Here is a 288,358-nt window from a genome sequence, read left to right on the forward strand (position 1 = left end):
TCTTTCAGTTGGGTTATATTAGAACAATAAAAGTGTAATAAGACTGAGTACTGATATTTTCTGTTAAAAACACAAGGTAAAGTATACCTTCTGACTTGCATCTCTAACGTTAAACAAATTTATGAAGAATGCTCTATTTGCTGTATTTGGCAAAACTTTAAGAAATTTCGGTCCTCAATGCTTTTCAACTTCGTTACTTTATTTGGCCTTTTAAACTTTTTTGGTTTCGAGCGTCACTGATGAGTCTATTGTAGACGAAACGCGCGTCTTGCGTAAATGCCAAATTTAATCCTGGTGTAATATATGATGAGTTTATTTAATAGTGTAGAAATTATGTGCAGTGTTCTTTGATATTGTTTCTCGATCTACTACTTCTGATTTACGTAATTTATGCATCCCGCCAATGTGGTGTTGTGTTGTAGTGTTATTTTGTATTCTTGTCTTTCCTTTTTGCTTATGTTCTTTTGTCTACATGCAATATGTTTGTCTTTGTTGACATCATTGTTTGTTTCGACAGTGGTTAAGATTATAACACAATGTTGACTGCTGTATACCTAATTATGATATTATTACCTATTATGTCTGTTTATTGTGTTCACACATTGTTTTCAATATTATATTGAATTGTATGCAACTATCATATGAGAGATTTAGCAATAGAACCAGGTTTAATCTATTTATCTATCCACATACGGTAATTCCTCACCAGTTTATAAATACGACAGTTGTTTTTCATTCGTTTCATGTGTATGAGCTTTTCATTTTGCCATTTGAAATTTCCTTGGAGAATGGTATTTTTGTTAATTTACTTTTAAACGTATTCGGGATCCATTTTCATGTTCTTAATAAATCAAGAAATACAACTGCTTCATATGTTCTCTTATATCTTTAATGTCTAAACTTCGTGAATTGTAAGGTTTCTGGTTTTGTTACTGCCTGGAGTATTTGCTCCGATATAAAAAGTATGAATGTATTATCACTAGGGTAAAAACCCACACATTATAAATACCTGTGTACGGTCTTTCTTTTGTAGGTTCAGGACGTCTTTTGTACAACCGGTAGATAAGTGCAGCTAGTGCAATAATAATCAACACTGATATTACTAATCCACCAATTGAAACCAGTTTAAGTTTGCTCCCAAGCTAAATGCTGCTGGTTTAAAACAATATTATAGAAATAGTCATAACGGCATTCTAAAGCGATTAAGTTTACTTTTGTAAATGATAATGGACATCAGCTCCAATGTTTTACTAGTCCCCTGTTTTTACATTTGTTTTAAACAGACATCATGTCTCTTAGTCTTGCTTCCTAGATTCCATTGCTTTAAATCTTAAGCTTAATTGATATAATAAGATCTTCGAATAGTGTCTAAATCGGTCTTGATATTGATTATGTTTTTGCATATTTCTATACAGTTATGAATCCTGTCGGTACTAATATGTAGGCATTGCACGCGGTCATGGTTTTCTAAGATTATTTGTGTCGTCACTAAATAAACTGTTGGATATGTAATGTCTGGTATGTAAAGCTTGGTAACATGATTTATTTATCTGTCAAAATTGTTTTTGAACTTCTCAGCTCAGTAACTGGGAGAATTTTTAAATAGACATATTTGTGTGTTTCTTCAATCTATTAGTGATAAAAGAATTGTTCATTAGTTTTTAAAACGAGATGCTAAAAGCATTACATAGTGATAAATAAAAATTTTAAAAAACATTTAAAATTAAATCTTCAGGTAAGTGATTTACAATGGAATAAACAAAATAAATGTCACATTAACTCAATATCATGAAAAAAACGCGATATTTATTGTTCTACAAAGTACATATGCTCTAAATTCAAGTACATTATACATACGTATTCCTTTAGTTTTGATTATATCTATGTCGCTTGAAGCTGTATTCACACCGTTAGTGACAGACAGTCGTACTTCGCAAGATGTCCCTGACTGAAGATTAGCTATACCTATCCAGTTCTTAGATATTTCCTGTTGTGACTGTTGCCAATCAGAAACACCTATAATAAAACCATCCAAATGTATTTTTCACTATTGGCATTACAGTCACACAATGTCTATATTTTTATTATCAAAAGTGTTTATTGTAAAGGGAACAAGGACTAAAAGTGAAATAAAGTATAACACATATATGAATATAACATAATACATTTTCAATAAATATTTCAGTTTTTGAGAATGTATATCGTACTGCCACTATTAGAAGTGAAGGGCTAAACCTTACTATATTATGTTTAAAGTCTTTGATGAAATGAGGTAAGGGTAAACATAACAGTGTTTTGGAATTTGTTAGTTGATTTTATTTATTCTTCTTAATGTTTGTATATCTTCAAATGGAACTTTGGAACAAAAAACAAAATAATCTTCTAAATCTGTAAAAATCAGACCGTTGATTTCTTACATTAGTAAAAATAAAATAATCATACCTTCTTTGCGATAATCAACAAAAGCCACAGTTCCATATTTCCTGGTTAACATAGTCGTCCAGGTAACATTAAAGAATGTTGAATTGACATTGATGATAGAAAACACAGGTACAACTAAAGATAAAAACAATCACGTATCAACAGAGAGCCCTTTATTCTTATACGGTGTCTTTCTTACGAGGAATTTCCTTGTCATTCTGTGCTGTAGCTAACCTGTTTTGTGCATGAAACCATCATAATATTTGGATACTTGTATACATATAACAATCATGTTGTAGAAAATATAACTACAAATTCTTTCAAAATAATTACTTTTAGTATGACTTTTTTTTTAATATAAATTAATTGGTTTTAGATGTATTGTCTTGATGCGCTTTTCATAATTCATTTTCATCAGTTACATTCAAAAGCAAAACCTAAATGACAGGGTTAACCAATACTTGATGAACTATACGACAAAACAGGAACATAAAAACAACAGCCAATATAAAAAAGAAGATGTGGTATGATTGCCAATGAGACATCTGTCCACAAGAGACCAAAATGACACAGACATTAACATTTATAGCTCACCGTACGGCCTTCAACAATGAGCAAATCCCATATCACATCGTCAGCTATAAAAGGCCCCGATAAGGCAATGTAAAACAATTCAAACGAGAAAACTAACGGCCTTATTTATATAATAAAAAATGAACCTATCTTAGTTCAACTGCGCTTGACATTTTAGTTCTTTTTACATAATTTATACATTATCAACATAAATAACATTGATAAAGATCTAATTGAAATAAAAATTTGAAGATTTATTTCGTATTTGAAGTTTGAGCCTTTGGAGATTTAAACATTAAATATTCTTTTTGAGTAAATATGATGATAATTCATAATCCATAGCAAGGCTTTAAATATACATGTAATAGTTTACAAGAAAACAGTAAGAAACTTTGTGATATCAATTGCTGCAAAAATTCAAAATTTCACAATGTGATACCCGTGCCATTGTAATTCTTAAGTCTTTATATCACATACATACGTTTCTAAACAGTGAGTTTAAAATTCAAAAAACAATCACTCAAACAGAGTTTTCAAACATGAGATTAAAACATATGCGTATCTTACTCATGCTAGCAGTAACAGCTGTTGTTAACTCAATAAATGAAGCTTCACCACGGCCATTTTCAGTTCTTCCCCACACATGAATCCTGTATTTCTGGTTAGCAGTCTGACCATTTAGAACTGTAGTGTTACGACGAGGGTCAACTATCTGTGGATCCATTTCCTGCATTTTGCCAAGATCCAATCCTTTCACTTTAGAAAATAATGTCGTCATGAACATTTTATAAAATGCATAAACTTGTACAATGCCACCAAATTAATAAATAGTATCGACATTATGTAGGATTAACATTTTCATTACCGTATGAAGCAAAACATAATTAGTTATATCTTAATGAATAAAAAACATAATCACTGTTAGTCCAATAATATCAAAACGTACATATGTTACAGTGAATTTGTATAATCAGTGATTATGTAGAATCCCTGAAAATTTCAGGGATTATGTAGAATCACTGGCCAGTTTAGGGATTATATATAATCACTAAAATTTTCAGGGATTATGTATAATCACTAGAAAAAACGTCAGGGATTATACATAATAACTGAAATGAAGAAATAGTTTTATTTATAAAGAAAATGAATAAAAGTCAAATAATGTATGCTATAAAATCTTATTAAAACAGCATTACACTGTATAAACATAAATTGTAAAATGTTAAGCACAAAATATCAAAATTATAACTTTATTGATTGTTTAAATGTTAGGCACAATATATATATCAAAATGTTAAACACAATATATTAAAATAATATGCTTTACATCTGTATTTATCACAATATCCATATTTTAGAAAACATTTACCTTCACATATCGAATCAGATTTTATGACCCGCCTAAGAGAAATAAAGTGTTCAGTAAAAACATCTGTAGGTACCCCAAAATAAGAGAATAAGCAACCTCGAACTGGTTCTTGCAAGACCCCATGTTTTTTTGGCCAGGCAATGTCCTTATTCCGACTTTTGGTGAACAATTACAATTATGTTTTTTTGGGATTTCGTTTCCTTTTTTACCATGTGGAATTGCTATGAGAATATTACACCAAATTCCAGCTTCCTCTACAATTTTGTTCTAATTGTCAATCCTTAGTTTTTCTATACATTTAGATGCGTAAGTTCTCTCTGTTTGAATTTCTTGTTCATTTGAGGAGAAAAAAACAAAAAAACACCAAAATACAGGTGTTCCATGATCTTCTTTACCATTTGTTTTACATGTACCACAAAAAACATGCTCTGTAGATTTACAAATAGAACATGAATATCCATTTGACGCTGGCTTTTAAAAACAAACAATATATGTTAAGTTATTGCTATAAAGGGAATCTTGATATTATTAATTTTGAAGTCTTCAACTTTATCTCGAAACCCTGTATGGTTATATCTTTAAGACCATCCTCTGTGTTTAAAAGCAAAATTATTTCATCAGGCAAGGAATATGAAAGTTAAAAAAAATTCGTAAGGGTTCCACGGAACCCAGTGTCTCGCCTACTTTTGCTGTTAATTGCAGACTCAACAAAAATGAGGAAAAACATCAATAAAAATTCCCTTTCGATACTGTCTTTTGATTGAAAGAAGCTTCCAAGTTTGGTAAAAAATCCAGGATAGTTTATGAGAATCTAATAAATGTTTTATAAACTTTAACTGCAGACTGTATGTAATGTTAACTGGAAGAAAAACTAAGTCCATTTATAAGTAAAATACAGAAAAAGTGATTTTTTTTTTACAAAATTTACTTCTGAATAATATCTTATGAACAGAAACAAGCTTTTGTCTAAGTTTGGTAGAAATCCAGGATAGTTTAAAAACATTATAAAAATTTTAAAAACTTAAACCACAGAGTGAATGTTTGTTTCTGGCAAAAAAACTAAGTCCATTTAAAAGTAAAACACGGAAAAGTGGAAATTTATTTTTACAAAATTTTCTGTTTGATACTATCTTATGATCATAAACAAGCTTCTGTCCAAGTTTGGTACAAATCAAGGATAGTTTATGAAAGTTATTAAAATTTTAAAAACTTTAACCACAGAGTGAATGTAATGTTTCCTCGCAGAAAAACTAAGTCCATTTATAAGTAAAATACGGAAAAGTGGAAATTTATTTTTACAAAATTATCTTCTTGATACTATCTTATGATCATAAACAAGCTTCTGTCCAAGTTTGGTACAAATCAAGGATAGTTTATGAAAGTTATTAAAATTTTAAAAACTTTAACCACAGAGTGAATGTAATGTTTCCTCGCAGAAAAACTAAGTCCATTTATAAGTAAAATACGGAAAAAATGGAATTTTATTTTTACAAAATTTACTTCTGGATACTTTCTTATGATCATAAACAAGCTTCTGTCCAAGTTTGGTAGAAATTCAGTATAGTTTAAGAAAGTTATTAAAATTTCAAAAACTTTAACCACAGAGTGAATATTTGCGGACGCCGCCGCCCCCGACGGAATGTAGGATCGCTTAGTCTCGCTTTTTCGACTAAAGTCGAAGGCTCGACAAAAATGATAATTTTATACTTTATAGATATAGGAAGATGTGGTGTTAGTGCCAATGAGACAACTCTAAATCCAAATAACAATTTATAAAAGTAAACCATTATAGGTCAATGTACGGCCTTCAAAACGGAGCCTTGGCTCACAGCGAACAACAAGCTATAAAGGGCTCCAAAATTACTAGACGTGTAAAACCATTCAAACGGGAAAACCAACGGTCTAATCTACATTTTATATTAAAAAAAAACGAGAAACATGTATAAATTACATAAACAAATGACAACTACTGTACATCAGATTCCTGACTTAGGACAGGTACAAACATTTGCAGCGGGATTAAACGTTTTAATGGTACCAAACCTTCTCCCCTTTTCTGAAACAATAGTATAACATCACAACATAGAAAAACACACGATTAAATATCAATTGGAAGGCTTAACTCAATAAAATAAATGGAAAATTAACACACTATCAACGAATTGATTTGTTCTGTCTATATATTTTTTATTTTATCAAACAACGAATCCTTAAATTATTCATAATCCCTGAAATTATATTAGGGAATTTGTAGAATAATTAATCAAATGTTCAGTGATTATGTAAAATCACTGGTCATTTTCAGGGATTATATATAATTACTAATGATTTTAGTGATTCTACATATTCCCTGAAAAATCAGGGATTCTACATAATCCCTGATTATACAAATTCACTGTAACACATACATGTTCTCGATCCGAAAATACACAATACACCTTCATTCATCTCATCTTTCCGCCGCTGAACTATTAAGAGTTTCTTGCGCCGCTCAAATAAGACTTTATCTAGATTCTAACTTTGTGCAATGTATTTTTGAATTTATTAAAGATTGTCTATTTGACAGTTGAAATGACATAACTAGATGATTTACCTGTCTGAAAGGTTACATCATATCCCTGTAAATATGACTTGGTTATATCATTTACTGGTGACTTCAATAGCTCAGGTTTGTTCCAAGTCAGCTCTTTAAAGTTACTACCGACAACTAAGGCACGCAAGTTTTCTACAGGTCCCGTGACTACAAAATCACAAAAAAATGACTTAAATATTCTCTGTCCTTTCGAGTGTTAAGGTTTCAATCTGTCTATTAAAAATTATATTTCATGGACAAGAAGAAACCTTTCATTTAATTGAGTTGACATACAGAGAAAAATAATTTATAAACATTTTATAAAGGTATTGCAAAAACAACTTATGTTTTTTTGTATTTAAGTTTTTTGTTATCCTCCCAAAATGTGTTATGTTTTGTCTAGTTAGTTTGCATTTTTGTTTTTTTAAATAAATTATATGTTTGCATACATATACATGCGTTGTAATTTCAAAATACAGATACCAAAGTTACTGAACTCATAATCCGATGACAACCTGACATAGCAATGGCAAAAACATGGAATACGACCAAGAGGCAGGTAACATTAACAAAACACAACATAGAAAACTTTAGCAAACCCATCAAACAGAGTTGATTTCTTGTGATTTAATTTTCAACCAACTCGTGATGGTGTCCGTATAATATTTTGAGCTATGTTTTCAACTACAACGCTGTCAACCCTTGTTTCGAAAGCTTCGTTGTTAGAAGTAGCACACTTCAACGGAAATCTTAAGAAATGGCAGCCCTGAAATATATCAACTGAGAGATATGTACTCCTTATGCAGGAGCTACTGAAATTATACTTAATACAGAGATTAGGTGCGAACAACATAGTCACAAAACTTACTTACTGAGAGGACAAAAAAAGTCATTATCTATACAGTGACGATACGGTTTAAGAATAAGGATAGTTTCCTTTGTTCTTCCTAAGAAATTTATACATGTGCAACAACACCTTCAGTTATCTCCTCCAGTAGCGACAAGAGAACTTTAATTCTTTGTTACTTTTCTATTCGGTGACAAATAAACTCATCATAGATACCTAGAATCAAATTAAATACTTACGCCAGACGCGCGTTTTGTCTACAAAAGACTCATCAGTGACGTTCGAATCAAAAATATTATGAAAGGCCAAATAAAGTACGAAGTTGAAGAGCATTGACGACTAAAAATTACTAAAAGTTTTGCCAAATACAGCTAAGGTAATCTATTCCTGCGGTAGAAAAGCCTTAGTTTTTCGAAAATTCAAAGTTTTGTAAAAGACACAATATAACATAATGCTGACTAAATATTGTTACCTCCTCTTGCAGTGACAAATGACACAATAGCACTTGGTCCGCTGACATAATGTGTATTCATCACACAAATCTGTGCCTCCATATAAGTGTATGGTAGTAAATCTTTCACGGTGTACAAATTCAACGGAAAACTTTTTTCGACCCTTTTTAGAAGTCAACCAGATGTGACGTACTATGATTTGATGGTATTACGTATTAAACCTTAGGTAGCAATAAACAGTTAGGAAAAAATATTAAAATTTGCCCTTATAAATTTTACCATCCCCTTTTCATTGCTTTCTTGCAATATCAAGCTTACTGTTTGTGTCATATATGGGCATATGTATGTAATCAGAATCTTCCATAGATTTTATATCCACTATATATAATATGGTAAAATATAATTTCTTTTGGGTGTATCCATGGCAACAATCTGCATTTATTTGTTATAAAATATTGCAAAAAGGGGGGAAAAGATGTCACATATTTCCCCAAAATTTGGCTAAAAGTAGAATTTCAATCGCTTGAAGTAATATCTTTTCTGAAACTGTGTACATATATCATTCAGCAAATCCAAGGAAAATCATATGTCTTTCGTCTCATTTTTTTGTAAAATTGCGTCAAAAACTTCGTGTAGAAAAAAAGTGTTTGTAAACATTACATTAATTTCTGCACCGATGGCCGGTCTAGCTATGAAAATACGGATTGTCAAACAGAAAACAGCCCATAAAACATGTAAAAAATAATCTTGATGCACTTATAAACCACCTTTGAAGGCTAAATTAGCACTCAGCTGTCTAAAAATGAATTTTATTACACAATAACTTTCCTATTTGAAAAATCCACCAAAACGCGAAACTAAACTCCTAACTGTGTATTGCTACCTTACATCATTGGCTTCCAGTATTTATCCCGAATGCGGTAAAAATAATATTGAGTAAGACATCAAAGATACCATACTTAGAATACAGAATATCAAACGTGTTTCCTGAGCATAACACTTAAACAAGATCTTCTAAAGTATTTGGACAAATCAAGTCACACGTTAACAATCATTAAACACTGATCATTCCAAACAAATTGTTTAGTTAACTAGTAAATGAACAGATTTACTTCAGTAATATTCCTCAAACTCATTCTTTTCTTTGAAATATAAACTACTTATTAAGAAGGGATATAGTTACGATACTGTTGTCAAGTCATTAAAGATTGCATATTTTGGCGTTAATATTGATTCACTTATAGGGTCTTTGCATCGGAACTAAACACATTTATTAAAAAAACCAGTTGTTGGCATGACACGGGTTATGTTCTTCTCATATATGTTATGATGGTATGATACTAAACCCCTAACGGGAAGGATTGTGTCTGATGTTCATATGATGAAATCATAATCTTTCAGTCAGTTTAATTGAAGTCTGGATCTGGCATGTCAGTTAACTGCTAGTTAAGTCTGTTGTTATTTATGTATTATTGTCATTTTGTTTATTTTCTTTTGTTACATCTTCTGACATCAGACTCAGACTTCTCTTGAACTGAATTTTAATGTGCGTATTGTTATGCGTTTACTTTTCTACATTGGCTAGAGGTATAGGGGAGGGTTGAGATCTCACAATATTATTTTTGGGTGAATTCAAAAATTCCCCCCCAAAAAGGAGTATTTTTAAAACATGTGAACTTAGTTGAGGATTCTTTACATATTTTGTATAAAGTGTGATTCATTTTGCTTTTATTACGGTTTGAATGGAATTCTTATTTTATAAAAATGTTAAACAAAAAAACAATATTCTTCAGATGTTTTTGCCTTCAATCAAAACCAAAGATAAAATAAATTGTTAAAAAATGAATATAAAATTTTATAAATGATGTAAAAACATATAAAATCCATGGAACTTCCTTGATATGTTCAATAACACTTAAATAAGCTCCATTATCTAGATATAGTCGAATAAAACTTTATATATTTACAATGTGCTAAGTCCTATTCATTCTACCTCTATGATATGAAAAGTGTACAGTTCGGTCAGGTTTTGTTTAAATGTTTTAAAGCTGTTGAGAAAAAAATATGACAAGTATTTGTGGTCACAATCAAAATTTCAAACATTTTATTTTATAATCAATCTGTTTCTTTAAAGGAAATGTGTTTTACTTGAACATAAATAACAACTGTTAGTCTAATTGTCTACTATATACAACAGGCTATTATTTGAACTTGGAATTATTTTTAATTATGGAATTCGCATAATTTCTTGTGTTTGCAAGTTTTTAATAAATTCCATGTTTATTCTGTACTTTAATGTTCTGTGCTGCTCACAACCCTTTCTATTACAAAGAAGATAGTACATTTTCAATAGAATGCATTGTGCTGCGCACAACACTATCCATACAAAATACATTTTATGAAAGGGTTATGAATTGCTCAAAACATGATACAATGTAATACAAAATAATCATGGAATTTATCATAAATTTCAAGCACAAGAAATAATGCAAATTTTATCATTAAAAATAATTCCAAGTTCAAATAATAGCCTGTTATACATTAATATATGTTAATACATTAGAAGCTGTCTTGATAAAAAAAATACCTCCAATACCTATGAGATTCAAACTTAATGAATTTCTTGACATATACAAAAATGTAAATTGATGTTATACAAAATCTCATAGTTATAAAAAAAATCAATTAAAAAGTAAGTACAATATCATAAAATGTTTTACTATATACTCAGTATTTTCAAATAGATTCAAAATATATATTCTCAGAAATAAATTTCAATAATCTCAGATACCAATGATATCTTAATCAAAATGGGGTACCGTAATGTATTTCATAATCTCAAAGATACTAATTATGAGTAACTTGATAGGAATTTAGTAGGATATTCCATAATCTCAAAGATACCAATGAAAATCTTAATTGGAATTAGGTAAAATATTTTGTAATCTCAGATACCAATGCATATCTTATGCGTATTTTAATTAGAATTTTGTAAAATATTCAATAATCTCAAAAATACCAATGAATATCTGAATTGGAATTTGGTAAAATATTCAATTATCTCAAAAATACCAATGAATATCTGAATTGGAATTGGGTAAAATGTACCATAATCTAAATGATACTAATGAATATTTTAATTGGAATTGTCAAAATAATTCATAATCTCAAAAACACTTGGAAAAAGAAGAGTATTTCAAAGAATAATTATGCTTACAATTTGAAGAGTATCAATTACAGGAAAGAAACACTGATATTCAGTATGAAATAAATCAAGTAAAATAAATGCCTTATAATCATAATAATGTTGAAAATTAGGAGACTTCAAGCTGATTCTTGTGATAATTTCATCTAAAAATTCCACAACCAATTAAGAAGGATATCTTGTCCTTCAAACTTTCAAAATTAAATTCAAATAAATAAAAGTAAATGAGAGACACCTGTATAATTTACATTTACAACCATTTAAGTGATAAGATCTATTTCCAAAATATGTAAAAAGCAAAAACAAAACAAAGTTATTATATGGCACATAAAATGTAAAAACCTCAAAATTATCACTAAACTTGTAATACACTATACATGTACAGAAGAATGAAGAGAAACATGCTTCTTTTTTTCATCCAGGCCTTTCAGTGTCTTTCATGACAATAACAAAAATATACAACTGGAAAGGCAGAAGCAACATATACTGTAGTCCTGCAATTTTTCTAGAACGTTTTTTTGTTTTTCTCGGATGTATATAAAACAACTTAGTATGAAGGTTCCAAATAATATTTGCATAGCTTTCATCATTAAAAATCGACTTCCCAAGTGTATTTCCCTTGATATAGAGAATGTTCTGTAACCTTATCGGTGGTCAGTTTTCTATTGTATTTTCCAATATGTTGTTGCTAAAAATCCCTAATAATATTAATTTTTCTTTTGCACTGCAAATTAAGACTTTTAACAATTCATTAAAAGTTTGAAATATTATGATTATAAAATATGTAAAAATAAATGCTTTTGCATTCAGATACTGCCTTCCTTTTTTGGGTAGTACATGTTTTCATCTATGAGTGAAATATGAACTCGTGCTTTGTTTGTACAAATTATGGAAGCCATTTTATGTCACTTGATCAGCACTTAAAATATAAATCTCATTTGCAACAATCAAAACAAGATGATTTGCTAAAAGATGTAGTACCGTAATTCAAAAGTGGCACACACGAAATACAAAATTAACTAATTATATACAATTAATGACATAATCAAATTTGATCAAAGTTTATATCAACAAGAAATGGAAGGAAAATATAAACAAAAAAAATTCTTATAACCACCTATATGGACTATGCATAATGGTTTGAATATAGTTTCTTAGTGAGAAAAGTTTTCAGGTTTATACAAAACTAGATGTCCCAGGAGTTTTTGGGGTTTGTGGCGTAGTATCGATGGGGTAACCATCAGCGTCAAATTTATTTGGTTTTCTGATATCTACCTCTTCCCCGTAACTTGGTGGTCTGTTGTCGTAGCTTGGTGTCCTGTCGTAATCGGGTCGTCTTGAGTAAGGCTCATAATCTTTATCATCATCTTCATAGCGGTCCTTATCACTGTGGTCGCTGTACCGTCTCTTCTCATCCTCATAGTCATCACCATAACGTCTGTCTCTATCATCATATCTCCCTCTGTCATCATAATCATCATCCCTCCTCCTGTCATAATCATCGTCTCTCCTATCATAATCATCATCACAGCGATCGTAATCATCATCACGACGATCATAATCATCATTATCATAACGTTTATCATAACTATCGTTATATCCTCTCCTATCATAATCATCATATCTGTCCCCTTCATATCCCTTCTTGTCGTAATCATCGTCCCTTCGTCGATCGTAGTCGTCATCTCTGTTGAAACCACCATCATCATCATGGTATTCTCTGTCACTGTAATTATAATTGTCGTATCCTCTGTTCAAAGAACCTGAACTCTTATGGACAATGTCCTGAGTACTATAAAATAACACATAATGAATCTTAGCTTAGAGATGATTAGTTAGTAAAGCAAGAGGAAGAAATGTGCAAACATGCTGTATGTTGTGTACAAACAACACAAGGCAATTGTAATGTTATTTTCTTTTATGTTTCTTCATACTTTTAGAGAGAAGACTTTTCAATTTTGTAAAAGTAATACAATAATCCAATACATTAAAAGAACATTAAATTAGAGATTCCTTAGATTTGAAGGGTTCTGCTACAAGTGGTTTTCTGCTTTATAAGATTGTTTTGCAATTCCCCTTGATGTATGTTGAGATTCCTAATCATATTTCACAATTCACAATAATATAAGAATGATATAAAAGTAAAAGGCTTAACGAATCGATTATTTCTACCTTAAAACATGGCCTAGAAATTCGCCTAATTCATATAATTTTTTTCAATATTTGTTTGCAGTTTTAAATACTTTTCTGTAAAAAACATAATTTAAAGTACAGTCAAACAAATAAAATTTGATTTCAATGAATATAATTGACTAAAGCTCATCAGATAAATAGGCTCTTAAACCAATGTTAGTGAGCTTTTTTCTAATGTTAAAATGTGTAAATCTACCAATGATATATGTGTTTCAGTTAGTTCTACTTTTGTTTGTTCTTGTTTGGCAATTCTGGGAAAAAAGCATCAAATTCCCTTTCCAACACATTAAAATGAGTTTCATCTAACACAATTCATAAACTAAACAAATAATCTGCATGCATTCAAACATTTAACATGTACGTGCAAGTCAATGTATTTATACATTTTTAACATGCAGAATTCCCTTAAACATTTTTGGTATAAAATAACATTACAACTGCCTAGAGGGATTCTATATAAAGCATTAGTAGAGCAATAGCCTGCACAGAAACACAAAAACACAATTACACACATGTAGGGTGGTTAAACACCATGCAAGCAAAGACTGTTGTAATATATGCTGAATGAATATTTGAAAACCTATTATAGGAGTATGAAACTTAATTTGAATACATTTTCAAGGATTAATTTGAACCTTTTTCTCTTATTAAGAAAACAGAGCAATTCTATGAAAAAAGGTTTTTATTCATTCAGCCTCTCATGTTCGTAAAAGAGATATGAACATGATGAATAGATAAAGATACACAGAATGACAGAAAAAAAATGAAGGACAAATACAAAATGTGAATTGTGAAACAAAAAATGTTGTCAATTATTTCAAACAGTCTCAAAGTTCACTGAAAAGTAAACTTGTAAACAATTTGCTTAATTATTTGAACATATTTAAGGATAGTAAATATGTGCATAATAATTGAACCAACAAAATAAAAGAAATACTTTTGCATCTGTTCATGCTATGCTTTAAAAAGAACTGAAACATTGTTCATCCTTTACATTTTTTAATTTAATTTTTAAATCTTTTAAAATTATTTCAAAGGCTTTGTCCTCGTTAGATACCAATTTGTTCCAGTAAATCAGTTTAAACTGCAATTTGGTAAAACATATTAGTAAAATGGTTTTGTGAAAGGACAAAGCCTGTTTAATTTGCACAGTATGAAAAATAGAATCAAATATTTTCTTATTTGTGATTTTTGCTCTTCATAGATCTTCATATGTCTGTTTCACAAAAAGTTATGATAATAAAGACAAAAAGCCAGTTCCAATATTTCTGAAGATATACTGGATTTTAAAGCTGTAGCAGATATATGATGTAGTGCAAAATTGAAACACAAACATGAGAAACAAGACAGTTGTGCTTTTTTATGATTAAGAGTGATAAAGATGAAAATATGGTCCATTTTGTCACAAAACTTAATAATTCACATTATCAGAAAGTTAGATCATTTCAAATTTTCTTCTTAAATAGAGATTTTTATTTTTTTATTTTTGGCTATTGTTTTTTTGAAAATTAAATTTTGTTATTGTGTTATTCATTACATTTAGCATTTGATTTTCAGTTCTATGATAAAATGGAACCATCCTAAGTACACAGAAAATGATATAAGCAGAGGTAGTATTGTAAGATTCAATGACATTCACAGTACTCGTAACATTAATAAAATATGCCATTTGTATACAGTGGAAATGTCAATAAACAACTACATTTCTGTCATAAAGGGTCGGCATTTCAAGATCTATAGTTTTAAAAACTGATATATTACTGTTTGAATTAGAAACATGTGCGCATGTGTTTAGTAGTCTTTAAAATACAATACATGTTCCACTGTATATAGAATGGCACAATTAAAGTTAATAAATTTCTCATAAAATATCAACCAAATTTAAATAAAAACATTAAAATTATTGCAAAGAAAAAACCATTTAAAACACCTTTAAACATTTAATAGTTCACAATGAAAGAAAAAATGCAAGAAAAATTAAACAAACCTTCTGATTTTCCATTTGTAAGTTATTGAATAAAAATGTAAAAATAATCAAAATGATAATAACTATCATGATAGTAACATAGATAAACTATTAAAAATGAAAAAAATTAAAAAAAAAAAAACTATAATACTATGAATAAAGAAGTGCAAAACATGATAAGCGTGAAAAGTCTCATTATTCAGTTCATGCAAAATGAGCAGAAAACCAGTTTAACTCTTTTCCCAGAAACAAACTTTCAATTCATGCACACTATGCTCAAGATGCCTCTTTCTACTGTGATTTTGTTTTTAACTTCAATAACCATCAGAAATGACAGATTATTTCTTCTATCTGAATGCTACTTATAAAAGAGAAGATGTGGTACTTTTGTTGCTTATTTTTATAAATCCAAGCTAATATCTTAACAATATCAACAAAAGATCAATCAATACCTAAATAATAGTCAGAAATGCATTTTGTACCAAGGTACTGATCAATAACCACATATTAAAGACAGGCATTTATCTAGTAACAATTTGCACTCAGTAATGTCATAACACGGAAAAGAAAGGGACATTCCAACTTATAAGTCCAAAAAACCTGAAAAAGCCATGGCATAAAAAAAACAAAACAAAAGGCATACAAAAGTCTACAAAACACTACATAGAAAAATAAAGCCTGAGGTATCTGCCAAGACAAATACAAAATGTCTGAAGTCATTTGTGACAGAGAGAGATATCTCGTTAACCAAATCATGATTAAGTCCCTTAAACTTTAAATGACTTAATGAAACTTTGTTTCAGTAGCTTCCATGAAACCTTATTCCTCCTATCAAGAAATCATGCAAAGAAATCCACTCTTTTGAAAATCAGATCAACTGAAAAATATAGACAGTGAATGCAGGTAGGTGCTGCTGGATTGTTGTTACAATAAATTCCAAAGATTCCAATGGGAAAACATCTGCTTTTAATTAAGGTTTTCAATCAAAATTTACAAAATGCACCTCAAGTGAACCAGTTTTCCAATTGTATATAGGTTTGAGGCATCTGAAATCAACAAGGCTGAGATTTTTGCTGAAGAGGTCTAGAATGTTTAACTCCATAAAAAAATACACATCAATAACGTTCCTTCATATGTCAATAGATGACTTTTCATTATAAATATAGGCATTCATTTCCAAGATAAATCATGGCAAGAAAATTTTGAACATGCATTTTCATTTGACAAAATGAAGCCACCAAGCCTTGCAATGAGATGAAATAACTAGAATGTAAATTTCTGAGAACTGCAAGCAGCATTTCAAAGAAAAATAAAATCTTGGTTGTTACAGCCACTGAAAATAGCACTATATGCTGAAATAATTGTATCTGAAAGAGGCATCTTAAAAAAGCATTCAGAAAAACCAAAGCAAAGCAAGTAGCAGATCTAGAGGCAGTTGATAACCTTGTAGACCCCCGTCTTGGTGTTGGAGAATATTTAACATCCCTGAAATTACCAAACACTCACATCATAGTTAGGGAAAAATAAAGAAAAGGGTCTAGAAGAGAGACTGTTTCTAATCATTCTTTGTCAATTGCTTTTTTCTATTCCCTTTTCTGTTGTATTGCTAAAAAACTGTATTACTGATATTTTCCTCATAAGATTTGAATTTTTTAATTTTTTAACATACAACAGGTTATCAGTACCCATAATAGCTGTTATATCAAATGTAAAAAATAGTGTTAATTTAATGTATGCAAAATCCTATACTTCTTATCATATTAAAATGTTGTAACTTGTCATTAAAATATAGAATCGTATTCATATGTATAAGACAAGTTCAAATTAAAAGATATTAATTTGTTTTTACCTAATCCAACATTGATGCATTATTAACTGGTATTAACAAATTAAGCACACACCCAACATGTATATCAGAACTATAGATTGACTGGATCAAGAATCAAAATGGATAGCAAATAGGGTACCAGCAAAAAGAGCACAGTTAAAATTCAAAAATTAACGAATGAACGCAAAACAAATTCAGTAAAAAGAAGAGAATTTTATATCTAATGTTAAATCTACCTTTTTGATCATGAAAAGATCAGGTTAATATTAAAATGGCATTTCAATTTTTAAACCCAATGCTTTATGAAACCAAACAGACGAATGATTTAATTCAGTATTTTTTTTCCAACTTTACATTTCTAGAATCAAAGTATTTACAGGGTAACATATATCTGATATACATGTGAAACACTACACCGAAATTATATGTGCTGGGTTCAAACATATCTATAACAGTATAAGGTATATACATGTATATTTAACAATAAAAGCAAGACAATATGTGACCCACGAATTTACACAAACTGACCAATCAAATACATACCTTCTATCACCACCATAACCATCATTGGCCCTCCTTCTGGGTGGAACTAAAAAAAGACAGTAGACAACATTTAAGATTTCTTGTGCTTCAATTTTTTTTCATCCTTATTTGATTACCAATGCATACGAGTTTTACTTTAAACATTTGCATTTTACTATATACTGATAAATTTTGAAAGGTTGTTCATAAATTTCTTTTAAAACGATTGTTTGATTGATTTAAACGCCACATTTAGGCTATTTTGTGGTGGCCAGTTTATACTGGTGGAGGAAGCTGGAATGCCCAGAAAAAAACCCACTGACCTTCGATATGAAAACTGACAACCCTAGTCAATTACGATTGGAGTCGAGTGCACCCACTCGGGTGGGGTTAAAACTCACAACCTCAGTGTTGATTGGCTAGTGATTGCAGTAGTAACTACTTAGACCACTCGGCCACCGAGGTACCTTATTAAAAATGAAAAAAAAGGAATTGAACAATTACAATTTACTTTAGATATCTTGTATAATACCGTTTTAATATGAAGGTTTTTTTTTCTTTCTATCCTTACTCTCACTTGTCAATACATACCTGTGTACGGTCTTTGTTTTTGAGGTTCAGGTCGTCTTTTGTACATCAGATAGATAAGTAAGGCCAGTGCTATAATTAGCAGTATTGATATTATCAGTCCTATAAACCATCCAAAGTTGGCTCCCAAGCTGAATGCTGCAGCTATTAAAAGAAAGAAATAAAATTTATCAAAATTCTATAAATAGCATTTCAAGAATGATTCATTAAACATTCAATAAAATGATTTGGTGACCAATGACAGTTCACAATAGCTAATGTACTACATCATTGTTCTATCATGTGCTGTTAAGAGTCCATGCAACTATATGTCAGATTTCTTGTTTTCTTAGCCCTATGATATAAATCTAATTTACTGTCTTTAGAAGGAAATGAGGATTCCCTTCAAACGACTTTTCATTGGGTAGATTAATCACATAGTATTTCTTTTGTAAATAGACAAATTTAATGTCATCTTCATGCAATACACATTATTTTTGCATTAGAAATAGAAAAATGACTAAATTTTTGGAAAATGAAAATCGAAAATTTTGCATAAATGTACCTTTCACAATATCTATGACCAAAACTGTTTGCTTGATTTTATTTTTGAGTTTTCTTCTCTTTTATATTGATTTACCGAGGGGAAATTAGCCATGTAATCATGATCACAAAATTGTCAAAAACATTCCACTGAACAGTATATCACTTGACCATCTAATCCCACCCTCATACTTACGTATTCCTTTGGTTTCTACTACTTCTACTTCACTTGAGGCTGTATTTCCACCGTTAGTGACTGACAGACGCATTTCATATGATGTCCCTGACTGGAGATTAGCTATACCTATCCAGCTCTTAGATACTTCCTGTGGTGACTGTTGCCAATCAGCAACACCTATAAGATAACACAAAAATATTAAACTATACAACATTCAAGTCCTTATACTTAAAGTAGACATGCAACGTAAAAATAAATTGATTTTTTTCGATAGTTTTTAATGAGAACTAAGTGCTCCAGAAGCAGCAATAAATGGGGATGACTTGTAGACAATCTCAAAAAATCATCGTCTTCTTATGTTCCAATTCATTTAATTTGTATTTCAGGAAAGTTTATTAAACTAGTCATGCTAGTCAATCACAGTCAAATATTACATCATGCAACCATGTTTCTCTTCAAGTTTGAACCATGGTAAATATTAGATAAACATTTTGAAATTTTGAAAACAATCTTTGATTTATTATATGGGATTGCAATGTAAAGAGTACCAACTTGAAAGTTTGGATACTTAATATGTTTATTCTTGTTACCTGAAACATTTAAATAAAGGTTTTTTAATATGATTAGAAGTAAATAACCAGATTTATACTTCAATTCACTGATCTTCAAAATCTTATAATTTGTTTTAAATAGAAAAACAATCATACCATCTTTACGGTATTCAACAAAAGCAACAGTTCCGTATTTCTTGTTTGCGATGGTCGTCCAGGTTACATTGAAGAAGGTAGAATTAACATTTCTGATAGAAAATGGAGGCACACCTACAAAACAAATAACATTTTGTTTTATTTATTACAGTTTTCCCAAAGGCCTAAAATTTCTGTAATCTGTCATAATCCCTAGTCATGTAAGCCTGTAAATAGCAGTCAAAAGGTAAAACAAGTTGACATTACCCATTCATATTTCAAACATACATGTATGTGCTTTCAGATATTGCTGTAAAGGAATAATGCTTACAGAATCAAATTTGAGTTCATATATTCCTCGCAACATTGTTTTTCTTGCACTGAAGCTTGAAATTCCTAAATTTACAGAAATAAAATTTTTTAAATTGAAAAACTCATTGAACTTGAAAGAATTTTCTAATTTCAATTATCTTACTCATGCTTGAAGTTTTAGCTGTTGATAGCTCTACAAATGACGCTTCACCTTGAACTTGAAAGAATTTTCTAATTTCAATTATCTTACTCATGCTTGAAGTTTTAGCTGTTGATAGCTCTACAAATGACGCTTCACCACGTCCATTTTCAGTTCTTCCCCACATATGAATCCTGTATTTCTGGTTAGCAGTCAGACCATTTAGAACTGTAGTGTTACGACGAGGGTCAACTATCTGAGAGTCCATCTCTTGCATCTTACCAAGATCTAATCCTGCCACTACAAAAAAAATGTTTACTTGATTAAAAATGCAATAAAGCTCTCAAGTTTAACTTCTCTTTCTTTCTATGATTATGACAAAAATATGGTATTTTATGATGTCTTTGAGAAGAAGTAATTCAAAAATTACACCAAAATCAAAAATTTCCTTAATTATAATCCTATTGTCCTCTTTATAAGAGGCATGGGCAGTTACAAAGTTGATTGTTGTGCAAGGAGGATGGGATGCTGTCCAAAAAATAAATTGTGTCTGGTTGTCAATTGTCAATTGAGTAAGAAATAAACGTCAAATGAAAATTTCATATGATGGGTAGTTGGTATCTAAGTAAAGTGCATCCAAAGCCTTTCCATGCATTCCAAGTTTGTTTCTTAAGTAAGGTTAAAAATATAAGCTGTGTCTTTTCTGGAAAAAAAGAAAGTAATATATCTTTGACATAAAGACTGGATTGTGCATTCAGAAGAAGATCTTAACACTTTTTAATCAAAACTTTGCCTAAATCTAACAGAGAGCACATGTTTTGTCGTTTCAGAATCTAATACATTCTAACATTTTCAGATGCATACACACTTTGATTGGTTTAAAAGTACAAAAAGGCGAATTTGTTTTCTCCAAAAATTATTTACCTGTCTGAAATCCAACATCATATCCCTGTAGGTATGAGTTGGTTATAACATCTATAGGTGAGTTCAAAAGTTCAGGTTTGTTCCAAGTCAGCTCTACAAAATTACTACCAACAACTAAGGCACGTAAGTTTTCCACAGGTCCTGGGACTGAAAAAGTAGAATAAGAATCATTAATCAAATTAAGTCTTTATCACTGTTATGCTCAAAATATTATCTTTTGATGTATGAAGCTCATTGATAAGCGGGAACAATTTCTACTGAAAAAGTACTTTTTATAAAATTTGAAATGGATTTAACAAACATATTATTTTAACATTGCTTAAAGGTCATCTGTATATTTTTTTAAAACTTGTTTTCATAATTTTTCCTTCAATTGTGACATATATAGTTATATCCCCTACCAATGAAAGTGACACATATTGTCAATGGCAATAGGCAATCGCCATATCTCGGTTGACTCCACTTTTCTCCAGGGGATCGACAGAGTGGTGACGAATGTGACGATTAGATTAATGACAACCTCTATTACATCCGTTTATAGAAAAAAACAACCCTGAAAGATACTAACCTCCCCTTGCAGTAACAAATGACACAATAGCACTTGGTCCACTGACATAATGTGTATTCATCACACAAATCTGTGCCTCCATATAAGTGTATGGTAGTAAATCTTGCACTGTGTACATGAGCTCTGTGACAGACCGTTTTTTTCTTGATCCATAACGAGACTTTAAATCTTTCTCTAAAACCTCATCTTCTCTGAAGGTCACTTTCTTCTTGTCTTTGACCCAATATTGTATCTTAAAGAAAGTTATTATAATCAAACTTAAAATTCCCTAAAATTTATCTACCAGTTTTGTAATGATTTGTCAGCCATAGGGCAATATTTTCAAATAAAATTGAGAATGGAAATGGGGAATGTGTCCAAGAGACAACAACCCGACCAAATAAAAAACAACAGCAGAGGGTCACCAACAGGTCTTCAATGTAGCGAGAAATTCCCGAACCCGGAGGCGAGACTTCTTAGATTTTTACAATAGTCAAATCAATTAACTTTAATGAATACTTTAAAAAGTATTCAGGTAGAAAGAAATATTCAGTCATATAAATTGATCAACAAATGAATGAGGCAGAAATCCACAATGTTTAGCCTGCAATCTCTAAAGGATACTAAAGCAGAAAAATCTGTTTCAGATAAATGCTTTAGATACATATATGAAACTTGTATTTTACAAATGCATAACTTATTTAAAGAGTTTTCTCCATGAACCAAGGTCTACCCTTAAGTTAAGGTTAAAAGTGTGACAGTGTATTTTATAATCTCTAAATTTTATACTTAACTCATACTAAATAATGCCTTTGAATCAATGTACTATTGAACCTTTAAATACCTTAAATCCTCTGAACTTTCCATTTAGACCTGACTGGAGATTATTATTGAGGTCCATATCCCAGTTCCAGTAGAACTTTGCGGAGTTGTCTTCCATAGCTGTATTGTCAACAACAAAACCATCTACTCTCAAACTTGAATCAGGCTCTGTAAAAGACAGTTATTTATAATCTATTTGTATGAATGTTATTCGGTTATTTTAGGAAAGCAGTTATTCATCTATTTTTTTTAATCAATTGTTCTTATTTATAAAACAATTAAAATAATGACCTTGACATCTAACAAGAAACCATGTGCTGCTTCACATTTTTTTTAAAATGATGTAACTTTTTTGGTATAAAAAAATCATTATTTTGATTAATTTAGAAATCACTGTTATCAAAGTCATGACTGTACAACAAATATTACTCAGATTTTACTTATTATCTATTGTTAGCAATGTACACATCAAATAATTTATCTGGTCAACCACACAGCCATACTTTAAAACTTCTAAAAGAACTTTCTCTCCTTTAAATACTTATTCAAAGTTCTAACAGTAAACAGATGAAATAATTTTTTAATTAACAACTATTAGGATTCACTTACTGCTTTCTCCAGAATAAATTGTATGTACAATGAGTGATGCAGAACTATCTCCATGTTCATTGGCTGCTTTGATGGTAATATTGTAAGGAACATAAATATCATTGGTCAATAACTCAAACCGATCATCCCTCCAATTAGATATGGTCTTTGTATCATCAAAAGGATTATTTCCGCGTCTGCTTAGCGATAAAACGTATCTGAAGTTATCTCCTCCGTGTTCAATGGGTGGCATAGCCTGTAAATTTACATATATAGATAGCATTAGATTTATTTATACATTGCAGTGATAGTATATAGCAAAAACTTCAAACACAATCTTGATATTGGTAAATTTCATATAAATAATGTTTTTACATCTCTCTGTGAAAAGACATTTGATTTTGTTTCAAATGTTATAATCTTTTCTGTCATCTGCAACTTTATCTTCTTCTGATGTTTTTATTTTTACTCAACATGTCCATAACATTTGATATCGCACCAAACTTTCACTTTTGCAACTCACTCCCATTAAATGAACTTTCAAAGAGTTATTTTCCCTGAACTTTTTTTCTTGATAACCTAAAAGTTATTTTCCCTGAACTTTTTTTCTTGATAACAATGATAACCTAAGAGTTAAATTCCCTGAGATTTTTTTCTTGATAACCTAAGAGTTATTTTCCCTGAACTTTTTAATTTGATAACACAAGAGTCAGCAACACACTCGTGGCAATGTTTACACATCTGCATACCAATAATAATTGTCTTCCCATTTATGGTTTCCCATAAACTGAATTCATAACAAACTTTTACAAATTGTTGTCACCAACGATGCTGTTTATTGATACCTTATGGCATACTTACCAAGCTCAGAATTCTATAATTTAAGACTTTTCATGCCACAAATCTATTGATATTTAGATTCTAAATCAACTTCTGAGGAAATTAAGTGTTTAAGAATGACAATACATGTTAATTTTATTGTTTACAGTCCTTAGCAACCAAAATTAGACATTTTGACACAAGGCTTATATTTGTACTCTATTGGCTTAACTCTTGCTTCTGAAGGATTGGGCTGCATGTAGTAGTCTAAGTATTGAACGCGTTGTTTTTTTTCTTGCGAATATATCAAATTATTGTTTTAATCAAGATTTCATGTTACATTTTGGCATATTTTAAATGTATAGTTAAATCATAAGTAAGAAATTGATTCCCTATCACCAAGTTTTTTAATCAAGTCTTTGGTATGCAATAAGCATAAAGATTAACATTTTTATGCTTGAAATTGCTAAATTTTGTACTATTTTGCATCATCAGAGATCTTATTAAGATTTTCAACATTAAAAAACTGACAAAAGAGGTATAGTTTTTAAGATTTTGCTAAAAATTGAGGTAGAGACCAGATTTTACACTTTGACTTGGCACCTTTCTTTAAAATCAGTTTTTGTCGCATTTCAGTGTCAACTGCTAACCTTCATAAAATATTCATTACTCAACCAATTTCCAAAAATAAAAGACCATTTTGCTCGATTTAGCTAGCAGAACACAGAAAATAAGTTAAAAGGGAGAATTTGAAAAAAATATTTACTATTAAGGTAGCAATACACAGTTAGGAGTTTAGTTTCGCATTTTGACCCCTGTAGATTTTTCAAATAGGAAAGTTATTGTGTAATAAAATTCATTTTTAGACAGCTGAGTGCTAATTTAGCCTTCAAAGATGGTTTATAAGAGCATCAAGATTATTTTGTACATGTTTTATGGGCTGTTTTCTGTTTGACAATCCGTATTTTCATAGCTAGACCGGCCATTGGTCCAGAAATTAATGTAATGTTTCGACACTTTTTTTCTACACGAAGTTTTTGACGCAATTTTACAAAAAAATGAGATGAAAGACATATGATTTTCATTGGATTTGCTGAATAATATGTGTACACAGTTTCTGAAAAGGTATTACTTTAAGCGATTGAAATTCTACTTTTAGCCAAATTTTGAGGAAATATGTGACATCTTTTCCCCCCTTTTTGCAATATTTTTTAACAAATAAATACAGATTGTTGCCATGGATACACCCAAAAGAAATTATATTTAACCATTTTATATACTGGATATAAAATCTATGGAAGATTCTGATTACATACATATGCCCAGATATGACACAAACAGTAAGCTTGATATTGCAAGAAAGCAATGAAAAGGGGATGGTAAAAATTATAAGGGCAAATTCTTATATTTTTTCCTAACTGTTTATTGCTACCTAAGTCTCATCATCAAAATTTAGTTGAGGCAACACCCTTCCACATTTTTCTCGCCTGCAAATTCTCATACGTTCTTAGTATTTTTGTATTAGACATGTCAGAAGGCAGACATTATACTTAACTTACCACCCATTCTACAACTAAGTAATTTGGTTTGTCTCCTAGTCCTCTCACATTCTCTGGATTTTTGTATGGTTTGGCTGTATCGGTAGTACAAACACCACTATGTTTACTTGGGTCACTTATTCCAATTTTATTGGTGGCTAACAGCCGCCAGCTATAACTAACACCTGGCTTTAGACTCAAGATCATAGAGTTATCTGACTGGTTTGCTGTTGAAGCAAATGCCCAGTTATCTGGTTCTATGGATGTGTTGTATTGAATGGTGAAGTACTGTATTGGTGCATTGTTAAAGGCTCCTTTTGTCCACTTTAGTGTTACTTTATTGTTTATACAGTCTTTAACTTCAATATCAACTGGAGGTTCCGGCTTATCTACAAATAAACAAAACGGTGCGTGCTATATTGTTCAAATAATACCTCTTCTGGTTATCAAGCTTTGTCACAAAATTCCATACTCATTTGATATAATTTGAACTCAAAGTCTCTTCAAACAGGATTTGTTGGCTAAGTAACAAACTGATGACTTCTATACTAGTTCTTAAATGTGCTTGTTTATACCTTTAGATTCGCAAGGTGTCCGAAAAGTAACTTAATATTTATTGATGTGCTTTGACACTCTCATTTGGTTACGACACGACCTTATGAAGTGTAACAATAACAATTTTTGCCTTCTTATGATTATAGAATCCAGAACACCAAATTTTTTTTTTATGAATTTTCAGTTATCCTATTAAGAATTCTGCGACCAATATTTATTTGGTCGCTATCGATTGTTAGCTGAAGACTAAGAGCAGGAATAGAAAAAACAGATATGGGTGATAGCCTTGTTCTTGTTAAATAAGTTACAATGTCACAATAAAAAATATTGATAGCACCAAACAGTTATACCTTTGACAGTAAGAATTGCAGATGATGTTTCCGTATCCAATCCATTAGTTACAACACAGGTGTACAGTCCTGAATCTCTACTGATAGTTCCACTAATGGTCAAAGAATTATCTTGAACATTGGTGGTCATTCTCTGGTCATTTGTTGTTATCTCTTTTCCATCCTTCAACCAATAGACACGTAAGTTCGCAACTTCTTCAAAATCTGTAGTACCTGAACATGTGAATTTGGCATCTGTATCGGCCATGTTTTCTAAATCACCTGGCTTCTGTTCAATTATTGTCTTTCCTTTAGAAATGCAATTATAAATTGTCAGACAAAACAGAAAACGATACTTGAATAAAAAATCGATGAAAACCTACACTTTGTACAGAATCAGTCAAACAAGGTTTGTTGCTTAAATGAGAATCAAAAAAGGCTCATCTTTTTTCCTAAAGGTAGTATAAGACAAGACAAAAACAACCATAAAAGGTTTAAAGTCATTGTAATCTCCAAAAAAATGTCACCAACATGTCTTACAGTTATGAGGGGACAGAACCACCAAATTACGTTTGTTGCCTGTTTGTTTGAGACCTACATAATAAAGTTTATTATCCTGCCTACAGGTATGATGAGACAAAACCTGCGTTAAAGACCCATTTATGGCTTTCGTCGGGCGGATTTTTGTCTCTTTGACACATTCCCAATCTCCATTATCAATTTAACTAATTGCCTTTTTAATCTACAGAAAAGGTTCATTATCCTGCCTAGATGTACAATGAGACAGGAGCAATAAAACAAGGTCAGTTGGCTTCGAAACATGAAGAGAACGTTTAGTATCCTGCCTAGATATGTGAGATAAAGAAATCTATAAAAATAATGATTTGTTGTCTTTGTGACACACAGGAAACATTATATAAATGCCTAGAAATATGAGAGGGAAAATAAGTAAAAACAACCTTTGTTGTTCTTGTGAGCCACATAAAAAGTTAATTACCCTGTCTAGACGTATGAGGACACAACACCAGTAAAACAAGGTTTGTATAGTCCGTGTTAAAAATAGAAAAAAGATAATTATCCTACATAAAGGAATGAGTGGACTAAAACAGCAAAAACAATGGTTTTTTTTTCAAGAATCTTCCTATCTTTTAGCCCATTATCTTAAAACGATATTGTCTGTGCCATGATCATTTAATTGACATTTCAAAAAAATTTCTAGTCCCGTAAAAGAGTATGGTACGATTGCACCAAGGAAATATGATTGAAAATCGACATTAAAGTTGATGCATTAACATTTAACTGTATTGTACTTGTATAATTAAAAAAAATCTTTTTCCGTACGTCTTTTCAAATATAAGCTTCTCCACCACTGTCCCTGGGTAGGGGAGGGTTTGGATCCCGACAACATGTTTAATCTCGCCACATTCTGTATATATGTGCCTGTCCCAAGTCAGTAGCTTGTAATTCAGTGGTAGTCTTTTGATGCTCTGTTGCGTATTGTTTTTCATTCATTTTTGTTTACATAAGTAATGCCGTTATTTTTCTGTCAATAAAATGGAACAAGAAGCAACTGTCTTTCAAGTGGGTTTAACATTCAATTTTATGAGAACATGCATGTACCAAGTCTGAGCAGGATATTTGTGTTCTCTATATTCGGTCCGTGCTATTTATTTATTTATTTTTTTTTATTTTTTTTTTTTATATAGTTTAGCGTTTGATTTTCTTAGATTTTCTGGTCTTTCTCATGTTTTAATTTAAGTTACATTGGAGTTCGGTATTTTTGTTTATACTTTATTTTGAATTTAGTCAGTGTATATCTAGCTACTATTGGTATTAATGCTCTTAGATAACATGTCTTACTCTAATGCAAATCTGTTTTATGTTTAATAATTCTAAAATCTTTTAATTTTTCTCTTATAAAACAAAAGTAAATATTTGTATAAACTCTTAGTATATACCAAGAAGATACGCTATGAATGTCACGCACACGGTTAACAATGTATCGTAAATTACATTACATTATTATATCTGTAAATCTGCATTCACAGTCGGCTTTGCATGCCTACATATCAAGACAGATATAATGGTCTTTCAATTTCAAAAGCATGAATTTCCAATTGGGATGAATTGAGTTACTTACTTCTAACAATAAGTATTCCCCAATCTGTAGCAGATCCTTCTTCATTTTCAGCAACACACGTGAAGTTACCAGCATCAGAAAGTACTATTTTCTGTTAAACATTGAAGTCCATTTTAAAATATTTAAACTTGGTATCCGGTATAAGATAAAATAATATTCTATTAAACTCATAACACATTCCATAATTTATAATCTAAAACGACAAAGGATCGTTTCGTTTTCATAATTTTAAATACCCACCAATGCTGCTAGAATTAAAACAGTTGTAAGGTCAAATCAAATACAAATTTGAACAACATAAAAAAAGTGTCAATAAAGATAACGCAGTCTATACCTTACAGTAAATCTAATTTTATCAATTCATAAACAACAAATTTACAAGTTTGAACATATCACTGATTTTTCATTAATATTTGTTATAATTGTTAAAACTGGGCTGGTGATACCGTCGAAGAATAAACGTTTTAATGTAGTTGAATAGACCCATTGATTCTAAAAACATATTAAACATAAATAAATAACTCAAACTTGAAAGTGCTGATTACTTGGCTGGTGAAACTCTCAAGGATTAAACGTTAACTAATAGGGGCTTAGCTCTGGTTGTTACAAAAACTCATTAATGATACTAGGTCCATATTATTTATGCAGACGCGTATTTCGTCTACATGTCCACATAAGATAAGACTGATCAGTGGTGTACCAATCAAGATATTTGGTAATCCAATAATGTTCAAACCATTGATGGTAATACAAGTACAGCTATCTTCTTTTGATAAGGTAGTACTCTGTTATACATTATAAATCTTTGATAGATAATATCTACACATTACATATTTTTTGTGTTTAAAACCTGAAAACGAGTAGATCTGTGAGCCATACCCATGACTATGCAAGATAAAAAATATCTAGATTTGTTTTGTTAATTTCCGAAACCAATATTCAAAATAAATCATTAAATTATCAGACTTGATATTAATTAATCCACAGGCTCGGACAAAAAGGGACTACAAATCTATTAGGTGCTCTGTTTATAAGTTCATTTTGAACTTACATTTTAAACGCAATAACAGATACAAGTGCAATTCCCGCTGTTCCAAAGAATGCAAAACTAACCCTTGTATTTAAAGCTGGTGTATTAGATTATACCAACAAATAACAGTCCAATTTCAGTACTTCATGTATCGTTAAACCTTTTACAAAAGCATATTTCAAAACGTTTGTTTTGGGTATTTAAAATACTCAATCTGTTGCACCAATATAAAAAAAATGAAGATGTGGTATGATTGCTCATGACACAACTATCTACCACAGTTCAAATGACGATAATATAATCAATTATAGGTCACTGTTCTACTTTCGACAAAAGGCAAAGTCAAATTGTCCTTATCAATATCCTAAATAAATTGGTATAGTAAATAAATGATGACAATCTAGTATTTCCATTTTGTATTTTGAGAAAGCCTTTTATGTAGTAGATGGATTTGACCTGTTCATAAATTCCATCTGATCTGTATCTACTATTAAAGGTTAAGACATCTCTTGATATTTTCGAGAAAAAATGCTGTTCAAGGAAACCTTATATTTCCGGAACCAAAAAAAACCCGAATTGTTCAAGAATTCTTTATCTATTCTGAACCATTTTTGTGGGATCAGAGTTTGTAATACTACCCTAGATATATCCTTCAACTAAATAGACATATAGACTAGTTACCGATATGAATAAATCTCCATTAGTTTGAGTCTGGTACCTTCCTCCAGTAATTTGCTGTGTTTCTTTGTACCAGGTGACAATGGGATCTGGTTTACCGCTTGTTTGGCATGTCAGGTAAACATTTGTTGTTTCTGCTACCTTTAATTCTTTTACTGGTCTCTTGATAAACTGTGGTTTCTCTTCTAAACACGATATTCATTAATCGTTAACACGTTGATTCCACAAGTTCATGAAACATGTATTTTTACTACCCTTAAAATCTAATTGTTAAAACCAGTTTTGGTGAATCGGGTGTTAATAGAAAAACTGTGTAGACTCGCGACAATTTAGGGCTTCACATATTGTAAAGACTTCTATTCATTGTTGAAAACAGTGTGTTGCCCTCCAGATGTCATCATCATGTTTTCGTTTGATTCGTGTTTATATGCATTCATTCTTCATTTCATTTTTATAATTAATAACTAGTTGGTTGTTGATTTATTTAAAACACATTACTTCAATATGTTCTAGTTTTGAACATCACAGAAACAAATAGTGATCATAATTGACATTATCAACCGTTTGATATTTGAAAAAAGGTAATGTTTAGTCCTTTAATGTTTACTTACTAAGAACATTGAGATAGAAGTCTGCAAAAACGTATCCATATATATTAGAAGCATTACATTGTAAAACCATGACATCACTTTTCTCTAAGTTTATTATTGTTATATTGTGGTCATCTGGTTTCAAAAATCTAACAGATTTAACAGAGTGGTGCTTAGAATCTGTGAAAAAAAGCAAGTAAATTTTATAATATGATTTCAATTATATGTAAAAAGTAAAGACAATAGTAGTATACCGGTGTTTTAAAGTCATAAATCGATTAAGAGAAAACAAATCTGGGTTCCCAACTAAAACTGAGGGATACACATTGTGTTACATTGCAGTTAATTATATTTTGTTCTTTCTCCAAGAGAAAAGAAGAGCAATTAAATACTTAACCTTTTTCTAACCAGAAAAAAAATATATGTATAATACTTGATGTTTTGGCGCTATATTGAATATTTGCTTTCATTTATCTGCTTATCTGCTTGAATTTCATCAATGAAAGATATTTTGCAGTTCTTGATGTATTGTTTCCTGTAAATTTATGTTCATACCTCTAAGTCTGATACCATTAATATACCATTCCAATTCCGGTTGAGGATCTCCTAAAGCTTTGCAGAAGAATGTAGCAGACGATCCTACACTTGCCTCTTTATCCTGAGGTTCTCCTCCTGGTGCCCAGTAAGGCTTTGCTATCAATAGAGAATTTAAACTTCCTGCTCATTCAAAAACCTGTGTATGTCTCTCGGAAACTTAAGTCCAAATCTGTGGGCGCCAACTTTCTATCTCGAAATTAAAGATCAGCGACATTTTTCATAAAAAGAAATCGTTCGATTAAAACTGATCGTAGGTTATATTGAAATATGTACGCCTTATGAGTATTTTTACTCTTCAGATGTTTTGTGAACTAAGCATCTGATAAACAACATCAATTATTTTCTAATTCATTTTAATCTGCTAATATGAACATTTTTTCACATAAAATAGTTTTATGCGACTGTCATACAAGTGAGAGATTTAGCGAGCTATAAAACAAGGTTTAAATCCACCGTCAGGAATACGACAGTTTTTATACATTCGATTCATGTGTTTGGGCTTTTCATTTTTGATAAGGGATTTTTCGTTTCGAATTTGATTCTAAGTTCGGTATTTTTGTTATTTTACATTTCTTGTCATTGACTCAACACACATTTGAGGTGACGAATTTCACAGGTTTGTTATAATAAATGAATAAATAGATGAATTACAAAAGAGAAACATGATTGCAGTTGGACTTTCATTGTGTGTTTATTTTTTTCGGGAGAGTCGTGTAATAGTGGTCGGTGTTGTATGTTGCACTGTACACTTGTTTGGGTCATTCGTGTAATCCTTTCTTTTATCCTTGTTTTTAAGTATTTCCATTTTTTTCTGCATTCCCAATCCACTTACATTTTATAATTAAATTAATATTTCTTTGCATTCGTTGACCTGATGGACTGGTAGTGTAGCATATATACTTCCCACGGTCTTTCTCTGTAACCTCTGAAATAAGCAGTTCCTGTCCTCCCTGAGACATTGTACGACGGTTATTTGGAATTCTTCCAGTATCACTCTCCCAATTAACTTCTGGAGTAGGACTAAAATAAATTATGTTTATAAATAATTGTATATTAGTATTTTAAAACTAGAGAAAAGACAGTCACCAGATACACCATGTGAACAATTAAAGTTTAGAGAAATATCAAACCATGATTGATACAAAATAATTAATGATGGCACACTATTTTCAATTCCTTTGATAATTAAAAGTTATATATTTCATCAATAACAAATCTTAATATGAAAAGTCTTGCATTTTGTTTACTTAGGTGTTTCAGTCTTCATGCATTGCCTTTTTCGTGGTTAAGATCAAATTAGATGGCAAATTGTATAATATTTTGGAATAGTTGTCCCTGTATTCGCTTTTTCTACACATTCTTTAATAAACCCTATCTCCCAGTACTAATATAAAGATATTGATACTGTGTTTATGCTCATATCTGTTTTCTGCGGGTCCAATGTATATCTTCTGTAAGAGCCATATTGATTATACAAACCATACCTTGTCAGGGATATCTATGCAATATTTGGCGTAAACCCTGTTGGTTGTTTTTTGTGCAAAAGATGAAGGTATGAACTTCTAACAAACACTGTAAGAAGTCCTAACCCACAACAGCATTTTTATAAAAAAGGATACGTGTTTTGAGACTACTTATAGTGTTACCTACTTTCCTCCATATATACATTTAATTCTAATAGATTCTCCAAGAAGACCAAAAACTTCAGAGGGTGTTGCCCAAAGATAATGTGGCGGTAGCTGGTCATCGGTACCTGTAGTAAAAATAATTCAATTATTTAAGCATAAATAGCCTTTCTATATAACAGGCAACAGTATTTTTCCGAAGTTCATGGATGTCAAAATTTCGCAAATACATTTAGAATATATCAAAAAAGTAAAAGCAACTACGGAAAGAGGATGAACTTCAAAATGAGCGTAACCGGTATCGTTGACTGGGTGGGTATCTCCTCAACATGTAACGATGGAGAATTTTACGAGAGTTACCTGGTGTAGACACTATCACAATACGTTTATTAAGGCCGCACTTATCATGATGAAATCTATACTACACACACCATAAATAATTAAAAATTCAAGATCTAGTAAATTACTGCCAATGTCTTGTCTTGAAACAAGAAAAAATAAAAAGATTAATAAAAGAGGTAGTTTACTGATAACGTTATGTAATAGTCATTCATGTGTGCAAATTGTATATACTAATGCTTCCAAAGACATATTCGTCCGACAAACACACTAAAAAATCATGAACTGATAAACTGTGTATCATTAGTTTTAACATAATGATATGACTTATACATCTAAACGTTTAAAAAAAAGTGGCGGGACATTAATACCTGTACTTCCTATTGGTTGCACAACAAATCCAGGAGCATGGGTTGATTTTCTCATAAAGTAGTTCGTTGCCGTACAAACATAAGTTCTCCCGTCTTGATAGTCTTCCTGTCTGACAGCAGTTATGTATAGATTTCCTGTCAAGCAAAGAGAAAACAATTTACACACTGAGAATGATCGTCTAAACTACATCATACTGTTCAATTTATCGCTTTGGTAAGAATTAAAAATGCACAAACCTGGGATTGAAAAAAATAAAACAATATGACTATCTGACAATGTGAAATAACACGCATCGCGATTTATTCGGTGTGGACCACATTTATAAGTTATTTCTTAATTGACAGATTTTTTGTATTTTAGTCGTTCCTTAGATAAGAATTCGGTTTAACACCAGGTTATATAATTTATTGACCTTTAAACTTGGATTGCAACTCAGTACCCTTAGTATTTAAAATACAAGCCATACTTCTAGCATATGCATGAATGTTGATTACATTTGAAATCATTATAACACGGAATATAAATTTTGTAATCGAATATTTGTATTTAGTTTGTAATAAAATTTCGAACCTTCTAAATCCATTGTAATTCTGTTGTTGAAATTGATAGCTTCTATTCTCCCATTAGATTTAGTATCTCTAAGAACCCATCTTAGTTCAGCTTTTGGTATACTTGTTTCTGGTGTACATGGAAGTTTTACCGAATGTCCACGTTTAACAGGTATACTTTGGTCCGGGCCAAAACCAAATGATTTCAACAACGCTTGTCTAAAGTTAACATTGACAGTAATTGATGTTCCGTGTTCATTTATTGCAATGCATTGATAAATTCCTTCATTATCACTTGCTGGTCTGTTAAAAATAATTGTTCCGGAATCTGGAAGCTGGACTACATCATTACCGTGACCACTAGGATTAAACTCTACTTTATCTTTTGTCCATCGATAACTTTTATTGAGAACAAAAAACAGACAAATAGAATTAGGCATTTAAAAAAAGGATTTATTGTTATTGTTATTAATTTGAATTAATTTTTAAAACAAGATATGGGTGTAAATGCAAATTACAAAGTAACTTAATGTCACAAATAAACAATAGACATCTAGACGGCAGTCAGTTTTAAGTATTCATGAATATTCGTTTTACTTATAAAATAACATATTGCAGCTTTCTTATATCAAAATTAACACAAAAGTCAAACACACCTAACATAAAACACTAATTCGATATTATTACAAGTATAAAGTAAGCATTAATCCCGCCAATTTGCTCTGGACAGGGTTGAGAATGTTAAACAGGGATCACAAGCATGCTATCCCTGGCTTCTATGATAGTTGAAACGGGATATAAGAATTAAATTGTATTTGAATTTTGAAAAATCATGACATGTCGAATGGGAATACCAGAAAAGATCATAAGATGGTGTGTATAAGTCAATGACCAAATACAAATTAAATATATATTATGGTCAAGACTCCCATTACAGGCAGAATAATCAAGTTGAAAATTTGGGGCAAGTGATTCCAATGATTACAATTATTTGAATACATTACGACATAAAATATAAGACATCAGAAATCTGAAGGACCATAATAGTTATTCTTCAGATTTCAGTGAACGTTATTCAATTTGTAAGTAATCTAGTCAGGAGTTTCGTTACCACAAACTACTTAAAATCTGAACTAAATTAGTTCATGAACAACACAACGATTTGATTGGAAGTTTTGCTTTACTTGTAGAAACCTTATTGCAAAGGAGATATCACTTCCTGTTTTTACAGTGATGTAACCAGGTAATGTGTTTATGAATCTTGTAAATTAACATGCGTTCTGTGTAATCTTATTGATCCTTTGAATAAACTTATATTCATCTACATTTATTACTTTCATGAAGAATACATGCGTCAATGTAACCTGAAGAGTGTAGTGTCTTTTATTTCATAGAAGTTGAAATTATAACATGTGTATAAGATACAGGCAAACTGTAATTTTATTTTCATTATAATTTAATACAATACAATATTTACATAGGTTCGGGTACACCATTTGCAACGCATTGTATTTCTGCAGTTTCTCCTTCCTTGTAAAACACATCAAATGGTGACTGTACATATATAGATGGAGGTCTGTTTGGTACTGTAATGAACAAGCATACTTGATGCTATGGTAATAGATCTACATCATTTATGTGTATACTCGAATTATCATTTATATTTTCATATTCTTTAAATTAACTGTTGAAGGATTTTTACCCCAGTAATAGATAATTTTATTATTTATATTTATAACAATGGCTCTATTTTGCAAAATATTTCGGAATTTTTGGCCATCAATGTTCTTCCCCTTTGTGCTTTATTTGGCTTTTGATAAATTTTTCGACCATCACTGATGAGTCTGTTGTAGACTAGATGTTCAAAATTAAAAGCCTGTGTTTGTTTACAATCACTTTTTTCGTACTCATATGAAGCAGAACTCATACATATAGTTATCGAAGGTACCACGGTTATGATTTAATACGCCAGACGCGCGTTTCGTCTGCACAAGACTCACCAGTGACGCTCAGATCAAAATAGTTATAAAGCCAAACAATTACAAGATGAAGAGCATTGAGGACCCAAAGTTCAAAAAAGATCTGCCAAATACAGCTAAGGTAATCTATGCCTAAAATAAGAATATCCTTATTATTTTGAAAAATTCATACGTTTGTAAACAGGAAATTGAAATTTGTAAAAATGACCATATAATTGATATTGATGTCAACATCTTAGTGATGACTACTGGACTGGTGATACCCTCGAGGACGAAACGTCCACCACCAGTGGTATCGACCCATCAGTGCTCTTTGTGCTGTATTCGTATTGTAAATTTTTTAATACATGTCTTCTCTATACCTATATATATGGTTTGTGGAAAATAAAGATATGCAAAGACATATATAAGATAACTTCAGTTGTTGGGAGTTTTTTTTTTTTTTTTTGCATTGGTTTGCCTCTTTTTATTGATTGATTGATTTAATTTATCTGATTGAAATGTTGAATATTAAGAAAATTGTCACTGTCTTGCTATCCAGAGTTTACTTATATATCTATCGTAAAGTGGTTTTACTAAAACTGCATGTAATATAACAAAGACGTCTAAACTGTATGAATTTGTATTGATGACTGAAGTACAAGATAACGTCATAAGTACACAACGTTGGATATACAATAATGCCGCGTTACGTTAACGTTCTCTTCTGTGCGTGATTTCCAACATTCTCCGGCCCACGAAAAGTGAAAATATAAAACTTGTAAAATAATTAAAGTCTCTTTGTTCAAATAATAAATATGAAATTAACTTTAAAGTCCATCATAAATTAAAAACTTTTACCACTTTTCATAATATCGTGTCACTTTGAATTAACGTTCGATTTTCTGTTCAAGTTCTCCCTGTAGTCCAAGTCCTGATTCGTTCTACTGCTACACGTGTTGCCTTGCGATCTTTCGGTGTGTTCGAATCATTGTCATGTTCCTTTGTGTCACATATATTGACTTCATTCGTACTTATTTCCAAAGGGTAAATTTTCTTTATTGGCCTTGATGTTATTCCGTTTTTGTCCTCAACATAACTGACCGTATGAGTCCATCGTGTCCAAAAACAAGTTCTTTTATAATAGCTAGTTGCCAATTAATCCTGGGAGTTTCATCGTATATTTGAACAATGTCACCAACTTTGATATCCTGTTCATTATTACCGTTGATGCGATGAAATTCACGTAAAGCGGTTAAATATTCCTTCTTCCGTCTATACCAGAAATGCTTAATTATCTGGCATTGCACTGTATAAAGTTTGTTGGAGGAAGAATGCGTAAAGTCTTGTACAAGGTTCTCATCGACGTGTTGGTTGCTAGGATACGGTAATGATACGATTTTCCTTCCATATAATAAATGAGATGGAGTCAGTGGGTCCTCGTCTATCGGATCTGTAGATATGTATGTCAACGGGAGGTCATTTAGAATTGCCTCTACTTCTATTACTGTAGTATTAAGTACATCTAAACTCACATAAGATCGTTCTAAAACTTTCTTGATACAATTTTTTGTTAGTCCAATGAGTCTTTCCCAGAAACCGCCATACCAAGGCGCTCGCTTCGGTATGAACTTCCACTCTATCCCTTGACTATTCAATGTTGCTTGAAGTGTTGGTGATGAAGTTAGTCTATCAATTTCTTTCGCTGATGCTACGTATGTTGTCGCATTGTCAGATAACATGATTTTTGGTAGTGATTTCCTACTTGAGAATCTACGGAAAGCTAAAATAAACTGTTCTTCTGTTAAATCTGTAACTATTTCTAAGTGTACAGCTCTGGTGCTAACACACGTAAAAAGACATATGTATGTCTTACTGTCTTTCCCATCCTTATTCCTAACTTTTAACGCTCCAGTAACATCTACACCAGTTACAGTGAAAGGAGGCGCTTCGCGCAGTCTGTCTTTTGGTAAAGGTGGTGCTTCTGGAGTACGGTAATGTTGTCCTGCAACTTTTTTACATGTGACACATTTACGCAAAATAGTTTTCACGTTTTGACGAATTTGCGGTATCCAGTAAGATTGTCTCAATAAGGTAACTGTGCCATTTATTCCTGAATGTAAGCTTCGCTTATGTGTATCTTGTATAATCAAATTTGTGAGTTTGTCATGTGCCGGTAAAAGTATTGGATATTTCGTCATATCGCTAATCGGTGCATTGTGTATTCTTCCAGCACAACGAACTAATTTGTCCTCGTCCAAATATAATTTAAGTTGTTTGAACAGAGAATGTTTTGACTTTTCAGTTCTTTCTAAATCGTCGTAAATATCCAAGTATCTGTTTTGTTGAATATCTTTTATCCACATTAATGCTGATCTGTCTATTTCATTCACGGTCAATGGACTAGTGGTCCTTTGTCTTGTCCTACAATTTTCAATAAATCTGATGACGTAGGCAGTAACATGTAGCAACTTATTGTAAGTGTCAAACCTTAAAATGTCTACTATTCCAGAAATATGGCCAATGTTAACAGCATTCCTCTTTGTGTTATCCTCGGTAGTTTGTGTATTTTCTGTGTCTTCTAAATTTGTAAGAATTATTGTTTAATTGCCATTCCACTTAGGCCAAAAGTTTTCTTCGTTAATCCACGTTGGTCCTTTAAACCAGAGGTCTCTGTCGGCAAATTTATCAAAGTCTACTCCACGCGATAAAAGGTCAGCTGGATTTCAGTTCGTTGGGCAATCAGTCCATAAAAATGCGGTAGAAAAATGTATAGTTTTTCCTATATAATTCAATAACCTTGCGCCAATTACTGCTCCCATTAACTCTAGCTTTGGTATTGTTATCTGTTTTAACGGAGCAACTCTGCTTTTTGCCATAACAAGCGAACTTTGTTTTTCTGTCGCAATATATGCGCATGCTCCGTAAGCTTTAGCACTTGCATCAGTAAATATATGTAGGGTTGAGTTCGAAATATCTTCCTCTCCTTGAAGGTACATGCGGGGTATTTCCAATTCTAGCGCCTTTTCTGGATTTTGAGCGATATCTGTCCATTGTTTTGTAAATTCTGACGATAACGACTGGTCCCAATCTAGTCCATTCTTCCATAGCTCCTGTAAAAACATTTTATTTCTCACTGTGATTGGGCTTAAAATTCCCAACGGGTCGTATATTCTAGATGTTTGTTTTAGTATATCTCGTTTTGTAACAGCTTTGTTTTTATTACCAAGTGCATCCTTTTTAGCAAATGTAATTGTGTCTTTCTCAGCATTCCATTTTAATCCAAGTACCTTGATAATTTTGTCATTGTCCACAACACTGTCTTTTCTTGCAAATTCCTGCAACATCTAACTATTTGAAGCCCATGATCTTAGATTAAATCCTGCGTTGGCAAATAATGGTCGAGTCTGGTTGTAGTAATTTATTAAATCGTTTTCTTCCGAAAAACTTGAAATAATATTGTCGACGTACAGGTCATTTGTTAACCTCTCTGTCCAGGTGCACACGTTGTCTTTCAAATGTTTCAGTAAAACAGCATTCAAAATAAAAGAGCATGTTGCACCGAAAAGAACGGATTTAAAACGGTAAGTTACTAACTGTCCTGTTGGGTCTGTTGGGTTGCTGTACCAATAAAATCTTGTAACGTCTCTGTCCTTTTCTTCTAGTCCCACATTAAGAAACGCTTTCTCAATGTCTGCTGTTACTGCATATTTATTTAGACGAAATCTGAGAAGTATTGCAGCTATGTCGTTCAGATTTGGTGGAATGTTTAGTAAACAATCATTCAGTGAAGGGATATCAGGTGTTTCACGGCAACTGCAGTCGTACACTATTCTTATTGGGGTTGTAGTAGAATCCTTTTTCACCGGGTGGTGTGGAATATAATGTACTTTTCTGTCTTGTGGAATTTTGTCGTCAACTTTTTCTATAAAGCCTCTTCTCTGTTGTTCTGCGATGATTTCTCCATATTTTGTTAACATGTTTGGATCTTTTCTTAATCTATTAACAACGTTTACTGTCCGTCGATATGCAATATTTCTATTCAATGGTAGTGTTGGGTGGTCCTCTCTCCGTGGAAGTTTTGCAAAGTAGCGGTTGTCATGGTAACGGATCGAAGTTTTTTCATACACGTCCTGGAATTCCTGATTAAACTTAAAATCGGCATCCAAATTTTCGGTCCCAGTTGTTTCTATCTTCCGGAACCTTTCTAGATCAAACTCTTCTCGTTTGGTTGAAACAATTACATTCATCATTTATGCGTTTGTGTTCACTGAGTGGGTTCCTTTGAGAGGTCCTGAGAGTAGATATCCTAGTTTGGACCTTACTGCTGTAGGTCCCTCGCCTCTGATGTTCTCATCCTCAACTATGTTCCAATATTGGTCAGCTCCAATAAGTAATCATATTTCAAATGATGCATCTTTATTTACGGCTTGAGCTAATCTTAAATGTTGTAAATACGGCATAGTTTTGGCAGTATGAATGTAAGTCGTCAATGGTGCGGCTATTTTTGGTACAATTAAAACATCTACTGAGATATGGTCGCCATAAATAGCTTGTAACTTAACTGTTGCTGTATCTAGTTGTTGTACTCTGCTGTTCTTGTCAGTGTCTCCAAATCCCGATAATGCTATTGCCTCTCTTCATGTTGGTCTTATATCTAATGTATCTGCTACTTGCCTTGTTATAAACGACCTTTGGGCGCCTTCGTCAAAAAGTATATTGGTGTCAATCGTTTGTCCTCTGTAGCTTAGCGGTGCAATTGCGGTCTTTAACAAGACATTTGGGCGATCACGGTCTAGAGATGAAGATAAAACTGTTGTCTCACCTTCCTCCGCGTTGTGTGTTTGTACTGTACATGTACTACTTGTAGTTCCAGTTTCCTTGTCATGGTCTTTGTTGCATAGGCTTGTGTAATGACGTCTTTTACATTTCTTGCAGTTTGATTTTGATTTACAATCTGCTACACTGTGTCGCCCTAAACAGTTAAAGCATAGTCTTTCCTTTTTTACAATTGTCATGCGGTCGTTTGGATCCGTATATTTAGTACATTCTGACGAATAGTGGGGTTCCTTGTAGTATGCACAGCTTATGGTATGAGATTTCTGTGTTTAATTGGTTGAATTGTTTTTTGGCCAGATTTTTACGTGATTTTGTATTTGTGAAGAACGTAGCTGTAGCGCTCGGACTCTCACCTGTTTCTGTACTTTTACCAGACTCTAAAATGGCCAGCTCCTTAAAGTTAGATTTCCTAAGATCACCGAGAAACCAATCTGACGAACCGTGCTCACGTGTTAAGTTTTGTCGTATTTCACTAGGCATTTTGTTAAGTATGACTGGAACTAATAACGAGCCAAACGAGTCTTGAGCTTGTCCAAGAGATTCTAGTCAACGTATGTATGTTTCTGTTCTGTCATAGTAATTTCTTAGTTGTGAAAGCGTATTCTTTGGTGCGGGTATGTCTAATAGTGCCTGCATGTACGACTGGATTATCTTATGCTTTTGTCCGAATCTTTCATGTATGAGTTCAATAGCTTTGTTGTAGTTTGTGTGCGTAAGAGCAAATCCGGCAATTGTGTATGATGCTTCTCCCTCTAGTAACGACTTTAGGTAATTAAACTTTTGAACGTCGGTTAGAGTGTTGTTGTTGTGAATTGCGGAATCAAAAGAATCCCAAAAGGATTGCCATTCAAGTACAATTCCATCAAATGTAGGTAAATTCAATTTCGGTAGTTTATGAAAGTTGCTGCTATTGACGCTCGAATTTGAACGTAAAGACGTGAAATTGAGGCCAGTATTTTGTGAGTCATCTCTTATGTTATATACGGGTCCAACATTTTGAATGGGTTGCAGTGTCTCATTGTGCGGCGAAAAACTTCTAGCGGCTGCATTTAAACTAGATGTATGAACGTGAATAAATTTACGAATTTTACGTATTTTCGTCTCTAAATTAAATTTATACTCATCTGTGTCAAGTATCTCTTGCTCTATATCCTCTTCTTGTATACTATCTAAAATGTTCTTATCCAAATCCTTCAGAATATCTTGCTTTTCCTTTAATGTATCCAGAATTGTTTCCAGCTCGTCCTCTTCCGGTTTTTCTTCTGTTCCACTTCTCTCCTCAAATCTTCTTAAAATCCTAGAAACTGCACTTCTGTGTCCCGCTCGTATAGATTTCAGCTTTGAAGTAATCTTCTTCTGGTCACGGTACCAATATCGTAAAGTGGTTTTACTAAAACTGCATGTAATATAACAAAGACGTCTAAACTGTATGAATTTGTATTGATGACTGAAGTACAAGATAACGTCATAAGTACACAACGTTGGATATACAATAATGCCGCGTTGCGTTAACGTTCTCTTCTGTGCGTGATTTCCAACAATATCTATTGTTAATTTAGGTATGAGTAGGTTAGTCTATGAAAAAATATATATGCTATGCAATTCAGAGCTCGGGCCTTACTCAAAGAGATATCAAAACAGTTTTTATTTATAGGTCAGAAGATGGCGTTGTGCTCTATTCAAACTATAAAGAAATGAAAGAAACTTACAATCGTAAAATTCATTTTTAAGATCCAAAGATTTAAATAGCAGGATATTCAAAAATTAATGTGAAAACTAATAACAAACTATTTAATTTAATTTTAAACATATCATTTTATTTCAAAATAGCCAGTGGTATTTTTTATTTTAAATCTTGATAACGATACTGTACAATGCAATATCCTACGTGTGGTCATTCATGCGTAGTTCACAGAAAATGTATCAGTAATTACTGTGAAAATTAGTAGTAAATTCACGCAATTGGATTGGACGAGAAGGTTTAAGTAAGTGCTAAACCAGTATAGTCGTATGACTAGTAATTTATCCAACCGTGTCCTATTCTCGATTGTGACGCATTGCCTGTGGGTGAATTCACACAGGAATGATGTATATGCATGGAAAGAAAACGCACCCAGTCTCGATCCTTTTAGAGTTTATGCAAATATTATTAAATACAAGCTGAGCATGTCTTCATAAACAAATTAGAATTAATGAACTTCCTTAATCTATAAAGGTTATCAAAAGATGCTCTTAGCAACTGTATTCGTATTGTGAATTCTTTAAATTACATGTCTTCTCTATACCTATGTATATGGTTTGTGGAGAATAAAGATATGCAAAGACATATATAAGATTATTTCAGTTGTTGGGAGTTTTTTGCATTGGTTTATCTCTTTTATTGATTGATTTATTCAATTGAATATTGGTAAACGATCGTCTTTTTAATTGAACTGATTGAAATGTTGAATATTAAAAAAATTGTCACTGTCTTGCTATCCAGAGTTTACTTATACCTATTTTAGGTCGCACCAAATTACTGTAAGGTTATTCAAAATTACTAATGACTTTTCAGCTAAAGTGTTACTTTTAATCTTAATACGAATACGAATATTTTATTCTCATAAACATACATAGTTACGGAGAAATAAGTATACAATTATAATTACATTCGCGCGAATTTGTTTTACATGAAACAATATGTTACTTTTTAATAGTACCGTGATATTTACATTCATTTCGCGGTACAGCAGAATTTGAAATATTTGTCTATAAAATGAAGAAAACAACATATTAATCAATTATTTCAATAATATTTAAATTCATTTACACCGGTTTTGACAAAGTAAAACTGAAAAATGTCAAAACTGTGTTTTAGTTCTCTCATTATCCTCAACAAATTCCATTTTTTTGTATTATGTGTATAGTCACTGAAAATGAAGCGCTTACGAATTTAAATATATATAGGTTTTTCCAATGACACATAAACAATTTCTCGTATAAATGGTGTGTAATGATTTTGACTGAGATAGATTCGGTTCATTTGATAATTTGATATACGTTTGCTTTAAAAATTTCTTTCCTACAAGCAAACAGGATTTCAGATGTAATATAATTCGAATTGATATTAACAGATAACGACTTCAGATTTTTTTTCAGTTTCATCGTGTAAGAAAGGCTTTATATGGAAAGCCGCAGTGAACCTGTGTACTGATTTAAAATCTAAAGTTGAGTCATTATGCAGCCTTATATTTAAAATATAGAATTAGGTCTTCTGGCACTATTGAACTTCAAATATAAACTTGGGGTCATAGGCATCCGTGCACTGTATTCATATGAATTAGGAGTGGTATATTCTCGAATTTTTTTCAATACATTCAAACATAATACATGAATGGCAACGACAGTTACTTTATCTTTAATTATAAGAGAAGACCACATCGGTTTCTTAGATGTATTTGACCAAACCTTTCGAAATGAGTTTGGTCCTCCATGTTCTTCAACCTGGTAGTTTATGCTGGCCTTTTAACCTTTTAACTGGTTTGATTTTCACTGGTGGGTCTTGTATAGAGGAAACGCACTTCCGGCTTTTCTTCTCGTAATTTTCATCTGAGGATTTGCGGATGAAATATATTTTTATGGGGTATACAATGGCAGATCCAAGAAGGAGGCGGGTTCATGGGGTTGGAACCCCTCTTTTTGGACGATCAATACATTTAAAAGAGGGACGAAAGATACCAGAGGGAGAGTCAAACTCATAGATAGAAAATAAACTGACAACGTCATGGCTAAAAATAAAAAGACAAACAGACAAATGATAGTACAGAAGACACAACATAGAAAACTACAGACTAAGCAACACTAACCTTATGATGACATTTGGTTGGAGCCCCCCTTTAATCCTGGGTTGGGAACTCTCCCTTAAAAATGGCTGGATCCGCCGCTGGTAAACTACTCGAGTTCATTTATAGACAAATATCTCTATACCGAAAAGATAAGCTCTAAGAGCTTTTATATCGTCTTATTACAAACGATTAAAATGTAAAAAAAAAGAAGTATTAGAGTGGTTTAGCAGCGGAACTTGTACGTGTGCGTGTACTTGAGGCTAGGGAAACCACCCGATTTTTAGATACACCTTGGCGGCGTTAGATCGAATGGGTGTATCTAATTTACATCAAGATATTATTGTCAATTTAAAATGATAGTGTTTCAATATTTTTTAGCATGGGTCTTTCGGCGATTTCACCATATGATATTGAAAAGAATGATAAATGCTGGATATCTCATCATTTAAAAACATCTGTGTGTCATTAATATGGAAGCAATTTTGAACAAATACTTACTTGTACGTATCGGTAAGATGAATTGTGTGAAGATTGCCACAAACCAAACTTTCATGATTCAGTCTAAAAAACATAGAGATTGTTTGTTAAGAAACTTATTGATAAGAATTTGTATACAAAACGGGAGATTCGTCATGATAACCAATGGAAAAAATTAAATCAAAGGGCCAATGAACTAAGATATGAATAAATACAGGTCACCTTGCAGCATTAAACAATGACCAAAAATCATACTGTATATATCAAAGGTACAAGGATTATAATTTATACCCCAGACGCGCGTTTCGTCTTCAGAATACTCATCAGTGACGCTCAGATCAAAATAGTGATAAAGCCAAACAAGTACAAAGTTGAAGAGCATTGAGGAACCAAATTGTGCCAAATACGGAAATTTATTAAAGGGGCAATGGCTGTCAAATTCATATTCACCGATTTTAATCAAATTCTCATATTTGATTTATAACAATGTAACGCAATTATCCAAACTATTAAGAGTCTAAAATAAACAATTAACATTGGACTGGCATGAAAATACGTAGTCTCGTTTCACGTGTATTTTAGTCTAAACGCCATCTAATTAATTATCAGGTTGACCTCTAAAGTCATCTTATGACCATATAAGCGATATAAACATAAATATAGATATAAATAGACACGTGCTGTTTGATTATTCTAGGTCTATTTAATTTCATATTATAGATGAAAAATAAGTGTTTATAATCGATTTTACCTGAATAAGAATGATTTTTTATGGATCGAATCAGTCAATCAAATGATTTACCCTTGTTTCACTTGCAATGTTGACACTCTTTTCCTTTAAATAACTATACACAAACAATTCACGTGTTATCCATCTAAAGTTAAGGAGTTAAATTGAAGTTCACATGAATACGTATTCAATGAGGTCGAATTATTCACTTGCAAGTGAATAATTCATTATCAATGTTATTTTGTGTATTTTGACAAAAGTAAACCGTGTTGGCTGCTGAAAGCGAATTATTAGATCTCGTAGCTATTGCCCCTTTAAAATGACCATTTAATTAATATTCATCCCAGTACCGAATCGTTGACTACTGCATGGCTGGTGATACTTACTTGATTCCTTAGATCTCGTTCCGCCACTGTCTTAAACGAAGTTATTGGTCGAACGCCGTGACCCCTATGGATCCCTAAAGGGTCAGTACATTTAATATAATAAGTTGTATAGTTGTGTCTGTATGAAACAACAAAAAAGAGATATACAAATAGTTAAAATTAATAAGAAAACAGCTAAAAATATTTGAGACACATATAATCGTCTAAAAACATTAATCACTCAAAGTGTGAATAACTATAAAGAATTTATAAAAAGAAAAATACAAATGACTTTTTAACTGTATGTCATAAAAACAAATAATAATAAAAAGATAAAAATATCATTGCATCATAAATTTGAGAAAAACACAATATAAGTCATATAACAAAGTCAATCACGTAGCTTTAAAAAAAATCAAAAATGTTTAAATTAAATTTGCTTTTGAAATAATATTGAAGTCAGTTATTTGAATCGCATAAATGTGTAAACAAAATAGTTTTTAACTTGGCTTCCGCTTATCTAATGCCAGCAAAATAGCATATTTTCTATTTTTCCAGCGCCGGAAACAAATTCACTTTATTGCTCGTGTCGGTAAAATAACCATTCTATAGAAATAGGCTTATATTTCCGACATGAATTCGGATATTTTATGGAGAATCGGCAAAAAATATCAAAATAGCCTGCAAAATAACCACTGCCAAATAAATACGCATATAGATTGGAATTGGGACAATCTTTTAAACTTGGAGCTTTGAGAAATAAGTATCCCGTGTGCCCCTCTCTTTGTTGTTGTTTATTTCATAGTAACTTACTTATAATATATTTGGCCTTTTGCAGAGTTTTTTTTATTATTATTCAACTTTGACATATGCAACATCGGTCTCGTGTAGTTGTATATATATTAATGATATTTGTATACCCACATATATCTTTTAGTTTCTCCATCTAAACTATCAAATGGTAAAAAAAATCATCGTTTAAACTAGGGTGTAATCAACTTTATTGGAGGAGCATATTTAAGGTAGCACAATACAAAGATTTTAACCCTCCAATTTCCCAGTTTTAAAATGCTGTAACTTTCGTTATAATGCTTGAAAATTTATAATAGTGGTATCCATGGATAGCTAACAGACTACTCTTTCAAATTAATACAATGTTAGTATTATACAACAATTATGTAATCAATTATAATGATAACTGTGTCTACAAAATTTTACACCAAATTTCCAGTTTCAATTGAAATTAGCTTCTTCATGGATCCCCCTAGAGGGTTGATTTTATTACATGTTGTTCCTTGAGTCATTATCGACAAAAGGGTGTCTCAGATTTTGGATAGAATGTATAGATCAAATTTTACACCTAATCATACATTATCTACTTTTATGTGGTAAGGATGTTTACACTAATTACAAATTTATGAGAGAATGGAATACAATAGCGATAATTTGAGACACCCTTTTGAAGCTGCTGCTGTGCTGATTAAGATAACGTTCAAATTTCTTGTGTAGCTATAGAGATGAAAGAGCTAAATTCATTCAAGTGAACTGACCAAGATTTTGCCACTAATTGCATAATAATTGATTACATAATGATTGCATCACAAAATTATTACATTCATTTAAAAGATTATTCTTTTATCTATCTACATCTACCTCTTTTATTAATTTATATGCAATTTTAAGAAAGTAACAGCATTTTAAAGGTTGGGGATTGGAAGTAAAAAAATCTTTGTATTGTGCTACCTTAAATACATACTATAATCATTAAAAAAAATCATGCGCAATAAAATTAAAGCTACCTACCTAATATGACCGGTCTTCTGTTTACATTTTTTTCCCAACTGAACACCCGAGTCAACCTTCCAGGATACCAGTGTGTCATTATGGATTTTCCTTCTTAAGCGTTGCGAAATTACTTTTGTACTTTTATAGATGTGTAAAGGACGAGTAATGATGCGATTATTGCCATGTGCTATAGCATGAAGCGTACATAAGTTGACCTTGACAATATAATTGTATTAAATAAAATTGATTTCGTTTTTTTTGAGTGCAGAGAATTTCTGTCATATGGAAATCCTTTTTTTTTTTTTATTTTTAATGAAAAATTGATGTTTCGTGTGTTTTAAAATTTATCCAATTAATGACGTTTGAATGCCCACAGTTTGATGTTGTTATAATTATCAACCGGTTGTTATATTTTGAATGCCTGCTCTTGTAAGTACATGTATATTGTATTGGATAACTGTCTTTTATATAAGATAAAACCTCACGGGAAAGTAACTGTAATGAAAGTTGATGATGTTTTAAAAACTATGTATTTTTGTAATCGGGCTATATGGATTTTTCACAAACAAATTCATTTATACAGGGGTGGATTCAGCCATTTTTTAAAGGGGGTTACAACCATATGTCCCCATTCAAATACTTTGATCGTCAAAAAAGGGACGGTTCCAACCTAATGTCACACGCCCCTTTTGGATTCACACCAATGTTATAAATGTTACCAACCTGCGTCAAATGTGTTTTTGTAAATCGGTTGTTGAATTGATTTGATTGTAAATTGCTTAAATTAACGTCGGTGGGTGATTATTTCAAGTTAACCTACAAACTGATATATTCTACAGCTGGATAATATTGTCCAAAACATTGGGTGTGTTATAGACTATCGAAATCTTGCTAGGTATTTATTGATAGATTATTTTCTGTAACATTTGCTCCTTGTTGGATGTTTCTTTCAAAATCACTTGAAGTAGATAATTGGCTTGTTTGTAATAGTATTGCATGGTGCTATCACTTCTATGAAACAGGTAAAACTGTCCATTTCTATTAAAAGAAGTCAGTCCAATCAGTTGCACAGACTCTGAAAATATGATTTCGAAAGAGTTTAGTTGTGATCTCTACAGCACCATTACCACAATGTATGCCAACTTGGCACACAAGACGGAGGGTCATGGATCATCAACCCATCATTCAATTACAGAGTGGAATTTTTTTTAAGAAATCTGCAATCCAACCTGGAGAATATATATCTGTAGGACTCTAAAGTGCGACGGCTGTTTGTTTGCTAAAGTACGATGGTTTATCACGCTAAAGTGCGATGGACTAAAAGGGTAATGTTAAAGGGCTTAAAGTATTAAAGAACACGGATTTAAAAAATAGTCTTCTTGCGAAAGCTAGTACAAGGTTTTATGATATTTGATAGAATTTATAATTACCGGTAGGCTTAAGTGATCATTGTTTTAAATTAAGAACGACCACGTAATAATTGCTAAAATGTAATTTAGGTGTGACAAAAATTAATATATCCGGTATATGTTTTTTTTTTAATTCAGGCCGGTATCATATATTTGGATAATTGGTGTAGCTTGCCGTTCACAAAGTCTATCACTAATGTGAACATCTCCTCTCAAAGTCGTCATTGTAAATTACAAATACAAAATTCGTTCTAATTTTTTGGCAGAAAATTTATGATTTACGCATGGAAACATGACGTACCTTTATTTTACCGACTTTACTTTTCATTAAAATCGACAATATTTGAACGGAGACGGCAAAGTAAACTGCAACATAAACAATGAATTCAATGTATCCGTTAGCTTCAAATAGAAACAGGATAAAGGATACTTATGCGTATACTTTTGTATCTGTATAGTAAGATGGTCGACTGCAGGACAAAAGTCCTCCTCCTAGCACCGAAAAAAACCAACCGACAAAATACGGTTATCATGTTTAAATTGAGTAAGTCATGGACATTTGCTTTAAAGTTGTTAATCAAATATTCTACATTTATCTTTGGGCATGTTCATTTTTTGTTTGTATAAAAGACTGTTCACGTCATAATCCATAGTACGTGTATTACGTCTATACTTTTGTGGACCATCGCACTTTAGCGGAGACCATCACACTTTAGCGGAGACCATCGCACTTTAGCGTGACCATCGTACTTAAGCGTCCCCATCATACTTTAGAGTCCTACATATCTAAAACGTGTATTTTCAAGCAAATCAGCAAAGCTGGGATATACTGTATATCATTTCTACTATGTTTTACTTTGTTTCAAACAGAAATTTCTGAGATGATAAAACAAAGTGCAGTCTAATATCATTATCTAAGAAGTCATTATACCTTTCATATTTTCTCAGTTGATAGATTTAGAAACTGTTTTCTTATACTAGGTTTCAAACTCCATCGGGCAAGGTTGATCTTAGATGTTTTGGTCACTCCTTTTGATGTCTATTTTGGTGATATATCTCTTATGCAATAAAGTACTTACACTTCCTGCAAATACAATTTTTTGGGGGTTTGAATGCTCCTGGTGGTGCACCAGATACACTCATTAAAAAGTGTTATCTTCATTTACTAAAATTCAATTGAAGACATTCTCAAGACACATCTCTATTGCCTTCATTTGGTCCATAGAGTTCGTGTATAGTTTTAAAAGTTGGGCAAACAGTTTTGCTGTTTCCGCAAAATTGAGTAACATAGCAGAGTAGATGATAATCTAAATGAAATATTTTTTTTCTAGTTTGTTACACAGGCAAAAACATAGCCAGATTTGGTTTGTCATTTTGTCATTTTGGTGTGTAGTTCTTTTCAAGTTAGGATCAATTGATTTTGGCCCCCAGCTGTTCAAATGCCACTAATGAGTGCTATATAGATATAGGAAGATTTCCAATATGGTCATAAGAACCATCTTGAATCATCTTGAATCGTTATTTCTAAGCCTTGTATCTTTGATGACTATTTGTCTATTTAGTTAAATTTCTGTAAATTTTTCATATACATGTACTTCTGGTTTTCCATCATTAAAAAAGGAAAGAAAATTTATGAATATAAGGTTTTATTGATAAAATCTCAGATCTAGTTATGTACAAGTATAATTATCAATGATTTGGTATAAAATATTGGTAAAATGATATGTTCATATGGAATGTATAGTATATTAGAGAGAGTATGTACAATGATGATCAAAACATCAGACTCTTTCATGGGAATGTAAATAAATGCTCAAAGATTGATGCATATAATTAGACACATAAAAAAACTCCAGATATGTGTATATACATAATAATCAATGCCTTAATATTGCAGTAAACAATTGCTTTCTAAAATTAAAATCGTGTTATAAAAAATATCAATTACCAAAAAAAGTAAAACATGTCATCAGAGACGAGAGTATCAGATCTGTGTTACAGTTTTTTCAAATAACTTTATTTCTGAAGAATATAATCTCATTTAAAGAACAGTTGATATACTTCTCATGGAAATGAATTTTTATTTAGATAATGCAGAAAAAAAGGATAATATAACAAAATGAAACATGAAAAAAATAGAATTTTTAATTTTTACTTAATTGAAAAACATAATAAAATCTCTTATTTCTTTTATTAAATGCCAATAACACTATTGCATGTTATCCTCTAAGTGATTGAAAACTATAATCTCGTAGATTCAATTACATTTAATAGTACAACAACAATATTAATGTTTGTAAAAAAACAAAAAAAGATTTCAGTGTCAAGCACTTCACAACAGTAACTGTACAAATAGTTTCCAGTTTTAATCATAAATAAAGAATAGAGACAATAAAGACAAAATGTGAAAATTGGAGTCAGAGATTGCAGTTTTTTGGGTAAATTCATAAATTCCCCCCAAAAAAGGAGTATTTTTAAAACATGTGAACTTTAATTGAGGATTCTTGACATATTTTGTATAAAGTGTGATTCATTTTGCTTTTATTACAGTTTGAATGGAATTCTTATTTTAAAAAATGTTAAACAAAAAAACAATATTCTTCAGATGTGTTTGCCTTCAATCAAAACCAAAGATAAAATAAATTGTTAAAAAAAATGAATATAAAATTTTATAAATGATGTAAATACATATAAAATCCATGTAACTTCCTTGATATGTTCAATAACACTTGAATAAGCTCCATTATCTAGATATGGTCAAATAAAACTTTATATATTTACAAATGCTGCTAAGTCCTATTCATTTTACCTCTATGATATGAAAAGTGTACAGTTCGGTTAGCTTTTGTTTAAATGTTTTAAAGCTGTTGAGAAAAAAATATGACAAGTATTTGTGGTCACAATCAAAATTTCAAACATTTTATATTATAACCAATCTGTTTCTTTAAAGAAAATGTGTTTTACTTGAATATAAATAACAACTGTTAGTCTAATTGTCTACTATATACATTAATATATGTTAATACATTAGAAGCTGTCTTGATAAAAAAAAATGCCTCCAATACCTAAAGATTTCTTGACATACACAAAAATGTAAATTGATGGTATACAAAATCTCATAGTTATAAACAGAATCAATTAAAAAGTAAGTACAATATCATAAAATGTTTTACTATATACTCAGTATTTTCAAATAGATTCAAAATATATATTCTCAGAAATAAATTTCAATAATCTCAGATACCAATGATATCTTAATCAAAATGGAGTACCGTAATGTATTTCATAATCTCAAAGATACTAATTATGAGTAACTTGATAGGAATTTAGTAGGATATTCCATAATCTCAAAAATACCAATGCATATATTTCAAATTGGAATTTGGTAAAATATTTAATAATCTCATATACCAATGCATATCTTATTAAGAATTTGGTAAAATAGTCATTAATCTCAAAGGTACCAATAAATATCTTATTTGGAATTTAGTAAAGTATTAAAAAATCTCAGATACAAATGCATCTCTTAATTGGTATTTGGTAAAATATTCTATAATCTCAAAGATACTTATTGCATATCTAAATTAGAATTTGGTAAAATATTCAATAATCTCAAAGATACCAATTGCATCTTATTTCGAATTTGATAAAATAGTATAATCTCAAAGATACCAATTGCATATCGCATTTGGAATTTGGTAAAATATTCAATAATATTAAAGATACCAATGCATATATATCAATTGGAATTTAGTTAAGTAGCCAATAACCTGAAAGATACCAATGAATATCTGAATTGGAATTGTCAAAATAATCCATAATCTCAAAAACACTTGGAAAAAGAAGAGTATTTTAAAGAATAATTATGCTTATAATTTCAAGAGTATCAGTTACAGGAAAGAAACATATATTCAATCTGCCAAGAAATCAAGTAAATTCAATGCCTTATAATCATAATATAAATATTAAAAGTTTGGAGACTTCAAGCTGATTCTTGTGATAAATTTCATCTAAAAACTCCACAACCAATTTAGAAGGATATCTTGTCCTTCAAACTTTCCAAATTACATTCAAATGAATAAATGTAAATAAGAGACCCCTGAATAATTTACATTTACAACCATTAAATTGAATTACTATCTTTTTCCAAAATAGGTAAAAAGCATAAAAAAAGTTATTTTATGGCACATGATATGTAACTACCTCAAAATTATCACTTAACTTGTAATATATACTATGTACATAGATGAATGAAGAGAAATGTGCTCATTTTTTTCATCTAGGCCTTTCATATCTAATGATAACAACAAAAATACACAATTTTTAACCTTTTAACTTGAAAGGAAGAAGAAACATATAATAAAATCTTGCACATGACTTATTCAAGAATGGTTTTCCCTTTCTGATGTCTGAAAACAACTGAAGGTACAGAAGAAAATTTGCATAGTTTTCATCATGAAAAATCTACTATCAAAGTGTATTTCCCTTGATATCGATTATGGAGAATGTAACATTATCAATGGTCGGTTTTCAATTGTATTTTCCAATAAGTTTTGCTAAAAATCATATAAACATTTCTTTTGCATCACGAAGTTTTTTTTAACAATTAATTGAGAGTTTGAAATATCATGATTATAAGATATGCAAAAATAAATGCTTTTGTATTCAGATACTGCCTCCCTATTTTGTGTAGTACATGTTTTCATCTATGAGTGAAATATGAACTCATGCTTTATTTGTACAAATTATGGAAGCCATTTTGTGTCACTTGATTAGCACTTAAAAACTAAATTTCATTTGAAACAATCAAAACAAGATGATCTGCTAAAACATGTAGTTCCGTTATTCAAATGTGGCACAAATCCTGACAAATGAAATACAAAATTTACTAATTATATACAATTAATGAAATAATCAATTTTGATCAAAGTTTATATCAACAAGAAATGGAAGGAAAATATAAACCAAAAAAAATCTTATAACCACCTATATGGACTATGCATAATGGTTTGAATATAGTTTCTCAGTGAGAAATGTTTTCAGATTTATACAAAACTAGATGTCCCAGGAGTTTTTGGGGTTTGTGGCGTAGTATCGATGGGGTAACCATCAGCGTCAAATTTATTTGGTTCCCTGATATCTACCTCTTCCCCGTAACTTGGTGGTCTGTTGTCATAGCTTGGTGTCCTGTCGTAATCAGGTCGTCTTGAGTAAGGCTCATAATCTTTATCATCATCTCCATAGCGGTCCTTATCACTGTGGTCGCTGTACCGTCTCTTCTCATCCTCATAGTCATCATCATAACGTCTGTCTCTATCATCATATCTCCCTCTGTCATCATAATCATCATCCCGCCTCCTGTCATCATAATCATCATCTCTCCTATCATAATCATCATCACGGCGATCGTAATCATCATCACGACGATCATAATCATCATTATCATAACGTTTATCATAACTATCGTTATATCCTCTCCTATCATAATCATCATATCTGTCCCCTTCATATCCCTTCTTGTCGTAATCATCGTCCCTTCGTCGATCGTAGTCGTCATCTCTGTTGAAACCACCATCATCATCATGGTATTCTCTGTCACTGTAATTATAATTGTCGTATCCTTTGTTCAAAGAACCTGAACTCTTATGGACAATGTCCTGAGTACTGTAAAATAACACATAATGAATCTTAGCTTAAGAGATGATTAGTTAGTAAAGCAAGAGGAAGAAATGTGCAAACATGCTGTATGTTGTGTACAAACAACACAAGGCAATTGTAATGTTATTCTCTTTTATCTTACTTCATACTTTTGGAGAGAAAACTATTTTCAATTTTGTAAAAGTAATACAATAATCTAATACATTAAAAGCACAGTAAATTAGAGATCCCTTAGAATTGAAGGGTTCTGCTACAAGTGGTTTTCTGCTTTATAAGACTGTTTTTGCAATTTCCCTTGATGTATATTGAGATTCCTAATCATATATCATAATTCGAAATAATATAAGAATGATATAAAAGTAAAAGGCTTAACGAATCGATTATTTCTACCTTAAAACATGGCCTAGAATTCGCCTAATTCATATAATTTTTTTTCAATATTTGTTTGCAGTTTTAAATACTTTTCTGTAAAAAACATAATTTAAAGTACAGTCAAACAAATAAAATTTGATTTCAATGAATATAATTGCCTAAAGCTCATCAGATAAATAGGCTCTTAAACCAATGTTAGTGAGCTTTTTTCTAATGTTAAAATGTGTAAATCTACCAATGATATATGTGTTTCAGTTAGTTCTACTTTTGTTTGTTCTTGTTTGGCATTTCTGGAAAAAAAAGCATCAAATTCCCTTTCCAACACATTGAAATGAGTTTCATCAAACATAATTCATAAACTAAACAAATAATCTGCATGCATTCAAACATTTAACATGTACGTGCAAGTCAATTTATTTATACATTTTTAACATGCAGAATTCCCTTAATAATTTTTGGTATAAAATAACATTACAACTGCCTAGAGGGATTCTATATCAAGCATTAGTAGAGCAATAGCCTGCACAGAAACACAGAAACACAATTACACACATGTAGGGTGGTTATACACAATGCAAGCAAAGACTGTTGTTATATATGCTGAATGAATATTTGAAAACCTATTGTTTAGAGGAATGTGAAACTTAATTTGGATACATGTTTCAAGGATTAATTTGAGTTGAAAATAGTCTGGCAAAAGAATATTCTTATCCATGAATTTCAAAACTTTCTCACCAGCTCTAAAGTTTCTAAAATTTGTAAGAAACAGTTAGAAACAACTTTTGCCGAAAAAAGATCTTCCTTCTTTAATATTTTGATAATGAACTTCAAAAAACCTTTTTCTCTTATTAAGCCAAAACAGAGCAATTCTCAGATATTTTTTTTTATTCATTCAGCCTCTCATGTTTAAAAAAGAAATACAGATAGAAAAAGATATAGAGAATAACAGAAAAGAAAATGAAGGACAAGTACAAAATGTGAATTGTGAGACATAAAATGTGGCCAATTACATTTTGTATTTCAAACAGTCTCAAACTTGAAAAGTTAACTTGCAAACTATTTGCTTCATCATTATAACATATTTATGGAGAGTAGACGTCCATAATAATTCAACCAAAAAATTAAAAGAAAAACAATTTCATCTGTTCAATGTTCATGCTATGATACTGATACAATGTTGATCCTTTAAATTTTTTAATTTAATTTCTAAATCTTTTTAAAATTATTTCAAAGGCTTTGTCCTTGTGAGAAACCAAATTGTTCCAGTCAATCAGTTTAACTGCAATTTGGTAAAACATATTAGTAAAAGGGTTTTGAGAAAGGACGAAGCTGTTTTAATATGAACAGTATCAAAAATAGAAACATTTTTTTCATTTATTTTTTTTGCTCTTCATAGATCTTCATACGTCTGTTTGACAAAAAGTCATGATAATAAAGACAAAAAGCCAGTTCCAATATTTCTGAAGATATACTGGATTTATAGCTGTAGCAGATGTAGTGCAAAATTGAAACACAAACATGAGAAAACAAGACAGTTGTGCATTTTTATGATTAAGAGTGATAAAGATGTTGTCCATTTTGTCACAAAACTAGCATTCACATGATCATAAATTTGATAATGACAGATTTTCTTCTTAAATAGAAAAAAGTTTGCAAAAAACATCAAGTTTTATTTTTTTTTATTTTTGGCTATTGTTTTTTTTTAAAATAAAATGTTGGTCTTGTGTTATTCATTATAATTTGGATTTGTTTTTTAGTTCTATGATAAAATGGAACCATCCTGAGTACACAGAAAATGATATAAGCAGAAGTAGTATGGTAAGATTCAATGTTATTCACAGTACTCGTATCATTTATAAAATATGCCATTTGTATACAGTGGAATTGTATTAATGGTCAGATTTTCTAGATCTATTATACGTTTCTCAAAACTGATATATTTTGACTATTTGATGTGACTGTCATACAAGTGAGAGGTTTAGCGCTAAAAAACCAAATTCAATCCACCATTTTCTACATTTGAAAATGCCTGTACTAAGTCAGGAATATGACAATTGTCCATTCATTTGATGTGTTTTATCAATTGATTTTGCCATTTGATTAATGACTTTCCGTTTTGAATTTTCCTCGGAGTTCAGTATTTTTGTGATTTTACTTTTTACTATTTAGATTATAAACATTTGTGCATGTGTTTAATAGTCTTTAAAATACAATACATGTTCCACTGTATACAGAATGGCACAATTAAAGTAAATAACTTTTTTATTAAATAAGAATCAAAATTAAAATTAAAACAAATAAAATCATTGATGAAAAAAAACCATTTAAGACACCTTTAACCATTAATCAATTTGATAGTAAAAAAAATGCAATTGAAATAAAACAAACCTTCTTATTTTCCATTTGTAAGTAGTTAAATAAAAATGTAAAATAAACAAAATCATAACAATTATCACTATAATTACACAGATAAACTATAAACACTATGAATAAAGCAGTGCAAAACATGATAAGCGTGTAAAGTTTCATTCTTCAGTTCATGCAAAATGAGCAGAGTACCAGCACAGTTCCAGTTTAACCTTGTTCCCATAAACTAGTTTTCAAGTGGCCATTTCAGAATCTAAAGAATTATGGGTAATTTTATCATTCAAACCCCAAAACATCATGTCCTTGGTTGAATTCCCATTGTTTATGACACTTTTAACCAATCACTAAAGGTGTTCCTTTTTGAAAGTATTACCCAGAATGCATTAGATTCTGAAATGGTGAATTCATGCACACTATGCTCAAGATGCCTCTTTCTACTGTGATTTTTTTTTAAATTTCAATTATCAGAAATGATAGATTATTACTTTTATCTGAATGCTACTTAGTAAGTTCTTAAATTTTGGTTGCCTTTTTTTATAAATCAAAGCTAATATAACAAATATCAACAAAAGATCAAACAATACTGAAAAACTAGTGATAAAAACATTGTGTACTCCAGTTACTAAGCAATCAATACCCACAAATTAAAGACAGGTATTTATCTAGTTATAACTTGCACTCAGTTATGTCAAAAACTAGGGGAAAAAAGGCAACAAATACCAAAGGGACATTCCAACTTATAAGTCCAAAAAACCTGAAAATGCCATGGCAAAAAAAAAGAACCAAAAGGCATATGTCTACAGAACACTAAATAGAAAATTTTGAAAGCCTGAGAAACTGGTCGTTGTAATGACAAATGCAAAATGTCCACAGTCATTTGTGACAAGAGAGAGAATTACATCAACCAAATCTTGATTAAGTCCCTCCAACTTTGAAGATATGACTTCAATTTACCACAAAAACCTGTATTTCAGTAGCTTCCATGAAACCTTATTCCCCTTATCAAGAAATCATGTCAGGAAGTCCAACCTTTGGAACACAATTTCAACTGAAAATATAGACACTGAATGCAGTTGCTGCTGGATTGTTATGACAATAAATTCCAAAGTTCCCAATGGGAAAACGTCTGTTTTTAATTAAGGTTTTCAATTAAAATGTAGGAAATTCACCTCCAGTGAACCAGTTTCCCCAATTGTAATTAGGTTTAAGATGTCTAAAATTACCAAAATTGATATTTTTGCTGAAAAAACCTAAAATGTTTTAAAATAATAAGAAAAATATATATCAACAAAGTTCCTTCAAACCTCAACACATGACCCTTCATTATAAATATAGACATTCATTTCAAAGATAAATCATGGCAAGAAAATGTTTGAACATGCATTTTCATTTCACAAAATGAAGCCACCAAGCCTTGCAATGAGATTAAATATCTAAAATGTGAATTTCTGAGAACAGCAAACAGCCTTTCAAAGGAAAAAAAAACTTGGCTTTTTTTCAGCAAAAATAGCACTATTTGCACAAATAATTGTATCTGAAAGAGGCAACTTAAAAAAGCATTCAGAAAAACCAAAGCAAAGCAAGTAGCAGATATAGAGGCAGTTGATAACCTTGTAGACCCCCGTCTTGGTGTTGGAGAATATTTAACATCCCTGAAATTACCAAACACTCACATCATAGTTAGTGAAATATATAGAAAAGGGTGTAGAAGAGAGACTGTTTCTGAATTCTGAAATATTTTCAATTGCTCTTTTCTATTCCTTTTCTATGGTATTGCTAGAAAACTGTATTTCTGATATTTATAATTTTCCTCATAAGATTTGAATTTTTAAACAGGTTATCAGTACTCATAGTAGCTGTTATATCAAATGTAAAAAAACTGAATCAAAACTGTGATTTAAATATATTTGTTTTTCTATTCTAGTTTAGTATAGTGTTAACTAAATTTATTTATGTATGCAAAATCCTTAATTTGTTATATAAAATTGTTGTAACTTGTTATTAAAATATATAATCCAAATCATAAAAGATAAGTTCAAATTAAAAAAAATATTTAGATATTAACTTGTTTTTACCTAATCCAACATTGATGCATTATTAACTGGTATTAACAAAATAAGCACACACCCAACATGTATATCAGAACTACAGATTAACTGGATCAAGAATTGAAATGGATAGCAAATAGGGTAACAGCAAAATTCAATTAAAAAACACAGTTAAAATTCAAAAATTAACAAATTAACGCAATACAATTCAGTAAAAAGAAGAGAATTTTATATATAATGTTAAATCTACCTTTTTGATCATGAAAAGATCAGGTAAATATTAAAATGGCAATTCAATTTTTTAAACCAAATGCTCTATGAAACTGAACAGAAGAATGATTTAATTTATTATCTTTTCACAATTTTCCATTTCTAGAATAAAAGTATTTAACACCAGTTTCATATATCTGATATACATGTGAAACACTACACCAAAATTATATTTTCTGGGTTTAAACATATCTATAACAGTATAAGGTATATACATATATAATCAACAATAAAAGCAAGACCATCGGTGACCCATGAACTTACACAAACTGACCAATCAAATACATACCTTCTATCATCACCATAACCATCATTGGCTCTCCTTCTGGGTGGAGCTAAAAAAAGACAGTAGACAACATTTAAGATTTCTTGTGCTTCAATTTTTTTCATTCTTATCTGATTACCAATGCATATGAGTTTTACTTTAAACAATTGCATTTTACTATATACTGATAAATTTTGAAAGGTTGTTCATAAATTTCTTTTAAAACGATGTTTGATTGATTTAAACGCCACATTTAGGCTATTTTGTGGTGGCCAGTTTATACTGGTGGAGGAAGCTGGAATGCCCAGAAAAAACCCACTGACCTTCGATAAGAAAACTGACAACCCTAGTCAATTAAGATTGGAGTCGAGTGCACCCACTCGGGTGGGGTTAAAACTCACAAACTCAGTGTTGATTGGCTAGTGATTACAGTAGTAACTACTTAGACCACTCGGCCACTGAGGTACCTTATTAAAAATGAAAAAAAAGGAATTGAACAATTACAATTTACTTGAGATATCTTGTATAATACCGTTTTAATATGAAGGTTTTTTTTTTCTTTCTATCCTTACTCTCGCTTGTCAATACATACCTGTGTACGGTCTTTGTTTTTGAGGTTCAGGTCGTCTTTTGTACATCAGATAGATAAGTACGGCCAGTGCTATAATAAGCAGTATTGATATTATCAGTCCTATAAACCATCCAAAGTTGGCTCCCAAGCTGAATGCTGCAGCTATTAAAAGAAAGAAATAAAATTTATCAAAATTCTATACATAGCATTTCAAGAATGATTCATTAAACATTTAATAAAATGATTTAGTGACCAATGACAATTCACCATAGCTAATGTACTACATCATTGTTCTAACATGTGCTGTTAAGAGTCCATGCAACTATATGTCAGATTTCTTGTTTTCTTAGCCCTATGATATACATCTAATTTACTGTCTTTAGAAGGAAATGAGGATTCCCTTCAAATGACTTTTCATTAGGTAGATTAATCACATAGTATTTCTTTTGTAAATAGACAAATTTAATGTCATCTTCATGCGATACACATTATTTTTGCATTAGAAATAGAAAAATGACTAAATTTTTGGAAAATGAAAATCGAAAATTTTGCATAAATGTACCTTTCACAATATCTATGACCAAACCTGTTTGCTTGATTTTATTTTTGAGTTTTCTTCTCTTTTATATTGATTTACCGAGGGGAAATTAGCCATGTAATCATGATCACAAAATTGTCAAAAACATTCCACTGACCAGTATATCACTTGACCATCTAATCCCACCCTCATACTTACGTATTCCTTTGGTTTCTACTACTTCTATTTCACTTGATGCTGTATTTCCACCGTTAGTGACTGACAGACGCATTTCATATGATGTTCCCGACTGGAGATTAGCTATACCTATCCAGCTCTTAGATACTTCCTGTGGTGACTGTTGCCAATCAGCAACACCTATAAGATAACACAAAAATATTAAACTTTACAACATTCAAGTCCTTATACTTAAAGTAGACATGCAACGTAAAAATAATTTGATTTTTTTCGATAGTTTTTAATGAGAACTAAGTGCTCCAGAAGCAGCAATAAATGGGGATGACTTGTAGACAATCTCGAAATCATCGTCTTCTTATGTTCCAATTCATTTAATTTGTATTTCAGGAAAGTTTATTAAACTAGTCATGCTAGTCAATCACAGTCAAATATTGCATCATGCAACCATGTTTCTCTTCAAGTTTGAACTATGGTAAATATTAGATAAACATTTTGAAATTTTGAAAACAATCTTTGATTTATCATATGGGATTGCATTGTAAAAAGAGTATCAACTTGAAATTTACTTAATATGTTTATTCTTGTTTCCTGAAACATTTAAATAAAGGTTTTTTTAATATGATTAGAAATAAATAACCAGATTTATACTTCTATTCACTGATCTTCAAAATCTTATAATTTGTTTTAAATAGAAAAACAATCATACCATCTTTACGGTATTCAACAAAAGCAACAGTTCCATATTTCTTGTTTGCGATGGTCGTCCAGGTTACATTGAAGAAGGTAGAATTAACATTTCTGATAGAAAATGGAGGTACACCTACAAAACAAATAACATTTAGTTTTATTTATTACAGTTTTCCCAAAGGCCTAAAATGTCTGTAATCTGTCATATTGCCTTGTCATGTAAGCCTGTAAATAGCAGTCAAAAGGTAAAACAAGTTGACATTACCCATTCATATTTCAAACATACATGTATGTGCTTTCAGATATTGCTGTAAAGGAATAATGCTTACAGAATAAAATTTTAGTTCATATATTCCTCGCAACATTGTTTTTCTTCCACTGAAGCTTGAAATTCCTAAATTTACAGAAATAAAATTTTTTAAATTGTAACTCAGTGAACTTGAAAGAATTTTCTAATTTCAATTATCTTACTCATGCTTGAAGTTTTAGCTGTTGATAGCTCTACAAATGACGCTTCACCACGTCCATTTTCAGTTCTTCCCCACATATGAATCCTGTATTTCTGGTTAGCAGTCAGACCATTTAGAACTGTAGTGTTACGACGAGGGTCAACTATCTGAGGGTCCATCTCTTGCATCTTACCAAGATCTAATCCTGCCACTACAAAAAAAATGTTTACTTGATTAAAAATGCAATAAAGCTCTCAAGTTTAACTTCTCTTTCTTTCTATGATTATGACAAAAATATGGTATTATATGATGTCTTTGAGAAGAAGTAATTCAAAAATTACACCAAAATCAAAAATTTCCTTAATTCTCTTCCTATTGTCCTCTTTATAAGAGGCATGGGCAGTTACAAAATTGATTATTGTGCGAAGAGGATGGGATGCTGTCCAAAAAATAAATTGTGTCTGGTTGTCAATTGTCAATTGAGTAAGAAATAAACGTCAAATGAAAATTTCATATGATGGGTAGTTGGTATCTAAATAAAGTGCATCCAAAGCCTTTCCATGCATTCCAAGTTTATTTCTTAAGTAAGGTTAAAAACATAAGTTACAATAAGCTGTGTCTTTTCTGGAAAAAAAGAAAGTAATATATCTTTGACATAAAGACTGGATTGTGCATTCAGAAGAAGATCTTAACACTTTTTAATCAAAACTTTGCCTAAATCTAACCGAGAGCACATGTTTTGCCGTTTCAGAATCTAATACATTCTAACATTTTCAGAAGCATACACAACAATGATTGGTTTAAAAGTACAAAAAGGCGAATTTGTTTTCTCCAAAAAAATTTTACCTGTCTGAAATCCAACATCATATCCCTGTAGGTATGAGTTGGTTATAACATCTATAGGTGAGTTCAAAAGTTCAGGTTTGTTCCAAGTCAGCTCTACAAAATTACTACCAACAACTAAGGCACGTAATTTTTCCACAGGTCCTGGGACTGAAAAAGTAGAATAAGAATCATTAATCGAATTAAGTCTTTATCACTGTTATGCTCAAAATCTTATCTTTTGATGTATGAAGCTCATTGATAAGCGGAAACAATTTCTGAACTGAAAAAAAGTACTTTTTATAAAATTTGAAATGGATTTAACAAACATATTATTTTAACATTGCTTAAAGCTCATCTGTATATTTTTTTAAAACTTGTTTTCATAATTTTTCCTTCAACTGTGACATATATAGTTATATCCCCTACCAATGAAAGGGACACAGATTGTCAATGACAATAGGCAATCGCCATATCTCGGTTGACTCCACTTCTCTCCAGGGGATCGACAGAGTGGTGACGAATGTGACGATTAGATTAATGACAACCTCTATTACCTCCCTTTATAGAAAAAAAAACCCTGAAAGATACTAACCTCCCCTTGCAGTAACAAATGACACAATAGCACTTGGTCCACTGACATAATGTGTATTCATCACACAAATCTGTGCCTCCATATAAGTGTATGGTAGTAAATCTTGCACTGTGTACATGAGCTCTGTGACAGACCGTTTTTTTCTTGATCCATAACGAGACTTTAAATCTTTCTCTAAAACCTCATCTTCTCTGAAGGTCACTTTCTTCTTGTCTTTGACCCAATATTGTATCTTAAAGAAAGTTATTATAATCAAACTTAAAATTCCCTAAAATTTATCTACCAGTTTTGTAATGATTTGTCAGCCATAGGGCAATATTTTCAAAGACTTCTTATATTTTTACAATAGTCAAATCAATAAACTTTAATGAATACTTTAAAAAGTATTCAGGTAGGAAGAAATATTCAGTCATATAAATTGATCAACAAATGAATAAGGCAGAAATCCACAATGTTTAGCCTGCAATCTCTAAAGGATACTAAAGCAGAAAAATCTGTTTCAGATAAACAATGATAAATGCTTTAAATACATATTTGAAACTTGTATTTTACAAATGCATAACTGATTGAAAGAGTTTTCTCCATGAACCAAGGTCTACCCTTAAGTTAAGGTTAAAAGTGTGACAGTGTATTTTATAATCTCTTAATTTTATACTTAACTCATACTAAATAATGCCTTTGAATCAATGTACTATTGAACCTTTAAATACCTTAAATCCTCTGAACTTTCCATTTAGACCTGACTGGAGATTATTATTGAGGTCCATATCCCAGTTCCAGTAGAACTTTGCGGAGTTGTCTTCCATAGCTGTATTGTCAACAACAAAACCATCTACTCTCAAACTTGAATCAGGCTCTGTAAAAGACAGTTATTTATAATCTATTTGTATGAATGTTATTCGGTTATTTTAGGAAAGCAGTATTTTTTTTAATCAATTGTTCTTATTTATAAAACAATTAAAATATGTAATGACCTTGACATCTAACAAGAAACCATGTGCTGCTTCACATTTTTTTTGCTAAAATGATGTAACTTTTTTGGTATAAAAAAATCATTATTTTTCTTAATTTAGAAATCACTGTTATCAAAGTCATGACTGTACAACAAATATTACTCAGATTTTACTTATTATTTATTGTTAGCAATGTACACATCAAATAATTTATCTGGTCAACCACACAGCCATACTTTAAAACTTCTAAAAGAACTTTCTCTCCTTTAAATACTTATTCAAAGTTCTAACAGTAAACAGATGAAATAATTTTTTAATTAACAACTATTAGGATTCACTTACTGCTTTCTCCAGAATAAATTGTATGTACATTGAGTGGTGCAGAACTATCTCCATGTTCATTGGCTGCTTTGATGGTAATATTGTAAGGAACATAAATATCATTGGTCAATAACTCAAACCGATCATCCCTCCAATTAGATATGGTCTTTGTATCATCAAAAGGATTATTTCCGCGTCTGCTTATCGATAAAACGTATCTGAAGTTATCTCCTCCGTGTTCAATGGGTGGCATAGCCTGTAAATTTACATATATAGATAGCATTAGATTTATTTATACATTGCATTGATAGTATATAGTAAAAACTTCAAACACAATCTTCATATTGGTAAATTTCATATAAATAATGTTTTTACATCTTTCTGTGAAAGACATTTGATTTTGTTTCAAATGTTATAATCTTTTCTGTCATCTGCAACTTTATCTTCTTCTGATGTTTTTATTTTTACTCAACATGTCCATAACATTTGATATCGCACAAAACTTTCACTTTTGCAACTCACTCCCATTAAATGAACTTTCAAAGAGTTATTTTCCCTGAACTTTTTTTCTTGATAACCTAAAAGTTATTTTCCCTGAACTTTTTTTCTTGATAACAATGATAACCTACGAGTTAAATTCTCTGAACTTTTTTTCTTGATAACCTAAGAGTTTTTTTTCCCTGAACTTTTTAATTTGATAACCCAAGAGTCAGCACCAAACTCGTGGCAATGTTTACACATCTGCATACCAATAATAATTGTCTTCCCATTTATGGTTTCCCATAAACTGAATTCATAACAACTTTTTACAAATTGTCATCATCAAAACTTAGTTGAGGCAACACCCTTCCTTTTTATCGCCTGCAAGTTCTCATACATTCTAAGGATTTTTGTATTAGACATGTCAGAAGGCAGACATTATACTGAACTTACCACCCATTCTACAACCATGTAATTTGGTTTGTCTCCTAGTCCTCTCACATTCTCTGGATTTTTGTATGGTTTGGCTGTATCGGTAGTACAAACACCACTATGTTTACTTGGGTCACTTATTCCAATTTTATTGGTGGCTAACAGCCGCCAGCTATAACTAACACCTGGCTTTAGACTCAAGATCATAGAGTTATCTGACTGGTTTGCTGTTGAAGCAAATGCCCAGTTATCTGGTTCTATGGATGTGTTGTATTGAATGGTGAAGTACTGTATTGGTGCATTGTTAAAAGCTCCTTTTGTCCACTTTAGTGTTACTTTATTGTTTATACAGTCTTTCATTTGAAGATCAACAGGAGGTTCTGGCTTGTCTACAAAAAAAAGGACCAACATGAGTAGTAAGAAGTGTACTGGTAATTCTTATCACAAAACTAAATTTGACATATGAAATAATTTAAAACAGCAGTTTGTTTTTAATAAATTTCTTAAAAAACACTTTTCGCATTTAAAAATCAGTACCATTTAAATCTTATGGTTTTTTTTCACCTATTCTTTTTTATTTGGAACAATGTCATATTGTATGCTTGTTCTGTATATTCACCCATCATTAGGAGTAATAGAGAAACATTTTTTTAAATATGTGAATTTTATGACAAGAAAGATATCTTAAATCATTTTCAATTTTTTTACAATAACGGTTCATGGTCAGTGACAAAAAAATATGATAGGTTGGATAATAGTAAAAATAGATTTACAATTCACCCCCCCCCCCCCCCTAATATTCTTAGTAACAAACGAAAGTACCTTTGACAGTAAGAATTGCAGATGCTGTTTCCTGATCCAAGCCATTAGTTACAACACAGGTATACAGTCCTGAATCTCTACTGATTGTTCCACTAATGGTCAAAGAATTATCTTGGACATTAGTGGTCATTCTCTGGTCATTTGTTGTTATTTCTTTTCCATCCTTCAACCAATACACACGAAGATTTGCAACTTCTTCAAAATCTGTGGTTCCAGAACATGTGAATTTTGCATCTGTATTAGCTGTGTTTTCTAAATCACCTGGCTTCTGTTCTATTCTTGTCTTTCCTATTTGTAAAGAACATTTCAAAATAGATAACTGATTTGAATTATACACAAAGACACAAAAGCACCTCTGACCTCTGAGAAGTAGAGCTAAACTCCTAATGACCTAGAGATCACTTCATTCATCATAAGTATTTTGGATTTATATTCCCCCTTTGGGACATTATCACATAACCATACAAAAAAGCCCAATCTATCTCCTACTGTAGAGCAATGCCAAACGATAAATTATTTTACTCTACAATTTACTTTCAGGTTTAAAATCCGTCTTAGCCTTAGGATTTTTGAAGGTTGCGATTTGGAAAAAAATTTGGTTAAAAATAATCTGTACCAATAACATGAAGCCAAATTTGAACTTCAACTTGAAAATATTGCTGATATGAACCTATAGTATAATTTGTATAAAAATCTGGCTAGAATTGTACTAGTTAGAGCGATAACAAGACAGAAAGTCACACAGATAGACAGATGATTGGTATATGCATGTGTCCTGCAACTCATTCCAAAGAGGACAATAATCCCACATTGATATCTTCATTCAATTTGATGTGTCAACTACATATACATACATATTTCGGTTAAGTAAATATTTGGTTGATTATTTTATTACTAAACGGTTACTAGCAAAATATTTGGTAGATGTACATGTATATAACTTACTTCTAACAATAAGTATTCCCCAGTCTGTAGCAGATCCTTCTGCGTTTTCAGCAACACAAGTGAAGTTACCAGCATCAGAAAGTACAATATTCTGTAAAACATTACAAAACCATTAATATTTAAAGCGGTATAGATTAGTTACTAGCATCAGAAAGAACAATATAAAACATTACAAGAAGATCCAAACTTCAAATAATCTTTTATATACTGCGAGATAATTTATTTTCGTAAGTACTTATTTTTGTGGATATTTCATTTCAAGGTTAAAAATTGGTAGAGTCTGGGCACATTCCTTTAGAAAATTTGTAATTCTTTGAACAATTAAATTCATGGTTCCTCTGTAACCATGAAATCCATGAAAATTAGTATCCAATGAATATGATGAATCCACAGTATCAATCTTATAGTACAGTCGATTCCACTTAATTGCATACCGCTCCATAGCATAATTTGGTTAATTGCATAGTTTCTGCACAAAACCATTTTCCATACATCTAATGTTAAATTGTCCGGTTATATGCATAGCTCTACAAGGGGCCTTTCGGTTTATTGCATAAAAAATATTCGCTGTCTAGCTATGATTTGTTAAAACTGACAAGATTTTTGACCAGAAACGGCAATTTGATGAGTATATTTTTTTGAATGCATCCTTATTTTCGTTCGTATTTCATATTTACTTTTGTGTTATTTAAATAAAGTTTTAAAACAGTTTCTTTCAGGTTTATTTGATGGAATTTGATTTAAAAATAAACCTTGATGTCTACACAGGTAAAGTTTCCCTTGTTCTATTTTAAGCCTCGAGGGTATAAAAATGTCAAACAGATAATTGTTGTAAAAGTACTGATCATTCTATTATAATTGATTGGATTTCAACAATTGTCCATAATTACATTTGGGGTGAATTTTAAAAACAATAACTCCTGTTTATTATCAATCATTATCCAATGTGCATGCACTCTTAATTGGGCTTATTTGATCTGTGAATTAATGTTATTTCAACTTGAAAATATTGCTGATATATTATAGGACATTTATATATTGTTAAAGAATTTCATACATCAATCATTTATTTGTAATATTTTATGAAGAGCATTTACTTCTTATTATTATATTTTCTCTCTTTCAACACTAGTGTCCAGCAAATAACCCGTACAAGGCCCCATTACTGCTTTGCATATACGAAACTAACCAGGTTTAATTAACAGTGTTACTTCACTGTGCAACTGCATATCAAAGGCAATTCATTACACATCTATTGTTAAAATGATTATAAACTGTGAAGTATTGTTAAACAGTTAAAGGGTAACAATGTACATGTGTACATACGGGTCATAGAAACAAATCTATTTTTAGAACAGTTTATTTTCGTATCTCAGGTTAAGGAAAGTAGGTATGCAAATAAACTAAAACTAAAACAAAACGTGTTTATATTCTTTATTTAAAGAAAACAAAAATAAAATAACACTGACACTAGACATATAACTTTTTTAAAAAAGAATAAATCAACATTCAGTATGTTGTATGTGGATTATAGACGTTCATCTGTCTTCAGGGATTTCCTTTACTGATCAGGGTACCACTGATCTTTTCTATCGATGTTATTTGACTTTGAATTTGGACTTTCGGATATAAGCATACTCCGCTTTATTGCATAATTTTGTCTGACAAATAGGCTATGCAAATAACCGGAATCTACTGTACATCAAAAGTTATTCCAAATCTCAAAAAAAAATTAATACTTGATTATTAAGTTAAAAGTTGTATTGAATCAGTAAATAATATTCAATTGTATGAATTTATCTAATAATAAAGAGATTGTAAAGCTTCAACACAAACAAATCTAGACAGATTTATAAGTAATTTACCGTTATGAATAAATCTCCATTGGTTTGAATCTGGTACCTCCCACCAGTAATCTGCTGTGTCCCTTTGTACCAGGTGACAATGGGATCTGGTTTACCACTAGTTTGGCAGGACAGATAAACATTTGTGGTTTCTGCTACCTTTAATTCTTTAACAGGTCTCACAATAAACTGTGGTTTCTCCTCTGAAAAATTGATAATAAAATTGGTTAATATAAGATTTAAATAAATAACGTAATGTAACAAGAATCTGTCCATAGTTCACAGATTTCCCTGTGACTTGCATTATCTTTTTCTGTGTTCAGTGGACTGTGAAATTAGAGTCAAAACTTTAATATGGCATTAAAATTAGAAAAATCATATCACAGGGAACATGTTACTAAGTTTCAAGTTAATAGGACTTCAACTTCATCAAAAACTACCTTGACTATCAGGACAGACGGATGTACGAATGAATGGACAAACAAACGGACCCACAGACCAAAACACATAATGCCCTCTACCATCATAGGTGGGGCATAAAAATATAATCTCTCAACATATTTGAATGATCAAGATTGGGAATACAGAAATTATAGCAAGGTAACTATCACAACAATAACAACTTGCATTCTGATATCTGATAAATAAGCTTGTCCTATAATTGTAATAGATAACGCACACATTTTTAAAAGCCTTATTGGAATCTCGTAGATTTTTAGGATAAATCTTTCATATTTATACTGATCCATATAAGTTTTACTGAATAAAACTATATTTGTAGACTGTACATTAACCTTTTTCAAAATAAACATACCTGTAAATATTGTTTCAGCTTCAAAGCATCAGGTATTTAAGGCTGTTAAGCAGTAAATGAATACCAAAAACATTTATCTATAAGTCATACATTGATTATCCTGTATGCATGCTAGAATACTTTTATTCTAGCTGACACATTCATGTGTGCAGTAACGTGTTTTGGAATTGTTGTCAGTCTCAGTCATACATCATAACAAGTATGATGAAACAAAAAGTGCATGAATGAAATAAATGACCTGATGAATAACAAACTAAACATTGAACTATATATACAAATAAGGACAACAGTGACACACACACACAGATTATACTGCTTAAACATGTTTTATTCCTTTAAGAATCACAATTACAGATTTAAATTTTAAAGCAGAACTATTTTGTTATGTTGTTTGGATTATACCACAAATTTCCTGGGTATCAATATCACAACTAATGGTCTGAAATAACACAAATAAGTCATGTAACAATTTTAAAATGTATGACATTATTGTGTATTCTCTCAGATGCATTAAAATGACATGATAATATTATATCTGAATATTAACAGACATAAATTTGTATTCCATTAATGTAACTGCCAACTGATGCCAACCATTTTTTTTTTATACAATATTAATATATCCTAATTATAAGACAAATTAATCCCTTAATGGAATGAATTTTACAAAAATGCTTATGACTAAAGTTGATCATTAGTATTTAAACACAATTAAGTATACTTACTATCAATTTTAGTCATGAGATTTTTTTTGTGAAACTCATTCTAGTTCTTTGATTTACTTACTTAGTACATTAAGATAAAAGTCAGCATAAACATAACCATAGATATTGGAGGCATTACACTGTATAACCATCACATCAGCTTTCTCTAAGTTTATTATTGTTATATTGTGGTCATCTGGTTTCAAAAATCTGGAAGATTTTACAGTTGGATGCTGAGAATCTGTAAAAATAAACAAAATATTAAAATCATGTACTTGTATGACAATTAACAGAATATTTCATTTAATCTGATATAATTATAAAATGTTGGTTATCTCAAAGAGATTGATTTTCTCACTTGAGCCTGTACATTATCAAACTTGTTAACCTTGACAACAGCCCATGTGTACTTAGTTTCTAACAATATTTTTTTATTTATTTTTTATATCACCCTACTGCGCTAAGAAAGTTAAAGCAGTGTGAGCACTCAGTGGACACTGCAATAGTTTTGATCTTTCATTTATTTTTATCTTAAAAAACAATTTGAATGTTGGAAAGAAATAATTTCCTATAATTATATAAGTATTGACACAATCTTGCCATATTCAGACTATTTAGAACAAAACATTGCAGTATTATATACCTTAAAGATAAAAATAAGATGTGGTATATGATCGTTAATAATGAGACAAAATTCAATGTACTGGAACAAAATGCTCACTTGATCTCTAATTTGTCATGGTGTAAATTAAACATGAAACAAATATCAAGCCAGTACCTTTATGCAATACCAAGGAAAATGTAGAAAATTGATTATTTGAGTGAATTTTCTCAGTTCAAGGACCATAACTCTACATCAAAATGTCAGACCATAAAAATTGAACTTGACTGTAACTTATGATAAAACAGTACACCAATTATCAAATCAATGTCTTCAAGCATGACCAAAATAATTGAGGAAAATTGATTATTTGGGTGAATTTTTCAAGTCCAAGGACCATAACTCTGCACAAAACTGTCAGACCAGAACAAAATTTGACCTTGATGTGTAACTAGTAATCATAATACAGTTCACTAAACATCAAATCGTTATCTTCCAGCAAGAAGAAAAAAAAGTGTGAAAAACTGATTTTTTTTTATTGATGGATGGACAGATAGAAAACCAGAAGTCCCATTCAAATCCATAGGTAGTGGACAAAAATGTTTTGTATACCTTTAAGTCTGACACCATTTATATACCATTCCAGTTCAGGCTGTGGATCTCCTGAAGCATTACAGTAGAATGTCGCTGAGGCTCCTATACTGGTTTCTATGTCTTTAGGTTCTCCTCCTTCAGCCCAATAAGGTTTTGCTATAAATAAAATGTGTTCCCAATTACTTACTAATCATGCTAATAGACATATATAAGCAAACCTAAATGTTCCTTTCTTTACTTTGTACAATACATCTTTTTTTTCAATCATGGTTAAAGGAGTATTTCACATAAGTAAATATGTACATCCTATTTAGCATGCATTTAATTTTCTACCAAATTCCTCACTAAGTTGGCATCCCTAATATAAGTATATATGCATCAAATTGAAACTAATTCCATCTTGAAAAGATGAGAGCTAAATACAACATTTATACCAGCTAATCTTTCGTGAATTTTTGTCCATGGAAGAGAAATGTCATGAATCTACAAGTCCCTGAGCACTAACACTAATTATTCTTAATGAATATGATTTAACTATTTTACTCACATTTTAAAATAATATTGATATTTCTTTGTTCTCGTTGGCCACTTGAACTAGTAGTAAAACAAATATATTGTCCGCGGTCCTCGTTTCTAAGTTGTGATATAAGCAGTTCTTGACCTCCCTGAGACATTGTACGACGATTATCTGGAATCCTACCAGTGTCACTCTCCCAATGAACCTCTGGAGTAGGGCTGTAATGGAGAATTTAATTTAACACTGGCATTTGGAATTTGAGTGTAATATTAGCACTTTACCACAAGGCAAACAATCTACTAACAACTTCATATTTTTCTTAAGATCCCCATGCATTGTTGCAAAAAGTAAACATTGGTGTTCATTTCTAAAATATCTATTGACTAGTGACATATTTAAGAAAATCAGAAGTATCTTAGGATTGGCAAACAACTGCCATATGATATGATGATTGCAAAATTTAAACTTGCATTATAAACGGCTTAAAAAATAACTACCTGTACCTGATAGACCTAAAAACCCCTTACATTGTACCAAGCAATAGATTTTCTATACTGAGTTAACTAATTGAAACATGAACTATACCTATTATGACAAAATTAAAATACAGCATTGATACCATGTGCCAAATGATACTTACTTTCCACCATATATACATTTTATTCTCAGAGATTCTCCAAGGAGACCAAAGATTTCAGATGGTGTGGCCCACAAGTAGTGAGGCGGAACAGTATCATCTGTACCTGTAATAACAAACATAACATTATTTCATGAACAAGTCATTATATAAATATATGTTATGAGAAGGAACGTTCAGTATCGTCTGTACCTGTAATAACAATAATATCATTATCGCATCAACAAAGTAAAACACTGCTTTGCTGCTTCAAGAATTTTTAGGGGACTTCTATTCCAATATTATTCATTTGTTTTAGCATTATAAAATCCAAAAAAATAATGGTCATGATAATATCCTCCACACCATACCCTATCATTTGAATCTGTCTGATGTAGCTCTTAAAAAGACCTTGAGTTTAAAGGTGAACATATATACCTCAACATCATAACGGTTGTATTACAAGACAAGACAATATTTTACAAATGCTGAAACATGTGTTTTTTGCAAATAACTGAGCTTCCTACATTTTCCTATAGCAAGGAGCATAAGTATTTATATAACCAGACTTTCTAATAAAACCTTGAACATACATATTTATACATACCTGAGCTTCCTACAGGCTGTATAACAATTCCTGGGGCATATGTATTTTGTCTCATGAAATAATTGATTGCCATACACACATAGCTTCTACCGTTCTGAAAATCAGACTGCTTGACTGCTGTGATGTATAGATTTCCTGCAAAAGACAAGAATAGATTTACACAAGTAAACAATTACATACAAACTTTAATACCTTAAAACCCTGGCAGCTAGGTTATAAACAATTTTTAACTGGTTTTATACTCTTTTTCCATTACTTTGACTTTCAGATAACACCTGTATATGATAACATCAATATGTAAAATAGATCTTGATCATTCTGAACACTTTGGCTTTCCATAGCTTTTTACCATACAAGAAACAGACCATTTATTTACACATGTTTATATATACATTTCAGAAAAAGTTCCTTTTCTTACCTTCTAAATCCATTGTAATTCTGTTATTAAAATTAATAGCTTCAATTCTTCCACCAGGTTTGGTATCTTTCAGAACCCATCTTATTTCAGCTTTGGGTATACTTGTTGGTGGAATACAAGGAAGCTTAACGGAATGTCCCCGAGTTACAACTCTGGATGTGTCTGCACCGTAAGGGAATTTTTCCAACATAGCTTGCCTCAAATTAACATTGATTGTTGTTGATGTGCCATGTTCATTTATGGCATTACATTGGAATATTCCTTCATCTTTGTCTTCTGGTCTATTAAAAACCAAAGTTCCTGAATCGAATAGCTGGACTACACGATCATTATTACCGCTAGGGTTGAACTCAACTTTATTACTTGTCCATCGGTATCTGAAATTAATATGTAAATACAAGTTATTTTGAATAAGAGGCACTTTTAAATGTAAATACTATTAAGTTATTTTTGTAATTAAAACACTATCAACATACTGTTTTTTTTGTTACTTATTCTGACAACAGACTCAAGCTTGGACTTCTTTTGAACTGACTTTTACTGTGTGTGTTGTGTGTTTGTTTTTCTAAATTGGCTAGAGGTATTACCAATACTATTTCAACTGATCGGGCGGAGCTTACGTTTTAATTTACATAAGGACAGTCTATTTGAAGATGTGTGTGATAAGGATGATTGCCGTTATAATTATCACTGATTTCTAATCACCTCTCAGTGTCACCAAACGAATTAACAATGACCATAACTGGACACTTCATTGATGAGTTTATCCCAAAACACTTATCAGTAGATGGACTGGTCAATGATGAGCGAACCGTTTTAACTCCGCCCAGTCAAGTGAAATAAATCAAGTAATATAGGGAGAGGGTTGAGATCTCAAAAAACATGTTTAACACCGCTGCATTTTTGCGCCTGTCCAAAGTCAGGAGCCTCTGGTCTTTGTTAGTCTTCACTCTTGTATTTGTTGTTTTAGTTTCTTGTGTATATTTTTGAGTTTAGTATGACGTCCATTATCACTGAACTAGTATACATTTTTGTTTTGGGGCCAGCTGAAGCACGCCTCCTAAAGCGGTAGTTTCTCGCTGCAATTATTTGAAGACCCATTGGTGGCTATTATAAGTTATATGGTTCGCTACTGACCCCATACGGATTTATAGAGGGTTAGTAAAATCCATAGGGGGTGAGGCCGGAGGCCGAGTCCCCTATGAATTTTATTCACCCTCTATGGATCCGTAGGGGGTTAGTAGTTAACCGTATAACGAATTTAGCGCACGCTGGACCTTTTCTGCTGCGTTTTGTTGAAAAATAAACAACGAAACAGAACAACATTAATAAATGACGTCACCATTAACGCGTCATGAACCCCCTATGAAATTTACTAACCCCATACAGTCTCATAGGGAGGCGTTAAACCAATCACAACGTGATATTTTACCCGCGGTGCGATAATAGCTGTTGTCTGCTCTTTGTTCCTGTTGTTGTCTCTTTGACACATTCCCACTTTCCGTATTAAATTTTATTTAATTCTCAACTCATCATTTAAGTTTTCTGGTCAAAACAAAATAGGGTAAAGTAAGATTTTTAAATAACTTCCTTAAATAAAATGGGATGATGTTTTCTACACTCAGATAAAACAAACCTTGATTATTTTAAAACAGTGTATGTTATACTGGAATAATGATTTCGAGAATTTTGAAAATAAAGATTAATTAAAACACTTCACATCTTTTTAATATTGATAGAGATCATCTGTTAATTATTAAACTTATTTTCAAGATTCCAAAAGCATGGCTCCTCTATTATTAACCCTGATATAACCATGATAACGGTTTGAAAATGTATGTTAGATGATAGGTAATTGTGTGTCTATGTGTCAAATGTTTACATGCTACCAATATTTACATAGGGTTTGGAACACCATCAGCAACGCATTGCATTTCTACTGTTTCTCCTGTCTTGTAATAAACATCAAAAGGAGGCTGTATATAAATAGCTGGAGGTCTGTTTGGTACTAAAATAAAAATATGAAACATGATTAAGAACATGAAAATGTATGTAATTTTACAGTAAACGGTATTTAAACTGACAATCATATGATAATCTTAAATTTACAACGTAGGCGTAGAATTTACAAAGAAAACCAATTGCAGAAATCTCAACATACTTCCTTTAAATATTTTCATACATGTCACCTTCAATGTTTAGACCCAGTTTTAATGATATTTATTTCATAATGTGTCTCATAATAATTATTAGTAATATCAAATTTTGGGATATTATATAAATAAAGTAACTTAAAAACAGATGACTTTCTGGTAGGTTGGTAAAGGCTGTCTGGAGTGCGTGACTGATATCAATACCATTATGGATAGCTGATACAATACCACATACATTGATTGTTACATATATAATGACACATAGAAGGGGGTCTCATTGGGGGTTCCGATCCCAGATCCCGCTTATTGTTTTGTCAGATTCCTGTATCACGCTTACACTATATACGTAAGCAATTCTCATTTTTTTGTCATTTCCTGGGTCCCGCAAGACCTCATTTCCTGTTTTCACGACACAATAATTTGACTTTCACGTGTCACGCTTACAAAAAATCAGCAATCCCGCGTCACACTTAGACCCCAATGAGATCCACATAGAATTTACAATACTTGTTTTTTTTTTCTTCTTAAGTATATACATGTATATATACTGATTATACATGTAACAATAGGAGTAGCTTACCAGAAGATACTGTTACAATTATAGCCGTCAAAACAAGACAGATGAGAAGGAACCTCATGATTTCAATCTACAAAACAATCAAATTATTAAGTTAACATGGTAACAATGACTTTATATATATACATACATACATTGTACATAGGGAGAACATTTAAAAGGCTATTATTTTTTGAAAAAATTAAGTGCATGTTTTTTTTTTAAATTTCGAGCTACATTCATGACATTGTAGGGGAAAAACATACAAGTGTTAACTTATTGACTGGTAGCCTCACCGTAGGGGTAATTTTGTTTTTATGTAGAGTTACATTCAGATTTTAAAATTTATATAAATGTGAAAAAGTCTCATTTTCTTCTTTTTTTTAAAATCTATTTGTCATTAATTATGGTCTTTTAAGACTTTGACTCATGTTCATGATGTACATGATGTAACTATATTCATGAAAATATCTCAATTGTCTGTTTTCTTTAAGCTTGGTTGTGCACCAATTGGCATTTCATCTGTACTGCAAATATCTTTCATTTGGCCAACATTCCATGAACATGTACATGTATGTACTTTTGCGCTAACATAACAGGAAAATAATATAATCATGTTATTAAAAGATCTATATTAAAAAATGACTTTTATTAATAAAATTACAACATATTTCTGTTTATAACAATAAAACACGTTCATCAATTAACCAACATGACCAACATGAAAACATTTGACAAGGATAAGTTCTTTTAAATGCTGAAAATTGTAGTTTTTACTTGTCTGTGGTACAGGTCAAATCCTCATCTACACAATACTGAGGGTGGTAAAGGGTTATTTTTGTGCACCATGATCGCCATTTTTTTATTGCACGTTCAACATGTTTTTTCAAATGCTTATTTTGCGTGGTCTGTATTTTTCAAATAAAATTCAAACACTTAAGTTCAGGGATCGCCAAGAAATACTTTTTCAAAAACCATAAACCAATTATATAAAAAATGTGTATACTAAATGAGGATTATCAAATCAAACAGAGAGTTAATATTTATATAAGAAGACAGTGACTCAGTCACAAAAGGTTCACATCCAAGTATTTATATTTTTCGTGCAACGTTCGTGATAGAAATTATTTCATGTTCAACATGATATTATGTCTTATTTCACGTTTTTCCTGTGCAAGCACCCCCTTTACCACCCTCAATACTGTCAAATCAGCACATATTTAAAGTCAATTTGGCATCATAATACATGTACATAATAAAAAGTGATTGTTGCATGACATCAGATTTTTAAAAGGAGCAGATCTAGGGTCAATTGGGCATAGATTACTTGAAACTCTTTATATAGCTAGAGTCCACTTCAGCATTTCAAGAGTATCATATGAACGCACTCGAGTTTTTATTCGGAACAACTCTAATTAACTCTAGGGTAAGGCCATCTGATTGGCTTGACATCATTGAAGGGTTTAACTTGGCTTAGTGAGGGTTGGAAGTGCGATATTAAAGAGGGGTTAACTCTAAATAGAGATTAGAGTCAGTAAAGTTAATTTAGTGTTACAAGTAAACTCAGCCATGGAGACAAAATTAACTTAAATACCAAAAGTGTAAATACGTTCTTCTTCTTCTTCTTCGTATTTCCTTCCAATTAGGAACAGCAGGTAGAAACAGAGTTGTTTTCACTTGTATTTTTTAAGATTATTTTTAAAGTACTATATATATATCAGGGCTCACACTACTTCAGAATTATAGGGAGAAGTGACTTCTCTTTTTGAAACTGATAGGGAGAAGTGGTGAGATTTGAAAGAGAAGTGCTCATTCGCGCGGTGCGCTACAATGTTTGGATATTACAATAGTATAAAGGGTCATAAATAATGTTCTTTTTATATTATTCAATTCATATCTGAGTATACAATTAAAGTAACATTTCAAATTAAAAGTGTTTAAGTTTTACTAAGGTTCTTGAGAGAAACTACCAACTAAATATTTAATATCTAGCACTAAAAAAAATATTTGTTTTATTTTAAAAATGTAAAGAAATTATAATATATCAATTACAATTTAATTCAAATCTATCTTGTGTATGAAATTCAGTGTTTCTCAAAAAAAAAGTTATTAAGCTGGGCCATAATATAATTAATAGTCTCAGAGTTAAGCAACTTTGAAACAATCCATAAAAAATATAGGTAATTATATACACCAATCAATTAGATGTAACCAAAAGTCTCTTAATGCATGTGGAATACGTAATTTTCCCCTTTGAGATCAATATTCTTCTGTCAGCTGTTCCATCTGTGCGTCCGTAGTAATTATTGTAAACATACGAATTTCAGTCATAGCTGGTCCGGTTCAGATCCGTAATTTAGAAATCGGTCAATGGCGGACGAATGCAAGAAAATTTACAAAAATAAACAATGTTTGACAAGTTATTTGTAAAGGAACATGATGTTTTTAATGCAATAAATGGATAAAACATTTACTGGAGGCAACTTTTATCACGTTTAAATGAAGTAACAAACTTATTTTGCCGCTGAAATTTAGGTTGATGTACGTTTTCGAGTAACAAGCACCGGAACTTGCGGAAATGCACGAAGTGATAAAAAGTTGTATTTTTATCAAAAAACCTGCTACACACTGCAAAGACAATGCTTCAACCTCTTTACTTAAGATAATGAATCGTTTATGTCTAAATTTCTTTAATTATCAATAAAAAATTGATGTTTCATCAACTTGGTAAAAACTGAAAATGTCCGATGACGGAAGCGACTGAAAGGGAGTATCGTCAAGAACAGGGCGACTTGTTTTCGCTTTTGGGGGTCGGGGAAAGCGAAGTGACGGTCGGGAAAGCGACTTCTTCGCCCAAGTCGCCTGGTAGCGTGAGCCCTGTATATAAATGGGATAGTTCTAAAATGTAAAAATTTGTTGATCATGTTTATAATTATTATGATTTTGAGGTATTTGGACAAGCAAAGTATAAAACTAAAAGGACAATTTAGTTATGATTACCTGTATGCAAAATCGCTTAAATTTGTCATTTTACATGAACACATACATAGCCAATGAAATTATTAGGCTATGAAAACCCAACAACATACAGAAATTTTCAAAATTCGAATGTTTTTACATAAAGGTAAATACCGGAAGTGAACACCTATCTGTTTTTCTAATTTTTGAAGAAAACTGTTTAGAAATCAAACAATTCATGTTAATAAAAAGAGTATTAATTTATTGGAAGTGTTAGCTTAGCTGTAACGATCAAAATAAAGCCTACAGATCGTTTGCAAGTACATCTCTCTTACCTGTAAACACCTGAGCTTCAGGTCGCCATTTTCGTAAATTAGGTCACCGTTTGTCATAGACCATTCGGAAGTTCTCTGATTAATATAGAATCTAGATGTATTCCGATAAAGTAAGTGAGCTCCCTTTGATTACCCGCCACTATTCAAAGTATATAAATAATTATTTAAAATTTTATCTCCAAATATAGAAAGACCAATCAGGCAAAAATAGACCACCTTGACCATTTTTGTATGCTTCTCTTACTTTGATTTTATTTAAAATACTGTTTAATACATGCATTCTGTCACAAAGGGATACATACAACTTTAAGTAAGTTTCTTTAATAAAATGCGGATGTACTGGAAAAATGTAAATGTGAACAAAATATCTGTCGAAAATTAAGGCAATTATGTACCAGTAGAGTCATCCAATCTTTTCATCATGATAGCAAAATTCATGATAAATTGCAGTTTAATAATATTAGTTCGTATGCCTCTTATTCATAATCACGACCGGTACACTAGTTTATCTATGGTAGTGTTTATTAAAAAAAAATCAAAATCATTGGTCTATTTTTATATTGATAAAAACATATTTCGAATATCAAGTATACATGTAATCAGGCTTACCAAATTTCGACCACTTTTTCTATGATTTTACGAATTTACTGTTTATATATATATGTATTTATCATGTTTTTATGCAAAGGATTTCCCCCCAATATTTTTCAAAGGATCGAAAATTAATCTATGTTAACTTGATATCATAGTCCAAGCCCGTATGAACATTTGTTGTGTTTAACATGAAAGATGGGACGAAACTGGAATGACATATAGCTATTTTAATTTGTAAATATGTATTTGGTATAACATAGTGTCTCGTAAGTCAGTTTTTGGCTGGATATTGGTTGTTTTATTATGTATGTATATTGTGTATGAATTATTTTTATTGCAATCACAATGTGACACTTTAATAAACAAATTATTTATATACGTAGATAAGTGTCTTTTATTTAATTCAAATTTCGTTCCATCACTATATGGAAATTCGTTTATAGATCTAAAATAGAGATGTCGTATCTTTAAAAAAAAATGGTCTCGCACCATGATTATGCCAACAAAATTCTTGTTCACCTATATTGATAAATGATTGTACTCAAATAATGAAGTGAAAAGGAGAATATTTCTATGAATCTCTTAAGTTTAAATTTGACAAGAAATGAAGGTCATCCTCAAGTCCATCCCTGCAAAGTGGACACTGAGTTGTTTGTTGTAAATGTGTTCTAGTATATATGATAATGGACTTTCTGGTTGAATCTTACTTAGAGTTTGGTATTTTTGTCATTTTACTTTCTATTGTAACAACATGTATCTAGCTATTCGTCTTTGAACAATTTCTATTTTCTGTGCTGTATCTTTCATAATATAAGGATCCCATGTTTTGTAGTTTATGTCTTACTTTTTGTCAAAACCCAGTACATCATCCTATGTGGCTGGAACTGACTTAAAGCGAATAGCGGTATACTATTGTTGCCTTTATTCAGAGAAAATACGATTCATGACAATTGTTTTTGTTCTATCGGACAAGAGAGCTTGGATCAAGTTTAGTGTATTTCTCTTAAACAGATGTGGTTGAATCAATTTGATTCAAATTCAGATCTATCAAAACTCGCGTGCTTGTATTCTGATGATAACAGAGATGTATATATTGGCGATTTAGTTTTTATTTTGAAACCGTTTATGTAACATGTTTTTTTTTCTTTCTGTATGAGACATTGAGTGATTTCCGTATTTTGACAATTTTATTTGCCAAATAATGACTCATCTATCTCCTCCGTTAGACATTATTTATAAACTAAGAGAAAGCTGGATTTAGAAATTATTTGTAGACCCCTTTTGGTAATTGAGCTCTTTACGTTATCAGTACTTTTTTTAATATTCATCCTTGGCTTTCAAATATTTTTGTTGTGCACACCTGAAAAATGTAAATCGAAAGAAGCTCTTCAGAAGCATACCGTTTATAAAGATAAACGAGTCATTATTTGTGGATTTAACATAGATAGATAAAATCGTATGATAAAAAGCAATAAATGAATTCGTTAAATTTGATATATGCCTTTTAGTTCTTCTTTGTTACATATTTGTTTGTTTTTATAGCGATTAAGTCTATGATCGCTATTTTGTGCATTTTTCCTTTGATCTTTTTTTGTGATAATTTTTCATATCATGCTAGTCGCTTGAGATGGAAAATTATTGCTAAAAATTAAGGAGGCATGTGACGTTGCTCACGAAATTTAAATGAAATTGACAACGTCTTCATAGGTAAAATAGCGATAAACAGATTATCATTGGTCATCTCAACTCGATTGCTTTTTTCGATTTCGCCGTACCGGCTCAAGCGTGAAAATCCATCTCGTTTAGATGATCAACGATAATCTATAATTACACAATGATTACTGCTGTACCCCTATTTTTGACATTTTAACCTATTATATAGTTATCAAAGGTACCTGGATTACAATTAAAGGGAAATCACACTATTTATACTACTAATAAAAATTCATTGAAATTTTTCATGTGGACAGATCTTACTTATTACAATATTTTAGGCGCAAAAAATTTTGGGGTCACCGATGTTGTTTTCGAGATATGACGTCATCAAAAAGTAAAGAATTGCGTTATAATATACCGAAATATAGAAATAGCGCTCTAAAATGCTAAAAGAAGGCAAAATTATTGAAAACCGATGTTTAACTGGTTTAACTAAAACAGTAATTTGTAACTTTTACCTTTATACACTTTTATTTTTCTCAGTTTCCTTATTTTTTAAGGCCTTTTTACATTTCCCGCCATTTTTAATTGCTATTTATTATAGATTTTTCTTGAAATGAAAAAATCTACCAATGTTTTTTCCTTCAAACATCTGCATAAGTTGCAGCTTCAGGGGAGATTTTAAAAGCATAAATAAAAAAGGGGGGTCACCGATGTTTTAAATCCGCTACAACGGAAATAATCAGGGTTATCGATTTTTGGCGGGAATTACAACTTTTTCTCTTAACGTTATAGAACGACGTTGCTAGCATAGCAGCATTTTCTGGCAATGCTTTGAACTATTGGGTTAATCCTTTTCACTAAAAAATATATTAATAACATTTTTTCAAGGTATTTTGTTCGGTGTGAGCCAAGGCTCCGTGTTGAAGGCCGTACATTGACCTATAATGGTTTACTTTTATAAATTGTTATTTGGATGGAGAGTTGATTCATTGGCACTCACACCTACGCAACGTTAGATATTGCTACTACCACGAAAAATAGCGCTAAGTAAATATTTAACGGGGAAATTTTCTTAGAAATGCTGAAATAAATATTTCAAATTATATATGAAAATAAAGATTGCTTCTTAAATTTTCACATTAAGATACAGAAAAAATAAAAAATAGAATATTTATAGGCTTCGGAAGACACAGATTATCAGAAAAAAAGTTTACTAAGCGTTGTCCCATGTAACAAACTCGAAACATAATACACGAAAAATTCGCGAAATGTTCAAGCAACTCTTAAAATTTTTGCATGAATGTTCTATGACCTGTATATTTCAGTATTGGTTTACATGGTTGTCTCCATTAAAAATATGCATAGACATTTTGAAATGAATATGATGTTCGGAAATGTCCCATGGGAAATTTTGTTCGGAAACTTGAAACATTTCAGTTAAAAAATATAATTTTGACAAATAATTTATCAAATTGTAAGCACGATCGTTTTTTACTCAGTGTAATGAATAAATTGAGCCACATATTCAATTCAAAACAATAGTTTTGAAATGTCTTGCGGAAATGTCCGAGTTCAACTTTCATACCTTCAACAAACTTTTACGGCCAAAAAACAGAGATTTAATTTCGTGAAGATTCATAGCTTATATTTTTCGGCTTTGATTTCTATACCAATAAAAAGTACATTAAAAGTTGAAGTAGGTACACCAAATTGTATTAAGATTACAGACTTGTTTTTAAAAATACTGATTAATGAAAATGTCTTGCAAGGTTGTCCGTTAACAGTATTTGACGTCGCCGTAATATGCTAGGGACGGCATGAACTGCATTTGCGGGTTCCCTCCTCCACTTAATGTAAATGTCCTGCTTTCAACAAAACGAAATGATGCACATATTACAAACTACACATCTATTATACAATCAAAAAGTAAAAAAACTTCAGTATTATAAATATTTAAGCCATTGTATTGTCTCTTGTACAACTGCTTGATTTAAATCATACTCGGGTTAAATATAAAATGCAGCAATATTTCCAAAGAACACATAATTACCAGCAGTAACAGTTAATATCCTATGTAAATTATAAAATCGTATTAGATGAAGAATGTCACGGCATTTCTACTTGTGTGTTATACTTTGCATTTACCCAACAAGGAAAGCAGGAAAAATTTGATAGTGCGCGTTTCCAAATTAACGTCAATTTTTCTGTTACGCTAAATGGTAGCAATATCTGACGTTGCGTCACAACATCTTCCTATACCTATTTTGAATATTCATTGTTAAACATACAGCAAAAGTTTATTATAAAGTTATTGTCAAAGTTGAAGTCATCTAAAAATTTTAATTGCATTTGTTGTATAGGAAAAACGAATGTTTTAATGAAGAATTAATTTACGGCTTGCAGATTAAGAACCTTCTACTTCGGAAGATTGAGGGTACCTGGGCTGAAAAGTAACACGTTCCATTTAGACTACAAACAGAATAAATTCACTAACTTGTCCATTTTCACCAGGAAGATAAAACCTGAAATGCCGTGTTTAGGAAGCCACAAACTCCGCACTTAAAAAAAAGACCTCAATGACACCGTTTTTGGAAGAAATTTAAAATTGGCTAACATATCTGTAATTACACAACGCTCCATAATCGAACCAAATTAAGTTCGAGTTCCAGTTAAATTTTCAGTTAAAGTTCAAGTTTAATTTTGATTTCGAATATTTATTCTAGTTAAAGCTCGAGTTACACTTAGAAACGTCTGAGTTATACTGTTAGATAGATTAAAAAGTCTGGTAAGAGTTTAGATTTTATGATCCGATGAAGTTAAGAGTAAGACTGCGGTTTCTATTTTCTGCTGGTGCACCTCTTTTTTTAATGTATATTCTTTATCCCATTTAATTTTCATTGTGGTAAATGCACCTATTTTGGCAAAATTTAATACTGATTAATGATAGTTAATTTGAAAATAATTGATTGAGTTTGTGTGCCAATATAAGCACTCTCTGCTATATCATGTTGGCTAATTTTTTTTAAAGAACCAAAGAATCAAGAGTTAATCAGCTACCTTTGTATTAAAAAAACTGGTTGTCCTTTTCAGTCATGGTCGTCATCGGGGTCCGAAAATCTCCCTATATCACTGTCGACAGTGATTCACATTGTGTGATCTGTAACTTGAACCTACATCTGAACTATTATTACTTGTTTTTTTTATGTGTTTTTTTTTCCCATTGTTTTCTTGATTTTTGCAAAACTTTACATGAACCTCAGCACAAAACATTTGTCTATATGAGTGGAATATCTTTCAACAGACAGACCATTAATGTGTTTGTTACAGTTTAGCAGTACTCTGTGAGACATGTATATAACTCTACATAAATACATGTGTGTGTGTGTTAAATATTTCTCTTGTTGGAGACTTGAAAAGCCAAATGTATAGTACGTGTTGAATTTTTATACGCCCGGTTACGGGACTTATTATTGTATACCTCTGTCTGTCAGTCCGTCGTCAACATATCGGACATTAAAGTCATAATAAACGAATGACCGGTGAAAAATAATGTTATTCCAATTTTTGTTTCAATCGGTCAGTCTGGTTGTGAAAATATGGCAGGTAATTAAAGTTCGTATTTTGAACCCGAAGTTTAACGATTGTCATCTGTTTGTCAACAATCAACAAAAAAAGCATGGATATTGAGCACGTTTTTAACATGTACAATCAGATAATAGTTTATTTTAAGGACATCCATGCGTATTGCGATCACCTGATTTTTACGAGAAGGGTCACACGGAGGTCACTTTGCATACGGAAATTATGTCGGGGAATAAAGTAAACTTCTTCTTAATATCACTGGTGGTAAGCGGATGGTCGTAACTAAAAGTTACGACCATCCGGAGATGGGAGACAACTCTAGGGATAAGTTTTTCTTTTCCGATTTTCGTGCACTAAAAGGTTCATTTGAACCAAACCGCTTGTCTCGTACATACTATTCGGCAGTCCGGTGATATTAAAACCAAATTTGATGCCTTAAAACATTCCAATTTTCGTAAAATAGTCATTCAAAAATTCAAGCATGATGGACGTAACTACAAAAACAAAAATATTGAGGATGGTCGTAACTAAGATAAATAAGACCGAATAAGGCAAGTCAAGAGTTTTAAACGTTTCTTTTACTATATGAATACTAGTATTTTATATGATGTATTTCTGAAGAATTTTTTTCTTTTTTTTTACATACAATGCAAAATAAAGCAATTTCAATGCGTGTAACACTTATCAAATCAAAAATTTTAAAAGTTTTCAAATATTAGTTTTGGGGGAATTTTGATTAAAGTTCGATTTGAAATTCCAAATTTTTCAAATGTCTTGTACCGAACCATTCAAGAGTTCTAAACGTGTCTTTTGTTATATGAATATATCATATATCATATTATATATTTGTGAAGTTGTTTTCACCAAATAATAAAAAATAAATGGAGAGAGGGATACCTGTAAAGAAAAAATTGGAACGAATCGAACGAAACAATAAAAAATGAAATGAACAGTCATATATTCTGAAAATATTATGTATAAAATCAACAAAGAGGCAAATAGTTGAATTAATGTAAACGGTTAAATTTATTCACAATGTAAATTTTTCAAAAGTGGAGAATTCATTTTAAAAAAAGAAACACAGCTCTGGTTATGATAATTCTTAGTTAGAAATAAAAAGCACGAAAGTTTTTTTCGTTTGGAATTCGCATCTATTGAAAATATAAACGTTGAGGATGTACCTACTAGTTGATTTTTAAAAATCTTTAATTTAAGAATGATACATTAAGTCGAAAGAGCATTAATAAGGAGTCAAAATAAGCTTAAAATATTGATAGGTTATGAAGGTCGTTATCGAGACTAGAGCATACCCGAGAATTCGCAGGTCCGTACCTGAGTTAAAGAACATACGCTTTATTTTTAGCCTGGATGCTTAGACGTCATATTGTTGTTGGTGAAATCAAGCTGATAATCAGGTGCACAGTAATGTCCAATGACGAAGTCCATGAGTAGCTTGTAGCCATTCATACCATGTAAACATATAACTTACACATGATTTTCAACCTGCATACCGGGATTTGTATGTAATAGTTGCCGCAGTACATTTAGTTTGACCTAAGTCCTTGTAACATTATCCTGGCTACAAGCTTAAGCCTGGCTACAAACTAGTATTTTATTTTACTCTTAAATTCAGTGCATGTAGCAGTGTAAAGTATATATCAACAATATTCCTGGGTTGAGTTCAAAATCGTAGCAGCTACGTAGCCGCTATCAATGTCTATGTAACAACTAGTCTATATGTGACGAAGTCAATAATGATTAAATATATTTTATTACGTAATTACAAAGTCAAGAAAGATTCTAAAGTTCAAATGTTCGAATGTTCACAACTGTCTTTAAAGTAGAATTGTTCGAATGTTCAGTATCTCACACGGGCACGTGATCGTATAGTGGTATAACTGTTCGTTCCTGTTAGAGTACTTCGGATATTAAGCGCATATGTTCCAGCCTACCCGCGAGGGGTGAGACCTTGGCGGAATCTCCGGTACCAATCTCTTGTACCAAGCTGTCCTCCTCGTCCAAGTCCAAAGCTGGATCTTATATAGTCTAGTGTCCAAAAACATCGGCCCATAGCTGATGGCCGGTTACGTATTAGTCTGGATGTTGAATAATTCTTGTCTGTGGTTAATTGTCAAACTGCAATTAACCCCTGAAGGATACATGTTATTTCACAGTATACATGGTCATTTATTGGCTGCAGGTTATATGTCTATAATATTTGAACAGATCGTTATTAAGTGTCCAAAGCGTACATGATTGTCATTGAATTGTTTAATTCCTTTTTAATAAATTTCCTAATTAATACTCCTGGATAATTAATGATATGAAACACAATTGTGTTACATATAGCTACATGATCAAAAGTCAAAATCTACGTAGCACTACGTAGCAGCTACGATATTGAACTCAACCCTGACTCAGAAGTGCATTTGTGGATTCTATTTCCTCATGAACGACCAAAAGACGAATATTTGAAGGCCAATAGTTTATAAGACAATAACAATTTAAAGTCAAGGAGTAAAAAAGACTCAAAGACTCAAAGACTTATAAGAGCTGCAATAGATGATTTAAAGATGATTGTTCAGAATTGTGCGTTTAATAATTTCATCTGCCGACATGATTGGAGATAAAAAAAAATAAAAAAGTCGTAAATAAAAAAAACACTAAAAACAAATATAAGGGAGTAGACGTGCATTTAATAATTTCATGCCTTAACATACAGAAAAAAATAAATTAATTCTCAACCCTAACATACTTTTTGGCTTAATGCGAGTTGATTAGTTTTCACTGTTGCTCCTTATAAATGATGAGCGTTTGAAATCCATCAGAAATGTGCATGTTTAATAATTCTCTCGCTTAATTTCTGCATATCATTACCAGAGTAACAAATAAGATTGTTTGTAGCAAATCATATATTACATATGAGTCTATTACCTTTACAATTAAAATACATTAATAAAAGTTTGTCTAAATACTCGAGTTACGGTCATCTTTCAAAGTTACGACCATCTTGTGTCGGTTACGACCATCATCCAAAATGTTATAGTTGAAGTTACGACAATCACACATTTAAAGTTACGACCATCATGCTTGAATTTTTGAATGACTATTTTACGAAAATTGGAATGTTTTAAGGCATCAAATTTGGTTTTAATATCACCGGACTGCCGACTAGTATGTACGAGACAAGCGGTTTGGTTCAAATGAACCTTTTAGTGCACGAAAATCGGAAAAGAAAAACTTATACCTAGAGTTGTCTCCCATCTTCGGATGGTCGTAACTTTTAGTTACGACCATCCGCTTACCACCAGTGTAATATGAACAAATTAAAGAGTTTTCTTCAGAAAATTATGTACATAAGTTTTATAATGAAAACTATTAATTGAGTTATAAAAAACATGCACAATAGATTTTTAACACCTTTGACCACAATTATTTTGTGTCAGAAACCTATAATATGTCAAAAATTTGACCACAATCCTTTAGACCGTATCAAGCTTGAGTATTGTATCCAAACTTGCCCATACTTCTCAGTGTTAAGAGACGTTATATATCAAAGGAACATTTGGGAAAGATGAACGACACTTGAATCATTTCTGTCGTCACATGTGAAATAAATAACGATTTCAAATAGCACTTCACACATTTACGTCCAGTGGCAAGTTTATGCATATTCAGAACTAGGATATATGAATTTCGTCGTCGACAGGCTAAGCCGAATAAACACTGATATGAAATGGGATGTTTGATAAATTATTTATACATGTAGTATAGAAGACTATAGTTATGACGTTTCATGTATGTGATATGAGAAAACTGAAAGTCGAAACTCATTGTTCTTATTTACAACCCTCTTTTGGACAGAAAACTACAGATTTCGGAAGCTGTACGCTAACATGCTGTTACTCTTGGTCTATACGTATCCCCCCCCCCCCCCGAAAATATACGCTTTACCCTACATACCGCATCGCGCCGATACGCTGCCAAAGTTGTGCCATATCATGACCACTTTCGGCTATTTTTTGCCATACATTTTGTCCGTTTCGAGTAGCATTTTCATTTTTGAACCTACGGTCAAGATCAGCTAATGGCCCATCCATAGAGTTTTTTGAAATTCAATTAGATATTGAACATATACATCAGAAAATTTAAAAAAAAAAGTATATGTCACCGAGTTCGTTATGAAGGAAATGGTCGGAGAGGATACTAAGTTACATTAAATATGCTATGAATTTCCTACGTTCTTAGTTTTGATTATGTGTTTTGTATTGATACATCCTTTTTATCATAATGGTCTGGATAAAGGGTCATTCATTTATTAATATTCATTTTGTGTTACCAATATTTTTTATTCTTTATATTTTAGCACCTCATCATTCTATAATTTTTTTTCTTGCCTTATATTCTGCAGTATTTGCCCGTTATTTTGTATTCCATAAACCCCAATACAATCTAGAAACTCGCTAGTACAACATATCAGTTGTTAAATATATGATATGTCTATTATCATTTCTCCGGCTTTAGTGGAACGTCCCTTCGAGCGGCTCGCTATTTCATAAATTAGCAACCTTGACGACGGAATCGAAAACGGCGACGTCATAATACAGTCACGACACTATAGCGGCGCCGAGAGTGATGCGTATAAACAATAGTGTGATTTCCCTTTAAAAAAGTACGCCAGACGCGCGCTTCGTCTACATAAGATTCATCAGTGAAGCTCATATCGAAATATTTATAACGCCAAACAAGTACAAAGTTGAAGAGCATTGAGGATCCAAAATTCCAAAAAGTTGTGCCAAATACGGCTAAGGTAATCTATGCCTGGAATAATGAAATCCTTAGTGTTTTCGAAAAATTCAAAGTTTTGTAAACAGTAAATTTATAAAAATGACCACACTATTGATATTCATGTCAACACCGAAATGTTGACTACTGGGCTGGTGATACCCTAGGGGACGAAACGTCCACAAGCAGTCGCATCGACCCAGTGGTTTAAATAGTTATCAAAGGTACCAGGATTATAATTTAGTACGCCAGACGCGCGTTTCGTCTACATGAGACTCACCAGTGACGCTCATATCGAAATATTTATAAAGCCAAACAAGTACAAAGTTGAAGAGCATTGAGGATCCAAAATTCCAAAAAGTTGTGCCAAATACGATTAAGGTAATCTATCAATAGGATAAGAAGACAATATATTAAAACCCAGGAGTAAACAAAGACTCAAAAAACCAAAGGACATTTACATCAACAGTTATAAATAATAAATAAGAAACAACGCGAACTCCACTAAAAACCGGGAGTGAAAATCTTTAGTTTTTCGAAAAACTAAAAGTTTTGTAAACAGGAAATTTATAAAAAAAAATGTCTACATTATTGATATTCATGTCAACACCGAAATGTTGACTACTGGTCTTGTGATACCCTCGGGGACGAAACGTCCATCAGCAGTGGCATCGACCCAGTGGTTTAAATAGTTATCAAAGGTACCAGGATTATAATTTAGTACGCCTGACGCACGTTTCGTCTACGTAAGACTCATCAGTGACGCTCATATCGAAGTATTTATAATATGTATATAAAAAGCCAAACAAGTCCAAAGTTGAAGAGCATTGAGGATCACAAATTCCAAAAAGTTGTGCCAAATTCGGCTTAGGTAATCTATCAATGGGATAAGAAGACAATAACAATCAAAACCAAGGAGTAAACAAAGACTTAAAAAACCAAAGGACATTTAAATCAACAGTTATAAATAATGAATAAGAAACAACACGAACTCCACTAAAAACCGGGAGTAAAAATCCTAAGTTTTTCGAAAAATTAAAAGTTTTGTAAACAGGAAATTTATAAAAATGACTACATTATTGATATTCATGTCAACACCGAAATGTTGACTACTGGGCGGGTGATACCCTCGGGGACGAAACGTCCACCAGTAGTGGCATCGATCCAGTGGTTTAAACAGTTATCAAAGGTACCAGGATTATAATTTAGTACGCCAGACGCGCGTTTCGTCTACATAAGACTCATAAATGACGCTTATATCGAAATATTTATAAAGCCAAACATGTACAAAGTTGAAGAGCAGTACGTATGTATGTTTGTTTTAATCACGAGTCATTGTCAATAAAATGAATTTAATACGACTGTCTTAAAAGTGAGAGGTTCAACTATAAAACAAGGTTCAATACCAAGTCGGGAATATGACAGTTGTTATCCATTTGGTTGGTGGGTTTCAACTGTTGGTGTTTTTCAATTTGGTTAAGGACTTTCCGTTTTGAATTATTCTCGGAGTTCAGTATGTTGTGGTTTTATTTTTAAGTACGTATTTCTGGTCATATAACACCTAATTTGTTTCGGGTTTTGTACATCCTTTGCTTTCAAATACTTGGCTTTGAGCTTTCCTGACACTATTTATAAAGTGGTCGATGCCACTTTTGGTTGAATAGTAACCTCAGCTAAGATGCCATGGTAAGAAATACTGACATGATTTTCCTAAAGGTATCTTTAGTTAATTCTTTTGAAAAATTGATAAATAATTTAGAAACATATGAACCCATCCCCATGCGCATAGATGAGTTTAGGTACATTTCGTCTGTATATGGAGATTTTTCTAGCATAGAAACCTTAAATCAATTCTTTTGATACATTGATAAATTATTAAGAGACATGTGAACCTACTCCCATGGGCATAGTTGAGTAAAGGTACATTTAGCCTGTATTTTCTTTTTGGTACTTTATTTTACCTGTTTAACTTTTAGAGAGTGACTGATTGTAGACAAAAAGCGCGTCTGACGTACAAATTTAAAGCCTGGTATTTTATTATAGTTTATTTTGGTCATATAGCTCTTCACGCGTTTCAGTTCTTCTCAATCTTTCTCTTTAAAATATTTGACTTGAAGCGTTCCTGACGATCTAGAAAAGTGCTTTGGACACATACTCTATCAAGCCTTATTTCCATTTGTATTGCACTGTGTCGATACCGCTGTTGCATGGTGAACTATTAATCTCCGATTGTACCATTTGCTCGCTCATAAGTCTGTGCTTCTGTACTAACATGATTAACATCATATCTGTAAAAGATAGTCCGAGAAATTATAAATAAACTTCTTAGGCAAAGTTGACTGATATGGATTTGGATGATATTTGTATGTCCTTTTGGGTCCTTTAGCTCTTCACGTGCTCGGTACTTAAGCATCATCGGCTATTCAATTTTTTGGCTTTTGAGCGTTCCTGGTGAAGGTGAATCCAGAAAAGCCCTTCCTACACGCATGAAAATTAATTAGTATTTTCATTTTTACTAGCAATTGGTCGATACCGTTGATATAGTCCCCAAAGTACCATCAGCTCAGTAGTCTATGCATTGTTAATGACATGTTTATATTTTCTTGAGTTGTCCGGTTTTAAATCAATTGTTTTAAGAAAGTTATGTTCAAATTCGCACAGGTTTATTTGATGTTAGCTAGATTATTTTACATAACTTAAATTATTGTATGCTGGTTCATATTCTGGACGCCAGTCTTTGCTCCTTTATAATATAATTCACTAACAAAAAACAATTATGAAGCTTAGAAATGGAAAAATATTAAATACTAAACTTGTTCAAAGGGTATCTACACGTCTCAATCTTCAAAATCGGTTATCTAAAAATACTACCATCGCTAACATTTTTAACAATAAAAATCGTGGTTACCCTTCTATCGATAAGTGTCATGCCAAAAAATGACTTACATGTCCCCGTCTTTCCACCAACAATACGGTTAGGTCCACGTTTAATGGTCGCACATTTCTTTGAATTTTGAAACTGATATATTGAAGAACTAACAGTATTATTTATTTACTCACATGAAACAAACCGGGATGTGGTATTCAGTACGTAGGAGAAACTGGACGATATTTATCTAAACGCACTCAAGAACATCTGTATCGTTTTAAAAGACCCAATAAATTCAAAAGTATCATTTACCAACACCTTAAGAAGCACAACCATCCTTTTATAAATATTTAGCAGTTCAACCTTTAGAAGTAGTAAATAAGCAGCCTGGTGAATCTCATTCAAAGTTTGTACGATCACGGAAAATAATTGAATTAAATTGGATTAAAAAATTACAGACAGTCTACCCTCTCGGTCGTGATGATAATATCATGGGAATTGGTAATATATCTAGAACCGATTGCGTTAACATTTTGGATATAGTTTCTAAAACTGTTCGTAAAAACCGTTCTCACGGTCGTAGGACAAATCGCTATCAAAGAAAATTTCGGACCAATCATACCAATATTTCGGACCTAATTTCTATTTCAAAAAACAACGGCAGACATTATCTGTTAAGAAAACTCTGTTCATTACCGGTTAATAAGTTAAATAACATTTTGGAGGATTGCAACACAATTTCATATAGCAGTCCTAAGTATGAAATTGTTCAAATTATTATGGAATATTGTTATTCTAAACTATTACCCAAAATTGATCGCCCTGAAGATCATAAAAAACATTTTATTAAAATAAAGTATGTCAATAAAGGTTTTGATTTTGTAAATATTGCCGGTATATTTAACGACCATTCTGTTAAAGAACAAATTCCTGGATATTTTGACAATACTGAGCTACCTCTTATTTGTTATATTTACAAAAAATCTACCCGGAAATTTGTGTATAATTATAGTCAACTGTGTAAAGATGTTAATATCAGTGAACATACACCTACTTCATGTAATTGTAGTACCTCCGAATATATTTATGGACCCTGTAAAGATTGTTGCCAATCTTTAATTTAAAACAATATCTTTGGTTTCTGGATATTAAATAATGACTAAACAACTTTTAAAAGTATCAGAGATTATTATTGTCAATAATAATAAATACAAGTAAATGAAATACAATATGTTAAAACGTTTGAATGTGTTTTTCGTGTATGCGTTATTACCTCTTGTATTCTTTCAAGCTTGGTTCAAATTCGTTTCGTTATCAGAAAAATCCGGTTTTTATAATACTTAGCACGCCTTATCCTTGCGTGTAAGAATATAGTCCGTTGCCGGTCAAGGTTAAATCATGTAAATAACTGTCAGTACGTACATACATATGAATTATAAAGAAAGCAAGCATAATTTCGTACGTCTGGACACCGATTCAACGATATAAAGCATGTAAATACAAGTAACTAAAGAAATGTAGGATTCATAACAAGCTAGAAAACAAAGATGTTATTCGAACGCCCATGTTGGCGGAATTTCGTAACGTTAAATCGGCAACTGTCAAATTTGCCGGGAACGACGTTACGTTTACAAAAAGGTACTGCCGCGATATTTAACGTTCACAACACTGCCCTCCGTCAAAAATAGAATTTCGTCTCGAAATTTAAATAACTACGAAAGATTAAATCATATATACAATCGAACAAAATTTAAACAAGCACCTGCTGTCTCAATAGAATATTAAAATTAAGAAAATTTGTTTTTGTCTAAATCACGAATAACCTACCACGATCTATGACACGTATACATAATGATAAAATTGTACGAACGGCATACAAAACAATATGCATATAAATAATATCAACAAATGTCTAGTTTTGTGTCTTTTCAATATAAATAAATGTTTTTTAAAATTTTCAACGTCTTCTTTTCCAACAACTTCACTGTATTATTGGTTCGTCTCTTTTTGTCCTCTTCTGTTCTTTGCTCCTTCTGTGTTCTCCTCTGCTATCTCGCTTCTGTGTCAACTTTTCGTCTTTTCTTTCGTTTCCTCCAATCTTTTTGTGTATCTCGAGTTACATGTTCCTCATTCTCAAATTCATTCGTAATTTGGTCTAAATCTGTTTTATGTAAACCTTCTTTCAGTTGACTTATCTTTTCCTCCTGACAGAACATGTTTCCATCCTCTTCTGTAACTATAACATTTACAATTTCTTCAGTAACTGGAACATTTTCATCTGTAACACTTAAATTATCTTCTGTAGCATGTTGCAAAAGTTCAGGCAACATTTGGACATCGACCTTGTCCGTCTGATTACCCTTATAACTTGCACTTGTAATATTTCCTATATATTCACACATGTCTGCATGCGTACTTGCTACCATAATTTTTCTACTATCTTCAACAACTAGTTCAAGTATAGAATACCGGCTGGACAATCCTTCTGTGTCATAACCCTCTCCAGCAATAATTATCTCAGAATTGGCTGGTATGGTAATTGCTTCTTTTATCCTAACTCTAGCTATACCATCTATTTGTCTTGTGGTTTGGCATTCTATCCACTCACCATTTAATTGAAGTCCCCTCTTGCAGTTGATAGTTATGTCCTTTTCATCAATCAGGTCACATCCTAACAATACATTATCTCCAATTGGGGCTACATACATGGGCCATGTGAAAATCTCATTTCCTAGTTTCATCTCTATCTGTGCGATTCCCCTTGTTGTCATATGCTTCCCAGCCTCTGCAACCACTAAATTCCTTGTTGCCTTCTTCAGTTCTGGTCGCATGTCTTTTGGAATTTTAGAATACAGTTCCTCACTCAAAACTGTCACCTCCGCTCCAGTGTCAATAACTGCCTTGGTTTCAACCTTGTTAATGACCAAAGGAACAGTAATGGTAGCTGCCCTCACCCGATCAATGACGATATTTTTCCCTATTGTCTGACTCGGTTCAGCACTGCCAATTACATCACTAGGTGTACTCTTCTGTAATTCATCAAATCCCTCAAACAACAAATTCAAGCTCAGATCATGATTCAATGCATCTAATTCATCTCCACATGGTCCATTCCTGGTAGTTATATCCTTAACTTCAATAATTTTATCAATGGCTGATACTTGGTCGACAGTCTCAGCCCTTATTAGTTTAAAGAATTCTCTTGTGCCTCATTGCTGTTGGAAAAATCTCTGTTTTCCGCACTGCTTTTACTTTTTCTTGGTTTTTTACAGTCTTTGATGTAATGACCTTCTTCATTGCAATTAAAACATCTCGTGGTTCTTGTTTTTGTTCTATTGTCTTTGTTATACTGCTGGTTTTGCCTATAACCTTGGTTAACATTTGGTTTGTTAAATTTTGTCATTTCCTTCTGAATTATCTCCTCTACTGACTGAGTGATGGACTGAGTGATGGAGTCTTTCATCCCTCTTTCAAATTGGGTCAGCCTCTCCTCAGTTACATATCTTTTCCCACCAACTTTCCTTATTTCAAAATCATCTTCACCTTCATCTAAATCAACAGTTTCTTGCATACTCAGCTGACGGATGTTTCTATCTTTATTTCCTCTTTTATATGTTTCATATAAAGTCACCTGGTGGATAGCTTCAGTCATACTGGTAATCCTCTTTGTCAGTAATTCTATAGCAATGCTCTGGTCGGGTAATCCTCTTAACATATACTCTACACTCAATGTACTGTGAGTGGCTACATCAATAGTAGGAAATGACCGTCTGACTAGCATTTCTACTCTGGAAGCATATTCATGGATGTTTTCTTTGCCCTGTTTCCTTAATGTGTGCAATTCCTGTCTATACGTCTCTGGATATCCATGGTCACCAAATCTGTTTGACATAGCTGCACATAGCCCAAAGAAAGATCTTTTGGTCTCTGGTGAAAGGTAGGAAGCATAAACCATTGCCTCATCTTTAAGTGCTGTTACTAACTCAATGGCTTTAGTATTGGTATCCCATCTGTTGATCTCTGCAATAAGTTCAAATTGCATAAAATAGGCATTCAAGGGATCTCTGCCGTTGTAAAATGGCACTCTGTTTCTTCTCCCATTGTCTATCTTGGAGTTTTCATAATTATGTTGCTGTTGCTGTGGTCTGCCATACTGTTGCCTAGGTAACCAGTTTGGTACTGAGGAATTGTTTGGATACTGCTGGTAGTCTGGACGTTGCTGGATTTCAGGCATGACTGTACTCGTACAAGAATAGTTTGGACGATGCTGGATCTCAGGTATTGTCGTATTTGCATAGGCATATGATGGTTGTTGCTGGGTTTCTGATAATGCTGTATCCATGTATGTATGTGTAGGACGTTGCTGGGTGTCTGGCAATGTTGTGTTATTATAGGAGTAGGTTGGACGTTGCTGGGTCTCTGGCAATGTTATACTATTGCAGGAGTTTGTGGAACGTTGCTGGGTTTCATAACTATTTTGACTGCTGTTAACAGGGTCAGATTTAATCTGAGTGAAATGTTGAGCATTATTCTTCATCTGAAGGTTCTTAAAATTTCTTAATGCCTCTAACTCTTGTCTCATCTTTACCATTTCTTCACTCTCATATGATTTCTGAAGGTTTTCATTTCTTAATGCCTCTAATTCTTGTCTCATCTTTATTATTTCATCACTCTCACATGATTTTTCTCTTGTTATAGTCGCTATAGCGCTATCACTCTTACTTTGAGTTGGGAAAAGACATGGGTTTGTGCTTACTTCCCTTTGAATATTACTCGCAGTACTACTAAATGGCCTGGGGCTTGTATTTATTTCCCCCTTGTTTAAACTAATAGCCTGGTTTGAGGCTAAATAATTATGAGACGTGACATCCCCAAATGAGCAGGTATCAATATTTGTAGATGCAACAGATCTACTAGACCAAGTGGGAATAATTGGACTAGCTAATGTGGTAATTCCCCTATTAAGTGAATTGGACCCCTGTGGTATACGAGATCTGTCTCTTAAATTATATATTTAACTTTAATTGCTAAATGAAATCAAGAGTTTCAATTTACTAATCAACTTGGATTAAACTTTATCCTTGTTAATCTTGTAGTTTTTCAGAATTATTCAACTTAGATTACTTTTTATCCTTGTTGAAATAGAAAAACAATTTCCTATGTCTTACTTTTAAAACACCTTTTAAATTATGAATATATCCTTATTTTGTGAAATAGACTATATAAATAACAAATTTGAAATAGACTATAAATTTTTCAACTTTGACCTTTTCCAAATATTATTATATTTACAACTTAGATTTATATTTATCCTTGTTGTAAAACAAAACTTTTGAAATAGACTATTAAATATTAACTTTGAAATAGACTATAAATATAATTACTGGACGGACTGGACCTATTTGAATTATTATGGTCTTAATATTTAACTTGGATTCAGATTTATCCTTGTTAAAATAGACTTCTAAATTTAAACTAAACTTGGATTAGAATTTATCCTGGTTGAATATGGTATTTACTTTTACTATATTTAAACTTTCAACTTAGATTAAAATTTATCTTTGTTGAATTGTACCCCTGAACTATTTAATTTCAACTTGGATTTATATTTATCCTTGTTGATATATATTAAATTTTAAATTATGACCTTTTCAACTTGGATTAGAATTTATCCTTGTTGATATAGATTCTGACTATCTATTATATTATATCCTTTTTCAACTTGGATTAGAATTTATCCTTGTTGATATAGATTCTGAGAACTATTATATTTTATCTTTTTCAACTTGGATTAAAATTTATCCTTGTTGATATCTTTTAAACTCATTAACTATTTTATTTCAACTTGGATTAGAATTTATCCTTGTTGAATTTAAAATTACTTAAATATATACTATAATCTAATTTATATTCTCCAACTGTACTATCTATTTCTTTCAGCTTTCGTTGAAGTGTCTTTTTTTATGTTCAGTTTTTTTTTTATGTGTAACCAAATATCATAAAATATGGACAGAAACAATGTATGTACTTAACAATTGCGTGCCTAATAAAATATTCACGTAGATTCGTAAAATTTTCTTAAAAAAGAAAACTAAATTCGCTGCCACCAGTGTAAAGATTGTTGCCAATCTTTAATTTAAAAACAATATCTTTGGTTTCTGGATATTAAATAATGACTAAACAACTTTTAAAAGTATCAGAGATTATTATTGTCAATAATAATAAATACAAGTAAATGAAATACAATATGTTAAAACGTTTGAATGTGTTTTTCGTGTATGCGTTATTACCTCTTGTATTCTTTCAAGCTTGGTTCAAATTCGTTTCGTTATCAGAAAAATCCGGTTTTTATAATACTTAGCACGCCTTATCCTTGCGTGTAAGAATATAGTCCGTTGCCGGTCAAGGTTAAATCATGTAAATAACTGTCAGTACGTACATACATATGAATTATAAAGAAAGCAAGCATAATTTCATACGTCTGGACACCGATTCAACGATATAAAGCATGTAAATACAAGTAACTAAATAAATGTAGGATTCATAACAAGCTAGAAAACAAAGATGTTATTCGAACGCCCATGGTGGCGGAATTTCGTAACGTTAAATCGGCAACTGTCAAATTTGCCGGGAACGACGTTACGTTTACAAAAAGGTACTGCCGCGATATTTAACGTTCACAACAGACCCATTTCCCATGTTATAACAGGAGATCTTAACATCGTTCAAGACCGAGAGGTAAAATCATTCCTCAGTAAAGGACCTAAATATCGTCCCCCGTCAATTATTAATTGGAATGAGTGTCGTAATATCATCCACGACTCACTCCATACTTACTGTATGAAATGGATAAAACGGGAAAAAGCTGACAAAAAAATCTTTGGACTCTTTTTTTAATTCAGTAATGAAGATAGTTGATATACGTATTCAACATTTTACAGAATATTTTACTATTAATAATAACCACAAAAAACCTATTTCTCGTATCAAACATAAACTAAAAGAACTAGCTAAGAAATTTGTTTTTGTCCCGGCCGATAATGCTGCTAATAATATTATTACTGTTTGACGTAAAGTTTACATTGAGGTTCTGAAAAAAGAAATCACCAATTCACCAACATTCCAACTGACTCCATTTTCAGAAAACGACATCTGTAACAAAAACAAGCAGAGCCAAATACAATGAAAGTCCCAACTATGTACTGGCTTCCGAAGCTACACAAAACACCTTACAAATATAGATTTATTTCGTCTTCAAGCCATTGTTCCACTACTAAATTGTCTATTCTTCTTACCAGCACACTTGGTACAATTAAAAACCTGATAATAAATTGTCCAAATAAGGCCTTCGAAAATAGTGGAATTAATTACTTTTGGAGTGTCAAGAACTCGTTTGAAGTACTTGATAAATTGCATGCTTATATTGGTGATTTTAAATCTGTTCAAAGTTTTGATTTTTCTACCCTGTATACCACATTGCCTCACATTCTCATTAAGAAAAAATTCACACACCTAATTAAATGGGCATTTAAAAATTCAGAATGTGAATATTAAATTGAGAATGGAAATGGGGAATGTGTCAAAGAGACAACAACCCGACCAAATAAAAAACAACAGCAGAGGGTCACCAACAGGTCTTCAATGTAGCGAGAAATTCCCGCACCCGGAGGCGTCCTTCAGCTGGCCCCTAAACAAATATATACTAGTCCAGTGATAATGAACGCCATACTAATTTCCAAATTGTACACAAGAAACTAAAATTAAAATGATACAAGACTAACAAAGGCCAGAGGCTCCTGACTTGGGACAGGCGCAAAAATGCAGCGGGGTTAAACATGTTTGTGATACCTCTAACCAATGTAGAAAAGTAAACGCATAACAATACGCACATTAAAATTCAGTTCAAGAGAAGTCCGAGTCTGATGTCAGAAGATGTAACCAAAGAAAATAAACAAAATGACAATAATACATAAATAACAACAGACTACTAGCAGTTAACTGACATGCCAGCTCCAGACTTCAATTAAACTGACTGAAAGATTATGATTTCATCATATGAACATCAGGCACAATCCTTCCCGTTAGGGGTTTAGTATCATACCATCATAACATAAATGAGAAGAACATAACCCGTGTCATGCCAATAACTGTTTTTAGAATAAATGTGTTTAGTTCCGATGCAAAGACCTTATCAGTGACTCAATATTAACGCCAAAATATGCAATCTTTAATGACTTGACAACAGTATCGTAATTATATCCCTTCTTAATAAGTCTATTCAAAGGTTTTGTAAGTTTCTGAGGTGAATACTGACACCTTTGTGCTTTATAAAGACATCAATTGGACATGCTTTTATACTATATATGCCCTTGAATTTTTACTAGAAAACATTTTTGTTCGCTTTGGGGATTCCGTATATCGTCAGATTATCGGAAATCCAATGGGGAGTAACTGTGCACCACTTATTGCGGACCTGTTTTTGTATTGCTATGAGTTACAATTTATGACAAAAATAAGCAAAGACCCATCGAAACAACATCTGATATACAAATTTAATAATACTTTTAGATATTTGGATGATATTTTGGCTCTCAATAATGACGACTTCAGTATGTATATTAAAGAAATTTATCCTGTTGAAATTACTTTAAATAAAGCTAATACTAACAATGATCACTGCCCTTTCCTCGATCTTGATATCTATATCACTAACGGAAAGCTGAATACTAAAATTTATGATAAAAGAGATGATTTTTCATTTCCTATCGTTAATTATCCATTTTTAGATGGTGACGTTCCCTTGTCACCATCTTACTGTGTTTATATATCTCAACTTGTACGATTCGCTCGTGTATGTAACAATGTTTTAGATTTTTTAACGAGAAAAATTTATGTATTACTGAAAAATTATTACACCAGGTTTTTCGATATCACAAACTAGTCCACACATTTACTAAATTTTATCATCGGTATAAGGACATCATTCGTAAATATAGCTCAACATGCAGACTTCTTATACGTTCAGGTATTTCACATCCAATTTGTTATGGAAATATTCTTTATAAATCACAAAGGTGTCAGTATTCACCTCAAAAACTAACAAAACCTTTGAATAGACTTATTAAGAAGGGATAGAGTTACGATACTGTTGTCAAGTCATTAAAAATTGCATATTTTGGCGTTAATATTGATTCACTTATAGGGTCTTTGCATCGGAAATAAACACATTTATTCAAAAACCAGTTGTTGGCATGACACGGGTTATGTTCCTCTTATATATGTTATGATGGTATGATACTAAACCCCTAACGGGAAGGATTGTGCCTGATGTTCATATGATGAAATCATAATCTTTCAGTCAGTTTAATTGAAGTCTGGAGCTGGCATGTCAGTTAACTGCTAGTAGTCTGTTGTTATTTATGTATTATTGTCATTTTGTTTATTTTCTTTGGTTACATCTTCTGACATCAGACTCGGACTTTTCTTGAACTGAATTTTAATGTGCGTATTGTTATGCGTTTACTTTTCTACATTGGCTAGAGGTATAGGGGGAGGGTTGAGATCTCACAAACATGTTTAACCCCGCCGCATTTTTGCGCCTGTCCCAAGTCAGCAGCCTCTGGCCTTTGTTAGTCTTGTATTATTTTAATTTTAGTTTCTTGTGTACAATTTGGAAATTAGTATGGCGTTCATTATCACTGAACTAGTATATATTTGTTTAGGGGCCAGTTGAAGGACGCCTCCGGGTGCGGGAATTTCTCGCTACATTGAAGACCTGTTGGTGACCTTCTGCTGTTGTTTTTTTCTATGGTCGGGTTGTTGTCTCTTTGACACATTCCCCATTTCCATTCTCAATTTTATTAGCTATTTGCGTTGGTCTCTTTTGGTCATACAGCTCTTTACTTTGTTTTTTTTTATTACAAATCTTTGATTTTGAGTGTTCCTGTTGAAAGAAAATCTAGAACAGCGCCTCGAACGCATGCAATTTTAAAGTGTTATCTTCACTTTTTATATCATTGGCCGGTCGATGCAGCATCTGGCGGACTTCACTATAAGTCAACTGGGGTATTATTAGCTCAATCGGTACTGACATAGTCAAATCTATAAATTTCGTAAATTATACATTTAAAAATTTAGAAATTATTAAGAAACAGGTTTACAACCCTTTTGGACAAAGTTGACGTTATAGATGAACAGAGCAAAAAGTTTTAGGTCCCTTTTTGGCCATAGAACGCGTGACATGTTCCACTTCTTACCAATCCTTGGCTTTAAAATATATTGCTTTAACTATTTCTCATGTAAGGAAATCTATAAGTGTTATTTGTATTTTTCATAGCACTGGGTCGATACTGCTGATTGCAAACTATTAATCCTCAAAAGAATCAAAGTAGTCCAAGTTTCGTTACAACTCCCTTAAGCAAAGTTGTCTATGGATTTTTTTTTTATGTAGAGTTCTTGTTCATATAGGTCTTCACATGTTTCAGAACTTACCGACTTTGGCTTTTACGTTTTTGACTTTGCTTTGATCGATTCTGATGAAATCCAAACCATATTAAGACATAGAAAGAATACAATTTATGAACTGAATTCATACTGAGAACCCCCTTATCAAATGGCAATGTAAAAAAATCAAACACACCAATTGATCGTCGTATTATTCATGACTTGAGGCATTTCTTTATGTAGAAAATTTTATCAAATAAAATTCTTTCTCAAAACATGCTCATAAATTGCTACAGTTATAACCTTATTCATTAGGATCATTACAATGGGTTATTTTGAAATTCATTATAATCAGATGTAATATCATGTTTACGTACCATTGTAATCATTAATTTTATTAGAGACTTTGAGAAATGATGTTATCATCAATTTAATTTATCGTACAATCGACAAAGCTATTGTAATTTAATCAATTACACTGAAAGTAATCGGACCCATCTTTATTGGAGAGTTTTATTGGAGAGTAGTTTCATGGACAATCAAAACACATCTTTTTTTTATTTGTATTTGAAACCTTTATGCCTGTAAAAGTGGTCGGGACCCGAAAGTTTAATATCCAATTCCAAATAAATTATACATCTCCAAGTTGAAATCAATGATACCATAGATATAATAGCCATTATATCTATGATCATGCTATACACCTGGAAAAAAGTATCCATAAACGGATTAAAGTATTTGGTCATATTCTACAATCATAGCATTTTACATTGTTTTCAATGGAAGTGGTGCAAAACTTTTTCCAAGGTGTATACATATAAAATAATTTCATTACAGGTAGATGCCACTAGAACCTGTAATTTTGATTGGCAAACAACAATCGCGATGAACCCCAATATTATACATTAATTCCAAGTGCCTATATGGGAGATATGAAGATTCGTTCACCCCAAAAAAATCTAATGTCAACTTTTTAATGGTGAACAAACCCTCATATCTCATAAAGTCATAGGAAATGAATGAATTAGTTCACTGCCTTTAATTTGTTTACTACATGAACAGAAAGTATTAATAAGATTTATCGGAGGAAAGTGGGCTTACGTTTTGGGAGTTGTCCCGCTTTGCACACGTGGTGGAACTTGTTATGTATTATGAGTCACGTTAATTATTTTAACCTTGATAACTGTGACGTCATCATTCTTTCTTTACCCCGATACAGCAGAGAGAAGACGCAAAAAAATGGGTTCCGTATGAATTAACTAATGTGTGTTTCAAAAGTTAAAATTTAAATTAAAGATATACTCCTAAAATGTAATTAATATGCACGTGTTAAATATTATATATTATGTTATATCATGTTGTTCGTTTTTCTGCTGTTTTTGTTTTATTTTTCAGGTTGAACTGACTGGTAGTTTATTCCGATTGTAATCCCAATCCTTCGTCACGGCTTCAGACAAAGACACCGACCATTTAATGGCGAAAATAGCAACACAACATCTACAAATATATTATGCTTCTTATAAGGGAATTATGTATCCGCTGAGCTTCTGTTTCCCAGGGCCAGCATCCGATATATTTTGGAAGCAATAATGTTAATAAGGATATTATAATGATATATAAGGAAATGACATTATAAGGAATAACAATAAGGTGGAAATAAGGAATAAGAATAATGTGGAATTAAGGAATAAGGAATGGACAATAATGTGGAAATAAGGAATAAGGAATGGACTATAAGGTTTAATTATTTATACTAGGGACTTGCCAATTATGTTTCTCGGCAGTCCCATTCTTTGTCAAGCCGTGGCCGTACAATTTTGTCCTTTTGTCAAATAAAATATTTCTTACTTTATATTTGTATGTCATTTGGCCCAACGTTGTCTCAGATAAAATACATACATTTGTTTTCTATCCGCTTGTTTTAAAAAGTAAATATGTATACATAATCTGAACATTTTAATAACTATTTTACAAATTCGGTATTATACTATATGAAAATATGATTTTAGGGATTATCAATAAATCAAAAAATATTTGTTTGATAAAAACAAATGAAGTATCAAATTATCATTTTTTGGTTGTTTATTCCTTGAAAGTTCAAGTGATCAGTTTTCATTTCTGATTTATAATAGTTATCAAAGGTACCAGGATAACTATAACAGTTACTACTAGATTATATAACCCTCAGAAAGAAAAACGCAACTTAGTGTACAGAAAAACAAACAGAACGAATAATTGTCAGATCGATCAAAAGTTTAAAGGAAGCCGACTTTGGATGTTATGTTCTCATACCAATTCCACGTGATAGAGGAACGGGAGACATAAAAAAAAATTAAAGCAATTTCGCGAAACTACTGAAAAAGGTGATCGCCTAGGCACAAGACATGGTCTTCTTCTCGGATTTTATACAAGAAATCATTTCGAGGTTACGGATTCCCTTTTTTAGGTACCGTCATATGTTTGTACCCAAAACTTCATTTCTCTTAGACTTGCCGTCAAATATAATTCGATATGTAAAGGACAGGTTTTATTTGATTGTTGCGGTTAAAACAGATGTGAATTAAATAGATAAGCCTGTAGAAAAGCAGCGCAAATGTGCAATAGTAGATGCCATCCAAATGAAGTAAAAATAATTATTGTTTCTGGAATATTGTGCTATACATTAAAAAAAATATTGTGTAACATTTGAATATATTGTTCCTAACATTAAAATACGCATAACAATTTACAATATATGTTTATAATGATGATTTTACATGGTTTTATAGAATAATATCTCTTTGGAACTTTTGTTCATTTTGTGTATAAATCAAACTTATTCTATTCTTCATATAGTTATTAAGTAGAATCATTTTTGTGATTATTTATAATCCCTAAACTAACCAGTGATTGTACATCATCCCTGAAAATTTTAGGGATTTTTCATAGTCACTGTTACATATACAAACAGTAAGCTTATAAAACAATACACAAGAAACTGAATATTAAGCAACACGACTCAACAAGAACACCTGGGAGTAAATAAATGTTATTTGAAAGTTGTTATTTTTATGTCAAGGTCCCTTTGTACTTTTCCTTCTGCCAGAGGGTTGTCAATCTTAAATCGACTTAGTTTTTAATATCCGGATAATATGTCCATCTCCTTTTTATGGCTGATACATACAGTCACATAATAATTGGTTTTATATCCCCCCAAAAGAAAAGTATTACCAAAAACAACCTGACAGTACATTATATCACACCAACAACCAATACCCAACTCATTCCACAAATAAATAGACATAATAGAAATAAAAATACACACAAACGTACAAAATACCACTGACGAACAAATCATGTCAATAATGTTTTAATTTTGTTATATTTAGAAATGCCATAAATGATAATAATTCATCTGTACCCTTTTATCAAAGAAATATCAATAACCCAAATGTCACCAATGAAAGACAAATTAGGGATATCCAAAACTCATTCAAGAAAATCTGACAACGCTATCGCAAACAAGTGTATAATTCGGAGTTTAGTATGACGTCCATTATCACTGTACTATTATGCATATTTTAGGAGCCAGCTGAAGGACACCTACGGGTGCGGGAATCCTCGCTACATTGAAGACCCATTGGTTGCCTTCGGCTGTTGTTTGCTCTATGGTCGGGTGGTTGTCGCTTTGACATATTCACCATTTCCTTTCTCAATTTTATAGACGTCGAAAATACAAGCAAGTTCACAAAATAACTAATAAGAATACTCAAAACTTGGCAGCAGGAATCCGGCAAATGAAATATAACACAACTCATTAAAATTTTTACAGCTATACATATGAAACAATTGTTTATTATATTGCTGAAATTGAGAACGAACATTCTTTGTCTAATATACACTTAAATAGTAAATATGGATGGATTAATGAATATCTTTTAATGTAAACCTGTTTTAGCCTTTTTCCAGGTGTTGTTTACTGTTATTTGAGATAAAATTTAACTAACTGTTTTTAACCCACTGTCTGTTATCTGTTCTTTTAAAATTTGCAATGTTGTTAACTGTTTTTTTTAAATGGGATTTCTGTTATCTGTTTCTAGACACTTAACTTTACGACAAAAGAGATGATTTTAGATTTTCAATTGCGAACTTTCCATTTCTAAGTAGCAACATTCCAGCAGCACCTGCATACGGTGTATATATCTCCAAATTAATACGGGAATATGCTTGCATTTCCTATCATGATTTTCTTGATAGAGGGTTGTTGCTCACAAGGAAGCTATTAAATCAAGAGTTCCAAATGGTGAAGTTGAAATCATCTCTTCGTAAATTTTACGGACGCCAACACGAGTTGGTTGATATATCGGATATGTTCCTTACGTCGTAACCACAATCCCCTTCCCTTTCATGAATGTGACCTACCGATTAAGACTATTTACCAGATTTGTTATCACATAAGCAACACGACGGCTTTAGTTTTCTATGATATGTCATGTGTCCTATTGTTTGTCTATTTGTCCTTTTCATTTTTGGCCATGGCGTTGTCAGTTTATTTTCGATTTATGAGTTTGACTGTCCCTCTGGTATTTTTCGTCCCTCTTTTAAAGTGTTCGCTGTTTTTGGCATAATTTGTCTCTGTGAACTCATCTGAACTGTTTCAAGAATTTTTAAGATTCACACTAATCACACTTAATGTGCTGTCCATCTCTTTCTTTACGGTGCTTCATCAAAAGAGTGACATAAACAGCATATATGTAACTGTCTTTGGGGATATTTGAGTATAGTAAATCCTTGATAAAATTGAGAATTGAAATGGGAAAAAACCAACATGACCAAAGAGCGAAAAAACAGCCCAAGGCAAAAAACATAGTCCAACATAGTGAGAAAATCCTGAACCAGGAGATGGGCTGAAGCTAGCTCCGTAGGGAGCAACCATTCAACTTAAAACATAGGGTTGGGTGTGATGGTAAATGGTCGTTTTCTGAACAAAAATGTGTTCTAGTTCATATAGAATGAACGTCACAATAAACATATAAATGAACCAAAATTCAAATAAATAAAAAATACAAGACAAGGTCAGAGGTTCCGGACTTGGAACAGGCGACAAAAATATGGCGGGGTTTAACATGTTCCATTAGATATCAACCCTCCCCCTAAATCTCCAACCAATGCAGTTTATTTCTGTCTCCTATTTCTAATTTATCACCACGTCAACAGGAATGGCCACTTCTGACCCAGCTAAAACCGTGGTCAGTCCCAAGATAAAAACAATTAAGATGTCAGATGATGTAGAATCTTACTATGATACTAAACCCCTTACGGAGGGATTGTACTTGAAGATGAAGACATGTATGGCTTTTTTTCAATTTAATTTATTTATATGTTGAGGAGTTTAGTTTGACGTCCATTTTCACTGGACTAGTACACAATTTTATTAAGGGGCCAGCTGAGGTCCACCACCGGGTACGATATTTTCTCGCTGCGTTGAATACCAATTGGTGGCTTTCGGCTGTTGTCTGCTCTTTAGTGATGCTGTTGTCTCTTTTACATATTCTCCAATTCCATTTTCTATTTTTATTTACATTGACATAGAGCACATGCATGGAGTTGTGAAAAATAAAGTACCGTTTCAAGTTGCAATACGGAAAAAAATTAAATAGTGTAGCCTGGTAGAAGAGGCAGAAAAATAAAGACTTGGTTTTCAAATTGATGCCAAATTTGCTAGTCAAAGAATTCAGATGGGCCAAAGGCTTTTTCTATATCATCAGAGTTCTTGGGACTTGGAGATGGAAGAGGTGTTGACTGTTTCATCTTGTGACACCCCACAGGGTACTTTGTGATTTATTGTTTTCATGATTTTTTTTATATATAAAAGCTAGGAGTCGTATGACCACATGGAGATGTAACCATAATTTATTAGGGTCCCCGCTTTAAAGAGTAATGGGCGCGCCCTATAGTATTTCCTCTGTCTATCTGCTGTCACCGTGTTCTTTCTATGTGGTATGACTACCAACGTTTGCTTCCACTGATTAAAATAAAACGTAAACACAACAATACACATAACCAGAGGAAGTCTCCCTTTTGATTTTGAAGCATTTTCGATTAGTCATGTCTGAAAATTGGACTTCGGTTGGGGAGGCCCTTCATCACCAAGACATTTTTCTAGGAGTCAATCATTCTGTCCGTTCAATTATCTGTCCATGTGTTCCTCATGAAAATATATTACTTGTGTGAGATAAATGAAACTTGATCAGCCTTATTAATGATACCTTAGAGCTTGACAATTCCAGACATTTCTGTGACTTTGTACAGTGGTTCTGAACACAATGTGTTCATTTCCCGTTTTCATTGCTTTGGGGGAAAAGGGAAGATTAAGGTTGCTGTTAACTGTTATAGATATTTCAAATTTGTTGTTAACTGTTATTGCCAAAATCGAGGTGTTGTTAACATGTTCACGGAACCCCTATTGCCCCCCCACCCCCTCATTAATGCTTATTGCATATTATATATTAACAATCTTATTATACTTTGAAGAAACACTAACACAAGACTATAAATTGCCGAATAAGAGACCAACCAATAAATAATTAACGAACGCACAAAATTTACATGTCAATATAAAACCCATACTATCTTAATAATTTTATGTTGGCGATTGTTCACCGTTGCACCAAAGCCAACTTTTTAAATGTAATCTTGAGCGTACTGGAAGCTATCTCAATTACATGTATTTGTATGTCTGTTCATACAATGGAAAATCATCCACAACTCTATAATCGATTTACTGCACGAACTTTTTCTCGTATAGGAGTTATAATTGATAATCCAGAGCCTGAACAAAAGGCAATTGCCATACCCACACATCCAGTATTATGTGTGGTGTTTCCCGTGATATATATATATACATGTCCCGGAATTTCCTTGTCGTAGCTGTATGTTCATTACAATTTGGTTGTACATAGTGAAAATTCGCTTCTCGGTCAAAGAACCGACTGGTATCTGCATGTGTGCAGGTTGTGCTATGAAAAGCGAGTGATGATCAACTCCATTAGCATATCCACTTACAGACCCAAGGTCTTGAAAACACACATCCTTCTGCTTGTCGATGGAATGTAACATCTTGTATATTCTTCGTAACAGCTCCGGGAGCAACTGTAAACACGGAGCGTCCTGAACAGCATAGTATCAAATGATCACAGTAGTTATGATTCACAAATGGTGATGACAATCCTTTGAAAATAAAATTAAAATTTAACACAACTATTTGGATTCTTTCTTTTCTTTTCCTTTCGTTTTGTTTTGTTAATTTGTTTTTATGTATATGTTATTGTTCATTTGGACAAGTTTCATTGATAATCGATGCTGCATTTAGCAATACGTTTCACATGTTAACTGTTCGGCAAATTTCTGAGATAATTCAACTGATTTGTACCGTAATTAATTTAACCAATCGTCTCTAATAGAAAATTTGCAATTCGTTGAACATTTAAATTCGTGCTTAACTATTATAACGAAATGCACGAAAAATGGTATCCAACGATTAATAAGAATTCACAGTAAATCTTACGTTTAGTTTCCACAAAGATTTGATTGCAATCATTTTCTTCCTTCTTTTTCTTATTTTGTGAACAACTTGCACACCAACAATTACCACAAAAGCTATTAGAAACATAGAAATTATTGTTGCAATTATCATTATCACAACAATGAGTTTATTATTTTTCTTGAAATCGGCGCGACATAAAACATCAAAACCATTCGTAAAACTGCAATTGCATTCATCGCCATGACTGATTATGGCACTACAGTTATTGCAAACATCACTACACGATAAACATTTATGACTTTATTCATTTGAATAGTACCCGTCTGGACAATTTTTAACACACACATATTGAATACTAGGTTGTAATGGCAATGAAGCTTCCGCAGGGTATATGCGGGGCAGCAACGTCGGTGTCATCATATTTCTCTCTTGGTCTGTTGAAATGTTAAGATTAGATGACATAGGTGCAGTTTGTCTGTCTTGTTTCTCTAAAGATGATGTTTCAATAGTGCGCGCTTCAGAAATAGTAATTAGTAGCGACAAAGCTGGTGTTCTCGAAGCACTTAGAAATATGTTTGTGTTTAATGCATTCTCAAAGCTTGGTGTAACAACTGTATGAGCAGCATTGTTCGCTATGAAGTTCTCATCTTTCTTGTATTGATTATTTAATGTAAATAAGTCGATGTCAGTGGACGGTATAGTAAAAATATCCCAAGAAATCATTTCGGAATGTGGTAAAGGGGATTTAATTTTATTGGTTGCGTGCATTACTGTATGGAATATTCACATTTTCACATTGTCAAGGGGACAGTCCTGTCTGCGTATTCATTTCTCCGTTTCACCAACTTTAATCTTTCTCTTTACAGATAAACAAGATTTAAATAATATGAAACATGCATGAATGAGTTTTTATCCATGTTTTTTAACCTTAAAAAGTGAAAGAACATCCCATATTCCAATTTGACATTATTGAGGAATAGTAGAACCTTTAACAAAGGATTTTGTATTAACTTATTCGGGATTACGGAATTTCATTTCTTTATATTCGGGGTTTCGGAATCAGACACCCCAAACCCCAACCCTTAAATATAGATTCTGGAACTAAAATACCAGCGACTATTTCCAGAAATAATTTGAAATTACGGACCTACATGTAAACGTAAAAAAATTCCATTCCAATTCCTCTGTACCCATATCATATATACGTACTATATAGATAGAATCATATACATGTATCTTATCTCATTCTATCCCTAGTTTGTTAACTCTTTGTCAACATAAAAGCGAGTTTAATATTTTGTTACTGAGACTGTATGATGGTGCTTATAGGAAAGCTTAATTCCCTTTTGTTACTAGCGATGCTGCTACCGAATTGCTGATGGAGAAGGAATTGAAAGAAGACATTGATCATTGTGTTGATGATAGGGTACTACCCTTAGAAACACAGACTGCCCTGAAACGACTGAAAACTTGGAAAAGAGCATAAAGGGTGGCGAGAGGTTGTGCGGTCTTGACATGCTCCATGGTCATCGCGATAAGGATATCAGCAGACCAAATTATGATTCTGAAACAATTTGACTGAACCGGCCATAGAAAAATTTGACAAACTCTACTGAATCGATGTTTGTTCTATGTTCTGGCGGTAGACTCAAATTGATATTTGGATGATTATCTTACATATAAATTTAAATAAAGTTGTTAAAAATTTGGTGTCAGTAAAAGTCTTTATTTATGAAAAATTAATATAAAAAGTCCTTCGCTCGGCTCAATTATTGTGCCTCACTAAAATAAGATGTCTAGTTACGGCCTTGACAGATTACATTTATTTTTTAAAGTATTTTCTATGACGTCACGTACATAACAATGTTACGGGTATTAGAAAAAAACAACAAAAGTTAACCAAGATGTTTGTTTTTTTTTTTAATTTAAAGTCAAATAATAAAATCTAAGACAAAACGTAGAACTTAATCATTGTTTTTTTTATTAATTTATGTAAATTCAATTTGTTGTCCTTTAAATTATCGATTTCCGATTGGTTTAGACGAGAGGGTAACATTAAAAAATTTGTCACCCGCTGAGCCATGTGATAGAGTAAATTAACACCCTCTTAGGAGTCAATCAAAATATGGCATTTTAACGTGAATTATAATAAAGTAAATTAACACCCTCGTATAAGCCAATCAAAATATGGCATTTTTACTCGAAGTATAATTACAAGTTTTCTTCGCGAGATATTTGGTTATACGACTAAACCTATTTTTTATTGTTTATGTCAAAACTTATTCCTCAAACAGATTCACTGCAGATGAATAAAATGTAAATCATTGCTAAATTATGATTTTATTGTGTTTAGTTTATATATAATTTATGACTTAATAATTGTTTAATTGCGTATTTGTTTTGTTTATGACCTTTTTCAAGTAAGCAAAGATTAATTTATAACGTAAAAAAAGGTGCAGATTGGAATTTAATTTTACAAATGTCGCAATGTTTAAACAATATACAATAATAATTTATTAACGTCTCACCGTCAATAATACAGTATACAGAATTCACATTATAAAATTATTAATGCCATTCTAAAAGAATTATGAGAGACGAATTAAGAAGTAACTAGTATTTACACATTTTCAAAATGCTCTTATAAAGCAAATGTTTTAGTTAACACTAAACATGACGTTAAATGCTTAATAGGAAGATTTTCTATCCATACAATGTGAAATCTGCTTGAAACCAGTTGTTCATTATAAGACATACTAAAAGGTAAAATCACTAAATTACCGAACTTTGAGGAAACTCAAAACGGAAAGTCTCTTATCAAATGTCGAAATCAAAAGCTCAAACACACCAGAAACGAACGGATAACAACTATCATAATCCCCACTTGGTATAGGCATTTTGATATGTATGACAGTCGCATCATACTCCATTACATTGAAAACATCAATCATAGAATGATGTATTATTCATCGAGTTTCTAACAATGTAATGTCATACCAACAATGTAATGTCATACCAACAATGTAATGTCCTCCCAACAATGTAATGTCATCCCAACAATTTAATGTGATCCCAACAATGTAATGTCATCAGGGCGTGACTTCATATTGAATGACGACAAAGTCGGGCGTTGTAATATCACAGATGTCAGGCTGCAATATTTCCTTGATAACAAAATTTTACCCAAATTATATTAGTGACAAGAAGAAGAATGAGGATTCTAAACTATGGGCAGTTGTCATAATCAAGCAGTTGATTACGAATTCAATAATGCAGATACAATGGAAATGCGTTGATTCTTTGAACAGAAACCACGAACCAGGAGTGTGGGTATTATTTTACTATCGATCCATTGTGTATATGACTTTAATCATTGTTTCGACGTCTTTTCAAAAGTAAAATAACACAAATACCAAAATCAGAGGAAAATTTAAAACGGAAAGTACATAATCAAATGACAAAATCATGAGCTCAAACACATCAAACGAATTGATTACATTTGTCATAATCCTGATTTGATGCAGGTACTTTCTTATGAATACAATGGTGGTTTAAACCTTTTTTTATAGCTTAACAAACCTCTCACTTGTACGTTAGTCGCATACAATAAAATAACATTGACAATAATGTGTGAACAAAACAAAAAGACATAATAAGTCAAAATATCAAAAAATAGTCGTAGCAGTCAACATTGTGTGTCTGGCGTATATATATAATTTAGTCCTGATATCTATGATGAGTTTATTTACAAACACTGGGTCGATGCCACTGCTGGTGGAGATTTGTTTCCCTGAGGGTATCACAAGCCCAGTAGTCAGCACTTTTTTTCGCTGACATGAATTATCATTGATATTGTTACTATGCTATATATAAAAGTATTAATTTTCGCGAACCATTTTAGGTCACGGAAATTCCAAAATATGGCATCAGTAACCAGAGTTGTACAACTAATGTGAATACACAGAACCCCCATCCAAATCATCTTTAGCTAAAAGTATTCATCTTTTTCTATTTTATATGTACGAACAATATTCCATTTTTCTATAATTTTGATTAAAATGTGCCAAAATCTGAGTTAAAATAGGTCGAATGCCCCAAAAAAACATTCCTTGATTGGTTGAAGTACTGTGGCGTCGATGTAAAGCACAACAAGTCTCGATGTAAAGCACACGCTTCACAGGAATAAGGAGAGTTTTACAAATAATGTGAATACACAGACCCTCAATCCAATTTATTTATTGCTGAAAATAATCAAGTGTTCATCATTTTCTGTTTTGATTCTGCTAACACCATTCCATTTTTTCTATAATTCCAATTTAAATATGTGAAACCCCGCAATAAAAATAGATGGCCTCAATGGTAAAAACAACGCTAGAATTATCCGTTAATAGGTTAACATCCTGAACTTCGACCCTGGGTTCAAAGGGGTTAATAAACCAATTCACAAATAGAGATCTCCTTGCGCTCAAATGTAGGCTAATCCTTTGTGAAGTATACAATCAACTTCGTATACAGAAATATATACACACTTTATCAGTAATATATTGTCACGCTTCTGTATATTAACGTTTTTTTTTATGCTGAACTTTAGTCAAACATTTGTCAAATTCAATTCTATACAAATTTTATTACGTAAAGCAATAGGAGTATTAATAATAATATTTTTAGCGCCAATTTAACCAGCTTCATCGCCATCATCAAAACTATTTATCGTTATCATTGTGAAATTTCACTTACATAGGGTTTATTAATATAGAGTAATTTTGGTAAGTATGGCTTATTAATTATAAGGTTCTCGAGATGTGCTTCTCTATACATTTTTGACGGTCAGTTTAATCCCATTTATCTCAATATTATCCCCGATGACAGAAATGTCAACCCGACCAATTCGTGTCAAAATTGAAAATCTAATCTATTTGATTTACTAATTTCTTCTAAAACTGAACATGCATTATTTCTGCATTATTTGATTACCAATCACATTCACATTGCATTTTTGCATGATAATGAGTTCTGTATCAGTGAACTGTAGTGTATTGCAAGATCGACGCAAATAATTTTGTGACGTCAGTGCGCCTTCACGTGACATTATAATTTGTAAACAAACCGTCTCTTCATGTAACACGTGTCTGAATTAAACATTCAAAGTGCAATCAATCTTTCAAACTCTGTTTTATGTTATTTTTGTGTCTGATTTAAATTTAAGGTTAATTTGCATATCAGCTGATCAGTAGTCGAAGTAAACTAGACATAGTGTCACTGTTCCTGTTCTCAGTTTTGATTTTTAGAATTAGAAGGTAAGTCTAAATAAGTCATTACTTAAGAGGGGTGATCGGAGGGGTCCTGATCCCGAAATACCTAAGTCCCGAAATTCATAAAAAGACATCCTGGATCCCGAAAGGGTCAACCCACAGATTCTTAACTTTAAAACACCCGATCCTGACGTCTCGAAAAAAGGTCATGCCTCTTCTCATTTGATTTAAGTCTTAAAAGATGACTCAACTTTAAAATTTCCCTCCAATTTTTCCTCTATTTTTTTAAACTCACATACTAAAATTAAAGACCATTTGCTCCCTTGAACTCTATTTGGCTCCTTCCCCTTCATTTCCCTCTATATTTGTTTAAACATGTTAAAAGTCATACTCCTTAGTCCATTTACAGTAACAGCAGTTTTGTGATTTTGACATGTTAACTATAATTTTCATATTGAACACATTTATCTATTCGGTTTCCATGTATTTGTGTCTTATATGAAGGAGGTTTTAGGTCATGTTTTCCTAAACATCTAAATGCTATTTGTCTGCCATTACTGGACATCACCGATGTTCCTGTAAACTTTTGACGTCACCATACAAAGTAACTGATGCCACAATCATTACAATGGAAACGGGATTGCTGTATGACATACATAGTTAAAGTGGGACAGGTTATCTGGTCAGCCGACAATAGTGATAAGGTGACTTGAATTAGGGTCATTTGCTTAAATCAGTTACAATAATGCTTTGAACATACTGTTTTCTGTTGGTCATGTGACAATTTTTATACGACTGCAAAAATTTTCTTTGGCTTCATATAATGGTATGATGTTGAAGTCATCATTGCATCGTAGTCTTCCAAAGACACATTTAGTTTCCAGATAATAACTTAAGTTTTAGTGAATAGATTTTTATAAATTTTTAACAGAACGTTCAATACCACTAAAGGAAGGTTGGGATTGACTTTGGGGTTGTGGTCCAAATAGTTAGGGAATCATGGGCCAAAAAAGGGCCCAAATAAGCATTTTTCTTGGTTTTCGCACATTTACTAAAGTATAAGTAAATAGAAATCAATGAAATTTAAACACAAGGTTAATGACCACAATAGGAAGGTTAGGATTGATTTTGAGTTTTAGTCCGAACAGTTAAGGAATTAAGGGCCAAAATAACTTAATAAGCATTATTCTTGGTTTTCGCATAATAACTTAAGTATAAGTTAATAGAAATAGAAATCTATGAAATTTTAACACAAGGTTTATGACCACAAAAGGGAGGTTTGGAATGGTTTTGGGAGTTTTATTTGGAACAGTTTAGAAATAAGGGGCTAAAAAGGCCCAAATAAGCACTTTCTTGGTTTCGCACAATAACTTTTTAGCTCACCTGGCCTAAAAGGCCAAGTGAGCTTTTCTCATCACTTGGCGTCCGTCGTCCGTCGTCGTTAACTTTACAAAAATCTTCTCCTCTGAAACTACTGGGCCAAATTTAATCAAACTTAGCCACAATCATCATTGGGGTATCTAGTTTAAAAAATTTGTGGCGTGACCCGGCCAACCAGCCAAGATGGCCGCCATGGCTAAAAATAGAACATAGGGGTAAAATGTAGATTTTGGCTTATAACTCTGAAACCGAAGCATTTAGAGCAAATCTGACAAGAGGTTAAATTGTTCATGATGTTAAGATCTATCTGACCTGAAATTTTCAGACGAATAAGACAACCGGTTGTTGGGTTGCTGCCCTTGAATTGGTAATTTTTAAAGAAATTTTTCCGTTTTTGGTTATTATCTTGAATATTATTGTTAAAAAAGATAAACTGTAAACAGCAATAATGTTCAGCAAAGTAAGATCTACAAATAAATCAACATGACAAAAATGGTCAGTTGACCCATTCAGGAGTTACAGCCCTCTACAGTCAATTTTCATAAATTTTGTAATTTTGTAAATTTTTAACAAAATATTTTCCTCTGTAACTACTGTCAGGCGTCAAATGGTAATTTTCGGCTACCGTTAGCTTCAAATTGGTAAAAATTTAACTGTGATTAGTCAAAATATCCTTAAGGTGATTTGTCAGATGTCACAAATAATTATCATTACTGTTATTTTTGGAAACCAAATAATTCAGCTGATTTTTTTATCGTCTGAAATAAAGTGTACACATTATCGTCATGTCTAAAAATTACCGTTAATTTGGCAAGAATACGTCAAGGTACCCCATTACTACCCTCATACATGTACATGTATATGGTCAGATCATATGTTTTTGTATGTCATATAAATTTGTACTTTGCATGCCTTTTCAAATGAAATTGTGACGCCAGAATGCATTCTTAATCATGTGAATAGCACAATTATCGATGAGAAGAGGATACATATGTCAACCAAAATTTTGCAGCTATGTCAAAATGTGTGAGGACACCTTTTCAAGCTTGCGTTCATGTTTTGTTAAAACTTTTAGGAAGCTGAAAAATGCCAACAATAGAAAAATAAATAGATAATGGATATTGTAAAATATCAATGCATTGAAAAGCCAATGATCTACATACATGTATATACATAAATATGTCAACAATAAAATACAACTGATATAATTTACACCACATCTGTTGGAAAAAACCTTTATGTCTATATAACTTATCTCATTCTAGTCTATTCAACTGACAGAATCGGTGTAAATTTCATGAATTATTTAATAACATGTATAATCATGGACTATTCTTTATATCAATGACTGTAAGCCATTTAGGAGTCTTTTACATTTAAAGTTCAGTTTTAGTGGGTTTATTTTGCAATTTCCAGATCATAGTTTACATTTTCTTTATATTTTGCTGTGTCAAAATGACCTAAATATATAAAGAACAGTATATAGTCCCAAAAATGGTATGTCACATTCTACAAATGAGATTTTAGCAGGAAAGACTGCCAGTATTTAACCATTGTCACTTTTTAATTTGATCTCCTCCACTAATTAAAGTAGTTTAAGTAGAATATTTAATGTACATGTAGCGTATAGGTTTGTCCACATTTTGAATATATTGATACAAGTATAGAAATAATGTTGAGTCTGTTCCTAGATGCCCGAGATGGACTTCAATATTTATTATTTATTTAAAATAAATGGAATCATCTTTTTAGAAAAGTTTTATTCTAAGGTAAATTGTATCCCCCCTTTATAAGTTGAAAAGGTTACATATTTCCCCTTATTTCAAAATCGAAGCTTGAATGTAGTGTCCATACTTGCCCCCAACTGGTCTCGGTTCGACCTCTGCAGTCGTATAAAGCTGCGCCCTGCGAAGCATCTGGTTGTAACATGAACAACAATCAAACATTAACCCACTCCAAACTGAATGTAATTTAAAGACATCTAGAGGTCAATATACAGTCTTGAACAGAAGACAAAAAAAAGGATTTAAAATATTTAAGATGTATTGTTTTAAATTTTTAAGTTTTAGGTTCCACCTAGCTACCATTTTAGAACACTGGGATTTCAATGCTAGTCTTTTAGAGGGATATTTGATTTTCATTGGTTGTAGATATTGAATCTTCTTTTATCATGAAGTCAGATTTGAAAATGACTTGGGGAATGAAGATGTAGTAAAGACCGAATGTCAGTTATAGTCTTAAATGTGTACTTTAAATTTAGTCTTTCATGTATTTTATTATGTGTACATATATCACTGATTCAGTGGCAATGGTAAATAGACACTGACAAGTCTTAGATAACATTTTATAGTTTTTAATGTTTCTTCATCAGTTGACTAAAATTAGGTGGAGGTGTGTTTTTATTTCCAACAGAGGAGCACTAAACCTGTATCAATATGTGCATGAAGCAAATTGATAGTTGCTAGATACTGAATGATTATAACCACAAGAAAGTTTTAACCTGTCACAGTGCATAAAAAAATATACTTAAAATACGAATCCAACCATGTAGTATGGAATGTTATTGAGATATTGTTTTGGTCGATGGATGTTCATGAATGACCTGTAGTACAAAGTATATCACTGGATTTAGCTCTTTGTCTTAGTGTATTATTAAAGTTCTTTGCTTTGAGATCAGTTCATTGTTATGCAATTCATTAAAATAAAGATTTGACAGAAAACTCTCATGTACAATGATTTGTCAAAGTAGTATCACCTCTATGTACAATGTAAGTATTCATAGGCGGATCCAGGGGCCCCTTTCGTGGGAAAAATTTGGTTGATTATATAGGGAATCACTAAAGGATGACTTAGGAAAAGTTCTGGATCCGCCACTGGTATTAGGGAGAGAAAAGCATTCTATTTCGATTTGAACCAAACATTTATTTGTCCATTGACCAAATTAAAAAAAAATACAAATTTACCCGACAATGCTACTCCTGCTACTCTCAATATGATGCTAGGTTGTTTTAATACATCTGTACTGCCTACTGATGACTCGGTCCTGAGTGTAAATGGTCCTTCAATTATGTTTTAAAAAAAATTATAAGACCTATCTAGCCTAATCCATTTCTAAAACTATATTCTATTGTACATGTTCAACATTTTTCGTTCATTGGTTTATTTCTTAATTTGTGTGGATTAACATTGTTACAGTAAATGTTAATAACTACACTTTCATACCACAACAAATACTGTATTGGTACATGTATCACTTATATTTGTATCCATTTAACAAAAAAATGAAAAGGGAATAATTTTGAAATACCTTTTGAATACTATAACTTTTTAGATATTTAGACATATTAAGACTAATTAAGTAGATGTTGATAATATCCACTTGACATGCTTGAAATTCTATCAGATTACTTTTGGAGCAGTAATGTGTATTTGGAGCATGCTCACAAAGGTTCTTTTGGTGAAATCATTTTCATATTGGTCAAAATTTGTCTTTGCTTCGACCAACTTTGGAGGAGATATAATCAAAGAATTGATAAAAATCAGCACAGAAGTTTACTTCCTAGCATCATGTCAGGCATTGTCATTACTAAAAACCAATAAATATATTCTAATTTGAGGAACAATTCGACATTTTAACAATTTTTTTTTTACTAATGATACTGATGATCCACCACAAAGTAATATAAATAGAACCATACAAATAGTAAGCAATTACATATAAAAAAAGATGTGGTATGATTGCCAAGGAGACAATTCTTCACAAGAGACCAAAACGACACAGAAATCAAAAACTACAAGTCACCGTACAGCCATCAACAATGAGCAAAGCCAATACCGCATAATCAGCTATAAAAGGCCCTGAAATGACAATGTAGAACAATTCAAACGAGAAAACTAATTGCCTTATTTATGTGAAAAAAAATAATCGAAAAACAAATATGTAACACATAAACAAACCACAACCACTGATTTGCAGGCTCCTTATATCATATTCTCAAATCTAGATACCATCTCACATTTAGAAAGAAAAACACAGGTGAAAAATGAACCAATTATGTGTTGCTCTCCTAGCTACAAAATGTATCAAAAATCAAAGATGTAGATGTAAAACATTTTCTATCATAATCATTTTGGTAACTAATGCAATTACTGTTTCCTCCATGCCCGTCTTTAACATGAAAAAAATAAATAAAAAACACTCCTTATGCTCAGATTGGTTGTCATCGTGTAACACAGTTAATATCACCATATATATAGGAAAAACATAGAACTCTTTTTGTCATACTGTCAAACATCCAAACATACTATCCACACTCATGTGTGTCCACATTTGTTATATTTATAAATAAATTAGCTGTATTTGGCAACACTTTTAAGAATTTTAGATCTCAATGCTCTTCAACTTCGTACTTAATTTGTTTTTTTTATTTTTTTTTATTTTTTTTTACTTTTATGGATTCGAGCGTCACTGATGAGTCTTTTGTAGACGACACGCGCGTTTGACGTATAAAGTTTAGTCCTTGTATCTATGATGTGTTTATTTATAATCTTCATTACTATAAAAACAATATCAAGGTATCGTCCAATGAACTTTTAAAAAAAGAACAAGACGATATTTGTAACAAACCTGGTTGGTAAACTTTCTTCTCATTGGTGCATTTTACTAAGTCTGAGTAGCAGTTCTTTCATTTATAATGCCCTTTTGTTAGTGAGATCAAATAACCACGTAATTAATTTAAGTAATTCACGAAATGATTAATTGCTAAGCATGAACATTAAATGTTTAATTTTAACATGCTCCTAAGTTGATCGTCCCTCTCTTACTACTAAGTCTTGGTGGAATTCGTTATTTTTCTTTTGTATTGTCCTAGGTTAAGCCAGGAGAGAAGGATGAACCCAATTTTTATTCTGTGCCTTTCCGACGTCAGTGCCGACAAATAAAACGATAGAAAAAGAAAAAATGCTACTAACCTCTGATATTGATAAATGTGCTAAAATTGAGGAGTACAAGGCCGTAACTTGGCATCTTATTTAAGGTAGTCACAATAATTGAGCCGAGCGAAGCGCGGCGAAATTTTTTTTTTTTTGAGGGTATGAAATGAATGGTGCAAAATCCTGCATTCTAGGCTTTTTAGAGAGTTTGATAATGTTTTGAATTTGGACACTTTTCATATTAATTTTTCATAATTAAAGGCTTTTACTGACACCAAATTTTTAACAACTTTATTTAAATTTATATGTAAGATAATCATCCAAATATCAATTTGAGTCTGCCGCCAGAACATAGAACAAACATCGATTCAGTAGAGTTTGCCAAATTTTTCTATGGCCGGTTCAGTCAAATTGTTTCAGATCATAATTTGGTCTGCTGATATCCTTATCGCGATGAACATGGAGCATGGCAAGACCGCACAACCTCTCGCCACTCATGCATGCTCTTTTCCAAGTTTTCAGTCGTTTCAGGGCAGTCTGTGTTTCGAAGGGTAGTACCTTATCATCAACACAATGATCAATGTCTTCTTCCAATTCCTTCTCCATCAGCAATTCGGTAGCAGCATCGGTAGTAACAAAAGGGAATTAAGCTTTCCTATAAGCACCATCATACAGTCTCAGTAAACAAACTAGGGATAGAATGAGATAAGATATATGTATAGGATTCTATCTATAGTGTACGTATATATGATATGGGTACAGAGGAATTGGAATGGAATTTTTGACGTTTACATGTAGGTCCGTAATTTCAAATTATTTCTGGAAATAGTCGCTGGTATTTTAGTTCCAGAATCTATATTTAGGGGTTGGGGTTGGGGGTGTCTGATTCCGAAACCCCGAATATAAAGAAATGAAATTCCGTTATCCCGAATAAGTTAAGACAAAATCCTTTGTTAAAGGTTCTACCATTCCTCAATAATGTCAAATTGGAATATGGGATGTTCTTTCACTTTTTAAGGTTAAAGAAACATGGATAAAAACTAATCCATGCATGTTTCATATTATTTAAATCTTGTTTATCTGTAAAGAGAAAGATTAAAGTTGGTGAAACGGAGAAATGAATACGCAGACAGGACTGTCCCCTTGCGATGCCCAGTACTTTATTTGTCAAAAGTTGGTGAAACGGAGAAATGAATTAGACAGGACTGCCCACTTGCGATGCTCAGTACTTGATTTGTCAAAAGTTGGTAAAACGGAGAAATGAATACGCAGACAGGACTGCCCCTTGCGATGCCCAGTACTTGATTTGTCAGTCTACTTATCGTTTTTTTTTTATTGTTCTTATGAAGTTATATGCAATACTCAGACTCTGTTCACCAAAAAAATTAGTTTACTAGAATTATTCCGTCTTTACCATCAGTGTCGCTTTTCGTTTTTCTGCAAGAGCCTGTTTTAAACCAGAGATTCATGATGATTATCGTTACTAGGTTAATGTAATCGAGAAACATCACCCGTTGAGATGGCATCATGCTGAGTTATATCCAGGAAGAATAGTTTAAAAAGAATGATGACAAGTTATAGAAATTAAGGTTGAGAACAACAAATGACTATTATATTACTATTACTATGTATAAAAAAAATTAATCAGTGTCGAAATTTTAGTGAGGCAATTGCCTCACTTGCCCCAAGGGTAGTTACGGCCTTGCACAGTCTCCACGCGGACGCTTTTTACCAACCATACTCCTAGAAATGTATAGGAGGTAACATAATTATAATTACAGGTTTTAACTAGGATCATGAAACACGATTTTAATCAAGTTTTTAATTAATTTACCTGTGCACTTCATTGTGGAACATCGTGAGAGAGAACGATGATGTTCACCGAGCTTTTGTAGTGACTACACATCCGTGTTATATTTTCCTGCAATATGCAATTCATAATTTACGCATTAACACATGTACTTTTACTTTGCCGACGTTACTTTTCAATCAAAGCGACAACATTTTAACGGGGACCGCAAAGTAAACTGCAACATAAACAATGAATCAAATGTAACCGTTCGCTTCCAATAAAAACAGGATACAGGATATCTATGCGAATACTGTACTTGTATAGATCTATTAGGCTTATAGTAAAACGGTCGACTACAGCAGCTAGGATACAAGTTCTTCTTCCAGCTACCGAAATAAAACACATTTTGTCTAGTCGAAAAAGCACAGTTAGGTCTAAATTAATTAAGTTATTGACATTTGGTTCATATGTTCTAAATCAAATACTTGTAATTTGTCTTCCAGCATGATCATTTTTGATTTGTATAATGACTGTTAACGTCATATAAATGCAACTACGTTTCTTACGTCTATACTTTCGCGAACCATCAGACTTTAGCGTACGGAGGCATCGCACTTTAGCGTATACCATCGCATTTTAGCATGACCATCGTACTTTAGCGTCCCCATCGCACTTTAGAGTCCTACATTTATATATATATAAAGGCTATTACACTTACATAAACTATATCAACCACCTTACCTGTTGTATATAAAGGCTGAAACAAGTATATGAAGTATATCCACCACCTTACCCGTAGTATATAAAGGCTATTACATGTATGGGCCTTTTTCAAAAAATGTGGATTTTCTTGTACAATCAATATTTCTAAAAAAGTATAAATATTTTTATCCAATTTTTAGATACACCATTTAGTTTTTGGTGTGTGTAACAAGTTCCAGCAAATTCAATATGAAATTTAGCTACAGAAATTGCTTCCAGTGGGTTTCAAAGGGTCCAAAAACCCCAAAATTGCTTGTACGAAATTGAAAAACTAGTCTTTTTTAAATGCTGGTTTTAGTACCCAGCGGAAATTATTATTTTTCTTTTGTTATTATAAATATGTAGGTATCACTGCAGGTATGTATACACAAATACAGGGAATTATTAGATTTCATTAGCATTTTTTTTTACTTTTCATTTCGTACTTAAAAAAATGTCAACTACATAACACAAATGAAATAATGTTGCCAATAAACAACTGATTATATCCCTTGTAACTAAGGAAGTGCTCTCTACTTACTCTTCATCCTCTGATGACGTGCTTAAAGTTACAGGATGACATCATTGATTCATTTCATTATAGATTAGTTTTGGTGAGTACAAATTACTCCGTAATTTTATTCTATGTCAACTTTGTAACGGCAAAAACATTGATAAATTTTGGCATAAATATTTTTTTTTACATAAATCATTCAAAGTCTATAATACTGACTCTAATTCAATAAAAACCATTTATCTGGTAGTATTAGGGTCAAGAAAAACATCCAAAAACCACAAATAGGTCAACTACATAACGGTCAACTACATAACGTTATGTAGTTGACAAAAAGCGTTATGTAGTTGACAATGCTGAATTAAATTCACTTTAAAATATGTTTCTTAAAAGTGTTATTTTAACCATGTTAACTGTTTTGAAAAAAGTGTGATGATTTTTATGGAAATATATATCAAACAAAATGTAAATATTATTAAAAAAAAATTAGGGACCGAAACTAAATCCGTTATGTAGTTGACATATGTCCCATACTTGTTTCTATGTTATTTTTTAAAATATTTTTGTAGTAGCATTTAAGATTGCATATTTTTATTTCAGGTTGTATTGTTGTTAAACTATTCAATTTCATATATTAAAGTTGAAAATTGAATATTTTTTTGTATTGTTATTTCACAACTGAAATATCCACATTTTTTGAAAATGACCCGTATATAAACTATATCAACCACCTTATCCATGGTATATAAAGGATGATACACGTATATAAACTACATCCACTATCGACTAACGACATACATCATACCATTATACGATCCTAAAAATTGTTTTGGTGGTCGTATAAAAACTGCTTTGACCCCTTTGTACTATTTTTAGCCATGGTGGCCGTTTTTGATGATAGATCAAAACTTTGGATACAATTTATAAATTAGATACAAGTACCCTAAGGAACATTCAGTTACACATGTTAAAGTTTTAAGGCTCAGTAGTTTTAGAGGTGAAGATTGTTGAAATAGTTTACGACAATAAGGACAGATAAATGATGACGTCAGTACCCAAGTGATGACATAAGCTCACATTCTGGCCTTGGAAATCTAACTAGAGGCTCTAAAGAGCCTGTGTCGCTCACCTTGGTCTATGTGCATATTACACAAAGGACACAGATGGATTCATGACAAAATTGTGTTTTGCTGATAGTGATGTGTTTGTAGATCTTACTTTACTGAACATTCTTGGTACTTACAATTTTCTCTATCTATAATAAACTTGGACCTTTAGATACAGTGAAAAATATTTTGTAAAAATTTACAAAAAGGAGTAGGTCCAGTAAGACCCCTTTTTGGCCCCAAAATATAGCAGTTTTACAAAATTGTTAAAATGTAAACTTTTAGTTATTTATTGGACAGTAGAATGCTTCTGCTACTTAAATATGGGCTGTTTTTGACAATACAATGCACATATATCGGGTACTAGAACCATTAAATCATGCTAAATTACTGAAATCTTCACAATTCTAGCATTTTAGTTAAATTTTAGACAGTTTTCGTGTGAAACGAAAGTGGCCGCATTCGTGTTCATCCTTAATATTGAAATGTAAGTTGTATTTTATGATAATACATAACATATATAAATGTTGAGGATGAACACGGATGCGGCCACTTTCATTTTTGACAAAAATCATCTGAAAAGTGACATTTTTCGGCATATTTGGTAGATTTTTTATATTTGAGCTTGAATCGGGTTGTTTTTAATGACTATATCAGTTAAAATCTTTCACATAAATTGTTTGATTCAAATGAAATAGACACTTAAGTGTTTAAAAAGTGGTCAAAATCTTTTGTAAGATGAACTTGAAATTTGAGGCCAAAATCGATCCTTACCGGACCTACTCCTTTACCAAATTAGTGAAAATTGTTAAAAATTGAATAAAATGGGCAACAACTCCTTAAGGGGTCAACTGACGATTTTGGTCATGTTGACTTATTTCTAGATCTTACTTAGCTGAACATTATTGCTGTTTACAGTTTATCTCTATCTATAACAATATTCAAGATAATAACCAAAAACAGCAAAATTTCCTTAAAATTACTAATTCAGGGGCAGCAACCCAACAACAGGTTATCCGATTTATCTGATAATTTCAGGGCAGATAGATCTTGACCTGTTACACAATTTAACCCTTGTCAGATTTGCTCTAAATGCTTTGGTTTTTGAGTTATTAGCCCAAAACTGCATTTTACCCCTATGTTCTATTTTTAGCCATGGCGGCCATCTTGGATGGTTGGCCGGGTCGCCGGACACATTTTTTTAAACAAGATACCCCAATGATGATTTTGGCCAAGTTTGGTGTAATTTGGCCAAGTAGTTTCAGAGGAGAAGATGTAAAAGATTACTAAGATTTACGAAAAATTGTTAAAAATTGATTATTAAGGGCAATAACTCCTAAAGGGGTCAACTGACCATTTCGGTCATGTTGACTTATTTGTAAATCTTTTTTTGCTAAACATTATTGCTGTTTACAGTTTATCTCTATCTATAATAATATTCAAGATAATAACCAAAAACAGCAAAATTTCATTAAAATTACTTATTCTGGGGCAGCAACCCAAAACCGGGTTGTCCAATTCATCTAAAAATTTCAGGGCAGGTAGATCTTGACCTGATAAACAAATTTACCTCTGTCAGATTTACTCTAAATGCTTTGGTTTTTGAGTTATAAGCCAAAAACTGCATTTTACCCAAGGTTCTATTTTTAGCCATGGCGGCCATCTTGATTGGATGGCTGGGTCACTGGACACATTTTTCAAACTACATACCCCAAAGATGGTTGTGGCTAAGTTTGGATTGATTTGGCCAAGTAGTTTCAGAGGAGAAGATTTTTGTAAAAGATTACTAAGATTTACGAAAAATGGTTAAAAATTGACTATAAAGGGCAATAACTCCTAAAGGGGTCAACTGACCATTTCGGTCATGTTGACTTATTTGTAAATATTACTTTGCTGAACATTATTGCAATTTACAGTTTATCTCTATCTATAATAATATTCAAGATAATAACCAAAAACAGCAAAATTTCCTTAAAATTACTAATTCAGGGGCAGCAACCCAACAACAGGTTATCCGATTTATCTGAAAATTTCAGGGCAGATAGATCTTGACCTGTTACACAAGTTAACCCCTTGTCAGATTTGCTCTAAATGCTTTGGTTTTTGAGTTATAAGCCAAAAACTGCATTTTACCCCTATGTTCTATTTTTAGCCATGGCGGCCATCTTGGATGGTTGGCCGGGTCACCGGACACATTTTTTAAACTAGATACCCCAATGATGATTTTGGCCAAGTTTGGTGTAATTTGGCCCAGTAGTTTCAGAGGAGAAGATTTTTATAAAAGTTAACGACGCCGGACGACGACGGACGACAGACGACGGACGACGGACGACGGACGCCAAGTGATGGGAAAAGCTCACTTGGCCCTTTGGGCCAGGTGAGCTAAAAAGGAGGAGGGAAAAGCAAGATGTGGCTCAGGCCAGCTGATATTTTTACAAAAAAAAAACAGAGTCAGCATGGGTCCACTAAGCTAAACTACCCACTTTGCACCAGCTGATATAAATGAATGCCTAGGGTGGGAATCGAACCCACATACACCAACTCTGTTGTCCTACACAAATGTGTAAATATATTTTGAAATGTACAAAAAACTTGCTTCAAGAACAAAACAACTAGAGGCTCTGTATTGCTAACCTGAATGAACTTTGTTTTTTTAGAAATTATTTATAAATTAGAAATGGATAAAATCATAACAGATACCCAAATTTGGTTTAATATTGGCCCCATAATTTATTAGTTTAATAAAAAAAAAAAATCCTGTTGGCCATCTTGTACAGTTAATATGGTAAATTGGCATCAAAGTAGCAACCCTTTGTCAGCACTTCATGAGGAACATTTATGGATAGAGAATCGTCCATAGCAGGTGAAAGACATAGAATTCACGAATACACGGTTTCCGCTGATTTTGTCAGTTGGTTAGTCCAAATAATTACGACGTCTTGGAAGGCTGTTTCTTCCTGTCGAAGTAAGGCGTCAAAGAAAAAGAATATAATAGCCTTTCAAGATGTCATAATTATTTGCACTATAATCCCATCACATTTCAGGGACATTTCAACCAACAAAAAACTATTGAATATTTTATCAGCTGACATATCTATTTTTATTTCATCTAATGTCAGTCATATCAACTGACAAAATCAGCGGAAACCGTGTATTCGTGAATTCTATGTCTTTCACCAGCTATGGACGATTCTCTATAACAATTAACATTGTATTTTAGGAGTTGTTTACATTTTGAGTCGTATGATAAATATATGTTGGACGATTCCATATAACATTGTATTTTAGGGGTTGTTTACATTTTGAGTTGTATGATAAACGTATGTTTGAATGTGTTTCTTTATTTCTTAATGAAAACTTATGATACTTTATTATACAGATGACACACAGTTTATTTACACTTGAGTGTGTTTAAATGACCTACATTACAGCCATGAAAATGGTATATCCCAATTTACTCATGGCATTTACGCTGGAATGCCGCAAATACCATACTTCCATGATATTGAATTTACCAATTACAAAACAAATATATACATGTACATGTATAGTCACAGAAGTTTGAAATCCTAGCAATGATGGTGTAAAGATATGACAAACTCAACTATCACAGTAGAATCAAGAAATAGGGAGGTACACCCGAAGGTACACCCACCCCATTCTTATTTTTATTTAGAAAAGGATGGGGAGGGGTAAGGTGGTTCTACGTTGACGAATTTCATTCATATTCACATTTATAAATTACATGCGAGTATATACGTCAAAGGAGGACCCAACGTCAATGAGGATCCAATGACAAGGAAAACAAAACGACATATAGGACATATAGAGGGCAACAATCAGTCTTCAACAATGGACAAAATAAAGACGTTAAGCTTACTGTTTTGAGAGTATTATAATTTGGACTTCATTGGATATTTTTCAACAAATTTATAGTTTTACATTACACATGCAGCATGTGAAACATACAAAATAAATTAGTAATACATGTTTTTATGTTGTGCTGTCACACAACTGTTCCAAAGGATTACACGCCAAAACCTGCCAAATATTTTATGTGCCTTTAGTCCAGAGGTTGTCATTGGTTTATGTCTGTCATATCTGTTTTTGAAATTGTTTTGTTATAAGTAAGACCGGTAGTTTTCAGTTCCAATTGATTGTTGACATCACTGCATAGTTGTCCCATTTGAAATCACACCCCATCTCATTGTTTTGTTTTTCAATAATCTCTTAAACTACTTAAACATTGATGTGACAACCGTTAAACATCGGTAATAAATTTAGAAAAATAATACATAATAGTTTAACATACAGTTAATGTTTGTTTTTGTTGTGAAAATATTGACCTAGAACTGTCTACATCTCTCTCAGACAATCGAAGTTTTAGTTGTAATAACATGTATAAATCTTTTCGGTCCCAATTTGCAGTGTTGTTCATTTGTTTTGGACATTTCCATATAATGCAGCATGTCAGGCCAAATATCTCGGCGTTTAGATCTTTGCGTATGGCAATAATCCAGACGTCAATTCGAGAAGCTAAAAATCGGACATCAAATAGAGAGGCCAAAAAATTGATGTCGATTTACCCTGAACAAAAATGTATAGATGAACCGATTCAATTCAATAGTCTGTTCTCATATGCCTGAGATACACTTCAATATTTATTATTCATTGAAAATACAATGAATATATTTGGAATCATCTGTTAGAAAAGTTGTTCTTATGGCAATGACCCCCCCCCCCCCTTTTCCACACACACACACACCCTTTATAAGTTAAAAAGGCTACATCTTTTTACCCTTATTTTAAAGAAGCAAAATGTCCCTAATTTTTAAGGGGGGGGATGCTTTTCATGTCGGGACAGTTTTCCTCATATTTGAAGGCTGTATGTTTGCCTATAATTGCTATGTCATCTGAACTTCTGTGGATAGTTGTCTCATTATGCTCATTGGCAATCATATCAAATATTATGCCAAAAAAAATATATGTTTGTTTACGATTACCCGACCCACCCTATTTTAAGTGCCGACCCTAAGTTGTTTTATCCATCATAAAGCGAAAAATAAACTGAACTCATGTCAAAAGTAAAGATAGTGTCGCCTTATTTCAATAAGTCCCCTGACTTAAAACAGACATATATTTTTTGTTGGCCTTACTCTTTGTAATTATTATATGGCATGTATGTATCCACCCTAAAGAAAAGTTGTTTGGAATAAAATGAATCCCCTCCAGATCCTCCTTAATAAGTTGATTAGGCTTTATTAACTTCTTACCTTTTTTAGAACTTTGTTTTTATTTATGGGGGGTGGGGGTGTTGTAAATCAGGCCATTACTTTTTCTCAATTTGATTGTTGCGTGTTTAACAAGTCTTGACTGTTTTTTTCCCCTCTTTTTTGAAGGCTGTATAGTTGCCTATATTTACTTTCACAAATTGTTATTCAAACCTCTGTGGATAGTCGTTTCATTGGCAATCATACCACATATACTTTGTTCTACAATGTATATGGATTGCAGACCTGAAAAAGATGTTCAAAGTTGAATATGCTGCAAACTTCAAACAGCCTACTACAACTTATTTACCATGAAACAATTGATCAGAATTGAACTATACATGCATACATTTATAATTGATTTCATCCCAGTCCTCATGTACATGTTCCACTATAGCTATTAATGAACAGAACAAATGAAAATACTTAATAGTTTTGATGCCATGAAAGTTTTTTTTTTATATATAAATCTCTAATCTTTATATCAATACATTAACATCTACAACAGAATATACAGTATAAGGTTTTCTCATTTGCATAGGATAGGCCTGTTTACAGGATGTATAATGGAATACTGTTGTCAGTCTGTCTGTCCGTCTGTTGTCAACATGTCAGACATTAACTTTAAAAGGCTTTAATAAAATTATATCTATCGACGTGAGCTCCTTTTGCTCTTTTTTTTACAAATTTTAGAATTTATGTTTCCGAGTCCTAAAAAAAGGGGGGATATTCCAGTTTTCAAAATTTTATGTCAAAATTGCTTTCAGCAATTCTCATGAATCATTGGTGAATTGTTGATATCTAGTGATGTAAGCTGTTGCCTGTAGATTAAAACTTATAAATTTAACATATCCAAGTTATGGGGTTTTATAATTATATATTAAAAAGAGGGAATTTTCAAGTTTCTGATAATGTTATCAACAATTCCCATAAAACTTTGGTGCATTGTTTATATCTATTGATGTAAACTCCCTGTTTGATTTTCATAAATTTCTTATTTGACATTGAGAAGTAATTGAATTTTATTCTTAGTACATGTGACAAGCCTATCATGCGCTCATAGCCCAGCTGGTTATTGAAAGTAGAATGCCTATCGATGACTTTTAATTTCTTGCATCCATTTTATTTGAATTTTTAAGGAATAGTTGTTATTTATGTTAACAAATCCCACATTGATGTATAACAGACATGTACAATAATCAGACATCAACCCAAACCAACCTGGATGTAATTGAAAGACATCTAGAGGTCAATACACAGTTTGAACAAAAGACTAAATGATGAAAAATATAGCAATGTTTTGAGAAGAATTATTATGAAATGCATTACATATATTAGCAATATTTAGAATATGTCGTTGAAAATTTTGGTACCACCTATCATTTTAAAACTGGTATTTCGTTGCGGCTAGTCGATATGGAATCCTATTTTATCATGAAGTCAGATTTGAACATGGACTTTAGAAATGAAGGTGGAGTAAAGCCCGAATGTCAGTTTTTGTCTTATCTTATATGTTTACATATATTATTGATTCAGTGGTGATGGTATATTTTTTGTAAATAGAAACTCTCAATAAAATTTTACAGTTTTGAATGTTTCTTCATCACTTAACTAAAATTAGGTGGAGAAATGTTCTTATTTCCAACAGAGGAGCACTCAACCTATATATCAATTTGCGCATGAAGTGATTGATATTTGATAGATACTGAATGCTTTTATCTCTTTGGAGTAGTAAGACCCATTTTTGGCCCCAAAATATAGCAGTTTTACAAAATTGTGAAAATAAAATCTTTTATCTATTTATTGGAAAGTAGAAGGCTTCTGCTACACAAATATTGGCTGTTTTTGACAATACAGTGCACACATATCGGGTACTAACATCATTAAGTCAAGCTAAATTACTAAAATCTTCACAATTTTAGCATTTTAGTTAAATTTTAAACGGTTTCCGTCTTAAACGAAAGTGGCTGTTAATTCATGATATTGAAATGCAAGTTGTATTTGATGATAATACATAACATACATAAAGGTTGAGGATGAACACGGATGCGGCCACTTTCATTTTGACAAAAACCATCTGAAAAGTGACGTTTTTTTTTTGCATATTTGATAGATTTTTCATCTTTAAGCTTGAATCGGAGCGTTTTTAAGGACGGGACTAAATCAGTTAAAATCTTTCACATAAACTTATTGAATCAATTGAAATAGACACTTAACTGTTTAAAAAGTGTCCAAAAAATCTTTCGTTAAATGATCCTGAAATTTGAGGCTAAAATCGGCCCTTACCGGACCTTCTCCTTTGTGAAAGTTTAATAAACAGCTGCGCCATGAGCTCATGATACGCCCAAGTTTTGTGTGGAAGTTTTATGCAATAATTATAAACAGTTTCTGAGAAAGTTTTAAGCAATAACCATATATTGTTTTTTAGACACGGCTGGACATGTGAAACCCCCAACTCCCTTTTTTTTTTTTACAAAAAACTAAATATCACTAAAATAAAATTTTGTATCAAAACCAAAAAGTATACAGATCTTTAGATTAATATAACAAAGAAGTGTGTTAAGTTTTAAGCAAAAATCATAAATTATTTTTGACATACGGCATGACATGTAAAAAAAAACTCCCCTGTTTAACAAAATACTCAATAACTCAAAAATAAAATTTTTGAATCATCACCAAAAAGTATACAGATCTTTAGATTAATATAACAAAGAAGTGTGTAAAGTTTTAAGCAATAATCATAAATTGATTTTGAGAAACGGTACATGTAGAAAAAAACCTCCCCCTTTTTGTACAAAGTACTCAATAACTCAAAAATAAAATTTTGAATCATCACCAAAAAGTATACAGATCTTTAGATTAATATAACAAAGACATGTGTAAAGTTTTAAGCAATAATCATAAATCGTTTTTGAGATATGGCGCGACATGTAAAAAAAACCTCCCCCTTTTTACAAAATACTCAATAACTCAAAAATGAAATTTTGAATCATCACCAAAAAGTATACAGATATTAAAATTAATATAACTAAGAAGTCTTTAAAGTTTTAAGCCATAATCAAGAATCATTTTTAAGATACGGTGCGACATGTGAAAAAAACACCCCTGTTTTGGTTACAAAGTGCTGTAACTCAAAAAGTTTAAATCTCATTTTCACCAAAAAGTATACAGATCATTTGACCATCATAAGAAACAACTATATTAAGTTTCATGAAATTTGGATAGGTCGTTCTCAAGTTACGGTGCGACATGTTTACGCCAGCCAGACAGACGGACAGACGGACAGACGGACAGACGGACGGACAGACAGACGGACAGACAGACGGACGGACACCGGACATTTGTATACCATAATACGTCCCGTCAAAATTTTGACGGGCGTATAAAAAGGTATTTATACTTAAAATACAATAATAAAATTCATGTGTTTCACTTCAGGACTTATGATCCAACCATGTATACGTAGTATGGCATGTTATTGAGATATGGTTTTGGTCGATGGATGTTTATGAAGGACCTGTATATACGTAGTACAAAGTATATCACTGGATTGAGCTCTTTTTCCAAGTGTATTATGAAAGTGCCTAGCTTTGAGCTCAGTTCATTGTTATGCAATTCATTCATTGGGAAATAAAGATTTGACAGACAACTCTCATGTACAAGGAATTATCAAAGTTGTATCCATTTTATGTACAATGTAAGTAATAGGGAGATAATAGCATTTTATTTAGATTTGAATCAAACATTTTTGTCCATTAGACAAATTTATATAAAAAAAACGCTTTATCAAACAACGCTACTCTAGCTACTACAAATATGATGCCTGATTGTTATGTTACACTTTATCTTATACATCTAGACTGCCTACATGAAACCTTAGTCCTGAGTGTAAATGGTCATCCAGTGTGTTATAAAAAAAATATAAGGCCTATTTGGCCTAATTGAATTCTACAACTATATTTCATTGTACATGTTCAACATTTATCATTCATTTGTTTATTTCTTAATTTTTGTGAATTGACAGCAATTATTAATTTCTACAATACACCTTCATACCACAACAAAACTGCCCTACTGTTTTGGTATTACCTATATTTGTATCCATATCACAAAATGAATTGAAAAGAGAATATTTTTGCAAAACCTTTTTCATATTGAATACTATATCTTTTTAGATCTTTAGAAATAATAAGTAAATGTTCATTCTTGGCGGATCCAGGGGTTGGAACCCCTCCTTTTTTTTTGGCCGATCAATGTATTTGAATGGGGACATATAGTTGGAACCCCCCCCCCCCTTTTTGTCCTGGGTTGGGAAACCCCTCTCCCTTTTTAAAATGGCTGGATCTGTCCCTGTTCTTATCCACTTGAAATTTTATCAGATGACTTCTGTAGCAGTTATATTTTTTTATGAGTCTTTGAAGCATGCTCACAAAGGTTCTTTTGATGATATCATTTTCATACTGGGCAATTTTATTTTTTTTGCTTTGACCTGCTTTGGAGGAAATATTTTCAAATAATTGATATAGAATAACACAGAAGTTTAGAAATTACTCTCTAGCTTATCTAGCCCCAAGCATCATGTCAGGCATTGTTATTACTAATGTCTTCTAAACTGAGTAAATTAATTCCTAAAACAATTAAATGTTTTCTAATCTGAGAAACAATTTCGACATTAAAACGAAATCTTTGACTTATGATCATGATGATCCTCCACAAAGTAATATAAATAGAACCATATAAATAGTAAGCAAATACATGTTCTCAGATTCCATCTTCCATATAAAAAAAAATCACATCATGAAAACCATGAAAATTAACCTGTTATGTGTTCCTCTCCTAGCTTCAAAATGTATCCAAAATCAAAGATGTGGAACATATTCTATCATAATCATTTGGCAATTAATACAATTAGTGTCTCTTCCATGCCGGTTTTGAACATAAAAAGCTAAATATTTTAAAAAATAAACAACTATCCTAGTGCTCAGGTTGGTTGTCATATTGTGCAACACAGTTAAAAATATGGGAAAAACATAGAATTTCTATTGTCATACAAAACACGGTCAAACATCCAAACATACTATCCACACTGATCTGTGTCCACACTTGTTTATATATATAAAAAAACAAAACGAAAAACAAATATGTAACACATTAACAAACGACAACCACTGAACTAACATTTGTAGGCATTATATTTGTGGTATTATAGTTAAGTGCTATCGCTCGGGCGAAAATAACCACGAAGATAATGCCTACCGATGTTAAAACTACAGTAAAGTATAGCTTGCATCAGTTATTGTGGAATAAAAGTATGACTTGATAGGTTGACATCACCTGGTCAAACTAGTGATTCGTGGTTTGGTGGTTTAGACGGATGTGATTGTCTAATTTCACTACCTTAATTTTAATATTTCATCAGTAAGATGTTTTCTGTGTGACAATCCTGTTTTAAAAGTAACAGATAACCATGCAGAGAAATTGTATTAATTTTAAACTAAACAAGATGATATATAACATATCTTAACTTAGATTGACTATCTGTATTTTAACTTACTACATGCAACTATCTGTTTGTGACACCGGGGTCTGCCTGGTGAATTTTTATGCCCCACCTACGATAGTAGAGGGGCATTATGTTTTCTGGTCTGTGCGTCCGTTCGTCCGTCCGTCTGTCCCGCTCCAGGTTAAAGTTTTTGGTCAGGGTAGTTTTTGATGAAGTTGAAGTCCAATCGACTTCAAACTTTGTACACATGTTCCCTATGATATGATCTTTCTAACTTTAATGCCAAATTAGAGTTTTTACCCCAATTTCACGGTCCACTGAACATGGAAAATGATAGCGCGAGTGGGGCATTCGTGTACTGAGGACACATTCTTGTTTATTATATTTTATTGTACATACTTGAATAAAATTTTATCAAGAGAAAAAGACCGATGTCTACAGTGTTGCAAGTCCCGAGTACGATTCTGTCTCGGCTTGCTGAAAATTTCAGTTTATCAAAAGGTTGATTTTCACCCTCCCGCACACATCACTGGTATCGTGATCGGACCAGAGTTTAAACTAGAATTGGTACTTTCGGGGCCTTGATAGGCCAAATTGACCTGGAGATCAGTCTACTAATATCTTTTCGGTTTGTCTGTTCACTCCGAGAAGTCCGGTGGTTCCCTCCGAGTACTTCAGCTTCTTCCACCATTATGACAGACTGTCCGGTGTCCTATCACTCCCTCTGTGTTGGAATGCGGATTGTCCTTGTAAATATTGTTGTAGATACGTTAGTGACACATCTCCATAAATCCCGATTGGGAGTGTACACAGATTCCACTGTACACTCGCAGCTATCCGAATAACGGAGAGATATACGTACATACATATATATATATATATATAATCTGTTGTAGAGTTGTCACTGGCTCAGACGTACTTATAAATATAATTATTTTCTGTGACTGTATCTTACATTAATTTGTAGGATCCTTTACTATAGATAATTTAGCTGATCTGTAAAAATAACATCTCCATGCCTTATATATCATGTACTGTAGTACGACGCTAGATTAAAACTGACATGGAAAGATAACACCCGGCCACCGAAAGCTTCATTTTTATGAAGCCCAGGTGGTTGTGTGGTCTAGCGGGATGGCTACAGTGCAGGCGATTTGGTGTCACGATATCTCAGTAGCATGGGTTCGAATCCCGGCGAGGGAAGAACAAAAAATTTGTGAAAGCAAATTTAAAAATCTAACATTGTTGGCCAATAGACGAGTTGTATATATATATATACAACTCATCTAAACACCAACCCAACAATGTTAGATCTGTAAACTTGCTTTCACATCATTGCTGGTGATCCGATGGATAAATCTGTTGTAGAGGTGTCACTGACTCAGACGTATATATATATACATACATATGTTAACAAGAGTGCACACACAGAAATGTCTCGCCTTCTTTACTAATCATTGATATTATGTTGATACTCCTAAATATAAAGCTTTATTACGACTGTCACATAGACTTAACATGAACCATGAAAATGAGGGTAAGGTCAGTTGAACCATATGCCAGGCAGACATGTACAGCTAACAATGCTTCCATACAACAAATATAGTTGACCTATTGCTTATAGTGTAAGAAAATAGACCAAAACACAAAAACTTAACACTGAGCAATGAACCTTGAAAACCAGGTCAAAGTCAAATAAAACCTGCACAACTGACATATAGATCATAAAATATTTCCATGCACAAAATATAGTTGACCTATGACATATAGTATTAGATAAAAAGACCAAAACTCAAAAACTTAACTTTGACCACTGAACCATGAAAATGAGGTCAAGGTCAGATGACATCTGCCCGCTAGACATGTACACCTTACAATCATTCCATACAACAAATATAGTAAACATATTGCATAAAGTATGAGAAAAACAGACCAAAACACAAAAACTTAACTATAACAACTGAACCATGAAAATGAGGTCAAGGTCAGATGACATCTGCCCGCTAGACATGTACACCTTACAATCATTCCCTACAACAAATATAGTAGACCTATTGCATAAAGTATGAGAAAAACAGACCAAAACACAAAAACTTAACTATAACCACTGAACCATGAAAATGAGGTCAAGGTCAGATTACACCTGCCAGTTGGACATGTACACCTTACAGTCAAATATACTAGACCTATTGCTTATAGTATCTGAGATATGGACTTGATCACCAAAACTTAACCTTGTTCACTGATCCATGAAATAAGGTTGAGGTCAAGTGAAAACTGTCTGACGGGCATGAGGACCTTGCAAGGTACGCACATACTAAATATAGTTATCCTATTACTTACAGTAAAAGAGAATTTAACATTGCAAAAAATCTGAACTTTTTTTTCAAGTGGTCACTGAACCATGAAAATGAGGTCAAGGACAATGGACATGTGACTGACGGAAACTTCGTAACATGAGGCATCTATATACGAAATATGAAGCATCCAGGTCTTCCACCTTCTAAAATATATAGCTTTTAAGAAGTGAGCTAACACCGCCGCCGCCGCCGTAGCCGCCGTAGCCGCCGCCGCCGCCGCCGGATCACTATCCCTATGTCGAGCTTTCTGCAACAAAAGTTGCAGGCTCGACAAAAAATGACGTTTTGATGTCACTTGTGAAATGAAAAATTGAATATTTAGCAAGCCATGTTTTTGAAGTCTGATATTATTGCTTAAACGTGAATATAATGCAACCTTTCACTTATGATCGACGATGAATATGGAAAGAAGTCTGAATAAAGGATGACCTTTACCGAATTTTATCTGCCAAACAAACCAATCGTGTGTCCGATAACAGTCTGTTTGCAGTGATCGTTTTATAAAAAGTTGTTTTTCCAAAGAAAATCGAGACACAATTACGTTTCGGTAACATTTAAAAAAAACCAAGGGACACAAATAAACAAAACAATAGCGACAGACCTTGCAGAAAGAAAAAAAAACAGAAAAAGGGGGGTTATTCAGGTGGTACCGTTTGGGTTTACAATAACAGTCATAACAGTCTTTTGAAAATTCCTTCAAAAGAATATAACTGATTGCAGTATGTTATCTCTTTATTTGTTCATATTAATTATATATTTGAAATAAAATCGACTGCTGTGCACTTGATATGGTTCAACAATAACCTGTCTTCATATGCTTTTCTTTTTGTCACATTCACTAGTAAAAAATAAAACCCGAGAAGAAATAAGAAACTAATAGGAGAGGACTATATTTTGAAATATAATATATATAAAACTTGCCATTATTAGATGCTTTGACTATATCCTCTTTGTAATCCAAAACTAGACATGTCGTTATTAGTGTTTGTGTTGTTTCAAATTTGGATTAAATGTGTATTCAGAATCTAATTAGTAAGATATAAGCCTCTAACAGTCAATATTGCGACCTCAGACCTGTCCAATATTTTACAGAATGGACTGTTATCGGCTTATATCCCTGACATAATGGAAACACTCATGATGAACATTCGTTAGCTTAACTTATTCGATTTCAAATGAAAAGATGAAGATGTAGTATGACAACTATCTATTAAGACCAAAAAAAGATGAATGTCATTAACTATCGGACATCTAACGCCATTCAACGATGATAAAATCCCAATTGTATAGTAAGGTTTACAAGGCCCCGGGATAGCATTATGTCAAATATTTAAAAAAAAAAAAAAAATCATCGTCTGGATTCATACTTATAGGGCCGCAATCTACGAGATATATACTGTAGATTATTTTTGTTTAATCATTTATGAACGTGAAATACTGAAATAATGATTCGCTATTAGAAGGCTGTTTGGTTCAATTTTGTCAAATTAAGCTAGGAAACATTGATAATTAATTATATGCAAGTGAATAATTTGACCTTAATGAATCCGTAATCATGTGAAAATCAATCTAAACGCAAAGCTAAAGATGCATAACGCATGAATAATACGTGTGTGATTATGTAACGGCAAAAGAATGTCAACATTGAAAGTGAAACACAGATAAATCAGTTGATTGATTCGATCCACAATAATTCTTATACATGTAAAACCGATAATTGACTTATATTTTTAATCTATAATATAAAATTAAACAGACCTAGAAATCCAATTGCTAGAATTCGCTTTCTGTTTATATCTTAATGTATGTTTATATGGCTTTATTACCATCAGAGGTCTTCGGAGGTCAACTCGATAATTAATTAGATGGCGTCAAATACACACAAAACGATGCTACATTTATCGAGCCCATGCCCTGTAAATTATTTACCTAAGACTTAATAAATTTGGATAAAGGTTTTACATGGTTATAGATAAAACATGAGAATTTGAGTCAAATTGTTGAACATGAATTTGACAGCTAGTGCCATTTTAAATCGAAGCAAAAAAACAATAACGACACGGATCGATAACGGTATACAAATTTGGTTATTTTTTCAAAAAAATGGCGTTTTACAGATTGTTTCAAAGACAAATTCAGGAAGTACAAAACACTACTTTTATATTTCATATCACAAAAATGTCCGACTTTGTATGGTTGTAGATGAGTTGCGGGACAATGAAATCGTCCTCTTTCTTAAGTAGGATAGATTTAATCTTTATAAATGTTAAAGAATATCTAAAGGGGTTATTTAAGTCTGTGTGCGTTGAATAATGCCCGATTGGTCACGCAATTGGCATTGTACTATGTATTTACCTTGTTGGCAGTACCCAACACATTTATATGAAAATGGATGTTTAACATAACCGACATTTACAATATGGATAAGCTATGTGTACTGATGTTGTTGCTTATATCACAAATTGGTTCAGAAGTAAGTTTATTACATAAATTATGTGTTTTTTTTACTTGAGTATCCTTCAAAATCATCTCCAACCCGTGACTTAGGTAATCAAATTTTATTTAAATTCGTTTAAATATAATCCATATTTCCACATTTGAGTTGGATTTCAAGAGAAATAATCTGTATTCATCCTTATTGGTTATTTGGCATTAAAGTAAAACTACTGGAAAATGAAATATCTCGCGTTTTTAAAAACCACAGTTTGTTTTTGTATGCATGATTCCTTACACAATATATTTTTTTTCCATTATATATAAATCATGTTATATTTCAGTAGTTGATATAATATTTCTATCCTGACGTTTTAACGATTAAATCAAGTTAATTAAACATTTGATTTAGTTCATACAAAAGAATTAAGATCTAATCATTCATAGATTTTGGCCTTTCTCCATAATTTGTGTTTTTCTAACATATCGCATCCCATCTTAGACAATTTTTTAGAATGAAAATTCACATTAGATATCTGCATTCCTGCATCATATTTTGCTAACTTTATTGAAAATCTGGACCTTAGGTTCTCTATTTTTTATAATCCAAGATGGCAAAAGACACCCATACCACCTTAACTATTGGTGACTTAACTAGATAATAAATTGGGTATCCGGTCGAAGGAATACTGAAATAAAATGAAAAAAGCATTTCATTTTTATATAATAGTTAATCAAAATGCAAAGATGAGTAGTTCTGAAGGAACGATCATGCTAACAAGTTAAAGCTGTTTATTTCTGCCAACTTGGACAGAAGCTTATTTTTGTTCATAAGATAGTATCCAACAGTAATTTTTGTATAAACGGACTTAGACCGTTGGTTTTTTCAGTTTGAATGGTTTTACACTAGTAATTTTGGGGCCCTTTATAGCATGTTGTTTGGTGTGAGCCAAGGCTCCGTGTTGAAGGCCATACATTGACCTATAATGGTTAACTTTTATAAATTGTTATTTGGATGGAGAGTTGTCTCATTGACACTCACGCCACATCTTCCTATATCTACTTAGTTGTTCTGCGCTTTAACGTAATGTTGACTGCTGTACCCATATTTTTGACATTTTTACCTATAATGTCTGTTTGTTTTGTTCACACATCGTTGTCAATACAAAGAATTTTATGCGCCTGTCATACAAATGAGAGATTTCGCTAGCCATAAAGCAGGTTAAACTCCCCATGTTCTACTTAATTAAAACGCCTGCACCAAGTCAGGAATATGACAGTTGTTGTCAAATCGTTTTATGTGTTTGATTTTTTTAATTTGCCATTTGATTAAGGACTTTCCGTTTTGGATTTTCCTAGGAGTTAAGCATTTTTGTGATTTATATTCATAAGATAGTATCCAGAAGAAAATTCGTTTTCTACTTTTAAACGGAGTTTTGCCAGTTAACACAAGGTTGACTGCTGAACCCCTATTTGTAACATTTTTTCCTATTATGCATGTTTGTTTTGTTCACATATCGATGTCAACAAAACGAAATTTCATGCGACTGTCATACAAGTGAGAGGTTTACCTAGCTATACATCCAGATTTATTCCACCATTTTCCACTTGTGAAAATACCTTTACCAATTCAGAAATATGACAGTTGTTGTCCATTTGTTTGATGTGTTTGAGCTCTTGAATTTGACATTTAATTAGGGACTTGTCGTTTTGATTTTTCCACGGAGTTCAGTACTTTTGGGACTTTATTTTTCACTCTGTGGTTAAAGTTTTAGAAATTTGCTAACTTTCTTTTAACTGTCCTGGATTTGTAGTAAACTTTAAAAAAAATAGTTTACGATCAAAAGCTAGTATCTAGAAGGTAATTTTGAAAAAATTATTTCCTGTTTTTTCCGTATACTAGTATTACTTATAAGTGATCATAAATATGCTTTGTTTTTCTTCCAGTTAACATAACATACAGTCTACAGTCGAAGATTTTAAAACATTTATTAGATTCATTTAGTCGGCGAGACACATGGACGTCAAGTTGGTTACTTATTCCCTATTCCCTATTCGTTACCTATTCCCAATTCCCTATTCGTTACCTATTCCCTATTTCCTATTCGTTACCTATTGGTTACCTATTCCCTATTCCCTATTCGTTACCTATTCGTTACCTATTACCTATTCCCAATTCGTTACCTATTCGTTACCTATTCCCTATTCCCTATTCGTTACCTATTCGTTACTTATTCCCTATTCCCTATCGTTACCTATTCGTTACTTATTCCCTATTCCTTATTCGTTACTTATTCGATTTTTAATATCCTTCCCCCTTTTTAATTGTTTATACTCTTATATCTGGTAATAGTTTTAAATTTGTTGAGGTAAAATGATCTTTTTATGACCTATTTACAGTGTTTGTGCTCAACCGATCATTTTACTTTATGTTCGATACTCATTTGTTCCTTATTTGATTTTTATACGTTCTACCTTTTAACTGCTTCATGTTCGTATGTTTGAAGATGGATCTTGGTTCGAAGGGATGAAATCACCGTGTTAGCGCTTGCATAAAAAAAGATGTGGTATGATTGCCAATGAGACAACACCCCACAATAGACTAAAATGACACAGATATTATCATTTATAGGTCACTGTACGGCCTTCAACAATGAGCATAGCCCAAACCGTGAAGTCACCTATAAAAGGACCAGACATGACAATCTCAAACAATTCAAACAACAAAACTAACGGCCGTATTTCATATACAAAAAAATAAACGGAAAACAAATATGTAACACAAAAATAAACGATAACTACTTAATTTCAGGCTCTTGTCTAGATCCAGGCACATACTAACATAATATGGTGGGGTTAAACATGTTAGCAGGGTGTACATCGTTTCGGAGCATGCTGTTACCTTGTTTAATTCGTTCCATCACTCGCTTATAATTCGCTTATAATACGTGTATCATACGTTGCACCTTTTAAAACATGATTTTCAATTGTTTTTTTGTCTCTGGTGGTAGATTTGGGTTCTTAGAGGTGATATAACTCTATAAGCGCATATGTACCCGTTCCAGCGCTCGGATAATACTCTGTTACTTATTCGTTACTTATTCGCTTTTAATACGTTTGTTGTACGTTGCACCTTTTAGAAAAGGATTTTCAATTGTGTTCATATCTCTGGTGGTAATAATGTGTTCTTATAGATGAAATACCCCTATTAGCGCGTATGTACCCGTTCCAGCGCTCGGATAATACCCTGTTACTTATTCGTTCCTTATTCGCTTTTAATGCGCCGGGTAAGTATATGTTGCACCTTGAAATAAATCGTTTTTTAATTGTGCTCGTGTCTCTGGTGGTAACAATGTGTTCTTAAAGATGAAATGACCCTATTAGAGCGCATGTACCCGTTCCAGCGCACAGTTAATACCCTGTTACCTATTCGTTACCTATTCACTTATAATACGTTTGTTGTACGTTGCACCTTTTAGAAAAGGATTTTCAATTGTGTCCATGTCTCTGGTGGTAACAATGTGTTCTTAGAGATTAAATGACCCTATTAGCGTGCATGTACCCGTTCCAGCGCTCGGTTAATACCATGTTACCTCTTCGTTACTTATTCGCTTTTAATACGTTTGTTGTACGTTGCACCTTTTAGAAAAGGATTTTCAATTGTGTCCATGTCTCTGACGGTAACAATGTGTTCTTAGAGATTAAATGACCCTATTAGCGCGCATGTACTCGTTCCAGCGCTCGGTTAATACCCTGTTACCTATTCGTTACCTATTCGTTACCTATTCGTTACTCGTAGTTTTTCGAAACGAGCTTGATTGACTCCATCAATGAGATAACAACACAATAAAGCAGTATGATACTTAAAAAATTTAAAAAAATTAAAAATGTGTATTTTTTTTAAAAACTAAATGGCTGGTTTGTATTATGAAACTTATTATACATATACTTTTATCAGAAGAAAATTCTTTTATTGTCTAAATTTAAAAAAAAAGAAGCTTTTTTTAAATTGTTGGCTTTCAGACGACAAATTTCCGACATGTTTCAGTTACCTCGGCGTGACCTTTCTCGTAAAAATCTGGTGTTCGGAATTAGGCAAGAACGAAGGGGAAAACCAAATTGTCTGAGAGGGTCAACAAACATTAACATCGTTCCGTCACCGAAATATACTCGTAATGTGCATGTTATACACGTGCTTACCTGAATATACCTGCTTTTTTGTTGAAAGATGACAATCTGTCAATTTCGGCTTCACAGCACACCATTGATTATTCCCTGCCATATTTTCACAAAAAACACCGACCGAGTGAAATATTGTTTCGACGATTATACGAAATGGATGCGTAAAACATGATAAAAAGACTAAGTTTATGATATATGCATACATTTGTTCAAGAATTGGATAAACATTTTTTTTTCACCAGTCATTTGTTTCATGTGACTTTAAGAAGCATTTGTGATTGCGTACAGTAAAATACAAGATCATCTTATTTTCCTCAACACAATATTTAGCTGAAATCTAATTCTTACCATTTTCGGCAGTTTTCCAATGCTTGGTAGTAAAACAAGTTTGACAGTAGCATTTTTACATATGTGGTAATTAAACACACAAGAACAACACAGCATAACATAACACATTGAAGCTTTATACTGAAAATATTCTCCTCTTTGTACTTGTTTGGCTTTATAAATATTTTGATATGAGCGTCACTGATGAGTCTTATGTAGACGAAACGCGCGTCTGGCGTACTAAATTATAAACCTGGTACCTTTGATAACTATAAAGGTTCATTGAATAGGTCAACCATACAAATAATTGACTAAGAGAGGCGTTTTGTGGTTTGTGTATTATTGTTTGTCTATTGGTCTTTTTTCTTTTTTTGTCATGGCGGCGTTGTCAGTTTATTTTTGTACAATGAATTTGAAGGTCACTTTTGTATCTTTAGTATCAGTTTCAGCTGTTTGTTTTGTTATTTTACCGGAGTTGAAATTCATGTTATGTCATTTCGAATAGTTACTTTCAAATCAAATGAAGCTGATTAGAGTTGTAAGCTTTTGACTCCCCAAAAAGAAGACATAAAGAAATCGACTACCATAGAAGACAACTATTGCATACTTAAGTTTTGACCTTAAGATTGCCAAACGTGAAATATTTGTTCAATATCTAAAATAAAACCAGCAACACGTCAACCTAAGTATTTATACGAGTTGTTAACAAAACGATACATTAGGGTAAAATTGACGTAAATAATACGCGAGACTGTCTTCTAAGAAGGGGGGAAACATATAAAACAACAAACAGACTATAAAACAGACATCAAATTTACTGATATCAAGAACCAAACATTTGACGTAAATCTAAGAGAAATCTTTTAGGTCTGAAAAGAGATTTATTCCTGTGATCACTGAATTAAGTATGGAAAGAAATAACAAAATAGAACTTATTTTTTTTACATATCTTTCTCAATCAAAGCTTTGATTCCTTCTTGGATTTATTCTTTTTTCATTTGTATCGCTCTTCATTTTTTGATACATTTTTGAATTTCAATGATTTGGCCTCGATGTTCACTGACGCATCTGGTGCAAATACAATTGGTATCGTTAATTATGTTACTTCCACTGATCAATACTTCTGCTGGAAGACTGCGAGTCCCAGAGGGTATCTCCAGCCCAACAGCTAGTACCCCTTAAACTGGCACGAAAATACGGATTTCTAAATAAAAGAAAAACAAAATCTTCAGAATTAGCGACCGAAGCACAGCAAGTTCGATGGAACTTCTTGAATGCATTTATAATGACAAAGTTGTGTAAATTATTTCACAAATGAAACACAACAAATAGATGATTAAAATTGTTTGGTGAACTCATTTTTCATATATATTTCTTTTTGTTTTGTTTCAGGCAAACTTTACAGAGTGTATTCTGGACTGTAACGATGTAATCACATGTCAAAGATCTTGTCCGACAGGTCTTCTTTTACACACATCACTTAGTGCCGTTAATACAACATCATGTGAAGATCTAACGTTTATAGATGGGAATATAACAACCAAGGCAAATTTAAATACATTCCTTCCTACGGAAAATCATACAGAAAGTTCCGCGTCAACATTTAATTTAAATTCAAAAAGCTCAACAACGTCCCTGCCACCGATTAATTTCACGGACAATAGGAATACCTTACAAGTTCATTTCATTTGTGTTATGAATTGCCCGGATGGATACTTTATGAGTGAAAATAACCGATCTTGCGTTTCTTGTACAGAATTTTGCGAAAATTGTAACAATACCCAACAAATTGATCTAAATGGATGTATATGCAACATAACTAATAGATCATGTTCAACTGATCCTGACAAAACTTCCTATGATACTACTTTCTACATGACAGTTTTAATTATTACACTAGCAATAACTATACTAGTAGCAATTTGTGCGATAATACAGGTATGTACATTGTGTCATAATTTTAAAAACACTGTTTTAAATCTTTTATTGAAAATATCAAAAAAGGATAATAACAATAGACAGAGTGCCTTTGAAAAAGTTGATTAATTTGTTTGCAATGATATGCAATGGATTACAACACATTTAATCTTGGAAGAAAATTTGAAATATTTATATAAAATCCAGGCTGAAAATGTCAATCTGACGACTTTGAACGCTTACATAATAGAGGAGAAAGACAATAAACGAACAATCAAAATTCATAAGATGAAGAGAAACTGACAACAAAGTACCAAATAGTTCATCTCCTTGGGTATCATAATTAGACTGTCAGCATAGAAGTGGTCAGTATGCCGGAGTTTCATTTTGACAACATATTTTTTGAAATTTTGAATTTGAAGTTTCTTTTTGACTTCATATTTGTAAAAATTTAGAATTTTTAACAAATGTCCGGCTTTCTTATGGGAACGAACTATGCACTTCTCTTTGTCGATTACGTCGGTTTTTCATATTATTTGGAGTTCCTTCTTACACTTTTAAAAACCAAGTGGAACAAAGAAGCTAGATAATTTAATTTCATGTTCAGATATATTGATGTTGGTCTTTCCATGCATTATCAATCTAAACTTTTTAGATTAGGTGCCATTAATCTATCATACAAAACCAAAAATTAGAGAAACAACAGACACGGGTTCCTCTGTATCTTAATGATATGATCTATGACAAACGCGTTATAAAATTAAAAAAAACCACCTTGATTAGCAACAAAATAAAAACTTCACCTTCATATGGTATATACGTACACATTCCCCGACTCATGCGATAGATAAGTGCTTGCAGCTGATGCTCAGACTTTATAAAACGGTTCCAGTGTCTAAGCAGAAAGTTGATAAACCAGGGTTATGTCAAAGAACGTCTCGTCCATTTTTTACAAAAGGTTTATTCGAAGATAATTAGAACATGCTGATAAATATTCGGTATCAACTTAAAAAATAACACAACATGGTCTTGATGTATAGATAATATATACCGACGTTGTTGTTTACCGTCCTTATTCCGTGTTATAGTTTTTTTATATTTGTCTTTATAATAAATTTTCTTTATTAGAAATCCATTTTTGGTAATTTTCTTTTGGCTTGGCTCGGTACTTGTTTTGTTCGCACTTTTTTCTCAATATAATGCCATTTTATGCTACTGTCATACATAGATATAAATTTAAGAATGGAAATGGGGAACGTATCAAAGAGACAACAACCCGACCATAGAGTACACAACAGCAGAAGGCCACCGATGGTAACTCTCGCACCGGAGGCGTCTTTCAGCTGGCCCCATATCAAATATGTATACTAGTTAAGTGATAATGGACGTCATATTAACTCCGAATTATACACAAGAAACAACAAATTAAAAATCATATGTTTGCTATTTTGATTTCGCTTTTTGATAAGGGTCTTTTCAATTTGACGTTTTCTTTGAGATAGGTATTTTTTTGTTATTTTCTTTTTTATAAAGTTGAAAATTATACTGCAAGAAAGTCTTCACACGCGAATGAAAGTTGTCGGATCCCGATTTTTCTTACAATATTAACAAATTAATCAGATAAATTGTTTCTGTCCGTGTTTATTTGACTGTCTACAACATTGGACATTGTAAATACAAATAAAACATTCCATTGGATGACGATGATATGAACATTTATGATTCTATAGGTTCTGTATTTGTTTTGGTCCCAAATCTTAACATGATTAATATTAATACATTTGCATGTTTCAAACATAACATACTCATTTGTTTGTTTCAGGCTCCTGAAAAGAAAACCCATGTAAGTAAAATGTGCTATCGTTATCATATGTTGTTGTTTGTTTTTATTTATTTTGTTTTATGTTATGAGATAAGTGTATAAGGTAAAATCACTTAAAATACTTAACTCATAGGAAAATTCAAAACGGAAAATCCCAAAATGGCAAAATCAAAAGCTCAAACGAATGATACATCATGCTTTTGATTTGCCCATATTTGATTATTTTGATTACTTTCGTTTTCATTAACCTTTAGTTTCAGTTTGAAATTTTGTTTAATTATTGAGTATAGAGAAATTTGAATAATATACTGATGTCCATATAACTTGTATACCTTATGCGTCGAAAATTGAAATACTCTATATCTTAAAATGAAAATTGAAATATCTATGCAGGATTCATGGGCGTCCTTAATACGCTTCAAATTGAAGTACACTATTAAAGTATGTAAACGAAAAAAATTAAATATGCAGTGATATAGAAACTATAAACAAGTAACTGAGTTTCATCATCTGTTGTTAATCGGAAATCAAAAGTCCATAGAATAATGGACTTTTTAATTGTTGCAAAGAACCGATTGTATCGCGAAAGATATCGTGTTTCGTGTAAAAACAATAAGTGCTTTTCAAGTTATGCAAAAAGTAAAATAACAAAAATATGGAACTCCGAGGAAAATTAAAAACGGAAATTCCCTTATCAAATAGCAAAATCAAATGAAAGAAAAACACATCAAACGAATGGACAACAACTGTCATATTCCTGACTTGATACAGGCATTCTTAAATGTAAAAAATAGTGGATTGAACCGAGTTTAATTGCGGTAAACCTCTCACTTGTACGACAGTCGCATCAATTTCCATTATATTGACAATGATGCGTAAACAAAATTTCACAAATAGGGGGGTACAAAAACAACATGGAACCCACCAAAAAACAAGGGGTGATTTCAGATGCTCTGGAAGGGGAAAAAATGTGGATAAATGAACCGCACTTCGAAACCGTAATTATAGTTTCACCACGTATGTGAAAATGTCACGAAACACCACATTGTACGATATTAGCAAAGGAATTGAATAAATACTGTTATCATCGCCGATCTGTAATGTCTCACACATATTTACTTAACTTATGACAATCATTTATCAATTTATCAATATTGTCAATTGCATCTTGTTAACTAGAGAAATTCAAGGTTAGTTTTCTTTTATAAATTCCAAATGGAAATATATAGTTATCACATATGTCTCCAGTTTAAAACAATAATGAATATTTGCAACAACTGATTTTTTTAAATATATATATGGTAAGTGAATAGAAAACTATTCTAAATAGTCACTTTTCAAATGATACGATGAAAAAGTCTATGAAAGTATTCGTTTTTATCCAAAAGTTGTGTATTACATTACTTGAAGAAGTTTTATTTTAATGATACTAAAAGTTGATGAAACGAATGACTTGCAAATCCTACCCTAATAAATCTATATTCTCAATAAACAGCTTTAAAATACATTACTGCTATAACAGAATCTGTACATTGAAATTTATAGTTTATAAGATTTTTCACCAGTATGTTTGCAATGCTAACAAATTGATGACTTACAGCTATATATGAGAGTCACTGCATTTAGAAAAGGATAGACATGCAATATTAATACAAAAGTAATAATATGGAGGAAGATCACACTATAGATTTAAGAAAACATGAAAACACCTCTCATGTCAAACATGGATCAGAAGTCCTGAAAAAGACTAGATTTTTTATATATTATATGTACGTATACATATTCCAGTTACAACATTCTAAGTTATGGTAAAACACTTAGTTTTAAGCAAGTAGTGCAAATATTACATATAATTAATAACATTTGCTAAGTGACCTCTTTTGAAATAAACATACTTCCGCCTAATCATGGTAAACAGGTGAACAAACATTAAATTATAAAATGTTATCAGACAACTGAATTCATATATATATAGAAGCCCAGGTGGTCGTGTGTTCTAGCGATCCGGTTACAGTGCAGGCGATTTGGTGTCACGATATCACAGTAGCATGGGTTCGAATCTATGCGAGGGAAGAACCAAAAAGTTTGCGAAAGCACATTTACAGATCTTACATTGTTGGGTTGATGTTTAGACGAGTTGTATATATATCATGTACTGTAGTACGACGCTAGATTAAAACTGACGTGGAAAGGTAACACTCGGCCAGCGAAAGCTTCAGTTTTATTAAGCCCAGGTGGTCGTGTGGTCTAGCGGGACGGCTACAGTGCAGGCGATTTGGTGTCACCATATCTCAGTCGCATGGGTTAGAATCCCGGCGAGGAAAGGACAAAAAATTTGCGAAAGCAAATTTACAGATCTAACATTGTTTGGATGATGTGTAGACGAGTTGTATATACATAATGTACACAACCATGTATCACCATTGCTGATTGTGATCCGATGGATAAATCTGTTGTAGAGTTGTCACTGGCCCAGACGGACTTATAAATATAATTATTTTCTGTATTGACTGTATCTTACATTAATTTGTAGGATCCTTTACTATAGATAATTTAGCTGATCTGTAAAAATAACATCTCCATGCCTTACATATCATGTACTGTAGTACAACGTTAGATTAAAACTGACGTAGAAAGGTAACACCCGGCCACCGAAAGCTTCATTTTTATGAAGCCCAGGTGGTCGTGTGGTCTAGCGGGACGGCTACAGTGCAGGCGTTTTGGTATCACAATATCTGAGTAGTATGGGTTCGAATCCCGGCGAGGGAAGAACAAAGTTACATTGTTTGGTTGATGTTTAGACGAGTTGTATATATATATATATATATATATATATATTGTTGGTAGCAACCGGGCGATGGATTAGGCTGCTTTGCTAATACAGATGTCACTAATTTGTCACGGATGTTTTTAGGTCTTATGAAGGCCATGACTGGTGGTGATGAAAATACTCGTTTTAGATTTAAATCATTTTCAATAATTTTCCAATGCTTCTGAACAATGGATGACACATTTTTAAAATCAGGATGGTAAGTGAGTACAAGGGGTGTTCTGTTAGCTGCTTTATTCTTATCTTTGTACTCAAGAAGTTCTTGGCGAATAGTTTTGTTTGCTCTTTCGAAAGCGCTATCAATGATGTTGTTATTGTATCCTCGAACAACTAGATGTTTACGAAGTTGTCCAAGTCTAGCATTTTTCGTATTTTTCAGTAGAGCATATCTCTTGATTCGCAATTCCTGGCTGAATGGGATACCACGGGAGCAGTGTTTAGGATGGCAACTTTTAGGAGAAAGGAATTGATGTTTGTCTGTTTGTTTGGTATGGAGGTCCGTTATAATGGTTCCGTTCTTGATGTAACTCGTAGTATCGAGGAAGTTTATTTTCTCCATAGATGATTCATATGTAAATTTTATTGAATGGTGGAAAGAGTTACAGTGTTCTAGAAATTCATTAAGATGTTCTTGTGAATCTGTCCATTTGAATTCAATATCGTCAATAAATCGGAACCATGATAAGGGCTGATATGGAGCACTAGCCAAGAGGCGTTTTTCAAGTTGGCCCATAAATATGTTGGCATATGACGGGGCCATTTTTGTGCCCATAATAGTACCGTCTTTCTGGAGATACTGTTTTTCATTGAAAGAGAAGTTGTTATTCTCCAGTACTAGTTTCAGAAGTGTAACAAGGCACTCAGTAGGAGGATTTTTTTCACTACGAGTGTTCCATGCCTCTTCACACGCTGCTATATTCCTTCGTCTTGTGGAATGTTGGTATATAAAGAAGACACGTCCATGGATGCAAGTATAGTATTGCTTGGTAAAGGATTGAGGCTTTCCATTTTCTTGAGATAATCAGTTGTATCTTGAATGAATGAGGGTAGTTCTTTCACATGAGGTCTTAGATGATGGTCTACAAATTCTGATATCTTTTCAGTTGGATGACTATTCGCTGACACAATTGGTCGACCTGGATTGCCCGTTTTATGTATTTTAGGCAACATATAGAGTCGTCCGGCCTTTGCTTCGTTCTCAAGAGGTCGGAGATAATCAAAGGTGTCATTGTCTATATGCTTATTGTCGAACATCTCTTGTAGGGTGGTGTTGATCCTTCGAATAGTATTTAGCGTTGGGTCTGTGGTTCATTGTTTATAAAAAATGGAGTTAGAAAGTTGTCGATTCCTCTCTGCTATATAATCTGTTTTATTCATGACAACTACAGCGCCCCCTTTGTCGGCAGGTTTTATTACAATATCCTCTTGATCTTTTAACGCTTTCAAAGCTATACTTTCTGACTTGGATAAATTATAATTTCTTGTATTTGTTATACAGGACTTTATATCAGACCTCACATAGTTAATGAATGACTCCAAGTTATCATTTTTGCTCTTTGGTGGTTTCCATGAACTTTTTTACCAAAATTTTGGGATGGGTGTGACTTCTTCATTGATGTCAGTATCTGAATCTGTTAATCCGGCTTCTTCAAGGTTTTTCTTGCCCCTATTGTAGAAAAAATCTTTCAAGCGTAAACGTCTAGCGAATTGGTCTAGGTCTTCGTGTAGCTGAAAGTTATTTACAGTTGATGGGATAGGACAGAAGTTTAAGCCTGTACTTAAAAGAGATTCCTCAGCACGTGTAAGTTCTTTAGATGACAAATTACAACAATGCTTTCAGTTTTTTGTTTCCGTCTTTTAAATTTTCTTTTTCTAGGGATCTTATGGTTTGTTGTATTAATATCATTCATATGCTGATTTAAATGGACAGTATGAATTTTATCTCTTTGATATTTATTCCTTTGTTTTTCTTTATGTTTCGATAGTTCAATTTGTTCAATATCTGCGAGGCGACGTTTAATTATTACTAAATCGTCACGAGAAATGTTACTATTGTTGTCGATGATATCTGATATTTCATTTACAATATGTTTGTAATTTGTGGTTGTAAAAGAAAGTAACAGTTGAAGAAGCTGGATTGAACAGTTAAACAACAAAATTTCATTCCAACGGCTCATGAATCTTTTGGATTTATGTCCCGGTGCCTGGGGACTCACTTTGATGTTTAAACCTTTTGGTACAGTTTTACTTTGAATATAATTTTGTAAGTTAGATAAATGATGTTTAGTTTGTAGTTTCTTTTTAGTTAAAGATCTTAATTTCTTGAAATGCTGTGCGCTATCCATGTTGTAAAGTTAGCGATAGATTTGAATGGATTACACAAACATTTGTGTAATGCGTGCTACTGGAGATTATAATATAAGTGCCTATAAATAGCAGCACATGACATACAAATCTATGGGAGTGTGGATTAATCAGTACAGAGATTAATTCAATTACACAAATAAAATTATAGATTACCTAACAATGTAATTTTAACACACTATTTAGTATGTAAATATAAGAATGTTTAAAATATTTACAAAATGATGAAAATAAACGCAATATTTCGCTAGACCAACTAGCTTTATTAAGCGTGCATCTATCCAGGTGAAATCGGATGTAGATGATAAGAAACTTTTGCAGCTCAACGTCTATGTTGCACTTGCTGCCTTTAAAATAAGAAAATTTTGCAGCTCAATGTCTATGAGCACTTGAATTTAGCTGCTTTGAAAATAAGAAAATTTTGCAGCTCAATGTATATGTTGCACTTGGATTTAGCTACCTTAAAAATACATAATTGGTAGTTGAAGTTAGCAACGTCCATTTGCCAATATTACGGGATAAAAAGGACGATGCTTTGTTTTAAATTATTCTTTATCTTTCCTGTATCTTTTTTTCGTCTTTTTCGTTAAGACCATCAGGTTCTAAAGTGTGGAGTTGGTGGATCCAAACGTTTTCTCTTTTCCTTCTCGCCGTGGTGTCCCACTCGGTGTTGACTTCTATAATTTGGAAAGTAACATTATCAAAAGGATGTTTCGTTGAACGAAGATGTCTTGTGAGAGGACAGTGTTTGTTGGTTTTGTACAATGAACGATGGTTATTGAGCCGAATATTAAATTAGTCCATTGTTTCTCCCACATACTGAATGCCACAAGTGTCACATGTTAATATATAAATTGAGTTCTCCGTTTTACAGTTGGAATTAGAGTAGATGGTATAATTTTGTTTAGTAGCGGAGCTGATAAAAGAACTGCTTGGATTGGCAGCTTTACAACACAAACAATTCCTTCGACCACATTGTTGGTAGCAACCGGGCGATGGATTAGGCTGCTTTGCTAATACAGATGTCACTAATTTGTCACGGATGTTTTTAGGTCTTCTGAAGGCCATGACTGGTGGTGATGAAAATACTCTTTTTTGATTTAAATCATTTTCAATTATTTTCCAATGCTTCTGAACAATGGATGACACATTTTTAAAATCAGGATGGTAAGTGAGTACAAGCTAGGGGTGTTCTGTTAGCTGCTTTATTCTTATCTTTGTACTCAAGAAGTTCTTGGCGACTAGTTTTGTTTATATAGTTTATATATATAGAAGTCTATAAAAAGGACCAACCATCAAATTTACCATGTACCGGATCGTCTAGAATAGGCGATACTATGCAGATAAGGAAAAAATTATATCAGTCTAAAAATTTGCACAACGGTACTGATATAAGATGTTATTATACGAAAATGTTGTTATTAAATCGGGTTGACAAATATGTCGGCCAACAAATGGCCTTCCTCAGTGTCAAAAGTTTTAACTGACTGATATATATATATTTATAACCTTTTTATCGTCTAAACATCAACCCAACAATGTTAGATCTGTAAATTTGCTTTCGCAAATTTTTGTTCTTCCCTCGCCGGGATTCGAACCCATGCTACTGAGATATCTTGACACCAGATCTCCTGCACTGTAGCCGTCCCGCTAGACCACACATATATATATATTGAGTCTCTAACCAACCCCCATTCCTGAAGTCGATATCAAAATATGACGTCATGATGGAATAAGATTTCAGATCTATATGTTTGACCAAATCTATACCCCTGAATTAGACATCTTTTTGTATGTTCTCAAATTAATGTCACAATAATATTAACTTCTCTAATTGGTGTCTTTATATACAGACTAGCAATAATCAAATCAAAGTTTTATGAAATGTTAGGTTAAACTAATACTAAAATAGTTGTGAAAAGTATAATATTTCAAATCTTGCAAATACATGTAATAGTGCATTTCAGCAATTGGCAGCACTTTTAGGTTTTTTTAAAATTTTGTATATTGTTTGAGTTTGTGTATTAACCTCTAGACGTTTTTCAAATATCTTTGTAAGTGGGTTGTTTTCTTATTGTTGTACAAATGTTGTACGTGTGTATTAATAACAATATTTCTTACTAGCAAACACTTTTATATATTGATTCAATGTTATTTAAAATCAGAACATGTGTTTGTTCAAGGACGAAGAAGAATCAGTCATAGAAAACGACTTACTGGTAAGTAGCACAAATAGTATTAATCATTACATTGATTCTCTTAAAAAGTTGACAACAAATAATAAAACACAATAAGTGGACAGAAGAGTAAAAGAAACGTGACGTCATACAAATGAAAACATACAAACTGGAGGTTATTACGTTACCTGTACGATTCAAATTCGAATAAAATTTCATTTTAAAACACGGCGAATTCGAGGTAGGTGTTTATTTATTTTCGATTATATAGCAGTATTCGATTATTTTTTGATTCATTAATTCAAAATGGTGGGTCCCTCCTTAGTTACGCCTGGTCAACTGTGGATTTGACGGCAACTTTTAGCCAATGAAAAAAATTGTTACATAAAAACTGCATTAGAATAAATAATAAAACACTATAAGTGGACAGAAGTAAAAGAAAAAGCAAGAAAAACAATAATAAATAGCACACCACATAGAAATGTAAATATTGTGCAACACAAAGCTGATTAAAAACTTGCATGAACTATTGAACTCTGAAAGGGTCAACAATCCCTTTTCAATAAATGACCAATTTTGTGGTATTGATTTAAGATTCAGTAATGAGTCCTATCAGATTGATAACCATCATATAACAACGGATTAGAAAGTGTAGATTGTCTAACCATAAGCGTCATAATTCCGGATAATCAGAAAGACAAAACAAATATTTAAGGGTTAATGGCAGGAATTGGCTACATTTTAATAGGTTGATTTACATCACAACCATTAAACTTGAAACAAAACGTTTTTTTTAGAAAGTTTTTAACTTTAATGTCCAACATAAATATATATATATGTGAGCGGCAATAAGTGAAACTAGGCATTAAGCTTAAATACATGGCAATAATCTAACGTCTAGGCAATAAGTTATTACCTGAAATTTTCAGACATTAAGCTTATTTCCTGAATTCTGATGATGATTATTCAACCTATTGCCGAACATAATTTTGGGAAATAAGTGAACTCTGGAATCTATGTATATAATCGGTAATTTATTCTTGATATAAAGTAGTTTCCTTATTATATTCCTAACATAACAATCATTTAACAGCTCTTTAAATTTCAGAAAAATGTTTCCTGTAATTTTAGCAATTAAAAGAATTAACTCATACTTTTGTTGTGGTATTACAAAAAAAATAAAAAGATTTAAAAAAAAGTGATTGTTTCCAAGAAATAAGGGAAGATATTCTATAGAATAATTATAATAATTATTTGAAAAATTTTACACTTCACTAGTCGAGCTGGTATGAACTGGATAAGGATGTGTCCTAAGACAAATTTTAGACATATCTTTGTCCGAAGTGGGTTTATCAAACATGTCGCAACTTAGGAAAATCCTAGAAATCGTCCTAACTGTAATATATCAATTTAGATGTCTTAAGATGGTCTTAGGTTGGTCCCAACTTTAGGATAAACTACGAATGATTATTTTATAAACAAATATAGCCTGTATTGGTTGCATTTACCATAGGGAGCAACCATTTGCTGCCTTTTTACATGAATTGTCATCCTGCCTTTTTTTTTACTCCAAACTCCTATCCTTCCTTCTTTTCCAATTTCTTTATTTTCTAATTACTAATCTGTTTTAAGTAACAGTTATATGTTTAATTTGATACAATACTTCATTTTATATATTTGCTATTTTCTTTCACGCCAATACTTAGGACAGCGGTTAGTACATCATAACTAAGCTTATCATAGGATAGCTTCGATGTGCATCCTAAGACATGTCGAAAGACGATCAGAACTGTATTCCTAATTTCTGTCCTAAGAATTTCTTAGGACCGGACAGCTTCGATGAATAGGCCCAAGTTCTTAAAATGTTATTATGTAACAAACTGTATTTTAATTTATTTAAAATGAATACATGTTTTATATTTACTTGCACTTATATTTTAGGCATTAACCTTAATGCCTGCATACCTTTTTTGAGGATGATTTAAGCTCAAATCCTAAGATTTAAGACTAATGCCTAACATCATTTTGGCTATAGACTTACTGCCTAGGCGTTAGCTTATTGCCTAGGATTTAAGCTTAATGCCTAATTTCACTAATTGCCGCTAACATATATATACTAGAAAGACATGATTTATTATGGTCGCCGACTGTCCTAAAATAAAAGACCATACTTACTCAATTCAATAGGACGAAAAATCCATTAAACCTGGAAATCAGAGATTAATGTTTAAATTTGAGTTTGTCAAAAATATATAACAATGATATCCGAGCGCAGCGATATGTAACAAAAGGGCCAGAGTGTCCCAAAAATCTTTTGAACAATGGGGTAAGGGGGATTAAGTGAGTTGTCGTGTGGCAATTATTTAAGTATTAACTAAATGTATTAAGATAAGAGGATGACACTACTGATATAATTTCTTTAATTTTCAAAAAAAAAATTTATGTACAAACTCGATATATTCACTTAATAAAATTGAGAATGGAAATGGGGAATGTGCCAAAGAGACAACAACCCGGCCATAAAAAAAACAGCAGAAGGTCACCAACAGGTCTTCAATGTAGCGAGAAATTCCCCACCCGGATGCGTCCTTCAACTGGCCCCTAAACAAATATATACTAGTTCAGTGATAATGAACGCCATACTAATTTCCAAATTGTACACAAGAAACTAAAATTAAAATAATACAAGACTAACAAAGGCCAGAGGCTCCTGACTTCGGCCAGGCGCAAAAATGCGGCGGGGTTAAACATGTTTGTGAGATCTCAACCCCCCCTATACCTCTAGCCAAGGTAGAAAAGTAAACGCATAACAATACGCACATTAAAATTTAGTTACTTAAACACCTTTCTAAAGAAACATTTCCCATAATGTCTGCTTGTCATACAGTATTTCAAGTGCACCGGAATAATATCCAAGAACACCTCATTGCAAAGTAATGTAAGGAGAACACCATCTTTTACCAAAAAATTATAGCTATTTTTTATATCTGAATTATAAATATAACACCTCCTTTTTTCAGAATAAAGGTAGCAATGGTGCTATTAAACTGAGCCTAATATTCTCGATAACATCATTACTTTTTAGAAAATAGCCACTTTTATCTCGGTAAAATATGTCACTAAACCACCAGGAAGTTAACTATTTTAAGTAATATTGCAGTTATTCTTACCTTATCTTCTCCATGTTATTGTCCCCAATGTGAAGTATTATTAAATCTGATTGTCTTTCATATCCAATCATCGTGTTAATTTGCCCCTTCTCCTTGGAAATATTTACGCGCCCTTCCTTGTCATCATACTGTTGCTACTAATCAGCTCAAACACATATAAACACCTGCAGGTCTATTCTATGCTGTGCAAAAAGCAGTTTCGATTATGGAAGATCCAATAATCCATATGCCGACCTGCAAATCTTAGACAGCAGTTAATGAGTTATTACTTGATGTTATGTGTCCATATGTTAGCTTATACAGTACAACATTTTAACAAGTAGTATATACTTACAGAAAAGAAAACTTGCGTGGAAAATCACGTCATAGTAATAATATATAATCATCTGCATACCCTTCAATCGTAAAAATAGTGGCCATACCTATCATTAGTCAATTCAGGAATTTCCCTTGTAATTAGACCTTTATATTCTGAGACGGCTCTCGACTTTAAGGACGGCTCTTGACTTTAAAGACGGCAGTGCACTGATATCTCGTCAACGGTTTAGTATCATAGTGACAAAACAACGTCGTTCAACAGACGGACGAACTGTAAAATAATTAGAACTCAATCATGGCACTGGACAGATTTTAACATGGGCTTGGAATTATGAACATCTTCCCTATACCTAGCTAGTCAGTTTTTTATATTGCCAAATCAACCTACAGAAATTGATCACAAATCTTTACATTGTTAACAAAACTGTATGATAAGCAAAACCTTTACCGACTACTATCAACTCTCCTATCATAATTTACACATTAATGGTTAATGCAAATGCTACAGGAAACAATTTTGCTTCAAACTGTGACAAGCACAAACTAAGAAGTAAATAAAGGCAACAGTTGTAAACCGCTGTTCGAAATTCATAAATCGATTGAGAAAAACAAACAATCCGGGTTACAAACTAAAACTGAGGAAAACACTTCAAATATAAGAGGAGAACTACGACACAACAGAAACACAACATTAAAATGTAACACACACAGATATACCAAACAGTTATCAAAGGTACAATGCTTATAATATAATACGCCAGACTTGCGTTTCATCAATTAGACCCAACAGCCACACTTAGATCAATATAGTTAGAAAGTCAAACAAGCACAAAGTTTATAAGGCATTGAGGACACAAAAATCCAAATACGACCAAGGTAATTTATGCCTGGAATAAGAAAATCCGTAGTGTTTCGAATAATTCATACTTTTGCAATGGGCCAAAAAAGGAACAAAACGCATTGTAGGTCAACTTTGTCTAAATGATTTTAAAACTTAGGTACAAAATAATTTCTTTATTTCTCAACGCGAAATTGTGAAAAATGCGAGTAAATAATCATATAAATGATACAACTTTGAAAACTTGAAATGAGCTTAGTGATATGATATATATCTATATCTATATGTGATGTTATTCAGGTCAGGATACACAATGTGACATTCCCAGCTTAGTGTTTATATCTCCTTCGCAAAAATTCCAGGCTTACAGCTTATATTTTGTATACCTAGAGCCAAAGGCAACGTCGTCGTAAACCATAAGCTGGGATTGTCACATTAAATCCCATGTCTGAAGCAGGCCTGGGGATATGCAAATTTGTAATTGTAATTCATGGTAATGCATTACATTTTACCAAGTTATTGCATGCTATGTGTAATGCAGCAATATTTGCTTTACATGTAATTGTAATTTAATAATTTTCTTGAGAAAAAAAATTGTGTAATTTTATGCATTACATTGCATTACATGGCATTACTTTTTTTTCACATACTATATATATTTTGCACAGATCATTAGCTAACGCAAAATTTAAGATTTCTGGATTTATTAAGAACATAATCCTTACTGTAAAAGTGTTTTATTGCTGTCAAAACATCAATGAATACCTTGTCATGATTGAACGCAGAAAATTGACCATTGTTCTATTTAGTTGATTTTACATTGAATCTTTTCATTTTGACACTTGGTCATCAATTAAGTTCTGTTTACTGTTTAATTAGGAAAGAGATTCTCAGTAAATAATTTTGATTGGATTTCATAAAACAAATGTTAAAGTGAAGTTAACATTAGTTTGAATAAATATTAAACTTCATCTCTGTATTTTTTTTTTTTAGAGAAAACTCATAGTTGTATATCTTGGAACAATTGTGATGTTTGAATGTAATACTTGTATTGAATATACTTTTTACTTGATACTTAAATTTAATATGTATACCGAACAGTGATATATAGCAAATGCTAGATAATCAATGAATGTAAATGAAAAATAGTGCATTACCTTGATTAATGCATGTTATTGTAATTGTAATATAATGCATGGTTTTGTCAAAGTAATTGTAATATAATGCATTACATTGCAATTTAATTCGCCCCATGCCTGGTCTGAAGCCTGTATTAAACATGTGATTTTTATTTATTTTTTGATAAATTATTTAAACATTTCAAGAAAATGTATCACTATAAGGGATTGACATTAAAATGTTAGCCAAATTTGGTCAGACACATGACATTTTATTTTATTTTTTTTTATTTTTTGGGCAAATAAATGCAGATGTTGTCATGGATACATAAAAATGAAATCATATTTAACCTTTCTTTTTTCCTTTTTATTTGTCGAAGTGCCTTAATTTAAATGTTCCAACTTGTAGTGGTGTGAACAAAACATAATCCAAAGCATTTCAGAGGAAACACCTAAAACTACATGCTATAAGATATCAAATCCTGCATTTGAAATCGGCGTTGAATACCCAACACGATATAAGAGTACAGATGATAATAACGATGCAGGGCGAACAGAAATCTCAATGGATGTAAGTACTAGTACTTATTGCTGGAAAACAAAAACAATTAAATGTGTGTGGGATTTCTGAATTCTTCTTTACAAAAATATCCTTTGATAATTTAAAAAGTCATTCTTACGGTACTGATCGAAATAAACTCATCATAGACACCAGGACTAAATTTAGTATATACGCCAGACGCGCGTTTCGTCTACAAAAGACTCATCAGTGACGCTCGAATCCAAAAAAGTTATAAAGGCCAAAAAAAGTACGGTACTGATCTCATTATTTATTGCGATGGAGCAAATAAATCTTTTTTTTTCTATTACACTTACTTGAAAGTGTTTTATGGAATACCGAAAGCAGTACAAAGAACAAAATATTTTAAAGAAGGCACAAGAGAAAAAAATTGTAAAATTGACAAATTACGAAAAGAAATACTACATAGATAACTTTTTTGAACAAAACGAACACAACCCGAAGGAGATATATGATACGCAGATAGAATATGCACCCTGTAGTGTTGAACATGCTGGTAGAAAATTTGGGGAAATGTAAAATTAGTTTATGCATCAATCGAGGGAAAAAGGCCACCGGCATATGTCTCAGAAAAAAAATCCGGTAGACAAAATAATTACGATTGACATACTCGGGTAGGATTGCTACAGATGATTCCGACAACAAAAGTAGTCGTGCTATACAACATTGTGTAGAAAAATTAATTTATATTTACGACATAAGTTTGAGTGGGGTTGACAACAGAGAAATCGGCATATGGTTAGAGGTATAGGGGGAGGGTTGAGATCTCACAAACATGTTTAACCCCGCCACATTTTTGCGCCTGTCCCAAGTCAGGAGCCTCTGGCCTTTGTTAGTCTTGTATTATTTTAATTTTAGCTTCTTGTGTACAATTTGGAAATTAGTATGGCGTTCATTATCACTGGACTAGTATATATTTGTTTAGGGGTCAGCTGAAGGACGCCTCCGGGTGCGGGAATTTCTCGCTACATTGAAGACCTGTTGGTGACCTTCTGCTGTTGTTTTTTATTTGGTCGGGTTGTTGTCTATTTGACACATTCCCCATTTCCATTCTCAATTTTATATAACTAAATTTCGCGACCGGCTGACATTTTTCAAAATTACGAGATAAGTACCTTGTGTTATACTAGAGCTTTCTCACAAATTGACGAAAGGTACGTATGCTTGACGAATCAAACGTAAGACTCGTTTTAGGGACATTTTATTTTGACATATTTAAATAATAGTCGTGGAACTTCGGACAATTATCCCACATGCAACGACACTTATTAAATGGTATTTTTCTTAATAAACTCATCATAGATACCAGGACAAAATTTTATATATACGCCAGACGCGCGTTTCGTTTACAAAAGACTCATCAGAGACGATCGAATCAAAAAAAGATATATTTAGGATTTCGGGACGTACGATAGGTTAAAATATGATACCAGCAGGTCGGAAGAGATAGCACTATAAAATATCCTAAATAAAGGGTAGTCAGACGTAATACATGCCCCTAAAAGACTGAAACAGGCCCCTCCTCCACTCTTTAATATTACAATGTTGCACTGTTTAACCTAAGAAAATGTCAAAGCAAATACATTGTCTTATTCCCTTACAGAAAAATAAGAAAAATCAAGACACAAAAACTTCCTTGATTCAAAATTTGCAACGATCAAAATAATAAAATAAAAATGAAGGAAAAAAGGTGATCTTCATACTATGCCACATGCTGGTGTTCGTTTGATAACATTTGAATCATCGCCTCTCGCCTGGTAATATTCATTGCTCTGCCTCCTTAATGTGTATATATGATACACCGGAGCAATGGAACAGTTATTTTAGCGTATAATTGCGTTTTGCCTATAGTCCTGAACATTCATGAAATATAAGCCACTGGACGATAAGTGACAACTTTGCGGCTATCTCCCAAACATGTGTACTGTTAAATTGTCATTATAAAAATCCGCAATATATATGGTGCAAAATTGTAGATTCATTTTCTTGATATACAAAATCTGTTTTTCTAGATTTATTCAACATTACTTTTTTAAAACATTGTAGCATCATTTTTTAGCAAATCTCGATATTCCACGTTGACAATTTGCTGAAAGTGTACTATAAAAAATAAAAATAAATGTGAATCTTGTCGTTAAATTTAGACTATAGTGCCTAACATGATTGTGTGAGGTAGAGAAACATGACCTTAAAACGATCGTATTGAATTATGACATACAAAAATTGGCAGATCGGACATATTTTGACTTTAATTACTTACCACTTTTGTTTTAATTTAATTGCAATATTGAAATTAGAATGAAATTTTTGTCAGGATAAACAATCATTTTACCTGGCGAAGCCGTGCGTAAAATGAATTTCAACGGTTTTTTTTTTTTAAATGACTTGTTTAGAGGAACAAAACGTGTTATTAGTTAACTTTCAGTATTTTCTTCAGAACAGGCTATCCATAAATAATGTATTTGCTCCAAATAAGAAGCATTTTGAGAATATATAAGAATTTGCAATTATAAACTTTCATACCTTTAGTTTCATTGATAAAACTAATATGGACTCGCCCACTGTCCAGTTTGGAGGTTACTGTACACTCATCATGCGTTCATGTAAGAGGAAAATCAATTATATTATAACTTTTATAGAAAAAAAGTTTCAAATACATTTTTTTTAAATTGAGAACTGAAATTTCTTTGTACATTTCTAGCTTAGTAAATTAATTAGGCAACTGTTCATTTAGGGGGCATAGGGCTTTTCTTTTATTTACATTTTTTCATTTTTATAGAACAGTGGCGTATCCAGCCCGCTGACTGATCTAAGAGGTAGTCCGCTGAGATTACTTAAGACTGCTTCAGTCATGCTCCAGTGATTCCCTATATAATCATTAAATTTTTTCCACTAAAAGTTGGGCCCGGCCGTCCACTCAGGTCCTACTGGAGCTACCTATGACACAGCTGATTTATTGATATTGCACTTCTGAAACAAGTAAAAATAAATCTTCATTAATTCAAAATTAAACAATTATAGAAAGAGACACGTAGACGAATTACCGATTTCATGACCATACTATTTAATTGACTCAAAAAAATCATTTTACTTTCCAACTTATATATATTTTCTTCTGTTATGACCCTTTTCTCCACATATACTGCAGTGTCCATAATGGTGTCTGGAATTGTGGCCATTAGCTCCACAAACGGAACAAATCAAATACAAAGAAAGAAAAACACTCAACCTGGTGTACATTGATAATAGACGCCATCGAACTTTTATACTGGTTCTGTTAATTTTATTTGTTTATTTATTTATGAAATAAAAATGATATATTAATTGGCATTTTTATCATTATTTGCATTGTCAATGCTTTCTTTCAATTGGTGTAAACATACTCCCCCCAATAAATAAACATAAATTGATTAAGTTAAATTTTATAATTTTCATTCTTTTTTTCAAACATGTGTGTTAACTTCAGAGTTACTATCCCTGCTTTATAAACGATTATATTGTTACATTTACTTTTACACGTTCTGAGTTAATCAACATACATGTATACACTTTAAAGGTAAACTAATCATAACATTACTTAAGCCAATCAAATTGCGCAACTTTCCATAACAATGACCGGTTCACATCATTATAAGTGATAGGGGTAATTTGGGTAGGGAGAAAATGAGTTCATTTTTTGAAAAAACGACTGAAAATTTGTGAACTAAAAGTTTTGCCTTTATTTAAAAAACTTGACGCTCTGTATTGGTTACTTTTTAACAAATCATTTGTAGTACCAGACTGACCTTATATTTTAAACAAATAATAATCAACCAAAAATTGTTATATTATTGCAACTTTTTTTCATAGGAACAAAGTGAAATACAATATAAATGTATAACTGATGCACCTACTGTTCCTTGTGTTATAGAGGTAAATGAATCAGTTTAAATTTCTTTTTGACGGTAAAAGTGAAACAAATTAAATAGAAAAAACACATACATATTTCAATTATGTGTTCAATTTTGATATACTTAATCATATGTGATTCACCTTATTATAATTGGTTATATTATTTGCACAAATCGGAGTTCATCCCTGTTAATCTGTTCTCATACCACATGTTATATGATCTACATATTGTATTGTAAGACTAAATGACATTATTTTTCAAAGCTTTTTCTGTATTTTAATCATCGTTTCTATTAATAGCCGTTACTTTTACAGTAACTGTTATCTGAATTAATCGAAAAACTGAAAAACAAAAAATCTTTTAATAAAAATATTTCTTGACTTTATCAATAAGATATTTTGTTTATCAATAATTTATTTTTGTAGTGTTTTTTTTTTTTTTCGCTGGGAATGTAGGGATCTCTTTACTTTTCAAACTACCTAATATCATTATAACAATTAAAATATGTTGTATGGTTGGCAATGGGACAACTATCTTTCAGAGTCCAGAGGACTCAGATGAAATTAATAACAGAGTATCGTATTGGCTTCAAAATTGAGCAAAAACACTATTTCAAGTTAGCATGTAAAAAGACAATTATAACTAATAAGAAAAGTTCTACTAGACAAATATATCAATCGATACATGTCTAATGAGTTTACTTTTAATATGTTATGAACAGCCATTATCTGTTTTAAGGCAGTTTGTTGTTCTCGTGCGTTGATATGTGTCTGCTATAGTTGATCTTTGCACCTATATTGTCTTTAAGAAGGATTGCAATATATTATTCCTTTTAACTTATGGTGTTATGTTTCTTTTTTCTTGTTATATGTTTATCCAATTGATACAACAACTCAGTAATTTAAATTATTCTTATCATTCAAGACATATCAAAGTCAGAGTTCGGACGGGGACATTCGCCTTCTGACTATAGCAGGGAATGGTGGTATGCAGTCAACAACAAACAAATCAGCATACGATAACCCTTTTTCAAAAATTGACGAACCAATTGATCAGTCGATTACTGTAACGCAATATGAATATTTAGGTATATTATTACAAAAGTAAGGTAAATATGCATTTAAAATTATTTCTCTTTATCCAGACATGTGGTATAATTATCAATAAATCAATTACCCCAAATCAAATATCAATTGGGCAATTGGAGATGTTAACAATTACAGATGGATGCGGTAATAACTTATAATAATAAAAAAAAAAAGGAATCGACATGACGCAGCGTTTTGAATTTTCCTACCTTACCTTTTTAAAGATTGAACAGCTGTTCCGACTGACCAATTGTCAAATTTACAGAAACAAAAAAATAAAATGGAAAAAGGGATTTAAAAAAATTAATCGAAATATTGCTTCGGATTCTATATATATATCTATAGACAAGGAAAAGGCTCCAATCGAAGATTCGTAAATTGTATGAAGGTTTGGGGAATTACTTGATGTTTGAATAACTTTGAACACAAACAAACCCCGAAATATGACGCTACCGACGCCGACGACAAACCGGGATATGTGACATCTATGGTTTCCGCCAACGATGAAAATGTTCACGGGACATAAAAAACCGACGCATGATTGTAGAGGATTTTCATTTGAAGTATGCATGATTGGTGGAGCACCATAGACCCCCTGGTTTTTTGTTGTTGATTGGTTGGGTTTGTGTCACTCAGTTTTTATTTTTCTATGTTGTTGAATTGTGTACTATTGTTTGTTTGTCTGGTTCTTTTTTTCTTTTTTAGTCATTGTATTGTCAGTTTATTTTCAGCTATTGAGTTTGAATGTCCCATTGGTATTTCTTGCCTCTCTTTGATTTCCTTGCGAATGGCCACTTCCTAATTCGTTTATTAAACAGTAAATTTATTGTGATATACAAACAAACAAAAAACTGTTCTTGGATATTACGTTTTGGAACAAAAAGTAGGATAATTGATTACATCATTTGAGTCTTTGACGATAGATGTACCAAGTTCGTTCATGGACCTTTTTTTATATCTAACTTATGTTTATTTTCAGAGAATTTGGACACAGTGGATTTGTTTTGTGATAATATTCATCTATTGTGTTTTATTGATAAACGTCTTTACAAGACGGAGAAATGTCTGTTTGTTAGAACAACGACTGATCAAACTTCATTGATAAACGGCAAGTAACATTTTAATCATACAATGATACAAATCCATTCTTAATTTTAATGTCATTCACTGGTAGCATTATAGCAGTCATAAAAAAATCTTTGAATTTCATGTCGTTTGAGGAGCATACGGATATCAGTTTTGATATTGATTGATTTGGTGGCCGTCGCCCTTTTTTAAATATCATTCATTCCTATTACCAAAATGAATTATATTTTTACCTGGCATTAAAATATATTCAAACATAGCTTTAAAGTACTTTCATTCCACGCATTATTTACATTCATAGCTATATAAATAAGAAGATTTGTTATCAGTGCCAATAAGACAACTCTTCATCCAAGTCACAATGTGTCCAAAGTTAACCATTGTAGGTCAAGGTGCGGCCTTCTATAGCTAGGTTATAGCTAGGAGAAAGACATACAACAATTTCACTGAATTCAAGTAAAAAAAATGGGGATTTTGTTCTTGCATGGTAAGCGTCTTCTGCTATGCGTGTATCACCCACTAGGCTAATTCAAACTTAGTTACTAGTAAAATGTCAAACACAGTTTGAAAAGTGCAAGATCGGTAAAATTACAGATCAGAGAGCTTTCCTGTTATCTGACGATTATCTTAAGCTAAGGGGTTACATTGATGCTTACATGAAAATTTATCAAAGGTACCAGGATTATAATTTGATGAGTTTATTTATACGCCGACGCTCGTTTCTTCTACATAAGAGTCTTCAGTGACGCTCAGATCAAAATAGTTATAAAGCCAAACAAGAATAAAGTTGAAGAGCATTGAGGACCCAAAATTTAAATAAGTTGTGCCAAATATGGTTAAGATAATCTATTTCGGGATAAGAAAATCCTGAGTTTTTCGAAAAATTTAAAGTTTTGTAAACAGGGAACTTATTAAAATGATCATATAATTGATATTCATGTCAACGTGCTGACTACTGGGCTTGTGATACCCTCGGGGACGAATCGTCCACCAGCAGTGGCATCGATACTTGCAATTTAATCATTCATCTTCGATTTTACCTCAAGCTTATTATGACGAAACTGAATCAAACTTGCGGCTAAAAGCCACTTACTATTTTACTATCTTTTTTTCATTCATTATTGAACCAACATTAATATTATGTAATTTTGTTTATGCTTCGTAGCTAATGCTCTTCTAAACATCAATGTTACAACTGATACAAGACAATAACCATCAAAACCAAGGAGTAAACAAAGACTCACAAAACCAAAGGACATTTACATCAACAGTTATAAATAATAAATAAGAAACAACACAAAATATTATAACTGAAGTAGTAAGTAAATTGTGTGTGTTGAAATAAAGCTGCTAAACGAAAATATAATTATGGGGCAAGATAAATCCTTCAACACGCAGCCTTTACTCACACCGAGCAGCATTGAGAAGACGTTCTAAGTTTTAAAACTTTTGTCCGATCCTATTGTCAATGATTTTGGACAATAAATCATGTTTAGATTAAACCGAACAACAAGCTATAAAGGACCCAAAATAACAAGTGTAAAACAATTCAATCAGAAGAAAACCCCGGTCTTATCTATATTAAAAAAACAGAAACGAGAAGCACATATGAAACACACCAACAAATGACAACCACTGAACAAAATGCAAAGTCTATAAATATATCAGCATTTTTAAACGACACAAACAACTTCAATGTTCAAATCTAAAGTTTTTCTCAAGTTTAAAATGCAAACATTTGTTTCATTGTGGTCATTATATGTGTTTTAGATAATGCATGGTATAGTTCAGAGAAAAACCAACCGAAAACGACAACGGAAACATCAAGCCATCCAGAAGTTAACACACGATTATCAACATTTGGTAAGTATTTGTACTTGACAACTTGGTAACTCCTGTATTATTTTATACAACTTATTACGCGTTTGATATTTTTTTTTAAATTCTTCTGTTGCAATTAGGTTAAGGTTAGGGTAAAATTTGATCTAGATTGACTGGACTAATATGGTTTAACAAAAATCAGATATCAAACAAACGTTTACTTTAAGCAAATTGTCGTGATTGGTAATTCGAGTTTTACCGATAAACATATACTAGTATTAAAAGCCTTATATTGATATAGGGCTGACTGGATTTGGTCCGTTTTAAAAGAATGGTTCCTCAATGGTATGTGTTATATTATTTGATTTTTGTAATATTTGAAAACGAGTTTGAAACAAAATTTAGCTAATACTTATAGTCGTTATAAATTAACTGTCTGGATAGCCATATAAAAGCTAAGACGCTGGTTTCATAATGATATCCAAGGAACTAATTATTTGGAACAGTCTTATTTAGTACAACAGATACTAGTAACTCGATTGAATTTAGATTTGCAAGTTATCATATAAAACATACTACAGCCTGTGTTTATTACAGAAAACCTACAAGAGCACATTAATTATAAAATGTGCATGAAACCCCATTTTAAGGGCGGAAATAATTCGTCCCAACCGCAGTCGTAATAAAATATCTAGGTCAATCACGAGTCTGTCTATTTATTCAACAGGGATGCATACAATCTCTCAAAATGTATATACATAAATTTTACAGCATCGGTAAAGTGTCGATCTGGTAATCTTTGTCCTTAATAATGATAAACTAAGTATAACGGCTTTGGAGTTGTCGCCGATATGAGGTAACATTGGTAGATTTTAAATTTTTTTCTATTAAGGTATGTCCTGTAAAAGGGGTCTACTGCGATGAAGGGTTGAAAATTTTGACTGTCAAAGGAAAATGCGGATAGGGGATAGGGGTAGTAATTAAGCATAGAAACAGCCACTTCCAAAAGGTGTAGCCATAATTTTTTAACACAAGTAATCTGGTTTTACGTCCTAATATCAACCAGAAATGACATTCATTCCACAAAACCAAACCGCTGCTCTCCTTTGGTAAGGTTTTTTTCTGCCTGTTGGAAGAATACCAAAAGTGACCGTAAACTTTCGGACCAACCAACTACATATAGACATATTAAAGTAAGAATTACGATCAAATCAATAATACCTGCCAGTTTTGAAACAATTTTGCATAAAATTTCGTGATAATTATCATTTCAATTAGATTTTTTTTTTAAGTTTCTGATAACAATTCACTGCCGTCGTACATTATGATTATTTATAAAGACTTATTGAAAAATATATAAATTCAGTCTAATAATTGAGAACACCAGATGCGCATTTCGTCTACACCATTCTCGTTAATGGAGACCAATCTAGATAGAAAACCAAATCGATTAGACAGTTGATGAGGCCTTATTTCCAAATCTGTATGTTGGTAGAAGAACCTGGGTATTTTGAAATCATTTGAAAATTTATAGGATATAACTTTTTAATGATAAGAAAATTTACAGCTTTTCTTTTTATCTTAAATTGTCTCCTCCAAGTTAAATGTTTAAGGTTGTAGTGATTTTAACATCAGCAAACTGCTGTCGCCTTCGTTTTCTCTCGTCTTTGTTACATTCGTATTTGAATTCGTTTTCTGTTTCAGATTTATTCTTTTTTTGGGATGAGGAGACTGATGCTATAGAATTGCTTTCTGAGTTTTTCATTATGACTTTATTTCTGAAGAATAAACATCAAGTTGATTTTGAAGAGTCTTTCCTTGTAGCAGCAGAAAATGAATTTTGCTGTCTTTGTCGTTGGTTACTAGCAAACTACACTTTTGATGGAGTGTTTTTCGAGAAAATGTTATATAAAGCGTATGAAATTGGTAACTATGATATCATTAAATCTTTGGCGTGGACTGTAACTAGAACTTTTTTTAAAAAATACAAAAAAATCCTAATTCAAGATACCAAGGACATATACCCAGCATATCGATGCAAATGTCACAGGTCGGTAGAGGACCAAGAGTGCCTTCTCGTGAGTAAAAAGCTGATAGTTATTGAACGGTCTAAAAAGGATGTCATAGATATTCCTGATAAATATATGAACTTTGAGGTATTGTGCTTTAGCTGCGACGATGAAGAGGGGTCAACAAATATTCAACACGAAACTGGCGAAATTATGAAACAAATCATAGATAATTATGGAGCTAATTCATACTCTCCATGGATGCAAAAAATAGATGGTAATACTTCATCTTTGTTATTAAGTCAACACAACAAACTTTCTTTGATTTGCCCATCACAAATGAAATCTTCAAACTATGGCATACACCATGATATTGTAGATACTCAGTGTATCCAACTATATTGTGAAAGAAAAAGGATAATTCCTCTTGGAGAAAAACATTTTCCTACGAATATAAAAGGCATACCAACTGATGTTTTGCAAGGACGTGGACGATTTGGCGCAACCACTTTACGAGTCGGCGACAAAATAGGTACTGTGAATACATGGGGAACTTTGGGAGGTTTTTATCTTTACACTGGAAATTTTGAATGTCTTTTGACGTGTGCTTAGCAAGATGCTTAGTTTAGTTTAAAAAATATTTTATATGTAAAAGTACCAATACGAATTAGACACAAACAACTTTAGTGAAGTCATTTCCCTATTAGATATTATTATTTCTCCACACACGTTATTATAGGAGATAATGTGATTTTGATTGTTTAAATAACCATTAAATGGTTGGTGATGACAGTTACCAGATCTAATAAGTATTGAATGCTTTTTTTTTGTAACTTCGTAGGATTGTATAAGCGTTGACCGTGCACACATTTTTAGAATGAAGCGCTTCCGCGCTTCATAGAAAATACACTTCGGTCAATGTTTTTAGCCCCCAATGAAGTTACAAAAAGTAGCATTCATTTCTTAATTAATTATCACCGGTTTCATAAACTGTAAGTTGCCTTGAGATGCAACAAAGAGGGCTACACATTTGTACAGTCCCATTTGTTGGAAAAATGCGAATGAGGAATCGCGGTACAATTTGACGAGTGTCGTGTTTAAACGTAAAAAGGGTAAGGATCAATTCAACGCGTTTAACGAGCCCTCTTAAACGCCAAGTTTAATTTTGGACAGTTCTGCACATGTCTGAAAAGGGTGGATGGCTTTTAATGTAGCAAAAAGATGCTCTTACAATACAATACATACATATGCATGACTATCCTATTTGCTATCCTTTCTTCTTACGTTCACTTTGATTTCGCGAGCATACGTCGACTCATCATGTGCGAAAGCGTATTGAACCCGGATCGATAACGTACTCCGCATTTAGATATTTTCTCAAAAATTCTCATCCTTTAGAAGTATACCTTTTTTTTTTATATCACAAGAGCTACCTGCAAGTTATATTCTTTTTTATTCAGACTTAGAAATAGTGGCACTCAGAGTATAAATAAAGGCAACAGTAGTATACCGCTGTTCGAAATTCATAAATCGAATTAGAAAATAACCAATATCCATTACACAAGACAAAGGCATCCCGTATCTTATTTGTTAGTTTGAGACTATCGGAATTTCCTCGTTGGGATCAATATTTTCACTGTTTGATCCTTTTTAAATTTAATCTTCATCGTAGTTTTTTTTTATTCCGTTAAAAGTTTACGAATTCAACACTGTAAATATATGTTTTTATTGGTATTAATGTTGATTTTGTTGTCAGTAAATTAAAAGCAAACTGAATATTATTGTTATATACATATACATAATTATTTATAGACCTACAAACTATTGATTACCGTATGTTTTTCTTGGACTGTTTATGACGTCTTAACACTAAATCCATTGGATGTTAGATGAGAACTGATTGATTATTTAGTCTAAGATGCATGCTTTTTCATAAGTTGTTAGTGACTTTGAATTAGCGGTTAGTAATTGTTGTTGGGATATACAAGTACCCAGTCATGTGCAATCTATGTTTTTGTTAGATGCATTTCTATTTGTATCCATCTGATGAGTTAAGCCTTTTTCAACTGAATTTTATAGTTCGTTTTTATGTTGTACTGTTACACCCCTGTCCCAGATTAGTGGAGGGTTGAGATCCCGCTATTATGTTTAACCCCGCCACATTCTGTATGTAACTGCCTGTCCCAAGTTAGGAGCCTTTAATTCAGTGGTTGTCGTTTGTTAATGTGTTACATATTTGTTTTTCGTTCATTTGGTACATAAATTGTGCCGTTTGTTTTCTCGTTTGAATTGTTTTACATTTGTCATTTCGAGGCCTTTATAGCTGACTATGCGGTATGGGCGTTGCTCATTGTTGAAGGCCATACGGTGACTTATTTCTGTGTCATTTGGTCTCTAGTAGAGAGTTGTCTCATTGCCAATCATACCGCATCTTATTTTTTATATTAGCTTTTAGATTAAGGAAATATTTTGACTATCTTTCCCCTTCTTCCATATTTGAACTCACAAACAGCCCTCGCATATTTCCTCGTCGGTCTTAAGATGTGTAACTGATATTTCGTTTGTTTAATAGTCTCTGTGATTAAACTATTAATTCATCATTTTAGCATCCAGAAATCCCAACTTACCATATTCACATCAGTCGTTAGGGGACGTGGTACGACTCGCAATCCATCAACGCATTTGTGATTCAGAATGCAGTGGTAATAAGTCAATAAGCAATTTATCTGACTTAAACTTTGGAGAAGAGCATGAATGCGAAAGTATGGACATACCCAACGAGATAATAACAGAAGTAAGTTTTCTTTTTTAAACATAAGTATCTGCTTGTTAGAAAAATTGTAATAGTCATGTGGTTAAAATATACTTTTGCATTAAGTTATACCAATGTTTCTGAAACAAATCGCAATTTGACAATTTCATGTCTTTTAAGTGCTGCTAGAGGGAAAAAAAATCATAAATGTGTTAAACACGTGTAATACCTGCTATTTTAGTATGAACACCTGCACAACTGAAAGTACGAGTATAAAAAAAGTAAAATCACAAAAAAACTGAACTCAAAATTGAAAACAGAGAGTCTATAAACAAATGGCAAAATCAAAAGCTCAAACACATCAAACGAATGGATAACAACTGTCATATTCCTGACCTGGTACATGCATTTGCTTATGTCGACAATGGCAAATTGATTCTGGTTTTATAGCTAGCTTTACCTCTCACTTGTATGATAGTCGCATCAAAGTCAATTATATTGACAACGATTCGTGAACAAAACAAACAGCCATAATACGTAAAAACGTAAAAAAATAGAGGTGCAGCAGTCAACATTATGTTTTAATCTTAATCACTATAAAACAAACAAACATTTGAAAAAGCAACCAAAAAAGCAGATATCAAATTTAACAACCTCATTCATTACTTTAAAGTTTCTTAACTTGATAAAAGGAGAATATATGCGTATCTAAATACATTACAATATTCTAATAAATGTTACACAATTATGGTTATTATTTTTCCCGATTATGGTACATCCTTGACTCATTATATTTGTTATATTTTACATTTTCTGAAAATGGATCATACGGCATAAGAAATTATCCCTAAAGAAAACAAAATGAAATCAGATACAAAAGGAATACCTTACTGTTCGGTGTGAGTCAAGGCTCCGTGTTGAAGATCGTACTTTGACCTATAATGATTTTTCTGTTAAAAACTGTGAATTGGGTCGAGAGCTATCTCATTGGCATTCAAACCACATCTTCTTATATCTAGCTACATTTCTTAACGGACTTTGTGTGATGTCGTATAATAACTTTTATTTGAAATTATCCGTATTTTTAGAGGTCCGTAAGTTTCTTGTGTAGTCAGACCATCAATAAAAAAAAACAACCGTAGCTTCAGAGAGACAATAACCCGTCCAGAGCGCCACCAATGGAAAGTCAGCTGGCACTAAAACAATAATGTAACTTATTTCATCAATATTTGTCTGTTTGTCTTTTTATTTGTAGCCATGGCGTTGTCAGTTTATTTTCAATCTATGAGTTTGATTGTCCCTCTGGTATCTCTCGTCCCTCTTTTATTTCAACAAAATGCACGCCTCATTTACCTCCGAAACATAAAAATGAACTGAAATGTGAAGAAAAAAACTAAACACACAAGACTATCAAATGCTAGAGGTAACCTTTACTTAATTAAGCTTATCGGAGTCTTCTGCTGTTTTCTAACATTTTGTTTCAAATGATATAGTAATAACACTGCTTCTCTTATCAGAAGTCTTATAAATTCTAACATAAATAATAAAATCAACATTATTCAAACAGATTGTTCTACTATCATTTTTTAGTTGAACCAGAAAAGTTTCAAAAAAGCTTTGGATGTTTCAACTTATTTAAACGAGAATAAGCATTTACAACCAACAAGACTCAAGAGCTACGAATCCTTAGGTAATGTCCTGTTTATTTCTCATATATTTATATAATTTAAATAAGATACGAAATTTGATGAATGCTTTATTGTTCTAGTTGATAAAGTCTTTGAAATCATGCTTATGAAGAGAAAGTGCATTTTTTTAATTTTGATGACCGCACGAAATCAAAATGTAACGAAATTCATGCAAAATTTTGTCTTTTTTTTAAATTATTTTGCTTGAGGTCATTTACTGCACGTAAGACGCTTAATTATTGTCATGTTAGATACATACAACTATCAATAATTAAAACTTTAAGATAAAAAAAAAGTTATGTTGAGTATATATGATCAAAGTTATATAAATAATCTGTGAATTCATTATTATTATTCTATGATGAGTTTTTTTTTTTTTTATTCCTGATGTATCTATGAAGAGTTCTTATAATATTTATTATTTTTATGGATGTCATAAAGTATCAAAAGTAATTCACCGAATTAACAAAAAACAAACTCATTGGTCAAATGAATTTCGAATCCACAAACAAAGAAAAAATCTGTGACGGAATAATATGAACTTTATACGAAGCAACATCGGTGAGTGAGTGGGAAAGTGAAACAATGTCCACCAATACACACAACAATCAATTTATAAGTTTCCATCAAACGAAAGAGGTTTTTTTAAAGATAAAACTTGTAAATATTTGTAATATGTCATATCTTAAAGTTTTAGTCAACGGTAAATTTTTGATTGTTTTTTATATAATGAATTATGAATAATACAAATATTGTAAGGTACAACACATTATAAAAAAACTTTGTTATAAAAGGTTGAAATAAGCATGCAATTTCTTATCTCAATTTTTATGATGGGTTCTGTAAAAACTAAGATATCAATATTAATACATCTCTTTGATTTATCACATTACTTATAGATTAAAAAAAAAACTTTATTAAGATTCAATTAGTACAGGAGTTGTCGTATATTTAAGCGCAACTTAAAGAATCTGTTTAAAAAGTCTGATTTCTTATTCAAAACATTGAAGAATTAATTTTTGTACAACGCAATAATGTATCTTTTATAAGTTGAATTACTAAAAAAAATTGCTTGTTACTATTTAGTTACTATTTGCACAGTCTATCTTCATCCAAATTCTTAACTTAATCATCCAAATATGATTTGTACAGATAGTGGTTATGCTGACCACAACCCGGACCAAAATTCCATTTATTCTGCTGGAAATGAAAATGAATATTACGGTAAGTTGTTACAGGTTACCATGAAAAAAGAAAAACGTGGATCTCAATTCTACACTGTATAAAGGTATATAGAAAATAGGTATAGAGCAAGGTATCAATTTAAATTCTACCAATTGCATTTGGATACACAAACTGCCTTGCATATTTGCTCGTCCGTCTTCAAATGTGTACTTGATATTTCGTTTGGTTGTGAGTCAACGTGATTTAATGTCAAGTTAACGTAAATGGGCTATGTCACAGTTTTTCGTAAAATATTGCACACACCTTTGCTCGTTGAACTGTATGTGAAAATCGAAATAATACCTTTATATCTTTTTTTCTCTGAAATATTACTGATTGAATTCTTTCAAAATATGTGCTTATTTGTACATTAAATCGGCGAAAGAAGTTCTTAAATTTGTGTTTAAACATCAAATCTCCAATTTTTACTCCATAGATATTTTTTTTAAAGTATGTGCTGTTGATACACAAATGTCCGTCTTAATGATGTAAAAGAATAATAGATTAACCGACTTTGTTTTTACGGAAGACATCAAGCAAAGTGGTATACTTGGTAACAAATTACATAAATACGTCGAAATAATCGTACCGTCATCGCGTTGTAGACCATATCGTCGATTTTTTGACGTTTTTTACGACAGACAAGGTAACAGGTTTGTTAATACACCCAAAACCAAAAAGTATGTATCAACAACATACATTTTTTTAAAGAAAAATCTATCGAGTAAAAATATAAAATTTGTTGATTTTAAGGTAAATTTATGAAATATTTTCGTCAATTTTATATGTTGTCCTGTAATGTTGTGTTGTCATTTTAATGTTATATTTCACATCTCCATAAAAGAAGGAGGTTTAGCATGCCACAAAACCAGGTTCAACCCACCATTTTTTTCCTTTAAAATTTCCTGTACTAAGTCAGGAATATGGCCATTGTTATATTATAGTTCGTTTCTGTGTGTGTTACATTTTAACGTTGTGTTTCCGTTGTGTCGTTTGTTTTCTCTTATTTTTGAGTATGAATTCACATTACTATAAGACGTGTCACGGTACTTATCTATCCCAAATTCATGTATTTGGTTTTGATGTTATATTTGTTATCCTCATAGGATTTTGTCTAATGCTTAGTCCGTTTCTGTGTGTAATACATTTTAATGTTGTGTCGTTGTTCACCTCTTATATTTAATGTGTTTACCTCAGTTTTAGTTTGTTACCCCGATTTTGTTTTTTGTCAATGGATTTATGAGTTTTGAACAGCGGTATACTACTGTTGCCTTTATTTATATGCTTCCTATACAAGAGGGACGAAAGATACCAAAGGGACAGTCAAACTCATAAATCTAAAACAAACTGACAACGCCATGGCTACAAATGAAAAAGACAAACAGAAAAACAATAGTACACACGACACAACATAGAAAACTAAAGAATAAACAACACGAACCCCACCAAAAACAAGGGGTGATCTCAGGTGCTCCGGAAGGGTAAGCAGATCCTGCTCCACATGTGGCACCCGTCGTGTTGCTTATGTGATTACAAATCCGGTAAATAGTCTAATTCGGTATGTCATATTCATGAAAGGGAAGGGGATTGTAGTTACGACGTAAGGAACATATCCGATATCATTTGTGAAACGGTTATTTCATAACGGTCAACCAACTCGTGATGGCGTCCGTAAAATTTACGAAGGGATGATTTCAACTTCACCATTTGGAACTCTTGGTTTAATAGCTTCCTTGTGAGCAGCAAACCTCTATCAAGAAAATCATGATAGGAAATGCACGCACGGGAATATCGTATCAATTGGGAGATATATACCCCGTATGCAGGTGCTGCTGGAATGTTGATACTTAGAAATGGAAAGTTCACAATTGGAAAGCTGAAATCATCTCTTTTGTCGTAAAGTTTTGTTTTCAACCGACCCTCATTGTCAATTTCTAGATGTAAGTCAAGATATGAAGCCGACTTAACTGTATCTGTAGTATCCTTTATCTCTAGTTCGATGGGATAGATGCGTTCCACATAGTCACCAAATTTTGAATTGTTTAGTGAAAGAACATCATCTATATAGCGGAAAGTAGAGTTAAAGGATATTGCTAACTTCTTATCTTTCTTCCTAAGAAGTTCCTGCATGAAGTCAGCCTCATAATAATAAAGAAACAAGTCGGCGAGTAGAGGGGCACAGTTTGTTCCCATTGGAATGCCGACAGTCTGTTGAAAAACACGTCCTCCGAACGTAACAAATATGTTGTCAATAAAATCAAGCATTATACAAATGTTCACCTATTTTGAAAGATTTCAATCAGTAATATTTCAGAAAATAAAAGAGTTAAATGTATAATTTTCCGATTTTCAGCCCAACTGATATGCAAAATTTTACCAAAATCTGTGATAGAGCATATTTACTTGTTCCTTGACCTTAAATATCAAAATCTACCTTTTTAGCATCAAAGAATACCACCTTACCATATTCATCACAGTCGTCAGGGGAAATTGTTCGACAGCAAAATCATATAGACATTGATGATTCAAAACGCAAAAATACTAAAGAAGTAAGTTTCGTTTTACAAACGTAAGTATTAGCTTGTTTGACAAACTGTAATATTCATGTGGTTAAAATATACAGAACATGCTCTTTTTTTTCAATTTCACTACTTAATATATAGCTCTTTGGATGATTAATATAGAATTGAAATTAATCATACCAATGTGTCTAACCGTTATTTGACAATTTCATATCTCTTTTAAAAGTGCTGCTAGAGGCCAAATTTTTCCATAATCAAAAACATGTTACACACGTCTAAGAGCTGATATAGGCAAACCAGCAGACCTGAAGCTATGAGCATACAAATTTTCTTAATTTGATAAAGGGAAGATACATGTGTATCTACATGCATCACAATACTCCGTTAATATTACCCAATTATGGTTATTATTTTCCCTGGTAATCATACATCATATATGTTAAATTTGACATTTTCTGAAGATTGTTCATATGGCATAAGAAATAGTCCCTCTAGAAAACAAAATGAAATCAGACACAACACTTCTTAAAGGAATTTGTGTGATGTCTTATTATAATTTTTATTTATAATTATCCGTATTTTTAGAGGTCTAAGTAGTCAGACCCTCAAGAAAAAAAAAGAATCTTAGTTTCAAAAAGACAACTACCCGTCCAGAGAACAGGAAACAGTCTAAACCAACCAATGGACCTTCAACACAGTGAAAAGTTACGCACCTAAACATACAAATGAACTCAAATGTAATAAAAAACCAACATACTATCAAAAGCTAGAGGTATCATCTTCATCATTAGGCTTCTAATACTCTGTTTATATCCGAGAATTTTGCAGTTTTATAACACTTTGTTTCAAACGATATAATAATAACACTGCTTTTCTCAACGTCTTTCAAATTCTAACATCAATGATAAAATCAACATTATTCAAACAGAATTTCATACTACTATTTTTTAGTTGAACCAGAAAAATTTCAACAAAGATTGTGATGTTTCAATATGTTTAAGCGACGAGAATAGGCATTTTCAACCATCAAGACTCAAAAGCTACAAATCCTTAGGTAATGTTATGTTTATTTCATATATATTGTTAAATTTTATGTATATACGTTATTCGATGATTGCTTTTGTGTTCTAGTTGATAAAGTCTTTGAATCATGCTTATGAAGATTGATTGCATTTAATGATTTTTGAATTTATTTACCGCATGAATTTAAAATATAATGAAATTCTCACAATTATGTCTTTTTTTTTAAATGATTTTGCTATCACGTTATAAACTGAACGACAGACACTTATTTCCCCTGTTAACAGTTACAATCATCCTTTATTTAAACGTAGTGATAAATAAATAAAAGCAACAGTTCGAAAGTCATTAATCGTTTGAAAACCAAACGAATCCGGTTTACAAGCTAAAACAGAGGGAAACATATCAACTATAAGAGGAAAACAAGAAAACAACAGAAAAACAGAAATGAACAAAAACAAACAATAATGCAACACACACAGAAATGCACTATAAGATAACAACTGCCATTTTTCCTGACTTGGAACAGGATATTTCAGGAAAACATGATTGGGATTATAACTCAGTGTTGACTTCTGTAATTTTGACGTTTTTGCCTATTGTGTCTGTTTGTTCTGTTAACGCATCGCTGTCGATATTATGTTCAGTATTTTTGTGATTTAACTTTTTTTAACCTGGTTTTGTGGTTAGCCAAACCTCACACTTTTAAGGTAATGTTAAATATAACACTGAAATGACACCATTACATGACAGGATTACAGTACATATAAAAACAAGAACCTTCAGGACAATAAAATTTACAAATAAACAGTACAATAGTACATATTGATGTGCTTATCTATTATCAAAATGAAAACGTAAAACAACATAGGACAGCACACAAAACAGTACAACAGAACCACGAACCGTCTTTCACACGACTGGGTCAACGCCACAAAAGTGACGTCACAGGTAAATTTCTAAAAAAAAATGATACTGTTCAAGATCAGGTTTGCAACAATGTCATTTGATTAAGAAATAATTGATGCAAACTATACTTTATTGTAGTTTTAACATGGGTAGGCATTATATTCGTGATTATTTTTGCCCGAGCGATAGTGACATTTGCAGACAATTTCTTATCTCAATTTTTATGATGAATTCTGTAAAAACTAAGACGTCAACATTGCTATATCTCTGGTTTTATAAAGCTAGATTAGTCACATTTTGTTATATATAAAAGACTTCATTAAGTTTTAATTAGTATGGATGTTGTCGTATATTCAGGTGCAACTTCACGAATACGTTTGAAAATCAAGAATAAAACTTGATTATATTTCTAAGATTTTCGTGAGATATAATAATGCATTGACCTTCAATTCTAATCAAATAACAGCTCTTTAAAGTACACCCCTGAATAAAAAATGTTACAATCCAGGTAATACCTTACTGCGCATGCCCATAGGTAACATCGTATACCTCGGGCTACAATAGATTGACTTTCAATTTAGCTCTCTTTGAGTAAAGACGTTTTTTTCCAAATTATTTAAAGGTTAGTGGGTTTATTATTTTAGTTAGCATGGCTAACGCCCAACTCAATGACATTCCGTTAGGGATGGCTACACCGTCTCGTGAGAGCGGTGCACTTGATTCGGAAGACCATAGGGTCATTGATGAAAATGTAAGTTTTACCGCAGTGGCGGTAGAAACTGATAAGGTAGTCGAGTCTTTGGGCTCTTCTCACAAGGCGAGGAGAAATATCTCTTCTCGTCAAGATGATGAAATGTCGTTAGTCGACGGGACAGAAGAAGATGTCAGACAGAGCTGGTCTGACCTAGATACCAAAAACCCTAAACGGAAACGGGACGACTCCGTACCTAGCAGAAAAGGTAAGATTAAACACAGGAAAGTTGTAAATCATTCTAGCAGTTCCTCTGAAAATACTAGTAGCAGTGAATCATCTTCTAGTAACTCTGAATCAGAGAGTTCAGAAGACAATGAAGCGTTTGACCCAGAACCTTCTTTGTCTAAAGATAAAAAAGTAAAAGTACCATCTCATGTAACCAAATATATAGAGAAGTATGCTCTAAAGGGTATAAGTAAAAAGACGAGACAAGATATGTCTTTGAATTGGCCTATTCCTTCGTCTAAAGGATTAAAGGCTCTTGAAACAGATAGATTTTTTAAGAAAAATTATTTTCAAGGTAGAAAATGGAATGCTAGATTAGAGAGAAGTAAAATTAACACACAGCTACGCATTCTAGATGTTATGGGTCCTCTGTCCCGTTTATGGTCTGAAGCACATAGGATTAAGAAAGATAATCAAGGTATGGACCCTTCTGATGTAATTCAGTTAACACAGAGGGCTATTGTGCTAGCAGGTAATGCTCACTATGTTTATAACACTGACAGGAGAAAAGCAATGTTAGTTAAAACAATGCCAGATAGTCTAGATTTTTTAAATGAGAAGAAAGGCAAGAAAGCTTTGGCAAAATCTAAGGGTCAACTTTTTGGTAATAAGTCTTTGGCTAAAGAAAACAAGGATAACAAAGAACTTAGAGAAATGTTGTTGTTTTCTAACAAGAAAAAACATGCTGGTAAACCTCATTTTAATAGAAAAAATGATCAGTTTTTTCAGCAGGGGCCCACAAACAACCTGCAGTCTGTGGGCGGCAGACAAGCTCTCCATCCACAAGTTTCAGGGAAGAGACCTTGGCAGGGAAACCAGTCACAGAACAGACAGGGGAACAGTTATGGTCAGCGCCAGAATCAGCGCCAGAACCAGACCCAGAACCAAATCCAGACTCAACCTCAGAACAACCAAGTGTTCAAGAAACCTGCAAACCGATAGAACGGGTAGGTCAAGAGCAAACTTTCAGTCATATACAGAACTATTTCCAATTACCAATGAATTGCATAATCAATCAAAATTCTATTCCTGTAGGGGGAAGAGTAAGTCTTTTCCTACAGAATTGGAACTCAATTACAAAAGATCCTTGGGTTCTCCAGTGTGTAAAAGGAATAAAATTAGATTTCTTAGCAACACCTTTCCAAAATCAAATACCAAATCAAGCCTTTTTCAATCAAGAAAATCAGGATTTGATAAACAAAGAAATAACAGGACTTTTGAACAAGAAGGCCATAACACAGTCTTTCCTAACAAAGGATTCGTTCATAAGCAACATTTTTCTGGTACCAAAGAAGGGAGGGGGTCAAAGACTGGTTATAAATCTAAAAGGCCTAAATGTTTTTTTACGTTACGAACATTTCAAAATGGAGGGAATTCATTTGTTAAAAGATCTTCTTTTGAAGAACGATTGGATGGTAAAAATAGACCTAACCGATGCATATTTGACATTGCAAATAGCAAAAGAACACAGAAAATACCTCAGATTTTTTTGGCAGGGAAAAATAATGGAATTCAGGTCCCTCCCGTTTGGGATTGCAGTAGCCCCAAGAATATTCACAAAACTGATGAAGGTTCCCATGACTTTATTGAGACGTTTAGGTGTACGTCTGATAGTTTACCTAGACGATATTCTAATAATGAATCAGTCAAATCAGAAAATTTTGTCAGATCTCTCAACAGTTTTGTCAATATTAAGGGGCTTAGGTTTTCTGATCAATACAAACAATACAAATCAGTAATGGAACCTTCACAAACAATGAAGTTTCTGGGTTATACAGTAAACTCAAAGTTGTTGACTTTGTCTCTCCCGAAAGAGAAGGTAGAGAAAATAAAGAACAGTTCAAAATTAATGCTAGAACACAAGAAAGTGTCAGCAAGAGATTTAGCTCAGTTGATAGGTCAGTTAACAGCAACAAATCAAGCTGCCCTTCCAGGTCCTCTGCATTATCGCAGTTTACAAATATTGAAAACAAAAGCCCTGCATTTGGGGGGCCATTACGATCACCAAATCCAGTTAAACGAGGAAGTTCAGAACGAGTTGCATTGGTGGGTAACCAAGCTGGGGTCTTGGAACGGGAAAGCGTTACTAAGACCAGAACCCCATTTAACCATTCAGTCGGATGCAAGTCTGTCGGGATGGGGAGCAACATGTCAACAGATAAGTATAGGTGGGCTTTGGATAGACGAGGAAAAATCCCTCCATATAAATCAACTCGAACTAAAAGCAGCAATGTTCGCAGTACAATCTTATGCCAAAAATCTACAAAACAAGCATATTCTTATACAAATGGACAACACAACAGCAATTGTATATGTAAACAAAATGGGGGGAACGGTGTCAAAAAGACTAAATTCCCTAACAAATCAGTTTTGGGATTGGTGTCTTCAAAGGCAATTAACAATCACTGCGGACTATATCCCAGGAAAAAGCAATGTTATAGCAGACTGGGAAAGCAGGCATTATGCGGATTTCAGCAATTGGCGGTTAAGTCCGATACTTTTCAAAAGTCTCATGAAACGCATAGGTCCTTGCAATGTAGATCTGTTTGCAGACAGGTCAAATACTCACCTGAATCAATATTTCAGCTGGAAGCCAGATCCCCAAGCGAAAGCGGTAGATGCCCTTCTCCAATCCTAGAGAGAGATAAAGGGTTATGCTTTTCCCCCGTTCTGTCTAATAAGTACGTGTCTGGCGAAAGTTCGGGAGGAAAACAGTCAGATAATTCTGATAACTCCAGTTTGGCAATCCCAGGCTTGGTACCCTCTGTTACTTCAAATGTCAGTAGATTATCCAGTGTTACTTCCCATGAGTCACAACACTGTATTGTCTCCCATGAAAGAGCCACACCCACTGAACAAAACATTAAAACTAGCAGGGTGGACGGTCTCCGGAGATCATTTAACTCAATTTGAATTTCAGAGGAAACTAAAGAATTACTCCTTGGGTCTTGGAAATCGGGAACAAGATCTTCTTACGACAGTGCCTGGAATAAGTGGTCTAGCTGGTGTAGCTCACGGGAAATTGATCCCTTTTCAGCACCTTTGGCCGCTATCTTAGATTTTTTGACTTAGATGTATAAAGAGGGGTATCAATACAGAACTTTAAATGTTCACCGTTCGGCCATATCTTCAGTCCTGCCATATATCGATGGTGTCCCAATTGGTCAATTACCTATAGTAAAACAATTAATGAAAGGTGTTCTACAAAATAACCCACCTTTACCAAAATACCAATTTTCATGGGATTTGGATATTGTTCTTAAATATTTATCCGCTTTACCAATAAACAAAAAACTTGATTTTTCAGTTTTAGGTAAAACATTATCAATCTTATTGGCTTTGGCAGCTCCAAAAAGGATATCTGAAATTGCAAGGTTAGACAGAAGATTCATGTCCAGAAACAAAAGTAGTATAATTTTTCATTTACCGGGTCTGTCTAAAACACAAAAAGATTGCAATAACAGATCAGTGAAATACTGCAAATTTTCAAAGAAAAAATAATGTGTTATTTCTTGTATACATGAATATGAATTGAGAACGGAACATTTAAGGCCTGTTAGTAAACATGAACCTGATCCTTTATTAAGGTCAACTTAGAAACCTTTTAAAGGTCTATCTTCGCAGACAGTTGGAAATTGGATTAAATGGGTTATGAAGGAGGCAGGAATCGACATCTCATTGTTTCAAGCACATTATTGTCGCATGGTCTCAACTAGCAAGGCAGCGATGAGTGGCATCAGTATGGATGATATTATGTCCATGGCAGATTGGTCCAACACTAGAACGTTTAATAAATTTTATTTTAGGACTAATGAAAAAGCGGGTTTTGCAGATAAAGTTTTAGAAATGGTAAGCTTGCTTTAAACATGCATTATTATATCTCACGAAAATCTTAGAAATATAATTTCAGATTTTATGAGGGCGCAAAGCGCCCGAAATGAAATATTGATTATATGATAAGATTAGAGTGAGATATAATAATGCATTTCCCACCCATCCCACCCAAATGCATTATTATAGAGAAATTAAATACATTGCAAATAGATGTGGTATGATAACAATAAGACGACTCTTGATCTAAGTATTTCTAAACAGTATTCAATAAAATATGAAATATTACACAGAATGTTTATTCTCGAGTGCAAACTTGAAATATACATCTATATCATTAAATTTTTCAGAAAGGATAGAGTTGGATGGACTTGAATATGACTGGTATTCCAAACAATAATTGCAGTTTTGTAGCAGTGTGGCGGAATATGATATAGAACATTCGTATGCAGTTTTTTCGTGGAGTATAAAGAAATTACTGACTTTAACGTGTATACTCTGTGAAATATTTTGATGTACATTTGATAATACAAATGATTATTTTCTGTAGTTATTTTTTTTAAAGTAACCGCCTTATATCTATTCAGTCCAAACAGTTCAGTATTCAGATGTTTGGTCAGATGTTGGATTTTGCTTTTTGCTTAGTGGTCTGATAATTAGTATTTTGGGTGTCAATTTGTTTATTCATTATCCAGATGCATAGAAATATGTCTATGGTGAACTATATCCATTGTTTACTGAATCGGTTACTTTCGTATCAGATCTTTTAAACAAGAACATGATATTTTATTGGTTCAGATATTGGTTTTGTTGTTTTATATCAAACATAATTGTTTGAGGTTTAAGGTTTGGCTTCATTGAAAGTCAATCTATTGTAGCCCGAGGTATACGATGTTACCTATGGGCATGCGCAGTAAGGTATTACCTGGATTGTAACATTTTTTATTCAGGGGTGTACTTTAAAGAGCTGTTATTTGATTAGAATTGAAGGTCAATGCATTATTATATCTCACTCTAATCTTATCATATAATCAATATTTCATTTCGGGCGCTTTGCGCCCTCATAAAATCTGAAATTCAAAACATTGAAGAATTCATCTTTGCACAACGCAATAGAGTATTTTTATAAGTCGTACTGCTAAATTGGACTTCTTACTATTTGCACATTAAATTTTCATCAAAATTCTCAACTTTTAGTCATCAAAATACGATTATTATAGATAGTGCAATGTGTCAAAATAATGCTGACAAAAAATAATGAAGCAAAACTCCGTTCATTCTGATGAAAATGAAAATGTGTATAATGGTAAGTTGTTACATTCTACCATAAAAAAATTAATTAATAAGCCAATATTAAAATCTACCAGGGCCGGAAAAATCAAAATACATGCATGAGTTTATTTATGCTTGACGGCTTTTAGATACTATTTACTAAAATTAGGATAATGCTTTATTGGAAAAGGTATAAAATTTAAAACAAATCATTCTAAATGAATGAGTTTATCTCCCTCGTGTATATCTCTAATTCTAGTCCATAATAGACCTTACCTTTGGTCCGGTTTAATCAGCTCTAAACCTTTACATCACGTTTTAATTTAATGTCGATACTGAAGATACTTTTTTTGAAGAAGAAATGCGCAGCTGGAAAAGGAAAGTTTGTACCGCGTATGTTTATAATTATATTTTTTTTTAGATCGGTATTTTTTAGACACCTTTGCTACAGTTGATCAACATTGCAATGGTATACATTTGCATTGCTTAGTGGATAAGAGACTCTGTAAGAAATATCAGGACCAATTGACAAATATATCACCTACTGAAGATATTTTGATTAAAGGTAAGTGTGTGAACGTTTGTGGTTCAAGTTTTTGTTGAAGTTGAAGTCCAATTAATTTGATACTTAGTAAACATGTTCCCTATGATATATGATATGAAATGTCTAATTTCAATGCCTAATTTGAGTTTTGATCAATTACAAGGTCAACTGAACATAGAACATGATAGTGGAGCATCCGTTTACTTTGGACACAATTTTATTACATACTGAAATCTCATAGAAGTGACTTGCTTCGTCTTTATCTCAAAGTCAGGACTTTCCGTAATAGGTGTTCATTCTAGAAGTCAGCATTTTTTGTGTAGACATAAAATATCATTGAAAAAGATTAAATAACATAACAAAAGAAAGGAAAATATAAATCGGAAAGTACATTATTAAATGACAAAATCAAAAGCTTAAACACATCAAACAAATGGAAAACCATTGTCATATTCCTGACTTGATACAGGTATTTCCTTATGATGGAATGTGATGCGTTCATTATTAAATTAAAGGTAGAAGAAAATGAATAATGCATAAATACTGTCTGTCAAACAATGACAGTAATCCCGTAGGCAGACCAGGTTAGTAGAGGGTTAGGAAATTTTTAACCCCGCCACATTCTGTATGTATGAGCCTGTTTAAAGTCAAGAGCCTATTATTCAGTGGTTGTCGGTTGTTGCTGTGCTTCAGTTTTGTTTTCGTTCATTTTTTGTACTTTAGATTTCTTGTTTCAGTAATTTCGGGGCCTTTTGCAGCTGACCATGTGGTGTGGGATTTGCTCGTTGTTAAAGGTCTTACGGTGAGCTATAATAGCTCTTAATTTCTGTGTCATTTGGTCTCTTGTGGGGAGTTGTCTCATTGGCAATCATACTACATCTTCTTTTTTTTTATGTGTACAAAGAAAATAAGTGTTCATTCGAAAGTATGCTGTCCTACATTCAAATGTTTACGGCTATAGGTCGGGAAGGATTCCAAAACAACAACACTTTATAACCTGCTAGTAGGCAATATCATTATGATACACAGAAATATCTAATGGAAAGTTAAGTTTTTATAAAAATACTAAGATTAAAGGATTTGATATTAGCTTCAAAATCAAGGAAATGTAATGAAACTTTTCTAAACCGAAAATATCGATTAATCATTAGATGATACGGTGGATGCAAATTGCAGTGGAATACATATTCTATGCTTCGTGGATATTAGACTTCAAATGAGGTATCATGATAGATTACAAAAACCGACAACCAGTACGAAAGAAACTATCAAAGGCAAGTAAATTACTGTTATTACTTATACTAAATCTGACAGTTAATTTCAATCGCGATCAGAAATACGTGAATGTTCAGATGTCATGAATATTTTGGATAACAGTTGCACAAGGGCTATACAGTATTATTTTGAACAAAAAAGAAATTGTGTTAAGATTGCCTATGACAAGCTCATTATAGGTCACCATCCGACCATCGACAGTAAGCAAAACCATTCCCGCATAGTAAGCTGTAAAGCGGCCCGGAATTTCAAATTTGAAAGAATTAAAACAAGAAAATAACGGCCTGATGTCTGTACAAACCAATAAACCAATAAACGAAAACACATTATGCTACAGAATAACAAACGACAAACACTGGATGTTAGACTCCTGACTCGGACAGGCACACACAGAATTCAGCGGGGTTAAAATGTGTGCGGGTGCCTTACCCTATTTCTAACTCCTCAGATCGATTCAAAGCACACAAATAAAATAACTTACAAAATAAAAATAAAAAACCAAAAAAAACGTATATATGTCTAGTTCAAAGCTTTACAACTTATTTAAAAATAATCATGCTTCTAGTAAGTTTACATCCGACAGTAAATGAATTTAGTGTAATGACGTCACTAAAAGTCAGAGAAAAACATGACATTGGACAATGCCAAAATATAGATTCAACTGATTATTAGATCATGCATATACATTTGTGTGTATCAATTATATTAAGTTGGGTTCTTATTTATGGATAATATAATGAATATTAAATTTCGATAAAACTATAAAATATACACAGCTGACTTAGCAACCTTTAAGAACACGTTTACACGGGTCACTACGTAAATTATCCTATTATGACCAGGTTGTTGGTCACCTCTGTCATATTAATTAGTTTCTGGGGGAAACTAGCGGTAGTTGAGATAAAGTCCAAGTCGCTGGAAAGTTTACATATTTATTTCACATCCATATATTTCTAATATTAAAACATAACTGCATAACAACATAAAAACAAATATAAAATACAAATTCAAAAGACTGATTGACATGCAGAAAATGAACCAATCAAATATCTTTTTATTAAATAATATTAATTCGCGTTTTGCCGAAAGCGGGGATTACGGATTAAAAAATATGCTTCGTATAAGTTTGTCAAGAATGGCTTTCGGCAGTTATCACTTAGTGTCAAATTATCTATGTTCTTTGTTACAGAACCTTTTATCTTAAAGACGGATATAAATCTTTGATAATTAATCTGAATGAAAGGATTATAGTTAAGTGTAAAATACAAGTAACTTTTGAATTGTCGGGTCATACTATTGTTATTTTGTTGTTGTTGTTAAAACATGAAATGGAATCTATGGTTAATACATAGCTTTCGGAAGAGCAAACATCAAAAACCAATAGTCTTGTTTTTGGCCATGTCTTAAAAAAGCAAAGGGATCGAGACTTATATATTATGTAGTTATATACGACCCATATGAAAATTTCTAACTTCTTTTATTTCGTTTTAATTCCTCAGAATATTGAAATCTCAGCTTTTTTAACCAATGAAGGTTGCTCTGTAACTTTTCGTAATAAATCTCTCCGCATAAAGATATAAAATGCATTAAGACAGTTATTTTATGCAAAAACTAATAGAAATGAAAAGATGTGGTATGAGTGCCAATGAGACAACTCTCCATCCAAGTCACACTGTGTAAAAAGTAGACCATTATAGTTCAAAGTACGGTCTTTAACACGAAGCCTTGGCCCTCACCGAAGAGCATGCTATTAAGGGCCCCAAAATGACTATTGTAAAACCAATTAAATAGGAAAATCAACTGTCTAATCTAAAAAAAAAAAAAAAGAAACCGATAAACACTCAAAAACTACATCAACAAACGACAACCACTGAACAACAAGTTCCTGACTAAGGACAGGTGCGAACAAATGCCACAGGTTCAAACGTTTTAATAGGAACCAACCTTCACCCCAATTTGGAACAGCAGTACATCACACCACAAAAGGTGAATGCTTCTCAATGCTCACAGCAAGTATTTCTGACATTAAATGAGCTACTGGTTACTTTTTCAAAACTCTATGCTATCAAGGCATATAAAACAGTTAAACCTGTGTAGAAAAAAATTCTGGTAACTGACATTTCAATGTTGGTTTTTATGTTTAGTTGTTTTGCATTTCAATTGAATTTGAAATTGCATATAAGAATTGAATGCTTCTTTTTGTAACTTCATTGGGGTGTAAAAGCGTTGACCGAAGCGCGTAATCTTTTGTTTAATAGAAGTATACCATAAGAAGAAAGTGGTGCTTGATAGATTATTATGAGCTAGAATACAACTTTTGCAATACTGTAAAATCTTTACATAGTCATGATAGTAGGATATAGACAGATATGTTATCACAGTATAACTTCTAAAAAAAAAAATAAGAAAAAATGATTTATTGTTTTCTATATACATTTTATATTTCGCAAAAAAATCAAAAATTGATATTATGTCCATTCTGTTTAAAAAAAACTCAACTTCATAGATATGAAAGTTTTATTTAGCTAGATAAGAGATCACCATCGATTTTAAATTTCGAGTATCAATCCTCTGCGTGCCGCCATTTTGACACCTTGTCCGTTTAAAAACCACTATAAAAAATTATGTCTATAAACCACAAAGGACCAAAACTACAGTAACCGATGTAGTCGTAATTGCGTGTCGATATCTTGTCAATCGTACGGTTGTTTTATCCGACTAACTAACTTGATACGGAAAATATTCTTATTTTTGTTAAATAACCATGGTCTGTTATTTTTAAACTGCTAATATTGGAATTAGTTAAAAAGTCAAAGTTCAAATCATAGATAAGTGTTCCGTGAAATTTGTTTTCGAAAATCTAATTTGTTCATAATTCTTTAAAGTAATATTTTTTTTTCAAATAAATTCTGATCTTCCCTCATCTGATCACCAGCATGGCTAAATGTATTACTTCCAAAGGTGAGGTGAGGGGTGTGAGGTGACACGTCCAGGTATTCAAGCGATTTCCTGTCGGGCTTGTAAGTTCATGCATCGTTTCACTTCTCTGCAGGTATTGATCAGTGTACACGGCCGATAACTTATAACTTTCCATTTGAACTATCAGATGTATAATATACAACTCTGTCTTACTTGTCATTACTAAACTCATACGCTTGTTTATAAATAACATTTCTGGTGTAAAGAATAGTATTCATGAAAATATAAATAATACCCAAAAAATAAGATTTGATGAAATTAAACTCTATTTAAATATTTTTTCCAAGGGTGAATTTGGGAAAATGTAATATATACTCATTGTCAATAGTGAAGGACAGATTGGAACATACCAGAAATATTGATTTAAAAAAATGTACGCACTTGTCGACGATTCGTTTATACGACTGGGCAGAAAGTTACGGAACTATAGCGCAATTTAAAATATATAGAACATAAGAAAAAAAACATATATTTTGAATAAATTGGGGTAAAAGATTTGTAAATAGACTAGTCCACGTATGCCAACAGTATGTAATCATCGAATGTCGATAGACTATTGTATACCAGAAGAAGAAGAAGAAGAAGAGAACCAATTTGATTTAAATACATATGTTTAATTTGCTTTGGTTCATCAAAGTTGTGGACATAGTAAAATCACAGATTTGTATTTCAATAAGATTGTTCACGAACAAAGGAAGGAATTCGTCATCACAGTTGTTATATATGCAACTGGACGAACACTGATTATCCCCAAGGAATGTGAATATTTTGCTGGGAAACTATTGAGTATCAAAGTTTCAAATTAATTTCGGGATTTATTTTCTTTCTTGGTATTCAATAACAGAAAAAAAGAATAAATTACTTGTCCGCTAAATAGGGGTATTCTTGTCAGATAAAAGACTTTTAGTTATATTTAAAAAAAATAGGGAAATATGACATTAAATTGGTTCTGTCTTTTTTTTAAACATCGTTAAAAAGATGTGTGTCTAAGGTGAACGCCACAAGAACCCTGTAATACTAGTACGAGAGTATAGCATGTAAACATTCCTTCTCAATAATATGGTTGTATTGGAAAGCTTTTCATACAGATTGACAACTCATGGTCCGATATGCATGTAATATTTGCCACATGACGCCCAATGCCATACTTCTTTCTACCATCGGATCATCATCTTATTCTTTGATATTGCTGTAAACATCGATGGTTCACACCCAAACAAAATGGGAGTAATGTACCTTCAGAGCTTCTCCGTGTTATACACTTGTGAAACTTAATATATAGACGAAATTTCTGTATTGAAATGAATCTACATCTCACAAACAGGATTTTCAAATAACATTTTTGAGTAATCACCTTACAAACCAATAAAAACGTATGGCAAGATATAACCATGAAGGAATTTAGTTTTTGTCAGACGCAAGAACTCATCACTATCATAAACGTATACGTATATATGCATGCAGTTTCAAATATCAAGAACAAGCGGTCGATGCCGATAGTCCGTTTTCTAACTGTTCAGAGTTAGACATGTCACTTGTTCATTCTTGGAAGCCTTCATATTCCCCGTCCAACGATGGGAACTCTTTCTGGTTGTGTTGACTATAAATGCTTGTATGGTAATTCTGTCGTTTATCTGTACAAGTAGTTGCAGCTATCTCTCCTTTCCCAAAAAACAAACTAACGAAACGCTACTAGTCTGCTTTCTCTGGAGCTCATCCTCAATGGCGCTTATACGTCAGGAAACTTACATGTATACTAATAATGATTGTTTCAAGAACAACGATGTATGGACGAACTATTCTATATTCGTCAATATCAGTTATGCATGACTAAAATATAAGTTTTATTAAAACTACTGTATTACTTATTTGGATTAATGACGGCTATCATGTTCAACATTGCACAAATATTATCATAGAATTTTAAAAAAAAATGTACAAAAATCATCAAAAAAAATAATGCCTTAGCTTAGATAATTGGTATTCTTTTCACAAAAAGTTTGTGTAAATTATTGTCAAATGAACTTAATTATGTAAGAATGAAATGTTAAAAAGAAACTAAAAAAAATCATGCATGTTGTGTGTTGTATTTTTTTTTCAATTTAAAACTTTAAAATTGCGATAGTTTTATGAGCATTTAAACACAGCCATATTTGAATACAAGTTAAGAAATTCCGGTAAAGTCAATGATATTAAACAGATGTGCAATGGTATATCAAATTGGGTAATATTGCATTTAGTTTTTATTAAAGATTAAAACTACTATTTTTTACTTCATATCTGAATCTTTACGCCAATTGCCGCTAAGACAGTTACAAAAAATTGTTTCCTTTTATTTTTATACACTTTCGGAATTACGAATCTGAATTTTATTTTCAATTAATTTACACAATTTAATTATTGTATCTTTATTCTCATCGTGAATTAAATCTTAGTGTATTAAATACAGCATACTCTTTCTAATCCTTTCTGTCAAGTTATCCTTTCCAAATAACAACATTCATACCTGTGTACGCTTGAACTCACACCTGCGGCTAAATAGTTACAAGGTACAACGAATTGACCTCAAGCCGAGAAATATACAGTGACCTTTACAAAATAATATACACACTCTGCTCACACATTAGTTGCATTGAAATGATTATCAAAACAATAACGGTAAATAGAACTGAAATATTTTCAGTTCAATATCAGTAAAAATGTTCAATAAATATTTTATGAAAAAATCTCAACAATAATTAATTAAATTTATTCGAAAACATTTACTAGAGATAATTTTATAGGAGTTTAATTCAATCAATACAAAACGGTATATGCATATTCATTTTCGTTCATTCTTATATTGTGGTTAATAACTACGACCATTCGTCAGCGGTGCGCTTTTAATTACGTATATTGTAGATAAGCTATAAGAGTTAAACAGATTTTATTTTTTCCCAGAATTCAACACATCGGGCTAATACGTCACGACCCACTCGAGAATTCAACAAAAAAAGTTACAAATACTTGATTTTCTCCATTATTAAAAGGAATGTAAAATTAAAAATTTGCAAATGTGTTTTTTATGTTAAGATGAACATAATTAGATGATAAGTAAAAAATCGCGGAATTTCCCTTTAAAACATCATTGGCTCAAGTATTATACGTTGTGAGACGAAGACTATTTTAATAAGGTTTTTCCCGATTATGAATAAATTTGGTTGATTTTTTTCACACTTGAAAAGAATATCTGTTCGTAATTTTTCGATACCATTCCAAAAAGATCCTTAAATTTCCTGTCAATTTCTTAAACATGTTTTTGTTTCTTCTTCAAATAGCTGAAGTATTCATGCGTTGTGAGATTTAAAATATTTTTATGAGAACATTAATTCCTAAAATAGATAAATAAAGATCGCTTTGGATGGACTAATTATATAATTGCAATTGTAAATGATCTGTTTGAAATATTAAAGGTTGCCGATTCTAATTTAAAATACATGTAGTACAATTTTTAGTTCATACACTCGTGTTAAGAAGGCTTTTTTTATTTATAAATTTATTCATGTTGAAATATTAAAGGTTGTCGATTCTAATGTAAAATAGTACAATTTTTAACCGGATTTTTGTGACAAAAATGTCGGTTATTGATTTGGGGATGTACGGCGGTCGGGCGGGCGGGCGGGCGGGTGGGCGGGCGGCAATCAAATGTTGTCCGTGCATTAACTCATGAACCGTTCAACCAAAGCTTTTAAAATTTTAATATGTTATTACTGACAACTATACGAAGGTCAAGTTCAATAATGGCGATTTTGACTTTTACCGTTCAGGAGTTATGGTTCTTGAAAGATTGAAAAATGGAGTTGTCCGTGCATTTACGCATGAACTGTTCTACCAAAGCTTCCCAAATTTTAATATGTTGTTACTAATGAAAGAATGGAGGTCAAGTTCAATAATGACGAATTTGACTTTTACCGTTCAGGAGTTATGGTTCTTGAAAGATTGAAAAATGGAGTTTCCAGTCGTGTCCGTGCATTTATGCATGAACTGTTCTACCAAAGCTTCCGAAATTTTAATATGCTGTTACTGATGACAAAATAGAGGTCAAGTTAAATAATGACGATTTTGACTTTTACCGTTCAGGAGTTATGGTTCTTGAAAGATTGAAAAATGGTTTTTCCCGTCGTGTCCGTGCATTTTCTCATGAACCATTCAACCAAAGCTTTTGAAATTTTAATATGTTGTTACTGATGACAAAATAGAGGTCAAGTTCAATAATGACGATTTTGACTTTTACCGTTCAGGAGTTATGGTTCTTGAAAGATTGTAAAATGGTGTTTCCATTCAGGTTGTTGCATTTACTCATGAACCATTCAATCTAAGCTTTTCAAATTTTAATATGTTGATACTGATGACAAAATGGAGGTCAAATTTGATATTGACGATTTTCACTTTCACCATTCATCAGTAATGGTTCTTGTGATATTGCCAGGACACAAATAAATGTTAATAAATCCGGTTTGCTGTCGTTGTGACAGCCTCTTGTTAGTTCATACACTCGTGTTTAGAAGGCTTTTTTTATTTATAAATTTATTCAATCAAAATAATTCAGTATTTTATCATTACAAAAGTAATCAGAAGTCAAAATTCATTTAAAAGAGAGCTTTAATATGATAAATATATATAAAAAAAAATACAACAGCTATCCAGTTATTGTGCGACCTTAGTACTCCCGTAAATTAATTTTATTTTTTTTTTCCTTACATTTCTGTGTCTAGACCTATAACTGACTCCCGTATATCAAACTCTGTCATTCATACGAAATGTTGTTCACACCTAAAATGGCGAACCCGTGACGCCTAGATTTTACTGAATGAAGATCAAAAGATTAGAATTACATCATGCTAATCTTTTAATTACCTTGAGTGTCACAAAACAATACACATTTTATTTCCACAAGCAATCGAATGAAGGAAAAAGGTCAGAATACAAACATGTATTTTTTAATACACTATCGATCATGTTAGTTTCCTATGTTTATTTAAACTATTTGTAGAAATAAAAATCATAAAAATGTTCTATTGTATTATTTACTTTGATTACTAAAATTCGTATAAAAAAATCCACACATAAATTCTACTATCTACTTTTAAAAGTTGCGTGGCTATCACTTATTTTTCGTTGGTTAATAGCTACACCAAAAGTCGTCGATGCGCTTTAATTAGCGTTATTATATGGTTAACGAACAAGACTTAAATGAGATTAATTTCACTCCCGGCATGCTTAAAGACTTAAACAACGTCACATAAGTCAGGAAGTTAGAAGAAATAAAATTAATAATTCCCAATTTTCTTCTTTATTACTTTTCATATCAAAATAAAACTTGGTGAATATGTTTTTATGGTATTATAAACATAATAAGATGAAAAGTGAAAAATCGCGAATTATCCCTTTAATGATTTATTGTTCTCTTTATACATTTTACCTTGATAATAATAAGGATATATATATTAAATTCTATAGTAAAACTTTATTGTCAAGAAACTTTCTTTATTATCTTAATTGTAAAGTGGTACTAATTAGGTCTTTCCACCTTTCCGTGTGGAAAGACCTATTGATTTTGTTCTGATTATTTTTTTTTTCTTCTGCCTAATTTTTTTTTGCGGTGTAAAAATGTTTTAAAAGATATCGCTTAGTTTTTTTTGTATATGAGATCATACAGTCTATACGCTTTTGAAACTCACCCTGTTTAACCGAACACTTTTCTTTGTAAGAGTTATCTCCCCAAACACTGTTTTTCTTGTTATCAGATCTCCTCCGCAACCGTAAAAGAAAGCGACAAATTTATTTTTCCAATGTGCTCGTTATATCCTTAGGATGTTACGTTTTATTTTGACCGAAGCTTTACAAAGACCCCATATGAGAGTAATTTCCCCTTTTGTATTGAAATAAGTGAAATAAATTTGTAACAGGAAAACCATAAGTGATAGAGGCCTAGGGTCTTTTGATTTGAGGCCCTTGCTCAAATAGTATGAAAATGAGGTCAAGGTCAAAGGTCAAGGTCATGTTCAAATTTTTGATTTTGGCTTGTTATCTCTTATTTTCAGAAATCATACAAGATATCGACAAAATATTTTCAGACAATTGTTAGTTGCGACATGTCATAACATGTAAATTTTACTTAAAAGGGTACGTAACATTTAATGCGAGTTTTGCCCCCTTTTATATCTAATATTAGTTGTATGGTAATATAACTCATTAACAATATAAAGTAGAGGCCTAGAGTCTTTTGATTTGAGGTCCTTGGTGGATGACCTTGAAATTGAGCTCAAGGTCATTGGTAAATTTAACGTTCTAGATTTTGACCTTTGCCTTTTCTTCTTATATATGCATGATAAAGCCATGGGACTTTTGGCAAAAGGTTGCAAGCAATGTGACCTTTGAAAAATCCAACCGGAAATGACATTTTGTAAACCGGAAGTAGCCATTTTTTTGTACTAATTTAATGTAAAAGTACATAGAACCATATATTTTTGGAATCAGTGTCAAGTTAACCATCAAAACATACCGAAAGTAACATCTTTTAAACCGGAAGTAAAAAATAATCTCCTTATTTATATCTTTTTGTATAGAAACCATACATTTTTGGAATCAGCGTTCAATAAGCTGTCATTTGACGCTTAAATTAACATTTAAAACCGAATTTTAATATTTTTCTATAAAAAAGATCCTTACTGGTGGAAAGACCATCAATGGTTCTCTGAACAATTGGTTTTTAATTTTGTATTATATTAGTTATATATTGTACATCATTGTGTATTATATTCAGGCATCCATAAATCCTTTTTTTTTTGTATATGTAATAACAACCAGTAAAGATAATGCTTTATACACAATTAGAAATAGAGATTTTTATTTTTTATTTTTTTATTTCTGAAATACAAAAAAAAACTAGAAGGAAAAGAAATGAAAAGGGTTGTTCTGAAACACAGTATTATCTCTCTCAAAAATCTGGAGTAAAGAAGATTTAGTTAGAGTTATTCCACTTTTAATGGTACTTAGCTTAAATAAGTTAAAGGCCTTTTCATCTTTAATGCATACTTTCAAATAGATGTATGATACGACTATATGATTATATAAATGTAGACTTACACATGATTATAAAAACATGAATAATGTTATAGACATAAGGGACTTTTTTACTTCTTTTCCCACTTTTTTTGTAATAAACATGTAGGGTATCCAATTTTCAAGTTCCAGTTTCAATACAACATTCATAAATGCTGAATTTGTAATGCCCGCGTCACACTGTCCCGATTTTTACACCGATGGCAACACGATTATGGAAATTTTCAAAATCGGGACTGATCGTATCCAGATCGGGCTATTCGTAGTGCCATCTTTAACCATCGGCCACTTTTTCTAGCCTTCGGGGACAACTTCGGGAAGGGTTCTAAATTTTTTAACATGTTAAAAAATCCCCGAAGGTGCGTCCGATGTTGAGGGTTCGTATTGATTTCGTATCACCATCCTCACCATCGAAATGTCACCGGGAATGCATCTTTGAACATCGTATTGCATTCGTGTTTCCATCGTTTCCATCGGGCAGTTTTGACATTACGATGTCTACACGAATGAATCACGAAGCTACCCAAAGGTCCTACGATGGCAACACGACTTCGTGAAGACCTCGTAATCCCGTCGTGTTGACATCGAATAAAAGTACGAAGGCGACAAGATGGAACTACGACGGCAATAAATCCAGCTAAATGGAAGTTAATTTTCGCGCTAAAATACATTTAAAGTGCCATGCGCGATATGCACTGGTCAGTCTAATACGACAGTTAGGAAAGACGTTCACAAAACATGGAGCTCATATCACATGATTCTATGAGAACAAGAAAGGCGACAGCGTTGTTTCTATTAATTCAAATGGAACAAGAAGAGCAGCTATTACAGGCTCAGGATTTACTTTTACAAGTAAAATATTATTTTTTGTCAATTTTTCATATCAAGTAACATAATGAAAATCATAAACGCGCCTCCACGGCCGACACTCGGCTAACCGAGAGATTGGTCGGTTAATCTATATTGAGTATGCGGCTATATCGGCGGTTGGTCTGTTAATCGGGTTGGCTAAAGTCTGTTAATCAGGTGTTATCGAGAAAATCATTGAAAATTCAGCATGTTTCATTGTATAACTTTCTAAATATATTTTCATCATAAAAAGTATTCATGTCTAACAAAACAATTCAATGTACTGAATTCAGTGGTGTAATTATTATTTTTCTAGCTTCGATGTACGATCTATAAAATGAAAAGGCGGGTTACTCATCAATAAATTTATACACATTTTACACACATAAAATGTACACAAAATGACACATTGGTTAAATTTACTTGCATTCAACATTTTGAACATCGAAAAAAGAAAGGCATTATGTTTGTTAACCATATTGATATCATTGTGTGAAAAATCTACACGAAAATCTTTATTTTGGTAACATAAATCAATCTTTATTTAAAACCTGGTCTGTTAATGGGTCGGATGTATAAAACCCGGTCTGTTAATTGGTCTGTTAAGAGTAATGAATGGCAATAAAAGTATAATTGTATTGCTATATGGGGTGTTATCGGATCAAATGAGTAGGCTCAAGACGAGCGGCTAAAATATACGAAAACAACACATGAGCAATGAAACATAACATATACGGAAACAACACATGAAATTGAAAATTGATAAAAATGGTTTCAAAAAGTGTAATATTAAAGTAATATTAATTTCATCTAAGAATCATCGCATATATCATGTTGATTCTGTATAATTGTCATGAATGACACAAATTTGTCGTCTACATTGGTTAACCAGTATATAAATCAGAGATAAACGTCGTAATGTAACTAAACATCAGTAAGTAAAGTATATTGGGATAACAAAATATGAAAAATAAAGAAAGAATAATGAGTAAGATAAATAAAATGTAGAAAAAAATGACATAACAATTTAAAGAATACAGAAATAAACAATACCCCCAATACGAACCCTCGTTGTATACACGAGAATCTGGATGGAAACGCAGAATATAGAATAATATATAAGGACAGTAAAGAGTGATACATTGCTAAAAACGAGAGAAAAATAATACTTGTTTAAGAATACACACATGAAACACCGATGGCTGTTGAAACTGTAACGGATTGCGATGTACTTATATTGGTGAAGTTTACATGCGGACAACTATGGTGGCAGGTTAATGCCATTTTGCGTTTTAGCGCTTTAGCGTTTTTGCCTTACATGTTCTATATGGCGAAAACGCGAAATTTGTGAAGTCGAAAACGCGAAACCAATTTCTCGTTGTCGACTTCGCGATTTCGCCTCTTCGCGATTTCGCGTTTTCGCCCTATAGAATATGAAAGGCGAAATCGCGAAAACGCGAAATGGACTTCACTGGCCACCATAGACAACTGATGTTCTCCTCTGCACTTATATAGAAAGGAACTAAACGGAATAAAATGAATTGAAAATTAAAATAATCAAATGTAGCTGCATTCGCTCCTTTCGTTTACTTCTTTAGAGTGATTTGTAAACAACATTTGATTAAGTAATAGAAGAAAAGAACAAATTGAATGATTATTGCTGAAGAATTAGGGTTTAACGTCCAGTGACAAATATTATGTTCATATGTGAACGAGAACACGTTATATGTACCCTGTGTTGAATTAGAAAAAAGTAAAATCACAAAAATACTGAACTCAGAGGAAAATCAATTCGGAAAGTCCATAATCACATGGCAAAATCAAATAACAAAACGCATCAAAAACGAATGGACAAGAACTGTCATATTCCTGACTTGGTACAGGCATTTTCAAATGTAGAAAATGGTGGATTGAACCTGGTTTTATAGCTAGCTAAACCTCTCACTTGTATGACAGTCGCATCAAATTCCGTTATATAGTCAGCGATGCGTGAACAAAACAAACAGACATAATAGGTAAAAATGTCAAAAATAGGGGTACAGCAGTCAACATTGTGTTATCAACTTAATCACTATAAAAACAACAAATGTAACGAAGAAGCACAAAAAGGCATACATCAAATTAACATCCTCATTTTGATTATATTATACGATTATATTTGTCTATGTAAAATGCACCCATCAAGGAAGGAGGGTATGGGTACTGGTGTAAAATTGCGCGTTTGAAATTCGCACAGGTAGACATGAAATAATTTTGTCGTTCAAAGTATGACGGGATGCATAAATACAGTCACGCAAAATAGATATAACAAACACTGACTTAGCAGTTAAAGTAATAATAATAAATAAAATAATAGTGTGGTTCAAAGTATGACGTTATACATAAGTACTGAGTCACGTAAAATGTATAAAAAGACACTTTCAGTCGGAATTGAGAACGTGCTACTTCGAACGGACACAAAAATTAAGGCTGATTGAAAACGTCAATAAAAAATTCATGCATATTCTAAAGGCCAATCCATATCACGCTATATTGAAGTGACACACCCTTCAATAAAATGCAAAGAAAGTCAAAATAAAAATGCTCTTTCTAGGATACTGTGGCACCGTATTGTCATTTTTTATTTACTCAGGAACATCTCATTCTTAAATTTTTCAAGGGGAAAATATAAAGGTAGCAAAATTATTGTCGTGGCTAAATAACTCTTAACTGACAAAATTTCAATTGTCCAACCCATTAACAGACTTTATTCCCATAATTTTCACTAAAACGTGGTATTATTCACGTTATTTAACAATTATGAAATATTTACTAATGTCAATTTATTTTTTAGACCCACAGTACTATTTTTTGTCTTTTAAATGATATAAAAATTTGTTTGTTTCGCCTTTTATTAAAAAAAAATGCTATGCGTATAAGCATAAATACTACATACTTGCGCGACGCCTTTTAGTTTTACTGAAAACTGCGCAGACTAAGAAATGTTTTTACAAGGGCAAAATGTTTTATGATAGATATCATTTTGTCAGACACTTTTCTTTTTTTGATTTGGTTCTTATAACATGCCAAAAATCTGTATATTTAATAGAGTTTAACATTAAATTAAGCGTTTTACTCTTAACAGACGTATAACCAACCCGATTAACAGACCAATCGCCCATATAGCCGCATACTCAATATAGATTAACCGACCAATCTCTCGGTTAGCCGAGTGTCGGCCGTGGCCTCGTACACCAACACTGAAGGTACACGTATATAGGGAAACCAACTTTCTCTTCATTATTCTGATTTTTTATGTATCGTCTGAGTTGTTGTCACACGAATGTTTACTCCATAACCATTTTGTTTTCTATATGTCATATTTTGCCGTATTTGATGCTTACCCCACATCCTTCCTTTTGTGTATATTATTATGATATTCTCCTGGAAAGAGTTGTTTTTGAATAAAAGGGATCAACCTTACCTTTAAGATATATCAGTAAACATGGGCATAATTATGGGTGATTATTCAGACTAGTGCACACATTTTACAGTTCAAACAAGGCAATGCCGAGCGTGGCATCCTCTCGTATGTAACATATTGGGGACAAATATGGACACTATATTTGTTCATTTATATGACACATGCAGAAAATGGTAAATTGAATATGCATATTTGATACATAAACTATAGTTTTAGAAATCATGTACAGTATGATATATATATTCAATATTGATCAAACAATTTAAAACGCGTGATGCCTTCGGCATATAATTTAAATGCATCGTAAGTTGTAAACGACGTCTTTTAGACATCGTATGGCCATCGCGCAATCATCGTAATCCATCGTGTAGTCTTCGTAATCCATCGTGTAGCCTTCGTGATCCATTGTGTAGGCTTCGGCTGATATATGAAGCTTGAATACCCGTCTTCAGTTAACCTTCGTATGTCCATCTTTTGGTATCGTATATAATTTCGGCATCATCGTATAGACTTCGTTATTCATCGTACTTGCTTCGGTCACTTTTTGGTATTTTAACGAGATCGGGACCAACTTCGTACGAACTTACAATTTTCGCATTCGGGTGTCCATCGTATATAAAAATCGGGACAGTGTGACGCGGGCATAAAGATAGAGCAAAATTTATACTACAGCCCATACTGCGGCAAATGTATATTTGGTATATAAAGTTGCACATTGACTGTTTTTAAAAGAATGGTGTAAAAAACTATGTTTAATAAATATGAATTGTTTTCTGTGTTTGCTTTGACCAGTATTGCAAGCACACCTAAAAACTAAAGACTTGGTGTAATCTTAGTTAATTTTTACTTATATGGAAGTTTTTGATTAAATACCCTGAAAAGACCACAAAAAGACTTTTTAAAGGCTTTTTTAAGCAGTTCGATAACAAATAAAACAACAATTATGTTTCATTATACTAAATTTGTGTTTTATTTACTTGTAAAGTTCACAAAATGTCATTGACAATCACTCTGCAGAAATTCCTGTTACCCCAACATCAGGATGGATTCTTCGCAAAACTAGACAGCCAGAACTGAAGAAAAAAAGTGCCAAATATGAATAAATAAGACTAAGTATAACCAAACTTTGCATTGGAAGATTAAAGTATTAATTTGGAATATTTAAAAGCAATTATTTAACATAAAAATCCAATTACGAACATTTCAACACTAGTTTCCTAGATGAAGGACATGTTATCATGAAAAGTTGTCTAGTATAGTTTTATAATAAAGAAACGTTATGTAAAAATAAATGAATACCATTTCATGCAGTCAGATTATTCGAGGGTTAAAATACTAGAAAAGTGCTTATTTACCACTTGTTCTACAACTTAACATGGTGAACACAGCTAAAATAATCACTATGTCAAAGGGAGGTAATCCATTTGTTTTAATATGATTTTATATACATTATGAGGAGAAATATGTGCAAAATGTGATGTAAATGGGGAGAATATTTATGCCTTTCATTGACATCATAACTCTAAAGTGAAATTTCTATTGTTTCTTTCAATCTGCACACAAAAACTGATTTTTACCATATACCCCATGCTTCGGATCCTCTCACAGTACAGGGGTACTGTGAGAGGAAGCATGGGGTATATGAAAGTTTCCAATTTCTAAAGGTAAATCAGGTATAAATTTAATTCCATACATAGATTAGCATTAAAGTCAATGGGAGATTTTTTACTGAATTTACCCCTACACTCAGTGCATCCTTGATAGCCGCAGATAAGATAGAAATTTGTGTAAAAACAACTTCAAATGGTTCCAAAATCCTCCCATTACATTAAAATTAAAAGGAAATGAGTTTGTTGATTATTGTGTGGCCTTGGACAAGTACAGTGAAAGAGTGCATATTTTCCTATAGGGGTAAATTCAGTAAATATCTCCCATTGACTGTAATGCTAATCTATGTATGGAATTAAATTTATACCTGATTTACCTTTAGAAATTGGAAACTTTCATATAACATTCATGAAAGTACAAATGTAGCCCTATCTTTTGCACTAATAAAAACATAGGGCCATGCGGCACTTTGGGCATTCACATGGCCTTAGTTGTTTACAAACAATGTAGATTCGCACTGAATTCCTATACTGACCCCAATTACTTTTCAACCCTGTAGTTAATAATTTAGTATGTTCAGCATATTTTTTTTAAACTCTAGTTTTGATCCATCTGCTAAAAAATATTTATTACAAACATTATCTACCAATCAGAAGAGCATATGACTTCAGTGTTATACAGAAAGCTCTCCCCTAAATGGGCGGTCCCTGATGACGTATATTTATTTACTGAATTTACCCCTATATCACTATGCTTTAAAGCTGGTTTTCAGCCAAATATTTCAATTTTGGATTTATAATGAATCAGAACTCATTAATTTAAAAGCAACTAAGTGTATCTGCATGGAATATACATGGTGTTGGTGACAAATCGAATGATGATTTTTTTCTTAATAGTATAAAAATGACATAAATATCTTATTAGAAACCCTGAAAGGAGAATGTAAAGAATATAATATCCCTGGCTTTAATACCTTTTCTAAATTAAGAAAAAAGAAGAAGAAAGCAAAAAGACATAGTGGTGGGATACTGAAATAAGTACATATTCAAAGAAAGGAAAAAAGGCCTTAATAGGAGATTTTAACTCCCGCACTAGCAGTCATCCAAATTTTATAGAAAATGATGACCCAGATCTATTTAATGTACATTCTCAAAATATATTACCTCAAAATTATGATGTGGATCAATTTTTGAAAAGAAATAACCAAGATACAATACTAAATGCACAGGGTAACAATCTTTTAGAATTATGCTTATCATCAAGACTACGTATACTTAACGGCAGATACATTGGTGATTCTCTGGGATATTTTACATGTTTCACGCCGAATGGCTTGAGTACAGTTGATTATGCTATTGTAGGTAAGAGTCTCCTGACCTCAGTAATATACTTTAAAACTAATGAAATCAACTATCTTTCAGATCATGCGCAAATTGAAATATTTCTTAAGTGAAAAATAGTATCTGTTTCCAGAAAACAAATGGAAAACAATGAAATCTTATAGAAGGAAAGACGACTCCAAAAATATATTAATTCAAACCCTATCTTCTGAAAATTACTGCAGACAGTATATTTATCCTTAAAACTTTGATTAATAAATATATTCATAAAAATAAAAGAAAACTTTATGTCTGTTTTTGTAGATCTTAAAAAGGCTTTTGATTCCCTTTGGAGAATTGGAATGCTTTATAAATTAGCCAAAATGGGTGTAGGGAAACACACGTTTGAAATAATAAAACAACAGGTTATTCATACTGAAGCATCTTTAAAAAATAATGATAAACATTCTAGATTATTTCCCATTGACCGAGGAGTAAAACAAGGGGACAGTATTAGTCCCACACTATTCAATTTATTTATTAATGACATAGTCGAAAATTTTGACCATAAAGGTTCAAAACCCTTGAGAATATTAAATTCTGATATTTGTTTGCCGATGATCTTATAATTTTATCCGTAAGTAAAGAAGGTCTTCAAAATAGCTTAAATAACTTATCAAATTACTGTGAAAAATGGCAGTTATGTCTAAATACTAATAAACAAAAACAATGACCATTGAACAAAAAACTACAAAACTGGAACCATACATTGTAAGGTTCAACAATGAAAAAAATGATAACGTTAATGAGTAAAAATTTCTGGGCACTCTGATAAAAAATAATGGAAATCTAAATGCAAGTTTAACAGATTTAGCCAAAAAAGCTAGGAAAGCTCTGTTTTCATTAAAACACATGCAGCCTTTTGGGGAAATTTCCCTGTTAATGTATCCTGCAATCTTTTTGATTCTCTTATAAAACCAATTTTAACATATAATGCTGAAATATCATACATGGATACATATCAATCTTATTATAGAGCAAAAGGCAGATTAAAATCCCAAAACAAAGATATAGATAATTTCCAATATTTGGATAAGACTCCCTTCGAAAAGGTTCATGTTAATTTCTGTAAATATATTCTAAGTACTAAACAAACATCTGCTAATTTAGGTATTAAAGCTGAACTTGGTAGACAACCAATAGAAAAATATATAAAAACACAAGCAATTCTTTATTCGAGTAGGTTAAATACTGAAAACATAAACTCATTACTAGAAGAAAGTTATACATTAAGTAAACACCTTGATTCACAAGGAATTTATACTTGGTCCACTTGTATCAAAGATTCAACACAAGAAATAAATATTGAAATACAAAAAATAATGTCCTGTCAAAATATGGAACAAGTTAACAAATTAAAGACTTGGATTAAGAATATTGCAAAAATATTTCTTGATTGACAACATATTTGTTACGTTCGGAGGACGTGTTTTTCAACAGACTGTCGGCATTCCAATGGGAACAAACTGTGCCTCTCTACTTGCCGACTTGTTTCTTTATTATTACGAGGCTGAATTCATGCAATAACTTAGGAAGAAAGATAAGAAGTTAGCATTATCCTTTAACTCTACTTTTCGCTATATAGATGATGTTCTTTCACTAAATAATTCAAAATTTGGTGACTATGTGGAACGCATCTATCCAATGAACTAGAGATAAAGGATACTACAGATACAGTTAAGTCGGCCTCATATCTTGACTTACATCTAGAAATTGACAATGAGGGTCGGTTGAAAACAAAAATTTACGACAAAAGAGATGATTTAAGCTTTCCAATTGTGAACTTTCCATTTCTAAGTAGCAACATTCCAGCAGCACCTGCATACGGGGTATATATCTCCCAATTGATACGATATTCCCGTGCTTGCATTTCCTATCATGATTTTCTTGATAGAGGGTGGTTGCTCACAAGGAAGCTATTAAACTAAGAGTTCCAAACGGTGAAGTTGAAATCATCCCTTCGTAAATTTTACGGACGCCATCACGAGTTGGTTGACCGTTATAGAGTAACCGTATCACAAATGATATCGGATATGTTCCTTACGTCGTAACTACAATCCCCTTCCCTTTCCTGAATGTGACCTACCGAATTAGACTATTTACCGGATTTTTTTATCACATAAGCAACACGACTGGTGCCGCATGTGGAGCAGGATCTGCTTACCCTTCCTTACCCATCTGAGATCACCCCTAGTTTTTTGGTGGGGTTCGTGTTGTTTAATCTTTAGTTTTCTATGTTGTGTCGTGTGTGCTATTGTTTGTTTGTCTTTTTTCATTTTTAGCCATGGCGTTGTCCTTTTGGTATCTTTCGTCCCTCTTTTACAAGCAACTTTTATTCAGAACTACTGGAAAATAAAATAAACAGTTTGAACGAAAATAACAAACTTTTTCTTTACAAAAATGTTAAAGTCAAACAAGACCAAGAATATTTTTATCTAAGATATCCAAATTTTGAAACTAGACGTTTATTTACAAAAATTAGAATTAATAATATTTTACGCATAAAACTTTTTAATTGCATGGCAATAGATAATCCTATGTTTCCAAATCTATCTGATACTCAATAAACAGCTGCGCCATGAGCGCATGATACGCCCGACGTCTTGTGTGGAAGTTTTATGCAATAATCATAAATAGTTTCTGAGAAAGTTTTAAGCAATAATCATTTATTGTTTTTGAGACACGGCGGGACATGTGACCCCCCCCCCCCCCCAACCCTCCCTTTTTACAAATATCCCACCCCTCCCTTTTTACAAATATCACTAAAATAAAATTTTAAATCAAACCAAAAAGTATACAGATCTTTAGATTGATATAACAAAGAAGTGTGTACAGTTTCAAGCAATAATCATAATTTGTTTTTGAGATACGGTGCGACATGTAAAAAAAACCCTCCCCTTTTTTACAAAATACTCAATAACTCAAAAATCAAATTTTTAAAAATCAAATTTTGAGTCATCACCAAAAAGTATACAGATCCCTAGATTAATATAACAAAGAAGTGTGTAAAGTTTTAAGCAATAATCATAAATCGTTTTTGAGATACGGCACGACATGTAAAAAAAACCTCCCCCTTTTTTACAAAATACTCAATAACTCAAAAATGAAATTTTGAATCATCACCAAGAAGTATACAGATATTTAGATTAATATAACAAAGAAGTGTGTAAAGTTTTAAGCAATAATCATAAATCGTTTTTGAGATACGGCACGACATGTAAAAAAAACCTCCCCCTTTTTTTTACAAAATACTCAATAACTCAAAAATGAAATTTTTAATCATCACCAAGAAGTATACAGATCTTTAGATTAATATAACAAAAAAGTGTGTAAAGTTTTAAGCAATAATCATAAATCGTTTTTGAGATACGGCGCGACATGTAAAAAAACCCTCCCCTTTTTAACAAAATACTCAATAACTAAAAAATGAAATTTTGAATCATCACCAAAAAGTATACAGATATTAAGATTAATATAACTAAGAAGTGTGTAAAGGTTTAAGCAATAATCAAAAATCGTTTTTGAGATACGGTGCGACATGTGAAAAAAAAACACACCCCTGTTTTAGTTACAAAGTGCCGTAACTCAAAAAGTTTAAATCTTATTTTCACCAAAAAGTATACAGATCATTTGACCATCATAAGAAACAACAATATTAAGTTTCATGAAATTAAGATAAGTCGTTCTCAAGTTACGGTGCGACATGTTTACGCCGGACAGACAGACGGACGGACGGACGGACAGACGGACGGACACCGGACATTTGTATACCATAATACGTCCCGTCAAAATTTTGACGGGCGTATAGAAACTAGTAGTCCTACTAAATCCTTCTAATATAAACCAACTGAAAAAAACAGGTTCCTTTATAAAACAGTCTTTAGAGCTGAGGACAGGGGACTCTTAGTTAGTTTTACTTGTATATATATAAATATGTGTGTGTTCAACTCAGTTATTTTATTGTTGCTGTTATTTTTGTTTATATCACAAGTATAATGTTACTTATATGACAAATAAAGATATTTATATAATTACATTTTTTAGCAAGGATCATAAAAACACGAATTTTAACATTTTTTTATTTAATTCACCTGTGCACTTTATTGTCGGACCTCGTATTATCGTGATGATTAGTTTTATTGTGTAATGCAATTCCTGAATAACATGTGATGTGCAATTAGCCAATCAGAATAAGGTATCAAAATGAAACATACATATAATGTATCGACGAAAACATGTCATCTAGAAATTATAAATGTTTTTTTATATTTTTTTATTTACGAAATACTTTTTAAGAGCCAGTCTGCCATAAAACCATGCAAAATCTCAAATTTCGTCCAAATTGGTAGTTACAACTTGTCAACATTATATATATTTCCAAAATCTTTGGTATTTAGGAGTTAAGAAAAAAAAAAAACATTTGTTAATTCATACTATTTTCCATTTAACAGCCTTATTTGCATATTTGGGAATTATTAAAAAAAATGCAAAAAAAACCACCATATTTAGGTACTTTTTAAAGGTCTGGATAATTGATATATCTCTTAAATATAGCATTATCTTGTTATATTTTGCATAGAACATTATAAAAAAAAAGAAAAAATGCATTTTGACATTTTTTTTACCTTTTGGCAGGTTGCCAGAGAGGTGCGTGCAACAGATGTATTAGATAACTTGCATGTAGTACATGTACTCAATAGGTGTTTTCTCTCAAAATCATATTTATTTTTTTCAACTTTTAGGATTTTTTTAAAGGTTCATATCAGTTCTAAGACAAGTAAAAAAATTTAGCCTGGCAAATATTGGGAAACTGGTAAAAAAATGCTCCCTAATATCTATAAAATGCACTAATTGTAATAGTTTTTGCCCCTTAATATTTTAACTAAAACTGGTCAAAGTAGACTTATATCCGGACAATAACTTTAGTTTAAGTGTATAGATCTTAAAGTTTATTATATTTTTTTCAGAAGGTTCAATACCACAAAAGGAAGGTTTGGATCGATTTTGGGGATGATGGTCCCAACCGTTTAGTTATTAAGGGCCCAAAAGGGGCCCAAAACAAGCATTTTATAGTTTAAGGATAATAACTTGTGTATAAGTGTTTCAATTGCTCTGATATTGTATCACAGTGTTTAAAACCACAAGTAGAAGGTTTGGATTCATTTAAATAGGTTATGGGTTCAAAGTTCGGAATTAAGGGTCAAAAAGGGGCCAAAAACAAGCATTTTTCTAGTTTCAAGACAATAACTTGTATGTAATTGTATGGATCTCGCTCAAATTGTACCACAATGCTCCATGTAACAAAGGGGAGGCTGGGATTTAGTTTTGGATTAATTGCCAAAAATATGTAGGAATAAGGGGCCAAAAAAGGGCCAAAAAGAAGCATGTTTCTAGTTTTCAAACAATAACTTGGGTTTAATTATATGAATCTCCCTGTAATTGTAATACAAGGTTCTATACTAAAATGGAAAGGATGGGATTTTATTTAAAGGTTATTGCTTAAAGGGGGTTTCAATAAGTTTGGGGGGGGATTTGTTAACAATTTTTTCAGGAATTTCTTTTTTTTTCAAAATTTTTCAATTTTCAAATTTTGAAAATTTTCAAGAAGAAATCTTCAATTGCACAGTATTGTGCAAATAGATTTGTTGATCTTTGACCACATTTATTTTGTAACAAAAACCTTTATTTTGTCAAAAATTTGATCACAATCCAAATGCAGAAAGCATCAAGCTTGAACATTGTGACCATATTTAATTTGCCCTAACTGTTCAGGGTCCAATCACTGCGGTTGTATAAAACTGCGCCCTGCGGAGCACCTGGTTTTCACATACTTTCAATTGATGACAGTCTTTTAAAAAGCTTGTTAAATGAAACAGAGTTGTGAACATACTTGTACTTCAAAAAATCTTCCTCTTTGAAACTTTTGATTGGAATGCAACCAATTATAGGGGCAATCACTCATTGAGTGTCTAGATTAGAAAGTTGTGTCTATAAGAGCGTATGTAAAAAAAAATGCCATTTTTTTTTTTATCTACGCAAAAAGTTTATATGTGCATATATAATGTGCCATATAAAAAATTTTTGATTTATATCTCAGATTAAATCAAGATAAAAGAAAGACATTTGAGGTGACCCTTCTTCAAAAATCGAAAGCTTTTCCAAAATTATCTTGAATGTTCCCTCTCCAAAGAGCATCTCAGTGCTGTTTGTTGATACTTTGAGATTTTGATTTTTAGTCCCTTAACGGCTAACGTCTAAGTGGTTTGCACTCCATTTGTCTGTCTGCCAGTCTGTCTATATGTCAGTTAGGCAAATCAGACTTTGTTGTGCTTGTAGATTTTGATTTGATATTTGGTTTATTGATTTATTATGACAAGTTACAGGTCAAATTCATTATTCACGCTTTAAGCTTTTCTCTTTGTTCAGTTGAAGCCCTTTCTCTAGAATTAAATTTTTGATGAAATACATATTCATTAGAAGATTTCTGTTCAATCAGAAAGATTCAATTTTGTTCCAGTCTGATATTTGTGTGCAGAGTTGTGGTCTTTGGAGATAAAAAATTCACTTAGATAGTCAGAATTCAACAAGTTTTTTCGTTTTTCTTGAAGATGTTGTCTCAATATTTTTTTGTAGTTTACACCATGACAAATTATAGATCAAATTAAAATGTTGTTCCATTACAATGTAACAGGTTGGGGACTATGTATTGCCATGTATTACTCACAGAATGCTTGTTTTTATCCAAAAAAATCAAGTCTAATGCTGCAAAATTGTTTAATATTTAGTTTAAATAGATATTGATGACTTTATTATGTTAAATATTTTCAGATCTATCAAACTTTTACTCTTTTTTGCTAATACCTTCATCATGTTCATTCATGACTAAAAACTTGTATTTAGACCATTTTGCACGTTTTACTTTACGGTAGACCACCAAAATATTACATGTATATAAACAGTAAAATCTTACCATTTTAATGACAATATGATAAAAATGAAGATGTGGTATGATTGCCAATGAGACAACTGTCTACAATTAAGAGACCAAAATGCCACAGACATTAACAACTATAGGTCACTGTACGGCCTTCAACAATGAGGAAAGCACATACCGCATAGTCAGCTATAAAAGGCCCCGATAAGACAATGTAAAACAATTCAAATGAGAAAACTAACGGCCTGATGTATATAAAAAATGAACGAAAAACAAATATGTTGCACATAAACAGACAACTACCACTGAATTACAGGCTCCTGACTTGGGACAGGCACATACGTAAATGATGTGGCAGGGTTAAACATGTAAGCGAGATCCCAACTCTCCCCCTAACACTAAGACAGTGGTATAACAGTCAAACATAAGAACGAACTATAAAAATCAGTTGAAAAAGGCTTAACTCATCAGATGGACAAAAATACAAGTGGACATGGCTGGGTAATTGTATGTTTGCTCAACAGTTTAACCATTTATCTGTGTATATTTGTTTTTATACAACCGCAAAAATTGAAAAATATTGGTATGACGTTTTCCTAGTCATCGTCGTCGTCGTCCAAAGACATTTGGTTTTCGCACTATAACTTTAGTATAAGTAAATAGAAATCTATGAAATTTAAACACACGGTTTATAACCATAAAAGAAAGGTTGGGATTGATTTTGGGAGTTTTGGTCCCAACAGTTTAGGAATTAGGGGCCAAAAAGGGCCTAAAAAAGCATTTTTCTTGGTTTTTGCACAATTACTTTAGTATAAGTAAATAGAAATCTATGAAATTATAACACAAGATTAATGACCACAAAAGGAAGGTTTGGATTGATTTTAGGAGTTTTGGTCCCAATAGTTTAGGAATAAGGGGCCAAAAAGGGTCCAAAATTATTAAACTGTTTGATTTCATAAAAAAAAATGAATTATTGTGGTTCTTTGATATGCCAAATCTAACAGTGAATTTAGATTCTTAATTTTTGGTCCTGTTTTCAAATTGGTTTACATTAAGGTCCAAAGGGTCCAAAATTAAACTTAGTTTGATTTTAACAAAAATTTAATTTTTGCGGTTCTTTGATATGTTGAATCTAAAAATGTACTAGGATTTTTTATTATGGGCCCAGTTTTCAAGTTGGTCCAAATCGGGGTCCAAAATTAAACTTTGTTTGATTTCAACAAAATTGAATAAATGGGGTTCTTCAATATGCTGAATCTAACCATGTATTTAGATTGTTAATATTTGGGCCAGGTTATCAAATTGGTCCACATTGAGGTCTAAAGGGTCTAAAATTGAACATTATTTGATTTCATCAAATATCGAATTCTTGGGGTTCTAGGATATGCTGAATCTAACCATGAATTAAGATTTTGGATATTGGACCATAATAGGTAAATGTCATTTTTTTTTTTAAGTTTTTAAGTTTAAGTTCTTAGACCACACTCCTTCTGTTGTGTCAACTATTTAATCACAATCCAAATTCAGAGCTATATCAAGCCTAAATGTTGTGTCCATACTTGCCCCAACTGTTCAGAGTTCGACCGCTGCAGTCGTATAAAGCTGCGCCCTGTAGAGTATCTGGTTATTACATGTGGTTATGAAATAAATTTTATTGCAATTTGAAATATTTGTGTTTGTCTCAGCTGGTAGTAATAGGCCAACTGTATTTTACATATCTTATTCCCAAGCCTCAAATTGCTAGAGATTAAATTTTAGGAGGAACTTAACATTACTGTTATGTCCACTGTTCTCCCAGAATTGACATAGGGATAACTAACTGGTTCATGTCAGCGTCACAAAATTTCAGTTGCAGTTTTATCAGGAACTACTAGGAGTAGTCTCTTTATATTTGGCATAAAGCTTTATCACAATATACAAAATATAGCACTTTTCTAGGTAAGAGGCACAATTCTATGAAATGCACAAAACTATTAAATCTTCCTCTTTTCTGGAAATAAATAACATGAATGTACAAGACTGCACAGTTTGTACAATTTTGTCTTCATTTGCATACTATTTTAGAAACGAAAAACCCCCGATTTTATCTGAAGGAGACGTGCTTAGAATTTTTAGTACTTTTATGATAGTTTTTTTTTTTTGTCTTAATTGCAAGGGGTTGCATTCATATTGAGTCTCTATCTCTTATATGTAAAACAGTTTTACGAATCATTATCAAATACAACATGTTTCAAAAATTTAAGACTGAACTCAATTGTGGCCACTTTGAATTTAGACAAAAAGCGTCTAAAAACTAGACTATTATAAAATGCTAAAATTGTGAAGAACTCATGATGATATTACCTGATGAGTGTGCATAGTATTGTAAATAAAACAGCCCATTTTTAAGTTACTAAAGTAATTTTCTTTTGAATAAGTTAATATTTTAAACGTATTGTAAAAATGCTCAGTTTAGGGGCAAAAAATGCAAAAAAGCGGTCTTCCCAGGTTTACTCCTTTAGTATATTTTCTAATTTAAACTAAGTTAAACTTGGTTTATTCAATTAATATAACCAGTAAACATTAGTTCAGTCATTATTTTTCTTATATTTTTGACTATCACATACTTTTGAAAAGTTTCTATTGAAACAGATAAAAAAATCAAAAAATCGGCAAAATGGCCATCACACCTATCTTTAATTATTATTTTATCGTAAGAAGGTATCATTTGCCGAGCACCATTTTCTTGCATTTTGTAGATAAATATATAAGCTTCATGAAATATTACATTTTATTGAAAATAAAACATGATCTTACAAGATTCAAGCCTTTAAAAATATAAAAATTTTGCTGAATCGGCACTTTTTCAAAACCATGCAGTTTCAACCTGTCAGTAGGGGTATTGAGAAATCTCACAACTTTTTGAATTACCATAATTTCCTTTCATTTTAAGTTGTTTGTTAAGATATTTGTTATCATTAAGCTGTATTTTTTCTATAAAACAAAAAAAATCAGGTCAAAATACTCTAAAATAGGCTTAAAATGGCCATTTGTCAGTACAGAAATGGACAATTATCGGAATGTTCGGCATACACAAATAATGGCTGAATATTTTTTCAAAATATTTTGCACAAATAGTTATTACATATAAGGTATCTAAAATAAAAAAATATCAGTCTGATTGGAATATTTTGGATTTGGACTATTTTGCATGGTTTTATCACAGACTGGCTCTTAAATGTAACAAAGCTGTCCTTGTATGTATGTATTAGATGTTTGTTTCAATGATAGTGTCTCATAAGTCGTTTTCGGCTGGCATCCTTTTACTTAAATGTTACGTTCTTATGACTTTATGTGTATATATATATATATATTGATATGGATGGTGACACTTTAATATAATAAATCTTATCATATCTGTAATTATTAAAAATTGATTTGAAATTTACAACATCAACACTTTTAAACTGAGAAAAAATACATATCTGGTATATATATTTATATTCTTAACGTATTTCAGAATTATTTTACGCTCAGGATAACCAATCCAATGAACGGGACATCAAATCAGAGTATGTTATAATCAGCTCATTGATGAGACATCATCACGAACAATACTTAGACCAGGAAGTATTATTTGTTGCAGTTGAGAACATGTTATCATTCGTTTGCCGTTGGTTACTGTCTCACTTTCATTATGAAGATGAATGTATCATTCAAGTATTATCTAAATCTTTTGAAGTGGGCAATAATGATATCATTAAAGCATTGGCCTGGAAAGTTACAAGGCAATTCTACAAGAGATATCAGGACATTTTAGATAAATATGCTGTGGACATATACCCAACGTATAAGTGCGAATGTCATAATACAAGTACCGAGAAAATGTGCATGCCTACAAGCAAAAAAATAATAGCAATCGAGTGGAACAGCAATTGCCTTCCCAATATTCCAAGGACATTTTTAAATTTTAAGATAACACTATTTAGTTATGATGACGTTTGCAATTCAATACATGAAGAGGAAGGCGAAATGAAAGACATTTTGTCAAAAATAAATGAACAGTTTGGGTTATCTTCGTACAGTCTTCAAATGCAGCAAATTGATGGTAAAGTTGCATCAACATTGTTTAAACAACACAAAAATCTTTCCTTAATTTGTCCATCAATCTTGAAGTCAACTAATTACGGTAGCCGTTCTGATCATAGAGTTTTACAAGTGCAATGTATTCAACTGTTTTGTCAAAGAAAAGGTTATATACCTCTTGGCGAGACACACTTTCCAGCTAACATCCAAGGTATACCAACTGATGTTTTGCAAGGACACAGCTACCTCGCCTCAACCACTTTACGAATAGGTGATAAGATCGGCACGCAAACTACGTGTGGAACTTTGGGAGGCTTTTACCGGATAGCAGGAAAATACAAATGTTTTTTGACATGTGCACATGTGCTATACAGCCTTTCAACTTTGCTTGCTCCTAAAGATCACCTTTGTCATGACGACGAAGTTGAGGTGTTTTTGGATCCTCAACAAAGTAACCGACAATGTGGAAGCGCTTTCCGTGGAATTTTCAAACATGATGACCCCAGTCGAACGAGTGTTGATGCTGGTTTAGTCATGATTAAATCGTCAGACTTCATGATCGATGATAATGATATTTTACGTGATATCAACGGTGCTCCCCAGCCATCAAGCAGCTTAGGTAAATATTTTTTATTAAGAATATTGTATATTGTCCATCTTCGCTAGCCAAGGGTTACGATCCACTCCCGGTGGAGAGAGCGGGAGTGGATCGTAACCCTTGGCTAGCGAAGATGTATATTGTCCTATTCAAACTTTTTTTTATTTTGCAAAATTAGTAACTTATTTCTTTAAACTATATTTTAGTACAAAGTTCAGTACGAAGTACTATATTTAATAATATAATTACCCTTTTCTCCCCTAAGAAGATCTTCTCAAAAATATCCTTTGCGGAGAGGAAGTTGGTATTTCTTTATTAATCTATCATATATGGATTATAAAATGAAACTTGGATCGAAGCACAAGATAATGGAAACTGGGAATGTATCACAGAGACAACAATCCGACCAAAGAGTAGAAAATTACAAAATGTCACCAGTGTTTTTTTTCAACGCAGACACAAAGGTTCCGAATTTTGTTGATAAACACAAAAGATCAGGAGAATGCATCCAGTTATTTACAAATTAACTGTTTACAAAACTTTTGAATTTTTTAAATACGAAGGATTTTCTACCTCAGGAATAGATTACTTTAGCTGTATTTGGAAAGTATTTTAGGATGTTGGTCCTCAATGCTCTTCAAGTTCGTTCTTTATTTGATCTTTTAACTTTTTGGGATTCGAGCGTCACTGATGAGTCTTTTGAAGACGAAACGCACATCTGGCGTAAATGCAAGATTTGGTCCTTGTTTCTATGATGAGTTTATTTCCATCTAAGAGAGGGACGACAGACACAAGAGGGACAGTCAAAGTCACAGACTGAAAACAAACTGACAACGATATGGCCAAAATAAAAAAGTCAAACAAACAAACAATAGTACAGAAGAAACAACATAGAAAACCAAAGACTAAACAACACGAATTCCACCAATTACTTTGGTTGATCTCAGGTGCTCCGGAAGGATAAGCAGATTTAGATCTACATGTGGCACCCGTCGGGTTGCTTATGTTATTACAAATCCGGTAAATAGTCAAAGGGATGTGAATAAAACACCTTAAGCTAAATATTTCATTAGCAAATATTAAGTTGGTTTATATAAAATTAAACTAAGAAGACGCTTTCGATGATAATTTAGCAAACGGTTTAAAATTGAAAAAAAGATAAAATTAGCAAAACGATTAGCTAACATTTGATATAGTTATTATAACTAAGTAAAATATCGTTAAAATGTTGTTTTATATTAACGACTGTATAAAGATGACTAAAACATCAATAATATCAGAGAGTTTAAGGGGAATGATTTAATTTCGTGCTACCCGTTTGTCGCATTCTAAAAAAAGAAATGATCGCTATATTAACACACATGGATTTCCCTTCGTTCGCCTCATTGTTAGACGTATACCTCGAATTTGACTACGCAGTCTTCACAGTACCAGTATCTATAACAAACGAGACAATCTTAATTTTGAAATTACAAATTCCCCCCACAAATTGAGGAAAGATTTCTGTGTTGTTTGAATATACACGCTTTTGTTGTATTATATTTGTCCTTTAAGAACCCGTTATTTATATTTACCTCCACGAGTATGTGTTTTTTAAGAGCACGTGTTTTATTATTCTTTCATCACGGTTTTCCCCTCACACTTGTGCTGTGCCTTAGCTGAAGTCATAACGAGAGGTCTCGTGGTTAAAGTTACTGCTTACGGAAATTATCGGAGTATTAGTGTCTAGAAAGTCAATAATTCAATATCGACACATTTATGAAGAATTTGATCATATCAATTTCTTTCACGTTCACTTCTTTTAGAATAAAAATATATAAAACAATTTTTTAATCTGATTTTTTTCTCTTTATTAATGAGGTCATCAAGGGAGGATATTTCTGGTAAACAACGATAAAATTACCAGGCATACACCTAGCATATCAAATAGATACGTATCTTATGTTGTAAACTTATTTTCCCCTCTAAATATTTTTTAGTGATTTATGTTATCACTTACAATGATAGCCCACACAATGGCAACATAATTAAGTTTGTAGCTGCCTTTTGACGTATACCAACCCGTTCTCATTCTTTTTTTTCATATTAATTTGTTTGTTTCTTTTTGTTTGGATATTTGTTTGTTTGTTTTTGTTTTTGTTTTGTTTTAATCATTCAGAACGTTAGGATTTTTAAAAAAATGTAAGGAGATATGATTTGATCAAATGATCCAACTATCCACTTTAGCCCAACATCAAGGAGGTTAATTTATACTGCAAGTCACTCACTGTATGAACTTCAATTATGAACAAAAATCGCATCAAGTTTTTATCTTTTATACATTTATCTTGTTAGGGTTAATGTCACCTTTCGTGCATCAAAATTATTGTGATCACACTATATTATGCTGTACTAGAGAAACAGTTTCAGTTGTTGCACCAGGTGCGTTTACAAAGAAAGAACAAGATGTTACATTCCAGCGAACAACACATAAGGACGTGTATTTTCAGGATATTGGTCAAATCAATGGTCATGCAAACGGGTTAACCTTCCAGCCACTTTTAATTGCACAACCTGCTCATATGCAGCTACCTGTTGGATATCTGACCGAGAAACGGATCTTTACTATGTATAACCAAATGGTTATGAATATTCCCCTACAGAAAGGAGATTCCGGGACATGTATATACATCACTGGAAACACGTCACAGAATACTGGATGTGTGGGTATGGCAATTGCTTTCTGCTCGGGCTCTGGATTATCACTTGTAACTCCTATACAGGAAATTATTTGTGCGATAAATGGATGACAGAAATGATTTTTTTTCTCTCGTTGAAACGACAGGAGAAAACATAATTCAGAGTTTGATCATATTTATATATGTATTATTAATTTAATAATGGTGTATCCGAAAGTACGAATCATAGTTGACACAAATTGCACACACCGGTGTAACTATTTAGCATGATCAGTACTACAAATAGCATTATCCATATGGTATTATACCGACTGGCATGTATACAAAAAAATAATACTATCATTTGAACTTACGTAAGAAACAAGAAAAGTTTAAATTTCTTGAAGGGCTTCAAAAAATATTTATATTTTTTTGTACTTCGATTAAATAATTAAACTTTATGTTCAATAATTTCAAATGTGACGTCACTTTGTGCGTTGAGGCCTTGGCTTACTTGGCTGTGTAATTTTATGTGCTGGATTATGTTGTTTTATGTAATGTAAAATTGAGAAAGGAAATGGGGAATGTGTCAAAGCGACAACAACCCGACCAACGTTGTATATCTGTTTTTATCCTGTAGTTAGGCACCACTTCGGTTTTATCATGTATATCTATTATATAGTCATTTTATAGAATTAACTGATTGCAAAAGTATGAATTACTCTAAATAATAAGGATGTTCTTGTCCTAGGCAGAAAACCGTGGCCGTATTGGGCATGGCTTTTTGGAACTTTTGGTTCTAAATGCTCTTCAACTTTGTACTTGTTTTGGCTTTTGAACTTTTTTCATCTGAGCGTCACTGGTTAGTCTTGTCACGTATGGATGAGGCGCACGTCTGGCTTATTGAATTTTAAATTTGGTACCTTTTGTCAGCTATTATTCGTGTGTTTCTCTGTCCTATATGTTCTCCCATTTATTTGTATTGTAGTCCTGTCATGTAATGTTGTCATTTTAATGTTATATTTTACATTGCCATAAAAGCGGGAGGTTTGGCATGCCACAAAACCAGGTTCAACTCACCATTTTTTCTTAAAATGTCCTGTACCAAGTCAGGAAAATGGGCATTGTTATATTATAGTTAGTTTCTGTGTGTGTTACATTTTAATGACTTAGGACAGGTGCAAACAAATGCTGCAGATTTAAACGTTTAAATGGGTACCAACTTTCATCCTTACCTGAAACAATAGTGTAAGATCACAACAAAGAAAGACACACTATAAGACATCAATGGAAATGGCTTATCTCAATCAAAAGAATATAGGTATAAAACTATCACAAGAAGCTGTACTAACACTTCAACCAATCGTTAGCTTTTCTCGAAATAACTTTTTGAAAGTCTATTACATGCCAAAATGAAGATTTTTATTTATTCAAAGATCATCCACAAAATTAAAACAGAAACTGGAATAATAACCTTTATCTGAACTCAAAATATGAAATGGTATATATAACTATATTTTATTAACCTCTTTACTCTATATCTGAACACGTTTGAATCATTGTAGTATTGTACTGAATATATGAATTTGGCATCATACATATGTACGTGGATAATATAATTGCTTAAACATGGTCTTTCTTTTAATATTCAAAACGCAATGCTTGCCAAGAGTTTTCGATATTTAAAAATAAACTGTAAGAACGAACAGACTGTTTTTTCTTCTGAGAAACCCCCTTCAGGCATATTAAACTTTTTTAGGAGTTCTCAAAAACAAAATTTGAAGAGGCAAAAACCATTTATGTTATGTCATTGTTGAATTCGGTACCGAATTTGGACTAATTTCGAGCTGAAAACACGATCAAGAGCACTGGAAAAGTATAAATCGAAGAAGACACATAGAAACCAGTTTTACTTTTCACTTTTCATATATATTGTTTTTTTAATTCCAGTAAACAATATCAGTATAATTATATTAAAATACTATAATATATATATTTACCGACAATACTATAGATTTTTTTTTATGTCTCAATGAAATATTAAATTTGCTTTCAAATAATTTTGAAAAAAAATTTCAATTGGGAGGAACTATTCGCAATAACTGCTGATCATTAGTATTTTGTGCATTAAATACTTAGTACTGAATATGAAAAAAGATAGGATCTATTTATAAATTTAAAATGGGAAGAATCTATTTTACTTCAAAAAGACCAAAAGTTATTAAACCCTTTATCAACAGAACATGTCAAACAAATCGGTTATTTTTTTTTTGAAACAGTCTTTAAAACTGAAGACAGAAGCAGCTTATTTTTCATGTTTTTATATAAATTATATATAATTGCTTGACTACATAATTTAATGGTTCATGTTCAATTTATATTGCATTGATATACTGACCGACTTTAGAAACGCAACACTAGATTATTCTTTGTAATTCCCATTTTCAAATATTCATTTTTTTGTAAATAAACTTAGGAACAGAAAGTTCTTTCATTACTTCAATGTTTAAGAAAAAATGCCAGGTAAAAAGTTGAATTGATAACGTCATTTTCAACGTTCAAATATTGTGCTATACACTGAAACCCTGGTTTTCCGCTTACCAATGAAAGTGTAACCGTCCGAAGCAATGACTGTCTGTAACAAACGCCAAAATGATTATCAGAAAGGTCAACCAATTCTGTTCGGCACGGTTTGGGTTCTGTTTTACACCTTCTGATTTTGCCGTTGTTCCATCCATTACAATGGGGTTTGGTAATTATGCGGTCGAAACTTTTTAAAGTCTTTAAATGTTTGTCTGTAGTCGATTCTTTGGCAGTTCAGTTAATGGGAAACATGTATGGCATAAATCTGTGCAAAATGGCATTCAGCAATTTGAATAGCAGTTGACGTTGTGGCCGTAGGTCTGTCTCGCAAATGACGTTGCGTAATCAAATTCTATTGACGTTGCGTAATCACTCGTGCATCGTCACTACATGTTGATCTGGTCATTGATGGTCTTCAACAAATCCCTTCTACCGGTCTCATTGTCGAAAGGACAGTAAGACGAGTTTCTGACGTCAAATTGTCTGGTTGCAGCACGTTCGCGTTTTCCTGTTTGCAGTATTCTAATGGATTGATTCAGGTTTTTATTCCTCAGTCTTTGAAATATGGTGATGCAATTTTTTTTAACTGATTTAAGGTAGATTCATAGTATACCGCCATCTTGGATTGTACAATCACAGTACCAAATCGGTCTAGTTATTTGTCTAAATCTGCAAATTTTGAGACAGATTTGCAATTCAATGGTTTACTTAGACTGTTTTTCTATATGAAGAAAACTTGTTAATTAATTGTATCATACAAAATATTTTAACTAATATCATTTTTTTTTGGTGTTAAAATATTTTTTCAAATGAGCCATTAAAGGGGAGATAACTCTTTTAGTACAAAAATGATACTGGGCTAAGAGCGATTTTTTTAATTTTCACGTTGTAGTAAGAAAACAAGTTCGGTGACACCATGTTTTCTTTTTATTTTCTTAAAACATATAATGAAATCTATCTTCTAACAATGTATTTCAAAATTCTATCTCATAGAAAAAAAATTATGCACACTAATGTGTTTTTTCATGAACAAACTATCCACATTTTGGCAATTTTCAACGACTCATAGCTTGAAAAATAGCACAGTGACCCATACTTGTTTTTAAATTTTTGAAAAAAGCATAGTAAAATCTTTAATTTAGCAAATTATAAGAAAATTCTGTTTCAAAAAATATATACTTATGATCTACCTTCTTGTGGTTTATGATTTAAAGAACTCTCTGAAATTCATGCGATCTCAATAATTCGGTATGTTTAATAACCATAAGTAAGTCAGATGTGGATTTTTTCGAAAGCGAAAGAATAATGATAAGCATGAATAGTAGTTGTATGACTCAGAGGATCAAACATGATTTGGTAAAAAAAATCTACAAAATGAGTGTTGCGTTTCTATATATATGCCAATGTTGTTTTTTCTTTGTGTTCTATACTCTTGTGCACTCTTGTTTATAGGTTTTGAAAGGAGTTAATTCGATACGTGTCAAGTATGATCCCATTCTAAATTAGATTTGTATGACCAGACATGTATCTTTGTTGAAACAATTACCAGGTAGAAGATAGGTATACACTCATAGTGAATCAGCAATTTTATAAGTCTAAAATTAACACATATTTCAATTTTCCATCGAATTCAATGACATAAGGCCATTTGCATAAATGTTTTTAAGACCGGCAACAAATAGCGAGTGCGACAACATTCAGATCTTTTCACATAATGTTTAATAAAACAAATAACCTTTCCCGTATTATTGTTTTCTTTGTCTCATGGTTTTATGTGATTAAACTACCTTCACACCATCCACCATTACATGCTGTCATTTGTTTTGTGCTTGTGCTCCTCAAAATAAAAATACCGTTCCGTCATTGGTTGAATTTCCATTGTTGAGGACTTTGTTAGCCAACCACAGTCACTAGCTTTTGTATACAACTGTGGAAAAATATTGCAGAAACTGCCTCATATTTTGAATTAAAAAAGTCGAACTCATTTATAAAGTTATAACTATTCTTAAACATAAGTAAAAACAAATGACACAATTTTACGAGTGCAGAGGGTCATAGATGTGATGACTTTCTCGAGGGAAAATCCCTTCTCTTCTTAAAGCTTCATAATCTAGTCCTGGATCTGAAATACAAAAAAAACATTATGAATGTCTATATGTTAGTCAACGTATATATGTTACAGTGAATTTGTATAATGTACTTATTTCATTAGTGATTATATATAATCTCTAAAATGACCAGTGATTTTACATAATTACCAAATATACAAAGACATTATAAAAAATTGTTAAGGCCATCAATGCTTGAAGGTAGAAAAAATGGCTTTCCGAGAGATATGAACTTTTTTTATGAACAGCAAGCTTAGAGAAAATTATCATATCAATGATATTTTATGTCAGGAATGAAATAAACCCCCTGGGTTAGTGCTGCTACATGTAGACGAGACGTGTATTGGAGGTTACAGCGACCCTGTGGTTATAAAAACTCATCATAAGATGCCAAGCTGATAGTTCAGTACGCTAGACTCGCGTTTCGTAAAGAATATACTAAATGGTTGCAATAGAATCAAAAATACAAAAAAAAACCGAAAACGTGAAGAGCATTGACCGCCGAAAAAAATCTATATCATTTTAGCCAAAAGGAAATGAAATTTTTGAATATTTTGCATCGTATTCATCTGTAAATATACATAAAAACGAACACATCGTAAATTACGTGCGTCCGAAGTGCGTTTAAGAATTTACAATAAACGCTCAAACCTAAACATTTGAAAACTAGAGGTTCGTGAAAACGTACAGCAAGTAATATGTACAACGTTAAGAACTATATAGCCAAAATGACCTCCACAGAAAAGGCAAATTCATCTGATAAAGGTCAACGTTGTCTGAGTGAGTTGGAGTTTCGTTTCTCAATTTTAATTTATGAACGGGATAATTTAAAATAAGCATATTGTATAAACCATGCCAGTACCGAATCGATGCATTCTGAGATGGTGATACATGGGGACTAGCAGCGGTCTCGATATGTACAGTTTTTAAATAATAAAAAAAAATAACAATTAATCAATATCCAACAACACATGGTCCGGACAGCCTGACTTGGTATACACTCACGCATATCCCTTTTTCTAGACCATATTTCGTAAAATCAAACACCCAAAAATCTGCACATCCAAGCTATAATACGGGTTTGCAAACAGATAAAGAAATCAGCCAATAGAATCAAAACTCTGTTGGAATTTATGAGTTTGACTGTCCCTTTGGTATCTTTCGTCCCTCTTTTGGAAAATTTATAAATATAATATTACTAATAGAAGATACAAACATTCTGGGCTTAGGATTAATTCCAAATAACATCACATTCAGAATGTGTTTGTACAGAGAGAAATAAAAAAAAAATTAATTGCTGGATATCCGTCATATTAAATTCTTGCCTTTTCCAAATTTTGCATTTGCATAAGACAAAGTATTTCCCTTGCCATCTACTGCATTGTAGTTTTTGTCATTTGAATCTGTACTAGGAGAATCGTATATATGAACTGTATTTGATCTGGTGATGCTGTGATTTTGTTCAGTCATAGGATGTCCTGAAGGTGGATAAAGCTGACGCTGATCTGAGGTGTGGTAACTGGGATCATCTTCAGGATTAGGATATTTTGTGTCCGTAGGTGATGATATGTTGGTCGCTACTATCAACTTCTCAATTTTTCTGTTAAAATAAACGATGTGTTATTTTGCAATTCAAGTGGGATATTTGAAATACCAGATATTTAGGATCCTAAGAATGATTACTTTTTAAAATATTTATGATTTTTTACACTGTATCAACTGAACAATGCGATTTGAAACCAAAACATCTGTTTGTTGTAAATTATTATTCTCATGTTTGCATTCCATTTTTTTCATTTATTAATGAGTATACAAACACTATTGTGGGAAACTTTAAAACTTTATGGAAAATGAAAAAAAAACGAGTTTTTCTATATATCTTTATCCTTATAATTTCTTCAGGCGGCGAATAAATTCGTCATTAATGATTGCAAGAAGGAAATTTTTATTGAGTATGTCCGTCCGTACGGTGTACCGCCTGTTCATCCATAGATCATTAGAAGTAGTTTATCATGCAGTTGAGGTAACATTAATTTCAAAATTTTAATTTTAAATATATATATATGGATATTCATTTTAATATGAACTTTTTTTGTGTGAGCGGTCCCTCATTGTGCTTGTATGTGTCAATTTCTTTTTTAAACATTTTTACCTGCTTTTCTAAAATAAAATAAAAATTATCCAATAAAAATGAGTTGATAAGACCATAGTTCACTTACTTGTATCTGAATCGATAACAAACCACCATGATGATTAAAACCAACAAAGCCAGACCAAGTACTCCGATTGCTATAAGGTACTTTCCATTGTTTCCATAGATTAACGATTCATTCATCAAACCTTCGTCTGTAAAACGAATGCATAGATAAAATTGTAGCCTTATGTTCCTTCTTGTGTTAAGGAGGCTTTATAAGCAAGTTTCGTACGGCAATATATATGATTAAACAGTTTTCTAAGAAATTATCACTGTCATTTATTTTCACCCAAGTTTACACAGCAAAAAATATAGATCTGATTTTACTGCAAAATATGACAATCAACCGGGGTATCAACTGCTTTGTGGTCGGTGCTTTTGCATTGACATGGATTTTAACATAAATTTGTTTCAATATATTAAGAAATTTCCAAGAAACCAAGTGAAGTGAACATGATTCATTCGAAGTAGTTTCAATTTTGACTTTCTGTTTCTAAATTGTTTTTTTTGTTTGGTTCAAAACCTGTTATAAATCATGTTTTAGTTTACAAATAATGACACAAATCAAAAGTTTTGATACTGGTTTATTTAACTGTTTAATCCATACATTGATAATGATTGTGACTTTGAAATGAATAACATCAATAAAACCTTTTTATGCCCCATTTATGGGCATTACGTTTTCTGGTCTGTGCATTCATCCGTCCGTTCGATCGTGTGTTCGTCCGTTCGTCCCTCTGTCACGATTCAGGATAACATTTTTGGTCGAGGTAGTTTTTGATGAAGTTGAAGTCCAAATTAACTTAAAACTTAGTGCACATGTTCCCTATGATATGATCTTTCTAATTTGTATGCCAAATTATAGATTTCAGCCTATTTTCACGGTCCACTGAACATAGAAAATGATAGTGCGGATAGGACATCCGTGTACTATGGACACATTCTTGTTTCTTGAAGCAAAATTTCTGTGCATGTACTAATTTTGTGTCATGAATGGATACCCTTTCGTTTTTTTTTGTCTATTTAGTTTTTTAATAGGATGATTCAATGATTTTGTTTTGTGTGTGATAAGACATAGGCTGGTCCTCTCCCTTTCAACATACGGCTATTAAAGCCAAACAGATAAAGGACAGAGAACAAGTCTAGTTAAGACCGAGCAGATAAGAAAACTTACTCGGAACTGTCGGGTTTGTATCTGTATTTGATGTACCATTAGTTATTCCTTCACACATATCTCCAGTAGCACCACGGACACACTGTTTACAAGTTCCATTGGTATTAAAACAGTCATTGTTGAGACAGGTTGGACTGCATGTTAAGGCACAACCGTTGCCATACCAACCAGTATCACATTCTGAGTAATAAACATGGCAAATCATAAAAAAATCTCATAAAATGTATCAACATGTTTCATAGGATAAAATTAACTTCTGAAACGTACAATGTTAATGTCGTAAAATATGACCTAAAAAAATTAATCAGATTGCCCTCTCTTTGACGTGTATCTCGCATCTATATAACATGTATCTTAAAAGTAAAATCACAAAATTACTGAACTCCGAGGAAAATTCAATCGGAAAATCCATAATCACATGGCAAAATCAAATGACAAAACACATCAAACGAATGGACAAAAACTGTCATATTTCTGACTTGGTACAGGCATTTTCAAATGTAGAAAATGATGGATTTAACCTGGTTTTATAGCGCTAAACCTCTCACTTTTATTATGCACCTTTTAAGCTTAAAAATGTGTACCATTATGATAAATATACTAGTAACCAATAGTTCATCACTTTAACAAAACAAAACAAAAAGTATTTTGAAACGTTATAAATACCATTATTGCATTGATCGGATGTGAATCCCGGTTGACATCCACCAATACAACGTCCGAAATCTGGTTCGCATGGCTGATTTCTACAGTTATTACTGCATCTATCGCTACATCCAGGTCCAAAGAAACCAATCGGACAACCTTAAACGGTAAAAGTCAACATTATTTATTTTTATTTTCAATAATGGCTGATTAAATGGAATACAACACATATTTTACCCTTTTCATATTCGTTGAAATCGAGCATTGTGTAACACATGCAAGTAATGTCTATGTAAAGGTTACCAGTTATAGAATATCTTCTTTCTTCAATTGCGAAAAATAAAGTTACATATAAAGATAACAACGTATAAATTCAATGCACCCGAAACGCTTTCCAGAACTGACTTTTCGCACATTCAGTGACTCGAACCCAAAAGGTTGAAAGGCAAGGATGTATAAATGAAAGTCTGGGTGGGGTTTACAGAAAGGGAATAACTGGCAAATGTGCAGTATACATGGCAAAAAATATAGAATAGAAAAAATTTGGACAACAAAAAAATTTTTAAATGGAGAATAATGGGTTCCTAAAATACAAAGAATAAATAAGAGAGGCGAAAGATACCAAAGGAACAGTCAAGCTCATAATTCGAAAATAAACTGACAACGCCATGGATAAAGAGGAAAAAGACAAACAGACAAACACCAATAAGAAGAAAGACAAACAGACAAACACCAATAAGAAGAAATACAAGCCCTTGAGTACCGTATAATCTGGAAGATATATACTCTATATGCAGGCCTTGTTTGAATATTGATACATAGAAATGGTGGAAAGTTCACAATTGGGAAATTGAAATTATCTCTTTTGTCGTGAAGTTTTGTAACCGACCCTAATTGTCAATTTCCAGATGTTAGTCAAGATATGAGGCATACCTAACTATATCTGTTGTATCCTTTAACTCAAGTTCGATTTGATAGATGCGTTAAACATATTCACCAAATTTTGAATTATTTAGTGAAGGAGCATCCTCTATATAGCGGAAAGTAAAGTTTAAGGATACTGCTTACTTTTTGTTTTCTTCCTGAAGTTTCTAAATGAATTAAACCTCATATGAATGAAGGAACAACACGACAAGAAGAGGGACAAAGTTGTTTACCATGGGAATGTCAATTGTTTGTTGAAAAACACGTTCTCTAGACGAAACGATATATGTTGCCAATCACGAAATCAAGCATCTTGATAATGTCAGTTTGAGGGTAAAGATTACCTTAGCCGTATTTGGCACAACTTTTTGGAATTTTGGATCCTCAATGCTCTTCAACTTTGTACTTGTTTGACTGTATAAATATTTTGATATGAGCGTCACTGATGAGTCTTATGTAGACGAAACGCGCATCGGGCGTACTAAATTATAATCCTGGTACCTTTGATAACTATATATTAAGGGAATTTTGTTTGAATCAGAGGGATTTTTTACAAAGTTAGATTTATCTCTCACTAAGACGTTGGCAATTCTTTTTTATGAGACAAATAGTTATCAAAAGTACCAGGATTATAATTTTATACGCCAGACGCGCGTTTCGTCTACATAAGACTCATCAGTGACGCTCAGATCAAAATAGTTAAAAAGCCAATCAAATACAAAGTTGAAGAGCATTGAGGACCTGAAATTCCCAAAAGTTATGCCAAATACGGCTAAGGTAATCTACTCCTGGGGTAAGAAATTCTTAGTTTTTCGAAAAATTCAAAAGTTTTGTAAACAGAAAATTTATAAAAATGACCATACAATTGATATTCATGTCAACACCGAAGTGCTGACTACTGGGCTGGTGATACCCTCGGGGACGAAACGTCCACCAGCAGTGGCATCGACCCAGTGGTGTAAATAGTTATCAAAAGTACCAGGATTATAATTTTATACGCCAGACGCGCGTTTCGTCTACATAAGACTCATCAGTGACGCTCAGATCAAAATAGTTAAAAAGCCAAACAAATACAAAGTTGAAGAGCATTGAGGACCTGAAATTCCCAAAAGTTGTGCCAAATACGGCTAAGGTAATCACTCCTGGGGTAAGAAAATCCTTAGTTTTTCGAAAAATTCAAAAGTTTTGTAAACAGAAAATTTATAAAAATGACCATATAATTGATATTCATGTCAACACCGAAGTGCTGACTACTGGGCTGGTGATACCCTCGAGGACGAAACGTCCACCAGCAGTGGCATCGACCCAGTGGTGTAAATAGTTATCAAAAGTACCAGGGTTATAATTTTATACACCAGACGCGCGTTTCGTCTACATAAGACTCATCAGTGACGCTCAGATCAAAATAGTTAAAAAGCCAAACAAATACAAAGTTTAGAAGGACCAACTCTTTTTATTTGTCTTTAAGTTCGAAATACAGAATACTTGTTTCAATTGTAGAATAGGTGAAATGTTTTAATAATATTGCAAGCTTCAGACTCTTAGTTTGTATTAACACTACAATATCTTTGTAATTTTTTAGTATCCATATCTGACACACGCCACCTCTAGAATATGTAGTTTACCAATTACTTGGAAGCCCGGCTTTGACTGCTGATAAAATTCTTGTTAATGATTTAGAACTTGAGATGATTCGCGAGGCCCTTAGGAGACTCATCAATATAATGTTGTTTGTAAGGACATTTATGTAGTTTAGGTATCCAGTAACAGTAATGGAAGATTCAGTTATTCAACCTTGGTTGAAATTCCAAAATAACATAGTTTAAGTATATAAACCTAAGGTTATCCAGGATTTCCTCTTTGGTAAGTTTCGTGTGGGCAAATGTTGAGTCACCCACATAATTTTCAATACTTTATTCATTTATCAATAATACTAGAAGTATGTAATGTGATTAAAGAATATTGAGATAAAGTTATAAAGAATACAGTAAAATTACTAAAATAAATCAAAAGAGGTGCGAAAGATACCAGAGGTCAGTCAAACTCTTAAAGAATACAGAAATGAAGGATCCTTATATAGAACCTCATAAATGTATAAAGCTGTATGAAAAATGGGGAAATTAAAAAGAATAGTTTGGCTTATGCTCCTTTCTTCTTAGTTCCGATAATATTCACAGAATTTTAGAAAATTCAATTATGTTCATTCATTTTTTTTTTAAATAAATCTCAAACACTAATGTTTTAAAATTTCATTATCCTTGCGGACAATCAACCACCAAATATGTTGTCAGAACTGTATTGGAATATCAAAAATCATCGCTCAAAAATACGAGTGCATCAGCACAATTACAATGATCATCAATGGTTACCATTCTAAACTGTTCCTTACCATAAACTTCAACTTCACACAATAACAGAAGCGCCACTCGTCCATTATACAAATGGTTTGTGTAGTAAGTAACAAAGCGCCCTTGTAAAAAGCAATATACTTCATTGGTTAGACCACTAGGGTGTTCTCTTGCTTCTTTGTAACAGAGTGAACCTGTTTTTACCTTACGATTGGCTGATACATACACCTCATGGTTCCGTAAGATGCTTACTATTTCTTTAGCTGGAAAAGAGAAAGTATAATTGTACGTAATTGACAATACTTGTTTCTGATTACATATACATTAGTAATTATGCACGTCCTTATCACATCCATATCCTTTGCCATTGGTGTTTAGTGGTCCCATTGCCAGTTACATCACTTTTAATTATGGTTTTGATATATGAACTGGATATTTTTTTTATTTGTTTGAATTTCTTACTTTTTTTATCTGAGCGTCACTAATGAGTCGCGTGTAGACGAAATGTGTGTTTGAGTATTAAACTATACGCCTGGAACCTTTGATAACTATTAGAATGTCGAAATGTACTATTGTATTGTTTATTTGTGTATTTCTCTGTCTTTAATTTTCTTGCATTTGTTTGTACTAAAGTCCTGTCATGTAATGTTGTCAGTTTAGTGTTATATTTAACATTGTTATAAACGTGCGAGTTTTTTTTAGCCACAAAACCAGGTTTAACCCACCATTTGTTTTTAAAATGTCTTGTGCCAAGTCAGGAAAATGGCAGTCGTTATCGTTTGAACAGCGGTATACTACTGTTGCCTTTATTTACTGAATGAATGTACGCTACACGGATAGTTTTAAAATTGTAGAAAAGTTCTATATGAAAATTGAATTTGGAATTAAATGTCTTGCTTGATTTATAGAACATTTAAATTTTCAACTAGCTTTCTTTAGAAATTTCATTATAATAAAATATTTATGAAAAAATAACGAATAAATGAAATAAATAAGTATCTAAGCACTTTTCAAGAATTGATAATTATAACTTTTTGTTTTGTTTAACTATATCTACGAGCTTACTAGGCATCATTAATAATATGTATGTATTTGAAAACCTAAATATCTGAACAGGTTACAAATTGGTACTTACTTTTTTCAAATACAAAGTGAATATGACTAATGATAGAAATCTGATCCAATGTAACTTGCCAAAATACTTCGCGGGCATTTGCCTCAGTCACAGCACACGACAGACTGGAGACATTGAGGTCATAATTCCCGTCTACTGCTCTATTGGAAGACAGATTATGAAACACTGACGTTTGAACTGTTGGTCGATGTAGAGCGAGATTTACTAAAAAATCAAACAAATTTAAAGGAATGAGTAAAGCAAATTATTAAAGATGATTGGTGAAGGTTATTAATTGCGTTATAAGACAAAATGTAATACTAGTATTCAGGAAAGATAATAAAAGAATAACTTAAAAATGTTTTCCTCAAAAACAATATACTTAAAGGGGCACTAGCTGTCAAATTCGTGTTCACCGAGGGGGGGGGGGGGTATGATTTCATTTTGAATCTACACATAAACGAAACGCATATTCAAACGCATATACTATTTGATCTGAGCGTCACTGGTGAATCTTGTGAAGACGAAACGCGCGTATGACATATTAAATTATAATCCTAGTACCTTTGATAGCTATTAACAAAATAACAGTATCATTCCCAACAAGCAACTCTAAATAGAGTTTCGAGAGAATATAAAAATAATTTCTGTAAAGACACAAAACTTATCTACAATTTATATGTGAAATACTGGGGGTTCTGTAATACCCAACATAGTATATTTTTGGCTAAAATACATACACTTTCATCAGTTAATAAAAGAATGAATTCACAAAAATTACAATTAAAAGAACATCTCATTTTTTAATGGTTTAATTTCTAAGTATCCAAATAGTCCATATAAAAATTAATTATCCCTGATTTATTGAAACTTGTTCAAAATCCAAATTCAGATAATAAGGAGATAGTTGTTACTCGACTATGTAATCAACCATTATGCGTCAACTTACATATTTGGTATAAAATTTTATGAGAATTGAAAAAGTTTGATCTTTAAAAACGCCAATAATTAGGTGTTGTGTAAATAAAGAACCACAAATGTAAATAAAAAACACAATAGAAAAGTGATTGATAATACACTTAATGTATGCACCGATGTAGACAACGCATATATAGATATTTTGTTCAGGTGTATTCCATGGGCTTACAAGTTACAATATTTGTTTGTTATGCACAATTTATGGGCATTTTGTTTTCTAGTCTGTGCATCCGTCTGTTCGTCCGTTCGTCTGTTCGTTCGTCCGTTCGTCCATTCGTTATTCCGTCCGTCTGTCCCGCTTCAGGTTAAAGTTTTTGGTCGATGTAGGTTTTGATGAAGTTGAAGTCCAATCTACTTGAAACTTAGCACACATGTTTCCTATGATATGATCTTTCTAATTTTAATGCCAAATTAGAGATTTTTCCACATTTCACAGTCCATTAATCATAAGAAATGATAGTGCGGATGGGGCATCCGTGTACTTTGAACACATTTTTTTGTTTTTGTTTTTTGTTTTAAAATATATTTTTATTGATATGAAAACATGCCGAACACGATCCGAGTATCTTAATCATCTATCATTATCAAGTTCAATGAGCTGTGAAGTAAAAGTTAATGGAATACTTATCTATTCGTCTTTCATAACAGACCGCTTCTGATCTCGATATGGTGTAGGGTTTTAAATATTTCTACGATCACCTTGGCCTTGGGACGATTGGAATCATTTTTTCTTAAAAAAAATCTTTTTCATCAATGGGGGATAGTATGTTTAAATCCATGGCTTCCGAAATGGGCACTGAAAACATTAGTCATCATCTCTTCATTAATAATTCATAAACTAAAACGTTCTCCTTATAATATTAGCATATTTAAAGTATAATTCTTACCAGAGGCTTTAGTATAAAAATATCCTGAAAACAAACAAAATATTTTCAGTATGTTCATTTTGCATACTTAAAAATATGACAGTGTCTTATACTTGATATTTATAAGTACTGATGGTGTCCCCGGTACAGGAAATCAGTGTATTAAATGTTTCCTGGCTTATAACTATGATAAGTTTATCGTGGTCACTTTGTACAGTTCAGTATGAGGTGTTACATACAAATTCACGTCACATGTAGATCCCTTATAAGGTTGTCTAAACATTATTATGCTTATCATAAACATGTGATACTGTTAAGCCCTAGATATATGCAATGGTAACTTGCTTAAAAGTTGGCTTTCACTTTTTTAGCAACGTGTATACGTTTGTGTGTGTGTGTGTGTAGGGGATGCGCGCAGTTGTTCTAAGGAACCTACATTCAGCTTTCCAATTGTGAACTTTCCATTTCTAATTAGCAACATTCCAGCAGCACCTGCATACGGGGTATATATCTCCCAATTGATACGATATTCCCGTGCTTGCATTTCCTATCATGATTTTCTTGATAGAGGGTTACTGCTCACAAGGAAGCTATTAAACCAAGAGTTCCAAATGGTGAAGTTGAAATCATCCCTTCGTAAATTTTACGGACGCCATCACGAGTTGGTTGACCGTTATGGAATAACCGTTTCACAAATGATATCGGATATGTTCCTTACGTCGTAACTACAATCCCCTTCCCTTTCATGAATGTGACCTACCGAATTAGACTATTTACCGGATTTGTAATCACATAAGCAACACGACGGGTGCCACATGTGGAGCAGGATCTGCTTACCCTTCCGTAGCACCTGTGATCACCCCTATTTTTTGTGGGGTTCGTGTTGTTTATTCTTTAGTTTTCTATGTTGTGTCATGTGTACTATTGTTTTTCTGTTTGTCTTTTTCATTTTTAGCCATGGCGTTGTCAGTTTGTTTTAGATTTATGAGTTTGACTGTCCCTTTGGTTTCTTTCGTCCCTCTTTTTTTTAGCCTTCGTATTATAATTACTAGAACACACCCGCGAAATCGCGGGCATTCAGAGCGTAGTTTAAAGTTTCAGTATGTAAAGTGTTGTTGGAAGAATTTTGTAAAATGCAGAATGACTGGAGAATTTCAGCAAAAGTATAATAAGTCATAGGTTATTGGGGACAGGAAAATGTTTTTTTTACCCTCCACCTTTATTTCCAAAGTTCTCAATTTTTGGTTTTCTATCAATTTCAATATGAACATACATTTAGTATATTATGAACATTTATTTAAGTAAGGAGCCTGTAATTCAGTGGTTGTCGTTTGTTTATGTGTTACATATTTGTTTTTCGTTCATTTTTTGTACTACTACATAAATAAGGCCGCTAGTTTTCTCGTTTGCATTGTTTTACATTGTCATTTCGGGGCCTTTTGAAGCTGAGTATGCGGTATGGGATTTGCTCTTTGTTGAAGGCCGTACGGTAACCTATAATTGTTAATTTCTGTGTCATTTTGGTCCTTTGTGGAGAGTTGTCTCAACATGGCAATCATACCACATCTTCTTTTTTTTTTTTAATCAATGAATTTTGTAAAAGATTTTATGACTGGAGAATTTCAGAAAAAGTATCAAAAGTTCACATGAATAATTTTAGCGCTTATCTGTATATTATGAACATTCATTACTATATAAATAAAGCGTATTTACTTTCAATTCTAAGTTTACTTATCGATCTATGGTGATCATTCATATAGTATACATGTACAGACCCTCTCTATTTAATAAACTCTGTGACTGCCGTGGATAGTAAACTTGAAAATGATAGCAGATAAAATTCTGAAAATACACTTTATTCGTAGTATATGTATGTTCTGAGACTACTATAATTATATTGCATGCTGCATGCCTTGTTTTATTTGTTATTGCATATGTTTTTATATTCGGTGAAAAGCTCATTAGAGCTTATGTTTGTATTGTTTGTCAATATGCCGAATCCAAATAAAGTTTTACTTACTTACTTACTTTTCTCAGATATGTTCAAAGTATACAGAAAAACGCAAACCGGAAGTCTAATCTGACTTAAAATTTCGTACAATGACGGGACAATACCCGGATGCCTTTTTTCTCGTTTTTCTCCTAAAATAACTCAATCTGAATAATCATATGAATGGATGACAAATGCGACTATGCACTGTACCTATAGGACACAAAGGCGTGTTGATTAATTTATTGTGAAAAGAAGAGAAGCGACACCAAAAATGAGGTCTTCTCGTTTAATAGTATAGATAAAGTTAACTTAGATCACTAATAACTTTGACATTGAAAACAACCAGAAAGAAAACACAAAAAAATGCAAAATAAAAACGAAAACCAAGAAAATTACAAAAATTGACTGACAATTTTATAGACGACGCTCATCAGTAATCCTCGTTTATTCAGCTCTTTTGGGCACTTTATAATATATTTTAGAACGGATATTAATCTGTCAGCCTTTCAGACCTTCCATCTTCTTTGCAGTCTAGAAAATGTACAACAAAAACACAAGTTCGAGATTGGGTGTTCGTTACGTTATTTCGAAACTGCTCATGATCTCCTGTGAAGTCTGACGGTGTTGTTTTGCGGTTTGTATGTTGTGTTGACTATTGCATTGTTCGTTTGTGCGTTCCTCTGTGATAAATGTTCTTGCGTGTGTTTGTGCAGTATTTTTTCACGTAGTGTCGTCATTTAAGCGATATTTTTTTAACATTGCCATATAAACGGGAGGTTTGGCTAGCCATACAACCAGGTTCAACCGACCATGCCATCTTAAAAGGTCTTGTACCAAGTAAGGAATATGGCAGTTTTTATCACAAAATTGTTTCTATGTATGTTGGCGTTTTGTTTTTGTTGCACTTCAGTGTTGCTGTTGTTCCTTCGTTTTCATTTTATACATAGTTGATTTGTTTCCCTCGGTTTTAGTTTGTAACCCAGATTTGTTTTTTCTAACAACCGAATGTATGACTTTTGAACACCGGTTTACTACTGTTGCCTTTATTAACATAGCTTGTTCATCAAGATTTTGACAACTCTACTATAATCATGCACGTTTGAAATAGAATTGCTACGGTCACTCTTTTATTGGTTTTAAAGTCTATACAATTCATAAAACCAAAATTAGTTTTTACCAGTGTAGGTACGTTTACAACGTTGACACGACTGGTGCCACTAATGTGGAAGGAATTGTTGACCCTTGCACAACAAGTGCTTGTGAGTCCACCCAAAGATTTGGATATACAATGAAGTACTTCTTATCCCAGGCATAGATTACCCTAGCCGTATTTGGCAAAACTTTTTGGAATTTTGGATCCTAATGCTCTTCAACTTTGTACTTGTTTGGCTTCATACATATTTTGATATGAGGGTCACTGGTGAGTCTTATGTAGACGAAACGCGCGTTTGGCGTACTAAATTATAATCCGGTACCTTTGGTAACTATTTACACCACTGGGTCGATGCCACTGCTATCACCAGCCCAGTAGTCAACACTTAAGCGATAAAGTGTTGACATGAATATCAATAATGTGGTCATTTATAAATTTCCTGTTTACAAAACTTTGAATTTTTCGAGAAAAAAAATAAGGATTTTCTTATCCCAGGCATTGATTACCTTAGCCGTATTTGGCACAACTTTTTGGAATTTTGGATCCTCAATGCTCTTCAACTTTGTACTTGTTTGGCTATATAAATATTTTGATATGAGCGTCACTGATGAGTCTTAAAAAGACGAAACGCACGTCTGATGTACTTAATTATAATCCTGGTACCTTTGATAACAAAGTATATACAGTAAAACCTGTTTATGAAACCACTCAAGGGAGAGCAAACAAGTGGTCTCATGAGACAGGTGGTCTTTTAATACAAGTTCAATCTATATGAAATGCATAACAAACGTACCGAAAATTAATGGTCTTTTAACACAGGTTTTGCTTAATACAGGTGGTCTCTCAAGCAGGTTGACTATTTCTATTTTAAGAAATTGGAACAATAAAGTATAGTTTTAGTACTGAAATTTAGTTTCTAGTAAAAGAGGATCGGTTACCAGATCTTATAAAAATACGAAATTGTGTTTGATTACCACTGAAAGAACTCTCCACCAGTGACCAAATGAAGTAGAAGTTCGCAAACGTGTTTTTAAGTATTTTTACAATGGTTTTACATCCGCCACAATGAGATATGAACTGCTGACCATTTCAGACTACTTAGTTCACCTTCCAGTTTTTGATGGAGATTGTATTTCCCAGTTTTCAGTCTGTGTTTGGCGAACTGTTATTGGTTATTTGCTTGTCTTTAAGACCTTTTTCTTTTGACCTTGCTGTTTTCCTCATTTTTTCATCTCCTGTATTTCGATGACCCGTATGTTGTTTTCAGTGTTAAGTACCACTTTTTCAATTGCACATATGATATCAATTAAATATTTCTACCAAGTCATTCAATTATACTGAAAGTGCTGCTCATATTGTCGTTTGTCTTTGTACGTTAGTTGAGTCGAAGCTGTTAAAGGTTGGGTTTGTGTGGTCTGAAATACTGTATACATTTTGGTACTGATGTATTCATGACTAGTACTGACTTACATTTCAATATTTTCTCCATTTAACGACAGCCTACCTAGCAATTGTTTTTAAACAAAAAATCTGACTAGATTAGTACTCGAAAGTCATGTTCATTCCAGCAACGCTTATACGATAAATATTATGGATGATGTAACTATAGTATGAGGAACCTGGAAAGCGACCGGTTGATTATGTTATATTATGACGTCGTGTAATTTAGAAATGTGCTCTTTTTCGTAATAGATTTACACCACATTTTCAGATAATTTATATCTATGCAATTGATCTATTACAGCAATTTGCTAACAAAAAATATTTACTTTATTCTGATTGGAAGTGAACCAAAAGTATTGGTAAATGTTAATACCTGTTCAAAAATGTCTTTATTTCGTGCTTGATGTGCAGCAAACATTGGGATAAAGTTTGTCATAAACAAATATATCATACATTTCGAGGAAAAGAACTTTGTTCGAACAGCAGTATGACTACTGTAGCCTTTATTAGAGGTCAAACAAACTTCCTTTCGAACAATAAAGTTTGTTTGACAGTTGCAGAGAAATAAGAAAAAAATTCTACCAAAACAACACTTATACTTCTCATCATTAGCAGTTCATCTTTTAAAACAAATAAACATTACATATTGTAGAAAATTATCTATCGCACCAGTTTCTCTCCATACTGATGTCACTGTTCTAGAGATGATAACACACACATGTATGAAGCTATGATCAGCAAAAATGTCACACCAGTAACTTACTTTATAAAAAAAACCAAGTGTTTGCATCCAAAACATACCAACACAGCAGCGATTCAAAAGAAATCGTCGAACAGATTCATTGTTTTTGCTTTGTTGAAAATATCACTAATTATTTGAAATCTTTTCTCTACATAAATAAAAAAAAATAAGGGTCTGTATTAAATTGACCATGTATATATGAATATAAGTCACTGATTCAAAGAATCGTAAAAATGTTTGTGTTCTGTACTCTGCAAACCCTCATATGCACTGCTTAATTCTGGAAAAGATAAAAGCAAAAAACAAAAAGTTTAGAAATAAATCAGATATTTGTCTCTATAAAACTCCAACCATAAATGCTTTCGGAATATTTACTTTTCTACATTGGCTAGAGGTATAGGGGGAGGGTTGATATCTCATAAACATGTTTAACCCCGCCGCAATTTTTCGCCTATCCAAGTAAGGAGCCTCTGGCCTTTGTTAGTCTTGTATGATTTTTAATTTTAGTTTCTTGTGTATAAATCGGAGTTTAGTATGACGTCCATTATCACTGTACTAGTATACATATCTTTAAGGGGCCAGCTGAAGGACGCCGACGGGTGCGGGAGTTTCTCGCTTCATTGAAGACCCATTGATGGCCTTCGGCTGTTGTCTGCTCTATGGTCGGGTTGTTGTCGCTTTGACACATTCCCCATTTACTTTACATCTTTGCATCGGAAATAAACACATTTATTCTAAACCCAGTTGTTGGTATGATACGGGGTATGTTCCTCTCCTATATTGTATGATGGTATAATACTTAACCCCTATCGAGAAGGATTTTACTTGATAATCATATGATAAAATCAGTTTAATTGGGGTCTGGAGCTGGCATGTCAGTAACTGCTAGTAGTCCTTTGTTAATTTATTTATCATTGTCATTTTGTTGAGTTTCTTTTGTTACCTATTCTGACATCGGAATCAGACTTCTTTTGAACTGAGTTTTACTGCGCGTATTGTGTTGTGCTTGTTTTTTCTACATTGGCTAGAGGTATAATGGTTAGGTTGAGATCTCAAAAAAATAGTTTACTCCGCCGCATTTTTGCGCCTGTCCCAAGTCAGGAGCCTCTGGCCTTTGTTAGTCTTGTATGATTTTTTAGTATCTTGTGTATATTTCGGAGTTTAGTATGACGTCCATTGTCACTGAACTAGTATATATTTTTGTTTAGGGGCCAGCTGAAGCACGCCTCCGGATGCGGGAGTTCATACTGCATTGAAGACCCATTGGTGGCCTTCGGCTGTTGTCAGTTCCTTGGTCAGGTTGTTGACTCTTTGACACATTACCCATTTCACTTCTCATTTTATTAACTGAAGCTGACGAGTACTTATTGCATAAAATTGTAGACTCTAAAATATTCAAATTTCTCTTTTTTTAGTCTACAGACTTTCGAATTTGAAACAGAAGCAGGACAAACATCTCTTCGTCTTTTGACTGTGTACACTGAGTACAACGTTATCTTCTAAATAGGATTTTTTTAAGTTATGTCTTGACACATGCGTTTATAAGTGAAAAATTTCTACGAAGTGTAATATAAGGCAATATACAATAGATATCAATTTTTAAATCTCGATTTAAAACACAAAACATGACAATCTTTACATGATAAAACCTTGGTTATTGGCAAAATTGTTAATACAAGCCAGTTAAATAATCTGATATGGGTACTACATTTGTATTTCAAGGTGCAACTATAACCTATTGAGAAAGAATAACAAATAAACTATTTGCTCTTACTACAAGTTCAATAAATTCAATTTTGGTATAACACATCCATGGTTCTGTGTGTACTGTTTTTTTTTTTTTTTTTGGGGGGGGGGGGGGGTCTTAACTATATATGGTTATGTTGAATTAATATTGTTGTTCGTCTCTGATGATTTCTTAGAAAAAGATGGACTTATCCTTTTTTAACGAGACAACAAATGACCTTTAAAACGCAATTCAATGAAAAATGTAGTTGAAATAATAAAATTTTTATCTTAAAAAATGTGAGAATATTGCAATTTCAACTGTTATATTTCTTTTACTAATTCTATATATTCAGATGAGCATACCTTTAACTAATTTCTTTGGAGGTTTGATAGGCTTTTTAGGTTTCATTGGTTTGTTGACCCCCTGTTTACTATTGAGAAAGCCTGTTTTAGTTATTGCTGTTCCATTGACAACCTGCTGTGATGGCGTTCTCGTCACAGGTAAGTCATACACATCTGATTTTCTATTATCCTTTTCCTGGAATGTTTCGTACTGGACTGAATCGTAATCTACCGCGTTGTTTTGTGGCGGGGAAAGACGAGGAGAGTTTTCGTAAGACACGTGGCTTAACTTTGATTTAATATTTTCTTTCTTCACTCTAGTTATTCTGCAATAAAAGCAAACATAAATGAAAGAACATATCTTTTTTCACCAAATTACACAATGGTCACGTGCAGGAAACGTATAAAGCCGCCATGAATTGACTTCAATCCCTAACTAGAGGTTACTCGCACCTCTCCCGAAACATCGAGTTTTAATAAGTGCGAAAAGATAACTAAATTTTGAGTTATCAAGATTTTCTGCTTACGCACGTTATGCGTTAAAAAAATGTTTTCTAAATCTTTTTTCTCTGATACGTGTGGAAAATATTCTCTCTAGTGTGCCTCATCCACTGGAGAATCATTTTTTAACGAATATTTAAAAGTCTTACAGTTACAACTTAAAATAATCAGTCGTTCTTGTTTTTTGATATAACATGACAAAAATAACGCAAAATACGTATGATTTTTGATAATTGTCGAAGGCCGAACGGTAACCTTATACAAATGTATTGTTTCAATCAATGTTATTTTATACTCTGGTGGATCCTTTTGTCTTTGTTTTTGTATCATTATTACAACTTTACGACTCACAATGATCTAAACACATACTTTTGATGATTTGCAGGCATTCACTCTCGAGTATAAACCACTTAATATTGCAAAAACATTGATCCGAGCAGAAACTTTCTTGGTTTTTTTTTGTGTTTTTAGTGTGTGTTTTTGTCTTTCACCAACACAAATCATGTAATGAATTGTGCTAGACACAAACTTTCTATGGTTTGACTTGTCTTTCACCAGTGCAAACATGTATTGCTGACATTAACATATATAGACACCCCCCCCCCCCCCCACAAACACACACATTGACGATATAAACTATGTGATGATAAGATTTACCTTGACCCACACTTGAAATAAGCAATTACAATAACAAGTAGTATCAGTGCCAATGCCAGAATTATGATGACTATCCAGTACTTCGTTTCTGATGCATTATCTGTATACGAATCTGAAATGTATCCATATTAATTGTATACAGTTATCATTTTGACATTTTGTAAATTGCTACCTGAACGTCCAGTGGCAAATACATCGTACACATTTCGGGCGAGAACAGACATAAGATCGCATAGCAATAAACAAATAGGTATGTTTTGTTAAGTGGGTCGATCGAAAAGAGTATTGGGAATGTAATCTATTAACGAATTATATACTGCGCTTATGCAGGTTGGCACATTTTTTTAAAGAATGGATGAAATAATCATCTCACTGTGATACTAAGCTCAGTGCTCCTCAACTTCGTACTTTACTTGACATTTTTTTTAATTTTTTTTTTATTTTTTTTATAACTTTTTTGGATTCGAGCGTCATTGATGAGTCTATTGTAGATGAAAAGCGCGTCTGGCATACATACAAAATGTAATCCTGGTATCTATGATGAGTTTATTAACTATATGATGTATGAATTAACGTTATGTATGTAAAAGTCATATATTATTCTATCCATTTTGTATGGGAAATGATTTATATAGGCTGAGCCTTTATCCAATTCCTTTGTTTCAATGCTTAACCAATAAAATCTTTGAAGTGAACGAAAATAACTATATATGCATTACATATTTCTTTTTGCAAAAATGAGACAAAGTAGGTGATGCGTTAAAACACAATAAAAAGAGAAGACAAGAAGACATATAATATTATTCATACAAACCTATTAATATAGACGAATCTGTAGATGGTCCCATAAAATCACACATTGCACCAACAAATCCATCTTCACAATTTTCACATGTTCCATTTACACGGTCACATTCATTGTTTAGACAGGTCATACTGCATGCCAATACACAGTTTGGTCCGTAAAACCCAATCCCACACTCTATAAGAAGACGGTGCATTTGTTATTAATTGGTAGATCAACAGAATGATGGGGATGCGTTTACATTCAGATATTTAGAGATTTATTGCTTATTGATTGCTTAACGTCCAGTGGCAAATATTTCATGTATATTCAGGACGAAAACACATTAACAATAAATACAATAGGTAGGTTCTGTATAGAAGTGGTCGGGATTAAGGTTTGAGAAATTTAGACTGCCAGGAGAAATGTGGGTATATTGAATATAGGAAGATATTAAAGCACTGCAACAGGTCACCCAGATATGTATAAAGAAATATTCTGTTAACACAGCAGTGTTATAGGCATTACTATATCGAGCCCACTTTACTTTATATACTATAAACTAAATAAAATATATGAAGGAGAATGTTATTTAATTTCTGTACATACCGGTATCTTTAGTACAATTAACATAAAGGATACGAATTTTGTCTTTGTCAAATATTTGATATAATCATTTGAAAAATATTGACGAGATAACCAAGAAATTGGTAGCCTGATGAACTTCCAGCTTGAATCCCTAGCAACCTTATGTATCACCAAGAGCCCATGCAGCCGTTACATTTTGTTTCCATTGTTCAGGTAAATGCCTATAGTCATTTAACCGTTTATCTGCTGTTGAGAGTGTTATTGCAACATCATGGACTAGGTGAGTAAAACACTTAATCTTTTAGACATTGTCAGATGCTGCAAATTAAATTAAACTTAGTAACAACGTGTGTTACCATTGGAGCAGGAACTGCTTAACAAATTCCGGAGTATATTTGGTTATAATGTTGTTATCATGAGATTGTTTTTTTTTCATATTTCCGATGATGTCATACTACAATGTCATACTGATAATACAATAGTCATTTTAAAAGTATGTTTAAATGGTGCCTGATATACATTTTTCATTGTAGATAGTTTGGTACTCTTACAATAACAATTTCATAACATACGAGATGTACACCTCTCTCCTGAAAATCCTGATTTACATCCATCAGTACATCGTCCAAAATCTGGTTCACAAGGTTGAGTCAGGCAGTTAGAACTGCAACTTTCGGAACATTTATCTCCATATCGACCAATCGGACAACCTGTAAGTAAACAAATTCAGATAAGTTACGATTTGCGCTCAAATTTTAAAATTGCAACTTTTTCTAGAACATAGAATTACGCATCGTTTTTGTCAGATTTCAATTTCCTTAAAAAAAAATCAAATACTAGTATATCCTAAAATGATTTTTTTGTTGACTTTTTTTCGGGGGAATTTGGATATACACATATACATACATGTACCCAAGTACTCTCATCTTGCGCTGACAGATAAAAAGGAAAATCATTAAATCAATTCACAAACAATGTAACATTCTGAAATATTGTCATTTTCTTTTTCAGCTAAAATCAGCGCGTCTCTTTTCCAAAGCCTTGTCAAATACCATACCAAAATATTTTAAAAATAGAATGTAAGCTAAAGGTATTGATGTCCTTTATGATTTAATGGATTTCGAACTATTTAACTGACAATTTCACTTGAGCTTTTGTTATTATCTATAGAGGAGGTTATCATTTCGTGTTTTGTGGGGAGAATGATTTTGAAGATGAATAGCCTGGCCTGGTAAGAGCTGGAAATAGATAACCTTACTACACAAGACAGGACAAAAACGAATATTCTGCGGAAAATAATCAGCATGCTTAGCAACTAATGAAAACGAATAAAAAATCAGCCAAAAAAAGTCTCCTGTCCCCATCTCCAGAATATCAATTAGTCGCCCCCTTAAATATCTCAACTTACCAAATACTTCTACCTCACACAGTTTGATGTTCATACGACGATCTGGATTAAAATACGTGACATATTTTCCTTGTGTAAAACAATATACTTTGGTTTGAAATGGATCAATGTCATCTGGATTTCTGTTTTCCGTATAACACAGCTGTCCAGAATTCAGTCCCTTCGAGCTGGATACATATATTCTGGTATTGAGTAAATACTTGACATCTTGATCATCTGAATTTGAACGAAAAGCACTGTTGTACATGTATCTTAATAATATGCGGCAGTTGTAACAAAAGGCGCTTGAAGTGACCCTTTTTTGTTTGTGTTTATTTAATTTTTTGGTAAAAATTCCGAAATACATAGTGTTTCTTATTGAATGTATTCTTGCTCTTATCTGAAGTAATGAAAACAATACTCTTTAAATCTTGATATTTTTTTTAATTATTTTTTTCCACAAATGATTACTAGTTCGTTATGCTAGCTTACATATTGGTGACATTTGATCATTTGCATGCATATTTATCATCTGCAACGTTCTTATTCCAAAGAATTTACAGTGAGTTTTTGTTTTATTCTATTGAAGATTAAATCAATAATACAGCAACCCGATGTTACAAATTATCAATTGTGTGTTCTTTAAAGATGATCTTTGTTTAGCTTGTTTGCAGTTGACTGTTTTGTAAACATTTTGTTTATAAAATAGAATTCACGGTGTGGGATGCAGGGTCGTAGAGGGAATATATCCACTCTTTTTGTCACCAAAAAATAATAAGATTTCCAGTTTTCCACGATATAATTTTTTTTTTAGCAAAAAATCGTCCAAAAGTTTTTATGTACATGTTTAACTTCTCGTATTCCAAATTTCTGGAATTATTCCCCTTTCTTAAAACACAGGCACTTGTCTCAGAATGTTTCCCCCTATATATCCGTATATTATGGTGTATATGGAATTTGTTTTCTGAGAAAAATGCCTGCGTCTTAAAATCCTAAATCTGTCCCTGATTCACTATCTGAACTCACCATAGTAGTAAGCATAACGTATGTGTGTGACGATTGAGTTCTCAGTAAGGGTCAGTTGCCAAAACAGACTGTTTTCTCTTTGTTGGTTTGTACTCGCACATGTCGTGTATATACCGTCTACAGCCAATCCACTATCATTTCCTTTGAGTGTTGAACTTTGCCTAGTATCTCCACCTTCGGCTAGATTTACTAAAATAAATCATAATATTAAATCATGCTTCCAGTTTAAAAAAAAATAAGTTTAAATTACAAGATTGAGTAATTCTTAAATCATTATATATATGGGCGTTTTTCAATAAAAACGTATTTTCTTGTCCCAGCCACTTAAAAAAAAAATGTTTGATCTTTGCAAGTAATTTTTTGTGCAGTCAGTACATTGAATTAGATTTAACATTTTTCAGCAAAGAAACAGTTTATTTTTTAGAGGGATTGATAAGATATTGACTCCTGAATGGTCCAAAACAACCAAAATGGCATGTCCCTAGACCGCCTGTTCAACATTCATACTCTAAAATGTCGTAAAAAAATGAAGAAATAAATGTTATTTTTACTTTACATAAGTTCTTTAATAATTCAAAAGTATGTTCAGAGCCAACAATTACATATTTTATTAAACAGCTTTCAATATAGGATTTTTAATTTCAGAAGGTGACACACAAAATGTCCACTACGAAACGAAGTCATTAAAATTTGCCAATAAACATTTTTATAAAATCAATGTAATTTTTGTTTGCAAGAGATATAAACATTAGGGTCTTACAAAAGAAGTGATGCTTTTATAACGGCATTTAAATTGTTGGTAAGAAAAATTGAGCACATCATATGGACCAGAGTGATACCGTATTTTTGTTAATGTCCACTACGAAACGGGTCAAATCGCCTTCAGTATCTGGTTTTAAAATTATGAAAAAAATATCAGTGTACAGCTTAAAAAATGCTTTGATGAATACAATCAGTCTTGTTACTATTGCAATATAGGGATTGTGGGGGAAAAATAAAACATGCGAATATGTCCCCTACGAAACGGTCCCCTACAAAAAAGGATGGGAGAAAAACGTTTCGTAGTGGACACTACCACTACCATGCAGTCTTTTTTTTAATCTTTTTTCAATTATATTCGTGCAAAACAAATAACAAGGGTTAGTTTCATGTAGTTTTTATTATGTTTCTATTAACATATAATAGGGTTGATGTCAACTACGAAACTTTTTGTCCACTGCGAAACGGTTTTGTCCACTACGAAACGGTTTTGTCCACTACGTAACGCATCAAAATGTCCACTACGTAACATGAGGTGTACCTTCATATGTGAAGTACTGTCTAATCTTTAACGATAAAAATGGTTTTCCAATTCAGAAAAAAAAATGAGATTTTTCTAGTATTTAAAGTAAACAAACTGGAATGTCTATAGGAAACACTTAACATTGCAAACAATATGTGTGTTTAGAAGAAGTTTCGTAGGGGACAAAAGTCCCCTACGAAACAGTACAATAAATTATGAAAATAATATTATTTTAAAGAATATTTAAGATTGCACTTTTTGTTTACAAACAGGTCTATAATAGAGGTATTCAAAATAACCCTTGAAATTAAATTTTAGACAAGTTGATTTTCAATTTTGTTTAGGTCTGAAAGTTACGCTTTTATTGAAAAACGCCCATATATGCATGGTTGTTTAAGCGTTAACCATGGGCACATAGTGACTGTTTATATAATAACGCGCGTCATGCCAAAAACAGCGGTATTAACGCTTTTTAAAGAATTTTTTTTAATGAATTAATTGCTAATGATACTGTCAATCTCTATATATGTATATATGTATAGGTTCTACCACTGCATTGAGCGTGATACGATATTTATCAACTCGAGACAGTTAAATTTTCAAATTTAAGAGGCGAGGCTCGCCATGTTGGACTGCATAAAACATGCAATGACCTGAAAACGCATTATGCCAACATAATCTGTGAATCAATAAAACATAAATTGTTATGATCACTATGATCTTAGGAAAAAAGTTATGCGCTTTTGATTATTGTTCATAATTATTCATCAATTTCAAATATATTTTCTGCTTTATTCAAGTTATTTCATTTTAAAATTTTGCACAAGTTCAAACCATTTAATTTAAGCCACATGCATTTTTTACATGGTACTTTTGTACATGTTATAAATTGTATTTTTGCATTGTACAAGTTATACATGTACAATATTTATGTACTGTTATAACATGAACAAAATCGCAACTATTACACGACATAAATGTAGTTCATTCAAAGCTATGAACAAATTGCAGTGGTTTCATCAAATCCAACTGCTCTTCAAACGATCAGAGTTATAACAAAAAACTGTAGAAGAACCACAGTCAAGTCATCGATGTGAAATATATGGACAGTAACACTTGCAATCAAGTCATTATTCTGGTAATACAAATTCTACGTGACAGAAACGGAAATTAGCAATTCTGATTTTAACAAAATTTTGATTGCAACTATCACTGAAGCGCATGGAATTGCTAATGAATATCGAAAAATATATAAATGTTAATATTTTATATTCCCGAGATAAATTTAATCAGTCAATTAGGTGTGTAAATATATAGATTGCATACAAAAATAGTTATTTACAGTTCAAAAGTGTCAAAAACTTCTTGAAAACCTCTTGTAACCTTTGGGGACTCAGGTAAAATGGTATATGTTATTGCTACCCATTGTATCTTTACATCCTTTGCTAAATTTAAAAAAAAAATAATCATGTAAACATATCAATTCGTGTTATCAAAAACATTTAGCTAACGACTGATTCACAATTTGTTGATATAGAACATTGTAGAAGTGTTTAAATATGTTTAAACTGACATTATCAGGATGCATGATGGCAACTTATTGTTCACTTTGAAGAACATATTTTCAACAAACAATCGGCATTCTCATGGAACCAAACTCTTCTTGCCAACTTGTTCCTTTATTCAATTGAGAAGTGTTCCTTTATTCAAATAAGACTTGTTCCTTTTTTCTATTGAAACTTGTTCCTTTATTCTAATGAGACAAGTTCCTTTATTCTAATGAGACTTGTTCCTTTATTCTGATGAGACTTGTTCCTTTATTCCGTGAGACTTTTTCTTTATTCTAATGAGACTTGTTCCTTTATTTTGATGAGACTTGTTCCTTTATTCTGATGAGACTTGTTCCTTTATCCCGTGAGACTTGTTCTTTATTCTAATGAGACTTGTTCCTTTATTTTGATGAGACTTGTTCCTTATTTTTGATGAGACTTGTTCCTTTATTTTGATGAGACAGGTTCCTTTATTCTGATGAGACGTGTTCCTTTATTCCGTGAGACTTGTTTTTTATTCTAATGAGACTTGTTCCTTTATTCTGATGAGACAGGTTTCTTTATTCTAATGAGACTAGTTCCTTTATTCTGATGAGACTTGTTCCTTTATTCCGTGAGACTTGTTCCTTCATTCCGTGAGACTTGTTCTTTATTCTAATGAGACTTGTTCCTTTATTTCGATGAGACTTGTTCCTTTATTCTGATGAGACTTGTTCCTTTATTCCGTGAGACTTGTTCTTTATTCTTATGAGACTTGTTCCTTTATTCCGTGAGACTTGTTCTTTATTCTACTGAGACTTGTTCCTTTATTTTGATGAGACTTGTTCCTTTATTCCGTGAGACTTGTTCTTTATTCTAATGGGACTTGTTCCTTTATTTTGATGAGACAGGTTCCTTTATTCTGATGAGACTTGTTCCTTTCTTCCGTGAGACTTGTTCTTTATTCTAATGATACTTGTTTCTTTATTCTGATGAGACTTGTAACTTTATCCGTGAGACTTGTTCTTTATTCTAATGAGACTTGTTCCTTTATTTTGATGAGACTTGTTCCTTATTTGTGATGAGACTTGTTCCTTTATTCCGTGAGACTTGTTCTTTATTTTAATGAGACAGGTTCCTTTATTTTGATGAGACAAGTTCCTTTATTCTGATGAGACAGGTTCCTTTATTCTAATGAGACTGGTTCCTTTATTCAAATGAGATGTGTTCCTTTATTGCTTTTCTTTGGAAGAATGCAAAGAAGCTTGCATTAATCCTTTTACTTCATTTTCAGTTATATAGATCATTGTGTCTCCTCACTAAATAATTGAGAGTTTGGGACCGTCCATGGATAATCATATAATCCAACTTGAAATAAAGGATACAACATATACAGTTTATTCTGCCTCTTCTATTGAATAACATCTAGTAATTGACAATTTAGGTCGGTTGAGAACAAAACATAGAGACAAAAGAGGTGATTTCAGCTTCTTAATTGTTATCTTTCCATTTCAGCCGCGCCTTCATATTGAGTATATACTAGTAGTAGATATATACACCCAATGCCTTTGAGTTGCTATTTCTTCGGCAGTAATATTGTGCTGTAACTGGTAATACGTAGAATACAATCATGATATTCAGTCCTTAAAAGAATCACTTAAGGTGTAAACCTTATTTACATATATTTGCGTCAGTTTGTTTCCAGGTAAAATACAAAAACATTTGACCACATATAGGTGCCACTTTGAATAAATATACGCATATATGTAAATGAATATTTCTTACTTGAAGTTGAAACACTGGAAAAGCACAATAAATGAAAATATAAAATTTTGATTAAATCCTGGGCAAAAATCATCTTCTCAACATTGTAAAACAGATAAAAATCTTTTGTGTCCTTATCTTACAATGACTAAACGGATGCTGGCTCGAGGATGGCTTAAAACATGTTTTTCTTGTGACGAAATACTTAAATGTTTATAAATCCGCACTAAATCCTTATTTACATGGCTAATAATATTAGCTAAAATTATATTTTAGTACTTTCGCTTGTCATTGAACTTATTTGAATAATTCATGTCAAGATCGATTTAAAAAAAGAAGAAGATAAGTGCATTTATAAAGATTTTGTTAGTACAGTATTATACTATATATTCTTGAAACCAAGAATTGAATAACCACTCACATTGCCGATATAATTATAACCCTCCCTGAAATTTCCACGTGACTTTACATAGTTGCTTCTGCCGTAGTAAAATTTACCTTTCTGATGCATTTGTGTACACCTCTGGTGTAGTTTATCCGTTCAGGGGCATCAGTGTTCTTCACTAGTGTAGTTAACTCCTCTAATGCATCTGTGTTCATCCCTTGTGTAGTTAATTCTTCTAATGCATCTGTGTTCATCCCTAGTGTAGTTTAAGCTTCTGGTGCATCTGTGTTCACAACTAGTGTAGTTTATCCTTTAGGGGCATCTGAGTTCAACTAAAGCGTAGTTTACCCTTTAGGAGCATAATGTTTCATCCTTTATGTAACGTACCTTCCAGAGGCATGTCTTCATCCTTAGTATAGTTTTCCTTTCATGAGCATTTATATTCACCCCTACTGAAGTACACGTACCTTTCTGGTGCATCTGTGTTCACAACTAGTGTAGTTTACCCTTAAGGGGCATCTGTGTTCACCCCTAGTGTAGTTAGCTCTTACGGAGCACTTGTGTTCACATCTAGTGTAGCTAACTCTTCAGGGCACCTGTCTCCACCCCTACTGTAGTTAACTATGAAGGGGCACCTGTCTTCATCCCTAGTGTAGAAAACTCTTCAGACGATAATGGTGTGCAACCTCTGTGTAATTAATCTTTGTAATGAATCTATGTTTACTATTAGCATTCAATGATCAGTGTTAATAATCCTTTCGATGCATCTGCGTTAAACCCTATGTATGTGTTCACCTTTGGTATTGTTTTCCCTTCTGGTGCATATGTGCTCACCCCTAGGCTAGTGTAGTATACCCTTCAAATAAATCTGTGTTCACCCTTAGTGTAGTTTACTAAATACTCTTCAGATGTATCTGTGTCCACCCAGGCCTGGCTGTCATAAAACTTTGCTCAGTTTATGACCGCGATTCTCGAGAACGATCTCAATGGAGAATATATTGAGTATGTGAACTATTTTGAAGTCAAGTAACATTTTATCCTTGCGGTCATAAAACTTTCGAGCACCATTTGCGTACTCAGACTCGAAAATCAACCAATCAAAATACTTGATTTGGTGTTTCGAGCACTAATTTCGTACTCCAAGTTCTGAGTTAAGTTTCATGACCGAGGACCCTGGTGTAGTTTACCTTCCAAGGCATTTTTATTCACTTTTCACTCCAGTCAGTTCAGTTTCTAGTATATTCCTCCATTAATTGTGGAGCACTACCCAAAGGGTATAATTTTAGCAACTATATACACCTTAAAACATAAGGAAACATTTAATTATATACAGATGACTGAATTTGGTTATAATACTCACTAAATAATAAGTATCATAATTAATTCATAGGATTGTCATCATAAAGTTTTTTAAAAATATATAATAATTCATACGTGCTGGTGTGTAAGAAAACGTTAAGTAACAACTGCATATATTTACAAAAAACAGTGTAGTGTTCCCTTCTAACGCATATGTGTACACCACTAGCGAGTTTACCCTTTTGGTGCATCTGTGCTCACCCCTAGTATAGATTTCCCTTCTGGAGCATCTGAGTTAAACTTTAGTGTAGTATACCTTTCCACATTATCTGAGTTCGCCCTTAGTGTAGTATACCCTTTTGGTGCATCTGTGTTCAATAATTGTGTGTTTTTCCTTCAGAAGGATCTATGTTCCCCTAGTGTAGTTTACCCTTCAGTGGCATTTATGTTCACCCCTAGTTCAGTTAATCATTCTAATGCATGTGTTCACTCCTTGTGTTTCTTATCCTTCAGATGGATCTGTGTTCCCCTAGTATAGTTTACCCTTCAGTGGCATCTAAGTTCACTCCTTGTGTAGTTTACCCTACAGGGGAATGTGTCATCCCCTAGTGTAGTTAACTCTTCAGTGGAATGTGTTCACACCTAGTGTATATAGTTAATCCTTTTGAGGCATCATCTGTATTCACCCCAAGTGAAGTTCACCCTTCAGGAGATTATGTGGTCACTCCTAGTGAAGTTCACCCTTCAGGAGATAATGTGGTCACTCAGGAGATAATGTGGTCACTCCTAGTGAAGTTAACCTTTCAGGAGATCATGTGGTCACTCCTAGTGAAGTTCACCTTTCAGGAGCATCTGTGTTCAACCTTAGTTTTTTGTTGGGATTATGTTGCTTAATTTTTTCTTTGTAGTGTTTCATGGGTAATTGTTTGTCTTTAAGCCTCTGTTTAGAAAAGGTACTGCTATATCCTCCAACTACTTTTGTTATCCCTGACGATATTTTTTCTCATTTTTTCAGTGCAAAGATTGTGAAGAAATGGTTTAAGATAAGTTTTTGTATGACCTTGATCTTTCAGATATTGTCCAGGTAAAGATTATAAAGGCTTTATTATATAATGGTAACTCCAATTATGTTTGTATAAAAAATATATTTACATATAAATAATATAAATATACATTAAATTTGATCCTAAAACAGAAAGCTTTTTAAATTGTATGACTTTGTTCAGATACAGACTTGGAGGTGATGAAGAGCAACCAAGCAATATACTTGAAATTATGTCAATATAGATATGTATTTTTAAAATTAAGTGTAGTTCTTCTTTCCTGCATAACTAAATTGTTGAAACTGCACTTAAATATGGTCAGCATGTTGTTAAAAAGACTAAAAGTTAGGTCTTTAGCATACTAAGATGTATAAATGTCTTCATTCTGGACCATACCAGTCTTATAGTGACATTGCTATCTTATTACAGACTTGATCCTGTTACCAAATATAAGGTATCAAAGCTTTCCTATTTGGTGGATAATGTTCAAATTGTTCTTTGTACCTGTAATTAAAAATTTCTTTAGTATTCAAAATAATAAGTTGACTATCATAATAACTAGGTAGAATTTTATGAAATATTTTTGTCACAAATGACAAAGTTCCAACTGTTGCAGCCACAGTTCCCTCCCTTTTAACTCCCATGTAACATCACACAAGCTCTTGTAATGACTGACAGGAGTTCTGATTAAAAAAAAGGCAGGATGAGACACTTTGCAAAAAAAAAAAGGCAGGATGAGACACATTGCAAAAAAAAAAAAGGCAGGATGAGACACTTTGCAAAAAAAAAAAAAGGCAGGATGACAATTTATCAAAAAAAAGTCAGGACAAACTAATAAAAAAAAAAGGCAGGACCGAATAGAGTGAAAAATATACAGGCAGGACAGAGATTACAACTAAAAAAAAATGCAGGACAAAATTTTTCATCCTAGCCCCCCCATAAAAATCAAATGGTAGCTCCCTTATGTGTATCTGCCTACTATGTCAGAACACCTGAGATAACTCCTTGTTTTATGGTAGGGGTTGTGTTGCTCAGTCTTTGCTTTTCTGTATGATGTTTTGTCGAATTGTTTGTCTTTTCATCCTTTTCATTTTGGTCATACTTTTTTTCTGATTTTTTATTGTCCATCTGCTATCTCCTGGCCTTTTTGAAAATTGATGTACAATAATGTAAAAAATTGATTGATCACTGTTTATAACGGAATTCTATAACAAAAGAAACACACTGACTGATTTTTTTGTTGACATTTTGGAATGAATATATATTTATATGTATTACCATTGATGATTATGTCTAGCTCTAGGGAAAAAAGTTGCCGAAGCAAATACTGTCCATACAAATCCTGCTGCTGACCATGTTGCTATAGACCTTAAAAAGAGATAAAATTACAAATTAAATTTATATGTGAACAACAGGAATTAATTTGTTCCATACATGTAAATATTAAAATACCAGGATGAGAACAAATAATTTTAACATTAATTCTACAAACTCTGTATGTAAAGTAGGGAAACAATATCAACTAAATAATTTTATGGCAATTTTCTTGATGTCAAACATTATATTTATCATTTGACGCTGATAGATAACCTTAGGGGTACTCCTTTCTTTTACAATTAATACTTTAGAAAGCTTTTAAAAGTTAAAATTCACATAAACTCTCAAAATGCAATGGAAAAAATTAACTGAATAATTGCAGTACTGTTGAATTTCTTCTACTGGTGACTCTAACCAGTCTCCAGTATATAAAAAATAATGAGAAGTATTTTTGTGTTCTTCATTTTAGAAAGTGTACCAGTTTTCTAGTATCATATTTTTTATTTTGCTTCATGAGCATTGATCATTTCAATTTATAAGTGTTCTTACCATCCAATCCATTCTACAAATTCACCAAAATAATTAGGGCAGGTTACCAGTTCAAACAATCCTCCATATGGTATATAATATCCAGTACTTCCTTAAATGAAGAAAATAAAATGATTTTTTAGTTAAAACAACCATATGAAATATAGCTTAGATGTATTATAGCCCTATTCCTTTGCTTTTTGTGGTTTTTGCTTTGCAAGTTCTGATTTTGTGTCATGGATGGAATCCCCATGTCTTTTCATCTATATTATATTTTTTTAGGCACAATAAACTTCTTAGCATGTGGATTCACAACAGCAAACTTTCTTATTGTGTTTAGATATAATGAAAATATGTAATACGACTATCCAGTAAATTCAGATATTTTTGTGGTTTTTTTTTAATGTGAACAATTGTGACAGGATTGGTCAAAATAAATGTCATTACTTGATAGTAATTGTGCTTTCATGATCACACGGAAAAATGTAATTATAGGTATAGAATGCTTCTTTTAGTAATAGAGAACAGAGAAAGTGTCCATTGTGCAGAGTTGCTATAGGTGATGAATACCACTATGTAATGGAATGCAGCAGTCTCCTGACAGATAGAACGCTACTTATTGACAAAAAATACCAACAAACTGTAATGTTTTAAAATTCAATTCTATTATGAACATTGAAAATTGTGCCAATTTATTAGAATTATAAATGACAAACTGAATTCTCTTTGAAGTTAACCAGTCAGCTATACTGATCATACTGTTGTAAAATAACTGTTCAATTTGTTCAACTTAGGTGATACCAGAATAAAGTTATATATATATACAAAGTAATTTCATTGGGTTGTTAAAGGATTGACCATGCATACATTTTTAGATTGAAACAATTCTGCCCTTCATACAAAATGTACTTCAGTCAACGGTTTTACACTCCAATGAATTAACAAAATGAAGCATTCAATACTTTTACAATAATACTTTTGGTATAACAGGAAAAAAGTTCATATTAGGAATTAAAATAATGAGGTGAAAGCTTTTATAGAATCTACAAGTAGTAAATGCTTTTTGAAAGAATCCAATATCTAGTTTCAATATTCTGCAGCTGTTTGAAAAAAAGAAATATGTGACAATTAATTTCATAACAAAATGAATAAAAGTTTAGTTATTTTAATTGAATATTAGTGCAGATACACTTTAGATCTGTCCATTTATGAATTAAAAAAAACACACACACACACGAGCCATTCTTAATTCTATTAAAATCAAAAAGGTGCATTTTTTTCTTTAAACTTTGGATGATTTAGAGGTTGAGATACTGCATAGACACCCTTCTATTAGTATTAATAGACAACTTTCGAGTTCGATGCATTTCCGTCAAAAACTCTGGTTTTAGTGAACGTCATTTGTGCGTTTAGGGGCGTCGTCACTTCCATTCCAATGTTGAGCGAGTGGTTGGAAAACTATAATTCTATATTGTACGAATTATTCGGCAAATTGAATTCTCAAAATTGACAATCAGCATTGCTGTCATAAGGGAATTGTCATTGAGCACAGAACAACCATTATTTCTAGTTTATCCTGCACAATGACGATCACTAAGACGCTTGATGAACGTAAATAGTGCAGGGATACAGGCGACCCCCTCTATCTGGTAAATGACGTTATAAAGGCGCGTATAATTGACGAGTTTTTTCCAGTGACGGATGAACTCGAAAGTGGTCTATTGTTTCAGACTTTTCAGTCTCTGGGTTTGTTTTTTTTTTGTGTCACTGGATTAATATTTCATGGGTGTATACCCCACATCTCGTATAAATCATAAATGATCCAGAAATTTTTTTTAAGAAATAAAGGCAACAGTAGTATACCGCTGTTCAAAAGTCATAAATTGATTAAGAGAAAACAAATCCAGGTTACAAACTAAAACTGAGGGAAACACATGAAATATAAGAGCCTTCAGTGAAATATAAAAGATGACATTTTTTCTTGGTCATACATATTTTATTTTTTCCTGGACTAAAAAGAGCTGCTTGATTTTATGAACGCCAGTTAGAATGTTAAGATTAATCTGGAAATATGCTTAAGGCACAGGCACTTATCTAAAAAAAATTAACTATTTACATATTCTGTACCTTATATAATTAGTTATCAAAGGTACCAGGATTATAATTTAATATGCCAGACGGGTGTTGTGTCTACATAAGACTCATCAGTGATGCTCAGATCAAAATAGTTATAAAGCCAAACAAGTACAAAGTTGAAGAGCATTGAGGACCCAAAATTCCAAAGAGTTGTGCCAAATACGACTAAGATAATCTATTATATAACATTATTTTAAGATATATAGGTATATTTTGAGACCAGTGCCATTGGTTAAAATCATATGTACCATCATCACCTTTCCTATCCCGTAACGATCGTAACTTCCAATCAGCCCATTTATTTATAATGTATCCAACAATGAACAAGACAATACCAATAATGAATCTTGGATCACTGAAAATATATAATTAGGTAAATTATAAAATATTTCAACATGAAAAATCATATACAAAAGATGTAGTTAATTTTTTAGCTGCAAATTTATTTACACTTTATATAAAATAAACTAGCTTGTAACTAAACAGCAGTCACATTGAGCAATCTCATATTGGAAGCCAAAGAAAATGCAAATTAAAACAGGATACTCAAATCAATTTCTTCTGACAAGCAATAACAGAATCAATTTCTTACATATTTTAGATTTGAAATTTGAACTAGCATACAAACTTTGGTGAGTTGTCTCTTTGGCAATCATACCACATCTTCTTTTTATATTTAGTACTGTTAATCAGTACTTTGATTCTTTTCTAAAAAAAAAAAAAATTGTGCTAAGTATCCTATCTGATGTGTCAAGCTTCCAACTGATTTTTTCATTTATAATGTATTGTTATACCACTGTGCCACATTTCAGGTTGAGCACTCACAGATATATTGAACCTGACACAACAAATGCCTATCACAAGCCAGGGCCAGTTATCAAGTGGTTGTCATTAGATTATGTAGGCTTAAATAAGCATCTAATGATACCAACTGTTAGTATGTCAGAAATAAAAAGATTAAAATGTATGTATTAAATCCAACCTTTATATATTCCTAAATCTTTTCGGGTTTTTTTTTAAATGTTTATGTGTTATTGTCTCATGCCGTTTACACCATATCTCCCATTATGATTTTTATTTGCTCATCTTATTGTTGACATATTAAAGCATAATGGAAAATAAGAAAACTAGCAAAATATAATACTCACAAAAAATAATTATTATTATAATGTGCTGATCCTATAAAATCTGCATTCACAAAATGGTACAAGCAGTTTGGAAAGAAACCTCCTAAAGTAATTCTACAAAAAGAAAGGCATCTTGAGGGTAATGTTCATTAACAAGATTAGTATTAAAATTATCAAGACATATATATGACTATAAATGTAGAAAAATATAACATAACAAATGTGTAATTTTTACACCTAAATGAACAACAAACAATTTGACTTCTTGATATTCTCTCCAATCCAGTTTAAGATTCAGGGATGGTGAACATAGAGAGATTATGCCCCAATAAATGAAGAATATTTGTATGGGCCACAGATGCTCCAGCTGGTAAATAAGCATAAGTCAACTTTCGCATACAGAAGCAGGATTCATGTGTTTTAGACTGTTTTATGATTATTAGCATTGTGTATAAGTTTCATAATATTTGGTTAAGGCAAACTAAACTGTCTGAAGTAAGAAAATGGTAACAAAAGATTTAACAAATTTCTATAAAACTTGATCTGTGTTTTGTGGTAATGCGCATTGTGTATAAGTTTGGTTGATGCAAACTAAAATTACAAAACGGAAACAACAGATTTGGCAAGTTTTCCATTTCTAAAAAGGCATAACTCAAGAATGGTAAAATTTCGAATTTGATCTATATTTTGTGGTAAAAAACTTAGTTTATAAGTTTATAACATTTGATTGAGACAAACTAAAGTGAGAGAATTAACAGAAACCAATTTTTGGGATGTACACAGGACTGAATTGACAAACTGAATGAATGGACAAGGATTACAGTAAATGCACTCTCCCCTACAACGGGGGAATAAACATATCCTCTTCTTTCAACCTAAATCAGCCCCTACTGTTATTTTATATTCTTGTATATATATTTCTAGCTTTCTTCAGTTTCCACAAAAAGACACCATCCTTATATATTTCGTTATTTATAAATTAGTCATCATACCAATATACATATTGTTTTCTGCTATTAGGTCAGGTTGTTGTCTCTTTGACACATTCCACATTTCCATTTTTAATTTTATATGTACCGGTATAAGACAGTAAATAATAACGTTGTAATTTCATTAACCATAAATGAGAGCTCAGTTTCCAATTTATTTTTTTTTTTTTTTTGACAGTTTGTTATAAAACAAACTTAATATGATTATAAGAAAACTAAAACTGCTATTAATATCTACTGCTTTTCAAGTATAGAATATAATAATTACCCCAATGCAACATATGGATTTTTATATCTCATGACTAAAGGATGTAGTATTCCTCTGTAAATAAAGAAGTAGGTTATAATTTGCAAGACAGAAATTGCATGCACTAGTAATGATCACAAATCAAATTCTATATAAATTTGGTTTTAAAGTTAAATTTTTTTTATTTTTTAAAACTATTTAGTACTTTTTTTCTTACTTTGGATGATTTAGAACTTGACATATTGCATAGACACCTGTCTATTTGTATAAGTTGTTGAAGACTTTTACAGCTGATTTCATTGAGTGTGTAGTCAAAAATATGTCTTTGGTTAGCTTGCTTGCTAGCTGAACCGTGAAGTCATTATTATGTCAGGTATACTACCCTCCTTTCAAAATAGCCTTGTTCAACAGACAGATAGATTGGTTATCTGTTGGACTAGTCTACTTTTAAAAGAGTAGTTTACCTAACCTGATAATGACTTCAGGTTTCAGCTAGCAAGCAAGCTAACCAAAGATATTACCTTTGCCTTAGTACACACTCAATTAAATCAGCTGTAAATGTCTGTTTTGTTTGTGTCAATGGATTGCTATCTCATGGGACTATACCTCAAATCTCATATTAATCATAAAAAATATATTTTTTTTAACAACCTTAATAAAAAAAACTGGACCTTTATAACAGAAAACTATTTATACCTATGAATATAATGTGCTTGGAAAAGTAACAGAAAGACATAGTTAGCATAGCCTCTGGCATCACCATAAACAAAAAACACCTGAAAAATATTATTAATATATAGTTATCATAATCATCTGTAGTCAGATGAAGAAAAGTAAATGTTTGTATTGCTGTGGGTTTGCTTACTCTAAATTGGCTAGGTATAGGGGTAGGGTTGAGATATTTTCATACATGATTAACCCTGTCACATTTTTGTTCCAGTCCCAAGCTGGGATTATCTGGCCTTTGTTGGTCTTGTAGGTTTTTCAATTTTATATGGTTTGGAGTTTAGTGTGACATCCATATTTTACTAAACAAGTACCGGTATACATTTTTTAGAAGCCAGCTGCAGCCTCCTGGTGCAGATTTTTCTTGCTGTGCTGAAGACGCATCGGTTACCCTCAGCTAGTTCTGCTCTTTGGTTGGGGTTGTTTTGGACAATTTCCATTCTCAATTTCAAGTGTTCTGTTAATATTTTCTAGCTTTTCTTATAAATTTATTTCTATATTCATTGTATTTCTACCGGCTACGTCCTCATAAACATAATTAAGGTAGGTTATCTGGAAAGGACTATTTTGACAGTTAGATATTTTATCCAAAAATATAAAAAGAAATATTTGAATAACTTTAAGCAAATTTTTCAATTTTGTTAACAATGACATCAGAAAACCATTATGGTGGAACTGAAGGTAGATGTCATGCAATGTACACTAGATTTATATGTCATATTGCATTAATGTTTTATCAAAGCTTAATTTACTTACAATTATAAACAATAAAACACCAGGGACAGCATCAGATAAGATATGTCCTATTCTTTGTGGTATCATTACACCCCAGTTAGCATCCTGAAATACACAATTATACTCAAGATACACAAAAATTACACCACAGTTAGCATCCTGACATAAAAGTTATACTCCTGATAGCATCATCAAATACTATACAATTACTGTCTTTTGATGAGGCAAATATGTAGTTTTATTGACTTTTGAAAAACTAATATTCACTGAGGCCATCAGCCGAAGTGAATTAATATCAGTTTTTCAAAAGTCAATTAAACCACATATTTACCGAAACAAAAGACAGTAATTGTTTTATTCCATATTCCTAGAGAAATGTATATAATGACAACTATTTACCAAAACAAATTGCATATCAAATTTTTTTTTACCAAAACTATGCAGGTACAAAAATGTAAAAGCATGTGACGTTTTGCATGGTGAATATACTTTTTCAGCAGGTGAATATGCTTATTTATTCAAAATCCCATTCATATAGAAAAACCTGCTAAAACTTTATCAATTTGGATAAACAAAATTACACCACAGTTGGTATCCTTAAATACACAAAAGCAAAGCACTACAAAGTACAAACTGAATGATTCATACTATTTCAACACAGTTCTACTTGTTTTTTGGTGGTTTTTTTTTTACAATTTACTCACTTCACTAAGTAATGCAAATACATGTACTCTTCAGAAACTTTTAAAGAAAGACAATAAAAATGTTGGCAATGGTTTACACAAAGCACAAAGCTAATTGTGCAAGCACATCTACATGTATAAATAGTCCAATCAATCAATAATTCAACTTCTGAAACACAGGACAGGTAACCATGGTAACAAGTTTCTAAATTCAAGTTCAATGAAGTCCCGCAGGTTTAAAAGAATGTTCAAGATAAATAAATTAAAGTTACCAGTCACTCACACATTGGTAACTGTTTAAGCACGGTACTTACTGTTCTTTCATGTTTACCATATGGAGCCGGACTCAGCCACTGAACAATAAATGTGATCACTGCCAATAACAGTCCTAATAACACCAAGCCATAATGTACCCAGAATCTGGTGGTGTCGTCCTCATAAAAAGACCATGGAAGAGCCTGTAATATAGAATCAATATACAGATTTTGTTTAAAGTTCAGATCCAAAAGTTATTAGTTTCATAAGCTACATGCTTGAAGATCAGAGATTCAATCTATTAAAAGGTAAACTTATCCAATCTGACAATCTACAATTCCTTCCCATGTCTTGGATTAATAGGCAAAAATTTAGGATAACATGATCATGATAAATAGGCTTCCTATGTACACACACACAACCTTACCAGATATGAGACCTTAATAGCGAACTAAATTAAACTTTTCCACATAGTTATCTCCTTATATAAAGTGACAATTTGTAAATTTATAACATTCAAAAAGAAGGTCTCAATAATACATAATAATAATGATGCAATTTTTTGATACCTTTTTATTTGAAATCAGTAATTTCTTGACGAATAAATTGTTTTTCTTGTCGCTAAATTAATCTTCTGGCGGATAATTTATAAGTGAGATCCTTAAATAAAGCTTCATTTTGAGGTTAATTTTGTGGCTTTTTTAAAATCCTTATTCTGTAAATAAAGGTTTTCTTCTTTCATATGTTCATCTCATTCAAGCTTCTGTGACCAATATATATTATTTTTAGTATTATAATTATATATATATATTTGTTATATATATGTCATATATAATTGCAGCCTCTGACATATAGTATCTGAAACTTTCAAAACTTAAATTTTGTGAATTTAATTATAATTCATATGTAAAATAAAGTGACAATATTTTAGCAGCATTTTCTTACAAATAGCTAACCTCAAAAATACCCATTTTGGTTCTGTAATAATAATCAGCTGTTTTTGCTTTTCTTCATGTTTTGAAATTCTGAATTTTGCGTCCTATATCTTGACCCTGATCCCAACTTCCGTTATAGATTTTGACTTTGTTGACAGGTACTTTTGGAATTAACAAACTAAACCATCAGTAGTTATAAACTAATTTATACCTATGTAAGGTGACAATAATTTGATATTATAGTCGGGGTAAGAGGTTTATTTTAAATGACATGTCCTGATATAAAGTCGATATTGAAAAAAACTATAACAATGCTCAAAGGCAAATTTGTATCTTTCCCTAACTTTAAAGTTCATCATAACAAATGGACAAATATGGCCGTATTTTTATACCTCAAAAACTATTCTGTGTACAGACTTATCTGTGCTGTTTGGAAAGTTTTAATGCCTAGCATCCACTATATATATATATAAGTTAATTGCATTTTTAGTCCTATAACATATGACTTCGCATTCTTATTCAATTTTTAACGTTTTTATACTGATATTTTCATTTTTTATTTTTTTTGAATGCGAATATAACATATGACTTCGCATTCTTATTCAATTTTTAACGTTTTTATACTGATATTTTCATTTTTTATTTTTTTTGAATGCGAATATAACATATGACTTCGCATTCTTATTCAATTTTTAACGTTTTTATACTGATATTTTCATTTTTTATTTTTTTTGAATGCGAATGGCACGTACATTGATGGTAAAAAAAAATTATCAGAACAGTAAATAGAAATAGTAAATAATGCCCCCGAGGTCATATGTTATAGGACTAATTGCATTTTGTGTTTAAGAAAGATACAATCTTTCTTGGTTTTTGAAGCACATTTTTTTCCTTTCTGCAGAAGATGTAAAAATAAACAACAAAAAAATATTTTTGGTTGGTTATATAGGGAATCACTGAAGCGTGCCCCCCTTAGGCAGTCAGTGGGCCCCCTCTTATGAAAATTTCTAGATCCGTCACTGATCCTTTGCAGCAGCACGGCTTCGTGTCAGACCATTGGACAGTTGCATTAACGGACTGTATGACTATCGGACTGTCAGACTATCAGACTGTCTGAGAATTTTGGGGTGTCGGATTATAGCTACGCTCCCCCTGTTGTCCATGTCAATTTAGGACAATCAAAACAAAACAAACCCAGTGGCGTAGCTAGGCTATTTTCATGTGTACGCCCAAACCTCGGCAAAGGTTTGAGGGCCCCTGTCGGGTTCAGGTTAAGGCATCCACTAGTAGTGGATTCGAGGGGCGATGCCCCCATGAAGCAAACGAGTTATGAAAAAAGGGATACAACTTCTGTCATTAAAAACTCATCAATACATTGTAGCAACATACTTTAGAGTCTAATTTGTGTATCTCTTATGCTAAATTTATTCATATTGTGTTAATTTGGTATCTAGTGGTCATCGGTTTAAGGGAAAATGTCCAAACCATTTACTTTAAAATATGTATAAAGAGAGCCACACTCTATCACGACCCCTTGTTTGGGCAAATTTCGTTAATGACATGAAGTAGATAATTTTCATAGATGTTCAAGTGTATTATGAAAATTCGTCAAGGGATTAATGGAACCCTAGTTCTAGCCTGGGATTACTTCCCGCGAATATAGAATCCATTTATCGGTTCATTACAGGTTTTTAAAAAAATCCCATATTTTCTTAAGTATATATAGAAAGATGTGGTATAAGTGCCAATTAGACAACTTTTCATCCAAGTAACATTTTATATAAGTAAACCATTATAGGTCAAAATATGGCATTTAACACAGAGCCTTGGCTCACCGCAAACAACAAGCTAAAAAATGTATAAAGGGCCCAAAAAATTAACAGTGTAAAATCATTGTAAAGGGAAAATATTTTTTGTTGATTTGCAATATTAACTTCTATCCAAGTTTTATGATAGTCTCTGAAGGTTTTCAAATTTTTCATGTAAAAAATGATTATCCCAGACCGTCTGTTAATTGTGAAAAGTCCGTCTGTCAACTGAAAAAAAAAAAAAAATACTTTATGATTTATTTTCAGACATTTATCATAAAAAAAGCTTCTGCCAAAGATTCCTAAAATTCAATGTAGGTTTGACAAAGCAATTGATGTGTAATAAACTTTTATCCCAGACTTTATCTTCTTGATAATTTTAAATAGAAATTCCTTTTTTACCAGTAAAATACGGGAACATTAAAAGTATTATTTCATCACTTTTTCTTAATACTCTTTAAAGTCTGTTGATCACAAATAGCTTCTGTCCAACTTTCGTAAAATTTCACCAGATTTGGCAAAGTCAATGATATTTAAAAAAATCTTGAACCAAATACTAAACCTAAATGGTGATGACACCAAAAAAATCTATGATCACTACATGTATGTCTCGCTTTTGCTACATAAATGGTTTAGGCTCCATAAAAATGCAAACAACATCTCAGCAGATAATGAAATGCATTAAACCAAAGGAAAGTTAGTAGAATTCATAGTAGATTCAGACTTTGACAGAAAATGAAAAAATATAAAACACGGTACCATTTGAATGAAAAGTGAATGTCATCACTTTAATTCACAATTAAAAGCTATTGTCTGAAGAAAGATTTACAAGGCTGATGTGCTTTTAAACACAAAAAATTTAATCATTTAGATTAAAATATTTTTTTATCAAAATTCAAGTGTATGCCCAGACGTTTTGAGGTAAACATAGCTACGCGCCTGAAACCGTTTTTTTTTACCTGAGGGAGCATCTCATAGTTTTACCACAACTTAATTAATTTTCACACCTTTTGCATGAAGGAAAAAAATGCCCATCAAAATCCAAAAGAGATTTTATCTTTCTGAAACACAAAATGCATTTAACTTTATTATATCTAGTGGATGCCAGGCATTAAAACTTTTCCAACTTCACAGGTAAGTCTGTACTCAGAGTAATTTTTGGCATGTAAATACAGCAATTTACATTGTTCGTTTGTTATGCTGAACTTTAACTGTATGCTATATATGTTTCATGATTATTACAATGACAATCCTACCCTGTTACCTGTTACATAGTCTTTATTTTCCTCCTGATCCTGATCCTAAGGTCAATACTATATGCCATAACTGGTCTCTTAAATGTGCTAGCTTTTTTCATCTTGGTACTATAATTTATAATTTTCTAATTTGCTATGGCGCATGATGGGATTCTTCATGGCTAAGTAAAACTTTAAATCACCCTGATTTCTTTAGATATTCTCCTATCATATCTGCTGTTCATTTAGTTGATTTAAGGTGCTTAACTCCATTTTAAGGACTAATGGCTAGATCATTGTGACCCCTTTTATTGGTCAGGGAAACTAGATTGCCTGTAGCGATGTTCCTACCTCCAGCAGGAAAACTAGCAATTCTAGTCGGATATAATTGTAGACAACTGCACCTGAAACCTGTGGTGTTCTAACTCATAACCTCAGTGCAAGTGATACAGTAGAACTTACGTAGGACCACTTCACCAACGATGCCCTGAATTATGACATGAAAATATAACTAAACTTTCCCCTACCTAATATTCTAACAGATTTGATAATTTGCTATGTTAAGGTATTATGAAACTGTTCAAATTATTTACATTCTTGGTTTAAACATATTGTATTGGCTGAAGAAATGTTTAATTCTTTTTCAGACCAAAAATGTGATAAGACAACATGGCATCAGCAAATAGTGTAGATAACAGTGAAGCCACAGACAGCAATATTTACCAAAAGTTTTATCAGTATGACTTTGATAAAGATCAGTCTTTCCAAAATGGATTACAGAAAATCAAAGAAAGACAGAACTGTACAGAAGAAGATATTCTGAACTCTAAATTATTTTATTTTTCAAAGTAAGTTAATGTTGAGCTCAATTTACAATAAAATTAAGTTATCTCCCCTCATCCATAAAGTTGTCATTACCTGTTTACTCAAAAATTGATAGGTCACAGTTGCTATACTAAAAAATGTGGCTGCTGTTAATTCATTGAATATTACTGTACAATTTTCTGGATGTCTGTATGGCATGTAAATCCAAAATTGTTTCGTCTGGAGGACAGCCTTTAACCTGCATTCTAACATTTTACTGCATTTTGAATATTAGAAAAAACTAGCTGCTTGCACATTTATATTTTCAAAACATGCTTAATTTTAACTACCAAAAGCATCAGTTTTCTAAAATTATAATATAAATCCAGCATTGTTTTTATAACTACAAATGTAGCAACTAAATTCACCTGCAAGTCTTTTGGTTTTTTTTGTTGTTCAATCTTTAATTTCTTGTTATATGATTTGTTTACTTTTGTTTGTTTACTTTTGTTTGTTTACTTTTGTTTGTTTACTTTTGTTTGTTAACTTTTTGTTTGTTTACTTTTGTTTGTTTACTTTTGTTTGTTTACTTTTGTTTGTTAACTTTTTGTTTGTTTACTTTTGTTTGTTTACTCTTGTTTGTTTACTTTTGTTTGTTTACTTTTGTTTGTTAACTTTTGTTTGTTTACTTGCTTCTGTTTTATGGTTGTTGTCAGTCATAGAATAGTTTACGCTGCTTAGTGGCTTCCTACCTTTATCCTGACTTGGCACATACCAATGGCTCTTTATGTATATTTTGATTAAATATTCAACATTTTATTGAGGAGCACATGTCAGTACCAGGATTTTTCTGTTCCCATCACAAAGTAAAAGGGTCTACGGGACTGAACTTTTATAACTATTGTTCATGTTGAATTGGAACAAGGCATTCAACAGTGTGATCATTAAGTAATATTTTAAAATTAAAGTCCCTAGTATAAGTAGTATTTTCTAAAGCTAAGAATTTCTTCGATAGTTTATGGTAAAATTGATTAATTTCAGAAGATACCAGCCACTTAATAAGAGTGACTTCAAGACATGGCTTAGTAAACAAACAGATAAAGGTACATTTTAATATCTAACATAAGTTTCATTTGGTTAAATAGATCCTTCCTTTCCTAATGATATATATTTTCAAAATTCTTTGCTTTTATAAAATTATTGATGTTGTTATGTTTATGCCCTTAAGGGCCCATTATTGGAAACAAAATATCTTCTTCTTCTTCTTTTTCTATTGTTGAAATATAATTTAAATTTACAGCTAATTACATGAATAGTGACTATTTCAATTTTGTACACATTCTTTTTTATAATGGAACTTGACTAACTGTCTCAGTCATAGCAATGTTTTTCAGTTATTTTGGCATCATAATTTTGATAAATTACTTCCCCTTTGTTTTCATTGCTACATTATTTAGAAAGCCTCATGAGAACCTCTGTGGGTTACTAAGAGTCTTTTAATTGAAATCACAAATCTCATATGTTGCTGGAGTTATTTATTTAATGTTGATATGGTACAATGACTGTGAAGGCCCTTTTTTCAAACAAGAAAAATCTTCATTCGTTATCAAGTCTTTTCAGAGATTAGAAAATTGCTTTTTTTTTTATATATGATTTTACTGAGGATGGATCTAGAATATTTTAAAGGTGGACTTTACACAGAAAACAGATGATAACAAATCTTTTGAACAATTTTATATTCAATATTAAAATTACATGTATCAACAAATCATTGTTATATATACTAATTTGTTACAGAAGAACGTCAGAGCAGTGATAGAAGAGATATTGATACTGAGTGTATTGCAACAGTTGCAAAAGAAATTGATATAAAAGATAGCATTGATTCAAAGACAGCTACTGTTTCTAATGAAACCCAAACTGCAGGAGAAAGAGACACCAATCAATTAATAGAAAGCACAGACCAAGGGGAGATAAATGTATCAAATATAACAGAACTACCACCAAATAAAACTAACACAATCATAGATGATACTAATGACTTTAGAGAAAATGATTTATCAGAGAATCTAGACAAAGTTTTAAGTTTAGCTGATGTTGCAGAATTTATAGAAAAGGGACTTCCATTACCTGGAATTAAGGACTTAGATATTAAACCTTTAGAAATTGACCCACATCCTTCTTCTCTACAAAGAAAGCTTAAACCATGGGAAAAGTAGCACTGCCAATTTGATTCGGATCCTTGTTTTGTTTGTCTCTGATTACTATGTACTAACAGTTAAAGTTTGTGTTGTAGGACATGTAGTAATTGGAGCCATTCAAAAATCTGATTTAATTAGATTAAATTTATGTTGGTTGCACAACATGATATTGTTTATTGTGAATGTCATGGATTATTAAATTACTATCTTTATTTACACAAAGTGAAGGCTTGTAATATGATTGAAACAAGACATTATTATATTATACTGATTACGCTAGACATTGTCTAGTCTAGAGATCTGTAAATGAACTAAAAATAATTAATTTTAAATGTTTTAGGGTAAGATAATGTTGATGAAATTATTGTTTCATATTAGTGATGCATTTTTTTTCTTTTTAAAGTTAAAACAAAAAACAAATATGACATCGTGATTGAAAGATTTCTACAAATGTATTTGCTGAATGTACAGTGAGAAATATTTCATGCAAATTAAATTATTAATGTATAATATATTTGCCTTCATTATAAAGTTTTATCTAATGACATTTTAAAAAAAATAAAAAAATAAAGTGTTGTTTAGAAGACACATGCATCACTTTAAGGCCAGTGAAAGATTGGTGTTATAGCATTTTGACCTATCTGGGACCTCATTTAAATCTTTATATTGGATAGTACCATTATCTTCTTATATTTCAGGAAATTAGATTTTAATAACAATTTTGACAAAAGTTATTCTTGCAGTACCGACAGTATTACTTTAACCAACATACATTTAAACTCACAAAATCCTTCAGTATACATACAGACATTTACATGCATCCTAAGACTGATTCTATAAATAGTAATTTTCTCCTCTAACTATCTCGGAAATTGAATAGAAAATTACATTGGGTTTCCCCATTTGGAGCTCTTGGTTTAATAGCTTCCTTATGAGAAGCAACCCCTATTGAGGAACTCATGATAGGAAATACAGGCCGGGAATACCCTATCAATTGGGAGATACATATATTCAGTATGCACACACTGCTGGTATGTGGCTACATAGAAATGGAAAGTTCACAATTGGAAAGCTGAAATCATCCTCTTTTGTCGTAAAGTTTTGTTTTCAACCGACCCTCATTGTCAATTTCTAGATGTAAGTCAAGATATGAGGCAAACTTAACTGTATCTGTCATATCTTTATCTCTAGTTTGATGGGATAGATGCGTTCAACATAGTCACCAATTTTTTGAATTATTAAGTTAGAGAACATCATCTATGTAGTGGAAAGAAAAGTTATATAGATGATGTTCTTTCACTAAACAATTCAAAATTTGGTGACTATGTGGAACGCATCTATCCAATCGAACTAGAGATAAAGGATACTACAGATACAGTTAAGTCGGCTTCATATCTTGACTTACATCTAGAAATTGACAATGAGGGTCGGTTGAAAACAAAACTTTACGACAAAAGAGATGATTTCAGCTTTCCAATTGTGAACTTTCCATTTCTAAGTAGCAACATTCCAGCAGCACCTGCATACGGGGTATATATCTCCCAATTGATACGATATTCCCGTGCTTGCATTTCCTATCATGATTTTCTTGATAGAGGTTTGCTGCTCACAAGGAAGCTATTAAACCAAGAGTTCTAAATGGTGAAGTTGAAATCATCCCTTCGTAAATTTTACGGACGCCATCACGAGTTGGTTGACCGTTATGGAATAACCGTTTCACAAATGATATCGGATATGTTCCTTACGTCGTAACTACAATCCCCTTTCATGAATATGACCTACCGAATTAGACTATTTACCGGATTTGTAATCACTTAAGCAACACGACGGGTGCCACATGTGGAGCAGGATCTGCTTACCCTTCCGGAGCACCTGAGATCACCCCTAGTTTTTGGTGGGGTTCGTGTTGTTTATTCTTTAGTTTTCTATGTTGTGTCGTGTGTATTATTGTTTTTCTGTTTGTCTTTTTTATTTTTAGCCATGGCGTTGTCAGTTTGTTTTAGATTTATGAGTTTGACTGTCCCTTTGGTATCTTTCGTCCCTCTTTTAAAGGATATTGCTAACTTCTTATCTTTCTTTCTAAGAAGTTCCTGTTTGAAGTCAGCCTCATAGTAATAAAGGATCAAGTCGGCAAGAAGAGGGGCACATTTGCCTCCATGGGAATGCCGATAGTTTGCTGAAAAACACGTCCTTCAAACGTAACAAATATGTTGTCGTTAATCAAGAAATCAAGCATCTTGATAATGTCAGTTTCAGTGAATTTTGAATCAGAGTGATTCTTTACAAAGTAAAGTGTATCCCTTTATAAGACAAGATACTAGTATCTACGTTGGCCATTCGTTTTTATGAAACAAAGCAAGTATGTGGTCTCTATTTCCTCTCAATTTGAAAAAAAAACATGAAAATTTAGCAAGGTTTTTTTTCACATCTCAGTTAGATCTCAGGGTTGCCTAGGGGTTGATATGTTGTATAGACACCTTCCTACAGTTGAGTTGCCTCTGTTGACCCGTGGATGATTTCTTGTGATATTAGATTCCTGTCTCATGAATATTATATGTTATTCTGGATCTTCACAAGGGATACATGCTCATATTCCCTGTCTTTGTTCTAATCTATATCACAATAACCATACGATAACAAATGGAATTTAATGAATAGCCTGGTTTTTCTCTCCAATAGAATATGCCCACCTATCCTTTTATAAATAAATGCCGTGATGGTAATACATAGTTTTAAGTAAGATTATAAAAAAGGTCCTATTAAAGTTGATTGATTTATCTATAAATCTTGATAACATTTGAAAGACACATGGAACTTGGTTACTAAGGTTCTTCCATTTACTAGTATTTAATCTTTAAATGAATATCCTCTGACACATCTTACATATGCCCTCTTGTTTGCTATCAATATTTCTTAAGAACATATTGGTTGCCATTTAAAATGGAACCTCTATACTATGAAAGTACCATGTTCTTAAATTTGCCTAGTAATACATCTTGGAATTTCAATTATTGGGGAGTATAAGGATAATCCAGAAAAATGCTTCTAAAGCAAAACATTTATTTTTCATTATTGGAATTTATAGTATTTCAGTGCGACGTTTGTCGTGCTGTCGGTTTGTTTTTTATTGTCACTTTGGTATTTCCCTCCTCTTTTTCAGTTAAAATAACAAAAATGAATACCGAAGTTTTACACTTCCAGAGAAAAACTTGATACGAGTTAGTTCTTGCTAGATTGACATTCAATAATTATAGGTTTCTGGATCCTATAAACCAAACGTCACTCTGATGCCTTGAACTCTTGATCAGATGGCACAGACGAAATAACTTGGAAATGATCCCCTTGGATACAATTAGTGTTGATATACAGGGGATCATAACCAGTTAATCAGAATTAGAATCAGAATAATATTTCCGAATTACTGTTGTTCTTAGTGCGTCTTCGTAAATATCTGGAACGATACAGACTGTAACAGCAATGGAAACCCATGTCCCCGAATAACAGCTGTGAGCCTGTTTACATCACTCCCTTTGTGGCTTCTGTCATTCTTTAAACTTTTCAAAAATATTTTTTACTAAATGTCATGAACATATTTGAATTAATTTGACATGACTAATTGACATGCTGTGTACAGATGATGCTTTGAAATTGCTTATTCTATTACAGTTAAGGTCTATTTACTACCATTTCTACAAAAGTTGTTTAACAGCTTCTTGTGGGAGAGTTTTTGGTTATACATAGACTTAAAAAATGACACGGTACTAAATAATTAAGAAATACTAATTTGACCGTAACCATCACTATTGAATCCTAACAGGCGTTGCTGCTCACGAACGACGATTGTTTTAAAGCAAATTTCGCGATTTTGTTTTGTAATAACTTGAAAATAACAGTTGTAAGCACGATTAAAAAAGACATGACCTACAAAATTTCAATACTAATTTGAACCATCAGTTTACTCTTTGCAGACATTATTGCCCTTCAGGACAATTTATGATCCGTTTTCATTTTTGACGGTACTCATCAAAATTATAGAGAGAAACCTTTAAGCTCGAGTATTAGCAATGTATCTATCAGTACTACTGGTCCATGTACAGTCTATATAAGACGAAAGCTAACTCTTTACAAGTAGGTACTGTCATTGTAATTATAACCGTTTTATGCAACACAAGAGCTAGCTAGCTTATTTCAATTGAGTTCAGATAGATCAGAATTGTAATAAGATTGCAACTCTGGTCACCCATATACATGTATGTGCCTACGTTATATTAATGTTTGTGAAGGAAGTTGTTATATATGTTTTCCCTTGAAGATCGCCACGAAAGGCATGCAGCTGCAGAGCCATAAACACGCGTAGCGTTATTCATTGGATCAATTAAACGACTTTTCTACAAAACCTGGATGCTCGATGTGATAAGTTGAGATGCTGTGATTTGGTATCGTGAACGAGTTTCTGCAATTATACTTCAATTACAGAACTTGTAGATTTCAAATTTTTATCATTGGAAAGTTTCAAAAAAAATTCTGTGGAAAGCACTCAGTTGATTTAGTACAATGTCTAAATGTATAGATACAGTGGAGATTATGTAGGTTGTAATAATATGATATATGAAAGCAACCAACATTTTCACTTTTTGCGTGAATAAAACATATAAAAAGTATGTCAAACAATACATTATAAGGTCAACTTTATACATTTGTAGAGAATTGATTTATGTCTAAATTGAGGTGATTGAAATAAAAAAACGAGTGGAATTTTAATGTTGTTTTCCTGAAACTACTCTACGGTTTCTTTTTTGTTGTTGTGATTTCCTATCTATATTTTATAGTATTTTTATTCCAGCGGAGACTCTTTTTCTCACAAAAACTTAATATAAAACCATGACGCAAATATTTGTTCATTGTTACATTTTGCATATTTACTCCATATTGTTAATAGTATATTAGCACTTTAAGCTCACTCCCCAAATAATTCCAAAATATTTTATTTCCAGGATGTATGTGTGGTATTTTCAAATTAGTATTGTCAGTTCATACATGTTTATGGTTGCTAGATGCTGTTGAAAAAGAAACAACTCCCAGTTGCCTTAATGTAATTTAACAATAATCGAAAGGCTGTATCTTTTCCAGTTATGTTTAAATTTGGTCTAATCTAAGCTGACTTTATACACACATAAGTAGTTAGAGCATAAATCAAGTTGAATTTTGTAATTTTGTTGGTAATACAATATCAAGGGAGACATTACAGACTTAAAATAATGACAACTTCAGCAAGAAACCTATTGATTTCAAATAAATTTCATTTCTAATAAGATTTCATTATTTTGTTTCATGGGATTTATTTTTTAGACTGCTTCAATTATTAATTAAATTTGAGGGAAATGATGTAGTTTTACATAAAACGTTTTTGATAAAAAAAAAAAAAAAAAATGTGTTGCCGTTTTTCTTCTTAGCAGACAAAATGCATTAATTTGATCTTATTTTATTGAAAAATGTTAGTTTATCAAACGTTGTATATGTCCCCAGAAAGATGATGATTCTGATCTTAATGTAATAGGATGACGTAAATGATATAATTTTTTGCTCACATGGCCCAAAGGTTATTATCTTGAATACTATTATAGATAGAGATAAACTGTGAACTGCAACAATGTTCAGCAAAGAAAGATCTACAAATAAGTCAACATGACCAAAATGGTCAGTTGACCTATTAAGGAGTTATTGCCTTTCATAGTCATTTTTTACAAATTTTTTGCGTAAATTTTTGTAATCTTTTACAAAAATCTTCCTATCTGAAACTACAGGGTCAAATTTAACCAAATTTATCCACAATCATTATTAGGGTATCTAGTTTTAAAAATGTGTGCGGTGACCCAGCCAACCAATGAAGATGGCCACCATGGCTAAAAATAGAACATAGGGGTAAAATGTAGATTTTGGCTTATAACTCTGAAACCAAAGCATTTAGAGCAAATCTGACGGTTAATTTGTTTATGAAGTCAATATCTATCTGCCCTGAAATTTTCAGATGAATTGAACAACTGGTTGTTAGGTTGCTGCCCCCCCCCCCCCCCCCCCCCCCCCCCCCCCATTGGTATATTTTAAAGAAATTTTCGGTTTTTGGTTGTTATCTTGAATACTATTATAGATAGGGACAAACTGTAAACAGCAATAATGTTCAGAAAAATAAGAACTTATAATAAGTCAACATGACCACAATGGTCATCTGACCCTTAAGGAGTTATTGCCCTTTATAGTCAATTTTTAACAATTTTCATTAATTTGGTAAATTTTTGTAAATTTTTACAAAATATTTTCCTCTGTATCTAAAGGGCCAAGTTAATATAGATAGAGAAATTTGTAAGTAGCAAGAATGTGCAGTAAAAGTAAGATCTATAAACACACCACCATCACCAAAACACAATTTTGTCATGAATCCATCTGTGTCCTTTGTTTGATATGCACATATACCAAGGTGAACGACACAGGCTCTTTAGAGCCTCTAGGTTACTTTCTAAATCACAACTGATCAAAATAAATCACTATTTATAAACAAAGCTATTAGTAAGTGCTTTTTTATTATTGTCCAATAAGGCTCCTTGATATGTTCTTGTTCTTGTTATTTTCTTTTCTTTATTTAATTATAAATTTGTACTCCTACTGGAAGTTTGTGTTTAAAGATTGATAGTAAAACGTGATTACATGGAAATTCCTTTGTTTTCAAAACCCTTTGTCATGTTTTACGGTTGGTTTTGTTTTCCTGTGATATAAGATAGGGAGCAGAGCTATGTCCTATGTATCAAATACATGTAGAAATGGTAATATTAATGAAGGAAAGAACAGGAAGTTAGAAAACAGAAAGATTATGATAATGGCAGAAAATATGAAAATGAAGAAACCGCACACATCACTTGGCAAGCGCATGTATTTCTAGAGAAAACAAATTCAGTGATACCAATAATGTTTATACTTGAGTACAAAAGACGATTGCTTGTTTGCTCAAATCAAACTTAACTAGACATAGTTGTGTAGAAGGACGACATCATATATGACACATAACAAATATGTAGACATTTCGTTACAGAAGGTAAGTGTCTCGGGATTCTCGGGATGCATTGAACATACAAGCATCATTTCACAATTTTCCCCAGAAACCACAAGAAAGATGTAACATTAGTATGGTTAGATTTGGCAAACGCCTATGGTATAATATGACATGTGCTGATACAGGAGTTATCTTAGTCTGATTGAGCTGCTTATAATAAGTACATTTACACCAACATGGCAGAAATTACAAAAAGGAATAGTTACTAGATGCTCCATTTTATTTATCTCGTTTTTCACATGAGAATGACCATGGTAATTAAATGTGGAGAAAGAGAAACAAGAGGCCAAAACATCAACTAACATTATATACAATTCCAACTACATTTCTTTCAAAGATCAGTGTATGGTGTGTTACCAACACCTATATATAAATCTGCACAGGTGGAACCTTTCAAAAACCTTAGATTGCCCCTTGTGTGGGAAAAGAGGAAACCTACAACATGTACTTTCAGGATGTTATATCGCTCTAACACAGGGAAGGTATACATGGCGACACAATCAAGTACATCAGGAATTTGGTGAAATGATAGAAAAACAGAGAAACGAAGCAAAACACATAAGAAACAAACATATGAAGATCCAGTTTGTGAAGGGAGGGGAACTATGTATAAAAAGTAAACAAAACACATCAGGAACGTTAAATGCGACAAGAAATAGGCAACTAGAAGAAGATTTTGAAAAGAAGCTGCAGTTTCCGTATGTTGTACCAACTAACCTAAGAACCGACATGGTTCTCTGGTCTTCTAACAGTTCGAAAGTGACAATTATAGAGCTGACGGTTCCCAGTGAAGAGACATGTGACGAAGCCAAAGAAAACAAGAATGCGTCCCAAGTACACGGATACCCCACTCGCACTATCATTTTCGATGTTCAGTGGACCGTGAAATTGGGGTAAAAACTCTAATTTGGCATTAAACTAGAAAGATCTTATCATAAGGAACATGTGTACTAAGTTGCAAGTTGATTGGACTTCTTCAAAAATTACCTTGACCAAAAACTTTAACCTGAAGCGGGACGAACGGACGGACGAACGGACCAACAGATCAGAAAACATAATGCCCCTCTACTATCGTAGGTATAAAAATAGTATGGCAGAAATGAAGCTTGCCTGTTAAGGTTTGCTGCAGAGGCAATCCAGTACAGTCAGTGTGTAGGTTGTTTTCTGCAGTGGGAGTGACTGGCCGACATAACATATCAGCTTTTCACAAAATGGACCAATCAGGAGAGAAATCGTCTTCCTGGATATGGATGAAAAGGAGCACTTGAACTTGGATACTCGCCATCAATGCGCAGTTATTTTTACCACTGCGGACCCCAACCTGAAAGTGTTCCGAGTTAGGGGTCGAAACACATACTGATGAATGGCCTCGACTGGGAACCTTGATAGTGTTTGCAATAATTCCACCAATATTAATATTGTATGTAATTAATGTGTACGGGTAATATATGATGTACATTATAAAACATGGTTTCCTCGGTAATTTATAAAGAGCTGTATAGATCTGCCACTAATATTCAAAGAAATTAGATATTGAGGCATTTTTAACCTTCAGGTTTGAAGCGCTAAGACAAACATATAATACTTAATGATCTCATGTGAATCACCCTGTGCCTACACTTAACTTAGGCGGACAAATACTTTTTAAGGACAACGATTTTACTGCCGACGTTCTTAGACAAAAGTTTCAAAGGAACATTCCTTTTCATTGAGATTGCATCTAAATATCTTGATTCAAGTTTAAGTGATATTTAGATACAGAAGAAAGACAAAGACAAAAAAAGCATTTAGAAATGATTGACGTCCATGCACTCTGTACTCAATTTATTTCATCAAAGAAACAAGGCCTAAATTAAATTTTCTAATCTCAAATTACTCATCACTAGTTTTCGTGTTCAAGAGTAATAAAACATTAAAGTCATGATAGTATTCATTGCTTGGCATTTATACTTAATCTTAAGCTATGTCGAGTTCACATGCACTGGTCTGAAATAAATATCTTTGAAGTATAAACCTGAATATAAAACGCCGGGTACCTTGTGTTATACTAAAGTTGGTCTGTGTTCTCTCAGATATTTTTTTTATACTTTGCTTAAATCTAGATTTTAAAAATATAACAATATTGGTTATAGTGTAATTTTTCAAGCTACAAGTCGTGCAAAATAGCCCGATCGTTTGCAAAGATTATTCACGAAAAAACACTTGTTTTGCGGAAAAATAATCTATGAGATATTTGAAATAGAATACGAAAGGAAGGTTTGATTATATGCTTTTAGAAAATAAAAATTAAAAATTGGGCACCGAACTATTTTTCTTGCTACAAGAATGAAACATTTAACATACCTTTTATTTAAAAAATCATGGAGATGCTATTTACATATACAGTAATATATTTCTAACATCAGTAGAGCCAGGGACCCCAATAAACGGCCAACATTATGATTAAGTGAACGAACACTTTCATTCCCTAGAGAGATTTTGGTTTGCATCCATTAAACATTAATATACAACTACAGAAGTGTACAAACATTACAGCGGAGTATCGTCTGAAACGTTTGAAACATTGAAATAAAATGATAACTGCCGATTTGTGCCTTTCTAACCCGTCATTGTTCTGGTTCTATCAAGTTGCTTTGGTAGTTTTGTCAAAAATATAAAACTGCATAAACAAATCTGTTCAAAGGTTTTTACTATGATTATGTCAATTACGTAGGTACGAATATATTGGGGAAAAATCAGTACGAGGCATAATTGAACTTACATAAGACGTGATCTAGAAAGCCTTGTTTATACTCCACATAAAACATGGTTCAAGAGTTCCTACTATGGCCGAGTGTAAAATGAACTACACAAACTGACATTTCTTCGGATTACTTGATTTTACAAACGAGACTGACTACTTATTAATACCAGCTGTTCAGCTTACAACCTGTAGATGATGTATAAAAGAAGAAACCCGACAAATAAGATGTAAAAGAGGGACGAAAGATACCAGAGGGACAGTCAAACTCATTAATCGAAAATAAACTGACAACGCCATGGCTCAAAATGAAAAAGACAAACAATCAAACAAAAGTGCTCATGACACAACATAGAAAACTAAATAATAAGTAACACGAACCCCACCAAAAATTAGGGGTAATCTCAGGTGCTCAGGAAGGGTAAGCAGATTCTGCTCCACATGTGACATCTTTCGTGTTGCTCATATAATAACAAATCCGGTGAATAGTCTAATTCGGTAGGTAACATTCATGAAAGGGAAGAGGGATTGTAGTTACGATGTAAGGAACATATCCGATATCATTTGAGAAACGGTTATTCCATAACGGTCAACCAACTCGTGATGGCGTCCGTAAATTTAACGAAGGGATGATTTCAACTTCACCATTTGGAAATCTTGGTTTAATAGCTTCCTTGTGAGCAGCAACTCTTTATCAAGAAAATCATGATAGGAAATGCAAGCATGGGAATATCGTATCAATTGGGAGATATACACCCCATATGCAAGTGCTGCTGGAATGTTGTTACTTAGAAATGGAAAGTTCCCAAATTGAAAGCTGAAATCATCTCTTTTGTCGTAAAGTTTTTTTCAACCGACCCTCATTGTCAATTTCTAGATATAAGTCAAGATATGAGGCCGACTAAACTGTATCTGATGTATCTTTTATCTTTAGTTCGATGGGAAAGATGCGTTCAACATAGTCACCAAATTTCAATTATTTAGTGAAAGAACATCATCTATATAGCGGAAAGTAGAGTTGAAGGATATAGCTAACTTCTTATCTTTCTTCCTAAGAAGTTCCTGTAAGTAGTCAACCTCATAATAATAAAGAAACAAGTCGACAAGAAGAGGGGCACAATTGGTTTCCATTGGAATGCCGACAGTCTGTTGAAAAACACGTCCACCGAACGTAATAAATATGTTTTCAATCAAGAAATCAAGTATCTTGATAATATCAGTTTCAGAGAATTTTTTGTTTGAATCAGAGTGATCCTTTTCAAAGTAGGATTTATCCCTCCCTAAGACAAGATACCTTTTTCTACGTTAGCCATTCTTTTTTATGAAACAAAGCAATACCAACTCTTTCAATTTGTCTTTTAGTTTGGAATATGGAATACTTGTGTAAAGTGTAGAATAGTCAAATGTTTTAATACTATTGCAAGATGAAAGAGAGTTAGATTGTATGTACTCTAAAAGATCTTTGGAATTGTTAAGTATCCACATCTGATTCACGCCACCTCTAGAATAGGCAGTTTCACAATAACTTAGAAACATGTCTTTGATTGCTGATAAAATAGACGTTAATAATTTAAAAAGAGGTTTCGTGGAGCACTTAGAAGACCCAGCAATATACCGTTGTTTTGAAGGACACTCATGTAGTTAGGTATCAAATACAGTGATGGACGATCCAGTTCTTCATCTTTGGTTGAAATTCTAAAGGAACATAGAACAGACATATGATTATTCAGGATTTCCTCTTTGGTAAGTGTCGTGAGGGTATATGTTGAGTTTCCAAGTGAATTGTCAATATCTAATTCGTTTATCAAACAGTTAATGTAATGAGTTTTACACACAAAAACGATGTTGTTTGGGGCTTTATCTGCGGGGACAACAACATATTTGTCATGAAGGTAGGATAAGTGTTTCGCAACATTTGGGTCTTTTAAAATTGACGTCGCATTGGCATTGATAGACCCATCTGAAGTATCTGAATTCTGATTTGTATCAACGACCTCACTGCCTTAATCCATTCGGAGAGTGTCGACGTCTTCCTTCTCGCGCTTAGCCCATTACCTGGCATAATCCTCGACTGAATTCATCAAAATTTGGATGTAACTTGCTGACCAATGTAGTCTCATGCCTGCAAAGAGCTAAGGGAAATTGAAAGGTTCCAAAACACACTAATTGCCATATGATGAAGTTAAACTTCCACGTAGTGCTAAGACTATGAATGTGATAAAGTCGTTGAACTTAGCTATAAACATTTGAAGGACGAATCTTCAAAAAACGACATCCTTTTTATAAATTAAAACCACAAAAATATATAACTCCTAACAAAATTCAAAACAGGAACACCCTTATCCAATGGCAACATCAAAAGCTGAAACACATCAAACAAACATCTCACAGTTAGTTTTATGATCCATTAATACTAAGTAAGGCATTTACTCAAAAGAAGTAAAAAAGCATAGATGTTTTAGTTATGAATTAAACATTTCTCTTAAAATTGCCACGTGAAAAATTCAACTTCATTCGAGATGATAATAATTTTTTTTTTAAAGTTTCGATCGCGACAATCGAAATGACGACCTCTATGAGCAAATTTGAAAACCGTTCTTCAAGTCTGGCTCACTAAATGTGCAGCTGTCGTACAAAATTATACACCTCGTATCCTTGGTGAGTTGTTTTTATATCTACATTGGAACTTTACCTTACATCATTTTGATGGTTGTTTTATCAGTTGTGAGATTAAAGGACTTGTATGGCGATAAGCTGTCTACAAAACATGATGTTTTGTTTTCAAAGTTCATATCTTGAAATTAACTGTTCAATAACATGGTTTCGCTACAAATGCATTATTGCAGAAATACGGGTTAAAAGAAACTAACTTATGTAGTTTCTGTAATGAAACTAAAGAAACTATAAGTCACCTTTTCTGGGAATGTATGCTAGTTAGAAATTTGTGGTTAGAAATTGCAGCACTTTTTCTAGTTGAAAATAATTT

At 32.3% G+C, this 288,358-nt stretch overlaps 8 protein-coding genes across 20 annotated transcripts; 2 read left to right on the plus strand and 6 right to left on the minus strand.

Moving 5' to 3' along the window:
* Positions 1-1,654: 1,654 nt before the first annotated feature.
* Positions 1,655-3,772, minus strand: LOC139510716 (uncharacterized). The gene is made up of 4 exons (XM_071297272.1): positions 3,562-3,772; positions 2,443-2,556; positions 1,858-2,016; positions 1,655-1,674 (listed from the first exon to the last, which is right to left on the minus strand). Exons 1-4 carry the CDS (start codon positions 3,770-3,772, stop codon positions 1,655-1,657), a joined length of 504 nt encoding a protein of 167 aa, XP_071153373.1.
* Positions 3,773-12,442: 8,670 nt separating this feature from the next.
* On the minus strand, positions 12,443-81,360 carry LOC139529284 (neuroglian-like). 5 transcript variants are annotated; one of them, XM_071325476.1, is made up of 24 exons: positions 81,291-81,360; positions 78,022-78,088; positions 77,188-77,296; positions 75,289-75,665; positions 74,871-75,005; positions 74,288-74,390; positions 73,678-73,865; positions 73,149-73,286; positions 72,018-72,176; positions 70,439-70,620; positions 68,574-68,664; positions 67,629-67,916; positions 66,828-67,195; positions 65,916-66,150; positions 65,331-65,476; positions 64,621-64,852; positions 64,050-64,196; positions 63,226-63,414; positions 62,774-62,887; positions 62,089-62,247; positions 61,374-61,514; positions 60,806-60,851; positions 59,809-59,850; positions 51,431-55,399 (listed from the first exon to the last, which is right to left on the minus strand). In XM_071325476.1, exons 1-24 carry the CDS (start codon positions 81,345-81,347, stop codon positions 54,847-54,849), a joined length of 4,266 nt encoding a protein of 1,421 aa, XP_071181577.1. In that variant the 5' UTR covers positions 81,348-81,360; the 3' UTR covers positions 51,431-54,846. The 5 variants fall into 5 exon arrangements, with proteins under 5 accessions (XP_071181576.1, XP_071181577.1, XP_071181574.1 ...); XM_071325473.1 differs by having other exon boundaries at positions 51,431-55,465; XM_071325475.1 differs by lacking the exons at positions 51,431-55,399; positions 59,809-59,850 and adding an exon at positions 12,443-13,231.
* Positions 17,277-48,676, minus strand: LOC139520552 (neuroglian-like). The gene is made up of 23 exons (XM_071313296.1): positions 48,411-48,676; positions 45,534-45,596; positions 35,892-36,000; positions 34,437-34,813; positions 33,866-34,000; positions 33,181-33,283; positions 32,363-32,550; positions 31,489-31,626; positions 30,955-31,113; positions 30,347-30,528; positions 28,636-28,726; positions 26,517-26,804; positions 25,633-26,000; positions 23,276-23,510; positions 22,689-22,834; positions 21,866-22,097; positions 21,298-21,444; positions 20,485-20,673; positions 19,944-20,057; positions 19,255-19,413; positions 18,540-18,680; positions 17,970-18,015; positions 17,277-17,292 (listed from the first exon to the last, which is right to left on the minus strand). The coding sequence occupies exons 2-23, from the start codon at positions 45,586-45,588 to the stop codon at positions 17,277-17,279; spliced, it is 3,618 nt and encodes a 1,205-aa protein (XP_071169397.1). The 5' UTR covers positions 45,589-45,596; positions 48,411-48,676.
* On the minus strand, positions 46,197-240,338 carry LOC139529341 (protein draper-like). Its single transcript, XM_071325478.1, has 9 exons — positions 240,177-240,338; positions 238,333-238,536; positions 237,239-237,460; positions 233,947-234,084; positions 233,281-233,460; positions 232,132-232,258; positions 231,238-231,512; positions 229,694-229,926; positions 46,197-46,606 (listed from the first exon to the last, which is right to left on the minus strand). Exons 1-8 carry the CDS (start codon positions 240,232-240,234, stop codon positions 229,841-229,843), a joined length of 1,290 nt encoding a protein of 429 aa, XP_071181579.1. The 5' UTR covers positions 240,235-240,338; the 3' UTR covers positions 46,197-46,606; positions 229,694-229,840.
* LOC139529258 (uncharacterized) lies at positions 186,093-190,977 on the plus strand. Of its 3 annotated transcripts, none has more exons than XR_011665846.1 (3): positions 186,093-186,306; positions 187,371-187,610; positions 190,845-190,977. XR_011665846.1 is itself a non-coding variant. In XM_071325472.1 (3 exons), exons 1-3 carry the CDS (start codon positions 186,538-186,540, stop codon positions 190,851-190,853), a joined length of 342 nt encoding a protein of 113 aa, XP_071181573.1. In that variant the 5' UTR covers positions 186,394-186,537; the 3' UTR covers positions 190,854-190,977. The 3 variants fall into 3 exon arrangements, 1 of the variants encoding a protein (XP_071181573.1); XR_011665845.1 differs by having other exon boundaries at positions 187,384-187,610; XM_071325472.1 differs by lacking the exon at positions 186,093-186,306 and adding an exon at positions 186,394-186,643 and having other exon boundaries at positions 187,384-187,610.
* A 4,776-nt stretch (positions 240,339-245,114) lies between the features above and the next one.
* On the minus strand, positions 245,115-252,752 carry LOC139529357 (multiple epidermal growth factor-like domains protein 10). Its single transcript, XM_071325479.1, has 7 exons — positions 252,500-252,752; positions 251,495-251,710; positions 250,659-250,796; positions 249,529-249,696; positions 248,715-248,826; positions 247,578-247,882; positions 245,115-245,766 (listed from the first exon to the last, which is right to left on the minus strand). The coding sequence occupies exons 2-7, from the start codon at positions 251,526-251,528 to the stop codon at positions 245,696-245,698; spliced, it is 828 nt and encodes a 275-aa protein (XP_071181580.1). The 5' UTR covers positions 251,529-251,710; positions 252,500-252,752; the 3' UTR covers positions 245,115-245,695.
* A 7,131-nt stretch (positions 252,753-259,883) lies between these two features.
* On the minus strand, positions 259,884-269,657 carry LOC139529373 (uncharacterized). Of its 2 annotated transcripts, none has more exons than XM_071325483.1 (10): positions 269,501-269,657; positions 268,604-268,747; positions 267,628-267,711; positions 266,842-266,921; positions 266,167-266,220; positions 264,931-265,023; positions 264,040-264,137; positions 261,668-261,758; positions 261,080-261,169; positions 259,884-260,305 (listed from the first exon to the last, which is right to left on the minus strand). In XM_071325483.1, exons 1-10 carry the CDS (start codon positions 269,513-269,515, stop codon positions 260,242-260,244), a joined length of 813 nt encoding a protein of 270 aa, XP_071181584.1. In that variant the 5' UTR covers positions 269,516-269,657; the 3' UTR covers positions 259,884-260,241. The 2 variants fall into 2 exon arrangements, with proteins under 2 accessions (XP_071181584.1, XP_071181581.1); XM_071325480.1 differs by having other exon boundaries at positions 264,031-264,137.
* Positions 264,598-276,039, plus strand: LOC139529399 (uncharacterized). Of its 6 annotated transcripts, none has more exons than XM_071325488.1 (4): positions 264,598-264,715; positions 273,170-273,370; positions 274,368-274,429; positions 275,124-276,039. In XM_071325488.1, exons 2-4 carry the CDS (start codon positions 273,192-273,194, stop codon positions 275,543-275,545), a joined length of 663 nt encoding a protein of 220 aa, XP_071181589.1. In that variant the 5' UTR covers positions 264,598-264,715; positions 273,170-273,191; the 3' UTR covers positions 275,546-276,039. The 6 variants fall into 6 exon arrangements, with proteins under 6 accessions (XP_071181589.1, XP_071181588.1, XP_071181587.1 ...); XM_071325487.1 differs by lacking the exon at positions 264,598-264,715 and adding an exon at positions 269,602-269,637; XM_071325486.1 differs by lacking the exon at positions 264,598-264,715 and adding an exon at positions 269,618-269,699.
* The last annotated feature ends 12,319 nt before the right edge of the window (positions 276,040-288,358 follow it).

This window comes from Mytilus edulis, chromosome 1, assembly GCF_963676685.1.
Source record: "Mytilus edulis chromosome 1, xbMytEdul2.2, whole genome shotgun sequence".
Classification (NCBI taxonomy): domain Eukaryota; kingdom Metazoa; phylum Mollusca; class Bivalvia; order Mytilida; family Mytilidae; genus Mytilus; species Mytilus edulis.

Bases quoted from the DNA above. Each gene is read 5' to 3' on its own strand.
- LOC139529399 (XM_071325488.1), top strand. From the start codon at position 273,192: ATGGCATCAGCAAATAGTGTAGATAACAGTGAAGCCACAGACAGCAAT. The intron at 273,371-274,367 runs GTAAGTTAATGT...GATTAATTTCAG, and splicing joins AAATTATTTTATTTTTCAAA to AAGATACCAGCCACTTAATA. The intron at 274,430-275,123 runs GTACATTTTAAT...AATTTGTTACAG, and splicing joins TAGTAAACAAACAGATAAAG to AAGAACGTCAGAGCAGTGAT.
- LOC139510716 (XM_071297272.1), bottom strand. From the start codon at position 3,772: ATGACGACATTATTTTCTAAAGTGAAAGGATTGGATCTTGGCAAAATG. The intron at 2,557-3,561 runs GTAAGATACGCA...TTTTATCTTTAG, and splicing joins AGCTGTTACTGCTAGCATGA to TTGTACCTGTGTTTTCTATC. The intron at 1,675-1,857 runs GTATGTATAATG...TAATGCTTTTAG, and splicing joins AATCAAAACTAAAGGAATAC to CATCTCGTTTTAAAAACTAA.
- LOC139529258 (XM_071325472.1), top strand. From the start codon at position 186,538: ATGTCGTTAGTCGACGGGACAGAAGAAGATGTCAGACAGAGCTGGTCT. The intron at 186,644-187,383 runs GTAAGATTAAAC...AAAAATGATCAG, and splicing joins CTCCGTACCTAGCAGAAAAG to TTTTTTCAGCAGGGGCCCAC.
- LOC139529357 (XM_071325479.1), bottom strand. From the start codon at position 251,528: ATGAACATCAAACTGTGTGAGGTAGAAGTATTTG. The intron at 247,883-248,714 runs GTAAATCTTATC...CTTTTATTGCAG, and splicing joins TATTTCAAGTGTGGGTCAAG to AATAACTAGAGTGAAGAAAG. The intron at 245,767-247,577 runs GTATGCTCATCT...TATCTTTTCCAG, and splicing joins TCCAAAGAAATTAGTTAAAG to AATTAAGCAGTGCATATGAG.
- LOC139529284 (XM_071325473.1), bottom strand. From the start codon at position 81,347: ATGACAAACGGTGACCTAATTTACGAAAATGGCGACCTGAAGCTCAGG. The intron at 65,477-65,915 runs GTAAGTGAATCC...TGTCTTTTACAG, and splicing joins AATTTATTCTGGAGAAAGCA to AGCCTGATTCAAGTTTGAGA. The intron at 64,197-64,620 runs GTTAGTATCTTT...CTACTTTTTCAG, and splicing joins ATTTGTTACTGCAAGGGGAG to TCCCAGGACCTGTGGAAAAA.
- LOC139529373 (XM_071325480.1), bottom strand. The intron at 266,221-266,841 runs GTATAAATAGTT...CTTTATTTACAG, and splicing joins CAAGCACATTATATTCATAG to AGGAATACTACATCCTTTAG. The intron at 265,024-266,166 runs GTAATTATTATA...TTCTTTTTGTAG, and splicing joins AATCCATATGTTGCATTGGG to AATTACTTTAGGAGGTTTCT.
- LOC139529341 (XM_071325478.1), bottom strand. From the start codon at position 240,234: ATGAACATACTGAAAATATTTTGTTTGTTTTCAGGATATTTTTATACT. The intron at 237,461-238,332 runs GTAAGTACCAAT...TCTCTTTTCCAG, and splicing joins TCACTTTGTATTTGAAAAAA to CTAAAGAAATAGTAAGCATC. The intron at 234,085-237,238 runs GTAAGGAACAGT...TTACCGTTTAAG, and splicing joins GTGTGAAGTTGAAGTTTATG to GTTGTCCGATTGGTTTCTTT.
- LOC139520552 (XM_071313296.1), bottom strand. From the start codon at position 45,588: ATGAAAGTTTGGTTTGTGGCAATCTTCACACAATTCATCTTACCGATA. The intron at 31,114-31,488 runs GTATGAACATAA...TTTTTTTCACAG, and splicing joins TAATGGTATCAGACTTAGAG to ATTCTAAGCACCACTCTGTT. The intron at 20,058-20,484 runs GTAAGATAATTG...TTTGTTTTGTAG, and splicing joins AGCTAAAACTTCAAGCATGA to GTGTGCCTCCATTTTCTATC.